This window comes from Drosophila sechellia, chromosome 2L (assembly GCF_004382195.2).
Source record: "Drosophila sechellia strain sech25 chromosome 2L, ASM438219v1, whole genome shotgun sequence".
NCBI lineage: Eukaryota > Metazoa > Arthropoda > Insecta > Diptera > Drosophilidae > Drosophila > Drosophila sechellia.
Window position 1 is genome coordinate 15865452 of NC_045949.1, and position 279812 is coordinate 16145263.

The 279812-nt window shown below is 40.3% G+C and overlaps 39 protein-coding genes and 2 long non-coding RNA genes across 54 annotated transcripts in view; 20 read left to right on the top strand and 21 right to left on the bottom strand.

The window, feature by feature from the left end:
* The first annotated feature begins 3596 nt into the window (after positions 1–3596).
* Positions 3597–13766, top strand: LOC6613670 (voltage-dependent calcium channel subunit alpha-2/delta-3). The gene is made up of 11 exons (XM_032722189.1): positions 3597–4353; positions 7995–9324; positions 9400–9576; positions 9633–9710; positions 9771–10147; positions 10211–10359; positions 10419–10924; positions 10995–11237; positions 11300–11393; positions 11469–11890; positions 12090–13766. The coding sequence occupies exons 1-11, from the start codon at positions 4190–4192 to the stop codon at positions 12198–12200; spliced, it is 3651 nt and encodes a 1216-aa protein (XP_032578080.1). The 5' UTR covers positions 3597–4189; the 3' UTR covers positions 12201–13766.
* Positions 13767–14141: 375 nt separating this feature from the next.
* LOC116800961 (mucin-5AC) lies at positions 14142–17695 on the top strand. The gene is made up of 4 exons (XM_032717907.1): positions 14142–16257; positions 16363–17197; positions 17254–17391; positions 17455–17695. Exons 1-4 carry the CDS (start codon positions 14280–14282, stop codon positions 17693–17695), a joined length of 3192 nt encoding a protein of 1063 aa, XP_032573798.1. The 5' UTR covers positions 14142–14279.
* Positions 17696–19252: 1557 nt separating this feature from the next.
* On the bottom strand, positions 19253–21881 carry LOC6613671 (protein tyrosine phosphatase type IVA 1). The gene is made up of 4 exons (XM_002038105.2): positions 21099–21881; positions 20870–21036; positions 19518–19649; positions 19253–19456 (listed from the first exon to the last, which is right to left on the bottom strand). Exons 1-4 carry the CDS (start codon positions 21216–21218, stop codon positions 19345–19347), a joined length of 531 nt encoding a protein of 176 aa, XP_002038141.2. The 5' UTR covers positions 21219–21881; the 3' UTR covers positions 19253–19344.
* A 451-nt stretch (positions 21882–22332) lies between these two features.
* On the bottom strand, positions 22333–24007 carry LOC116801013. Its single transcript, XM_032718177.1, has 2 exons — positions 23848–24007; positions 22333–22412 (listed from the first exon to the last, which is right to left on the bottom strand). Exon 1 carries the CDS (start codon positions 23980–23982, stop codon positions 23854–23856), a length of 129 nt encoding a protein of 42 aa, XP_032574068.1. The 5' UTR covers positions 23983–24007; the 3' UTR covers positions 22333–22412; positions 23848–23853.
* A 5661-nt stretch (positions 24008–29668) lies between these two features.
* On the top strand, positions 29669–31156 carry LOC6613672. Its single transcript, XM_032718061.1, has 2 exons — positions 29669–29879; positions 29949–31156. Exons 1-2 carry the CDS (start codon positions 29814–29816, stop codon positions 30960–30962), a joined length of 1080 nt encoding a protein of 359 aa, XP_032573952.1. The 5' UTR covers positions 29669–29813; the 3' UTR covers positions 30963–31156.
* Positions 31157–31455: 299 nt separating this feature from the next.
* LOC6613673 (cdc25-like protein phosphatase twine) lies at positions 31456–33579 on the bottom strand. The gene is made up of 2 exons (XM_002038107.2): positions 33293–33579; positions 31456–33214 (listed from the first exon to the last, which is right to left on the bottom strand). Exon 2 carries the CDS (start codon positions 33212–33214, stop codon positions 31934–31936), a length of 1281 nt encoding a protein of 426 aa, XP_002038143.1. The 5' UTR covers positions 33293–33579; the 3' UTR covers positions 31456–31933.
* A 265-nt stretch (positions 33580–33844) lies between these two features.
* On the top strand, positions 33845–35232 carry LOC6613674 (WD repeat domain-containing protein 83). Its single transcript, XM_002038108.2, has 5 exons — positions 33845–33991; positions 34045–34163; positions 34225–34297; positions 34357–34887; positions 34962–35232. The coding sequence occupies exons 1-5, from the start codon at positions 33913–33915 to the stop codon at positions 35084–35086; spliced, it is 927 nt and encodes a 308-aa protein (XP_002038144.1). The 5' UTR covers positions 33845–33912; the 3' UTR covers positions 35087–35232.
* Positions 35233–37074: 1842 nt separating this feature from the next.
* On the bottom strand, positions 37075–62119 carry LOC6613675. The gene is made up of 3 exons (XM_032721559.1): positions 61496–62119; positions 54602–54908; positions 37075–38669 (listed from the first exon to the last, which is right to left on the bottom strand). Exons 1-3 carry the CDS (start codon positions 61585–61587, stop codon positions 37176–37178), a joined length of 1893 nt encoding a protein of 630 aa, XP_032577450.1. The 5' UTR covers positions 61588–62119; the 3' UTR covers positions 37075–37175.
* A 625-nt stretch (positions 62120–62744) lies between these two features.
* Positions 62745–65634, top strand: LOC6613676 (A-kinase anchor protein 10, mitochondrial). The gene is made up of 4 exons (XM_002038110.2): positions 62745–62900; positions 63027–63284; positions 63560–64618; positions 64688–65634. The coding sequence occupies exons 1-4, from the start codon at positions 62873–62875 to the stop codon at positions 65197–65199; spliced, it is 1857 nt and encodes a 618-aa protein (XP_002038146.1). The 5' UTR covers positions 62745–62872; the 3' UTR covers positions 65200–65634.
* Positions 65635–65689: 55 nt separating this feature from the next.
* LOC6613677 (E3 ubiquitin-protein ligase RNF4) lies at positions 65690–66348 on the top strand. The gene has a single exon (XM_002038111.2). The coding sequence runs from the start codon at positions 65707–65709 to the stop codon at positions 66235–66237; it is 531 nt and encodes a 176-aa protein (XP_002038147.1). The 5' UTR covers positions 65690–65706; the 3' UTR covers positions 66238–66348.
* A 40-nt stretch (positions 66349–66388) lies between these two features.
* Positions 66389–67402, bottom strand: LOC6613678. Its single transcript, XM_002038112.2, has 2 exons — positions 67320–67402; positions 66389–67136 (listed from the first exon to the last, which is right to left on the bottom strand). The coding sequence occupies exons 1-2, from the start codon at positions 67328–67330 to the stop codon at positions 66524–66526; spliced, it is 624 nt and encodes a 207-aa protein (XP_002038148.1). The 5' UTR covers positions 67331–67402; the 3' UTR covers positions 66389–66523.
* Positions 67403–68649: 1247 nt separating this feature from the next.
* LOC6613679 (probable cytochrome P450 303a1) lies at positions 68650–70387 on the top strand. The gene has a single exon (XM_002038113.2). It carries the CDS (start codon positions 68667–68669, stop codon positions 70176–70178), a length of 1512 nt encoding a protein of 503 aa, XP_002038149.1. The 5' UTR covers positions 68650–68666; the 3' UTR covers positions 70179–70387.
* Positions 70359–74135, bottom strand: LOC6613680 (ubiA prenyltransferase domain-containing protein 1 homolog). The gene is made up of 2 exons (XM_002038114.2): positions 73165–74135; positions 70359–72434 (listed from the first exon to the last, which is right to left on the bottom strand). Exons 1-2 carry the CDS (start codon positions 73603–73605, stop codon positions 71796–71798), a joined length of 1080 nt encoding a protein of 359 aa, XP_002038150.1. The 5' UTR covers positions 73606–74135; the 3' UTR covers positions 70359–71795.
* A 430-nt stretch (positions 74136–74565) lies between these two features.
* On the top strand, positions 74566–76110 carry LOC6613681 (zinc finger protein OZF). Its single transcript, XM_002038115.2, has 2 exons — positions 74566–74780; positions 74837–76110. The coding sequence occupies exons 1-2, from the start codon at positions 74655–74657 to the stop codon at positions 75950–75952; spliced, it is 1242 nt and encodes a 413-aa protein (XP_002038151.1). The 5' UTR covers positions 74566–74654; the 3' UTR covers positions 75953–76110.
* Positions 75998–77286, bottom strand: LOC6613682 (glia maturation factor beta). Its single transcript, XM_002038116.2, has 4 exons — positions 77115–77286; positions 76868–76961; positions 76611–76801; positions 75998–76548 (listed from the first exon to the last, which is right to left on the bottom strand). The coding sequence occupies exons 1-4, from the start codon at positions 77115–77117 to the stop codon at positions 76420–76422; spliced, it is 417 nt and encodes a 138-aa protein (XP_002038152.1). The 5' UTR covers positions 77118–77286; the 3' UTR covers positions 75998–76419.
* A 114-nt stretch (positions 77287–77400) lies between these two features.
* On the top strand, positions 77401–79915 carry LOC6613683. Its single transcript, XM_002038117.2, has 8 exons — positions 77401–77845; positions 77907–78070; positions 78146–78426; positions 78486–78669; positions 78725–79109; positions 79162–79469; positions 79528–79662; positions 79721–79915. Exons 1-8 carry the CDS (start codon positions 77715–77717, stop codon positions 79843–79845), a joined length of 1713 nt encoding a protein of 570 aa, XP_002038153.1. The 5' UTR covers positions 77401–77714; the 3' UTR covers positions 79846–79915.
* Positions 79916–80176: 261 nt separating this feature from the next.
* Positions 80177–81484, bottom strand: LOC6613684 (transmembrane protein 147). Its single transcript, XM_002038118.2, has 4 exons — positions 81319–81484; positions 81072–81210; positions 80893–81001; positions 80177–80703 (listed from the first exon to the last, which is right to left on the bottom strand). Exons 1-4 carry the CDS (start codon positions 81390–81392, stop codon positions 80342–80344), a joined length of 684 nt encoding a protein of 227 aa, XP_002038154.1. The 5' UTR covers positions 81393–81484; the 3' UTR covers positions 80177–80341.
* Positions 81485–81719: 235 nt separating this feature from the next.
* On the top strand, positions 81720–83662 carry LOC6613685 (syntaxin-5). 2 transcript variants are annotated; one of them, XM_032727574.1, is made up of 3 exons: positions 81720–81772; positions 81866–82712; positions 82776–83509. In XM_032727574.1, exons 2-3 carry the CDS (start codon positions 82043–82045, stop codon positions 83507–83509), a joined length of 1404 nt encoding a protein of 467 aa, XP_032583465.1. In that variant the 5' UTR covers positions 81720–81772; positions 81866–82042. The 2 variants fall into 2 exon arrangements, with proteins under 2 accessions (XP_032583465.1, XP_002038155.2); XM_002038119.2 differs by lacking the exon at positions 81720–81772 and having other exon boundaries at positions 82043–82712; positions 82776–83662.
* A 321-nt stretch (positions 83663–83983) lies between these two features.
* Positions 83984–85169, bottom strand: LOC6613686 (protein cornichon). Its single transcript, XM_002038120.2, has 4 exons — positions 84828–85169; positions 84654–84766; positions 84393–84536; positions 83984–84323 (listed from the first exon to the last, which is right to left on the bottom strand). The coding sequence occupies exons 1-4, from the start codon at positions 84975–84977 to the stop codon at positions 84296–84298; spliced, it is 435 nt and encodes a 144-aa protein (XP_002038156.2). The 5' UTR covers positions 84978–85169; the 3' UTR covers positions 83984–84295.
* Positions 85170–85341: 172 nt separating this feature from the next.
* LOC6613687 (cell division cycle protein 20 homolog) lies at positions 85342–87529 on the top strand. The gene is made up of 3 exons (XM_002038121.2): positions 85342–85799; positions 85934–86255; positions 86309–87529. The coding sequence occupies exons 1-3, from the start codon at positions 85488–85490 to the stop codon at positions 87253–87255; spliced, it is 1581 nt and encodes a 526-aa protein (XP_002038157.1). The 5' UTR covers positions 85342–85487; the 3' UTR covers positions 87256–87529.
* LOC6613688 (NF-kappa-B inhibitor cactus) lies at positions 87449–99850 on the bottom strand. Of its 2 annotated transcripts, XM_032727572.1 has the most exons (7): positions 99724–99850; positions 98564–99285; positions 97605–97782; positions 97212–97422; positions 89140–89228; positions 88816–89073; positions 87449–87870 (listed from the first exon to the last, which is right to left on the bottom strand). In XM_032727572.1, exons 2-7 carry the CDS (start codon positions 99256–99258, stop codon positions 87799–87801), a joined length of 1503 nt encoding a protein of 500 aa, XP_032583463.1. In that variant the 5' UTR covers positions 99259–99285; positions 99724–99850; the 3' UTR covers positions 87449–87798. The 2 variants fall into 2 exon arrangements, with proteins under 2 accessions (XP_032583463.1, XP_032583464.1); XM_032727573.1 differs by lacking the exons at positions 98564–99285; positions 99724–99850 and adding an exon at positions 97877–97905.
* A 1493-nt stretch (positions 99851–101343) lies between these two features.
* LOC6613689 (NIF3-like protein 1) lies at positions 101344–102679 on the top strand. The gene is made up of 2 exons (XM_002038123.2): positions 101344–102304; positions 102422–102679. The coding sequence occupies exons 1-2, from the start codon at positions 101439–101441 to the stop codon at positions 102435–102437; spliced, it is 882 nt and encodes a 293-aa protein (XP_002038159.2). The 5' UTR covers positions 101344–101438; the 3' UTR covers positions 102438–102679.
* On the bottom strand, positions 102343–103417 carry LOC6613690 (39S ribosomal protein L4, mitochondrial). Its single transcript, XM_002038124.2, has 2 exons — positions 102700–103417; positions 102343–102637 (listed from the first exon to the last, which is right to left on the bottom strand). The coding sequence occupies exons 1-2, from the start codon at positions 103368–103370 to the stop codon at positions 102418–102420; spliced, it is 891 nt and encodes a 296-aa protein (XP_002038160.1). The 5' UTR covers positions 103371–103417; the 3' UTR covers positions 102343–102417.
* An 801-nt stretch (positions 103418–104218) lies between these two features.
* Positions 104219–104619, top strand: LOC6613691 (neuropeptide-like protein 31). The gene is made up of 2 exons (XM_002038125.2): positions 104219–104329; positions 104389–104619. The coding sequence occupies exons 1-2, from the start codon at positions 104318–104320 to the stop codon at positions 104617–104619; spliced, it is 243 nt and encodes an 80-aa protein (XP_002038161.1). The 5' UTR covers positions 104219–104317.
* Positions 104598–112108, bottom strand: LOC6613692. The gene is made up of 3 exons (XM_032727707.1): positions 111761–112108; positions 110546–111706; positions 104598–110485 (listed from the first exon to the last, which is right to left on the bottom strand). The coding sequence occupies exons 1-3, from the start codon at positions 112059–112061 to the stop codon at positions 104853–104855; spliced, it is 7095 nt and encodes a 2364-aa protein (XP_032583598.1). The 5' UTR covers positions 112062–112108; the 3' UTR covers positions 104598–104852.
* A 62-nt stretch (positions 112109–112170) lies between these two features.
* LOC6613694 (uncharacterized protein CG42266) lies at positions 112171–114646 on the bottom strand. The gene is made up of 7 exons (XM_002038128.2): positions 114093–114646; positions 113769–114038; positions 113577–113663; positions 113508–113525; positions 113392–113439; positions 112938–113337; positions 112171–112878 (listed from the first exon to the last, which is right to left on the bottom strand). The coding sequence occupies exons 1-7, from the start codon at positions 114530–114532 to the stop codon at positions 112417–112419; spliced, it is 1725 nt and encodes a 574-aa protein (XP_002038164.2). The 5' UTR covers positions 114533–114646; the 3' UTR covers positions 112171–112416.
* Positions 114647–114680: 34 nt separating this feature from the next.
* Positions 114681–116793, bottom strand: LOC6613695. The gene has a single exon (XM_002038129.2). It carries the CDS (start codon positions 116424–116426, stop codon positions 114702–114704), a length of 1725 nt encoding a protein of 574 aa, XP_002038165.1. The 5' UTR covers positions 116427–116793; the 3' UTR covers positions 114681–114701.
* LOC6613696 lies at positions 116790–117220 on the bottom strand. Its single transcript, XM_002038130.1, has 2 exons — positions 117004–117220; positions 116790–116935 (listed from the first exon to the last, which is right to left on the bottom strand). Exons 1-2 carry the CDS (start codon positions 117218–117220, stop codon positions 116790–116792), a joined length of 363 nt encoding a protein of 120 aa, XP_002038166.1.
* A 66-nt stretch (positions 117221–117286) lies between these two features.
* On the bottom strand, positions 117287–126165 carry LOC6613697 (protein chiffon). Of its 2 annotated transcripts, none has more exons than XM_002038131.2 (3): positions 126079–126165; positions 118608–123642; positions 117287–117486 (listed from the first exon to the last, which is right to left on the bottom strand). In XM_002038131.2, exons 2-3 carry the CDS (start codon positions 123621–123623, stop codon positions 117379–117381), a joined length of 5124 nt encoding a protein of 1707 aa, XP_002038167.1. In that variant the 5' UTR covers positions 123624–123642; positions 126079–126165; the 3' UTR covers positions 117287–117378. The 2 variants fall into 2 exon arrangements, with proteins under 2 accessions (XP_002038167.1, XP_032583599.1); XM_032727708.1 differs by lacking the exon at positions 126079–126165 and adding an exon at positions 124118–124397.
* Positions 124519–126081, top strand: LOC116803624. Of its 4 annotated transcripts, none has more exons than XR_004363696.1 (4): positions 124526–124634; positions 124974–125377; positions 125442–125635; positions 125694–125959. It is a non-coding gene; the product is annotated as an uncharacterized LOC116803624 (long non-coding RNA). The 4 variants fall into 4 exon arrangements; XR_004363694.1 differs by adding an exon at positions 125981–126081 and having other exon boundaries at positions 124531–124634; positions 125442–125805; XR_004363693.1 differs by having other exon boundaries at positions 124519–124634; positions 125442–125959.
* A 1057-nt stretch (positions 126166–127222) lies between the features above and the next one.
* LOC6613698 lies at positions 127223–128799 on the top strand. The gene is made up of 2 exons (XM_002038132.2): positions 127223–127430; positions 127508–128799. Exons 1-2 carry the CDS (start codon positions 127391–127393, stop codon positions 127846–127848), a joined length of 381 nt encoding a protein of 126 aa, XP_002038168.1. The 5' UTR covers positions 127223–127390; the 3' UTR covers positions 127849–128799.
* A 403-nt stretch (positions 128800–129202) lies between these two features.
* LOC6613699 (protein disulfide-isomerase A6 homolog) lies at positions 129203–130954 on the bottom strand. Its single transcript, XM_002038133.2, has 2 exons — positions 130801–130954; positions 129203–130731 (listed from the first exon to the last, which is right to left on the bottom strand). Exons 1-2 carry the CDS (start codon positions 130811–130813, stop codon positions 129443–129445), a joined length of 1302 nt encoding a protein of 433 aa, XP_002038169.1. The 5' UTR covers positions 130814–130954; the 3' UTR covers positions 129203–129442.
* A 10319-nt stretch (positions 130955–141273) lies between these two features.
* On the top strand, positions 141274–142358 carry LOC6613700 (juvenile hormone acid O-methyltransferase). Of its 2 annotated transcripts, none has more exons than XM_002038134.2 (2): positions 141274–141928; positions 141996–142358. In XM_002038134.2, exons 1-2 carry the CDS (start codon positions 141277–141279, stop codon positions 142235–142237), a joined length of 894 nt encoding a protein of 297 aa, XP_002038170.1. In that variant the 5' UTR covers positions 141274–141276; the 3' UTR covers positions 142238–142358. The 2 variants fall into 2 exon arrangements, with proteins under 2 accessions (XP_002038170.1, XP_032583367.1); XM_032727476.1 differs by lacking the exon at positions 141996–142358 and having other exon boundaries at positions 141274–141685; positions 141750–141925.
* A 9560-nt stretch (positions 142359–151918) lies between these two features.
* LOC116803489 lies at positions 151919–154664 on the bottom strand. The gene is made up of 2 exons (XM_032727186.1): positions 153085–154664; positions 151919–152234 (listed from the first exon to the last, which is right to left on the bottom strand). The coding sequence occupies exons 1-2, from the start codon at positions 154592–154594 to the stop codon at positions 151963–151965; spliced, it is 1782 nt and encodes a 593-aa protein (XP_032583077.1). The 5' UTR covers positions 154595–154664; the 3' UTR covers positions 151919–151962.
* Positions 154665–181683: 27019 nt separating this feature from the next.
* LOC6614781 lies at positions 181684–230138 on the bottom strand. Its single transcript, XM_002038779.2, has 4 exons — positions 229988–230138; positions 186463–187479; positions 186038–186396; positions 181684–182091 (listed from the first exon to the last, which is right to left on the bottom strand). The coding sequence occupies exons 2-4, from the start codon at positions 187446–187448 to the stop codon at positions 182066–182068; spliced, it is 1371 nt and encodes a 456-aa protein (XP_002038815.1). The 5' UTR covers positions 187449–187479; positions 229988–230138; the 3' UTR covers positions 181684–182065.
* Positions 226822–234833, top strand: LOC6614379. Its single transcript, XM_002038782.2, has 7 exons — positions 226822–227513; positions 227616–228272; positions 230910–231467; positions 231527–232145; positions 232967–233112; positions 233171–233722; positions 233980–234833. The coding sequence occupies exons 1-7, from the start codon at positions 226853–226855 to the stop codon at positions 234633–234635; spliced, it is 3849 nt and encodes a 1282-aa protein (XP_002038818.2). The 5' UTR covers positions 226822–226852; the 3' UTR covers positions 234636–234833.
* Positions 228974–232240, top strand: LOC6614378 (chitinase-like protein Idgf2). Its single transcript, XM_002038781.2, has 3 exons — positions 228974–229143; positions 230910–231467; positions 231527–232240. Exons 1-3 carry the CDS (start codon positions 229035–229037, stop codon positions 232180–232182), a joined length of 1323 nt encoding a protein of 440 aa, XP_002038817.1. The 5' UTR covers positions 228974–229034; the 3' UTR covers positions 232183–232240.
* Positions 234834–248226: 13393 nt separating the features above from the next.
* On the bottom strand, positions 248227–267778 carry LOC6614380. 6 transcript variants are annotated; one of them, XM_032722977.1, is made up of 12 exons: positions 267236–267778; positions 265587–266577; positions 263349–263375; positions 257068–257198; positions 255018–255413; positions 254585–254887; positions 253943–254458; positions 253675–253758; positions 250794–251054; positions 250169–250406; positions 249758–249951; positions 248227–249494 (listed from the first exon to the last, which is right to left on the bottom strand). In XM_032722977.1, exons 2-12 carry the CDS (start codon positions 266510–266512, stop codon positions 249361–249363), a joined length of 3210 nt encoding a protein of 1069 aa, XP_032578868.1. In that variant the 5' UTR covers positions 266513–266577; positions 267236–267778; the 3' UTR covers positions 248227–249360. The 6 variants fall into 6 exon arrangements, with proteins under 6 accessions (XP_032578868.1, XP_032578863.1, XP_032578854.1 ...); XM_032722972.1 differs by having other exon boundaries at positions 257068–257204; XM_032722963.1 differs by having other exon boundaries at positions 257068–257225.
* Positions 267779–270033: 2255 nt separating this feature from the next.
* On the top strand, positions 270034–271969 carry LOC6614381 (membrane metallo-endopeptidase-like 1). The gene is given in 3 exon segments (XM_002038784.2): positions 270034–271353; positions 271355–271427; positions 271481–271969. Coding segments are annotated over 3 exon segments (1863 nt in total). The 3' UTR covers positions 271951–271969.
* Positions 271970–272130: 161 nt separating this feature from the next.
* LOC116803562 lies at positions 272131–273617 on the bottom strand. The gene is made up of 3 exons (XR_004363655.1): positions 273355–273617; positions 273215–273296; positions 272131–273139 (listed from the first exon to the last, which is right to left on the bottom strand). It is a non-coding gene; the product is annotated as an uncharacterized LOC116803562 (long non-coding RNA).
* Positions 273618–273914: 297 nt separating this feature from the next.
* Positions 273915–279812, top strand: part of LOC6614384 (dnaJ homolog subfamily C member 7) — a 22670-nt gene continuing 16772 nt past the window's right edge. The window contains exon 1 of one of the 2 annotated variants that reach the window (XM_002038786.2): positions 273915–274415. In XM_002038786.2, coding sequence (XP_002038822.2) covers positions 274276–274415 — 140 coding nt within the window. In that variant the 5' untranslated portion in view covers positions 273915–274275. Of the gene's footprint in view, positions 274416–279108; positions 279479–279812 lie in introns of those variants that run through there. The other variant, XM_032713798.1, reaches the window with a different exon arrangement.

Sequence of the window (279812 nt, forward strand, 5' to 3'; positions counted from 1 at the left end):
ACATTTCCGCATTCGAAACATTATGGATGCTGGCATTAAATGGGACAAATGGGTGAGCAAAAAAACAACAAGCAAATGCGTCAGTGTCATTGTCAGATGGAGGCAAATTATACAAGGACACAAAAGGACACGTACGGGTGCCATAATTTACCGGGAAACAAAAGCCCATGAAATGGGCGCCAGTCCATAAATTATGCCACTTCCCCACTGCCGAAATGGCACTGACACTCGATTCTCAGTTAACTGCTGGCCTTTACACTTTAGCCAGATCTGACATAATTAATGGCCAGGCTTCATCGTATTGTTTTTCCCATTCGTGCTTTGTTTTCGCCATTTGACTAGGCTCTGTGAAATTGATATGCAATTAAAGCCGAGTGCAAAGCTCAAATTCTAACAGAAAGCAATTTAATTAAACAACATCCGAAAATCCAATAAGCCCTCCAGCCCTGGTAACGATTTGTCGGATGTGGGCGTTCTCGTAAACGAGAACGTGGTCGGAAGGACATTATAGAATATACGAAACATGTTAACTTGTTCAAAGTTTTTACACGCTTTGGGTTATTCACGTTATTCACGCTCACTGGGCAGCCATACATGAAAAATTCGGGTAAAGGACTTGTGGTCACAACGAAATGAAGCTGATTTTGCCAAGCGACCATAAAACGGAGCTAGCCAACTGTGAGAAAACAAGAAACCAATAACGGAAAGATGAACCCATCGCAAGAAAAACACTTTAATTCGGAAACAGAAAAACACAATGATTTTTTACAACATATAAGAGCTAAATTAATTTTTGGTAAATTTATTAATGTTTATTTATTTTTTCTAGCAGGTAATTTAGTTTGGTAATTTTGAAAAAAATAATGAAATGCTAAAGATTTACAGATGATCTAATTATTAAAAAGTTTACAAAAAAACTAATAGTAATGAAAATATTTACATTAATTAAATTAAATATAAGCAGTCAGAGTATAAAGTAATAGTTTTTGTTTAATTTAACAGTTTAAACACGTATCTATTTCGGAAAAAAAAAGATTCTCGAGGACATTGCCAAAAATGTTGTACCGGAAAATTGACACAAAGGATAAAAACTGGCAGCAATCCAAACAGTAAAATGGAAATGGCAAATGACACTCGATGTCAACCTACTTTTTTTGTACTTATTTTGGATTTTTTCTTATTGTCATTCTTCTATTTGGTGTTGCACTGGTGACCGTTATAAACAGCAGGTGGAGGTGAAAGGGCGAACTCAAATAGGTTTTTCTCTTAGGGAATTTATGGCCACAGGGTGCCGCCATCGGAAATATTTATTATTCATTAAAAAAAAAAGATTTTTAAGCAAGTAATGAATACGTTTTCAGATCCTTAGAATATCTTACATTTTACGCAGTAGAACTTAGAACCCATGTTGGATTTTAGCTTGGACATTATCTGAGCACCCTGTTGTAAACGGAAAAGGAAACGAATGTTGATGTTGCGAAATATTACCGATGGCATAGACCTCAGGGGTTTTTGGCTGACAAAAAAGTTTCGAACTGCCAAAAGTTGATTACGTGCTTCAAGGCGTTCGACTCGATTGGAAATTCTTTTCTGGTCTATCTGTCTCTAATTGAAGTGCGTTCGTATAAGTTCTCGAAAGTTTTTGGCAAACTCTTCTCTACCGGTCAACGGTGAAGAGTCAACAGCGGAAAATATGCCGCAATTTTGGTCCGCTCATAATTTCAAATGCAAATCAAATGCGCACAGCCAACATTTTGCGGTTTTCTCTGGGGCTCACTTTCTGCCCACTTGAGCCATCAGACGTGACGTTGTTAATACACTTGAGAATATTTAAATAAATATAATTATTCCCAAGCAAGTTAAGCATGCTGGTGTACTTAAAGTGAGCAAATTGTTTAGAACAATATATATTCGGATAAGCTAATGTCGCAACACTTTTTTCAGTGTTGAACAAACCGCACACAAGTTGCGCCAGCTTCTCATCCGGCAGATACGTGTTCCACAGCTGCCACAATTACGAGAGCATTAACATGAGGTTTTGGAGGATGGGTGCCCCCAAAAGCATGCCCGCAATTTAGCCAGGTTGCAGTGTGCAGTGGCTAGAGCCTGGGAAAAATACCTGAAATGCCACTACTGAAAGTTTTCCTCTTTTTGCATTCCACCTTTTGTCAGTACAAAACTGCAGGCAACTACACTCCAAAAGGGCCCTCCATCATACGCTTTCTAGTTGTTGGTTTTGCACCTCTTATTTTAATAATAAAAAAATGCGGGTATATTACATTCATGAATATGTAAATAGTGCATTTGCGCTTTAGCAGCATTTTTTACTTGCCGTTTAATTAATGCATTCTCAATACATTGAAAGAAAGTTTAATTAGCTACATGTCCAAAAATAAAATCTGAAAGAACATCTCTCACCTTTCCTATAAGAAAATAGTTTTCTAGCTTTATTAAGATATATGTATATATTTATTTTTTAGTATAACCAGGTATCATTTAGTTGAAAAACTCAAACTTTCCGATAGTGGTAGCGCTCCGTGTAAAAGTAAAACGCTGTTGAGTTCATTAAAAAATTTGACTAAGTGCGTTGTCATCGTCATCATGGAGACCTCTGACCCTGTCTCCTCATAAATGTGAACTGCTGCTTGGCATCCTGCACGTCCTTGCCAGAGGTTCTATGTGCATATGTGTGTGTGTGCTTATATAGATACATATACGGATGGTTTTTCGGTGAGGATATGCTACTGATGTGCGGTAGGCGCGCTTGAACTTTGCCGCTTCGCATGTGTGTCTCGGTTTTTTTTCTTTTTGGGTTTTTGCGCTAACCGAAATTGGATTTTGTTGCTAAACGCAGGCTGAATACTTCAAGCGGAATTATGGCAAGATGATGGGCCCCAAAAGTCTGTTTTTGAGGTTCATGAAATATGCAGGTGGCATACGATTGTGTCTTACGAATTAATTAATACTCGCAAGGAGATAGCGCTAAAAGAAAAATTTTAATAGATCTCAAAGTCATTTCCACTTTAAATAAATTTACAGATTAAATTACGGTAAGAATTACTTTTGTTAAGCTGGATCACAAGAATTTAAGACTTAATATCTCGTTTTCTTTTTAAAGCACTAGCGAAAAGGGTCACAAAAATTTATAAAAAAAATCAAAAATTAATTAATAATAATAATAATAAAATTAACCAACTATTAATAAATTAAATTAAACTACTTCGCCCAAATCACCAAATAAACCTCTTTTTAAAATTAGTTTACACAAAGCTACAAATAGCTTCCATAGGCATCGAAAATTATTTAAAAAACTCTTGAGGTGTGAGAATCTCGATAATTCTCTTCTCGAGAGCTCTTTGAAAAGTGTGGAAAACTCGCCTCTCTGTTGTGAATAAGCGGCACAAAGAAGATACGCGTTTCCCTTGTGACAAAATCAATAGATAAAGGAAAAACCACGAAAACAGCTGTTTTAGACATTCCAAATGTAAACAAGGAGAGGGACTAAAAATAGGACTCTCTCTTTAAAGAGCAAGGATTGTCCCAAAGAGAGGGGCTGGCATTTTACGTTTGCCAGAAATCCGAAATCAGTTGTTCGCAGCTCTTCGACATCGGCGGCTCGTGGCACGGAAAAACGCTAAGACCGCGCAAAATTTAACATCGCCCGTCCACACACACACACACACATACAGTCACAAGCGACAGTGTGTTCCATATGTGTAATCAAATCGTTCGGAGCCCCGCCGTTTATATATAGAAAATTTCAACGCACGCAGCTCTGAGGAAAACTAAAATACGAAAATAAATTACGAAAATCGTGGCCACTTTTCACAAGGCGCACCAAAAAAAATGAAATGAATAGTATCGCACTTTCCACGGGCTCGCGTTAATCGCAGTTATTATCGTTATTATTATTCGCATTACGCATACGCCCCGTGTCCCGCTCGGCGTGCTTGTGTGCCTGTGTGCGGTGGAGAGCGAAAAGAAAAGCTCTGCTTGCGTCGCCGTCGACGTTGCGACTCCACCCTAAATTGTATATCAATTTTGAAGTGGTATTTCGTGTTTCTCAAAGTGTACCGCCTGCCTGCTTGACCAGAAACGGGGCCAAATGCCACGATATAGTCCCTACGAACAATACCAGTGAGAATCGAATCGAATCGAAAACAAAAAACACAAGGAAAATGCGAGAAAAATGTTTGGTTTATGCGAAAAGTTGATGACACATTTCGCTGTCATTTTGACCGCATTTTCTCTCTCCCAGCCGCTGTTGTTGTTGCTGATTTGCGGGCCGCATGGCGGCACCTTCCCCACGCCCTTCACCACCCACTGGGCGGAGGCCTCGGCGGCGGATGAAGCGTAAGTCCCCCTCCCTTCTCTCAGGTGGAAATTGGTCAGCAGGATATTTACATTTAAGAGACACGCAAGGATTTTAATTTGTGGACAAAGGGAATGGGGTCTTTGAAACGCAGTCAATTAGGGGGCGTGCCCGCCGCCCTCATCTCGTTGTCACCGTCGCTCGTTAATTTTTTCGTACATTTTATGCTAATTTCGTTGCCTGTCGCGCGGCTTTTTATTCGTCTACACAATATTCCCTGTGGGCATAAAATGGGGCTTTTTTCGACTGCCAGCTATGAATAAGCTTATATTCACGCAACAGCGGGTGAATTCAAAGTGCTTATTTATTTCTAAAAACTTCAAAGTATTCATTTTGAATTTATTTTTTGCTGATTTTAATTTTCATTATTTAGTGGATTACTTACGTTGTAGTTTTTAACATAATTTCACCTCGAGTAAATAATAGTAATCAAACGAAAACTTAACTGAAAGGATAACTATATTTTACTCGGTCATTGATTTTTGAGTAGCCCAAAACTTGAGTTGTTTTAATTCCTGATTTTCATTCAACCAAATTACAAATTCCTGTGAATCAGCTTAAGTTGCTTTCAAGGCAGGAATATGCAAATTATTTGCTACATGTGAATATTGAGATGTGCTGATAAGCTATTAAAACAACCACTAACAATGATTCGTACTTAGTTTGGGTTTCACAAACACAATCACTTTGGCATTTGCATCTCTATAAATTTTAGCTTGTAAAATAAGCAGACTACATGATATTCCAAGCAAAGCTTTTGTGTTAAACTAATAATGCATTGCATGGAAATATGATTTTGCATTGACTAGGGACTTTGGTTAATTAAAACACATGTTCTTGAACACTTCCCACATCAATGGAACAAGAGACGTGGTTAGTTGGTAAAATGAATTTATATTCGTTTCCACACCAAGATATCATATTCCTAATAAGGTATTCCTATGGTCTAAATGGCAATATATTTCGTTGCGTGTTTAAGCGTCTTGTCTTTTGTTTCGAACAATTTCATTTCACTTTGTGCGTCAGCATTTTCACTCATTCTGGCTCTCTAGACTTTTCTCCCCCTGATATTATTTCCCTTGCTAGAGGGTCGCAATTTTTGTTGTGTGCCCCACGTTTTTATGAAGTCACATGAACATTATTTGTCTGACATGCTGACTTTTCGAATGACGCGAAAAGGTACAATCACTGATGCCTATTTACGCTAAATGAATATTTTATGGGGCATTTTGTTTGAGGCCACTAAACAAATGGCCAAAATACCTACAATTAATTAAAGTAAACGGGGACCTAGGGAAAGCAAAATCTGTTCTCTTTTGTTTGCGAACGAAAGCTTACGGCCCTCATGATTAATAAGTTTTAAATAAGCTAGCCAAATATATTTTCAGTGAAAAGTAATATATAACAGAATATACATTTTGAAAAACAGAAAAGATTATAGGTATAGTTATCATTGCGTAAATACGCTAGCAAGTCTAAATGACTAATAAAAAGTAATGCGGTGCACATAAATTATAATAAAGTAAATGTCCAATTAGCGAACTACATCATGGATAGATAAATAATCAAATATTAAAGACCAAAAACCCCATAATAAAATTTCCCCAACCAAATTAGCTCTACTAAATAGCCACAAAATTGCGGCATGAAAAAGAGCAGAGACCGAAAATCGTTTAATGTCCGTTCGCATTACAAAGAATATTTAATGGGGAATCGGGATTTTTGGCGCATTGCAGCCAGTCGAGCTTTAATAGAATATAGCAATTTATGCCCGAGGGAACCGTAATAAAAATTCAATCTTAAACAGAAATTATTGTTCAAATATGCGCGTATTAAATGATTCCAGGGAAAATTTAGTTTGTTGGGACGAGATTTCATTTTCGTTAGCGATCCCATGACCGCTCTGTAAGTGATACATTTTCGCCGAGTGCTTAGGGTTTTCCCATTTTCCGTGGCCGCAGCTAACAAGGGCCATCTAAAACAATGACAAACGAGATACGACATAGCAATATGGGCAAATTAATTGAACAACTCCAGAACGCAATAAAAGCCAGAGAGGAGGCATCGTTCATTTTCAACTACCAACCAGCGGCAAAAACAATTTCACCGAGCGCCGACCGGGCCAAAACACTTGAGAGCGTGCGGGGAATATATATATATATATTGGGGCAAATATCGGGGTGCTTCGGGGCTGGCGGAATAACTGTGTCAAAGGCAACGTCGGCGACAGAAGTGAAATGAAAATGGCCGAAACAGCGCCGCCGGCTGCGTCGGCGACATCAAAAGCCACGTCAAGAGATTTCCCGCACTGAAAAGAGAGATAAAGAGCGGGTAGAAAATAGTGCGGTCATGCGCAGGCAGCAGCACAGAATGCCTTTAAATGTTTATAGTTAATGCCAAACTCTCACGCGAACGGTTGTCAGGCAAATGCAGTTGGCTAAATGAATTATTTACACGTTTTCTAGTATACACTCACATAAAAACTATTAAAAAAAATCACATAAAAATGGGTAAAAATGCATGTATGTATGTGTTTGCTTTTTTTAACCGGGTTATCAAATGTCAAGTGGCCGTTATTAATGCATTTCAAGTCAATGCAATATGGCTTAAAGGGCTTTGACATTTTGCGGGCGAAATGTAAATATTAAGACTTTACAACACTACTGATTACCAAAAAGAAAATCAAATGAAAGTAATGATGATTACCCCTCCATATTACAATTAGTTGTTTCCAAGTCTTCTAACAAAACCTTGTAAATTTGATACAAATACGTTACTTAAATGTTCATATTTTCTAATTAGTGGTAGTTACATTTGTCTTGTGTATAATTCACCTTTCTAATAACTATAAAGTTATTTTAAACGCTTATCTAAACGTTAGCAACCTATATTTTAATTATTTTTTGCTATTCGAATGCATTAACTAATGAAATCGGCCCAAAATCATCCCACATTCTGAAGAGAAAGCCTTTCCTTTAAGAGTAAAAGAAAAGAGAGCGAGAAAAGAGCGAAGGTGCGCGCGCAGGCACTTGTTGATTTCTCAACTCGGAACAGCTGCTCGTGGTGGAACGCCGACTGCGCTGCCAGGAAGACGGCGTTGTCACCGCATTGTGGCCAGGTGCGAGGCGCAAGGAAGGTGCGAACACCACCCACAATCCACCCAACGCCCCTACACACCGCTGGCAAACATGTGCGCTAATTGAATTAGTGGAACTCGGACAGGTGGTTGACACCTCGCTGGCGCACTTTTGACATCGGGACAGTGTTGTTTACTGCTTTGCACTGCGTGGGGATATAACTCACAATAGATTTTAATGGGATTGCATGTTCAATGCCAGAAAGAAAAAACAAGTTGTGTGAAGGGATAACACAACCAATTAAGTACAAAAGTACAATTTCAATGGCTTATTCTTTATTTATGATTTTTATAAAGCCAAAAAGAAGTCCTGTGAAAGTATTGAATGCGACATCATAAAGATCACAGATTGAATTAAGCTAAAATAACTGAATTTATGATATGATAGTTTTTAAAGTTTTGGGTATAATTTTGTTTAAGATAATTTATAATAATATTAATATTTATTTATTACAATTCATTTACCAAATATTTTTCTTATTGCAGCGTCGGCAAGTGGGCAACCCAGTTTGGCGACGAGCTGTTCGCGCTGGCGCAGAAGATCACCAAGTCGCAGGAGATCAAGGAGAAGTACAAGGAGTACAATGCCCGCGTGGAGCTGAAGAACGGCACCGAACTGATTAAGTCGATAACGAAAAATGTGGGCAGAATGCTGGCGAGGAAGATGGACGCGGTGCGCTGCATCCAGGAGCGGGCGGAATACGTGAACGAGAACTTTGAGTTTAATCTCACCTATGCGCTGCAGAACTTCACCTACTTCTCTAGCAAGTATTCGACCTTCAATGGAAACAGTTCCGAGGAGCTGGAACCGAATGAGGCTGAGTTCGCCTGGATGTATCGGAATATGGAGCTGAATCCGGACACACACTTCTACAATACGCCAGTGGACACGGAACACAGTTCGGTGCACGTGCCATCGAATATATGGGATCGGTCGGAGCGCGTTCTGAAGACCATAATGTGGTCCGAGCATCTGGACGAGGTGTTCCGGCAGAATTACCAATCCGATCCGGCCTTGTCTTGGCAGTACTTTGGCTCCGATACGGGAATCCTTCGGCACTATCCGGCTGCCCAATGGACTGATACCAGACCAAATCGGGATGATGCCGACACCTATGATTGCCGCAAGAGGTCTTGGTACATTGAGACAGCCACGTGCTCAAAGGACATTGTCATCCTGCTGGATCATTCGGGTTCAATGACGGGTTTCCGGCATCACGTGGCAAAGTTCACCATTCGCAGCATCCTAGACACTTTCTCCAATAATGATTTCTTCACCATTCTGCGGTACTCGAGTGAGGTGAATGACATAATACCCTGCTTCAATGGAGCCCTCGTCCAGGCGACACCTGAAAACATAGAGGTCTTCAACCAGCAAATCGAACTGTTGGACGATCCCGAAGGATATGCTAATCTCACCTTGGCCTACGAGACGGCCTTCCAACTGCTGCGAAAATACTACGATAGTCGCCATTGTGTCACCAATTCAACGTGCAACCAGGCCATCATGCTGGTCACCGACGGAGTGGCTGGAAATACCACCGAAGTCTTTCAGAAGTACAACTGGGGCAATGGCGAAAATGGAACCTCGCAGATGGACACCCGTGTGTTCACCTATCTGCTGGGCAAGGAGGTCACCAAGGTGCGCGAAATCCAGTGGATGGCCTGCCTCAATCGGGGCTACTACTCGCATGTCCAAACTTTGGATGAGGTCCACGAGGAGGTGCTCAAGTACGTCGATGTCATTGCCACGCCCTTGGTGCTGCAGAACGAACAGCATCCGCCCACCTGGACGCACGCCTTCACCGATAAAACGGTTAGAGTCTGAATACTGGAAATATTTTAATAATATTATATATATAATATTATAATATTATATTTTTCCATACAGTACGATCCAAAAACTTCCAATGAGAAACGACCTCGCCTAATGATATCCGTGGGAGTGCCCGCCTTCGATCGCTTCTATCGCCACGTGAACAGCACCAATCCGAGGGCACGTTTGTTGGGAGTCGCTGGAACAGACGTGCCCGTGGAAGATATAGACAAGCTGACACTGCCCTACAAGGTGGGAATAAGGACTTTAATTAAAATGTTTGATACTAATTGGCAATTATTTTCCAGCTGGGTGTTAATGGCTACTCTTTTGTGGTGTCCAACAATGGATATGTTCTGCTGCATCCCGATCTGCGACCCATTGGGGTAAGTTGATTGGTGTCAAATGGTGTTGATATATATATATTGTTACATAACCCACACCAGACCAATGGAAAGATGAATCCCAACTACAACAGCATCGATTTCACCGAAGTGGAGCACCTGTTCGAGGACCAAAGTCCTCGGGAACCGGGCGAATCTATTCTACACATACGCAACGCCATGGTGCGCCACGAAGCCAATGAGTTCAAGAGCATATCGGTCAAGTTTCACTATGACAAGATGCGCCGTGTTTCCGAGGAGAAGCAGGACTACTTCTTTGCCCCGCTGCCCAACACACCATTCACCTTGGGCATCGTAATGCCCACCGAATATGGCAAAACTTGGATCAAAGTTGGCGAGGAGGTGGACAAGAACAAGCACATGAAGATAAATATATCGGACTTCTTCATCGGCGAAAACTGGAAAGTTCATCCGGATTGGTGGGTGTTAATCTAAATCCGCTTGAATTTATTAAAACATTAAATATTTGATTGATTGTACAGGGTTTATTGCAAATACCACTATCTGGAGGGTCATGAGTTTAAAACACCTGAGGCGGAGTTGCGCGAGTTTCTGGCCAAGATGCAAAACGATTGGAAGTGGTCAGAGCAGTATGCGGAGGATGAATCCGACTGGGACGACAAAGATGATCGTAAGTGTGCCAATTAATTTGGTGATTTAAAAAGGAACAATAATTATATCTGATTTCAGTGAACTGTGGTCGCAAAACGCTTGGTGATGATGCCTACTATTGCAACAAGGAGCTGGTGAACCTGCTCATCTTCGACGCCAAGGTAACGAATTCCAGCTACGGTGTTTGGCGCTTCGAGAGCGACGAGGAACGGCAGTTGATCGAGCGTTTCGGTGCTGATCTGCGATTTGTGGCCACCATGAGTGGCCTGACCCGCTGGCAGTTTATCTTCGGAGAGGTTGAGGTGGACACGGATCGGGAATTCGGGGATTACCACACCACGGCCATCGATGAGACCTGGTACAAGAGTGCCATTCTGCAGCATCACGAGGATCGAGCGGAGAGCTTCGTCTACTCGGTGAAGTACTACGATGATCCCATGGAGGACAGCGAGGTCAAGGTCACCGCCTCACATGCCATCTTTCCGAGGGACGGCGGCAAGGAGGCGCCCGCCTGCGTAGTGGGCTTCCAGTTTTCCCACGCCCGCATGTGGGAGCGCTTCTTCAGCATCACCGCAGTGGATCATGTTAGTCGATAAAAAAATTAAAACTTTATGTTTTGTAGATTACTTACATTTTTCCATCTGAATTTTTTAGTGCAACCACTGCTTACCCATCTGCACTGATGACGACGTGGATTGTGTGGTGATTGACAATAATGCGTACATCGTGATTGGACAGAATATCAACACCACTGGCAAGTTCTTTGGCGAGTTCCACGGCGATGTCATGACTGCGATGGTGGAACGGGGCATCTTCCTCAGCATAGAGGTATACGATTACCAGGAGCAATGCAAGGAGGAGCCAAAGGCGGGTAGCGATGGACACGGTCTGCTGCATGTAAGTCCTGCCAATTTGAGTTTAATCATATATTAAATATTTTATATATATTTCCGCTCCAGCCTCTTCGATTGTTAAGCCTCGGCTGGAAGTATTTAGTAGGCCGACTCTTCTTTGAATACCAGAGGATTCAATGGTGGGCTGATGGAGCGCCATGTAAGTGCTAGATTGTTTCAACAATATGTAGAGCAATATACTTATATCTTTAATCCCATTTGATCCTTCTTTCAGTTATGGAATACACAGATGAGATTGAAGACGAGTACGTGGCCGTGGGTGATGGAGGAAAGTCTTCAGCTTCGAAGCCAAAAGATGATAGCGACGACGAAAACGCCATGTTCGATGAACCCGAACCCGATCCCATCTATAAGGCGTGTGACAAGCGATCCACTCTTTATGCACTGCAGCCATCTGCCCTCGTGGGCATCAATGACTTTGTGGAGGCGCCTTCAACTCGACCCTTCTTGGTCAAGAAGATCCCGAACTCCAATCTGGTGCTGGTGGTGGTCAATGTCCTGATGCCGTCGCGTAGCGTTCGCCTGACCACCGAACCCCAGCGGATGGAATACGATAAGGAATTCCCCTGCTATAAGCTCAACATGAGCTTCTACGAACGGCGGCGCATCGAAGAGTGTTATACGGTACACGAAGATGTAAGTATTTTAATGTGACCATGTCCTTCCGTCCGTCCTTCTGTGCGTCCGTATAAAGGTTGAGCTTTCGGAAACTAAAGAGATACCGCAAGTCTCACTCACTCTAGCACCCAGAATCCGCTCTAATTTTGTCCTATGATTAAACTAACTCATGTGATTAAGATTTTAAATTAAATACTATTATTTCCTCTTTATTTAGGAGGAACTGTACACCTATTGCGGCAATGCCTCGCGGCTGGTTTTGACGCTTCAGCTAATGCCGCTGACCATAATTTTAGTGTTTTACCTGACGCACAGCTTTATGCGTTAGGTACAATGTACACAGAACTATACATTATACAACTATTATGTACTATACGCGACTACGATCGGTTTGTTGTTTATACATATACATATATATAAATATATTTTTGGTTTTCTATAGATCGTAAACTATGCCGTAGTCCAATACTTTGTCGAATGTTTAACAACAGCGCAAAAAAAACAAAAACTGGCACAATCTTCGGTACTAAAACCACTATAAGCAAGAACAATTTCAACTTTTAGACTTACAAACTGCGCCAAAAATTATGAAACTGGGTCTTACTTTATTTTAAAAATGTAGTGAACGATGGAGGCCGCTGTAAGCAGAGGAGACAACTTAAAGACCAACGATTTCACACGATGAGTTTCCTTGTTCCAAGCTGCTCCTTCAACAGTTTCTTAGAATCTTAATGAACGCAATGTTTTTTTATATATACAATACCTAACGCCTATAGAAAAAGAACCCACGTTTCAAGGACTATTTTGATAGATTAATATGGTGCAACCAATGCCAAATATTAAATGAATAAATTAGCAAAAAATTAGTAAATGCGAACAAAAATAATTCGAATGACAATTATTTTTGTAATTTTATAAAACTTAGTTGATTTTGTACAACAATAAAACGTATAAATATTATAAAACACGTAAAATGATGGAGAAGCAAAAAAATACACAAAACACCTACTTTTGTTAGGAATATTCGCGATTTCTCAAAGCCGAATAGAATGGTTTTCGTTTTTGAACGCAGCCTAAAACGGTTTACAACAGATAATATTTAATGTTAATGCGGCGAACATTTTTCATATGTTTTCCAACGGTTTTGTAAAGTGTACTTTATTGAATGTAATGTTTTTAAAACGGCAAGTTAACGCACAGATTTGTAAAACCAAGCATAGGACCACCTGTAAAGTATGCAATACTTATTTAATACTGAGTTCGAAAACCCCATCTATAATTTACAGCGCTCTTCAGGCCTTACACTAAGTCGAAAGTCTTTAGCAAGATTTACACGGAAGATGGAAGGGGAAACCAAACCTTAAATGAATACCAACCTAATTGCCTTTGTATCGTATTTCGAATGTGGAAACAATTTATGAACTTTATGAATTTATGCCTAGAAACCTAAAACAAAATATGTAAGATTATGATGAAGACAATTTAAATTAAGATTATTTTCAAGGAAATGAAATCAAAAGAAGACGGAGTTTTTAAAGGTGAGCTAAGATGCTGAGATGAATGGCAAAATGAAATGAAAACAGTTAACTATTAAATGTAATTTTTTAAACAAACTGAATTACTAATACAACCTTTATTTTTTGGAGTGTTTAAACGTTGTAAAATGTATAAAAAATATGACATAACAAAATCTAGTTATAATGGTATACGTGGATTTGCTGCAAGTTCATCATCAAGTTAATGTTCATCTCTATGAGTTATAGGCTCTTTTTAATCACATTTTATTAAATTTCGACACGTATACACAATGTATATGACATGTCCACTAATAATAAGAAATGATAAACATTTTAAATTTCCTTAGCAAAATAAATGAACTAATCGTCGACAAATATTTAACTGATTTTCATTTGTTATGGATTTTAAAAGGGTAAGTATAATTTAATATTTATACCTTAAGCAACCCTCTTAAATTCCTCACAACCCTTCTATCTTAAGCAATTGACTTTACAGTTATAAGTGAAAAAAGTTTTCGAGCAGAAAATCGGCGGAAAATTAACACAAATTTAATTATCAACGGTCGTTGTTTTGTTTTCTTTATATAGTACCTGAAATATTACGGTTTGTTTACTTAATGGTCAGAGAAATTTAAACAATGTACTCTTTTTCTTTAAAGACTTTATTGTTATGTGTGTTCTTAAAAATAATTAAAGCAAGCGTAAGGAAAAATTTTCAATTGTAAATTATTAATTAAAAAGTTCCTTTACAGTTAAGTGATATTAACACTGGAAATGTGCACAAGCAACACAACAAAGATTCATTTCCGAACCCATACTCTAATGGAAGAGATTTTATATCGAATCAAGAAAACAAAATCAATTATATTTCTCCAAATCAACATGGAAGAATGTTTATGCATCAAAGAGACAAGCTTCCATTTCAACATGATGAACATGATCGACAAGTTTTCAAGGATCAACACCGAAATTATTTAGCACCACGAAATCCACCGCAACTTAAAATTTTGCAGGAATTTCCTGTTTCATCATCAAACGGGACTCTTGACGATTTAAAATATTCATCACAGTTAGAAGGGAGCCACGATTCATCCAAATATAATAAAACCTTTCATACCGAAAGGTATGATTACAAACAGAATGGAGATTCACAAGAATTGGAAAATATCATTTCAGAAAAGAATTTGCAAGATTCTAAAGCAGAATCGCAACCAAAGAATATGCATTCGTTTCGAATTCCTGAAGCAACCGAATCTCATTATAATGACGAAGAATTACAGAATATGAAAGATTTACATAAAGAACTGCAGCGACAATATCGATCTGGATTTGTGCAGGATAAGCCAGGAGCAGAAAAGGTACGCGAAACTGCATCGCAACTGATCCTCCAGTGGGCGGAAAATCAGCGCAGTTTATTAGATTCCTTCGTGAAGGCGATCACCGATGTATTGAAAGGTCATGATCCTAATACCAATAGAAATATGACCCCTCGAGATATAATACTTTTAAAAGATATGCTTAATCAATTACTTGAATTAGTAATGCAATTGAGGGAAGATAGCTCCAGCATACGTACTAAGAGCGTATTAAACAAGTGGATAGAGACACAAAAATCACTAATTGATTCATTTTCGCAGGCTATTGAAAATACAAATCAAAATTTGGACAACATTGCCAATGTAAATGAGGTCATGGAGAATTTGAATAAAAACCTGAAGGAACTGGTGATTTTGTTAAGCGATAAGGAAAGTTTCACAGCAACAGAAAGTAGTAGTTCCCAACAAACAACTAGTTCTTATTCAGCCACTAATTTCTACCAAACATCCAGCACTTTTGGCTCAACTCATCTTATTGTAGGCGAAAATATCAATCGAATTAATATAATGGGAAATTTGATTAAGGGACTAAGAAACATTATTAATCAAATGAATGAAACAAATAAAACTTCAAGTTCTACTTCTTATACCAAAACGGAAAGCACCTTTACTCATCCGAGTACATCCACTTATGTGAACGCGGAGGTCACTACTTCCCATCCAACTACAAGCACCTATGAAGTTACAAATCTAATAACCGAGGAAAGTAAATTTAAGGACATGTTTAATTTGATTAAAGGTATAGAAGAGCTGATCAGTCAATATAACGGCAAACATAAATTTACAACGACGACCACTCATTCCTCAGATGGTGGTATTACCTCCCAATTCTTTACCACCACTACACCGAAAACAGTGACTACTAATTCCCAATCATCTACTTCTAGTCATTCAACAACAGAGAGTTCGCCTAGTAATCCAACAACAAACAACTATGAAGTCACTATTGTTGATCAGGATAACCATAAATTTAAGGTTATGGAAAATTTGATCAAAGATCTTAAAGGATTGATCAATCAATTCAGTGATAAAAAAAATATTACGAGTGCCACCCATTTAACAGGAGACAGCAAAAGTTTCCAGTCAACAGCTACGACTGCATCAACAGAAGGATCTTCTTCCCATCCAGTTTCATCCACCAAGGCGACAACATCGACGACGACCTTTCAATCAACTATTTCTAACCATTTGTCAACAGAGGGAACGAGTTCTCAGCTTAATACTAGTCTTTCAACAACAGGAACCACTCATTCCTTTCAAACTACAAACACGCATGATTTTAAAGACCAGATTAATGGCGATGATTCTAAAAGTCTGAAACATTTAATTAAGATACTTTCAGACCTGGTCTATTCATTAAATGATAAAAATAATATAAAAAGTACCAGCCATTTAACAACAGAGAGCACATTTAATAGTTCAATTAATACAACCAACTCAACTACTTATGCCTCAACAACTTTTTCAACAACAGAGAGTATGGCCATCCATTCAAATAATACACAGATATCAGACACCACACGGTCAACTGAAGAGAGCACATCTTCTCAATTCACCGCAACCAATACAAGAATATTGATCACTGATTCCCAATCTACTACTCCTTACCTTTCAACAACAGAAAGCTCGGTTTCCCAATTTACCAACGAGAAAAATATAAATAGTAGTTCACAAAGCACGGGAGAGAACACAAATCCAATTATATTCAACAATTCAACAACTATGAGCTCTAATATCCATTCTACTACATATAACAGGTCAATAACAGAAAACACAGCATCCCATCTCAACCTTTCAACAACAGAGGGTTCCCCAACCATATCTCACTCAATTACCCCTAGCCAAACAAGTTCGCTTAGTTCATATAAAGACAAAATCAAAAACATTGTTGAACTTTTAAGAAAATTACGTAAGATTCAGAAATCTTTAGCCGACAAGTCGAAGGGTCAACTTTCACCAACGCTCATATCGAGAGTAAAAGCCGTACTAAAGCAAATCGTCGCGGGCAATATTGATTCAGTAAACGGCGATTCAGCTGAGTTGGAAATTCTTCTTTCCACAACAGTCAATCCCAATGAAGATACTACCGACTTGACGATGGAAAAATTGTTAAAGCTACTTGATGATTTTGAAATGATGTATAACGTATTGTTGGATGGTAGTACTACGCAATCCACAACACAGAACAACACAATTTTTTCAACGACATACAGTACAATTTTTTCTACCACCCAAAGCATATCAACAACTTCACCAACACAGAATGCCTTAACAAGTTCCACACCAAATACTTCAACAACAGAATACTCTTCCACTAATAATCTAAGGAGTGATGTATCAAATAATCTCCAGCCAATTGTAGACGCAATTCAGCAATTGAAGATGGCATTATATCATGACTTCTATGCTTTTAAAAAATCTCAAGAGGAAAGGTATTTTTATATTGCACATATTTAAAAAAAAATATATATTATTCTTGTTTTTATAGAATGGAAAAAATTCTTCAACTGCTTAGTGGCAAACCAATAGATCGGCGGACAAAACCAATTGCTAAGCCGAGAACTTTACCAAAGGAAGGAAGCCGGGAAATACCAAAAAGAAACGGCTATATAAAAGAGGAGAAAATGTAAGCATTAATAAATGACGCATTCATAATGTAAGAATTATATAGAATTTCCGTATTCTATAGTAGACACCACAACGAAGACAAATTTATTAAAAACCGAAAAAATGTAAATCAATATAGTCACATCCCTAAATCGATTTTAAATTCTTCAAGATCAAAAATAAAAAAGTTCCCATTAAAACTATCTGCTATTAAAGTAAGTGGAGGACTAAAACAGTTGCCTTCCAAACGTAAAACTAATGAAGAAATTTCTGCAATGCATGAGAGTTTCCCGGAACCTTTACCAATACTGCCACATAAGTAAGGCTTTTATCAACACTTTTATGTTGAATAATGTATATACGCGATTTAATTTTACAGAGAGTCCTATGAATTACCAATTATCGGCTTCCTTCCGTTTGGTCAATAATTAAAATAAAATCTTTAAAAGAAAATAGAATAAAAATAAATATGTAAGTGCAGTTTTTTGATCTTAATCTAAATTTTTGTATCACCACCTGGTGGGACATCGAAAAAAATGTATTTGGTTGAAATATTTTTGGTGAACCTATCTCCAAAACCTGTTAGTTTTCAAGGATTCGTACTCCTTTCCAATTTCCAGCAGAAGATCATCAGTCCATCGAATAGAGGAACCTTCGAATTTAGCCAATTTAGATGATACCAAATAAATATCAAACCCATTCCATTCCAATTTTACAGGAATTAACAAAATTGATTGGTTAATTTTAATATAGATCATTTTTATTTTCTTGTAATGACTAACATTTTAAAAAATTACAATTCAATATTTTGGATAAATTATTTATAAGCATTAAATTTGTTTTTATTTTCGGCTTGTGTTTTTTCTTCGTGCTTTTCATCGTCTCCATTTCACACAATATAATTTGTTAATTTGTTGTTTACAATAAGGTTTAATTTTTTTTGCATGTTCATTTTCTCAATTTTTGTTTTATTTTTTCTTGCTGCTTGTTTGAAATAGTTCTTTAATCTGCTTGTTTACTGCTTGCAATTCTTGAGTTTGAATGTATGTAGTCATTAATGTAAAACTTTGTAGTTCTATAATACATATATATATTTAATTATATGTATAGTTATATATATCTGTGAATCACACATACACACATGGAACTCATGCATATATGTGAGAGGCTGATTGGTATTGTAGTGTCAAATAAGCAAGGTGTTTAGCATATAAAAAAGAAGGCTCTAATATAAATAAATGTATTTTTACTATTGAAAGTTAAAAATCAAATAAGTTTTCAGATATATGCCTTCACCCATCGATAGCTAAAAGTGGCCGCATTGAAAAGAAGATAAGCAACAAAATATAAATAATGCAGATTTTTGAGGGCTGAACTTCAAACTAATTTGCGATTAAGTACATTTTTCCGTTTTAGAATATAGATGTTAAGTTTTATCCTTTCCGTGCACCGTTCTTTTACTTAGATCCCGAAAACTTTGTTTATTTATGTGCTTTGCTTGCTGTTGTTAGATTTTATATTTAAACATGTTGTTTATTTTTCAACTACTTCGACAAGCCCTCTACAACCATTTAATGGGGTATTCGGGCCGTTCGTAATGAAATATATGCGTATAAGTCTGTTTATATATGCTGTAGGTACAAAATCAAATTTTTTTAGCTCGCTGTGGTGTGGCTGAATCCAATTGTAAAATAACAATAAATTACATTAATTAATACATACAAATTACACAACTGTTGCCAATACATTTCAATTTGAGATTTGAGGTTTAGTAATAACTGGGGCTGTAACTCAATTTCTCCGTCCATATTTTTGGGCTCTCTGTGGTACATGGTTAATTCAATTTTTCGGATTGCTGCCTATCAATTCATATTTGTGTACGCGCTTTTCTATCCGCTTGCATTTTTTTTTTTTGTTTTTGAAAAAATGAACACTTTTTGTCTGGTGGGAATATACATATGGTGTTGGAAATCTATTGCACAGAACATGAATTCTTATGACCATTTTTGTGCTTTAGTCTCGCCTTTGGCTTGTATTTTTCCAAAAAGGACAGCTGCTTGGCATTAATGGCTCCACGTCGTTTACTAAAACAAATTGCATGTTAATCTCATTTTTCTTCTTGTCGGCTGGTTATCAAACACTTACTCTCTAATCATTTCCACTGCTGCCTCATATTTTAAGCCCAATTCAATCAGTGCCAAGGCAACAAGGACAGGAGCTCGTCCCAGACCAGCCACACAATGAACGGCAACGCAAGCCTCCGGATTTTGTTGATATCTGTAAGGTACAATTATAAGTTATAGAGTTGATTGAAAAACAAATATAAAGGCTTACTTTAATTATTAAATTGCTTTGATTTTGGTCTAAGCCTATAACTCTAGGTCTACGCTTACCGACAAGTTTCATTATCAACAAATGCAGTATTATTATAAATTGCTGATGCTGCCTCGCCAGTATCATTGAGATTATCTGTGCCTGTTAGGGGAATTGTATCTGTGTCCCGACCTGTTGCTGCGGATAAACTGGCTCTGGTTGCTGAAGTTCTTATTGCAGTTGCAGTTGCTGTTGTTGGTGGAACTGTTTTTGGTATGTGTCTGAGCGAGAATCGCTTATGTTTGTAGTAGGATAGTGTGGCGCTTGTGGACTTTCTAAAACTAGGGCACAGCAGCAGCGGTATCATAAAATAGCACACGAAACGAATCATATAGGAAGGTAAGGTAAGTTCTCGTTGATCAAGTTTGGTAGCTTACAGGTAGTACAAGTTGTTGATGGAGTGTGGAATTCGAAATTTACAAAACGAAAACGTTGAGAGAAGTATGAAGGAAGGAATGTGCAGAAGATTTTAGTTAGCCAAATTCTATACAGCAACTTATAACTGATGAGCATTGGAAATCATACTAAGCTAGCAGCTAAGGCGATAGCGGGGACTACAAGCGGGGTTCTGTACAACTTCAAAATGTTCTTCTTTAATTTGTGTGGAATTTTTAAACAGCTCATTGGATATGTGGCTAGCGCAGCTTTTAGATATTTGTCTTTGGCTTTTTTATTCTTTGAATTTAGTAATATTTTATTGTCTTTAGATTGAGTGGCACAAAGCAACAAATAATACTGAATAAATTGATAAAAATCACTTGAGGTTTATTTTTTGTAGACGCGTTTAGTTCGATTGTGGTTTATGATAGCTCAGAAATTATGTTTAATAAAATAATTCAATATTGCAAATACATATGTCTTAAATAAGAACTATTTGAACTGGTGGTTTATCAATCTAATTCGCTTAAAAATAAATGAAAATATTTTTACAGTGTAGTTATAATAATGTTGTTACTATTTATATTCAATGTTAAAACTAACTAAAATCAAATAAATAATGACTAATTTTATTAGATCTCCAGTTTGAATGTGAAACCAAAAAAAAACGCTCAATGCCATAAATGACATAATTAATAAAATAACAATTATCTACGCGAATGCTAGAGCGCTATTATTGTACTCACTTATCCTTTAAGACCTCAAACCACTCGTCAACGACTTGCTGAGGCGGGAAGGTGCCGTCCTCAAAAGCCAGGTCCTTGACAGTAATGCCTTGTGTCTCGAGCTCGTCGGTATTATAGCTGGGTTCGCACACGCGCACCACAGTGTTGACATTGTTCTTCTTTAGCTCCTACAAGAACGATAGGGAAATTAATGGGTTGTGGCTAAGGCTGAGATGATTAAGGGACTTACCATAATGTAGTGATTAATGGTTATGTCTGATGGTCGATCGGTGATTAGGAACTTCATGCCCTTGTACTCAATTAGAGCGGGGGCTGGGCGCAGATCTTTTTGACGCATGGTGATGCTCATAAACAATTACAAAAGCTGTTCTGAAGGACTTAATCTGGCTCGTGTGCACTTAAGTATAGTCTGTTACTTGCTTACAATCTTGAGGTGTGGTTTTTGTTTCGTTTTCACAAAGATTTGATTGGTTTCTTTTAACGGAAGTAGTTTGATTTCTAGATTAAAAATTCAGCGTGTTAGAGGCTTACAATTGAATCTTGTTTAGGCTAGAGTTATGTATAAAAAATAAATATAAATATAATTAACTCTTTTCGTATCGTATCTTAAATGTTTTAAACCAAAACACAAACTTAGTTTAAGTATCGTTTAAGTAAAATTAGTTCTTTTTTTCAATTAAGTACAATTATGGATTTTTCTGCTATCACAAAGAAAATCAATCAATTTTCTTTGACTGAAAAAAGGGTTCCCTGTTAAGTGTCACACGTATTTTAAGCTAACAAAAATGATTTGGGCTCAGTTCCCGTTTTGTTTTCGAAAATATTACAACTTTTTCAAGGTTTCGTTGTTGAAAATTTAAATATTTCCTTGTTGTGATATGATCTGTGATCACCGCGATGCTTTGAATTTAGTATTCCTCTTTCTCTCCCATAGATCGACAGTCTTGGGCTAATTGATGCCGCTGCTGTCGCTACTTCAGCTGATCCGTTGACGGTATTATTCTGATGGTTTCCACACCACTTATCGATGTCGACTCCCGAAGAGGTGACTGTGTTTACTCAGGCTATCTCCGCCTTTTTGTAGGATTGCTTACCTGCAAAGAGTGAGACTAGAATGAGTACAATTCCAGACAAATCTGGTGCAAGTCGGTTTGAGCTTCTTTCTAGCGACTCCCATTGTTCATTTAATTGAGAACAATTCGTGGGAAACTAAAAAACAATTTAGCTCAATTACACGCAATGAAATAATTGAGACTTTCGCCATTTTGTCTCGCACGACACTCTTTTATCCGCGATGTTCTTCGGGGCGGGTCAAGCCGTCAATTGTCCAGAAAGGTCACAGTGCTTTGTTCATTGTAAGTCAAGTGACCTTTCCATCGCCACGCAGTGTACCACCGCCCGTGCCACTTGAGCTAATTAATTAAGCAAGAGGACCATATACCCTGCAAAAATAATCCATACTCACTTTTTATTTGTGCTGTGCCTGGCAGTATTCTGCACTGTCTAGATGAAACTCCATAGATGTGGGAACAGGTCTAACCAACTGCAAAAAGAAATAAAAAGTTGAGACAACATTCGGTAGCACATTTAAATTAAATGAAAATTGACAAAAAGCTGGAAAGTTATTTGTAGAAATTTATTTGACCACCATAAATGTTTGAAAACTAGCAACTAAAAGCTTTTAGGGGAAATACATTGTATACAAAAAAAATCGATTTGCAAAGTGACATATAAATTCTAATTCTAATAAATAAATAAAAATAAAACTGGTGTATTACAATCGAAATCATTCAAGGGTTAGGGCTCACGTTGTATGTTATATACAATTTTAAAACAGATGCCATAAACATACAAAAATTGCGAGTGGAATAAAAATAATTTCAACATTTTTAGGATTTACCAAGTTTTGCAATAATTAATTAGCAACCAAAATAGCCAATTTAAAAATAATAAAATAAAACCGCCTTTATCAACTGAAATTTATCTGCGAAAACAAGAGAACATACGCAAGAAAGATCTTTGAAGTGGATTTTAAATGTATTGGTCGCCTGCTGTCTGAAAAAATATTAAAAATATTCCCTAAAAGTGATCCAAGATAATGTCTCCTCATTTCCACGACCAGTTTACATTATTTATATGCCGTTGATGATCGTGAAAAGCATATGTATAAAATGAGTTCACAAATATAAAGACCGAAGCAGAACAATGATTGTATAATATGTATTTCGCATATATACGTGTATATACACACAAACGCGATAACTCTTTAAGCAAATATTCCATTTTCTATGGCCCCAGTGCGACCTGTGTTTATTTTTGCACTTTTGCCTAAAGTAGGCGAATATTTCTCTCGAAAATTGGCCAATTCCTTCTGGTAAAGGCATTTCGATTATGGTATGTATTTGGAGAATCCATTGTGGAATAGCGAGTGATATTGAAACGCGTGAAACTAATTAAGAAGCGGGTGCAAAAAAAAAAAAAAACAAAACATATAAAAGGAACACTTTGTTGATAGAACTGAAAACTTTCACTTCTTCTCGGAATGCACCTAGTATATACCAGTACATTCTAGATTTGTCAGTGTGTGTGTGTGTTTACCGCATGACACGTTAAGCAACAACACTTTTTGTTGATGCTATATTTCTCAGTCGGTTTTTACTTGTGACTTATGCAATGTATTTTTTGTTTTGCGTCTTGGCGAAATTGAAAAGTCACACAGGCAAATATATATGTAAATATCTATACGTACATAGGTATTTCCCTATGCATTTAAGCAAATACAGTGATTAGTTACTGATTACGACGGAGCTTGTAACGCGTTGATATGGACTCTCGATTAGATATCGACAGGTGTTTGCCGGAAGAAACTAATCGATTTTATCCGCGGATCGTAAAGCTTTCTCTCCTATCAGTTAATTGGAAACTACTGAGGATTGGTCCTCCACATCCAGATTTGCCAGCGGATAAATTGTATTTACCTATCGTTAATCGCCCGTTATGCGGCGTGATAGTATCTCGATTAAATATCGACAAGTGTCGATTCTGAGACGTTGATCGATTACGATTACCACACTAAGTAGACGCGTACTGCTGCGCGATGAGCACTCTCTCATGTTTTGCTATCGACTGGCGATTGTCAACTCTTCGCCACCCATTTTACGCCACGGAAACGGCCGCTCCGTCCGGCAGTAAGTCTCCATTGCCGGGCAGAGCGGAGAGCGGAGAGAGTCGTGACGCACATCTCTCCAATCGCTCACGCAGAGAGGTTTGCTTTCGGCCCCACCACCCCCCACTACTTCCACAAAAAATTATCTTACAGTCTGGTGCATATTTAAAGCACTTTAAAAGGTCTGTTGTGCAAAAACAATAGAGGCAGGAAAAATAGAAACAATTTGCTTGGTTAGTTTTAACTTTCTACTGTTAAATAAAAATAGCAGAGTTCAATGGACCGTGAAAACGCGATTTAATGCTTACTAAATACATGTTACATTTTAAAGTATTTTATTCGCTACATTGCTGATTTCGTTTTGGTATAAGTAGTTCTGATGAAAAAGCACGAGGGTATTAATTTTAAAATGTTAAGTGGTTTAATTTTAGAAACTAGACAAAAGAGATATTTTGTGTTCTGTCATTTTAAATATAGATCTTACAATTTTCTTTTTGACTTCATCTGTGAAATAAGTTTCAAAAATAAACTCAACTATAATTTTGAATATACCTGTATTTTCGAAGAAAATCAAATAATATTGACATTACCTAACAAACACTTATATTTATGACCAATACAAATTATTTTGCGTTAATGGCTTGGTATTTCAAACTGCTAGAATGCATATAGACATAAAATCCGTAGGATATTCAAATATCTATGTGGAAACGCTTGTTAATTCGGGGAATAAATAAATGATTGATAAGATCTTTAACATATAAAGGTTTTTTTTCCCGTCTAGCTACCTGACTTTGAAAGTACAAACACAGCTAAGGAAAGTTTCGCAGGCAGATTATAACTTTTACGGGATGCCAAGGTTAGTCGTTATTTAAGGGCAATAAACAAAGCTAAATGCGGTTTATAATATGCACAGTTAATGAAGGCTACGTCGCACACAAACGTGTAACTTAATATGAAATTAGTCTTACATTTAAACCAGTTGATTATAATCGAGATGTAGGCAAATGGCATGACGACACTAATACCAAATTGCGGCTTTATTGTTACTTGTTATGTACAAACATACATGGGTACATACAGTATATGTTCCACTTGAATGCTCCTCGCTACATACACAGATTTTCAAATGCATTTTCCAATCTGTTAATACATCTTAAGGTTTTTAAACGTGGGGTTTAATGCAATCAAACTTTTGCTTCAAATCAACATAAAGATATTCGTGCAATTAGGCAAAACTTCCTAACACACTATTGTATCTTTGCCAGAAGATTCTTTTTGTTCTCTTCTCCCCTCTGCGAGGTAGCAGATGGTGTCGTCTGAGCGGAAAGTTGATTGGACTTTCCCGAATCAGGAGCAGACGACTTAGACCGAGGGCCAGACAAGAGGAAACAAAGAACAAGGAACCGATGAAATCTGAAGGTAAGAAAGAAAACCCAACACCGTTGTGTCTGAGTTTGGATTCGGGGTTCAAAGTACTTCGATTCCAGTTCCCTGTTTTGATTGTCCCCATTCAGTTTTTGTTTAGACTTCGACTGCAATCCTGGCAAACAAGATCGGCCGAAAAATCACTGAGTTGCAAAAAAAAAACAGTAGTAAAAGGTTGTAAACAAATTGAAAAAGACTAACGGACGGGAAATGTGATGAGGGTAACTGCCACTCAAGCCTCAGCTTACTAAGCTCAAGTCTGTCCACGGGTGTCAATAAAATCGGAGACGTGCCGAAAAAAGCCAGACATAACGCAGACACTAAGAATACATTAAGTTGATTTGGTCATCTATTTTATACACTTATTATTACAAAAAGTAGCCACCACACGCGGTGGAAAACTAGTAGACTAAACATAAACAAAATAGTTCACCGAAACCAAATTGGATCTTAAATCAAGGGAATCTTAAATGCATATTAAGAACAATTATAAATGATTTAGGATCAATATATGAAATCTATCTTACAATAAATAGTCAAGAAAGATGTATATAGATAGATAGATATAAATATATAGCAAGAGCCACATGGCTTTGCTGCTCGAAATGAGACTGAGACCAAGCTCGAGTTATTGATTTTGCGCGACTGCCAAAGGAGGAAGGGCGATGTCCAAGCCCCAGTCCCAACACCATCTCCACCCATCCGCGCATTTCCGTATTTCGCCATAATGGAAATTTTAAGTTCACCCCGAGGCGTCTCGAGTGCTGCGACCAGGAGGAGATGAGCAGGAAATGGTGGCAACTAGGATCTCAGACCGCCTTTTCAGTTGCCAAGTGGTCGCGCAGTTTTTCGTGACGCACCAGGCGGCGGCTTCTCATGCGTCATCATCAACGACTTTTAAGAGGAAAACAGCTGTTGTTGTTTTGTTTTGATAAAATGCAACCAAAACAAAAAGAAATAAGCAATCTTGTCTTGTTATTGCAATTATCGAATGCATGTCTACTCCTGCCACAAATTGCAGGTCCTTCAAGGTTGATTTATAGACAAGGAGTACGTACATGCATGGCACATCAGCAAAATGCCATTTTCCTGGTTAGTTTTGGGTACTGTGTACCTTAACCAAGGGCAGGCCAAAACTATTGAGGACAAACAGCGCCGCATTTATCGCGCACTATATATAGAATCCGGGGGTGGTCGGTGACATTTTCCCCTCCCCATTTTCCACCAATCTACCACCCTTCACCGCCCACTGACGTTTGTAAATCGTATTGCATGCTTTGTTGTTTGCTTTTTGGTCTATTTTTGGATATGACATGTATTGGTGAAATTCTGCACACAAGCTGCCAAAACGTGACAGCAGTAAAAAAAAAAATACACCACAATGATATATAACCGCGAAAAGTAGTCTGAAAGTTCGCAACTCTCTTGCTACTTCGACATTTCTAATTAGCGAGTTCTTGAGTTGCTCCTAACTAATGTGCGAGTGTATTTAATTAGTTGGCTCTAGAATTCAAGCTGCGGTTCATTGAAGATGTTCCGAGGAACCAATAAATTGCACTAAATCAAAATGACCTCAAACAAATTGCTGGAAACACTTTAATGATCGAAAGTATTGCCACACATTACGAGGAATTCAATTGACGTGCGATTGTGTGCGTGGGAATATGGAATATTTGAGAACTGGCGGAAAGCAGATAAACCCAGACAACAAAATACAAACAGCTGGAATACAAAATAACCAAGAAGCGTATACGTAATCTCAATCCTCAGTTGAGATACATGTAGTACTCTTGATAAGAAAATGGAATTTAATGCAATCCTAGATAGGTATTCAATCTTGAAAAATATATTGTGTATGATTGACAGACTAAATTATTCGGGTTTGGCAATCGGTGCGTCCAAATGATGACGTCTTTTCCTCATACGATATATATACCGATATGATATATCGGTATATTTTTGATAAAGTCAAACCGGATTTTTAAATTGTTCCCTTGGCTGATAGGCTTATCTGGCTCGCTCTTTTTTATCACGGATAAATAAAAAGAGAGAACGAAACCGAATGAGATTCTTCTTTTTTTCCTCTTTCTTTTGTTTGTATTGCCGGGCCGGGGCAATATCATTGAACTTGTTCAAGGACAAGAGACCCCAAACGGAAATAAAACGGAGAGCACAAGAAATCTGACAAGAGAACTGGTTAAAAAACGAATATCGTTGGGATTTTCAACCACCGGTTGGAGTATAATTAATATTCCTGTGGTGCGTTTGGGACAGTTTCAGTTGCCAGGTTCCATTTCAATATACCGCTTTCAAAACCAATTGACGCAATTTGCTGATATCGATTAGCAAACAGTGCGATCAAGAAAAACACAGGTGGAAAAAATGCGAAAATTCGAGATAAGAGGAAATCACAGCCAAACCTTTTTGAGTAACAACTGATTGTAAAACTGAAAGCTATGAAGCAGGAGGGCAATCTTTTTGCACTACAACTTTGCTGCGTCCACATTTGCTCAGTATAAAATGCCAACTGATTTGGCTGTATTGTTCAGAAACCATTTCTCTCGGCCATGTCTTTTGTTTACTGTTTGCTCTCCCGCTTTGATATGATATAAATCTGCCCGAAATGTCTTCAACAGATTAGATATTAGATAAATCTACGTGTATGTACCCAGCAAATGACGTATGAAGATGATAAAAACTGCCAAAAAAGAGAAATAAACTCGAACTGGTGCAGTGCAAAATAGTTTTTGTCCCGTCCTAGTTCCGTTCGGATGGCAAAACTGGGTCAGCTGACATTTACTTTCAACTGGCGATGGCAGTTAACCAGGTAACTGGGTCGAATGAAAGTAAAATGCGTGAAGTTACCCATTTATTGAAGTGTATGATAACAAATAGGATATTACTTAACTTAACGTTTTATGCAAACACAGCAGAATTTGCAATTCGATTGAATTCATTCATTATTCATAGCAATTACACAGATTTGTTCATTTAAAAAGTACACATTTTCAGTTTCTTTGTATTATTTTACTAAAAAATGTAAGCACAAATAGTTTATAACATATTCTAGACTCACAAGATGACTATTTACTATTTTTTGAATAAAAAAATCAAAATCCAGTCTAAAATTGTTTAACCGAAAAAAATTGAATGTAAATGCCAATGCACGCACACAAGCACACATACTTTGGGGCTCAGTAGTTGTGCGAGTGTTCGTTGACGTTCGAAACAATTTATGCAACAAAAATGTATTATTTAAAAACTTGCGGCTTTAGCCGATCCCCTGCCGCACTTACCACAATTGCCATACACATTTGAGTATAACTTTTGAAGCTTTTTCGTTGCTTTTCGTGCACGAGAAAATTGAATTCACGTCCACACGCACACACAGACGCACCGCGAGACTCTCACCGACACGAATTCCACGAATGCAATTGGCTTGTGTGTGTTGCCTTTACGACACAACTATTGCTCTTATTGCAATTGTAAATTGACTGTATCTTTAGCTTAAGTGTTTTTCATTGAATAACAATACTGTTAAGCTTTGGTTTTTCAGCGACATTAACGCAAATTCGTCTGCAGCTTAACCTCAAATTTCTTTGTGTCTGTCACGCACACACACACACATACAGTCAGCACAGGGCGGAACCAATGGTATAAAATGAATCAATCAATTTGACATGAATCAATCGGGCGAAAATAATATCTGTAGTTTCCAGCACGGATTGCACAATTTTTTCTACCGATTTCCAAGAGCAAAGTACTTGTAATCGAAGTAGGCGTTGCGAACAATTCGCTCGTTTGTGTTGGTAGACACCGATAGTGATTATATTCGATTAGCTCGAACACTCGATAGGGCCGATAGTTTCAAATGCTATTTAGTGCTTAATCGATGTTTAGATTGTGCGCATAATCGATACTTTATATTCATATTTATATTATTTATTTTGCATTACTTTTCAAAAACACATTATGTGTTTTTTTCATAAAATATGAAAGAAGTGATTTTAAAAGATGTTGAATATATTAAAAGTATAAGCGGATATATTTTGCAATAAAATATCAACATAAAAATAATAATATTCTTAAAAAGTAACATATTTTATTTTCATCTTCCTCCAAAAGGTCGTCTTATTTTGATTCTAGTCCTGCCCCTTCGAGAACATCCCAATTGAAATGTTCTCTATAGAAAAGAACTACCCTACTATTTACATACGTAGTACCGCAACAGCAAGCGGCAACCTGAATTAGTCATCTTATCTCATTCCGCCAGAAGTGACGATCAACAGCCCAACGAATTTAAACATTTTACTGCGAAGAACCTTATATCGCCGATTTATCCAGAGGGGAATGTCCAAGCGAAAGGCCGAGGACGCACAATCCGACAAAATGGCAACGGCAGAGAAAGTAGCACAGGTAATAAACAACAGCCATAGAAAATAAACAAAAATAGTTTACAAACAATAACAACTATTGTCTCGACAGAACGATTATACCATTGGCCTGGTGGATCCCGTGAAGGATTACCAAAAGCTCATCGAAACACGCGTGCAGGTAGACGAAATCGTGGATGATGATGTCACCAAGGAGAATTTCGATCGAACGGCTGCAGCGGCGCGTGACGTCATCTGGCGGCTGTTATTCGACGAGGCCGGTACCTCGCAATCGAACACAGAGAAGGCCAGCCAATTGCTGGAGGAATACCGTGGTGACGCCTGCTTCTACGACCCGACGCCTTACAACGAATGGATTGTCAAGCTGAGGGATGAGGTTCTAAAGAAGGAGCTCCTCGACTTTTGGCGTGATGTGCTGGTGAAGAAGCAACTCGGTCCCTGTTGGTCACGCGACTGTGATCTCTTTGACAGCGACGACACCCCGCCATTGGAGTTCTACGCCCATGCCGGTTGTACCGCTCCATTTGCAGCCAGCTTAAAGGTGCGCGCAGCACTGGAGGAGCAGGCTTCGCTGGATCAGGATGGGCCAGCGACGCCTACCACTCCGGGTGAACTGAGTGCCGATGATGCCGCCGCTCTGTCCGGCGAATTTGAGGCCGCCCTGACCAAGGAAAATCCTCTCGAGGAATACCGAACGCTAATGAAGCGCTTTGTCCTGACCAAAATCATCGTTCCGGACAGCGTTCACCAGGCCAGCGTGAAGAAGATAGCGGCTGCCGCCAGGGAGATAATCTGGAAGCTGCTCTTCGATGGCACACCCTCGTCGGAGGATCAAAACAAGGCCGCCGAGCTGCTGCAGGAGTACAAGGGTGATGCTGGTTTCTATGGGCCCGACGACTACAACAGTTGGATTTACAAGCTCAGGGATGAGGTTCTCACCAAGGAGCTTCTCGACTTTTGGCGCGACAAGATGGTGAAAATGGAACTTGGTCCCAGTTGCGCCCGTGATTCCGACTATTACGACAACGAGGATCCGCTGCCATTCGAGTTTTACGATAAGGCCGGCTGCAAGGCTCCTTTTGAAGCACCTGAAAATGATGATTAGTAGGGCATCCTCATGACTGAAGATTTGTATACAGAACCCCTTTGGTGAAACCTTAATCCAGGAAAAAACCTATTCTGGTCGTAATCTCTAAAAACATAAACTGTAAAGCATTTCAATCTGAATTGTATTTCGAAATGTCAGAAATTGTTCAAAAATGAATAAAATGATAAGTATTTTATAACTGTTCTCAAAAATAGTGGTCCTTTTTATTATCGATCAGTAAGAAATTATTTGTTTTCTTCATATTTCATTATTAGTTTATAGCATTTAAAATTTTGTAATATATAAAATATAATAACATATAAATTAGGGAATATTTTTCATTTGAATTAAAATTTGTATCACGAATTTTCTTGAAATATTTTAAGAGTACTCCTATATCTCCTGTTTTACTTAAACGTTTTTCATCCTAAAACTTTTAAATTGTGTATTAAATGATTGTTTTTAGATACTTATAATAAAAGTTGACCGATGTAGGTGGAATCCACATAAATAGTTTCAGCATAGTTTGTATTTATACATAGACAATTTTCGTAATTTTCTTTGAAGTTCTTAAATCCAAGGGTTAGATTATTATGCTTAAGTACTAAAATAAAATATGAAATACTTTCTTAAGTTAACTTTTAAATTCCGAACACAAAAATGAACTTTAATTAATTTTGAAACTATTACATACACTGACTAGAGAACATTTATCCATTTTCTGTTCTTCTTCCAATCTTTGGTGGTTTTTTTTGGGTTCTCTGTGTTCACACAACGTGGAACATAATACAAAATCAGGAACTAAATAAATATAAAGTGCATTCACAACATTTGAACAACGCAACAAGAAATGAACCTTAAAATGTGCGTCCTTAAATATTACAAAATAATTCTGAGTAAAATTGGGCAGCCATCGTTTCTCATTGAGATCTCTGTGAGCTTATGGCAGGTGGGATCGGTTCAAGAATTGTATCTGCAGCCTGAAAACATTACTCGGCGTAGAGCAGTCGAGAACGTGATTTCCGGAGGCCACGAGAGCCTCCACCGCCGATTCCACTGTCTCCGCCCTCGCCACATTGCCAGGACTTGGTCTTGGCCCGAAAATGTCGGAACTCATCATTGTGCGCCGGTGCGAGCATTGGTACATATTGGCTGGGCTGGCACAGCTGCGAGTAGAGGCCGAAGAACTCCTTGTACCCATTGTGCAGGATATAAAGTTCCGGATAGTCTAGTGCCGGGTAGTTGTGGGCATGTTGACTTCTATCGTTGCTGCGCAGGAAGCGCAGTAGCTTGGGACCCCGTTCCGAGGAGAACTCACAGTGGAACACGTAGATGCGACGATCTTCCTGATTGGAGGTCAGCGCGGGAAACGCCTCCTGTATCTGGCCACGTGTGTACAAATTCTTGGCCCCCCGTATGTGTCCGCCAAGGAACTCGTATGGGTAGCGGCAGTCTATGATCTCGTAGCCGCCCTGGCTTCCCAATTGCTCATCAAACTCGCCCTGAATCAGTCTGGCCAATGTGTCACTGGAGATGGTCTTTAGATCACGATGCCTTATGCCTGTCGCCAAACAGGGCAGCGTACAAGGCTTGCTGAGATCTCCAATTAACTCTGGTTCATCGCCCAGTGCTCTCATGATCTCGGCGTCGTTCATTGATAGGGTTTTCCGTTGCATCTTCTTGATGGGCATGTTGGTCTCCTCGTCCAGTGCTTGAACCGCTTCCTCTGGCTGTTCACTGGGATACATGCTGAGGCAGCGACGCAAGGAGCCTTTTTTGTTGGGCATCTCCTCTAAATTGCTCTCCGACTTCAGTTGTCCGCTGAGGAGCACTTCCAAGTCGTCGGGCAACTCAATATGGTGATTCTCGGCTGATTCCATTTCGAACATGGCCATATACTCATCATCCAGCGAGTTGCCCGACTCGTAACTCGAGCAGGAGCTACTGAAACTGCCGAGGGTTCGCGAGGACAGGCTATTAAAGTTGTTCAGCGTCCTGGCGGCTGGCATTCTCTGGGTGGACTTGGGAGTGCCATCCAGGCGGGCTACCTGCATATTCTGCGACAATTCGGTGATGGGCGATAGAACGCTGGCGCTGGCGGGAACATGCCGCTTCAGCAGCCATTGCAGCGGAGTCTCCTGCGCGCCAGATTTGCGCCTCTTGGCCTGGTATTCCATATCGGCAGCATGGGGATCTAAATTCTCCTGACCACACGCTCCACTTTCATCATCTTCTTCCTCCACATCGAGCATCAGCCGCTTGCTCGCCATCTGCACGTTAAAAACACAAAGATTTTCCATCAGCTGTAAGCTGCCAAAATCAGCTGGATTTTCGCAATTGTTCCTTACCCTGATCTATTTGCGATAAACGTAACAATTGGGAAGTTTCGACTTTGGGTTCCAGCGTGCGTAGTGATTTCGATTGCCAAATCCTTGGCGATTTTCTTGTTCTGCCCACTTGTTTGTTTCGCTTTTGGCGGTCAACTTTATTGGCGCCTTCATCAATTCCCCATTCTACCGCTATAAGTTCACCACCTGCTAACTCACCACTGCGCCGAATTTAAATAGGACGCTCTAGTTTGGATTAAAATTGCTTGTATATTTTGTTGGTGTTATTTGCATGGCTGGTTCAACTTTATTTGTCAAAGAGCAATGAAATTTAATATTAAATGCGCAGCCATCTTAATGATTGCGTTTTGTACACGCTATAAAAATGAGATAAAATCAATAAATTTGTATCTAAAATAGTTAAAAGAAAAATATACATAGAATAATTAGTATGCTGGTGAGAATTAATTCGTTAATTAGCGTAATAAAATAAAAACATTTCACCATTATTATTGTGAAGCATGTCATTTTTTCCATTGGAAAATTTGATAAGAGCATATTACCATTTATTACATCTGGCCACACTGTCCGTTTGTTTATAAGTTCCTTGCTGCAGTTGTGTTATTGTTGTTAATGTAAATATGCCGGAATTTGAGAACTTTAACGTAAAAACCACAATTGACTGCAAGCAAGGTGCAGTGCGAGCTGTGCGCTATAATGGTAAGTGGATTTCTGTGCACTATTACTAAGCATTAACTCATATTAATCTTTAGTTGATGGCACTTATTGCTTGAGCTGTGGATCTGACAAGAAGATAAAGCTGTGGAATCCGGCATCGGGATTACTGCTTAAGACTTACGGTGGTCATGCGGATGAAGTCACCGATGCGGCGGTAAAGTTGTCTCACTTAGTATTATTCTTATTATTTGGCAATCCAATTCAACAACTTGCAGGGAAGCTGTGATAGTAGCTTTATAGTTTCCGCCAGCTTAGATAAAAGCATTATCTACTGGGACGTGTCCACGGGTGAGTTGTAATCATTTTCGCACTCACTTTCATAGCCCACCAATTATTGCTAATTTCAGGAGCTCCAGTACGGCGCCTGCGTAGCCATGCCGGAGGTGTTAGATGCGTCTGCTTCAACGAGGACTCCTCGATAGCCATTTCCGGGGGTCGGGATAATGCCGTAATGTGCTGGGACATTCGAACGCGTCGCCTCGATCCCGTGCAGGTGATGAAGGAGGCCCGGGACTGCATTACCACTGTGGCAACCAACGAGAATCGCATCTACGCCGCCTCCTTGGACGGATGTGTGAGGACCTACGATATACGGGTGGGCGAACTAACCTGCGACAAGGTTGGTGAACCCATCACTTATCTGGCGCAGACGCTCGACGAGCAATGTCTGGTGGCCGGCTGTCAGGATAGTGTGGTTCGACTGCTGGACTGTGAGACCGGGGGATTACTCTCCGAGTACCGAGGCCATCGCGGCGATGACTACCACATCGAGTGCGGAATACTGTCGAACGATGCCCACATAGTCACGGGCTCTAGTGATGGAGACGCCTTTGTTTACGACCTGCTCGAAGGGAAAGTACTGCAGCGCATTCGCATAAGTAAGGAAGTAAAGTTGAACTATATCATTAACTATATATTAACATATCGGTTTCCTTCGTCATATATCCGACAGGTGATAATGGCGGCGTCGTCCACTCCTTAGCCACTCATCCCAAGCGACAGGAAATGCTCTTTGCCAGACGTCGGGACATGTATGTCTTCTCGACAGATTTGCAAATCGAAGAGGAGCAATTATAGGTCTCATAATGCTGTATAGTTTTAAAAAAAGCTAGTGATATAAATAATATAGTTATTAAATATATAGACGCCTTCAGAAGCCCACCTTAAACTATCATAAAAATAGCCCGCCAAAATAAAAATGTATTGTTTTGTTGAGGGAAAAAGGAAAAACCATTTATTTGACATAATTTTTTGTTTTCATAGAGCATGAATGTATGTAGTAATATGTGTTTGTTTTCGTATGATCTGGCTTATATAATCTTCACGATTCTTTTCCTTTAACTATGAACGGCCTGCATAATGTTTCCTTAATCAAATATTTCGAATGCGGACGAGCGGGCGAGCAGGCGTGGTTGACGCAATGTAGCTGCCTACATGCATTGGCTGTATCTTTCATCATTCTCATAGTCTCTCTCCTTGTGGGAAAATGCGGGACGCCTAGCCGCGGTGCAGCGCTGCGCGAACAAGAGCTTCTTCAATTCGAATCGCGGGTCTCAACAGTGGCGCCCGAGCAGGGACACTTGGTGTCCTAGCTGGCAGCTATGAGACGTCTTGAACGAAACGTCAAGAAGAAACTGAAATTGCACGGCGCAGACGCAGCCTGGCGAAGGGAGACAGCTGCAGCATTGGCCTCTTGCTCACACGTGCGCATTCTTTTGTTGAAGGGCAAGGGCGGGGGTAGGGGGTATGGAGAGGGGTACTTGGGATCGAGGGACTCCTGGTTAAACTATCTGAACCTGTCGTACTTATGTTACTAAAGCATATTAAATATGTATGCAAAGTATTTGTTTATGGTAGTTTAGTAGTAATATTATGTAATGTTCCGTTACTTATGTTCGTATGTACGCTGCATGTATTATTTATATATGTTGTGGTAGGTATGCGTAATTTGTATATAATTTATATTAATATATATATATATATTTATATAATAGTTTATATAATAAACGATTTTCACTTGCTTTTTATTTTGTTTTCGTTTTGCATTTTTTATCTCTTCCTTTAGAATGTTTTAATGTTTTTGTTTTTATTTTCGTTTTTTTTGTTTTTTTGTTTTCTTGCTTTGTTTAATGTTTACCACCTACGCTCATCACTCGCTTACATAATTAGACTTAAAATTTTTTTTACACAAATATATCAACAAAAACTCAATAAGTTCCATTCAAAAGTATATAAACGTACGCCTATGAACGTTAAAATTAAAGATAAGAAAAAATAATTTAAAAAAAGGTAAAAATTAATGCGATGGTGTTTATAGAGTTCAAGGAATCATCAATTAAACATGCTTAAACAATTTCGGCATCTCTCAACGTTCAAATATTTTTTCGCGCTTTTCCAATGCATGCTATTCAAAAGAATTAACCAAACAAAATTCATAAATTGTATGTCTATTTGCGTTCTTTTTTTGTTTCTTTTGTACTCTGTTTTGTTTCGGTTTCGTTTTTTGTCGTTATGCTGTTGCCGCTGCTCTATTATGTTGTTCAAAATCAATTGCTCAGTTGTATTTCCTTAGTTAATTCTAGTTTCTTAACCAATAAATGAACAAATGGTATTTGTATTTTACTCTTTGCATTTAATTACAGTGGCTGTATGTATGTATGTATTGTGGTTTGTTGGCGATTGAAGCTTGGAAAAGGAGGTCTGGTTTAGTTCGAAATTAACTCATAATTATCCCAAAAATACAAAATTTGTTTAGGTCTGCTTGGTATATCATACTTTCTTTGTTGTTTGTTTCGTTCAACTCTTACTAATTTACATTCTTTTGCCTCTGCCTCTGTTTGGTAACAGTCTCTTTAACATTTCTGTGGCTGCTGCTGATGATGCTACTAGTTTTACTGCTTACAATAAGGTTACTATTCTTACTGTTACTGTTACTGTTACGTTGCCGGGGGGAGGCAGCAAAATGATTTTGCTTAGTAAATTGTTGTTGAGTGGTTGCGGTTGCGGTTGCTTTTGTCGGTGTGGATGTTGTGTCCTGGCGAGCGCCTTTAATACTAGCCCGTGCTCCAGTTACAGCTCCTGCCCCACGCTGGGCGCCACATCTTCCTCCTGCTTTTACTCCAGCTCCATTATTGCCCGATCCCGATCCCGATTTGGGGCCATTGAATCAGGACGACGGCAATTGCTTGGCCACTATCACGCCCGGTCGGCACTGCTTCAAGGATGTGGTGATGGTCAGCTGCTGGGCACCACCGCTGCCATTGCTTCCAGTGATTATGGTGCCCGTCGATGTGCCCGCTGGCAAATGACTGCCGCTTCCATGACCGCCCGTTGTTTGCACCTTGAAGATCGCCGTCGGCGTGACCGTGGTACTGCTGCTGCTCGTGGAGACCAAACCGCCGGCATCCTTGGCCGTCTTGGCTGTGATGATCACCTGCTTGTTGCCGCCGCTCTTGAGTTGAAGGAAGGGTCGCAGCTCCGCCAGCGCCGCATGCTGCTTGCCCGTGGTGGTGAGGGCCAGCGGGGCATCCTGCGCCAGACGATGGTGTTGCAGCTGCTGGTGGTGCACTCCAGAAATTTGGTGGTGATGCTGCTGGAGATTCTGCTGCTGGCCAAACTTTTCTTGGCCCCCACTGCCGTCCGCGAATAGGTGATCACCCTCCAGATGCCTGATGGCCTGGACAATGGTCTCCAGATTCTGGCGATGAGGATGCTGATAGTGGGTTGCGGTCTGCATCGACGGCAGATCGTGCTTCTCCGTCTTGACCTTGACAATCTTCTCGTGGATGCGTTCCACCTCCACCTTGGGCGTGGCCTTGATGGCCGCCTGCAGAATTGGCTGAAGCATCGCAGCACTCGACGTGCATCCTTCGGCATAGGCTTTGGCAATTGCGTTCACGTTCACCTCGTTCTCGGACTCTGTGGAGCTGTTCGACGACAGGATGACCTCCTCGTGCACCTGATCCTCGGTTATGATCTCGGCAGCGGCATCGGCCTCCAGTTCCTCAATGCTGGAGCATACGACCACCTGCTGCTGGCCAGTCATTTCATCGATTTCCACATATGAGACAGTGCCGCCAAGTTCCTCCAAATCCTCGCTGCGCACAAAGTTATCGGTGTGCTCGATGACCTCACGTGGAATGTAGGCGCCACTACTACCGCCGGATGCGGCGGCCACAGCAGTTCCGGGCGGTGCGGTTGCCACGCTGTACAGCTGCCGCTTGATCATCTGGAGCTCATCCTCGAGGAGTCGCCGCAGGCTGCGCTCCTTCTCCAACTGTTTCTTCGACTCATGCAGCTCCTTGGCCGCCAGAAGAGTAGCATTGCTCAGTTTGGTGGCCGCCGCTCCGCCGGCTGTCAGCAGAGTCATCGGCTCTGGAGACATCGATCCCAGACCTTCGTCGGAACTGTCGCTAATCGCCTGGATGTTGATCACGTTGTCAGTCAGCTTCCGCTTCTTGATGGCCACCGCCGTGGAATTGCCCCCGCTGGCATTGGAATCATTGTAGTTTCCGCCGGAGTTGGTACCACCACCATCGCCAGAACCTCCGGCCTCGTGCTCGCCCACCTGTCGCTTCAGTTCACTGTTCTGCGTCAGCAGCTGCGTCTTCTGATTCTCCAGCTCCACAATGTATTGGAAGGTCTGTTGCAGGATGGCCGCCTGGAAAGAATAAGGACGAAAGGATTAAATACCATGCTTAAGATGTGCAAGTTTTATGCAAGCAACTGGTTCCATTTTGGCTCAAATCTAAAAACTAACTTGCCTTTTTAATTTCATTTTCCGTTTTTTAATTAAATTAAAATATTTATTATTGTAGCTAAGTTCTTGTTTATGGGCATCACGCAAATATGGTCATTAAGTTGGGCAAGTTATTAACCCTTAAATCAACCCTTCCTTCTTTTCGCTCCACAATAAAAGTCATTCAGTCTTCGACTAGCTCTTGTCGAACGCGGTTGTAAAAATTGAACGCTGCGATCGTTATCTTCTGTTCTCTCTGAGAACATTTTGGTGTACATTAGATATTTTCTGTTTTCTTCTTTAATTGTGATATTCGCAAAGGACTACAATCAAACGTTCAAGTGATGCAATTGGTGATGCTGAAGCATCTGCCGTTGAAAAAATGCGTACTAAAAGGAATAAACCACTAGTGGAGCGCCAGAACGAACGGGGCTCCAAGCAATTTACAAATTATTTTCGTCCACTACAAACTTTAGACGATGATAATGATGATAAACCTATTGAAACGGACACACTTGATGAAATAATAATCAAACCACCTCCTATAACATTAATTAAACAAAATACAAAATTTGTACACGAGCTAATGGCTAAAATTAAAACTGATGATTACTTTATTAAAACCATCTCAATTGGAATTAAAATATTTTTACCAAATATGGACTGTTTCAATGCAGCTTGTAACCAACTCAAGGAACATAACTGTGAGTTCTACACGTACGATACTAGATCAAACAAGCCATACAAAGCCATTTTATCCGGGCTGGATAAACTACCAATTGAAACTGTCAAATCCATGCTACAAAACCTAGGATTACAATGCACCGAAGTCAAAATTGTGGAAAAGAAAACTAAGTCTGATCATGAATTATTACTGTACATTGTTTATTTCGTAAACAAAAGTATCACAGTAAAGGAACTGCGCAAAAACTTTATGTATGTCAACCACACTAAAGTACGCTGGGAGTATAAAGTGAAATTGCAGAATAAAATTACTCAATGCTACAATTGCCAACTATTTGGACATGGATCAAATAATTGTTCAGTTAAAACATCATGTGCCCATTGTGCTGGATCACACCAGACTGCCGTATGTATGGACGTAAATAACAAAAAATGCGCTAACTGTAAAGGCGACCATCCATCGACAGAACTGACATGCCCATGCCGAATTTCTTATCTCAATTTACTTTCCAAACGCTCATCACAACGCATTGGAAGAAATAACTTGGAAGCTCATGGAATGAGGAATTCTAAGCAACACATCGCTCCATCTGCTCTCTTTGGAAATCAACCCCAGATCTCATTGCCTACTCAAACTAAGAGAGTGCAACAACTCAACTTTGGTAGCTATAGTAATGCACTCACCAATATTCATACTTTGCCTAATCCCAAAGCAAATATCACAAATGAAACTAATCTCTTTTCATGTGAAGAGATAAATTCTCTTTTGTCTGAATTAATAACAAGACTTAATGAATGCTCCAATAAGGGAGAGCAATTTCAAGCAATTTCTCAGTTAGCGATTAAGTATGTTTACACAAACAAATAATTTTATTGATAATTTGAATATTATGGCATGGAATGCTCGTGCCGTTAGAAACAAACGTATAGAACTAATCAAGTTCTTAGAAAATAATCACATTCACATAGCACTTATAAATGAAACGTGGCTGACTCATAGTGACCGTTTTAATATACCCGAATACACTATATACAGAAATGACAGGAAGGAAAGTAGGGGAGGCGGCGTTGCCATTGCAGTTAGTAACACATTGATACATGAACAAATACCCTGCATTAAAAGTCATGTTATTGAAAATGTAGGTATACAAATCAACACTGACTCTAATTCCAGTCTAAAAATTTACTCTATTTACTTTGCTGGAAATACTTCAAAATGTATTCCTAGTTCATGTGATTTATCTTGGGACCATAATCATTTAAAAAGTTTGTATAGATCTGATCTCCTTAAGATCTCACAAATAAATGGAAATTTTCTAATTTGCGGGGACTTCAACTCGCGCCACAGAGCATGGAAGTGTACCCGAGCCAATGGTTGGGGCAAAATTCTCAATGAACTTTCAGATCTGGGAAAATTCAGTATTTTGTACCCTACGCAACCCACATATATTCCGCATAACCATAAAGCAAAAGCATCAACATTGGACCTATGCCTCACTAATATCCCTAACCAGCTGGCTAATCCAGCAGTAATGCAAGAGCTTTCCTCTGATCACCTACCAGTGGTTATTAAATACTCTACAAATTTTATGCGCAATGTAAAAACATATCCGATTTTGGGAAGGGCAAATTGGGCGCTTTTTAAGAGAATTATAAATGAAAGGCTGATGGTTGAAGAGGTGGTTGTCAACTGCTCACAGATATCGACTTTGGATATTGATAATTTAATCGGCTCTTTCACTAGAGTAATCAATTATGCCTTTCTTAAAGCAGTCCCTCATAAACCTATACATCACTCCAAGCTTACACTCCCTGTACATATAACTGAATTATTTAAAACAAGAAATATTATCCAAAGACAATGGTTTAGGTCACGTCATCCATTATTAAAATCAAGATGTGATCATTTAAATTACATCATACGAAAAGAGCTTTTCATTTATAATAATGCAAAATGGAACAATAAACTTCAAAAGCTGGATAAATGCAGCAAACCCTTTTGGAATATAACCAAAGCAATTAAAAAAAGAAAACAAATTGTTCCGTGTCTAAGTAAAGCTGATGAAATATACGCTTCTGGAAAAGAAAAAGCGAATATTCTTGCTGATGTCTTTCAACTGAAGCATAATCTGACACATTCATATTCAAACCAAAATACAATTGACCAAGTCAAAATATCTTTACAATCTATAGCTGAAACCCCAAACAACATCGCAGAAATTTGTAGAGTCACTTATCCAGAGGTTTTTTCAATTGTAAAAGCTCTCCATACTAGAAAATCTCCTGGAATTGATGGAATACCTAATATATCCTTGAAAAACCTTCCTACAAGCGCCATTAATCATATTGTTAACATTGCCAATCACTGTCTTCAGGCAGGCTATTTCCCACGGGATTGGAAGATAGCAAAAATAGTTCCAATTCTCAAACCAGGAAAACCTCCTGATAACCCTGAAAGCTACCGACCAATAAGCCTATTAAGCGGTTTGTCCAAGATTCTGGAAAAATTAATTAAATTGAGATTGGTGAAATTTTTGGACATACACAACACACTACCAACGGTACAGTATGGTTTTAGAAATGGTCTAAATACCATACTGCCGACCTTAAAACTAAGAAATTATATTAAAGAAAGTATCCAATCCAAACAATCTGTAGGGCTGGTTACACTTGATATTGAGGCTGCATTTGATACTGTATGGCATGACGGACTGTTGCACAAACTAAAGATGATTGGAACTCCCATATACCTCATTAAAATAGTTCAAAATTTTTTGACACATCGATACTTTAGCGTTAATTTGGACAGTAGTCAATCTGCTAGACGAATTTTAAATGCAGGTGTGCCACAGGGTTCTGTCTTAGGACCTACATTGTTCAATATTTTTACACACGATATTCCACAAGCTACAAACTGTGTACTTTCACTGTTTGCTGACGACGCCGCTGTCTACAGTGCTGGTTTCTCGTACAGCGAGATAAATCAATCCATGCAGAGTTACTTAAATGAATTAGACATATATTACAAAAAATGGAAAATTAAAATTAACCCTAATAAAACGAATGCTATATTTTTTACAAAAAGAAGGAAACCTCGTTATCTTCCTGATAGACAGTTGCGAATACTAGACTCTCCAATACAATGGGTTGACAACATTCGATATTTGGGTATAATTTTTGATAAAAAACTAACATTTAAATACCACATCAACAACACAATTATGAAAGTTAATAAAATTATTTGCACACTGTACCCTCTAATAAATCGTAAATCTAAATTATCAATATCCAATAAGATCATAATTTTTAAAACAATTTTTAATCCAATATTAATGTATGGGTCACCTGTTTGGGGTAGATGTGCTCAAACTCATATCAAAAAACTTCAAATATGCCAAAACAAGCTGTTAAAATTAATAATGAACTTACCTTATTACACAAACACTAAGTACCTACATATAAAAGTAGGTGTACAAAAAGTTCAACAAAAAATACAATATTAACAATCTTTTGTTTCAAGTCTTAGTTTTTTAAGTTAGTTGTAAGTCAATTAAGGTTTTTCTTCTCCCTTGTTTTCCTTAATAAATAATAAATATTGTTATACAAAAAACTAAAAACAGGTCAACTAGACATAATTAATAAATATTTCAGATGAAAGCCTTAGCTAAACACTGTAAATACCTAATTATACCATTAGCTTTAATGAAATGTACATATATATATAAGGGATAAAGCACAAATAAAATAAAAAAAAAAAATAAAAGTCATTGAGAAGAAGACAAATGCATAGAGAATCTGCAATTGCGTGTGGGGAAAGAGGAGAAAATGAAGGAACCACACGAGGGGAGGAGAACGAAGGCGCAGCATAATTGCCGAGAGCAGACTTAATTGCAAGCACACACACACATACATACATATGTACATAAATGGACTGCCTTTTTGCTTTTGCATTTTCCCTTGGCCCTTCGTGTTTGCCTCTTTGCAATGTTTATAGTAAACAGTGTAGTAAAGCTGGGAACAACAAGCCTGCCTTATGAAAAAGGGTTAAGGAACTGGTGTCCTTCAAAATGCGCGCGCTCTTCCAATCACGCTTTGTGCAACACTGGACAGCAAAAAAGCGTGGGAAGTAAAAGTAGTGAGGAAAAAGGAGGTGAAATGGGTATCGAAGATGCGAATCTGGCAAAGGCAGCAATGAAATATGTGTTAAGCCTAGCCGGTTGTCTAAAAGCACAAATGGCTCAAAATTAACTACAATTTGCTAAATATTGACTGTAGTTATTTAGGTAAAATGAATAAATAAAATACATTTTCTCAAAGAGCCATTTCCATTATAATAGCAAAAAATTAGTTTTACAACAAAAATAAAAAGCTTAAGTCCAGCGTTTTTTCATTTTACTTTTTTACAAATGCAATACTCATGGCAAAGGAATGCCTTTGCATTCTTCAGACTTTGATTAAAAAACCATAAATCTCTGCTTTAATGCAGTTCTTTTTTCTTGTTGTTGCTTAAAACTTGTTTCGATTTCGGTTTGTTGTCGGAGGTCACTACTAAAAAGCAATAATAACAACTAAAAGATGGCCAAGCCAAACAACAACAATAACAACAACATTGGTTTGCCGGCATCGCACAGCTGCTCTCGCTCTCTCTCCCTCTGTTGTCGTTCTCTCACCGTATCTGTATGGTGGAGGGGGGTGGGGGGTCTCCCCAGCAATTGCACACCATCTGTGCAGTTGGTGTTGTTGTTGTTACTCCGCTTCAGAGAGACGAGCGACGGAGAGAGCATGTTGTGTACAGTTTTCTCGGGTTTATTATTGTTGTTTCCAGCAGTAGTAGTACCCAAGCGATTTTCAATCTTACACTCCCCATCCCGCCATATCTTTCGATATCTATTTCTATCGCCAGACGGCGGCATTGCAATGTCGTGCGCATATCTTATAAGAAGAAATAAACAGCAGCCAGCGGCAAGAGCGAGAATAAATCACACAGCATATTTAAGTTTTCTAGCTGTGTTTTTTGTTATTGCACACAAAGGTCGTTCATTGACTTGTCTATTGGAAATCGTTGCAGGCATGGGAACTATTGGAAAGATAAGAAGCGGCAGTAGATGTTGACGTTTTGTCTGATAAGCCCTTTTCCTTTAAAATAAACACAAAGCGGTCGTATTGGTCGAGATATGAATGCATTGTATATAACAATTATTTGTTTATAACTACATTTTAGTTATGTCTGGCATTACGGCTTACGGCTTTACAACTACGGCAACTATCCAATAAGCAACTTATCCAAGGGACTCAAAATTAACCACTCCTTAATTTTGCCAACAAAAATTAAAACATGTTTCATTCTTATTTAAGTTTAAAAAATCTATAACTATAATTTAAGTATATTTTTCTTTTCATAAGTTACAAACAAAACACCATTTTATTCTTTGTTCGTTTCTTGATTTTCATCTATTTGCTGAGATGAATCTTGCAAATGCACTTGTTCTTTGATCCGATTGGAATAATCATATGCTCTATATGGTCGTTTTTCCCATTCCCGCGTCATATGGTTCTCTATACCCCTCCCACTCGCTCACAATCGCTTTTACTAGCCGGCAAGTTGAGGCCTTGGCTAATAAGAAAATGTCGTTGCCTTCTCAATTATAGTTGTTTTGCTGGGGAAAAAATAATGCCGGCATGGAAATCCACCACCGTTTATATCAGTGTGTGTAAACAAAAGGCAAAGTCAAAAGCAAAACCACATAAACAAAGCAAAGAAAACAGCGGACCGAAAAAAAGACGATCAAACTGGCGGGTCCAACAAGAATCCAATTCAGAGCGAACACAAGCCAACCAACAAAGCGACAATACACAACAGACGGCCGCTTTTGCGGTGACTGTACTTTTTTCCAACAAGAAGCCAGCAACAGTTCCAATACGAAAAGTTTTTCAATATTCGCCGGCGTCGTCGTCGTCGTCACAAATGTTGCTAGAGAGAGTCGCTCTCTTGCTCTGACTCTCCCACTCTCCTCTTCTTCGACAGTTAGGGGTAATTGTATAATGTTAGAGCAAGACGGCTATGGTCTTCGTTGGGTTTCTGTATTCGTTTCATTTTTGGTCGTTCCGTGAAACGGAAACCAGACGTAGCGAAAAACATGTGGGCCCAAGCTTTTGCATCAGCGGCCTCTCCCACGTGCTCTCTCAAGCTTTCCAGCTATTCCCGGTTGGAAGTTGCGCTCCCTCTCTTTTTTGACAGCTGACTTCTATAAATGGCGCGTCTGTTTCTGGCCCTCTTGTTGTTCTTGTTTTCGACGGCATGTTGTAGTTGTTGTTGTTGCCAGCACACCCTACAACTTGCACTACAATTTCGTTGATTGAATAAAAAGGAAATGCATAAAAATAGCAAATACGCCGCCGGCACGAGAGAGAATTCGTCATCAGCTGAGCTGGCACTCGAAAGCGGCCTACGCATTTGTATTGGTGCATATCTGTGTTTGGGGCGTAGCGGTAAATAAACTAAGAATGAATAAAAATGTATTTCACAATACAACTACTCATTTTAGAGTTTTTTTATTAAAAAAAATTTAAGTAATTAATATGAAAACATCTTTAAAAACCTTTTAAATGATTATATTGGACGAACAGCTATATAATATAAACGGTTTTAAGATTTCAAACCTTATACTTAATTTTGTTGATATACATATGAAAATGTTATGTGGGCGCGATTTCGAAAAAGGAAAGAACGGGGACCACCCAACGAAAACAGCCGGAAAACAACGCCTCTCTGTCCTATTCGGTTTGATTTTTGATGCGAGATTGTGGCACAACCACCAAAAATGCATCGCCGCACCCCCCTTTTCCAACCTCTCCCTCATTTTTGTTATATTTCTTTTTTTGGTGGACTACGTGCGTGCACGCATGTTTCCTAAGCGCGGTGCTTTTCTCTTGGTAAAATGCGGTTAAAACGAAAAACAACCAGGGAAAATCAATTTATTTTTACTACTTTGCTGTGTGGCCCAAATCAAAAACAAACAAAATGGCACAACCGAACGTTGGGATTCTATCTTTTTGAGTCTAAATATTTGTAAGCAATAAAACTAGATACTATTGATAACCGTTTATTTCTCGGAATCGGAAATTCCTACTTCTTCCACAAAACAAATGAAGTTTTATCTTCTGCAAACAGTAAACAAACCCAAAAAAACAAGAAATTGGTCTAGGTTATTTTTATGTGCCCACAGATGTTACATACATAAATATGCCAAAACTTTTAGACTGGTTCGAAACTGAGTTTTGTACCCTTTTCTTTTTAAAAAACGAACTCTTCCCCATTTGCTCCTGATATTATTGTTTATTCCCATTATCTGCCATCTGCCGGTTGATTTTTTGTTTGCTTTCTGTTCAACTGCGTCGCACGTCAGCGAAAAGAAACAATTAACGTAGCGTTCTCGCTTATCTTTCGACTCTTCACCTGCAGATGATGACAGGTGTGTGTGGAGCGCCACGAAATGAGAAGCGAAACAAAGCAAGTCAGCTGACATTAATTTTTGTGCAAATTTTTGGCTGAGCTCTATGGCCACGCCAAATGGAAGATAGCAGAAATCGTGTGTTCGAGTGCACCGAAAAAAAATTCAGTTCAAATATTTGACAAAAATGGAATTTGAAAAATTCAAAAGTAAGCGAAGCTATGAAATCAAGAACTATTCATGCATATAGACTGAATATATTGCTGAATATATTTTAGGGCTCGTTGTAATTTTATCCTATTATTTTTCCTTGATGAACTATTCAACACTATTTCGTATTTATTAGTAACGGCAGCATGCTAAAATTAGCATCCAAATATTTTTGATCATAACGGAACCTGAGACGAATTGCACGAGCCATAAAATCCCCGCTAGAGAATTTTTGTTTTCCTTTGTTGCAAAAAAAGTGTGAGCGTAAAAATAGGCAAAAACAGCTGCGACTTCTACCGGCTTTACTCGAAATTACACACACACACTGGCACTAGAGATACGGTTTATAGAATGAGAGCTATAGCTCACACGCTCACGCACACCCACAATCTCACCCACGGAGATTGGAGGCCTTTCTTCGGTTCGGTCGCACTCGCTCCTACGCCCACTCTCGCGCTCTCGTGCTCTCCCGCTCCCACTCACTCAGCTGCTTTTGCTGGGCGCCAAACATGTGTTCCCACATGTACACGCTACGTCAAAATACGCGTGTGTGTTGGTGTGTGTGGAGTCCCAGAAGAGAATTTTTGGGGTGACAACATCGCGTTTTTTTGCGGTCAAATCAAATGCAACAAAATCGAGGCTATTTTTAAACACCCACATGTATATTCCCCCCCTCATTCAACAAATTTTCAGTGAAAACTGGGGAAATCTGTAGCTGGGAGTATGGGAATAAAAGGAATGCCGTCATCGAAAATGGCAAAATTCGAAAAATAGGTTATACCGAAGAAAGAAGGATGCATGATTCATTTAGGAAAAATATTTATGGTAGATTATAATACCATTAATATTTAATAATGACGCACCACAAATATTAATATTTAAATACGCTTTTGCTAGCTGCCTAAAATAGTTCATACGATACCAACTGAATACAACATACCCTTTTACATATACACATGGATATATGCATATGTATGTATGAGGATCTGTGGGAAAATAAAAAGAAAGATTTCCGTAGAGACTGGGGCGAGGTCATTTGGGAACACTTTCACACACCCACAAGCTGAAAACAGCTGTGTACCAATTGATATGCACAGACACCGAAATCCGTATGGGTTTTAATGTTTGCTAATTTATTAAGCATTTTAAGCAAATTTTTAACGAGTTGCGAGCGGCTGCTCAATTTGCATATGTATGAACAGAAAATAAAAGCATTATTTCCTTTTCACGCTAACCCAATTAAATTCAAACACGTGCGTTGGATGAGCTCACACGGCTATGTGCTTTGTACCCAGTCATATGTATATCCATGTATTTATATGTGCCACAAGTTAATCCAAGGCAAAAGTCATAAAAAACGGCCATTAAAGAAAGCCAAAGTAGCGTGGCAATTGAAAAAGTAACGTCGGTAACGAGCCAAAGCATGCAGTAATAACAACTTTGCTAAAACTATCGGTTATAAAATGCGGAGATTGATGAGCATATTCTTCAGATATTAAGGTTTCTTTGCAGTTACTTTGTATTTAATCTATCAAATTCCAATCTAATAACCGTTGTGTTATTTTTAAAGAATAAGTTATAAGAATTATTGGATTTACATTACAAAATCAAAATTTGCAACACCAATCATCAAGTTTCCTTTCTCACATCAGTGTTATTCACAACACTGATCTCTTATCTGAGCTTTAATACCATACCGCACCCACTGAAACGATGGCTATGCAACTTTAGAGACTTCGTCATCATTCAGCAATGTAAATTTAATTATATATTTTCACTGGCAGCGCCAGCTTGCTGTTGTTGCTATTTGGGTTAATTAAAACAGCTGTCTTGGGTAAACAACACAGCACGAGCCCGTTGATAAAAATAAATACAATGCCGCAGGCGTCGTCGTTCGCTTGCCGCGTTTACTTTATTTTATAGACGTGAAATTCGATCAGCTGATTTGTGTGTGAGGGTCAGCTGCCTCTTGTTGTATTATTTACGTACATACACACATATATATCTTGAAATTTAACAACACTTTTCTCGCCCTTTCTCTTTCTCCGGCTAACTTAATTCAAAACTCTTTCAACACACTTTCAGTCATTTTCGCGTGCTTGTGTGTCTAGCCTTTTTTTATGTTAATTAAATGCTTTCATTGACCATGAGCTTTGTTTAGCCGGTAGCAACAAACAAAAAAGAAAAACTATGAACCTCGTGGCATGTCGTGGCTTTACCCCATTGGCATTCTTTGGGTTAAGCGTTTTATTGACCTTTGGTGGAATTCAAATTCGTCTCTTTGTTAATGGTGCGTGAGTTTTGCTTCGAGTGCAAGTGATAATAGTTCACATACAAAAAAAGTCGAATATTTCGTTTGAATGCGTCTATCGTTTAATCTTAAAAATCTATCGATCAATGTCTTCCCTTACTAGATTGTATTATCATGCACTCTGAACATACGAATAATAAATAATATCGATTTTTTTGCTAAGCTATATTTCTTTGTGACCAGAGCTTGCGACGCAATTGGGAAAGCTGAGCTCTTGGGAACCGAGCTTTTCTGCCGGTCAGCGCGGCTCTAACCTTGTTTTCTCGCTGTTTTTGTTGCTTTTGCTTGACCAGCTGAGTCGCGCTTACACGTGATTGCACTTGTGTGCGTGAAATTGCGCAGCAAAAATGCCGGTTGGCTTTTGTTTTTGTTTGGCTTTGTTGTTGTGTCTCGTACTCAGATTTTTGTAATATTTATTATTTTGCGATTTCTACAGATATTTATCGCGATTTCACAGCTGTTTGCTGACTCATTCGAGTATGGAAATTAAACATTTTATTTCAAAATAAATTAAGCTCTACAGTGAATGAATATGATCGTAAACCCAAAATATGAAAACTTTATACTTCGAAAATTTCTATGTACACGATCTTTTGCATTCGCATCGCGTAGATACAAACCTATTGTTAAATCGCTCTAAATGACGAGCAATAATTCAATACAAACGGAACTTACATAGACATACACTGACCGAAAAGCGGTCGACATTGTAATGACGACCGTCTGCGATCTTGGCTCGGTCATTGATGAAAAAACACCGTTACGATGCAACAAAGTCATTAAATCCGGCGAGACTACATTCCATATAATCAACAGAAAAAAAAATCGCCAGACGGAGTGGGAAAGAGCGAGATGGAGACAGACCAACGACCGACCGACATTTTTGCAACTCACACACACCATCTACTATCGCCTATCTCCATCTCGCTCTGTCTGCCCACAAAGTAATTGATCCATTGCACTTATGCTTTTTTGCTTAAGCTTTTGGCTAGGCTGTTGCTTTTGTCACTGCTTTCTCTTTGGCGATGCATTCTTCTGAGAAAGTCTCGAGTGCCGCTATCGATAACTTATCGTCCTGACTACCGATTAGATTAATCCTAATTTGTAATCGGTTCATCTTTATAGTGCATTTTTTTAATGCACATTAAATATTAACAAACGCTCCCAATGCGATAACTCTGTTTAGTTACATTCGTCACTAATCAGGATCTATTTTCCTTTCCATCGCCTAGGGTAATTTGGCAAAAGCGCGGTTTTTAATTAAATTTACCCACTGAAGCTTAAAAATAATTCGAATTACAAACAGCGTGGCTTCATTAATTGCATTTTGTGGCTGCTGCTACATGCGAGTACTTTACACCTGATTTTCCTTATGCATTTGTGCGTGGCGTAGTAGTGCAAGCATTTTTACTACGAAATGCAATTGAAAGTACAGGCTACACACAGTGCGCTATATAAATGGGGTTATATAACTCGTTATATAGCACATATGTGCTCCATCTACATATGTACTTGCTGTTCAGCAAACTGGGTGTTGGCGTGGCCCAGAAGTTGTCGTCGCATCAAAATCTCTAGCTGCAATCCCGCTTTTTGCCTCCATCTGCAAAAGGTTGCGAGATGCCAATGGCCTAGTGCACTGCAACAGCGCACCACCCGACGACCTCCACCCACCGCCCCCGGTGCCACGCCCCTGAGTCCAGAAAATACAAGGGCCATCAGGGCCCAGAAGAAAAACGGATTTTGCCGGGCCAACAGTGCCAGTGCGCAGCTGCCAAGTTGAAGTCCATTTTCATATGAAAGGGGGTTACTTTTGGGTGGTTCTACCACCCACCGTTCCATTCGGAGTCGTCATCGGCTGTGAAACAGCTGCCTACCAGGCGCCAGACAGACGCCAACAACTCTGGAAATGAAATGGCAATGAAACACTCTTGGGAATCATAAACCTCCCGGAAAAATGTACCCACCCCCACAATCCTCCAACACACACACACACATGCAAAACTTTCCACAGCTGAGCGAGTGGTGTGGGCTCCCATCAGCAGAAGGCGAACAAAATGTTGGCGCCATCGTCCTATCCCATCTTCCTATCCTTTATCCCCACCGTTCGTTCCCATACTATCATCGGCAACCTTAGAGTTCCCCAACTTTTTTCGGGGGTAACTTTTGCGTTTGGCGCGCGTTTTTCTTTTTTTCCACTGGAAAAGGAATCGATATTGTATTGTATATAGAAAATTTTACAGTTTTCTCTCTGCTCGCTGTCTGGGCAAGGTGTGTACTGTGTACAGTGAACACCCCCACCCACCGTAATGTAGGTTAGTTCAGCTGGGGCGCGCCTAAATCTTCACACGCCGCGAAATGTTGAAAGTGCTGTTCAAGTCAAATTTTAGAACGTTTTAAATTTGAGACGTGCAAGTTCCACAATACAGAAGCTTAATTCCACATTAATTTCACAAAAGGAAATCGAAACCAAGGACTCTATTTAAGTAAACATAGGACATCATACAATTATATTATTATTATTTTATTGTTCAACACCGGGCACAGTTGTATTAAATTTAGAGAAAATCTAATTTGGGTAAGTAAACTGTGCTTTTCTCTGTGTATTTCGAATAGTCACAAAAACAACAATGGGGGCAACTGTACGCAATTGCACATTTGCACTTCAGCGCCACCTAGCGAGCAAGTTCATTGACCTGCCAAATAGTGGGCGAGAAGAGTGCGAAGTGGCGAGTGCAAAAGAGAGGAGAGCGCGAGTAAATCACAGACTTGCACACACATTTCCATTCCTCAGCCTGCTTTATGCCACCCACCTTAGGGCGTGGCTGTATACATATATATATATATATATTTATATGTATGTGCATTGGTGTTTGTATATGTCTCTGACGTGCACCGTTATGTGCGTGTGCCTAACTGTGAATGGTTTCAGTCGTCGCAGCTTTCTGTCAGCCAACCTCGGCCTGCATTGCAATTTCATTTCGCACTTTTGTCAATCGCATATGCACCCTGCATGTGTGTTGAAGCAATGATGTACATAAGTATGTGGGCATGTTGTGTGCGTAAGGTCTGTTTTTATTATGTTTCAGGTGCCCTAGTCTTTCTTAGTAACTTATCTACTTTCTAAGTGTGTTCAATTTGTGCCATCTATTAAAAGCAAAACTATTACTAGCATACAAAATATTAGCAATAAAGAACAGATAATAAACTGTAATATTACCAATACAATAGACAACCGTCTTCTAACACCCTTTTGAATTCTTATATTTTTTAAATATTTTCTAAATTTTGATTTTAAGAAATGCAAGCATTTTAAGAACCAGCTTTGGTAGATTATATTTTTAATAGAATTGAACATGTTATATAGCCGGCACTTAGCCGACAATATAAGGGCTTAACCGTTTATAAAGCGGGTGTAAACTTGGTCAAGCTGTCGGAGGTTCCTCCTTCGTTACGTGCTCTCTCCCACTCTCTCTCTCGAAAGAGCTAGTCCTTAGCCCCATCTCTTTTACTGGGCATAGGCTCTTCTCTTTCACACGTATTTACTACAATGTTTACTATGTGTGACAGGCGTTGTGGTACCGTTTGTAATCGTCGACGTTGACGAAGTGCATAGAACAAAAATCCATAAACTACTTGCACTAGTCCTACCCCTTTCCCTACTTTCTCCTTGTCTCTTCCTTTCTCGCTGCTTCCCTGTCTACGCCCATTATGTCATTCATCAGGCTACGTCTCTTTTGTTGTTGTTTATGCCCTTTCGTTTTTTGCATGTGGTAGTATTTTTAATATTTACGCGCTTTTCATCCTGTTTGCATTTCTCTCTTTTTGCTGTCGTTTCGTTCCACGCTTGTTTATGCGGAGTCTTGTTGCATCGCCTTTCTTTTTTGGGCCAAATACTGATTTATGGGGCTTGGCAGTTTCAGTTGACACTTTTCAATTTGCAATAAATAAGCACGCTATAACGAAATCCTCAAAACACGGAAACTACTCAAACGGCACATAAAGTAGTGCTGGATAGTGGTCAAAAATAGCGGTGTTGTATAGGTGCTTTGACTGGTAATTTCGAATCAGAGTAGGAAAGAGAATAAAAATTTGAGCTGGAAGTCCTTGGAAAAAAAATCTGCAAGTACTTATAAAGTCTTCTACGCAAAATGCTCTTAGGATTGGCTAATATCATCCCTCGCTTACAAGGCCGTTCGTTCCACCGGCCTTTTACGAAACACGCGTCACAACAAATCGATGTCGTCTCAAGGTGAAAATCCCATAAATATGAGAACATGTGTATGCCAACATAAGAAAAAGAAAAGCTGAGCAAAATATATATGCGGCGGCGTAAAAAGAAAAAGCGAAACGCCTCCAACGACAAACAATCGAGACGACGACGCCAACACGGTTGCCCTGACGACTAAATGTCGAAAAGGGACCTTCAAAGCTTTAGTCCCCACTTTTAACGCCCCCTCCATAAACCCATTTCCATCTCCATTCACGTTTTATGCCATAGCTGGAAGCTTTCAGCAAGTGGCGTGTATGTTTGCTTTCCGTATGCGCCTTTTTTTCGCCAGGAGACGTCGGCAATTTGTCAACATGTGTTTGTGGACGGCCCTGTAATTGAGGTCCAGTCCAAAACGATTCGGGTTGGGGCTCTGGTTAAACGTAATTGGAGTTGCGTGCCACGGCTTAAGCGTAGAAACCAGAAAAAACTAGAAGGCACAGGACAGGTGGGTTGGAGGAAGGAGGCCGCTGCATCTCTGCCCAAAAATGGTGTTGATGTCGAGATGATGCTGATTGGCTTTTGCTTGCCGAGCAATCCAGAAAACACGTCAACCAATCGAGAACTGACCATGGGCAATAATTTTCACCATTTAACCCTGCGGACACTTGCAATGATATCATTTAAATGGAATGGGGCTAATCGTGACTAATAACCAATTCTATATAGTTTTAAAATGAGAAAAAATACCTACTTTGTTCAATTAAAATCATTAGTTATAGGGTTTAGTAAGAAAACATTGATAAACTCGCTACTTTGCCAGCTGAGTATACAATAAATTGTTTTAACATCCGGTTTACTATTTAAGGGAACTATCGTTGCTTCCAGACGACTCTCGAACTTCTATCTATGCGAATTTAGTCTTTAGAAAAAATGTATATTACGAAACCGGAGCCCAATGCTTGTCAAACTGGAATGGATAGTAACTTACCTTGCTCAACTTCTCGCCTTCGTGTCTCGGGAGCAGGGATCGCAGACTCTGGAATCCGGCATTGATGCTCTGCATGCGTCTGCGCTCGTTGCTGTTGGCGATTTCCCGGCGCATTCGCTTCTCGCTGTCCACAAGGGGCTTTCCCGAACCGTCTCCATCGCTCAAGGCCCCGCTGCCGCCTCCTCCTCCCCCCTTGGAGGTATTCGTACCGCTCATGCTCGACTGGCGGCGCTGAGAACCCTGATGAGCCGACTCGCTGGCGTACTCGATGTGATAGTTCTCACCCCCTGAATCCTCTAGTTGCAATCTGGAAAATGATAAAATGGGTTAACAGTGAGTCATCATGTGGTGGCTGGTTAACGAATAAAGAATGCTTAAATATTGATGGAGACTCATATCCTCCTCAGAGAAATGATAAATTCAAACATATTTATTTTCTGGAGTATTTGAAATTGCTGGATCTTATGGTTAACTAGCTGGGTAAATCAAAGAAATATCTAGTTTTGGTAGAATGCATTTATACCCTACTTGCTTCTAGAAGACAGTCAGGCGTAGGGACCATTTATAATACATTACATTTGTACTCCATTCTTTAAGGTATTATCTACGGTTATATTTATGGCTCAACATTAAAACTAGCCGTGCATAAAACCAATTAATTTTTACATTATACAATCCACACACAACACTCACGCAAAGTCACGTTGCCGCTCACCAAAGCGCTGAAAAATTCATTCATTCATAAATTTACAATTCCATTCAATTCAATTTTAGTTTTAACCGCCAACGCTGCACAACAATCACAGCTACAAAGAGCCCACAAATACACTCACACAGTCACTAGTCTGTTGTTGTCACGTTAGCATCATGGCGAGAGGAAAAAGTTGGAGTTACTATGCTTCATTAACACCCTAACTTCTTAAACAAAATGCATGTCTATGCTCAAACTGACGGACATTTTTCAGTTAGTACATGGTAACCTTAACTTCAACTTCAAGGAATATACTTTTAGATTCTTGTAAATTTTGTTGAAACGATGCACCACAAAGACTTTATTGTAGGGTATCGACTACTGCACCACCCATGTAACAGAGCGAGAGGGAGGCAGCTAGAGAAAGAGAGCGCTGGCACAGCTGTCAATAGTATGGGCATTCCACTTTTTGTTATTGTTGCCACCATCGCCGCCGCCGGTCGTCGTGATTGTTGTTTTCTGCTTTCTGTTTTGTCGGTTCGATTTGGTTCGCTTCGGTTTGCTTTGGACCTCCGTTTCGTGTTATTTCGCAGCTCTTCTTCTTGCTCTTTTCCTTAACGCTATGCTGCAGCATATAGCATAGTTATGGTCCCAAAGACGCGAGATCCCAAGAATGCCGAACCGGTTTTACCCTACGAAAAAGAGCAAACACGTTTTCCACAGGCCAACAGAGTTTGGCTGCTCGTGCTGCTGCAGGCTAATGAAAACAATTTTCACAATGGCATGCTCACCGAGAAAGAACAACAAAAACACAGGTACACGGAGCGGGGGCGCGGGGTGGTATGTAAAAGTTGCAACACCACATTCCACGGGGAAGCAACAGAACAACAACCAACGCTCATCCAAGACGATGCTAGAAAATACAGTCCCACCTCTCTAACTTGAACCTTTCCAGGGATTATTCTGAAAACCATAGAACCCTTTATATTTTTGGAAAACCGGGATTGAATGCCTATGGTTTATTATAAACCATGATTGATATAGAAAAACTCCATGACTATTATGAATATATTAGATCAAATAAAATCAATGGTATATCTATATGATCATGTTCAATCTATATGATATAAGATATATCCCTAGTTTTAAACTAAATCATATCCTACTGTTGTTTTAATGCTTTTGAAAACCGGATGGCAAGAAGCGTTAGTTATTGAAGCCTGACTGTATTAGAGACATGGTCTCGCTGGCTGGGTTTATTTTTAGCAACAGCATCTCCAAAGGTCGTTCTTCTATGGCAGCATTTCTGCGGCAAGTGCGCCAAAGAGACGGCTTGGGGGAAATCGAAGGAAGGGGGGCGGTGGATGCCTCCAAAGTTGGTCAACGGCAGCAGCAGCAGCAGGCGGATGTGGATATTGTGGCAGCTAGAAAAGCAGAGATGCAGAAAGGCTCCAAAGACTGCGATGCTGCCGCTGTTGCTGCTGCAAAAGGCCAAAGGAATGTGGTTCGGATCTCGGATCTGCGCACTTGGCTGCTGTTGGCCATCTCGTTTGTGTTTGTTTGCACAACAAAGGCCGAAAAACGCTGAATGAAAACCGCGCGGGGAATGTTGTTGCATGCTGCATGTGGTGGCAGGCACAACATCTGTTGTTGTTTTTGATGCTACATACATATTTTGGGCATTTTATGAGGGCGTTACTGATTATTGCAACAATGCACATAAACGGCGGAACAAATTCGATAAATAATGGAAAGTTCTAAGCTGTTTTTACAAAAACTTTCCTTTTCATGTGCAGTTTTGTCTTTAAAGAAGTTAATACATGGCTTAAATGATTAAACTAGTGGGAAATTTCAGTAATAAACTTGAATATTTATAATTCAGTGATTTCTTAGCAATACAATTCAGTAAGGAAATATTTACTAGATAAATCTAGAACCTGCGGTTTCCAATGTGCTCTTGAATCGAATCTTTCTTGCAACATGCCCCACTTGAGGCGTTGCAACAGCTGTTTGGATCCGAATGGCTGCTTTTATTAAAGATGCAATTGGGGATAATGTTGCCGTTTCAACTGCAATCACGCATTTTCGAGGTGCAAACAAATGGGTAAATATAAAAATAATAACAACATATGATAGTGGACAGCTGACGGCGCTGCAGCAGCGCTGCTTTTAGCCAGGGTTCAATGTAGTTCATTGGCCACTTTTCGCCAGCAAGTACATAGAGAGAAAAGCACAGAGATACGAACGATAAACAGACAGAGAGACAAAAGCCGAAGTCACGAGTGCTGGCTGCCACCTAGCCACTCACCACCACCCACTCCTGCCCCCTGCTAGCCCGACCCACCGCCTCTTCAGCTGCTGTTGTTGCACTTTGCACATAAATTGTACATACGTTTATTGGGTCACTGCTTACGTCATCATTTCACTGGAATTTCGTCGTATTGCTGCAGTTGCAGCAGGTGAAGATAACGGATGTAGGCAGGAAAATTGGGATGCAGAAGGAAAAGCATGGAGCCCGAGGAGCATTCGGAAAAAAGGGAAATCCCCTATTATTACCAGGGATATTTTATTTATAATGACATTTACACGATATCTTTAAGTCAAGGATACCTAAAGAAAGAGATACAGAAGTGCAAACAAAAATCGAGTAGATATAACGAGAAGGATCTGGACAAACAGCTAAAAACTTTGGATTGAAATTAAACGTTTTAGCGTTAACAAAAGAATGAAATTGTATCCTTTCTTATTACTCTTCAGATTGTATTGTATTTTAAGGCTGATGGATGATTTTTAAAGATAAAGATAATTCAAGTTTATAACTTTTACGAAAGCCTTGAATCCTTATGGTTACCGAGATAAAAAAAAACTAGTCACGTCCGTCGTATTTAAAAATAGCAAGGGGAAATCCCGCTTTCGACCTTATTGTTGGTGAAAATCGGGCCAGCCTTACGAAACTGACTGTGAATGCGAGGCAAAAATGAAATGCAACGCAATAAGGTTCGCGCCGCTTGCGTAATTTGTGCAACAATGTACAGGCGCATAAACTAATGAACAAATAGAATTCGCATTTCCCCATTTCCCCCCGCCAGCTACTCTTTTTCCACAGTTGCGTCTGCCAGTTGGCGCCGCATTTCCCATAAAAATATAAACAAATGAACGCAAAAAAACAAATATAAGTGTATATATAAAGTGGCCAAATACGGAAAATCACAAAGCTTAATGCCGAAAAGAAATTCTACACCAGCTGTTTGTTTTCTAATGAAATCTAGAGAAATGCTGATATTATAGCCAAGTGTATTTACACTTGGGCGGTAATTTAAGAGGTCTGAGAAAATTGATATAAATATGGTGAAGTGGAGATTTTTTAAAGCTTCTGTTATTTTAAGGTCTAGTATATATACGTTTTGTATATATGATCATCTTACTGCAACCATATATGATAACGGTTTTTCGTAAACTATGGTGTAATAGTAGTTTTTTCGCACTCCTTAGCCTTCCTCTCTTCGCCATGCCCCAAAAACTGTTGTACACAAAAATCATGTGTTTTTCATAAACAAGCCGTAGCGCTCTGTCTCCCTTGCACACACCCTAGTTCGCTCTCTCTTTTGCTCGCAGGTTGCCAATAAATGCCGCATGGGAAAAAGCAAAAAAAAAAAAATAGGCGCTGTGGAAACGAAACGAAAACAAGCGAAACGTTTTGGCATACGGAACGAAACACAGAGCCATCGCCCAAAAATTTGCGCAGCAGATTTAAAGCCATGTGTTGGTATTAGTTTTCATTTCATTTCGTTTTTTTCGCAAATTTGCAGTGGGTTTACGGCCTTAGCTTTTGTGTATATGTTTTTTCAATGAAACGTGTGTGGTAGTAAAAAATGTGTGTGTGGCGGCATCTGTACTTTTGCGCGCTCTTTCTCTCTCCCACTGTCGCGCTCAACAAGCTTTTGGCTTTGAGTGCAACTCAACTGGGGCTCTCTTTCTCTCCCGCTGCTTATGTACTTGGATCAACTGGGGAGCGGCTCTTATAAAACTGCAGTGAGAGCGAGACGGAAAAAGAAAGAGTTGAGGACGCTCCGTTTCACTCTCGCACTTTCTGCTCCTCTTTTCCAGTCGAGTGGGGTAAAAACGGAAATGACGCCACACAAACAGAACCGCGCCAACAACAATAGCAGCCACAACACATGCTTTCGTAGTATTCGCAAATGTGCAACGGATGGAATTGAGAGAGAGAGAGAAAGATAGAGGTGGAGACTTTTAGCCAAGGCACGCTCTTTTATTTTAGCACCAACAACAAACAGACAGCAGCTGCTAAAACGCAGTTGTTATACCGTCCACACTGGTGGCAAAAATAACCGTGCCACCTTCGAAGTTTTAACAGTTATCTATGGTTGCAATTGCTTGGTTTAAATAGATATGTAGCCTTGGTGTTTTATGAACAGCTTTTTAGTTTCTCATAATATATAATCGCATTTTAATTACTTCTACTGTTTTAACTTAATGTATGTATTTGAACATTTCCTATACATGCGTTTACGAAATGCTTGTATTTTTCTGCCAACTATTTAGCAATACTTAGTAAATCCATAAAACACAGACAGTAGCACGAGTTTTAATGCAGCAGCAAAAACATGTGGCATTTTGCCGAGTTTAATATATTTATTTACCCGGTATATACGCAAGCTGAAATAAAAGTCTTGAAAAGCCAGCTGAAACGGATTAGTATAAGTGTGCAATCACATACATATGTATGGTATATATTTCCGATTCTCTTCGGCGTTGTGCAAAAACATATGCTCGTGCGATAAGAAAAGGCGCCGCTTATGACGTGTGAAAAGCGAAAAGCGCTACCATATGATTCTGATAAGCCGGCAAAGGAAAAAAGAAACTTTCGCTGCGAAAACATGGGACATATTTTCGAAAGGAAAACGATCGAAAGAAAAGTAAGAGGGAAAATAAGAATTTAAAATTATACATTTCTGAGTCAACTAAGTCGGTACACTCATTTCTTTGGGCACACAGAAAGAAAAACAGGGCCATTCCTTTCAATTGAAAGGAATATTAGAGAAACGTATCTAAATACATTTTGAAAATGGTCAAAAAATAAACTCGTATTGTGTCATTTGTTTCAAATCGTTAGTTAAATTCAGCGAACGGATCTTTAAATTAGATCCATTTTGCTTGCGGTGTAAAGAGAGATAAGCAAAGAGAGCGAAGGGAAAAGGAGAAGCATGTAAATAAAGCCGAAGCAAAATCATCTGATGATACGAATTTACCGGTACAGCTGATTTCATTTCAACTATGAACGCGAAAGAAGAAATAGAAATGTTGATTAGGCAACGCACGATAAGCGAGGAGGCGAGAAAGAGAGAGGGAGTGCGGGTGCGCAGCTGTTTTCTACCTCCGTTAATTTGAACATATGAGCTAGAGCAAGAGCAGCAGAATAGGAAGAGAGGAGCGGAGAGCGAAACGCGATCGACAAACACAGAAAATAGAAAAAGCAGCTGTAACAAATTAGAGCAAATATTTTAGGAAAAATCAAATAGGTAAAAATAAAAACAAAATTATTTCAAGAGGATCGCTTAAAATCTTTTATAACAATTATGTATCATACATATGTATCAAAACACTTCTACAGTTAAAAGAAATGAAAACTCATCGTTTCTAACAGCTGTACCCTTGACTCATGTTTGTGCCATCACTGTTGCCCGTCTGCCGACACTGCTGACAAATTGACAAAACAGCCGTTTTACAATATGGACGACGAAAGGCAGAGCGTAAAAACAGCAACAACAACACAAGCGCGGGACGAGAGCGGCGGAAAAAAAGAGAGGATGTTGAGAAGGGGGCACAGAGAGACGAACGACGAGACAAAAAAGAAGCACATTTATTCCAGCAACAAGAAAACGGCATGGAAATGGAATGGAATGCGACACACGCTAGCTTGCGTGTGTGTGTGTGCGAGAGAAGTGCCTTAATGGTGGTGGTGTTTTTGTGCCGTATTTGTTTTGTCGGCAAAACGGCGGCAAAAAGCAAACGAGAGAATTAGACAGAGAGAGAGTGAGTGATACGGTGAGGGAGAAAAGGGAGCGCACTAGCAAAGTAGTAAAAATAATCAATAATTTGCGTGATAAAAATGCAAGCCAAGCTGTTGACTAGCGTTGTTTTTATTTGAAACAAACGAGATTTCGATTAAGACGCAAACTTACTGCAATTCCTCATCCAATTCCTCGGCGCTGTTGTATTCGGCGTGCTCTAGAATAACTTCCTCCGTTTTGATGGCAACCGGTACGGCGGACATGTTTAATCGTGTTTGTGTATTTGCTTACTATCGTGGCCAAAATGTCTGTGCCACGTGGTTTTTGTTGTTGCGCTGCTACTGCTGCTGCTTGACGGCTACATAAACATTTGCAATTTATTTATAGCCTTTTAACTTTATTGTATTTCGAACACACACATGTGTCAGCTGGTCTCAGCTGCTTTTTGTATTTAGCGGCAAATTGTTTGCCCGTCTCACTCACACTCGCACACACTAGCACTGCACACACACAAGAGAGAGAGAGAGATGGGGATGGAGAGCGACTCTTAGCGCGTCCAAAAGTTCTTCAATTCACTATTCTGCACTCTATGACTTTAGCGCTCTTAGTGAGCATGAGATTTGTGTATTCAAATTCGCAGCTGTTTTTTGTTTTAATTTGCCACCGCACTGGCACCAACACACGCGCGCTGATAGATTTCTGTAGACGGCGAATTGGCTGCACTGTACGATTTTTCCGATCGGAAGATGCTATATCCGTCCGGTCCGTTACGTGCGTTCAATTCGGCTATAAACTGCAGAGTGACCGTGGGCTTGCAAGGAAAAAACGCACATAGGGAAATCGTTGATAGCACTATCGATTGCATGGATGCCACTGCGATATTTCAGTTTTTCGAGCTTTACAGCACTGAATTTTAGATTGCTAAAGCGCCACCTATCTGTTTAGTGGTCACATCCACCAATGCGCCATCTTGTAAGGCAAATTTGCAATAATTAAAGAGCAAAATCAATGTCCTAAAAAATTTTATTTTTTAATAATAATAAAATTATGTATTTATTATTTTTTATTAAACTGAAACCAAACTCAAAATATTTAATTGTTGCAATATTAAAACATCCATATTAGCCCTGTACCTACATTTTCGCTGTGAATAAATGAATTCTGCTTACGCCGCTATTATTCCAACCTGTATTATGAATTTTCTTTCCGCAGCGAAAATTCGCCCAGTATTATGAATTCGCTTTTCGCCGTTAAAATTCGGTCAGGTTCTGTGAGTTCGTTTTTCGCCGTTTGAATTTGCCTTTCGTTAAAATTGGTTTCCAATCTTTTTAGCAAAGACTCAACCCAAAACAGTGCCAACAAAGTGACCAGCCAGCGAAAATACCCCAAAATGATTAGGTCGCAAAAAAAACACTATCGCCTGAAACCATTTTCATAATATTTACCGTCGCACTGCATTAAATTATTTTTAATCGAATCTCTAGTTAATCGGCATTTTGAAGCACAAGAAGCACTTCTCCAATCCATCGAAAGCCGGAGAATGTAAAGATGTTAAATTACATCAAGAGGCACGCCAGTGAGTTAAAGAAATTAAAGAAATTTCGCTGCTGTTTTCACCCAACTCCCCTTCCCCGCTTCTTCTTCATCCCCTCTTCCTCTTCTGTTGACACCAATTACATTTGTTTTTTGTTGATTTATTTAGGCCGACGTCGCAGCAGCCAAGATGCCACGGATGCCATTTGTGGCCAAATGCCAGCGTATGATGTGGACACCACCGACGCCGCTGGAGCTGGTGATGCAGCCATGGCTCACAAACGCCACTCGCTGCGCTCCACAACCAGTTTCTGCGACGAAGTGTTCCTAGAAGCGGAGGAGGAGGGCGGCGTGGGAACCACGGGAAGAGGAGGAGGAGGCGGTGGAGGAGCCCCCTCCGATGGCATCAGTCTCGCCAGCAACGATGGTAATTACCTCATTGCCCATTGTTCAATTGCTCATCACGTTGGCACCTTTGAATGTGAAATGATTGGCAAATCGCAGCTCCATTCTCGACTGCCCATGATAAAATGTAGATAACATTATTGCTAATAAGGAATACTTCCACATATGGACATGTGTGCCTACTTAATTTAAATCATGATATAAGAAACTGTCTTAATCATTGCCATTTATGCTTGGATACCCGCTTACCTATAACCAATCAACAGAAAAATCTCAAAACTTTTGCTTTCTTCCCAGACATTTTCACCTACAACTCACGCCTCTCCATGAATCTCGCTTCCATCGTCAACGATCCGAACTGCCTGAGCTTCTTTGTTCAGTATCTGGACACCCGACAGGCCCTGCCGCTGATCAAATTCTACTTGGACATTGAGAACTTTAAGCGGGCGGCGCTAACGCAAGAGAAGGAGGAACCGGAGGAGGCTCCTCGGATGGCGATGGAACAATCTTCTCCGCACAAAGATGACAAAGATGTACCTGAATTGAAGACGCTGTGCGATCTGTCAATGCGCAAACCCCTCACAGACGACGAGAAGAGCCGCATCTATGCGGAGACCAACAAGCAGCTGAATAGGCAAAAGTCTGGAACGGAAAGTGTGATGAACTACGAGCTGTCGCGGGCCAGCATCAGCGATGCCATTGCCATATACCAAAAGTATCTGATAGTGAACGCCAGCCTGCAAGTGGAGCTGCCCATCGTCATCCTCGCGCATATATCGCTGCTCCTTTGCGGAAGGGATAAGTCCGAGTGCAGCAAACCAATCCCGGCTAGCTGCTTTGACGAAGCAAGGGAGTTTGTGCTTGAGCAGCTGGAGCGCGATCATGTGCAGGGATTTCTACAGAGCGGCTACTACTCCACATACTGTCTGGAGTTGATCGAGGGCGGCTCTGTAAATATCTACGACGTCTTGAACAGCGAACTGGCTTTGTTCTACTTCACCGAGTACCTGGAGCAGCGACAAGAGCGGGAATGCCTGGAGTTCTGGATCACCGCCATTAACTTCCGCAAGAGCTTTGCTTTCGGCGAAGAGAACGAGGAGGATCGCAAGGCTGCACAAAGCGATGCCATGATCATATACGACAAATACTTCTCCCTCCAGTCCGAGTGCCGTCTGTGGATGTCCCAGAAGCTGCGCTTACGAGTGGAACAAGCGATCTGTGCTCCGAATGAGCAGTGGCAAGCCTTCGACTTGGCCCTCTTGGTGACGGCCAAGTATCTGGAGCAAAAGTATTTCGCTGACTTTCTAAAGTCGCACATCTTCGATAACTACGTGAACGAACTGAAGGTCAAGAGAGGTTTGTTTGGATATATCAACTTATGTGACACTGTGTGGCACTAACCTAAGCTTACTTTTCCTTATTCAGATAATTCCACCCCTCATCCGAATCTCCAGCACAAGCTGAGCTTGCGCAGAGCTGGCAAGTCCTCCAATGCCCAACAGCAGCGACATCGAAAAGCTCTATCCATGTCAGACTGCACGCACATTTCGCAGCACAACACACTGCTGGCTTCCATGGATCAAGCGCCGTCCAAAACAGCGCTAAATCATCAGTCGGGAAATCTCAACATCGATGCTAGGCAGCTGACGAATCCCCAACTTTTGTGGCAGCGTCCTGTGGGCGCACTGAAATTCGGTTTTGTTAACTCCTTGGGACGCTACGAGCGGGACTTTGAGGCCGTGGACGCAGTGGCTCTGAAATCGCAGCCGTGGTCACTGAGCGTCAGCGGAAGCAAGCTGAAAAATGCCATGCGGAAGCTGGTGAACCTGCCGGAGGACAATGTGCAAGAGGAGATAGCTTGGCAGGTGGCCGAGATGATTGTCCGGGATGTTACGAGTGTCACTCTCAGTGACAACAAGACTCCTCCGCTGGCCTGATGTGCTTTACCATTACGGAATTTATTTCATACTTATTCTCATTGTTTTACAAATTACTCTTTTTGCGCCGAAATCAAAGCGAGAATCAATCTCCCCGACATGTGCACAAATAAGAAGTCGCAACAGAAGCTCTCTATTAATCTCCCCTTATGTACAAATTGTGTTGAACAAATCAAATACTTTACTTTAACTTATTTTAATTATTGCTATGGGCTTTGAAAGCGCCTTATTAACGAAACTATCGCTCGCTCATTTGTTATTTACAGCAACAGAACGCAAAACTCAAATATGAAACAGAAGCTAAGTTACTTCATTCCGTTTTAATATGTTTAAACAATTGTATTGCATAATGTATATGAATATTTTTGCATACTGATGATACACACTACCAAGAAAGATTTATTGTTATGAATAAACTTTTTCAGTAACCACATAGCAATTACTTAATATTTTCATCGCAATCTACATAACAATCCGATTTGGATTTATCTGTCACTACAATACAAAATGTCGACGGAGACAGAGACGCAGGAAAACCAGATCAATCTATTGTTGGTGAAAATGGAGGCACTCGAGAAGGAACTTGAGCGCACGGAGCAGCAGCAGGAGCCGCCCAGTGGCAATCCGGAGGAGCAAGTCCGCAAGCTCAGGGCTCACAATTTGCGGGTCAAGTATCTGAATACTCAGCGTCGTCGCATCCTGCGCCAGTTGCAGGGCAAGATGCTGCAGTATGCGACCCTCGAGGAACGTTTGCACAGACTCGGCGAACTTGTGCTCATTGCAGAGCTCCATTCGGGTGTGAAGAAAATCAATCAGCGTCTGGACAAGATGGTGGAGGACTCGAAGTGCTCCATTTGCCTGTTTCCCTGGACGGAAAATGGAATACATCGCCTGGTCTCGCTCCGTTGTGGCCATTTGTTTGGCAGCAGCTGCATCCACATGGCCATACGGCGCAACCATCGCTGCCCCATCTGCCGGCGACGGGCTCGCCACTTCCACGTGCGCAGGATCTACAGTCCGAGCTTATTGTCTCATTAATTCGACCATCTCAATTTTTGCGTTCTCATTGAAGTTTTCATATGTATGTAAAAACGTTCTTTTATGGTTGATGTTTGTTCAAAATTCAAGTAAAAACATGAAACACCTTAACTATAAACTATTTTTCTTATAAAAAAATTTTAATATTATATTTATAATAAAAGATGATGCATCATATCCTATCCTTTATTATTGATATTCTATTAACATCATATAACATAGTTTCACATTTTCACTTTCTCTTTCAACTCTCTCTTGGGTAAACTGAAGCTAGACTGGATTTGAACTAGGCCACATTATCCACGGGCAGCGATTCACCCGATTCACTGAACCAACGCAGGATGCGCAACATCGTCTTGGCGGAGTAGAGGCAAAATGGATATTCGTTGTAGCACAGCTCCGTGCTGCCTCTCAAGGCCAATCCTCGACTGAAGGCGCGACCAATCTTGGCCGGAGCCAGCTCCAGCGATGACTCCAGATAATCCATGAGCAGCTCTGCCTCCGGAACTTTCGCTTCCGCTCCGGACATCAGTTGGCATATCAAGGATTGCAGGCACTCGAAGGGATCTCTCGACAGGATCCTCTTCCAATCGACGGCAGGTGGTGGCCTATGGTCCGCGCCTCCACCTCGGCCACCTCTGGCACCATTGCCTCCACCCGAATCTTGGGTCCTTCGCACCCAACCGAGTTCGTGATTCAGGCTGGCCTCTCTCCTGCTCCGGAATAAATTTAGCGCCCCGCTGGCCTGTTGGATGGGTGCAATAACCTGTTGGATCGGCTGAGCGGCCATTCCGGCTAGTTGGGTTATTCCGCGAATGGGTCGGATCTTCACCCAATCCTGGGCGAGCAGATGCATCATGTACATGGCTCCCAGACCGGTGGCAGCTAAGAGCACAATTCTACGGGTTGGTTTAAAGTAAGAACTGTATTTAAGTTTATTAAAATCATTTGGTTTTTAGAAACAATATACATTTCCTCACATTTCACCAAATTTTGAGACTACAATACTTTTCAATTATAACAAACTTAAATAGTTTGTATAGTGTGTAGATCCTTGTTTTCCACTTTGCCACTTCGCTCACCTGAAACCCATTCCTTAGACTTAATTGCAGTCCTGTCACGTCTTCGCAGCTCGGGCGCCAGTCTTCAAATGGGCGAGATCCGCGAGTGTGGCGCCGTGTTAAAGCCCCAATTGGATGCCAAAAATCGATGGCAGCTCCACTTTGATCGACTGAAACGGCAAGATCGCAAACCCGAAGCCCCGATCCCCGATCCCCAGAAACCGGAACCAGCGGACTTATCATCAAAACAAAGTCCATCCCGCAGCTTTCCGCAATGGCGATGGCGATGACATAATAGCCTCATCCAGTCGAGTTGTCCAGGCAGCTCCTCCTCCTCCGTCTCCTTGCTTTTCTCTTCGCCAACATCTCCATTTGTTTTCCCTTTCATTTGGAGCAAACGGGTTTTTGGTATTTGCGTTTTCGCGGTTTTCTTAACGCAACAAGTTTTCCTTGACTTTGGCGGCGTTGGTGATCCAGTGGTTTTGGTGGCGTTGTCCATGACCATTAAAGTCGGTGGTTAGCGGCAATTTGCCGCCGAGGAAAATGCAGTTGAACCATCCACAAGGCAGTGGGTCAGACGGGTGAAGATTTGGGTCTTTAAGGCTAAAGGGAAATGGATCGAGTTAAGGATCTTATGCAATAGTGACTCAGCGAAATTCAAAGTCGAAACAATGTATGTTAGATAAGTATTTTTAAAAAGAAATTTCGAAAACAATTATAGTTCTCATTAGATTAGATAATCCTAGTCCATCATGTGTTATATGAAAGTCTTTTCTACCATATAAAGTATATATATTCTTGGTTAAGTCTGTTGTCTGTTCGTTTGGGAATCTTCTATCTTTCGAACTATAGAGCCTATCGATATAGCCTAGAAATTTTAGGTTTTCTTGCAGCAGCTCACACTTGCTAAGTAATGGGTATCTGATAGTCGAGGCACTCGAAAGTTGCATTCGCGCTTGTTTTAATTTGGGGAATGTCAAATGAATAATGCTTAAAATCAACTAACTTTTATGAAGTTTTAGCTATTTTGTGCACATATTAAACATTTCAGTACGATTACTAATCAATAAGCACATATTCAAAATCAAGCCAAGAACAATTACCCATACTATTTTTTGCAACCCATTTTTCTCAACACGAGATAACTTTAAAACGACAAATCAAACATGAGGAAAAGCTTTTTCACAAGACCTCTATAAAAGCGACGCCCAACCAACCGAGCGGATTCAGTCGATTTGAGTGAACGTCAGGAGCGGGATCGAACTCTGGACGAAGTCACCAGGAAGCAGTGGATAGCTTACCAACCCGAAAGTCCAGCTCGCAACTCCAGCCAAGATTGCGTAACTGGTAGAAAGTGAAAGCGAAAACATGTTTTATGCGGTCATCTGGATTTTCTGTGCCACTCTGTTGGCCATCTTGTTCGGAGGAGTTCGGAAGCCCAAGCGGTTTCCGCCAGGACCTGTCTGGTATCCCATTGTGGGCAGCGCCCTGCAGGTCTCCCAACTTCGGTGTCGCCTTGGCATGTTTTGCAAGGTGATCGACGTGTTCGCCAGGCAGTATGTGAATCCCTATGGCTTCTTTGGCCTCAAGATTGGCAAGGATAAGGTGGTGATAGCCTATACGAACGATGCCATCAGTGAAATGATGACCAACGAAGATATTGACGGCCGTCCCGATGGCATATTCTATCGCCTGAGAACCTTCAATTCCCGATTGGGCGTGCTTCTAACGGACGGTGAGATGTGGGTGGAGCAGCGTAGATTCATTCTGAGGCATCTGAAGAACTTTGGCTTCGCTAGAAGTGGCATGATGGATATAGTGCACAATGAGGCCACGTGTTTGCTGCAGGACTTGAAGGACAAGGTGCTGAAGTCAGGAGGAAAGCAGACGAGGATTGAAATGCACGACCTAACGAGTGTTTATGTACTGAACACTCTCTGGTGCATGCTGAGCGGTAGAAGGTACGAGCCTGGTTCCCCGGAGATTACGGAGCTGCTGGAGACCTTCTTTGAGCTCTTCAAAAACATCGACATGGTGGGCGCTCTTTTCAGCCACTTTCCCCTGCTCCGATTCATAGCTCCCAACTTCTCCGGCTACAATGGTTTCGTGGAGAGTCACAGATCCTTGTATTCGTTTATGAGCAAGGAGATCGAGCTGCATCGCTTGACATATAAGAACTACGACGAACCGAGGGATCTGATGGATTCGTATCTCCGTGCCCAGGACGAGGGTAACGATGAGAAGGGCATGTTCAGCGATGAGAGTCTCTTGGCCATTTGCTTGGATATGTTCTTGGCTGGGTCCGAGACCACCAACAAGAGCCTGGGCTTCTGTTTCATGCACTTGGTGCTGCAGCCTGAAATCCAGGAGAGAGCCTTCCAGGAGATCAAGGAGGTAGTGGGTCTGGAGCGCATACCCGAGTGGTCCCGCGACCGCACCAAGTTGCCCTATTGCGAAGCTATCACCTTGGAGGCGGTCAGGATGTTTATGCTCCACACTTTCGGCATACCGCATCGAGCTGTCTGCGATACTCGATTGTCGGGATATGAAATTCCAAAGGACACCATGGTCATTGCCTGTTTCAGGGGAATGCTGATCAACCCAGTCGACTTTCCCGATCCAGAGTCATTCAATCCGGATAGATACCTCTTCGATGGCCATCTGAAACTGCCTGAGGCCTTCAATCCCTTTGGGTTCGGACGTCATCGCTGCATGGGTGACTTGTTGGGGCGACAGAATCTGTTTATGTTCACGACCACAGTGCTCCAAAACTTCAAGATGGTGGCCATTCCTGGCCAGGTGCCGGAGGAGGTACCGCTCGAGGGAGCCACCGCTGCTGTGAAGCCATATGACATCATGTTGGTGGCTAGAGAGCAGTAATAAGGATTAAGGCTTCTTTCACGTAATGCTTTCAAACTTACCTCGACACGGAATAGGGTTATCAATATTACTGAAACTTCCTGCATCTTCCGTTTAAATCGAAATGTTGCGTTTTTTTAAATAGTATTGGCTGAAATAAGAATTTTCAATTAAAGCCCCTGGCACTTTCTTCACGTTCAATAAAATATAAATCAGTATATATTACACAATTCTCGTTTACATTGTCTAATTAAACATTTAATTATCAATAGCATTATAATTATTATTGTTCATCTGGTTGTTGATTTGTAGTCTACGAAGTTTTCACTTAGTTCAATTCCACTCGGTTACTGAGCGATTCCAACAGAAGCATTTCATTATGCAGTATACACAAAAGAATGAATGAATATACAAAAATCTAGCGTACAAATAAATATTGCCACACAAATCATCAGTTACACAATGGATTATAATGTATAATGCGAATGGGATTTGGCTTTCTCCTCATTTGTTTGTTATTTAAAGCTATTTGTTAATATGCATACGCTATTGTTAATGGAAAACAATTGTTGCTCCTTCGCCTCGACATCTACATACGTATATAGTTATTTAAAAATTGTAATTTGTGATCTGTTTTCGTTTTGCTTAGTTTTTTTTTCACGATTTTTCCTTTATAATTCTCACTCTGATCCTGCCGCTAGACACTGGGCTTACATGATCTAGATTTGTGTATAAATATATATATATGCTCGTGTTCGTGTATATAATATTTGTAAAACTCACAAAGCAAGCCAGCCAATTGCCGAAAAACTTTCAACTTAGCTGCATTTCCAAGCACTTCTATTCGTAAAGTAAATCTGCATTTTGATTCGCGAAACTTAAGTATCTGCACCCGTGTGAATGTGGTGATATTTATATATATATTTTCGAATAATATAAAAGTGGGTTGAATTACAATTAATGGTTGGTTGCTGCTGCACAAAACTTTCTTGGTCCGTGATTCCCAAGGAGCGAGAGGAAGAGTATGATTATTAATAACATCGATTGGTTAGGACTTAAAATTGTGACGATATGAAATAAATAGAAACGAGTGGGATAGGTCAAGGTCGATGGTCGCCAAACCTTTGGGCAATTTAAGCAATTTTTGACATAGAAATTAATTGTCTAATATCATACTTTTGGTTTAGTTACCGCGAAAGCCAATCAAATGTTTTAGATCTCAACATTTGACTATCAAAATATTTGCAAAAGATGCTAGGATTTATTTTAAGTATGCATTTGGTTTAGAGACTTTTTAGCTTATTATATGTTTGCACAATGCTTGTGGATTATCGTTTGGAATCGAAATAGTAAACTGTTAAGCTGATACTAGGCCTGTAATCCGTATTTCAAAATGTCTTATATTAACCATAGGTTTTCTCTCAAGTTAATCGACCCATTAGGGCTAGGATATGTTCAGTTCAAAAGTTTAGAATCTAACGGGCGACTAGCAGCATTCGAAATTTGCGCAACGTCAAACTGTGGGAAGCTGACAAAGCTTCACTCTCCCTTCCTTCATGTTACTCACATTGACTAAAACCTAATGAAATTCCCTAAATCATTGCACCATCATTCTCTCTGATTCAGATTTCCCGCCTATCAATTTCTCCGCAATCCAAAGGTGGGCAACTGATGGGCACAGCAGCAGGCCACCACGTACAAGATGCCAAAAAAGAAGTTCAGCTTGGCTGTTTGCCGAGGCACCAGGTGCATCGTCTGTTCGTTGCGGAAACGCTTCTCAATCTGGAACGCTTGCGGCAGGGTCACCAGCGGCAGCAGGAACCACAGAGAGTACTTCAAGCCGAAGATGAAGAATAATGAGTAGGGTGCGAAGAGCAGCATGGCATACAGAACGTGCGATGCTGTGCGGCCTATCAAAATGGCGAGCGTTACGATTCCAGCCCGGCGATCGTTGTCCGCATCCCTTGTGTTGTTGCTGTGCAGGATGGCCTCCGTGTTGAGGGCCAAGGGAATCGCATAGCCCATTGTCGTCCAGTCCACATGACCCGTTTGCGACATGAAGGCGAATAGCACCGAGATGGGTCCAAAGAGTATCAGTATAACCAGATCTCCCAGGGCAATATACTTGAAACCAATGCCTCCAGTGTACAGGAAGCTCGAGGACAATCCCCCGAAGTAGATCAGCGCCAGGTGCTCCATTTTCGCCGGACTGAGCACAGCCAGCAACACAAAACCTCCACAGCCAGCCATGTACAGAATGGCGCCCAGCGATACCACCTGCAAATGAACAAATATTTATTATTTATAATTGTGGTGATGATTAAATATGTTGTCATTCAATTAATTTCTGCATATTCCTCTTAAATTTCATTATAAAATAAAAAAATAAAATCAACTGAGAGAATGGTCCTAAAAATTTAAAAGTATTATTGTTTGACTAGTCTCTAATATATTTGCCCTTGATTTAAATTAGTACCTTGCTAATTGCTAGCTATTATTGATATTGTTTTCTCTTCCAAAATGGTTTATGATTTCGGCACGTTTTTTTCTGAACGTATATAAAAATAATTTAATTTCTAAATGGTACACACATACATTGACTGCACTTTAAAACTTTTTAGGTGTTTTAAATTGTTTTTGGTAATTTAAAAAGACAATTTGGGAAATATTTGCTTTGCCACTGACAAAATTTGATTTTAAAAATCACGTTTTGACATTAAAGATTTAGAAGTGTTCGCGAGTTTCTTAGCATATAATGGGATTTTTCGGAATAATGTATTTGCAAATTAGGAATTTTGCTGTCACGTCAGAAAAATCGAAAAATGTTTTAAATAATTTAGTTTTGATTATTGTAAGGCGTATACCAATTTGTTGAAAATCATAAATTGAATTTGAACTTGTTTGAAGTTTTAATTTTCAAAGAGCAGGAGTAAGCTTTCCAGCTCTTAAATACGCATGTGCATCTGCGCTCTATTGGCTTAATTGATCCATCCGCTCGATTGCTCACCTCATCCTTGGTGAGTATGTGATCCACCAGCGTGCGGTCGTCGGCTTTCTGCTTGTCAATGCCCTTGATGAAGTCGAAGTAGGTGTTAACGACGTTGCCGGCGCAGTGGACGGTGACCACGGTGAAGGCGGTGAGAAAGAAGGTGGCCAGCGAAAACTCCTCCGCCCACTGGGAGCGGTAGGCCAGGGCTGAGCCGAGCAGCGTTGGAACCAGACTGGCGGACAGCGACCAGGGACGCAGAGCTAGGAGATAGGTTTTCAGTTTCATAAACGTTCCGGATGTGGATGGGTGTCCTGTTAGTCGTCCCCTTAGTGCTACTCCGGCACCTGCACCTGCTGCACGAGCTCCAGCGACGGCTTCCACCTCCTCACCGTCCTCTGTCTTGGTCTTGCCATTCCTGGACAAGTTGCCGTTGGGCAACAGCTGGCTGCTTGTGGCCATGGCAAGCGGCACGGGTTAACTGGCACTTTGCGGTGGAGCGAAACGAAACTAGCCGCCAGGTATTCGTATTCGTGGGATTGTTTGACCTTGGTCACCTCCTCTCCAGAATTTGTTTACAATAGCTTAAATATTCTATTGTGGCTTCTTGGATGCCGGCACATGCGCTGCCTGCTCTCGATAATCGCTAATATTGTATACACAGCATCTTGCCAGTGGGGAATATATGCGGATATGTATATTATCAGCGGGGGGTGGAGGGCTCAGGTGGTCGGGGTCCCGAAACCACGAAATTTCACCCGTGCAGCTCCCAGTTTCTCACGCTCTCTCTCTCGCTGCCTCTCTCTCTTTTTTCCTCGACCGGTGCGAGGATCGTTCTTCCCGTATGCCTCTCCTTTTCCGGCTGCGTCTTTGCTTTCGGCTACCGATTCCGGGCTGGTGGATTCGAGCGCGAATCGATTTGGCTGCGCTTTTACTCTTAGTTATTTTAATCAAACAAATCAACTGTCACGTCACGTCAGCGCAAAAACGAAAGAAGGTTACACTTTTTCGTTGAAGATGGCAACGCCGTGTTGCATATGCAGCCCTGCCTATTCCTACAGTTTTTACTTCAATTTCATAAATGAAACTGGTTGAGGTAATAAGTAATATATATTTACCGCCGCATTTAAGTTAATTTTTTGTATGTTTCGCAAAACAAAATGTGGGTTTTAAATATTAAGGTAATTATCGTTATCAACGCCTTTCAATGTTATTAGTATTAGTTTAAGTAGCTTACCAAAATACTACTACTTATGCAAAAGATTTGCAGAAATGAATAAAAAATAAAATTCACTTAAACCCGCTAAACAAATTGAATCATATTTGATAGTTTCCATTCACAAGCTAGAGTTACGACTGTACCGTTGCAGCACTGGTCCCAATCATAGTTTCGTTTCACAAGCTAGAGTTACGACTGTACCGTTGCAGCCCTGGTCCCAATCAGCTGATACGAATTTAAAGCAAAACTTTCGAGCAATTATTCGTTGATTTTTTTAAAGTCGAAATAAAACATGGACTATAATATCCACAAAATTTGCCGAGTTTGTCTGGAGGAACTACATCCTGTAACTTCGATATATAGCACGGATTTTGCTATGATGCCCTCCGTAATGTTAATGCAATGCGCTAAAATAAGAGTGGGTTCTAAAAACACAATATTTCAATGTTAATTGGCATTTGCAAATTGTTTTAGGTTTTCAAAACCGATGGCCTACCTTCGGTGATCTGCAACAACTGTATTTACCGGCTGGGAGTAGCCTTCCACTTCAAACAGGAATGTGAAAACAGTGATCTCCGGCTACGGCAATACCTGGGCATTCTGGAGTCCTGGCGCCAGGATGCCGCCACCAATACGGACTTTGTGGAGAAGCCGTTGGATCCGCAGCGCGACAGCGATGAGGAGGAACCCGTGGATGCCAAAGTAAGCAAGAGGCGGTCGCGCTATCAAAGGAAGCCGCCAGAAGAGCACAAAAAACGGGGGCCCAAACCTGTGCCAAAGATGCCTCACACCTGCTACGAGTGCCACAAAAGCTTCAAGTGCATTGCCCAATTAACACAGCATATAAGAACACATACGGGCGAGAAACCATACCAGTGCAGCTTTTGCATCCAGAGATTCGCCCAGAAGTACAATCTAAAGGTCCACGAAAGAACGCACACGGGCGACAAGCCTTTTCAGTGTGAGATCTGCTCCAAGCAGTTTTCCGCGTTGGGCAATTTCCAGGCGCACCAGAAGATTCACTTAGGAGTGCGTGATCAGGTGTGCTCGCTATGTCAGAAAGGTTTCTACACCGCCGGTGATCTCTCCAAGCACATGATAACCCATACGGGCATCAAAAACCATCACTGCGATGTCTGCGGCAAGGCTTTCAGCAGGCGAAGAGATATGCGAACGCATAAATTGAAGCTTCATCCTCTGGAGTCCAGTACAAACCATGATATAGTGGACGATGATGACGATGAGGCTATAGACACGGATCCCGTGGGTCTGGACACCCTCGATCACGCCCACTTCAAGTGCCCGGATTGCGACAAGGCATTTGATACGGCGGACAGCCTAAGTCTTCATTTCCGTACACATGCTGCGAATAATAATCTACTGAATTTGCCATTGCCTCCTGCACCGCCCATGTCGCATCACTACCATCACGATGCACTGCATCATCTTGGACCACCAAATCCCGCTACACAAATGGGAATGGCTGCAATGGCTCACATGCTGGCTCCGCCGCCGCCTCCACCGCCAACGCCAAGTGAAGGACGTTACACTATGCTACACCATACGGCAGCGCAAAGACTACATTACTAGAGTATTACTACGAAGATTTATCTTAATCATAATTATTGTTTTAGATTATGCTTTGATATTGAACACTTTTATTTAGTTTGTCTATATAAAATGGAATATTTTGTCATGTTTGCTTTTATATCTTTACAATAAATACATGTAGAAATTTGGCAAGCACAGCTTCTATAAAGATTATTACTTAAATGCAAGAACTAAAATCACTAAAAACTCCTCGCGCATACTTGTCGCATGCGATCGTCGATATAAAAATGTCATTGTTGTATAAACTAAGCTTGATTTGTGTTTTCTGTAGGTAAAAATTGTAGTATCTCAATATTGGTTTGTTTGGTATTGGTATGCATCGTTGGTATCGGCTTGATCCAGTTTGAATATGTATATAAAAAGCTCAAAAATCAATCAGAGAACTATCATAAAATATTGCTTTTGACAACGGCCCGGATTGATTGATCCCAGAGATCGAAACCTCTCTACTTGAGCTTGGCTTTCAGCCACTCCTCGGTGAGTTCGTCTAGTTCGCGTATCTCGTAGACGCGTGTGAGATCTACTTCGCGCTGAAGGGCGCTCTTCGTGCAGGCGTACATCATCTGCAATTCGATCTGAAATCGATAATAGACAGTTATAAATTATAGAATATATTTGAGTATTGCTAAACTCCCACCTGGCTATCCCTGGGTGTGTAGAATATGAAGCACATTGGGTACGAAATGCGCTGATCGTCATGCACCATCTTATACGTATAGATGACATATCGGGGCTGGTGTCCTGGCAATGTGTCCTGCAGCTCGTCCACCGAAATATCGTCGATGAACTCGTCCAGCACCACCGTTTGCTTCTCCCGGTCGACTTTCACTGCAAGGGACAATGGAGTGGTCATACAAACTACATACATATGTTACCATGACAATCAAGACTTACATATCAAAGCCGCATTATTTTTGCTCTTGCTGAATCGGAACTTCTTCAATTCCTCCAGAACTTCGTTGCTTATGTCGCATATCTGGTTATCACTCTGTATGAAATCGATATAATTGATTAATTAATTGGAATCCCCAAAGTTATCTGCAAACAACAATCGTCGATTGAAAAACAAAAACACGCCCACACTCTATTAGTCATGTTTTCATTTTGGTAATTGATTTTCGACCTTTTATGCACTTCTTACCATAACTTTAGCACTGAAGTTTTGGATGCGATCTGTAAAATGGTCTGCACTACAGAATTTTTGGCAGTTAATTGTGGGTGTGCAATATCACTTGTTCTTAAGGAATCGTTTAAATACTGTCGTTTATTCTGAGTTTTGTTTTGTTGTTCCTGCAGTGAGACCGTTCACTGAACGCCGAATAAAATTCTGTGCTGCATCAAAAATATCGTGAAGTGTTGTTAAACGACGTTTCTGATAAATTAAAAAATAATAACAATATTTGTTAAACGTTTTTTTTTTTCATTGGGGTTTTTTCTTAACGGTAACATTGGAATTATTTACGGACATTATTAAAAATAATGGAAATTCACTTTTTTTTAGTTTAATATCAGAAAGCTGTATGTTCTAAATGTATTTAAAAATTCAATTTTTTATAGTAATTAAAAATTGTTCGTATACGATATATGGATCATGTTTGTCCTCTCTAGTGGCTGATGGACTCTCAAAAAAGCACCGTTACTTTAGGGTTGTTACGGCACCGTGTTTTCAACTTAACGTTTAATTGCTAAGCACTTATAAATAGTTAATACTATTATTTATGTGCTTAATGTCGTAATTACGATGAGCTTGAATTTATATGAGGGCAACATCCTAAATTCCTGCTGGAAAGCAGGAGTCCGCAAGCCGCGGAAATCGGCGTTTGCGCCACTCGATCGAAATGAGATCGCAGATTTGGATGTAGTCGCCTGCTGGTAATTAAATATTAAATATAATGAATTGTTTCAATAAACAAGTAATTTATCTACATTTCAGCAAGCAAATCACCGAATTAATTGAGGAAAATGCATTAAGAAATCGCCAGGAGCGATCCAAAGTTTTGGACACAAGAAACAGGCAAAATGTTATTTTCAAGGACATTTCCCGTTTGGTTTTCGGAGTTACGGATATTTTTAGATGCCAAGTGGATCTACTTTTGGGTAAGTATTACTACGTAACATCACTACGTGTAATGTTACTACGTAACATTGTCATACAATCACGAATTCTTATAGGGGATACGAAGGTATTACTTGATCAATGTACACGTACCAACTTGGACTACGTTCTCACCACCACAAAATCCGTAATGGTCAACAAATCTGAGATTCGAATCCAACGCAAACGAAAGCGGGTGATCACCAAGAAATCTAAAGTAACAGTATCAAAACGTCCCAGACTGCAGGAATCGGAACTGTTGGATGAATTGTCACAGGAATACTACGAGCAGATGCTATCCGAATGCCAGATGTGGCAATCGGAGTGCACACAACAGGTGGTGGAGGACATGGACGAGGTTGGTCGCCAAGATACTGTTGGACTTCTTCCTTATATGATTTCATTTTTCGCCAACAGTCTATTGAACTACCTCGGAGTTGCACGCAGTCAAAATCGTATCATTCCATTACAATCACCGAAGAGATTGAACTTCCCGAAGATCATAGCTTAATTATGCCATCAAATGGTTTTGGCGAAGCCGAGGGTGCGGACTTAACCATTTTTCAAGAGCTTTACCCCAAAGACGGCACAAGGAACTCACGTAAGAAATTCTCGATTCAATTGAAAATGTAATAAACTATTATTTTGTATTATAGTAAAGCGACACTCAATAGCTCAGGATCCAACTGACATCTTACCGGATAAAATGCCTAGATTGGATGATTGGGATGTTTTCGAAGCTGACAATGCTATCATGACACAAATCTTTCCGCATAACATTGAACCAGCTGAAGTAACTCAAATAGTTTGTGAACCGTCGTTGCCCTCAGTTATAAATTCTTTTGAAGAAATAACATTTAGCAAGCCGAAGAATAAGAAAAGAAAGCTTATAGTAGACAAACGTATTGAATACACTCGAAAGCAGCTGGTGAAGCATAGACAGAAATATATGGAAGATTACATTTCAAGGGAAGTGATAGTGCCAAAACCATCGGATTTGCCGAAACCCCCCAAGGAACTTCTGTGTAAACTGCATAGCAAGTAGGACCTTTATTCATTTTGTTATTTAAAACTTTTTAATTTTTCGATGTAGTGTAAGTTTTACAGCTCTTCATAGCTCCGGCCCGAAGCTCAGTAATGAAGAAATGGAATTCGAGGCTGAAAACACACTGAGAACCATATTTGGCCGCGAGTTTACCGAGAATCTTTCGAAGGAGATATTTGTACGACCATCTCAGGCTACAAAATGTGGAAATAAAGAGGCACATATCTATCAGCCCGAACCACTTGAAGTGGAAGACTGTGTGCAACCTCAACTGCAGCCGCCTGATCATGTAAATCAAAATTATAATAATAACGAAATAAATGAGCACGGCATATACTGTGAGGATAATCATGCATGTGAGTTCAGCCAATGTTTAGAAGATGCTATTGCAAATAAAATATAATCTCATTGCAGATACCTACAGCGTAATGATGAGTCTCTTAAGCATTTGGCGTAATAATCCCAAAATCACGGGAATCGATGCCATTGATTTTATGAAAACGTTTGATGGTCGCATCAAGGTTTCGTTAGCCTTTCTCCATTTGTTGTGTGAGTTCGAAAAGGAACAAAATGTGTGTTGGAAATAACGTATAACTTGAACTTTCAGATCTTGTTCGAGACCGTTTTATAGAGATATCAAAGCGAGCTAATTCGCTGGAAATGCACCAGATTACTCTTGGCAAAGAGTCCACTAAGCTAATAGACAATCTTATGCTGAGTGAGACTCTGTGAATATTTTTAGATACTTGTTTTCAAGATTATCAAACTCATTTTGTAGTTGATATGTTGTCGACGATCTTCTAGATTTTTGTTATTGTTTTGTTTTCTGTTGTTACTATTGTGTTATCGTAGCTATAAGTTGAGCCAATCTCTAAACTAGGTGGCTTTAATCTACTCTTTCTCCATACGAACGTATGGTATAATTGAGCAACGATGTCCTGGATAAATCGTTTCATTTCAAGAATATAAGAATTCTATAGATGTAACTTTTTGCTGTCTATAGAAAATGTTCTTTTTCATGTTAACTTTCAAAGTTTCGTTGTACCCATTAAAAGTCGTTAGCTATCTTTGTTACTATTACGTTATCGTAGCTATAATTCATTAACATTTGGAGTAATTCTCTAAACCGTAATTGTTGTCTTTCTTACAAAATCTCAATTTCTCTGACAACACAAAAAAATAAACAAGTTACAAAAACAAAGGAATACAGAGTGTTTGGCACAATTGCTTAAATTCCGATCTGTTGGGCCAGACCCGAATAGATGTGCAGCGTGCAGAATCCAATGACGGCAGCCACCAGCGCTTTAACAGCCACCGTCAGCCAAGGTCCAATGGTCAGAATGTGGAGCATGCCCTCCAGCCAGACGCCTTTGAAGACAGTCACCGCCAGAAGCAGACTAACCAGCGGCTTTAATGCCTTGTTCAAATCGTGACGGGTGAACAGCCAGATCAGGGTGGCCGTGGTGATGTGCTGCACCAGAAGCACGTTCGACTCCAGACACTTGAGTATGTAGATCCAGCTGAACTCGGTGCCTCGGGCACCAACCCAGAGCATGATACCTCGGGAAAGAATCACTTCGGCGGTGGCCCCTGCGGAAGTATACGAAAATATTTAGTTTTTACTGAATGTTTGGGAGTGGTCATACATATATGGGTTGGGGTATTAAAGGTTGACCAGGCATTGGCTCTTGTAACATTAATATATCTAAGCAGAGCACTTTTCAATCTTTAAAAACCACCCTCATCATGAGTTTAATTAAGTTGGTTCGTTCAACCTACATCCAAGTCCAGCCGTAATGAGCTTTGAGTGGCCCTTGCCGGGTATGCGACTCAAGATTAGGGCGAATCCAAGCAGATCGGCGATGTCCATGCTGCAGCGTAGGATCTCCTGCAAACCAGAGAAAACACAACATGACCTCAATAATTGGGTTAAGGTAAACACAGATAAGCACACGCACCGCAAAGAAGTTGAACTCGCCGCTGGAGGATGGAGCGTCCGAGTAGAAGAATGTGGCCAGCACCAGCATCTTGACGAGCTGTGTGAATATATAAATGCCTCCCGCCTGCACGCACTTCCAGAAGGCTCCATATTCTGATCTGTGAATAAAAAATAAGCCGGAAAAGTTCACAAATAGTTTTTTATTGACCTGGTAGAGCTGCGGACTTGGCAGTCGGCAAATCACCAGAAATCAGGAGGAAACTCACAGGCCGGAGTATTTGTAGGTGAAATAGTACGGCGTCAGCAGGGCCACGCAATTTCCAAAGTGATACAGTGTCATTTTCTTTGATAAACTATGGCTATTTTATTTTGGCTTAATTAAGAGAAGAATTAAAAGTTGAAAAGAAAAAAACTAGCGTTGCTCGCCGTGGGTTATCGATATGTGCTTAACAGGGCTGGCAGCATGGCATGCAGACTATAAAAAACAAGCTAGTTTTTAAAGCAATATTTTAAAAAGCAATAAATATTTTAAAAATTCTGCATTTAAAAACTTATAATTAAAATATTGGAAAACTTGTGTCTTTCCGAACGAAAAGAAGTAGCAACTTCTTTAATCTTTTTCGTGCCTATCGATAGTTTCTAAATATCAACACGTCATCGTAATCTATCATCTGGAGGTGTGTTCGTGTGTGTGAGAAGTGTGTGTGTGTGTGCGTTCGAGTGAGTTTTCTGCAACCTTTAGCAATTATTATAAATTTTTTGACAAAACCAATTGGAAATACTTGAACGGTGACCAAATTTTACCTTGTTTAGGACACACAAACCCGCTAGCTAAGTGACGACCCAAACAACGAACGGTAAACCAGTGCATCAAAGAAGAAAAACAAAGGGGAAATTTTCGCAAAGAAAAGTCCAACAGATCATTTCGTTCGTGTGCATATGAAAAACAGCAACGTCAACTCCCTGGTACAAGCTGCAATCTGAAATGAGATGCAAACCCGAAGACGCGTTCATCAAACGGACCAGCAGGATTACAGCAGCAGCAGTACCTATACCATTCAAGAGGATCAACAGGGAGGAGCAGGCGCAGGATCTGTGGGCACGGGAACAGCTGGCGGATCGGTAGGACTATTAGCACAGTCCCTGGTTCCACCACCAACTGGTCACGAGGCGACCATCCACATTGGAGACAACCACCAGTCGGGCGATTCCATTTCCACTCCCGATTACTCCGACGACAAGTACGGCAAGGCGGCTCGCCAGTGGAACCTACGCGCCTTCTCGGGCCACGCACTGCGCACTTTAAGTGCCGCCGCCGCCGTGGTCACCGGCAATCAACCGGGCAACAATAACGATAGCCAAAGCAACTATAGCTACTCCGCTTCCATTCCGACTAGTTCACAGTTTTACCAATCGAAGGAGGATCCGCAGGAGCCGGAACCCGAACCAGAAATATTCGTCATGGCCGCACGCGATCGAACGGGTGAGTTCGCCAATGCGATTCGTTCTCTGCAGGCTCGAAACATCACCCGGGCAGTCAATATACGCGATCCCCGCAAAGCCAAGCAGGTTCAGAGCTACTCGGAGTTCATGATGGTCGCCAGGTTTATCGGCAAGAACATAGCCAGCACCTACGCCAAACTGGAGAAGCTCACAATGTGTAAGTACATGGTTTGTTAAATTCGTATTATTCAAAACTTTAAAATTTCCATCTTCGTTTTAGTGGCCAAAAAGAAGAGCTTATTTGATGACAGACCGCAGGAGATTCAGGAGCTGACCTATATCATCAAAGGCGACCTAAATGCCTTAAACCAACAAATTGCCCGACTGCAGGACATCTCCAAGGATCAGCGGCGTCACACAAACGGCAAGCATTTGGTGTCACATTCCTCTAACATGGTACTAGCCCTGCAATCGAAGCTGGCCAGCATGAGCACGGACTTCAAGCAAATCCTGGAGGTGCGCACGGAGAACCTCAAGCAGCAGAAGACGCGACGGGATCAGTTTAGCCAGGGACCAGGTCCGTTGGCCGCACACACCGTCTCCCCCTCGACAGCCAAGCAGGGATCCTTGCTTCTCAGCGAGGAAAACCAAGCGGTCAGCATAGATATGGGGAGCAGCGATACCACACCACTCCTATCAACCCAGACACAGATGGCCATCTACGATGATTCCGATAATTACGTCCAGCAGCGGGCGGAAACCATGCAAAATATAGAATCTACCATCGTTGAGCTTGGCGGAATATTCCAGCAGCTGGCGCATATGGTTAAGGAGCAGGAAGAGATCGTGGAGCGTATTGACACGAATGTGGCGGATGCGGAGCTGAATATTGAGGCTGCCCATGGGGAGATCCTGAAATACTTTCAGTCCGTCTCCAAAAACCGCTGGCTGATGATCAAAATCTTCGGCGTTCTCATATTCTTTTTCTTGTTCTTCGTTGTTTTTATGTCGTAATCAAACGCCAGTTGCCCATTAAAAGCCCCATGTACCTATCCATGTAAACAGCATTTTAATTTAATCAAGATTCAATCACAATATTGTTTATTCCAAGCTGTGGCCTCCCGAAACGATTGTAAAATAAAGTTATAAATACGTTCTAAAGCAAAATACATTTATTTTAGCATGTGGTTCTTTGGTGAATGTTTCGTATAAAAAATGATTCCATTCTAATGGAAGCTCTAAAATTAAAGATAATTTCCAAAACTTAAAGCGGATTGATAAATATGTTTGCTGATGCAAGAAACTTGTATATTACCTTAGAAAAAGTGTAATGCATGTATCAAATTGGTGACTATATCTATGTTTGCCCTGCTGATAAGGTTTAAGTACCCTTTCATAATCTTTATTATCTTAAGTGCTCGTTGCTCCATGTTCGTCGCGTTCAGCCAAAGATTCCGCTGTCCCTCATGCTAAACAGAAAAATGAAAATTGGTTACATTGATTCGACTTTTATTTAATGCTTAAAATCCAACTACACCAAAGATGCCAAATGCAAAAAATAATCAAAATAAAAACACGTTACAATCTCGTACTGCAGAAAAGTATTACAAATTGTATAAAAAAAACAAAGCTACAAGATGTCTTTATGGATTTACACTAGAATTTACAAGTGAAGTATTGTTCGCGGTTGATGATGGGGACTCTTCCCCAAAAAAGGAAGTCTTCTACCCAAGTATAGACAACTAATACACGACGCGGATGCGTTGGCGCCAACACTGAGATCCCCAGGCAAGAGCTTGCCTATGTCGAGATGAGCGAATAAACCATGCTAAAATTAGCAATTAGAAACGTTAGACAAATGAGGACCCTGGCCACAATGAATCTCAATTAGACTTACCCGTATATGTAGTAGAAGAAGCTGATCAGATAGACGGCCAGTTTGATCCAACCCTCACGCATGTTCCGGGATAGAGTGTCGGTTTTCAGGACCGTGGTGGGATCATAAAGTCCGGGTCCCGACATCACAGGGCGGTTTTTGTAACTGAAAGCGGTAGGGGTATACAAAGCGTGAGCATAGTGCTTATGTTGGGCTTGGGTGAATCTTGATCATTTCGAATCTCAAATCACATTATATCACACGGTCAAATGAGTCACTTACCGCCAAATATGATAGGCTATGAGGGGTATGTTGATGCATAGCGAAAACCATTCGCCGCAGAACAAGAAGAGCAAGTTCAGGAAGATGTGCAGAAGGTACTCGGGCAACACCAGCTGAAATACAAACACATTAATTACAGGGCGCACTGTGGGTGTAAGCAGCAAGTTTACTGACCGGATTGAGGCTATTGCACTGATCAATTGGATTCTTATAATCCGTTTTCAGTTCGTCGAATGCAATGACATGAAATATGGCGAAAAATATCAAGAATGCATCCCCGATCAGGGCCACTATGTACGTGAAGGCGGTGAAGTTGAAGGCCATCTTCTAAAGTCGCTCGAGCACGTCTTGCAGGTGCTAATCACAGTGACTTGCTAATTATTCTCGTAAAATTCGGCTTTGCAATTGTAGCGCTGGGACTCACTTGTTTTTTTTACAAGGGCGGCGATGATGACAGCTGTGCGCCAGGGATGCACTAATCCAAACGATCAGGCAGCACAGATGTACGGTCACATTGCAAATTAGGCTAATATATAATCAGCTATCAGTTATAAATCAAAAATAATTTATTTTGAAGAAGCAATTTTAATTTGTAACGATTTCTAATTTTTTGTATTCATTTTATTTTTCTGGTATTTTGCTTTACGCACAAAAAATATCACTAACAGTTAGCCGCTGCGGTCACATTGCATTTCCAAATCGAACCGCCATTTGTGTTGCATCCCGCAAATCTGGAAAAAAATTCGATCAGTGTTCTATGAGCTTCTCTATTTTAATAATAAAATAAATTGATAAATTCGATAATCAATTGACACCAGAAAAGACCGGAACACAATGTCGCAGTTCAATTTTGTGAGCGATTTGCAGAATGCTCTCATCATGGACGGCGAAACGCGCGGACCTGCGCCCAGGTGGAAGAAGAAGCTGGAGGCGTCTCTAAATGGAAGTGTGAACACCACTCGGTCGGTGCTATCCGTCTCGTACAACACCAGTTTCTCGGGCGTCCAGGCGCCCACGAAAACCCCGGGCAAGAGCAGCGAGGGCAAGACCAAGAAGTCCAACACCACGCCCTCTAAGACGCCAGGAGGCGGGGATCGCTTCATTCCGAATCGGGCGGCTACCAACTTTGAGTTAGCACACTTTCTGGTAAGGATTCCACTGACATCACGCCCTGTAAGGGCATCCTTAAGCCAGACCCTTTAAGAAATACAAACCATTGAATTTTTAAACGATTTTATTGACCACCTGATTTCATGTGCAATTTTTCGTACCTCTATTAGGTGAACAAAGACTCCGGCGATAAGTCCGATGAGGAGAACGACAAGGCCACCTCGAGCAACAGCAACGAGAGCAATGTCCAGGCTTCGGCACACAAGGGCGACCGGCAGAAACTCATCTCTGAAGTGGCCCAGGTCGGTGACTCCAAGGGCGGGCGCATTTTGTGCTACCAAAACAAGGCTCCCGCTGCTCCGGAAACACACAACAATCCCCTGAAGGTGGTGTACTCCATTAAGACACCCATATCCACAAAGAGTGGCTCACGCTATATACCCACCACATCCGAGAGGATTCTGGATGCACCTGATTTTATTAACGATTACTGTAGGTCGAAGAAAACTTTTCTTTTCTTTTTTTTTACTATTGATCTCTTCCAGATTTAAATCTTATGGATTGGAGTGCCGACAATATAGTGGCTGTTGCCTTGGGCAGTTGCGTCTATTTGTGGAACGCGCAAACTGGAAATATCGAGCAGCTTACGGAGTTTGAGGAGGGCGACTACGCAGGCTCGCTATCGTGGATCCAGGAGGGTCAGATACTTGCCATCGGGAACAGCACCGGTGCCGTGGAGCTGTGGGACTGCTCCAAAGTGAAGCGTCTGCGAGTGATGGATGGACACAGTGCCCGAGTGGGATCCTTGGCCTGGAACTCGTTCCTCGTTTCCTCTGGCAGCCGCGATGGCACCATTGTCCACCACGATGTGCGTGCACGTGAGCACAAGCTTTCCACGTTGTCCGGACACACGCAGGAGGTGTGCGGCCTGAAGTGGTCCACGGATTTCAAGTACTTGGCTAGCGGAGGCAACGACAATCTGGTGAATGTTTGGTCGGCTGTCAGCGGTGGCGTGGGAACTGCTACCGATCCCTTGCACAAATTCAACGACCATCAAGCTGCAGTGCGTGCCTTGGCCTGGTGTCCCTGGCAGCCAAGTACTCTAGCCTCTGGAGGCGGCACCGCCGATCGCTGCATCAAGTTCTGGAATGTGAACAATGGCACTTTGATGAAATCCGTGGACTCCAAGTCGCAGGTCTGTGCCCTGCTCTTTTCTCGCCACTACAAGGAGCTGATCTCTGCGCATGGTTTTGCGAACAACCAACTGACCATTTGGAAATACCCAACAATGGTGAAGCAAGCCGACTTGACTGGACACACGTCACGAGTTCTGCAGATGGCCATGTCTCCGGACGGCAGCACGGTGATCAGCGCCGGAGCTGATGAAACCCTGCGTCTTTGGAACTGCTTCGCTCCCGATCCGTTGGCGTCCAAGAAGGCAGTTTCGACCAGCAAGGGCAAACAGAGCGTGTTCCGACAGAGCATCCGTTGATATGCTCAGGCCTTTAGAACTGTTTTACCCCCTTGATTGCTAAGTTTAAGCTTCAATACTACTGGTATGTTTCCAGACTAGACAATTATTTCTTGAATGCATATCCCATTTATATGTTCTCGTTTAATGGTTCGTACTTTGTAATTACGGATAAATTTTTGATTATGTGCCCCCGCCGACGATATATGAATAATTAAATTTTGTCAGTTACTTTTATTGCTTAGAGTTAAGTTTGTGTGCGTATAAATAAAATGCTTGACATTCTGCATCCTTGTATGCTTTATTTCGCTCTAAACATTTTGCGTTAACACAAGGAATTCAATTCGTTTCGGATTCCCACGTGCCGGGACAAGTACATAAGGTTCCATTTTCTGGATGCATTTTGAGAACGTGTGTGTCTAGGAATAATATTGCATACAATTCTGGGCAGAAAAGGCGTGCGCTTCGGGGAACATCGATATAACCACATCGGGAATTCAAGTTGTGTTAATCATAGGTATGTGTATGTTTAGTCTAAGTCGTATGTACAGATTGGATGGGCATTCAGGCAACTGTCATGGGATTGCCACCGTTGTAGCTGACAAAATAGCGCGGATCACCAAAGCGATCGTACATCTGCAAGAACAAGAGTTTCGCAAGAAAGCAGCTGGTTAAAATTAAAATATAACAAAAGTGTTAGGTACAAGAACGAACAAAAGCCTCATAAAGCGACAAAATAAGCAAACAACATAGCAAGAACAAGTAAACAATAAGGGGCATATACTTTCAAGTCCAAATAGAATTACAAACCTTATTTTCAATCCATTACAACATTGAATTCAACATTTAATTTTTGTTTGCTAATTTTTTTTTGTAGAATAAAATATTTATTTTGCAACATTATTTCATTCAGTCAGAACATGAAAACATCAATTAGATTTAGCTAGCTTAGTACTACGGTTTATGATTCAATTTTGTATAATAGATTAGTTGGTCGATTCACGCACACGCGCACGCACATACAAAAATTACAAACATACAGAAACAGACACACACAAATACATATACTCGTACGTAGGTAGAGAGAATTAGCAACAAACATCGAGTTTTACATTGGACACCTTAATATATTTTTAAATTGGTACAGTGCACGAAAGTACTCCGGATAATATTGTATCTTTCTACGCTTTGCAAAACTGCTTGTAAACGATGCATAAACTATGTTGGTTCAATTTGTTTTTGAGCGGGCTCTACTAAAACATAGATACCCTAGATTATGGGTGGATAATTTCTTTACTTGCTGCTACCCTGCTGTTTGCTTTTTTCTTTTTCTTTTGTTTTTGATTCATAGTTATCTTCGTTTTTTTTTTGGTTAACAATACATTGTGTTACAATAGTTAGAGTTTCTCAAGTGTAACAATATTTTCTCGCTGAATACCAGTTCAGCTGGGGACTTCCCCTCTCTTACTTAGTTTTTGAACATTTTGGAAGCTGGTGGTGGCCCATTTCAAATTGTGTCTTACGCTCTACGCGATCGCAGTGATCTTTTCTTGGTACATGTTCTTAAGCACTGACGCTCACCTTCGTATCGTCTAGATCTTCGATATCGCTACTGTCGTAATCACTGTCCGGAGGCGTTACGGTCTCCGCTCCGCGCTTCTCCAGGATGTTCTGCATGCGCGACTTGTTCATGATGCACGCAAACTGGTAGGCCGTCAAGCCGGCGTAGGTGGCCGTTTCCAGGTTCAGCTTCTCGCACTCATCGAGCAGGAAGTTGGCCAGATCCTCGTTGCAGCCCTCGATCGCAATGTGCAGCGGTGTGCGGCCCGATTTGCCCTCCTAGCAATAAAAAATTGGCATCATTAGTACGAAAACTCGACAATTTTATGCATTTTTGAGACTTACCCTGGCGTTAATGTCGGCTCCATGGGATACCAAAATGCGTAAGATGTCAATGTGACCCGCCTCGGCAGCCAAATGCACACAGCGTTCTCCTGTAATAAAAGAATATAAAAGCTATTGGTTAGAAAGAGCATAGAGGGAGGATTATTTCAGTGTTTAATAACTATTATAAAAAATCATAAAATCATATATTAAACTTTGTAATACTATTCCAACATTGGAGATCGAAAAAGCTTGATTTATGAATGAAACCCCAAAGCTTTTCAGCAGTGAAAAAAAAAGCTGCATTCCGTTGTAAAACAAGTAGTGTTTTATAATGCGAACCCAAAAAGCTCTGATTACGACTATGACCAGTTGGATGGCCAAGGAGAGGGGCTCGGAGCGGAGGAAACTGGGTGCCAAGTGGAGGCTTTTGCCTTATAAGACAATATGACAACCCGTTGACTTCGCAGGCGCGTATCTGTGTGCGCGATCGCAAGGCATTGGTGTGCGTTGAAAAACCCAAGAAATTCCCACAATAAACCAGCAGCAATAACACAACAGCCAGCGACAACAACAAAGACGAGTGACGAGGTACGGCAGGAAAAAAAAAATACAATGAAATACAATAAAATAAAAATCAAACAGTTGGCGTTAAGTTAACAAACCAAATAAAAAGTTGGCTTTTTGGTTTCTGCTTCGGCAACAAGTTTGCCCAAGTTCAAATTGGTTTATGCATATAGAAATCTGATATATGGACACACAAACACAAGTGTCTGAAATAATAATAAAAAAATGTGCAATAATTTAACTGACATTTGAGCAAAAAAATTTATAGATAGAATTCTGATCATGTTTCTAATAGAATTTAAAAAGATATTCGTAGTTGAAAATACACACCCCTTTGTTATAAATAAATTAATTAAAACAACATAATGTAAGAAAATAAACGAACATTTAAAAGCCAGTTTTAGTTTTGCCTTTCTCGCATCTTGATTCTTCTTTGCCTTCCAAACGATTCTTCATCGATTCATTCTCGTATTTTCAGATCGATTCAAAGTTCGCACACATATAAAATATTAAAAACTACTTCTAAAAAAGACTGAAAACAAAGGTGAATTGTTTAGTCTCTGTTTGTTTTTGTATTCCATGCCTTCGCTTTTATGGCTTTATGATTAGTTGACGTAGTAGTAGTTGTTGTTACTACTCTTGCCATATTTTCTACCCGGTTATTCAAAGTTTTTTTTTTTATATTTTTTTTTTTCTGCTGGGCTACACGTGCTGTTGATTGACTTTCACACACAAACAGCAAACAGTTGGCACATTTGCATAAACCGCACACAGATTTACAGGCCCAGACGGAGATTTCCGCTAGGAAACTGTTGTTGTCTTTAATCCGAGAATTAACTGTGGTAATATACTAAAAATTCCACCCATGAGTCACACGAAAAAAAAACGAGCAGATAACCCCAGAAGAGCTCAGGAAAAAAGAAAAAATAATCGACTGAGGTTATCGATGAATAAAAACCCAATTACGCACGGGAATTTAAAACCAAAATCAGTGTTATTGCAAAAGAAAGCGGACCAAGAAAGTCAGCAGCTCTGCGCAGTCCAGTTTTTTTTGTATGTGTATATTTCTTTTTTTTTTTTTGAATCTCGGCTTGACAGCTTACAAAAGCAACAATTGTGTCACAAGATAAAAATAACGATGACCACACGGAGATTTTTAAGCTCGACTAACTAAAAGAGAAGCCGATGAGCTAGTAAAAGACAATCCTCATTGTTGTTGCCCCTTCAGCACAGCAACGTGCCAATCGTTAGCATACGATTAAATGGCCGTGTATATAAAACGATATTGGGTATATTAATAGACAAACGGGCGGGCAGCCAGTATAAAACATGAAATATGAAACACAAAAGTTTGTTTCAAACTTTGCTTTGCTCTGGGAATTCCCCCCATCGATGGCCAAAAAGGCTGCGTCACAAGATCACACGGCTAATAATACCTAGTCTTAGCCGGAAAGTCTGACACGTCTGCAGAAAGCGGCTAGAATATGGCCATAAATGCGCTGCTGATTGGCCAATAATTAGAAACATCTGAGATCGAAATCGTTTTATGCGGTATAATAAAGGTATAAAATTTGAACGTGGTCGTTTTGGTGTACCAGCGTTTGAAGTTTAAGTGTCACAATTATTTTTAGCAATTTCAAAACACTACAGGCAAGTGAAACTCAAAATTCAAAACAATGTTATCGGCATAGGAATATATTTTAAACTTGCTGGTGTCACGGCCAAAAGAGGCAATCTCAAACATAATAGAGATAATAGAAGGCAGAACTCAAATACTATTGATAGAGAAGAATATCCTTATATAGGCTATATCTGAGTTACAACCCCATTGCAAATTAATTACTGCAATGCCATTTGAGACGCAGCAATTAATGAGCGTTATGAAATCGCCTAGAACTGCGCAAAATGGGAAATTCTATTTGTGCGGCACTTGAAAACCCAAACAGTTTCACAAATGGCACCACCGCCCACTTGATCCGATCGCACCTCCAATCACCCACCACGCCCCTTTCCTTTCACCCATTAAAACAACTCACACCCATTAGCCTGTACGATACGATGTCGTTACTATTTACACAGGCGGCTGAAATTTAAAATATAAAAAAGAAAAAATAAGAAAAGGCTAACGATATCGACAACGACCTTATGTGAAAAACCCAACGGCGCAGTTAAGAGTACTCCACACAAGTCACCCGAAGTCGCAAAGTTCATAAATTTATTGACAGCGCAAATATTAAACGCAACGCTGTCTTCTCTTAATTTTAATTAATTGTGCTTATTGTTGGGGCAGAGTTTTGGAATTTCTACAACGGGTTTTTCGCTCATAACGTGCGGTGTGTTGTGGCTTTTTGTTTCAAATATTTATCTCTTGTATTCCCCGGTTTGCCAGCTTATTTGTCCTTCACTTTGGGTCATTGTTTCATAATTATGGATAACCACACACATGCATACTTATATGCACAAGTACGTTAATAATATTTGTAATATTTATGGGAGTGGGGAAATATCGAAAAGCTGTTTCGAGTTTTCCTAGCCAGCGCGTGCCAAAAGAAGTTACCAGGCCATCGGGGGAATTACCTGGCCCAAAACCCACAAGACATGGCCGATGAAATTAAAGCCAACTGTTCAAATACAACGGGCTATGCAAATACCCCAAAAAAGATAAATATAAAATACAACAGCCAAAAGAGAAGAGAGAAAAGACAATATCAAATTAAATGTTGTTTACCCCAAAAACTTCTGGGCGCCGTTGGGCAATTGTGTCGCTGTGTTCGAACTTTCCCAGTGTGGAAATTAGCTTTAGTTAAGTGAAAAACCCAGGTAGCGCTCTCCAGCCGGCCGCCAAATGAAGCGAAAACAAACAGCACAATTTAGCACAATTAAAGCCGTGGATTTTCCATGCCATGACGACGACAACGACGACGACTGACTTGGCAATGAAAGTGTTTTGAAAGCAACTCGAGCCCAGCTCGAGCTCAACTCGGCTGGTTCCACCGCCCTCCACCCGATCTACTGCTATATATCGCTCGATCGTTATGTCAGCCGACTCGCCTTGTTGACTTTCTTTCGAGCCATGAATGCGAAATGCAAATAGCAGCCAGCCAAAATCGGCTGGGGATCGTCGGCCACGTGTGGGTTTACACTAAAAATGTAATAAGAGAAATAAGTGAAAAAGAAAACCCAGCCGGTCGCGAAATTTGGGGAAAAGCCCCAAGGCGCAAAGAGGTCAACCATTGTTGGAAGAAGATCAGCGTTTGTTTTTTTTTCGTTTGTCAACTCAATTGCACTTAGGATTTTCCGCAAGTTTGAGTTATTATTCATTGCGTTGCTTTAACTTCCGTCACTTGTTTTCAATTTTTTTTTTTGCAATTAGCATGAGCTCATTGAAAGTATCTGGTATTGTTCTTTCAGCGCTACTCACTGCTATTTGTTTACCTTGCGCAAAGTAGTAGGAATCATGTTTAATGAGTTAAGATCCATTAGATGGCTCATGTATCTATCACCATTGATTTCCAGTACTTCCATGTCAATAAACTCGGATGTCTTAATATGGATAAATCTACTTCTGAGATCACTTTGTTTAAATCTGACACTCGATGATCAATGAAATGATCTAAACCCCAAATGGGAAGTACACATTTCCGTTTTCAAAACGAATCTAACCTTGTCCGCTGTACTTTAATGTGAATAAACTCCGAAGTATATGAGCATTTGAACTCTGCCAAATTAGATTTCTTTAAGTTATCAGTTGGCAATCCATAAAAACCAAAAACACATAAGTAAATGTCCCAGCCTTGTCGTCATCTCTCGGTGTGAATAAACTCTTAGATCTTGAAATTTTGCTACGTAGCCACATTCGTGCCAAACCCAAGCGGATTAAGTTAATTTCAGATTTTTAATAAGGAAATGATGCAGCGATTTGAGAGGGAAGTGGGATATCATAGTGTTACGAGTATCTACATTTAACCTTGTGCATATGACTAACTTGTTGTTGTTTATGGGTGCAACAGACAAGCCTCGATGTAAAACTCATTGATTGCCGTCGTCGGATTCCAGAATGTCGTAGATCTCGATTAAATTAATGGCCGAAACGGGTTTGCGATGCTGTAAGACTGATTAAACTTGATCAATTTGATTGGTCTTTCTACTACAACTACTACTACTACCACTTCCAGCTGCAGTCGAAAGTTCAAGATATTTGCTTATGAAAATCCCAGTGACGACGAACGTATGTATTTCTTGCCTTTTTTTTTTAATGCGGTCATTTAAAAGGTTTTTCAGAATTTGCGTCAACTCACGATTTAACAGCGGGTTTCTACGGCTCTCAGCTGAAGTTTTTCAAACACGAGACCTTTGCGGCACATATGGCAGCGAGATCCCCAGTAAATAGAGTAACATTCGAGTGGTAAAACCTGCGCACTGATAATACCCAGTTATCTACGCGAATGCGAAAGGGGGCGAGGACGTTTAGGAGCGCAATTCGGTGAACGTAGCGAGTGTCGTATAATCGCACAGTAAACGACCACCTATGGGGTTTTCCTCGCCAGCTGATAACGCACGATTTCCAGTTACCAATGTCTGCTGACGATCGAACACCGATGGACATATCTCGTTTACCTTTTTTTTTTTATATATATAGTGTGCCGGCTTATCAGGCGGGGAAGTACGGGAATGACTGCTCCTAATTGTGATTTCAGTTGCCAGGCCACAGATTTCATGGGGTTCTTCTTCGCTTAAGCAAAGATATCTATATCTATTCGCAACAAAACAAATGGCATACACATGCAGGGCAAATGTGCTGTTCTGAAATTCCCTCGCTTGGTTAACCCAACATTTGTTTATTGCTCATCTAAAAGACCGATAAGAGCAGAAACTCAGCTGTCTTCGGCTTTCCCTTGGGGAATTTCAACATTATTTATTGGAATCATTGCTAAATCAGCAGTAGGATTTTCTGGAAATCTATAAAAACCCAGCTTGATACGGCTCCAAAACGTCACTGCTCTCCTTAATACGACAGTAGTTCATTTTTACAGATAACTTAATCACAATCCAGCCATTTGCACTGTTGATTATCAACAGTGGGAATTTCTGGCACTCCTGGTTAACCAAAGGCCAAAGCCCACGAAGTTGTCAAGCGATCCGAACTGGCAAAAGACGTCCTTATACTATTTATAGAGCCTGTCCACGTCCTCGTCCTCGGGAGCCTTGCGTGCGTTTATTTATATAATGGCAGTCCATTTCCCGAGTTGCGTGTCGGGCGCGTTAATGATGCCCAAAAATGGATTATGGCCAAGTAACGGGCGCTTGGTTGGTCGACCTCTAAACATTTGGCCATAATTACTATTGTGGGGATTTCCCAAAGAGTACATAAGTATTTGTTTCTGCGGGTGGAGAAGGGGCCTTCGATAACGAACCTTTCCCAATTTCCGTTATGGCCTGCGCCTTTAATCGGTCTAATGCGCTATCATTATTCTATTGATATTATTTGTTTTGTATTTTCAGCATTCTTTTAAAGTCTGCTCTTGCTTGGCTCTTGGCCAAATGCTAAAAACGTGTCCTATTTTCATCACTAGTGCCTAAATACATTTTCAGTAGCATTTAATTTAGAAGGGAATGTCTTAAAGTTTTAAATAGAGTTGGAATGTCTTTCGAAATGTTGATAAAAAAAAACCTATAAAATTCGCTATTTCTTAGCAAGAAACAATTTGTCAAATAGGCAACTTATTAGTGTACTATTAAATCTAAAAATATGTTTTTCATCCCGATTGCTGACGTCAATTGCTGGATTGAATTGCATTTGGACCACATATTCTAAGGGACTTGTGTTTACTTAGCTATCGTCATCAATATTGATCTACACACAGAACTCGCCTCGAATATTTAAAATTGCTTTCGAATTTATAGCTGTGGCAGTGGGAAAACCCAGAGGTTTCGAATAGGCGAAATGCTCAAAAGCGTCTGACCGTCTCGTTTCTTGTTGCTTTGTTGCTTGTTTTTAATAGTTTTTGTCGGAAATGTCTGCGCTGTTGCTTTTGGCTAGCCGAAGAAATACATTATGTGTCTTGTGTATGAGCGGGTTATATATAGCATATGTACACACATATATCCACGATATGGGGAGCAGCTGTTTTGTGGAGCTTCAAACCGGTTGGCGCTGCTTAAAGCTGGCAAACGGGTGGAAAAAAATGTTTGTTCACCAAATGTTTGCCACTCACGAATTCGGATTTTATTTTTGGCAAGGTTATACATAGGAAAAAACTCAGCGGCAGAGAGGCCAATAGAAATCGATTAAACAAACGAAAGGTCAAAAGTAAATAACTTTGATTTTGCAACACTTTCCGACAAGTTTATTAACCTTTTTGGAGGAGTCCAAACGTTCATTACAACACTTTTACTTTCCATTCAATGAAAAAACAATAATAGCGATTGATTTTACTGAAAAATATTCAATCGCTTCCGTTTTATTAATGGTAGCCATTGAAAGTTCGGTAAACATTTCATTTAATCGAAATAAACTACCAAATAAATGGATTGTGCTACCAAAATCTTGGCGAGCAGATACAGTGTGCCACAAATTATGGATTATAAATAAACGTTCCGATTTAGAACCCTTCCTGTGCTTCTCCACACATGTTATGCAATGCGTGTGGGTGGCACCCCCACATCCCAGAGGCATTGGAATCGATAATTCGATTTCTGCTCCGCGAATACAGAGCAAAAAAATCAAATAAGGAAACAAATGTTAATTATGAGACACGCCTGTCCTTACGTGTGGAAAATAAATTTCATTTCAATTATTTCCTCGATGCATTCGAAATTAAGACGCCGGGGTAAAACAGAGCAAATACATGAATTTCCATTTCGAAATGAGCTTATGTAAATGTGTACTTCAGATTCCACATCCAGCAAACAAATAAATATTTACCTATCCTTGTGTAAAATTGTTTTTATTATACTTTGCTGACGTCTGAAACTTTGCGAATGTTCTGCTTCTGTGTGTTCTATGCGTTTCGTTTATTTTGGTTAATCAATAACGCAAATGAACAAGGAACAGGGAGGGGGCTTGCTTTTTTTTAAAGCGATTTGACGAGCGAAAATTTCAAGCGAAATGTGTCGGGGAGGCCAATGTATTTTTGGCATCTGCTCAAAGGCGTCTATATAGCCCATAACCATATGTACGTCTATAACGTATATACAATATATACTATATGGCAGACGACAATGTCTCGCAGTTTGGCTAGCCGTTGGCGGGACACCATTATATATATATGTGCATATATAGAGCTATATATAATGGGTACATTTTTGGCACAGATTCATATTCTTAATGATAAATGCCCGAAAATGAAAATGCTGGGCCAAAAATATTCATTTTACTAGAACGAAAAAATTCCTACAAGTTTGCGAGACAAATAACTCGTGATTTCCATTCCCAAGCAATAATATATTGCTATCTATACAAACTTGTGGAATCAGTAATATTAACTAATTATTATAAATGTACATGTAACTAGCACTTTACTTACCATCGTAGTTGCGAATCTCCAGATCGGCGGGCAGACGGGCGTAGCTCAGGGAACTGACCGCCTTGTCGTTGGACCGGTGTCCATATTGTCGGTGTGCCTCATGGATTTCCGTGGCGCCGAACTTCTCTGTCAAGGCACGGACGCACTGTTTCTCTCCGGCGATGCAGGAAAGATGCAGGGCGGTGTTTCCATGACGATCGCGCACCGTGGGCTATTCAAATGAGTAATGGGAATTATTTGTTAAAAAGATAAATGCATGAACTAGCTTGTTTTTAGCTCAGAGTTTAGAAAACAAAGATGATATGACACTATATTCGTCAATAGGGGATTATGCTATATTTTACAAATCTGCAAATGTCTAAAGCTTTTTATTTGATCTTTGTTAAATATTACCTCTGCTCCGGCGAGTAAAAGTATCCTCATGATGTTCGGCTGGGCAGTAAGAGCGGCCAGATGAAGGGGAGTCTGGGCCACATCGTTCTGGATGTTGAGCAGGCACGGATGAGGAGCCATGCGAATCAGAGCGGCCACCACGTCCACTGATCCCGAAATACAGGCCAGGTGCAAAGGTCTGAAACGAGAGACAGAGCAAAAGACACAACATGAATTTGTGGGTTTCTTTACCTGCCGATCGAACACCCGCACTTTCTTTCCTTCCTGTACACTTGTCGCCGTTCATGTGGCGGCGTAAAAACCCAAGTAAGTTAAGTTGAGGTAAAGTAATGTGAAGAAAGAAGAGGTGCCCCGAAAAACCTGTTCCCGTACCTGCCCACATACCAGGAAAACCCCAAAGCCTGACTAAAACACATGTGTCAGTCGCGTTTCTCGCCTCAGACAATGGTCTTTGAGTGATTCACGAAACTCTCCCCTTAGCTCGCTTGGTGGTCATCAGTGCAACGCCGCGTTGTCTTTGTTATTTTGGGAAATTTTAGGATTCTCATCGGAAATACGGCGCGTATCAGTTCATAGAAATTCGGAAATGATTCAAAGACTGTGCATATAAATCTTTAATCGTGAATTGTCAATGAGTATGTTAGATTGATTTTTAAGAACATGAAGACCCAAAATATTAATAAAGGTTTTTTTGGCGATTGTGACTGTCAAAATATAATCAATTTAAAAAATATTTAAATTATGAAATTGTTATGATTGCTAGTCTAAGAATAAGCATGGGAAAGTTTTTTAAGTGACCTAGAGATAAGCCGCCAAAATGTTTAAATCATACTTGGGAAGTTCCCCACATTAAAAATAAATAAATAAATGTGTTTGCACATATATAAATAATTTGAAAGTCTAGAAAGGAACCTTCCGAATAAAGTGACATTTGTCGAAATCCTATAATGTTTACTTACGTGTCGCCGTCGTCGTTTTGTTGATAGAACTGCTCCCAGGCGTTCATGATGTTGATGCTGCTGGGCGGAGCGGATGATGTTGCTCCCGATCCCGAAGGATTCGCGTTCGCCGTGCTGGCTGTGGAGGATTGAACCTTGCTGCGACCGGTGATTTGGGTGCTGCTGCTCTGGCCAAGATTGTTGAGCTGTTCGCCGCGACTGACCAAATGGCTTTCGACGGTCCATTGTGGGATGCCTGTGTCCGCGCTGTGTTTGAGTCGCATTGAATCGGCGGTGGCAGTGGTGGTGTCCTGGTGCTCCTCCTCTTTCTCCTGCTCCTCCTGATCCTCTTCTTCGTCGATAATACCGGAATCGAGGACAACGGGCTGTTCCTTTTGGGGTGCCGACTCCTGCTGATCCTTATCCTGCTCCTCGCTATCGGGGACTATCTCCTCGCTGAAGATCTGCGAGGATTGCGGGCCGGAGATGAAGCCCGAATCACTGGTTTCGTTTGGCACGGCAAATTCCTTTTGCTTGTTAATGGCGGCCGTTTGATCTTGTGTTTTGCCGCCAATTTTACCGCTAGTGGCTAGTGAGGACGAGGGGTTAGCCGCGTTTGAGGGGGCGCGCTGCTCAACACTGGCAGCGCTGCAGCTGCAGTCACTTGTTGCTGTTGCCTTTGTTGCTGCCTCCGCTGCTTTTGTTGGGCTCGGCATTTTCGTGCTTTTCCTCTCTCAGTTGGGCTAAAATATATGTATATATGTTATATATATACTCCTGTCGTTTTGAACTTTGCTTTTGAGCTCAGTCTCTCAAACACACACACATACACACGCACAGTAAGCGCTCACCTCGCGGGTGCGAGTGAAACAAACATATAGGCTCCAGCGAACAAGTGAAAACGCAATAATTTTTGTAGATTAAAGGCAATTTATGGACTTATGTACAAGTGTAGCCACAGAAACATAAAAATTACGGTTTCACACTGGTTGAAAATTTTCGATTTTTCCATATGCCAATGTCTTATTTGCCTTTTCACGGTTGTTTCACCCGCACACACCCACAATCACACTTAGGTAGATTTTTTATCTCCCTTTTCACACAGCTTCCTTCTTGCTATTTATTTTCTGCACATGTTCTGGGTTTAAGCCCCAGCACTATTTTCTATGATTTCTCACTACCTTGCTGGTTAATTGTCTTGCGAAGCTGGCTTTAAAACGCGTATTTATGGTTTATATATTTGTAATCTGCAATTCGCATAGTACCCGGACGCACGTCTGCTTTCTTTCACGTTTCGATAGCGAATGAAATCGAGGGAGCGCGCTGATGTGTATATATTTATATGGCAGTCTATACTATAAAGCCCCGTTTGCACTATGAGTTATCACGAAATGAAGAGTCTCGATTTTTAATTTTCCTTACATAGGAATCTATTAATTGAAAAAATGTATTTTTTTTAATATTTTTCTTAATAAAAGAAAATACCCAAGTGAAAACGTTGGCCTTAATATATCTACGCTGGTTTGTGTAATCGGGGCTTAAATCAGTTTTATATATGTGCGAGACGACCATAGAGTTGCCAGATCGTAGGGAGAGCGCCAAGTTAAAATCTCCCAACAACAAAAAGAGCAGTTAAATCGTCAGCTACAACAAAAGCAACCACAACAGCGATGTGTTTATTTATAATTCTTACTCTCTGATTGTGTGATTGTTAAGTTCCTCGAGCGATGCGATGTGATGTTGACGCTCGGCGCACTACAGTTGAAATGCGTATGACGGCGAGGCGGACAAACATCGGCGAAATCACCCGCTGACCGAACGGAAATCAGATGCAGGATTCTTCCCTCAGTTTTTCCCAGGTCAGCTGAGAAGATCGAAACCTCGACCGATTCTGAATTTCAGGGAGTATTCTGAGCGATCGATTTGTCATACGTTCTCCTTCTGGGATTTTTTAACATTCAATCACAGTTTATCGCCAATTTGTGAATTTGTATATTGACAATTTTTTTTTGGGTTTTTACAAAGTTGTATTGATTAAATAATTATCTGAATCCAAGAATTTTAGAGGGGCTTTACAAGCTCATCAGAAACTTACCATAAAATATAATGTGTTTAAGGTCAAGTGTAGTTTCGAAGGTTTCTGTTGGCTTTTAAGGGGCTTTTGTTACTTTAAATTAAAATTTAAAATTCCCCTTCTGGTATTTGTTAAATTATTTAATATAACAAAATGATTATCAAATTTTAAAAATTCCAATTAAATTGCAAAAATTGCAATTCAATTGCTGGGAATTTTCAAGTTACTCTTCAGTTTTAGGGGTTCCCTGCATCTGTCATTTCCTTGTGGGTTTTTACTACTTTTTTTATTTCTTAACTAAATGATTATTTAAAATTTAAATTCTTCGGCTTCCGCTTGAATTTGTTGAATTGTTATTTATCGGGCTTTCGTCTAGAGTTTTTCCTATTAAAAGCAAGAGTTTGGTGCCAATTTGATGACATTGTTGAGGTATAAAAACTTTTTTAATGTTTTGTTAAATTATTTGTAGGCTATAAAATTAATTTTCATAGTTCTATTAAAATTGTTTTCGTGTTTTCGTTATTATTAAATCCAAATATTTATTAAATGTTTTTGTGACAAAATTACGCAACAAAAATGTGACCTGGTTATATAGTATATATACAATAATTGTACGCATTGGAACCCCATTTTTTAGTGTTTATTAATATTAACCATTAATTTTATCGCTCATTTTAAAAATTGCGGGTGATAACAGATGTTTTTAAGAGCTAGCAGCGGAAAAACAACAAAAATTAAGTTGGCAGCACTTACCGGCCTATAAGTCAATTGCACCAAATCTTAAACGCAGGACAAGAAATATTTTGCACAGGACATCAAGGAATGCTGAGAAGGATGAACACTTTTAGTGGTCAAAAGCTGGCGGCTGTGGTCAAGGAGCTGGAGAACTTTGCTCCGACTTCTTGGGCAGAGAAGTGGGACAACGTGGGACTCCTGATCGAGCCGCACCGCGAAAAACAAATCAAGAAAATACTATTAACAAACGATTTAACGGAGCCCGTAGTGAAAGAAGCGCTAGAGAAGGAGGTGGAGCTCATAATCAGCTATCATCCGCCAATTTTCAAGCCCCTGACCAGGATTACGCAGTCACATTGGAAGGAGCGCGTGGTGGCTGCATGCTTGGCCAACGATATAGCCTTGTACTCGCCCCACACGGCGTGGGATAAGAAGAGTGGTGGCGTCAACGACTGGCTATCTAAGGCAGTGAATATCCTCAGCATCCGCCCCTTGGAACCGGAGTTGGGTGCTCCTCCGGGCACCGGATCCGGTAGATATATAGAAACCAAAATGGAGCTTTCCCAGGTGGTGGAGTCTCTGCAAAAGCGCATTAAAAACAGCGTGCACGTTGCTCTAGCTGTGGGCCACACACCCAAGACACTCATCCAATCCGTCGGCATTTGTGCCGGCTCTGGAGCATCTCTGCTGAAGGGTATCCAAGCGGATCTTATCATTACCGGGGAAATGTCCCACCACGAAGTTCTGGAGTTCACTCACAACAATACCACCGTTCTCCTCTGCAATCATAGTAATTCGGAAAGGGGTTTTCTCCATGAGTTTTGTCCTATATTGGCCAAATCTCTAAATGAAGAATGCCTGGTATTTGTATCTGAAGAGGATGAGGATCCTCTCGTCACCGTGGCTAGCGATATAAACAAAGAACTAAGCGCTTTTGTTGACGTCTACAAACAGTAAGGAGAGAACATAAATAAAACTAATCTTAAAAGCATTCTTTGTTTAACAATGCATTTTCTGGCATCCATAAAGGTTACAAATAAACTAACGGATTTAACTTTCTTAACTTCTAGACTTGATCCAGCTTAAACTTGCCGCCCTTGCTGGCGGCGTCGTTTCGATTAAGTTGGAAGAGCAGACGCTGCTCAAGATGCTTCACTGCAGCCACTGTCAGCACCAAAGTGTCGTGCTTCAGCATAGAATACACGTTCAAGCCAAAGGTTGGCATCAGGTTGACATAGCCCAGATCATCGCTAGCCTGGCAAATATTCGCGGGGAACATATGGTCTCTGGAAAAAATAGAATCAGTATCAATATAAGTTTTATATGTTCACCTTCAAGCAGTACTCACTCGTCTACAATCAAAACAGAAGGTCCCCAATTCCGTTCAGCGATTAAGTCCTTAAGGAACTCTGCATCACCGGTGGGTATGTCCACATTCTCGATGATGTGCAGATCATCCTGGGCCAGCTTAACACTCAGCGTCGAGGTCAATCCCAAAACCCTCTTATAGAAGGGCAGCATGTAGAAATGGGTCGTGGGCGACCTGGGTCCGTGCACCACGCCGCCGCCCTTCAGCATGGGCGATCGGAGGGAGCCGTGGCGGGCACGACCACCTCCCTTTTGAGGCCACGGCTTCCGACCACCACCGCGCACCTCCGCTCGAGTTTTGGTGTGCGCCATGCTTACATAACGATACTTGCGCTGCCACTCCACATTCTCCTGTATGATGTCCACGCGCGGCTGGGCGGCAAAAACATCTGGATGCAGTTCAATCAGGCCAACCTTTCGCTCCGCCACTGCATCCGTATTCTCAATCCATGCCTGGCGCGCCGTGCTCCTGCTCACTGGCAAGCAATCTGTGTAATCTTGCGGCAGAATGAGGGGTGATCTCGTCGCCGGAGGTGCGGCCACTTCCGCAGCGGTTTCGGTCACCACATTGGCTTGGTTGCTGCTGCGGCTGAAAGTCCTTGCCACGGGATAAAGCACCTGCCTGGTTGTTTTTAAAATATTGTTCAACATTTTACTTTGCAGGGCGTAAAGTCTATCGATAGGTTCGATTAGGCATTGACACCTCAACGCCGCATATCGATTACTTGGTAAATACTGATATCGATGCCGAGGCAGCATCGTGACACGAAAAATGTACTTGCACCCATTTATCACTGTGTGTGGCAGTTCACGTAGTAACGAAACGCACCAATAATGTGTACGGTTGCGACTACTTTATGTATCACCTTTTGGGGCCTTGAGGGATATTTTAAAATATATATAAATATTGCAAAGGCAATTGTGAAGTTTAGCTAAAAAAGGGAATAAACACTTACAGAATATATTCGAAAAATAAAAAGGTAGAAGGGAGAGTTTTTGACGCTGTAAATAATGTATATAAATATACAAGCTTAAAGAAGCAGGATTAGGAATGACTTCTTGGCATTGTTTTGATTTAAGTAATTTTAGTTTAGTTAAGCTAAGATAACTAAAATACTGAAATAAATAAATCAAAACAATTTATTTCGGCCATATCAGCAAAGCATATGGAGTGAAAATGTTTGAAATATTAATTATTTCTGAGAAATTAATATACTTTAGTAATACTACAGATTCAGCAATAATTTGGAGATTATAAACAATATATCCTTTTCAATAGTATTACTATTTATTTATTTGGTGGTAACCAAAAATACTCAAGGACAGTTTTCTGCTTATCCTTTTAAGGAGGCTTGACAGATTAGCTGCAGTACCTGTGTTTCTGAGGTACGAGAACCGTGTAAATCCTATTTAATGAGTATCCCAGCTTCTTGGAAAAGGTATACTCAGGTAATGCGCTTCTAAAATTCCTAGGTAGCCGAACCTGTTCTATAAATACCTAGACTGGCTAGATATGAGTTCAGTTGCAGTTTTATCCTCAAAGACGATTCATATAGTCTTACTCCAGTCTCGCCGAGGAAGCTAAAAGTGTTTTCAAAATGAAATTCTTGGTGAGTGTTTTTATAGTTGATGCTAGGGAACAGATTCTTTAATATTTTTGGTTCTCTAGATTTTCTGTCTGGTTGCTCTGTTTGCCATAGCCTCGGCGCGTCCCCAGTTCGGATTCGGTGGATATGGAGGCGGTATTGAGCAGCAACAACAGCAGGCCGGTTTTGGACAAGGATTCGGTGGTTTCGGTTCCTTTGGACAGCAGCAGCAGCAGGAAAGTTTTGGCGGAAATGGAAACTTTGGTGGTCAGCAACAACAAGAATTTGGTGGTTTCGGCGGTTTTTACGGTTAAAAACTAATGAACTGATAATTTGTCTTATATGTAAATTTATTAAAAAACTAAATGGAAAACTAACTAACGTGTTTTTTGAAATTCTGTGTAGTTCTTATTATTTTCATTCAACTTTTTATTTAAATATTATTATAAATTTTGTTCTGGTCTCCAGTAGCCCACTTTAAGTACTTATGATTGGGAATTTCTTCGAAAAAATATATACATATATTCGATGAAACTCTCAATCATAACTACCGCACAATTTTATAGAACCCATTAGCACTGCTACATGGACAGTAACTGACCTCCTGCTCCTGGATCTCCGTCATGTCCTGTCCTGAATTTTGAGAATCGTTATGGTAATATGTATTTTTCGGGACATCTGCCAAGCTGCAACTTTCTTTCTGGAACCGGAAACTGGAGTCATATAGAACTCTAACCTCGCCATCGTTGATTTCTTTGGGGGCACGTAGACAGCGGATAGGATCTTCAGATTTCAGAATGGGAACGTCTTTATCATGGTAAGGATGGGTACTACAAGTACAGTCTGCATCCGCGGTTTCTTTTGCCTTTGGTTTTTGGGATTTTCTATTCAAATTGAAAAATCCGCTACGCTTCGAGGGTTTTTTACTGCTATCTTCTTTAACACTTTTTTCAATTCTAGCATTGGCTGGATCTTTATCAATATCCCTTTGCGATTCTTCTTTTAAGTTTTCATTTTGCGGCCGTTTGTTCTTTGTTTTGAAACAGAGGAACCCTCCAGATTTTGTTGATCGAGGGGATTTTCTTTCCCTTTCTTTGGAATTTTCCTGGGAATTTTCCGTTCGTTGAATATATGCGAGTCCTCTTGATTTTGAAGCGCTTACCTCTTTCTTTTTTTCTGGGGGACAACTAGGTTTTGAAGGAGTATTTTCTTTAGGTTCGCGAGAAATCTTATTCTTTTTTCTAAAACAGGTAAATCCACTTGATTTCGAATGAGTTTTTTCGTTTATTTTCATTTTTGTTTCCTGATTAGACCTTGATTCATTATCATTTTTCGGAGGCCTTAAACAACAACTAAATATTGAAGATTTAGATTTCTTTCTTTCCGTATCTCTTTCTTCTATCAATTCTTCACTTTTGCAATCGCATGGAGGATCATGATTTTGGGATTCTATTTCTGATGTACAAGCAGAGGAATATTTCAATAAAAGGGGTTTGTCTTCAGTTTGAGCAACGAATGGGCACTCTTGAGCACATTTCTGAGATTTGTTTTTGTCTTCTTCCTTGAATTTTTCGAAATTTTTCAAAATATGCTTATCGTAGCTGGTTAAAATGGGATCTGTTACTAAAGGGTTATCTCTGTGTTTGGCATAAACTGGTGCTGGTATATTAGGGGGCATGCAGATGGTTCTTAGTATTAAGTTTTCCTTGGATTCGTGCATATCACTTGCTTCCACATTACGTAAATTACAGTGCCTATGAATGGCCTGAGGATCCCTTTTAAGAGGGACATAATTCTCGCATGAAGTGCAGATTCTAGTTTCAATTTGATCAATATAGTAATTATCTGATTTTCCACTTCTTTGGCGACTTCTATTTTTGGGAATTTTCTCGCATTTACGAAGATCGGTGAAGAGAACTCGATGGCGGTAAGGACAATCTTCAAAACAAGAATCTGAATCGTAACTTATATCGCACTGATCCTTTTCAGGAGCCATTGCCATCCTTTCATTTGTCCTATAGACAACCTGTTGTTTGGGACAATGGTACTTACTGTCCGGTTCTTTTAGTCTATCTGGGCACTTTGGATTATTACAGATATCAATATCATTTGTTTTTAGTCGCTGATTACAGCTTTTGGTGTTTAAATCTGTATCTTTTTTGCTCTGTAACTTACTATTTCTTTGTTCCCATTGAAAATTTCCTTGACCTGTTGCTTTTTGTTCGCTATATACTGTTTGCCTTTCAGAAGTACTTTTATATTCATTTGGAACCCTATAAGTACCACCTTTATCAGAACATTGTGCGTTACAGGACAAATCTTTCGTATATTTCTTCTCCTCATTTTTGAGAACAGGTTCTCGAAATCTATCGGGACATTTTGGGTTCTCACAGACTTGATAAGTTTGATTTTGGGGAATATTTTGGTATCGCTGCCGATTATAACCATTCTCTTCGAATTCATATTCTGGAACTGGATTTTTTCCATAGACTTTTGGGTTTTTTTCGTTTTGCGATGATTGTCTTGCAGAACCGATTTTACCCGACTTACCATCCCCATATCCATATTCATTCCCTGCCCTATTCATTGGTTTTGTACTTTTACAAAATTCATTTCCACACTTCTTTTCCGAAGAGCATTTTTTATCGTTTTTTGGATATTTATTTCGATCCTTATTTATACCTGCTTTAGCGGTACATTCTGAATTCCTACAAATATGCCCTTTTGTGCTTTTTTCAACATTGTCCGTCCAGTACATAGTTCTATTTTGTAGAGAATGCTTATCTTTTTGCGAAGTTACTTTAGATTTTAAATTATCTGGGCAGTTTGGATTGGCGCAGGTTGTAGTCCCAGCCCCAGTGTTCCTTCGATTTTTTTGATTGGAAGAATATTTTTGATAAGGACAATCTTCAAGGCAGGACTTTTTCTCGACTTCGTTTTGTGGGCAGTTTTGTAGTTGTGCTCTTCTAGGCGAAGAAATCTTTGAAGATTTTTCATAATTTTTCGGTTCTCTATATGTTTGATGTATTACGTCGTCGTTTCTGCTTCCATGTCTTCGCACCATTTTATTTGGGCATTGTGAATTGCTGCAAATATCCTCTTTGATGTCCATCTTCTTGGAATATCTATCTGATCTATCCAAACCCTTTGAATTCGAGTAAAATTCTGAATCATTTGTAGCTTGAAATGGTTCACGATTATTTATAGATTTAACTACTTGTTCCTCCCTTTTGTGTCTATTCAAAACTGTCACTCGTGGACCTCCTTGTTTACTTTCACCTTGATTGGAAAAGTTTGGCCTTGTAGGGCAATTCGGTGAGCACTGTGCAGTTTGGAAATAATTTTTAGTCATTTGACTCCTAGGAAGATTTGAGCAAACTCTATTTCCAGAGTGATCTACAGACACGCCTACGTGTGGGTTTTTCGAAAGTATTTTTCTGTCGGGCCATTCGCATAGTTCTTGTTGATATAATGCTTCATCGGTCTGATGGTTATGAGAATTTCTGTAAAAATTCATTTCAGGATTGTTTGCGTAGTCCAACGAAGGATCTAAAAAATTCTGACAGCCCTTTCCTTGTTTAGATCTAGCTGTATCGTTTATAATTGTGTTCTTTTCGGGACAATATGGATTTCCACAAAACTCTTCGTAATTATAAGCGTTGCCACTCATTTGAAAAGTTTCATTTAAAACACAATCCGGGTCGCACTCTGTTTGGTAATTTTCTTTTGAGTTATGTTGAGCACTATGTGCTTTGGAATAATTTTGATTTTCCCACGACCTGGAGAATTGGCCGGCTGATTCACAAAAGGGATTATCGCATGCTTGTGCAGGATCTTCATAGTTTCTGACTCTATTGGCTGTTGTTTCACCTGTACAGTATTGATCGCTGACTTGGAAGGTTACTATTCCTTGATTGTTTTCAACTGGTGGATGCTCAGGTCGCTTGCTAATTTCTGACTTAAGTGCAGTGCCATTTTCACTTCCCTTTTGCGTATCAGGACATGCGTAATTATAAGCGTTGCCACTCATTTGAAAAGTTTCATTTAAAACACAATCCGGGTCGCACTTTGTTTGGTAATTTTCTTTTGAGTTATGTATAGTACTATGTGCTTTGGGGTAATTTGGATTTTCCCGTGACCTGGAGAATTGGCCGGCTGATTCACAAAAAGGATTATTGCATGCTTGTGTAGGATCTTCATAGTTTCTGACTCTATTTGGTGTTGTTTCACCTGTACAGTATTGATCGCTGACTTGGAAGGTTACTATTCCTTGATTATTTTCAACTGGTGGATGCTCGGGTCGTTTGCTCTGAATCTGAATTTCTGAATTAAGTGCATTCCCAAGACATTCAGGATTGCACCTCGACAGGATTTCCGTTTGACCAGCTCTATTGGAATTGGGGTCATTTTGACTGTTCCATGATTTGAAGTAATCTAAGGCATATGGACACGTTGCATTGTTACATATTTGTAAAGGCTCTTGGACACCACTTCCTTCATTAGGAGTATAAGTTTGTGGACGTATATCTGGGCGGTCCTGTAAGGACATTCCTCCATTTCTTTGTTCTTGGTCTGGATCATTTATAATTTGACAAGGACAACATGGACTTTTGCTTGTTACATTAGGAGCTTGTCTTTCTGAATTTGAGGTAGTTTTGGAAACCGGGCTATATGGTGATTCCATTTTTGGTTGGCCTGTCGAAACATTCTGTAGATGGTCCTGCATCTGGGGATTATTTCTACTGCACTGGGAATTTAAGCAGAATCTATTAAAACTCTGGTTTTTATAGTCCGTCGTTGGGTAATGGTTTTGTCCTTGGCTACCAGTTACAAATTTGGTGGGTTCGTTGAAGGGTTTTTGGGTTCGATATGGTTGACTTTTTCGTTCGCATATTTCCTCTGGGTAATCATATTCTGTTTGTCTAGATGTTCTTATATTCGTATATGGTTCATTTCCTAAGGAACCATTATTAAAGGAGTCCTGAAGTGTCCTTCCATTAATTGTGTTGCCTTGATAAGTTGCATTATTTTTGAAACGCTCTTGGCCTTTGAAATATGTATACGAATTAGATGGACACATGCACGATGGGTTTCCGTTTGAAGCACCTCTTTCATTGTAAGCAAACTTATGACCTAAATTCGTTGGCCTTTTATGATAGTGAATTTGTTGAGAGGTATCCTCGTTGAAGGAGTATTGATTTTGAAAAGGACCAACAGGCTGACCATATGCTTCTCTTTCCATACGGAATGGTTTTCGCTGGCGAGAATAAGGTTTTGCCCCATCTTCATTTGCTGTCTTTGAATTTTCATACTTTCCGAATCCTTTTCTTGAATTTATTTGCTTTTGCAGACCGGCCACAGTTTTTTGAAGAATATTTAAAATTTCCCTCACGTCACAATTGTCAGTTTGGGACGAGTCTCGTTTTAGGATTTTGTCTTTACTCACTGACTTGCTTATTCCATCTTGATTCTTTGCATCAGATCTTTTGCATTGGCAATTTTCACACACTTGGCTTTTTGTTGTAGGTTTCTTCACAGATCTTTTTCTAGAACTACTTCTACTGCAGCAACTGCAACCTCTACTCCCTTTTCGTTTTTTCGTACTTATTGGTTTCTTATTCTTGGGAGCAGTCACTTTGGGCAATACAGTTTCTGAGCTAGATTCTACTAGATGTTCTTGGTCTTCATGGGATTCAATTACAAGGGAATTGGATTGCACAGCTCTTAAGCCCTTAGCTTTTGCTGTTTGTGCCTTAATTTCATCTTGATTTATGGGTTGGGACTGAAAATCAGTTTTATCCGAATTTCTGTGTTCAAAACTTTCCTGATTACGTTGCCTTTCTTGATTTTTAGGTTCTGCTGATTTTGATTGTGCTACCTGGCTTTGACCTTCGTGTGATTCAATCAAACGGGAATTGGATGTTGCTGTTCCTGTCTTGGATCTTTGTGATCTTGGTTGCTCTGGATTAAATTCTTGAACTTGTTGCCTGGGCTGTGCAGCATTATGTGACATTTTCTGATAGTTGGCATCATTTCCGTGAGGTCCTTCCAGAAACACAGTAGATGTCTGAGTTACTGCCACAATGCATTTGGGCGTGGTAGGATACCTATATCCATTTCCCATTTCAAAGGAACCACCAAATGAATCTTCATTACCATCAGATCGTCTTGGGGCTTTAGCTAAAATAAACAATTAACTAATTAGGCAGACTGTTTTAATCACTTAAATGCAAAAGGTACCTTGTCTACGGGATCTCCTATGCATCTGATTGTAATTGGATTGTGTATCGTGCCTTTTTCTTGGAGTATCTGAGTCATCCTGATCACAGTACGGATATTCATTAGTGGTAGCTTGATAGAAATTTGAAGAATTTCGTCCGTCGTCTTGATATATATTTTGTTTTCCACATTTACCATGGCACATCCTTTCTTCGCATCCCCCCTTATTATTGCGATTAACAAAGTTTTCTAAAGAAACTTGGCTTGGGTTTGTAGTTAATTTATTTCTTCCATAAAATTCTCTTGGGGTCTCAATTAAAGAATCGTACGGAACTTCTAAGTACTTACGGCCCTGGCACTTCAATGGCCTTTCTTTAATTTTTTTCCTTTCATATGGAGAATTGAATATCTTTCTTTGAATTTCCCGGTCTTGATCCATATTTTTGTTTTGACGCACTGGTAGGTTTTCATAAGTTCTACTGGCCATGTATTCTTGGACTTCCGAATTGCTGGGCATTTTGAATCTCCACTTGGTATCTGCATTTGTGGGTGGCTTGCTTACCTTCTCTATTTTGTTTAGATGATCATACCGACTTGGTATCTTTACCTCGTACTCAGACCCCATTTCAATTTCCGTGTCCGAGGGACTATAACCGCCATAGTTACTGTAAGTTGGTCCTGAAATGTGTTCCTTACACCTACAAAAATCCATAGAGTTTTCGCTACTTCTTGATGGAGTTTTGGAAACCCTTCGCTGTGGCTTATATTCCTCCCCGCTGTTGACCCTCTTCTTCAATTTCTGAAATCCCTCTGGAGCTGGAGGTTTCTTTTCTTCGGAGTTAATCCTTGTCTCATCTTCGCTGATTGTCTGGGTTTCGGCCACCGAAACCGCTTTGTTTTTCTTGAACCGCTTCCTAGCCTTCTTTTCGATAGTGCACTGACAGGAATTATCCGACTTCAGTGGCGTACTAAGTTGATGATCATAGGGGGTGCGATTGAGAATCGAACAGTTGATAATCTCGTCCAGCGATCCTGTAGAAAGCTTTTTCAGTTCCTCTTTAGCTCTACTGATATTAAGTTGCCAGGTGGATGGGTAATTGCTGGTACTATACCGCGACCGAGAGCTGCCCCTGGAATGGTCTTTGGTTTTCAAACTGTGACCACTTAATGCCCGGTTGTCCTCTGAAAAGAAAAAAGTAGGTCAGCCCTTAACTGTGATATACTCAGCAACTATACCACTTGGCTTCAGTTTCCCCCACGAAAGTGAGTCCCTCGATTGAAGCTCACATCCTGGCAGATTTCCTGCCGTCTTTCTCTCCCGCAAAACTTTAAGTGTATTGGATGCCAAAATCCTGTGCAGTTTCATTGCTGCTCTCGACGAGGATCTCTCCTGAATTCCATTGACCCGTGTGGAATCCTTGCTCAATGGGGGAGATACCACGGCACCATGATCCAGGCCTCCACTAACGCTTTTGCCTAAGGCTCGTCGCAGGAGGATTTGCTGAGCAGTGCGACGTCTTTTGGCTTGGCCAGTCATTTCTAAAGAGCGAAGTTCAAGAACGGGAGCTCAGAGGTTCAGTTACATTGCTGGATTTATCTGACAGATAGAAAAAAGCAACCGCATTGGAAAAAATAAACGAAGGAGGTATGTAAGATGATCCTTTTGCTTTTACTTCGGGTCAAAAGGGGCACACAGAAATACAAATTTCATTGATAAAGGGCTCTATTAATTACAATTCCGAATTATTTATATTTTGTTAGCTTCCTCTGAGATCCCCAACAAGTATCAGATGGCCTCAAAAAAACAAGCTTAGGCTTTTTGGCACCAGCTAAGTAAATGTTGAGGATCTGTACAGGTTATGGCTTTCATTTAACTACATCGGGGGAGAATTTCAAAAGCGATAACATCCTTCACAGTTGTAGTCGCAGGTGTAGCAGCTCTTTGGGACAGGTGCGCAGCTGCAGGGTTTGAAGCACGGGTTGCAGAATGGACTGCGTCCGTAGTCGAGACATCTCGGCTTAGGATTAAGCACAAACGGAGGATTGGCGAACCGGTCGTAGTAGACTTTGGGTGCCCACTTCTTTCGCTTCCTGCGACGCTTCTTCTTCAAGTAGCATATGCACTCGGCGTTGGGTATAAGCTTACGAATAGTTTGCTCCAAGTTGGTGAGATCGCACTCGCAGCCAAACTCTTTGGGGAACTCATTCCCGGCCACACAGGTGCATTTGCCCTCTTGATTGCACGTGCACTCCGCGTCCTCGTCGAAGGATTCATCGTTTTCCGCATCGGGAGATGGAGCACATTTGCAACAGCGACAGGTATTCGCCTTCCCACTTGAGATACAAATTGGCACCTGTTACGGATATATGGATGTTTATATTGCCATTCTACCGCGAATGCTGCATATCATACCTGTATGCACCTGTACGTCTTGTTTTTGGCATCGGTCACAGTCACTTCCCGGATATCCGGCGGGCTTCCTCTTTCCGATAAATATTCCATTGTGTTGGGTGGTGTTCCCATATTTCCACTTTTTCCCAGTCCTTGATTGTCTATTTCGTTTCCGCGAGGTCTCAGATTACTACCTATCATGCTTGGACCTTGACAACTACAAGAATTTCCGACTCCCCTGCCTACCAGGCGCTTAAAACTCTTTCTTTTGGTGGTTTGCTGGTCATAATTTTCGTGGGGACTTTGTGTTTCCTCCGGAGGAGGAGACTGTTGTTTTTCAGGATCTGGACACTGGCAATTTCGTCGGGTTTCAGGTTGGCGATTTAAATTTTGTTCCTCGACATAGGCACCATCGTAGTATCTAAAATATGAATGAATGGAGACCAAAGATCAAATTGAAATAGTAACATTTTACCCTCTTGGCTGCCCATTCCAGTCATTTCGATTGCTTTGATACGCTTCGCTGTAAATAACAAAAAATAACTTAAATAAAATATACAACCTAAGCAGAAATTTAATGTTTATAAATACCTATATCGGCGCCTGTCACTGTGGGAAAAGAAAAGTTAGGCGTTACTTTTACTTTATAAAATGACTTACTAGTAAGCATATTCATTATCATTTTGGGGTCTTGGTCTTCCTCTGGGTCCTGTTCCATTTCCAGGTCCAGACGGTGGGAAATAATAGCTGAATAAACAACAAATAATAATTAATATTTAACATAATTTTGTGAAAATGTAGCTTATATATAAATTCTTTAGTTCTGTATGCCCAAATGGTTTCGAAACTTACCCTTGTCCCGGTCCGGGATAACCTCTGGGTCCCCGACCAGGATATCCTCTGGGTCCCGGACCAGGACATCCTCTCGGTCCCGGACCAGGATATCCTCTCGGTCCCGGACCAGGATATCCTCTGGGTCCCTGACCTGGATATCCTCTGGGTCCGGGACCTGGATATCCTCTGGGTCCGGGAGCTGGATATCCCCTGGGTCCCGGAACTGAGTATTCTTGGCCTGGATACTCCAAACTTTGTCCTTGGCCATACGGTGGTGGATCGTTCTTGCTAAAAAAAATATATTTACCTAAGGCTTTCAAAGTGCTAGCTTCTATGACTCACTTGACTACGATCAGCAGGATGGTGGGTTGAGCTGGAGGCTGTGCTGTATCCCGCGGTGGTAAATTCTCTTCCTTACGTGGCGAAATACTGCCCCCCCTATTGGGAGCTGGAGTAGTGCCACCGCGCTGAGTGGGAGAAGAAGCCCCATCGTAAACTGGACTGCTGACCCCACTTCGGTTTGGGGTATAAGCCACTTCATCTGGATTACTTTGGTGATTTTTGTAATGATTGGTCTGCTTTTCATTGGATTCGGCAATGGTAATCACACTCTCGGCTGATTGAAATGTGGAAATGTGATGGGTGTTTTCCCTATCAGTCTTGCGATCAGCCGTGAATCCAACGGGCTCCGGCCAGGGAAGGAAATCGGAGTGCCTCAGTACACAGTTCTTGCAGCGACAGGCGCTCTTCTCCGGCTTCTCAATCGGGTGTTCACAGAACATAATGGCATCTGGTTGGCATCACTACCAACTTCCTAACCCAAGCCCCTTCAAAGATCTGTTTGTAAGAGAGTCGAAAGTATACAAAATTTCGAATCTATTAAATTTGATGGGACTGTAAAAGATTGCTTTAAGGTCATTTTGCTCCAATATTATTGACTCCTTTTAAAGTTTATATATTGGAGCGTTTCTGATTGATCCTGTCTTTGGGCCTTATTAAATGCTTTGAATTCCTCTTGACCTTAGATATTGTCGAGGTAAATACTTTCCTTATTGGATCCGTTCCCGCCGATGTTATGTTTGGTTGCACCTGCACTCCCTTGTTGCATTGGACATTTTCAAACATAACTTTATGGATTCCTGGCGAATTTACCCTTTGATTTTCACCTTTCGCATTATTTCGCTGTTTTAAGGAGGACGTTTTGCAGATCCTTACAATATTTGTTGGATTCCGGTGTGTTTCGGCATTAAGCTCTGTAGTGCTGACCGCCATATTGCTGGTGGCTATGATATTTACAAAACTATTTTCACTGTTTGGTTCAGGGTCAGTTCGATGGGCTTGATCCTCCGAAGTCGTTAGCATTTTCTGCTCCAATTCCTTAAAGTAGTCCTGCTCCACTTCCAGCTCAGCTAGCTTATTGCTAGCACTTCGATACCAGTCATCATCGTCCACCTGCTCCTCTTCCTCCATGTAGGAATATGTGAGGTTTCCCCCTCCTTGACGATAATCGCAGCTAGATCTATAACTGGATGTTCGAGGGGAATCTAGCAAGTACATGGATTCCCCAGTAGGACGGTAATACTCCCCGTGATCGTCCCCTTCTTCGTCTGATTTAATACTCGGTGGTGGGGCCTTGAGACATGGAGGAGGATATCCAGTTGATGTCAGGGAGTTTGCAGTTTCTTCGTTTTCCTGCCCCAATGAATAGACATCCTGGCTTTTAAGTGCGCCGCAATGATCTCTACAGCATTCTCTTGGACACCACATGGTTGTGCCAGCATCCTTTTTGGATGTTTGTTGGATTTCTGTGAGGTTATTCCTACTTGACAGATCCTCGGTACTACTTCCTTGATTCTGCATATGTACGTAGGTAGTGGACTTTGACAGACGTTTCCGTTTTCGCTCCTTTAACCAAGGCAAACGTTCGAGATGGGATTTCTTTTGAATATAATTTTCTGGAAAGGGATAGTTATCAAAAGATGGACACGGTGGAACCGATTGAACGATTAGCGGTTGCACGGGCAGCTGCAACACCTGGATCGCTGGTAGTTTGCCCCGCAACTGGTTTATTTGATTAAGGCTAGCCTGCATTTCCTGTTGCTTGAAATAATTGCCTATATAGTTGTTTATCCGGTCAATTGCTTCACACATAACATCGGTTAGAACTGAATGATGGTTTGCTTGAGAGCTAGAGGATTGATCTTCATTATTCTCGCTGGTATTAGACTTATCATGATGTTCTTCTAGTATTTCGACCTTTTTGTCTTGCAATAAGCTATCTAATCCCAGTAAAATATCCCCGATCTCATGAGCAACATGCGGTTTGGTTGTATCGCACGTTTCTTCCGGTGGAAGTGAGTTTACAGTATCATATTCATACCTTTCCCCCGCATCTAAACGGTTAAAGGGCGGAAATATATTTTCATAAACATTGGGCATTGCGTTGGTGCTAAAATCGAATCCCCATTGGTGTCCCATCTGCATGGGGTCATACATCGGAGGATAAGTTATAAAGTAGGGATCCCTTCTTCGTCTTCTTCGAGTCCTTGGCGCCACAAAGCCATTTGCTTCGATATTAAAGCTCAATCGACGGGTTCTTCGCATCGTGGTGGTTCGGTTTACAATGGGTGCAGCGGTATCCAGTCTCATCTGGGATCTTCGTTGCCTCTCCAACATTTCTAAAAACCCTCTTATCAACAATAGAGTGCTCACTTGCAACTAGCAGGTGAAAAACTAATATTTTAAATGAAAATTTTGACAGCTTGTCTAAAAAAGTGAATACACTTCACGTAGAGCTAAAAATATATGATTACAAAGGAAGGTTCACTAATTACAGCAGCAACTTAGAATTTAAATCTTTAGTTAAGCACAAAGAATTTCTTTATTTGTCTTCTAAAGTTTGTTGTTTGTTTAAGAAGTGCTTATATAATGAGTTAAGAATGAATGCAAGTATAAATAAGTGTGAGTAATCACTGCAGTTCAGCGGAATAGAATGAAGTATGGAATTTTAAAAATAATGTTTGAATCGGAAATCGATCTTCACTTCTTCAGGCCCATTGGCTTGTTGCGCACTCCGATGCGGGTATTCTCGCCGGGGATCTGGCTGCGAAAATGAGCCCACTCCTTCTGGTAGTACTGAAATAATGCCACCGGATCGCAGTGCATGGATTTGCGACGTTGGCGAACTAAACGGGTAAAGAGGAGAATGACTATTAAGTTATTTAAAAACAACAATTTGATAAAGATTACTTACCCGAAGCAGATCTCCGATTGGAGGCGCTACGCGGATGCGACTTGCTCCGGCGGCGGCGTTGCATCCTGAGACGGTCTTCATTAGCCTCTGACTCGCTGCTAGAAATAGATGGTTCCTTTTCCCGGCGGGTCTTGCTGCGGCTGCGACGCCTTCCGTTCACCTGAGATTTTTCGGGAACTAAATTCTTAGCCGACATTGGAGGCACGGAAGCATCCATCAGGAGTTTTTCCTTAAAAAGGCGAGCTAAGTCCGCAAAGCTGGCCCCACCAACGGAGCGCTCCCTTAGATCGTCATCCTTGTCAGTCTTGCACTCCTTCTCCTTGGCAGATGGACACGGACATGATGGAGCCGCATTCTCCTTATCCTTCTCCGAACTTAGTTTGGCACGCGAGCTGACGGTGCCGCGCTTATGCAGGCCGCTGAAATCGCTCTCCTTTGCGTTCTCCGCCAGGCGTTCCTCATGCTTGATGAGCTTGCGCAAGTCTATATTGGGATGGGATCGGATTAAAGAAGTGGCCATTAGCAGGGAAATGAGGATAGCGGGTATGAGATAGGTGCGGTGAATCAGGATGGCAAGATGTAACTAGAAAATGACGTGCAGTTAAAAGTTCGACTAACCGAATCTGAAAGTTTATAAAAACTGGACACCCACTATGCATCCTAAGAATATGAAACTTTGACCCAGATCAGAAGAGAGAATTACCGAACGTATTTTATGATTGACGTTACTTTCAGCCCATGCGATGTGCATTCAATAAATTAAAACTTTCCTTTGTATGTTTAATTGAATATTTAATTTAATTTACTCTTTGTTTTAATATTTTTACAATTGCTTTTGGTTTTTTGTTTAAAGTTAATTTTCTTCTGTTACATAGTTTACGTTTTTCTCCTTTTTTATTTTGCTTGAGCGTTGACTTTGATAATAGTACATAGCTAAGAAAATGATTTCCACAGTTAAAAACAAAAACGATAAATGGAATCTTTACTACTTAAAAACTAGGTTGAAAATGAGAGGTTCTGGAATAGTCCGAATTGGTTGATGAGAATTATTTGTGGGGGGCAGGGAATTTGAGCTAAACTAAGATTAAACTAAGGCTTATGTACGTATTTCCGTGTGTGATTTTGTGTGGGTTTTTATTATGCTACACTTAGCTGATAAATGGGATGAACTCTTCTCACGATCTAACTCGATTACATTTGACGGACTTGATTTGACATTTAGAGTTTTCAGAAAACATTATTTGCTATTCGCTTTTACACAATTTTGGCAGTGGTGCTTTGTCTCAAACGAGTATATTAAATGGGTACATTAGACCGTTTATCATTTAACTTCCACTTTGCCAAATGTAATCAGAAATTAAAACTGGAAAAATTACTGAATCGAAATCGCTGTGTTTTTGTGGTTTTGGAGGGATTTGTGGCCTAAAAATACCTAAAAACTGAAACTTATTACTCATCGTGGCTGTACACACTAAAAGCTATACGTGATTGGTGCTGAATGATGCGTTTCTTGATCTGGATGATGATTAGATGACACAGGGTGCTCAGCGACGGTATCGAAAGCGTCGGAATGGCGCCCTCAGTCGCCTGCAGGTGACACGCACCTCCTTCTTCAGGAACTGCGAGATGGCCAATGACTTCACGGCGGCCGTCGCCGCTTCGGCGGCACAGCTGCTCGCCGCCTTTCCACTATTTGGTGGCGCATACTTGGAGATGTCAAACTTCCGCTTCGGCGTCGTCTGGTGTGGGCAATGCTCATGCGAATCGCCTGCCTGGGTGTTGCTTAAATCCAAATCGGTATCCAAACCGTCAGAGGATACCGTGAATATGTCGGAATTGTCACCCAACTTCTCACTTGGCGAAATACAGCTGCCTAGACTTCCGTTCAGCTGGGGAGTTCTTCTCTGATGCTGCTGAACTGGCCCGGTACTTGGTGTGGAGGTGGCCTGAAGTCGCTGACCATTATGCAGGGTGAGCAAGAGTTTTTTGCCCTGTGAAGAGTCTTCAGGCGGCGTGGTTACCGATATCGAAGGTATTCGAGCTCTTTTTTCAGGAGGCTCAGTTTTCTGCATGCCCATGTCCTGCTCTTCGTAGGCATCTTCGAAAACATCTTCGTCGTCCTCCTCCTCCTCCTCTTCTTCTTCCTCGACATCCGCATCAGTTGCTTCGATTTCCGCCTCAACATCCTGCTGCTGATCCACAGAATCCGCCATGGTTTCATCTTCGTCGGGCAGACTTTCCATTTCATCCGCCTGCGGTTCAGCCTGCTCATCAACATCGGTCGCTGGCGGAGTCATCACGGCATCTTCCCGGGAATTCTGTTTATCATCAGCAGGTGATCCACCAGAGGGCGAGTTTCCGCCTCCTTCATCATCTTCATCGTCTTTGCTTAGCAGATTTTCTCTCGTCGCAGAAGTCGTTGTAGTTGTGGTAGTGGTTGTGGTCTGTTCCTCTTCCGTTTCCATTGGCTCCTGCTTTATAGGGTGTAGCTCAGCAAGACCCATTTTCTGGAAATTAATTCGCTCATCTGGCAAATTTCGACTGCCACCTAAACCACCTGCGTTCCGTCTTCTCTGAGCTTTAGGCCAGCCCGTGCGATTGGACTTCAGACTCTTCCTTTTCCTATAATAGCTGGCATATAGATTGAGATTACTTATTCGTCGACCGGGTGGGTTTCCTCTGGATACATCTTCATCATCATCTCCACTCCCTCCACTTCCCATTATTAAGTCGCACAAGTCAAACTCGCTTGTAAAGCAATCAGTAGGTGGTGGAGTTTGTGGTGTGTTAACAAGTCTTTCTTCTCGTCCTTCAGACTCCGCCTCCGGTGATATCTGATCATCATCTATATCGTACTCTTTGCCAGCTAGCTCCAGGTATTTGTCTAACTGCCAGGCAACGAAACCAGGATTGCAATACTGACGGGGTTGATCCAAAGCTTTAAGGGCACACGGTTCCATTTCGTATTCGAGCAATCCCTTCTTGCTGGGCAGTTTGCGGACTCCACGAAACGCACCCGTTCCGGCAAGATGTTGGGTAGTCGGTCGCACTGTGCCTGCAACCGAAGGATTAACTCTTTTTTTCCGCTTACCCAGAAGCGCACTTGCTGAGGATTCCCTTTGACTGGTTGCGAATTCCAATCGGCGCGAGTAAATCTGACTCTGATTACGAGCCGCAGGTGTCAGGCGGCGACTTCTGATGGGTGAAGAAGTTGCGGGCGTAGGAACTGGCGCTGGCGGGGAATGATCATATTTGTTTTGCCCCCGCCTCATTCTCTTTACTGTCTCGCTAATTTCGGTGGCAAATCGAAGTTCCTCAACAGGAGTGGCAGCTTGAGAACGAGTAGTTCGGGGAGATGAAGGTGCTACTGGTTCCTGTTTTATAGGAGTTTTGAGCTTTGGTGCAGGTACAGGAGGAGGTGGCTCTTCTGCTTCTGAGTTCGTTTTACTTTGTGAGTCCTGACGCTGCCGTATAATGCAACTGACCAAAGCCAGAGTAGAAGCATGTTCTCTAGGGGATTTTCTTGGTGGTAATTCGGCAATCCGGGCCAGCTGCTTATTCCTGCAGGTTATGCCGCTCCGTTGACTGTTGCTGCAGCTTGAACTGGACGTGCTCCTCACTCTCTCTATCAGCTGCACTCTATCCCCCATAGAACCCGAGGCAAACTCCCTTTCCAGTAATTCTGGAGTGCTCGCCTTGCTATCACATTTGGCTGTGGCAGTGGCCGAGGAATTTCCCTCCAACTGCTGCAGTTGCTCCTGTTCCTGCTGATAACGTTGGAGAAGGTGAAGCTTTTTGTTCTTGTAGGTCGCGGAGGAGGAAGAGGACTGGACTTCCTCCTCCTTCTTAACTTCCTTTTTGGGCGCGGGCTTCTGATCTTCCAGCTTGATCTGCTCTCCCTTATCCTGCTTTACTTCGCTTGCCTCGCGGCATAAAGCACAACTGTGTGCTGGCAATGTTTTGGCCATGGGTATGGGACCCATTTCATAGGGCAGTTTCCTATAGTTAGTGCTACCATAATACGTGTAATAGTTCTCTTCACCCGCATCCTGTCGCAGAAAAACTCTATTCCAAAGCTCTCCACTTGGCAACGATTCGAAGGTATACTGCATTCCCTGAAGTCTTTCGCTTTTACTGCAATCAAAGAATAAATCTATCGCTGGTGGCACTGCCTTCGTTTGTTTAACTTTACTTTTCGTGGGACTTGACGGTTTCTGGCTCTTAGCGCGGCTTCTCGAAGGAGATTTTTTGACCTCCGTTAACTCAAGCTCTCCGGCACTACGATTAATGGTTAATCTGGAAAGCCGCCTAGCTGCTCTTTGTTCACGAGTATCCGCTGATTTACGAGGAGCTGCCGTAGTTCTTCGTTGACTACCAGCAATGTAGTCTTCATCGCTACCACTACTGCAACTACTGTCCACCTCCTCATCTAATTCTTTATCTAATATGTCTTCCAGATCTTCCAACTCCTTCACTTTCTGCTCTTCGATAACTTCCTTCTTTATTTTTATTTTGGGCTTTACTAATTCCCCCATCCTATCCTCCAGTTTATTGGCCATTTTTCGGCAAGTTGTCTGCCTTAACTGCTGCTGCTGATGACTGCTGGCGGTGGCTGCTGTCACAATAGCCGTAGCTGTGCGACTGCTCTTCCTGGTGGCCACCAATTGCTCCTGCTTTATCTTGATCTTTAGCTGCGGTTGAGGCCCTTCTTCTGGCTGGATGGGGGCGCTTGGAAAGCGCTGCTGGTTACTATTGCTACTACTACTCCCTGTTGATAATTGGCGTTGGAAAACCTCCTGCGGCGCTGCTCCTCCTACTTTTCTCCGCCTTCCCACTGCTTGAGCTCGCTTGCGTATGCTAGAAGTAGGTAATCCTGAAGATTCCTTAGTTTCAGCTTCGCTGGTGCTAGTGTCTAGGCTGGCAGAGGAGATACTGTATCTGCCTCTTACATCCGAGGTGGTTTGTCGATCGACATCCGTGGGCAACTCACTGCTGCTCCTTGTGGTTGGTACCGCTGTCCTGGGAAACATAAAGTTCTCTGCCTCTCCATTCAGTCGTTGTAACTCTGTTTGTCGGATTTTTTGGAACTTTACAATCAGAGAGGGCGAATCCACTTGGTTGGGAGGCCTTCCTCGCCCTCTGGGAGGCGTAGCACATTCCTCCCTAGTTTCTACTACTTTATAAATAGAAGAAGGCGGCAACATGGCTCTCTTTATGGGTGACAGACCGGAGTTCTGTGTTTTCCTTCGTCCTGAATTCGTTGTTGGCGTTGCTGCGGCTGTTGTTGGATGTTCCTGACGCTGAAGCTCAGAAAGACTACCAGGTGAATTTCCCTGAACCTTCTTGCCACCAGGGGAAGGCGTTTGAGGTGATGCCACTGCAACTCCTTGAAACTTTTCTGACGAATGCTTTCCCTTGGTTATCCTTTTCGACTTCTCCCGCAACGCTGGCGATGGCCTCTGACGGGGACTCTGCAACTCCTCATTACTCAACGATTCATCGACATCCATGTCAAGTTCACTCTCTACGGGCTCCTCCTCCAGGAACCTATTCACATCCGCCGAACTTTGAATTAGAGTGTCTAGAGCCAGAAAATTATCCGAATTCTTGGCAAAGAGCTCGTGATCTTTGCTCTGCAAATGGATATTCAGGATATCGTACTCCAATTTACAGATCTCACACACTCCACCTTGTTTTTCGCTCGAATCTATTGGTTCGCGACAATTGGAACGCGGACTATTCGGTATCGCAGACTGTTTTTTAACTTCCTGCAGAGAAGGATGCTGGAGTGGCTTTGCTTCCCCAGCAGCTTGTTTGTCTTTCTGTGATGTGCGTGAACGCAAAGGCTTGCGGGTCATGCTATGCTCCTTATCCTTGGTCTTCGCCTTTGTTAGTAGTCGAAAGGCGCCGTCTTCGCTGCTTAAATCTATCTTTGGCCAGTCGTCTGGCTGCTTGATAAGATGGTAGTAAGGTCTATAATTACGCTTGACGGATTCAATCTTCACATACTGCTTTTTTAGCTGTATATGATGGGGGCTAGCTGATGCTGATCCTCCTCCACCTTCCTTCTTACCCTCAAGGTATTGCTTAAGCTCGGTCTGAATGCGCTTTATAAAGCGTTGGGCATAATCCGTCTGCCAGATGGTATAGCTTCGTTTTAGGGATGTCGTGGGTGTGCTATTGCCACTGTTTACCACTCCAACCGTGCTCCTCCGCACGCGACTCAGTATTGCATCCGCTCTTGATTGCCTCTGATTCGGTTTTCTTGCCGAACCATCATTTTGCTGGTAGTGATTCGTAGGGGTGCTTGGTGTGTTAGGTGTACCTGGTGTTCCGGGGGTTCCGCCTATGACCTCTGGCTTATCAGTGACAAAATGTGTTATATCGTCACTGAGAAAGAACTCGAGATGTCCACCCAAAGCTTTGATGTCGGACTCAATGCGCTTTGCTAACTGATGATCGCAAATGTCCAGGTAGAACTTAAAGTGGCACAGGGGGCGTTTGCTCTTTATGACCTTTACTTTAGGAGGAGTTGCTGCTGTTGCGGAAGCTGCTGCTGTTGAGTGGCTAGTTGTTGTTGCAAGTCTGCTGGCGCTTTGTTTGTCCGACTGCGGTTGCATACCTTCTGGCGCAAATTAGCTGCAGCCAACGGACCCAGAATTAAAGAGAAAAGAAATTGCAGAAACGCCATTAATTAAAATTTATTTTGAAGGGCTGAGCTACAGTCGAATTTCAACAAATTAAAGCTTTACGAATTTTCTACCAAATTCACAAAGTAAAAAATAAGTGTATGCTTTATGTAGAGTTTAATTTAACGAAACTTAAGATTTTACAATTGCACTCAAAAAAAAAAGATTATTTACAAAAAAAAATTGAGCGACACTAATATTAAGATCAAGTTATTACATCCAAACACGATGTAAATGTTCTTATAAAATACAAATATTTAAAAACATTTTAATAAAAACAGGAACCGCTCTTATTAATTTTCCCTCCAATTTTAGTTGGAATGAAGTTGTACCAGTCTAAAGCTGTAGTTATAACCATAGATTTAATTGGTTTGCTTTTTAATTTTTATTCAAAATTCGACCGTAGCTGGAAATCCAACACCAACCGCGTTTTAAACTTGATTGCCACGAAAAATGATATAAAACAAATAAATCACTGTGGGAGAAATCCTACTCCCGGTGGTTCTTCTTCTTCTTGTTCCTCGTACGTTTCCCGATGTGTGTTATGCAATTTTGCATTCGGATACACACAAATCAAATCAATAACTGCACTTGGATGCATTTCGGTATGTATTGCCTAAAAGGCCATCGAGTGTTAAGTGTGAGTTAATTTATTTTAATTCCAAACTAAATGGGAACACAGAAACACAACCCAAGCGGGTGGAAGAAGAAGAAGCAGCAGCTGTGCTGCAGCATAGAGCTGCCAGGTCGGGGGGGCTACGCTTAGCGAGGCGTTGCCAGCACGCGGAAAAATTAGGGGTGACACAGCTGCAATATAATTGTACTGTATTGCTGCGTTTGATTAAAAACCAGTTATATTTATAATCTTCCTTAAGTGAAAACACAAAACAGGCACGAAAACACATGTGGAAGAATAGTGATTCAAGAAAGAACTAACAGTTGGTGCTGACACTTATTCTTCACTTCATTTTAACATCGGCTTGTATATAAGCTCTTTTAATAAATTATACTTTCTATATTGAAAAAATTATTATTTCATTTTATAAAATCACCCTAACAAATATATGTATGCATCTTATCGTTGTGTTTCTTGCTAATTTGCGCAATATGGCTTATCACATTCCATTCATATATGTTGTTTTGGTTTTTTACGTCTCCCAAAAAACAATGCGAATGAGCTGACAAAGGCATAATGGCCGATGACCGATATTAAACTCATAATGACAATTAGTCCGGCAACCCTGCCGTGCTCAGTACTAACCCATTCGTAAATACTTGCAGATAAATTGTATGCCTAGCCAATATGCACTGACGCGCGTCAATATATATATAACCTGAAAAACGAGCACATCAGCACGCTGCGCTGGCACTTTTTCTGCCCTCGCTTTATATTTGCCATTACAAAACGAAACGTTGGCGCAAAGAGAAACGAAAGAAACCCTAGTGGCAACCCTCAAGCGGTAGCAGTAGCAACAACAACAAAGGAAAAATAAGAAAAAGAGTAGGAGCGCACAAGGAGTAAAGCGAAAAATAACACGAAAAACGCACAAAACACAAAAAGAGAGTGGAGGGAAAAAACAACACACACACACACTTCATGTATACAGTTGCGTTGGAACTAATAGCACTTTCAATTTAAAATAACCGAAATAGACATTTTAATGAGTCACACTTTTGTGCATAAGGTAAATAAAATATATTCTGTAAGACAATTTTCTTATTAATATTGCAAATTCAAATTGCACATAGACATTTCCCTAACGCTTTACCCGCTGCTGTACGAGTACATATATATGTTTGTGGATGAAATTCATGTGAAGTTGCGGATGAAGCTTACAATGTGGTGGAGGCCGAAACACACGAGCAAACGCAGAAAAGCAGGCCCAGGGCAGCAGCAACAACAACTATGACTAGCAGGCCAAACACAAAAAACACACAGAACAGTGGGGTCACAAGAGCCATGTGTTTAGGATTTCAACTGAAAATGTATTTATGCCACAGTACGTGAACCTTGCCAAAGCAGTTTTCCTTCGATGTCGGGCCGGCCTTTATTCGATTATTCCTAAATTTGTGGTCCGTATGAATTTTGTTGCTGCAAACCACTGTGCCATGGGTATGTATAGTGTGTTATTCACAATTTCCAAGTAATACTCGTTTTTATATTTTCTTTTTCCATTGCTCCGTATTTCTGCCTGTGCCGCTGCTCTTTTTCTTGCCTGTGCTTTGTACGCACGTTCGTTGGGGGAATAAAAACAAATTGAAATGGTGACGAATCGTTTGAAATTTAGCCGAAAAGCCGCAACCAAAAAACATTGTGCATAAAAAATAACAAACCAAAAACAATCACACACACACGCACGCACACACACTTGTACGGATTGCTTACCTTTTAGAAATTCACGGAGTTGCTCGGCTGATATGTTCCTATAGCCCAAATCATTTAGATACTGGAGAATGGCCCGTGCATCCAATGGCAAATGTGACATTTTACTTTTCGCCAAGTAGAGCAATCGTTCTTGATATTCGTATTGTTAATTATTTTTTGTTTATATTCCACCCTCACACATACACACGCGCGCGCACTCGAGCACACACAACACACGCACACGAATGCAAAATCGCCGTTCGTTTGGTTTCTCTTTCTCGTTTGTTTCGTTCGCTTCTTCTTCCTTTTGTTCGTATTCGTCTTCGTGCGCCGACAATCGACCAATTTTCACTGTACTTTTGCTCTGCGTTGGCCGTTTTCGAGTTTATACTTGCATTTACTTGCGTCAAGTTAATCAGTTGCAATGACTAAATATACACAACTGTAAGGGAACGATCGGTTTAAGCGTCTATATGCCTTCGTTCGCCCGTCGTTCGTTTGCTAACGCCTTTGTTATTTTTATGCTTTTTATCAGGTTTCCGCGGTCGGGTGGTCGCCAATTCGATTGTGCACGCACAGTTCGAGTGTCGAAATTGGGCCTTTTCTTATTTTCACATATTTCCTCGCTAGTTTTATAACAATTTTCACCAATTGAAAATAAAGTGTACACGGACAGGGCAGCGCACACACGCTCGGCAACCAAATTTTCGTCGTGTTATCGATAACTACGCTGGCTGGCGATGGTCGATGGTTGCTAAGCGGCGTGACTGAGTCGCGGTCACATATCGTTCTAAGAGAAAAAGTCACGGATTAATGGTTTAGTTCAGGTCTAGTACAAATTTTATTCGTTTTTCGTGAAGAGAGACATAAATTATTCATATAGATTTATATATTTATTCAAATATATACACCAATGTACTTTCACTTTTGTTAACATGCATCTATGAAAGATATCATAAATATAAAATTTCGAATTGGTCCTTGGGTTTTTTAAATATGAATCCAAGACCCACAAGGAAAGCTATCATTATTATTTTAATTTCATTATTTAAATGATTTTATATAATATTAGTTGATATATTTCAGATAAAACAATCCAAAAAACCATTCTTCGAATGTTGCGATTTGAAACATCGTCAACGAAGGCTATCGCCATGTATCGATGAGCAACGACAGTCCGTCCCTAACAGCAACGCGAAAGGTTTTTGTCTTGCTTTCTTGTTGCTTTGTGTGATTCTCGAGTCTCTGTTCTGCGTCTGCGTCCCGTTCTCGTGGCAACGAACTGATTTCGCCCCGCGTTCGTGCTCAATCGTAAATTCGAAATAAATTAAAAATGTCTCGCAGTTCGTACCTGTTGTGTGTGCTGTTTTTAGGTGAGCGAAAGAGAGGGAGAAAAATGAAGAAATCGCCTCGCGATCAGATTTTACGGATACGTATCTCGTTATTGCAGGCGCCAGCTGCTTGGTTTTTAGTGCGGGTGCAGCGCGGAACAATCGAAGGGGTTACAAGGCCACGGAGCCGCCCACCACCACCCAGCCCCCGCCGACGGCCAAGGAGTATCTGGACAGTCAACCCGGAATCTCCACATTCGGCATCATCGCCATCATCTTCACCGTTATCGTTCTCTGCCTCGTCTTCTACTACGGCATCATTTGCTACCCCTTACTCTGTCGCGATGAGAAGAAATATCGGTTTATGGACGTATCCTCGACCATTACCGCCGCCACATCGCGATCCATTCAGTCCATAGAGAACTATCCCGACCAGAAGCACCACCATACGTTGGCCTGATTCGAGGTGTGGACACCCGGAGAATAGTGGTTTAGTAGTACTTCTATTTAGTAACGCGAAAAAGACTTAAATGCCAGCCAGAAACGAAAATCCATTAGTATGACTACAGATTTAGGTCCTAAGTCTTAACAAGAAATATCTCGAATTTTATCTATATATACCCCTTTTAAATTTCCTATATTTTTGATCGAATTTCGTAACAAAACAGTACTGCATATAGCAATAACCAGTTGAGGAGTTCGCTGGAAAGGGAATTAATCATTCATAATTGTAAATTGGGTTTCCTACGCATCCCCGAATGTTTCTTTATCTGTTGCTTCTCTTAATCCCGGGTTCAACAAGTTTGGCCTGTCCTCTGGCCCTTTTTCCTTGTCCCTCCTGCATCTTTGGCCTTTTTTATTTCTTTTAATGCAGGTAGTTTTAGCCGTTTACTCACCGCTGTGTTCTCTGTTCTTTTTTGTTTGTGGGACAGAGCCAAATTGTGGCAATTGAGTCACGTTGCCTGGTTGTTTCTTTCAAAATCCAAGGGAATTTAGCGATCTTCTTTGTACCGTCTTCACGCAACCCAATTTGCATTAAGAATCCGAATCGTACTAACAGACGAACTCTTTGTGATGCCTCGAATTTTCCAATACATTTTTAAACGCCGATTCGCGTCCCTTTATACACAGGTTGTACTTAAATCGAAACCAAGTACTTAATTAATATACCATGCCAATCATAGTTTAAGCGCCAATTTGCCACCACGAATACATTTAAGAAATCTTCAGTTTGTGCATTTAGACCAGCTTGAGTATCCTTCTATATATTGTGTCAAAAAACGTTTTTAGACGTTATCTAGCATTAAGTCTATCAAATTTTATATACAAATCTTTTTGGACCTTTTTATGTGAGTTTTACATAAAATAAATGGTTTTACCGCAGCAAACGGTAAAATTCTCACACATTTTATTGGAATTTGGGGTGTTAATGAACTAATTCTTCTGTATTCTATATTAAGTTCATTGATTTATAAAAACTTTATATTTATACATCGCTACGTTGGAATACATTTTTAAAAAACAAATGTGTATATCACTTGTTGATTCTTGGATGTGATGGTGCTATAGTTTTTGAAGAAATCAAACATATTTGATGATTCATTTAAAAAAATAACTGAAGAATGAACTATACTCAACCCAAATACATTTTGATGAGGAAGAAAATTTGAACTGAAGTTTACAGATATTAATAATTATTTTCTTTGTATAAAGTTTAACTTATGCATTTTATTAAACTCGCTAAGCACGAAACATTGTGTAATTCATTACCAACTCCCCGCGTTTTCCCAAATCCGATGAACACTTGCCCAGAATTTACACGATTTGTTGCACAGTTTATTCATTTTGTGGTACATAGTTTATATGATCGTTGGTTTGGATTCGTTTAGATCTATGTGAGGATGGTAGAAAACGCTAATAGATAATTAAGAGTTATTTATATTTAGATACGCTGGCTGACTAATGAATATCATTCAGAATGCAAGTGTTTGTTAGTTTAATAAGTGGAAATTTGAGCTTGGGCCGCACAGTCTTGATCTCCGATCCTCACAGCCTTACAGCTCGTCCTTATCCAGATCGATGTCGCTCAGATCGATGTCCTCCTCGGTGGGCAGTTGGCCATCTTTGCCGTCCCAAGGATCCACGGACACAATCGCAGGTTTCTTGGCTCCGCGAACAGGCGCCGTGTGGCCACGTCCGTAGGAGATGTCGCGCAGGAACTCGTTGATGCCGTCCTTGGAGAAGGAGCCCTTGAGCACGGAGAATTTCATCTTCTTGAAGTTGACCACAGCCATGGCCGGATAGCCGAATCCTCCCACTTCGAGCGACTCTTCCAGGGCCAACTGCTGGCCACCTTCTGCCCAGGCCCAGCCCCATTGCTTCTGCTTGAACTTCTCGCCCAGGGTGCGCAATGTGTCGAGGAATTTGTTGCGGCACTTGGCATCGCAGTCGAGAATGTGTGGCAGAACGGACACGACGCACAATGGCTTTCCTTCGCAGGCAGTTTCAAAAGTGGATTCATTGGTAATCTCGATGAGTTCGGGTGCTGGCACATTGGCCACATGCTTGTCACTGGCCCACGACACAATATCGGAGGCAGTGCGTCCGCCATCATACTCCTGGGCATCACTGGCTCGCTTGGAACCCGCAGGGAAGAACTTAATGGTAGGGTACCCACGCACATTGTATTCGGCGGCCTTGCTCTGATGCGCGGTGGCATCCAGGGCGCCCAACTTGACCTTGCCCTTCAACTCCTTGGCGGCCTTGGCCCATTCGGGTGCCAGGTTCTTGCAGTGACCACACCAGGGGGCGAAGAATTCCACCAGCCATATGTCGTCGGAGTTCAGGACCAGTTTGTCGAAGTTGTCCTCGGTGAGTTCGATGACATCATCGCCGGACGAGCTGCCCGAACCGCCGGAAGACGATCCACCGCCGCCGCCCAGGACACCCTGCACCTTCTTCTTGACCTCCGCCAGAGCGGCTTCAGCGATGGCCTTAGCCGTTCGCTGACCATTGTAGTCCGTGGGCGACTTCTTGTTGGCGCCAAAGATCTTGATGGTGGGAAAGCCACGTACACCGAACTGGCCACTCAGCGTGCTGTCCGCATCGGCATTCACGGAGCCCACTTTCACGACTCCCTTCAATGCCTTGGCCAGCTTCTTGTACTCGGGCACCAGGCTCTGGCAATGGCCGCACCATGGAGCATAGAACTCCACGACCCAGATGGCGTCGTCTTTAACCACCTCCCGGTCGAAATTCGAGGGCGTCAACTCCACGACGCCATCGCTGGGCGAATAGAAGGCACTAACGCTGCCCACGACAAATGCCAGCAACAAAATGCTCCCTGCGGGGGCGTATCGAAAATGTATTATTAACATAATTTGTCTATTTCTTGCATGGGCCGGAAACTTACCCAGTTGCCTCATCTTTGTTGAGTTTGCGAAAGCGCTTACGTGTCTATCTCTACCGAGTTTATCTTAACCAATTCTTAATCAACGCGTCTTGTCGATAGGCTCTTTTAAACTAAACTATGTGTAGAGATGCGGCTTATATTTTGCTAAAAAAAAGAGTACACGTCACTGCGAGTGCGGCGTACTCGCGATAGTTCAATACTATCGATGTGACTATCGATGTAGAAGCCGGCAAATACGAATACTGCTGATAATGCGAAATAAGTCAAATCTTATATATTTTTACAGATAAAATGGCATGATTCTTTATATTTATAATTCTAATTATATGTAAATACAAATAACGAAAGTAAAATGGTCCGAGAATTTTATTGCCACTATCGATATATTTCGGTATTTTAGACTGGTTCTAAAAATCCTTCAGAGCTGCCAGATAAGCTAAATAATTAGTTTATTGACAACACTGTTTGATTTGGCGGCTATTTCAAAGTTGGTTTCTTAACACCTTAATAAAAACCAATGCCAAAACCTTAAATGTTTCAAATTTCAGTGATGATACTTTTGACATGACCAAGTAGAACACCAATGTACTATTATTTTTGTCTTTAAAGTAGATAAAGTTATCTTTTTGTTTCCTATACTATAAAAGTTTACTATATCATTTTTAGAAAGCAGCGTTATTAAAAATACTGAAAAATAAAAATTATATTAAACAATTTATTGGTGAAAAGATTTAAATAAGATATACAATGTTCTCATGCGCTTCCCTTTCATGTTACCTTCTTTAATTGAATTTACCTTGTTAATTCCCCATTTTAATTGTTTTCTTTCCGAAAGTTATATAATTTGTGTCTGGAAGCTTTGGCTTAATTTACTCGCACATTGTTCTGGCTCTCCAGCTTCTTCGCCCACTGCCCACCACCCACCATTCGAATGACCCCTGACCCTCGCCATTTTCGTCTACGTTCGTTGCGTGCGCATATGAGATAAAATATGTGGTCAATTTTACTTAATATCGACTTAGTAGTAGTGTTGCCAAGATTTATGTGACGTTCATATTGGCACAGAAAGACACAGAGTCAGACAATTTCCTTTTCTGCCATTCAAGGGTTAATTGGGGGGAGCTGTTCAGTCGGGGGGACTGGATTTTCCCTTTATTTTGCGTGTTATTTTTATGATAATTGAATTTTAATGCATATCGAATGCACACATAAAGATTCAATGACACAAAGTCATAACTTCTCGGGCGGCAGCTACAAAAGCGGTGGGTGTGGCCAACCCTTTTTCCAAAAGTAATGTTTATGCCACATTTGGCCTGCACTTTTTGCTTTCAGCATAAAAAGGCGTAATATTTGTATTAACTTCGGTAAAAAAAGAGTCTCTGGCCCCAGATAAACTTACAGCACTGAAAAAAATAATATCCAATAACACAAGAATATTAGACACATAAAAAAAACCAGCACATTACTCTATTATCTATGCAATAAGTTTAATATTATATTTGAAAATGAATCCAGCTTAATTTTAATATTTCTACGTGTATGAGTAAGTTAAAATTAGTTTCAGTGCACGTACTTCTCCACACTGGCTTATCAAACAAACAATTTGAATGCCCAGCTGAGCGATCTTTTTATTGATACGCTACGGTGAGGGTGCGGCACAAATATTAACCCCTTGTTGCCATTGCTCCTGTTTGGTTATTTTTTGTCCACGTTGTTGTGTCTGCACTTCTGACTTGCCTGACGCCCTGTCAAAACACCTTTCCCGAAGGATGTGCGTCTGTCAGTGACTTCAATCTTGCAGATGTGGGGCGTTTATGAGTATGCTCACTTGCAAAAAAAGTTTCTTTTTGCTACTTTTAGAAAAAGTAATATAAATTAATTAAATAATAAATATTTAAAAAATATATAAAAATAAGAAATGAGTGTATAAAGCAAAAATATATATATATTTATATAGTATAAGTATATTATAAAAATGTGTATATAACATTAATAGCAATGAAATATAAATAATAGTGAGCTAGTTCTTTTTTCTCTTAATGGTGTTGATATAGCTTGATTTTTGAGCCGCATTTTAAATTAAGGAAAATATTTTATTTAAACTTTATTCGTTATATGTAAGTATATACAATTTGCCGTCCTTTTTTCGAGTGTGTTCTGAACCCTGAGATTCCTTTTTATTTTATCATCGAATGCCATTTTGCAACGTGTCATATTTACACTGCGGATTTGTCCCATTATTCACTTGACAACACCACGAGGATCCCAGTGCCGTTCGACTTCCTTTTTTTTTTTTGGATTCTCAAGTGCCTTGTGCGGATTATTTTAAAGTTGATTCGCTGCCACGCGTTTTCCATTTGCCATTTCCCCAGTCGCTCTCCTCTCCGAGTGCCTTTGTTGTTATTTTTGCAAATTTAGCTTTATCTATTTTTCTATATCATTGAACTGTTTTTTATGGGATTTTCTTCTTCATTCGGCTTTTGGTTTCGGTTTCGGAAGGGTAGCCTTCGATTTCTGGTTGATTTCCAGGCCTTACTGACTTCTTATCGAGTGGAACGTACATACGTCTGTGCATATGTGTGGAGAGTGAAATGATGATATGTGGCTTATTATTGTCAATTTTTATGGGATTTTCATGTGTGAATGCATTCGGGGTGCTGCTGGAAAATGCCCATGTGAATATGTTAGATAAGAAATGCGTGAAATCCTGATGCGGGGGGTGGCAAAAATGGATTATGAGATGAACAGGGGTCGTGGAATTAGAAGTAAATATATTAGGGTAAATTTGGTTAAAAAAAGGGCAATTTGGAATATTGCATAAATTTTTTTAAAACAGGAAAGTGACTTTTGTTTGTTTCTACCAAAATTTTATATTTAAATAGTTATAACTTGTAATTAATTACAAAGGTCAAAATGCTGGCATGGTATGGTATGATGGCCGAATAGGTATACTCTTTCATATAGCATGCATAGCAATAATCGGAAAAAAGGCTTTGTTGTTTGATCATATAGTGTTCTTATTCGGTATACACCAGTTTCATGATAATATATAATTTCGGCCTTAGTTTGATATTTTTTGGAAAATATTTAAAATAAAGAAAGCATAGTCTTGTTTTTTATCATAAATTGTTCTTATTTAGCTAGCTTCCTTTCTAGTTTTTAGTTGGCACTGATCGTTGTTTTCTTAATCACCCCTACGCATTTCCAGAATCCTTAAAACTCATCCCCGTATCTCATTTGGTCTCAGCAATGCATCTTCAACAACTAAAATCCCAGGCAAACAAAGCACTCTCAGCAGCAAATAACTTTCTGCAGAACGTGATCCAACATAATCAAAGAATACGGAACACTATCCTTCCTCCAAAACGCAATTCCTCCCAGGGGGAAAAACTATCAAGCGTGTCTCATGGAAAAAGGGGGAAACCTTATAATTTTCTTACGAAATAAACTGCAAATAAAGTGAATTTTATGCAAAATATGTTTAATAAACAAAATCAATTTGGGCCGAGGGGATAACAAAACAGACAAAACGCGAGGGGAAAGCAGGAAAAGGAGCAAAAGGACATCGACGACAGTGTGAAGATTTTTAATTGCCTTAGGAAAGTGTGTGTGTATGTGAGAGATGCCAGGCCAAGATAATAAGATTGTAAACTATGAAACGATGGGTGAAGGGTTGAGGAGAAGCATTATCCCCAGCTCGGGCCAAGTCCCACATATGTGTGTGTGTGTAGGCCTTTCTTTTGCTTTCCTTCCAACTGGTTAGTGTCCATAAGGATGCGGATGTCCTTTCTGCTTGGTTTTGCCCTTTTAATGTCATTTCAGCTACTTTACAACGAGATATTTCAGTGGGGGAATCTCACAAAATGCCAACTCATTACAATTTGGCCCGACTCTTGGCTATGCGGCAACTTTCTTTTGCCCCCACTGCCGCTCACTACAATCTGGCCAAAAGTAATTAATGGTTTATATGCACACAAGTGTCTCTTCGGCTATATCGCAGGACTTCCTTGAAACCTCATCGAACTCAAGATGAGGCGTTTTGACTTTTTTTATGCTGACGCTAACTCGAAAATAATTTGATATTTTCAATTAAAGTTTTCAATGGCTTTTGAAAATGTTTTCTGGTTTTCCACTGGCACGGGCCGCACAATAATTGCATTGTAATTGACTTTTGATAGTGCTCGCCCTTCTTGTCCTTGTCTTAATATTTCTTGAAGGGTTGGGAGAGAATTTGGTTAGGGGTTTGTAGCTGGAATGTTTTGCGGTTTAGGGGTGCAATGACTTTGACTTTCAGTCTCTGTGGGATAAGGTCATAGCCTAAGACGAAGCTCATTCAAAACTTATGCTGTGTAAAAACTTATATAAATTAAAATAAAAAATTATATACCCTGGGGTTAAAATAATAAAGGTTTCTCGCCATTTCCTCTATGGGATGGCACAGTTCTTCTCATAAAAGTATCAATTACCGAATTCCTTTTAAATTCCCCCCTGCCCTATCATATTTTTCCTTTAATCATCGTTCCTTGCTCGCTTTTTGTGTGTTCGCCATTGAAATATTTCGCCATTATTAATTAATTTTATTTCTGTCTTTCAGTATTGAGTTTGCCCCACCCCCAATTTGCTCATTATAAAAAAGCGCAATGCTGGCGATTTTAATTTACACCCGAAACAAGACAAAAAAAAAAGCCCCACGGTTTTCACGTTCTCGCTCGTCCACAAAGCTAAAAATAATTTGCTGCAAACAAAACAGCCCAAAAGGAAGACTTGATTATTTTATAAAAATATTTTGTTACGTTAAAGAAAATTTCACAATATTTCACTGTTCATTTTTTGCTGCTGCGCCACGTCCCTCTGATTTCTTTTGCGCTGGCTCTTTGTCGATATTAAACGAAAATAAAATACAAACAACAGCAAAAAAATGCGACAAAAATTGCAAGTTTTTCCTTCCTTTTGTTGTTGTTTTGGTGGGTTGGGTGGGTGGGTTGGCGAAATACCTGTACCGCCCAGGTGGGCGTGGCAGTGGGGTGGAAATTGTTATTGAATGCCATGCTCGGGCAGCTCGACATTTTTTTCCCATTGCATACTTTTAAGCGCAAAATCAGCTTAGGGGCTCATTATCCCAGCGTTCGTTCATTCATTTAATTTTTAATTAATTTTCCCAACGCCCACAAAAAATCGAAAAAGAAAAACAAATTAATATAAGAAGCAATATGCATATATATATACATACATATATAAAATGTAAAAGGATTTCGTTGGCTGCGGCTGCCATCAACACTCGCTAGCTTTTGGCTATTTGTGGGCTTCTTTGGGCACCGAGAATCGGAGAAAGGATAAAAAAAAATGTATGTGAGGGGAGAAAGTGGCACAAAGGGTTGAGTGGGCTGGATTTTCGGCGGGGAGGGTGGGGACTTTCTTTCGGCGCACTGCCTTCTTTACTATTTAATTATTTTCGCTGCTCTTTTGAGCCTGGCCTTTTGCTTACAACTTGTAAAATACTGATATAATAAAAATTATATAAACACTCGAAGGACATCAAGCTGCTGAATTCTGGGTACTCTCACCATTAATAAAAAACATTATTAAATTGTATTTGCTTATATTTTTCTAACTATTTATATAGATTTAACTTATTCACTGTGTTTTGTCCTCTTATCGTACAATTCCTTTACCACACTTGTTAGAAAAACATATTTTGGATCATAAAATATTTAAAAACAATAAATAATTACTTAGGAATTATATAAATTGCAAACACTAAGGTTTTTACTCAGATTAATTTCCCAATGAAATTTCCCAATATCTGTAGAATTCTGATTGAGAAAGGGTATTGATAGATAATAATAATATAAGAGCAAAAACGGAACTGGTAAGCGTTAATTGATTTTATTTTATTCTTTTGCACTCTCTAAGCTCGCCACACAAAATGCTGTGGAAAATGGGAAAGCAGGTTTTTTGGCCGAAAAGGAAATGAAAAAACAAAAGAAAAACACAGTGAAACAGTAGCAACCCTTTGCCGAAGTTTTTGCCCTTCTTGCTCCGCTCCTTTTATGCTTAATTAAATATTCATCAAACACACAATGGAAAACTTTTAAATACTCATCAAGTTTGCGGGCATCGTCGTCTTGGGAGACAGGAAAATCGCCCCTTGAATTTTCGTGGGGAAATTGAGAAGACGGAGCGAAGCCAAGGATAAGCTCATATGTTTGTCTGGCTCTGTCCGCTCTAATCAATAACAACAAATCGCCGTTTACTTTGTATTTTAAATCCGCATTGCCCAATCTTCTAGCCTGGCTTTTACACTACAACAATTAGTGTACATTTTAAAGTTATTAAAAATATCTAAATTTAAGCAGATTAAATATCACTATTTTTATGTGATATTATGTTATATACATACATTTAACTGGATGGTATAAAATTTTATATATTTGGTTATCTTGCGTTTTTGGATATATTTTTAATAAATTTAAATTAAAACTTATCATTCACTTCGAAATATGTTATGCATGTAAGTTTAAGTTTAAAAAGTTAGAAAAGAACGTTTTTGTAAAAGAGTTTTACATTTTTTGATCTTCGATTGTCTGCACAAAATATATGTGGATAAAGTCATCTTGCCAAAAGAAGTCGCATTACACCTGATGGATTTCTGAGCAGCGATCTTACCTAATGGCAAATCTGACAAAGGTTCTTCAATGGAATAGAATAATTAAGCAAAAATTCGATTTAATTGATATTTAGTATATGCAGATATTTTCTCTGTGTATATGTGGTTGTCTCGAGCTCAAGAAGAATTCCCCTTTGGGACATTAAAAACTCATTTCACCCTCAACCCTTTGCTCTCAACATTTACGATTTTCTTGCTTTGTTTGCTATTTTGATATTTTAACATATGCAAGAGTTTTTGTTGTTTCTACTGCCAACCCCCATACCACATGCACAAATAACCAGAACGGTCTGCTATATAGTCTTCTGTTCAGTTAGATAACATTTAAATAGTTTTCAAGTGCGAATAATTTCCAGGGAAGAAGTGGGCAGATATTTGGAGTCGGGGTCAAGGGCTGTATGTGCATTATGTACATTGGGTTATGGTTGAGCTTATAATCTTCGTAAATTAATAAAAATCACATACAACTATGAGATTTTTGATTTCTTTTTTGAATTTTTTGAAGGAATGGTTTGGTTAAGTGACGAGGTATGTGGTGACTGAATTAATGTAATTGTGCAGTAAATAAAATAGCTCCAAATTTTTGAGTCGAGTGGTAAAAAATGCCACCCTTGCGGTTCTCTGATGAGAAACATTACCCATTATCCTTTTACTGATGAAGTCAATGCTGATAACAGAAATATATGTAAGAAAATGAAGCCTCATTTTCCATTGAAAAATGTAAAGTCATCGCATGGGTATAAATTAAAAATGATAAAGTTACTTGTAAATCTGTCCAGTAACTTGAGCTAAGCTAGATTTACACACACTATATAAAGTATACTATATGCACGTATCTATATATATGTTTAGGAGAAATTACAAGTGGAATAATTCTTTTTTAAATGCTACGATTTATCAAATCCATATAGAAATCTGTATTTGCCAGCTTATGCCCAAAGACCACACTTATCTAAATTTCTCTGCGCTGGCTCATCTTGCAGAATAATTCATTTATGTGCTATAACTTCATTAAAATACTCAAAGCCAAGAAACGCAAAACACTCAAACTCCCAAATGAATCGAAATGCTGAGGCCCTCTGTGTTTGGTTCGTCCGATTTAATTGATTTCCGTGGCTCTGTGACAGCTCGAGCCAATCGACAGCTCTCGGTAATTTCGAGCCGAATAACCCTTTTGCTGCCTTTTGGCTGTTTTACCAAAAAGAGTCTGCGACAAATGCAATTAACCAGCCGTAACGCCCACACACATTAAGCCAGAAACAGAATCCGAGCGGGGGCTTTTGATGTCACTTTGGCAAATGAATTTATATGGATGTGATGTGCCTAGTGTTGGAGAATGCAGGATGCGAACGTGAGTGGTTCATATCAGAGAACTGCAGCCCGCCACTGGCACTCTACGTCCACCCGATAAACACTCGGTCTCTAGGCACCCCGTCTTTTTTGACACCCTACTTGCGGCAACAGAAAATATTCGGGTGTTTTACCAACGTTGTGTTTTTGTTACGAGTAAAAAAACCACCCGAGGCCTGCTGCGCAAGAGCCGTATGGGTGAGTGGACGCACAGTCAACGATCGGCCGCAGGTCATTTTTTGTACGCCTAAAATTTGTATGGGTGGAAGCGCGACGGGTATAAGAAATGAAGGGTAAAAGGGAATACCCAAGAAAAATTTCGTGCTCATGTCGGGTGCCACCCGTTTCGAATCATTGCCTTACTAATTTTTCACAAGTCGCTAGCTGAATACTCTAATGACAAATATTCTTGCATAAATTCATTTTTGAAATGAATTTTGTGAAATTCGGCTATTAGCATTATTACTATTACTATTATTTTTACTATAATTTACATTTAAATAATAAAAACGTTAATAATATATATAATATATAATAATATATAATATAATATATATATATATATATATATATATATATAATAATTAAATTACATATATATATATATTTATAATATATAATATAATAAAATATAATATAATATATATAATTATAATAAAATATAATAATAAGATGAAGGACATATTTTACAAAGTATTCGACAAAGTCTAGAGCCACGCCGAAAGAATAGTGTATAAACGTATGGAGTGTAAAACGTATGGAGTTACGCATCTTGTCTGTGACTCGACTATCTACAAGAGTAGATAGACTGATAGAGACTATTACCCGAGTATTTTTAGAAACACCCGAGTATTTTTGGAAACACCCATGTGTTTAACGGTAAACCCACAAGTGTTTTTGTTACTCATCCCTTTTTAGGCATTTGTCTTTTTCTGACTGTTTGTCTTCTCTACCCTCCGTTATGGGTGCCGAGTATGATCGGCACCCGCGACGCAGGTCACCGTATTGATTCGGGTGCGGGCACAACGGGGTGTCTTGTCTACATGTGCAGATGTATACTGTGTGTTTGTAAGTACCCGCGATGTGCGTGGCGGGTAGCACCCGCACACAAAATTGTTGGGTGTGAGTCGAGTGGCTAAAAATGCCACCCTTGCAGTTCTCTGGTGCAGATGTATACTGTGTGTTTGTAAGTACCCGCGATGTGCGTGGCGGGTAGCACCCGCACACAAAATTGTTGGGTGTGAGTCGAGTGGCTAAAAATGCCACCCTTGCAGTTCTCTGGTTCATATCTCCCAGGGACATCAAACGGTCCTTCTGCTCATATGTGAAATATTTGAAATAACATGAGCTTCGCTTTCTGGCAGCAATTTCTGCCAGCAATTACACAAATGTAATTTGCAGCTAAATGGAATGTTTTTAATGAATTTATATTTCCCGCAGCATCGAAGAGTGGGTCCAAAATAATATTCCCTTTCTATTTGTAGTTCGAACATAAAATTATTGGTATATATTTATCCAAAAATAGATTAGATGGTCTTGCACCGTTTTCGAACCAATCTTAGGGTAGGTCATCGAACTGACTTCACTCGTTTTAATACTTTCTCGAGTTGAATGCACCTCCAACACTTTTTTTCACTTCTGCACATTCGGGTTCATCGAAAATTAGGATCGTTTTTCGGGCATTCTCATTCATTTGCTTTGGCCTATCTCCATTGTCCAATTGGAGGCTGGTACACTGCTCATGAAAATTATGTTAATTTCGTGTGGAATTTACTTCCAGGGGTTTTGCTCAAGTTCGTTAGTGATTTGCATTTCAATGCCTGGTTACGTACTTCAAAAGTCATAATAATTCTATGAAGGAAGCATTAGCAAAGCTCTATTGACCTAGAACTTGAGCTTTCCATGCCCGATTTCTGAAGATAAAAATGAGCACGAGGTTTGTTATGAACGAAATTATTCGATTTTCAAGTTGTTATATTTCAATAAATTATTAAAATATGTAAAACTACCTTTTTTTAATAGCAGATACATTGGAAATATTTCTTTTTATAAGGAATATTTATGATATGTCTACTTTTTAGTTTTACCTATTTATTTTTGTAAATTTATTGACAAGAAATAATAAATTAGGAAACCCGCTTTTAGTGTAAAAACTATCAATATTCGATTTAAATGATTTGTACGCTATGAGTGTAGCTAGTGTAGTCGAATTTTGTTGGCTAGTGTATTTTCTAGCTGTCATAGGTGCGCTCTCTTTTTGTCGGTTTTCCCCTAAATGGAACCAATAAAATTACAGAGCTTTAAAAATAAATAATACTCGTACGTAATTAGCTCGACGTCATAAGCTGGAGAGTGGGACTTCTGGCGAGAGCAAAAAATTAGAATCTGTGAACTGATGACATCACGAGCGATGAGTATATAAAGCTGAGATCGGCCCCAATCGTCGATCAGTTGTTGAGATGAATCAGGCCTCTCTATATCAGCACGCCAACCAGGTGCAAAGGCACGATGCCAAGTTGATTCTGGACGAGTTTGCCTCGACCATGCAGTGGCGATCCGATGGAGAGGATGCCCTCTTGGATGTGGGTTCAGGATCCGGCAACGTGCTCATGGACTTCGTAAAGCCACTGCTGCCGATTCGTGGACAACTGGTGGGCACAGACATCTCCAGCCAGATGGTGCACTATGCCAGTAAGCATTACCAGCGGGAGGAGCGTACCAGATTCCAGGTTCTGGACATAGGATGCGATCGGCTGCCCGAGGAGCTGAGCGGCCGATTTGACCATGTCACCTCGTTCTACTGCCTTCATTGGGTGCAAAATCTGAAAGGAGCCCTCGGAAACATATACAATCTTCTGAAGCCCGAAGGTGGTGACTGTCTTCTGGCATTTTTGGCATCCAATCCGGTTTACGAAGTTTATAAGATTCTTAGGGCAAACGAAAAGTGGTCGACTTATATGCAGGATGTGGAGAGGTTCATATCCCCATTGCACTACAGTTCAAATCCTGGCGAGGAATTCAGTCAGTTGTTGAACGATGTGGGTTTCGTGCAACACAATGTGGAAATACGAAACGAAGTGTTTGTTTATGAAGGTGTCAGGACTTTGAAAGGTAAATTAAAGCACATTTCACATTAAAGGTAACTAATATTAACTAATGCTACGTTTTTACCTTTCAGATAATGTAAAGGCCATTTGTCCCTTTCTTGAGCGAATGCCTGCAGATTTGCATGAACAGTTCCTGGATGACTTTATAGACATTGTTATATCCATGAATTTGCAGCAAGGCGAAAACAATGAGGATCAGAAGTTCCTATCTCCCTATAAACTGGTGGTGGCCTATGCTCGCAAGACCCCTGACTTTGTGAATAATGTTTTCCTGGAGCCTCCACATCAAAACTTAGTTAAGGGATTAAATTAACTTTATTATACGCAATTACACTAGTTACATTTGTTAACAGAGTCTATTAATGCCAAATAATGTACTTAATTTAAATACTTTAAATATACAAAATTCCTAGAATTGGTCTAACAATATAAAAGTGGTCTTTAAGGATACATCTGATTGAATTAGTTGAATTAGAGATAATATACAAATTTAGTTTAACTTAACTTTACATAAAAATAATAGAATTGTTATTTGTAAAATATCGTTGCAATTCAATTTGTTTTATCTAACCCAGTTAGTTATACAAGATTATTATTGACGACAGCAAATGAAGTGTGCAATCAAACATTCTATTTGATATATCATTTATAGAGAGGCTTGGGCATTATAATTGCTGCTTTTGACAGAACCAATTATTCCAGCAGCAAGTATAAGTCTCTATCACTCTCCCTCTCATTTTAGTTCCATTTATATGTATATATATGTATATAGTTGTTTGGGGTTAACTCTCACTCTCCATGGAACTTTTCATCTTTCCCAAAGCTTAACGTCAAAAACCGCGCGTTTCCCTCGCGATTTTGATGTATCAAAACTTTTCCTCAGACGAAAAACCGCCCGTTGCGTTTTAAATACGGTGGTAAACTGAGTTGGGGATTTGTTGAAAGGGTTGAAAATGTTGCCATTCGAGTCTAAGAACAATTTTAATTGTTATTCCGGCTTTTTTTGTCAGTTGTGGGCTACGTATGTTGGAGTTTGTTGAGGAATTTCCAAATGAGTTATTAACGCGCGATGTCGACAGAAATGCGCATTCATGTCGTTTACGTTTTTTAGGCGTGAGTTTGTCTAGCTTCCGGGCAATTGTCAGTTCATTCGCAGGATCCCTCCCAGAACGGGCAAATAGTAAATGTTTGTCTTAATCTTTGATTTTCGCTTTCTTTAGCATTTAAAAGCGACTTACCCCCAAGAAAATCCCAGCTCATCCCGAAAACAACCCACTCCGCATTTTGTTTCTGGCAAATGTAAACGACAGGAATTAATTTAGATAAATGATTTCTCAAGTGCGCCGGCCGAGCTTCAGACGATTTGCCGCCTGTCAGTCAAACGGATTCTACATTTCCCCCCTGCCCGCCCCCTTGCCGGGTTTCCGCGTTGGGGCGTGGCATGCGATTTGTATGTGTAGCTACTAGCTATGACCCCGGCCCAGACTCTTAGCCCCAGAACTTACCAACCCGTCTCAAAATTGTTTTCGCAAACAAATTTTCGTATTGAAATTTGATTTATTTGTTAATTTGTTTGTAATGAATTTTCCGTTTGCTTGGCTGCCTGCCCCGAAGGTCGGGGGATTTGAGGATTTTGGATTGGGGCATTGGTTGCTCTTTAATTGCCTGTTCCTGGCATTTTGGTTTTTCTTCTCTGCATCATTTGTTTGGCTAATTTTCTTCGAACTTAAAAGATTCCGGAGGGGGGAAATTGTTGTGCTCCGGCTTGGAGGGAACAATTGGAAAAATTCCTTATTCCAAATTAGTTTCGAAGGGTGGAAGGAATTTTGAATCGAATTATTTTATGTTTAATCAATATATTTGTATTTACATTATATTTAAAATTTATGCTGTCATATTTAAATACATTTATTAACTTTTACAAACACTGTTTATGTACCAGATTCTTTTCGGCTTCTTTGTGTTTTGAACAATTTTCGATTTGTCCATTCAGCGGCTATTTGTTTTTCACTTGGCACTTAGTTGTTAAAAAAAGGGAGTTTGCTGTTGCAAATAACTTCGTTTTTTTATTTACCTTGACATTTTATGGGTCAATTCACTTGTATGCATCTGGACTTGTTTAGACTTTCGTTTTGGCACATATTTAATTTCTTTTGGCACATTGTAAATTATTCACAAAATTACCGGTAAATAGATATTTTCTTTGAGAAGTTTTCAAAGCTACAAATAACTATGCTCAATCAATAATGATTTTTCTGACTTTCAAGGTCTTGAAAAATAGTTATAATAATAGTTAAATAGTAATAGATATAAATATATAGATTACTTTAGTTATTTAACCAAAGAGTTTCTTTTGTTAGTGTCTCTTACAACATATCAATAAAGGAAATATTAACAAATCAGTAGTATTTTTTGCTAGCTTGAATATTTATTTTTGTAACTCTTCTGAATAACTCATGAATTTTCACATCTTACCAGGAGTTCCTAACCCAGCGTTCATAGTCGCTGACCCACCCGATTTCGCGGGTCGATTCCGGGGGCGTAACCGCAAAAACAAACATCGAATACCGGAACTGAATGTCGGCGGAAGTCGTGTACATACGAGTACATACATATATATGCATACATATGTATATATGTACATATATATGTATGTTTCTATGGGGGCGTGTGCATTTGACTGTAGCTCACTGAAATGCGTAGCCATCGAATAATATGTTCGGATTTTCAGGTGGGTTTGCGTCCCACTTTACCACTGACCATTCTGTTTGAGTTTACTTAGCGGTTTTGTTGACTCTCGGGCGTTTTGATTGCGTTTTCCATATGCAAATGTGAAAAGGACAGCTAAAAAAAGCGAGGTTGGTCGGGATTTATCTATTTAATGGCCACCAAAAGGCAATTACACACACATAAAACAACAAGAGTACTGAAGGATGAGTCTCATTATAGCAAATTATAAGAGGAATATGGTAATTTACATTCGGTATCATGTGCGGCTTTTTATTAAAAATTCAGCACTAACGAGTCTCTTTTGTTTTTATAACAGAGTTCTCTTCGGCTATCTCTTTCTAGCCGTCTCCTTCTCTCATCCTGCGGAGGTCCTTTGCGTTGCAAATAAGAATTTTAATAAATTATATTGTAATATGACAAAAACGTTTGCGCAGGCCAAGGACAGAGCCGTATGCCTTGCAAAGGGTTAAGTTCATAAAAACTTTGTTGATTCTGACTAAAATATCAGATAAGTTAGATACGGTATGCCTTTTTAAAATATAACAACTTTAAGTGCAATGATAATTTTTGAAAAATATTTAAAAAAATATGCCAGTATATATAAATCAATCATATTTTTCTTTGCATTGTAGAAATTCTTAAACTTTTTCATTGAAAAAGGGGTAAGATTTCATGTGCCACCGCCACTGAGTCCTTGCGTCAATTTGCTGCAAAGGCAAAGGCTCATGAATTTTTCAATAACAAAATGTTGCGTTCCGTAAAAAAATGTACGTACGCAAATTGTGGAAAAATTTCTCAAAAAATTTTGTTAGCTAATTATGGGCACTAGGGGAGCCAACTGGAAACCCTTTGGGATGTCGAGTTAGCCCATGCTTAATCCTTTTCTTTCCTTTTTGTGGAGTGTTTCCGTACTTCATTACGTTTGGCTTCAGCTTCGGCTTTGGTTTATTTTAATTTCATTTTATGATTTAACTTTACACCTGCTTGAAAAACGACACACACACACAAGGACTCTGGACTGCACTTCAATTAAAACCCGAGTCCTGGCCAAGGCACTTAAGTGCTTTTTACTCTGCGAAAGGTGTGAGAATATTTCTTTTGCCCAAATTATTTCAACATTTTCCGCTCCGCAGGAAAGGGGTTGGGCCATGTCCCAAAAAAGGGACAACAGTAATATGAAGATTTCTCCCGAAGAGTTCCTGGCATGCCGGGTCAAGGGCTTCCAAAAGGCAATGCTTTTCGTCCTGGGTTTTGGGATCGGGTTTCTGGGGAGTTCTAGTTGTCCACGTCCAACACTTCGTGGGGCAAATCTTCGTGTAATCGGATAAGGTAATTGGGAAGCTTTGTCTAGACATTAAGCGTACATAGTAAATTTGGTTTTCCCCAGTTTTGACCGAAATATGACTGCCAATGCGGATGTTTCGGAAAAGGAACTCCGCACAGTGGGTTTTTAATTATTTGCAATGAACTTAGAATTTGTGCTAAGAAATAATTTTACCTCAACTAGACTGTAGTACCATAAAATATATAATTCTACCTTAATTCAAAGTGTTAAATTTCATTATTAATAAATTTCAAATTATTGTTTTTGAACAGCTCTCTATCCCACTGTTCAGACTGCACTGAACTCCCATCAATCAAAAATCGTCTCACATTGGAAACCTTTTCGGTGTTCGGCCGCAAAACTTTTGTTAGGCAACACATGTTCCATTTCGCAATTGAAGGTCCTGCTTTCGTTTTGGCCAAGTTACTTACCAACTCCAATCACTTGAACGAACAACTGCGACGGCTTTTAATAAATCGATTTAAATTTCTGATCATATTTTCATCTCTAGAGAAATTTAATAGTTTTTCGCAATAACATTTTATGTGCGGACGCATACCCATGACGCAGGATCCCAACATCATCCACTCTCCATAGCAGTTAAAAAAAACACTACACAGAAAATTCTTTCGATTTCTTCTTTGTTGGTTAAAGATTAAGGATATAAAAAACTAACTATGTGATATAATGATGCATTTTAAGGTCGTGCCTTTAATACTTATAATTTTTAAGTAATAAAAGTATTATGTACATGATCAAGTGTTTGTAGGAATTATGAGGAATTATCTTCATTGTAATTAGCAATTCTGGTATTTTAGTCTTAGGTTTTAAATTTTCAAAATCTAGGATAAATGCAATTTTTGTCTGTGCTGTGGCAAACAGGAGAAACTAGCGAGAACTACCCAACTAAAATAATAAGAGCGGCAACAAACTTGAGGACCGGCACGTTGGGCCAAGTCCAAACAAAGAAACTGCAAAGTTTACGGGTCACACGATGTGCCAGGAGCTCTACGGGGATCCGTACAGTCTCTCACTCGCTCTCTCTCTCTCCTTTCGCAGGACCTCTTACAGGAATCCTTGTCGTCGTCGTCGTCTATGCAGCTTCCTGTGCATGGCAATAAAATTACTTTAGCCCATAAGTATGCTACAATTTTACGTACGAGCTACCAGCTTTTGGTCGCAAGTGCGGCAAATAGTTTCACCGCCACGCCCCCTGGACACTAGCCGCCCCCCATTTGCCACGCCTTTTTCCCGAGACACACGTCATAATTAATGCAAAGCTGGCAAATGTATGCAACACCTGCGGTTTGTTTAAAACGACCGCAAGCAGCACTTCTCTTGGAAAATCCCTACACCCACAGACGGTATTGCAGCCAATTTTGGTTATTAAAATTATTTGGCCAGTCGCTGACATTTTATGTTTATTTAATTGGAGCCCAAAGCCATTGATATTCCGGGAAGGCATATTTTATACGCTTCGGCAACTGAATTTGCTGTACTCAAAATATTGCTTAAATGGAAAATGTTTCTATTGGGAATTTCTATGAAATTTCTATAAATTTCTATGTTTAAGCCACTTTGAACAATTTTGTAAGCCACTATAATGCTTGAAATATTTTCAAATAAATAGTAAAGTAACTCCCTTGGTTTGATTATTTAATTTAAGTCGCAGACCTTTTTCAATTCCGTTCCAATAAAATTCCAATTTCATTTCAATCATTTCCAATGCTCTCCAGCATTCATTTTCGATGCCCGGGGTTCAATAAAATTGGTTTTTCAATTTTCAGTGGCATATTTCAATTGTTGCGGTCAAGTGAACAGGACCAGAAACCAAAAACCCTCTTATTTGGTGGAACTCCGACCCTCGGATAACAGCCGTTGACACAATGACGACATAAGTTATTTGCGGTTAGCATTTTTTGTTGCTGCATCATTTTGCTTGGGGGTTAAACTATAATTAACCAGTTTAGCTGACATCCCTGCCAGCACTTTCATTTGCCAATTGCCATTTGTGTTTTTTTATTTATTCAAAAACCCGACTCTTTTCTGCCATTATCCAATTACTGGGGCCTTTTCAACTTTGTCTTTAGTTGACACGCAAATGAGTTGCTTGTTTTAAGGCATTGAGTTGTTGACCGCCACTTGTCAATTAAGTTGGCATTGATGTCACAGAAGAATAAGGACTCTGATGAAGGACTCTGATGAGTCTATGTAATTGAAGGTTTTCAACCTATTTCGCGATGACATCATTTGCGTTCTTTGAGTTTTGTGGTTAGCTTGTTAGATAGCTAACGATGTTGAGTTACGCTAATTTTGTATTTATTAAAACAAACTATACATTTTTATTAACATATTAGTTATTTTCTATTTTCTTACTGTAAAAGTCCTATTATTTATGTTAATTAACTTTATTATATAAATTATATTTCAAGTTTTCTTTGCTGTATTTCATCGATTATATGAGTGTAAGGACACAATGTACTTTTCAGCTCTTGTGATCTGTAATTCAAAATATACTTTTGGTTATAAAAAGTAACACGTTCACTGCGAAACCTTTTGGAAAACCACCCGCACCACCCACTTCCTTCAGCAGTGGGGCAACAAATGAAACCCGACATCGATTTTGTTCTCAAGTTACACTCGCTTTTGTTTACACAAAAATTATGTTTAATGAGCAGCAACCCCGAAATTCACGATCCCAGCATCTTCTGGGGTTGGCACAACTGACAATTATAATTACTAGGTCTTAAGTTTTTCGTGAAAATTATTATTTTAATTATGGACCGCCGGCAATGGGAGGGTGGAAATTCAGGAAAAAGGAAACACACACCCAGCGAAATAAGCGACAAGAATTCGATACATTTATGACACAGCGCGACAGATCATAAATTCAGCGATTTGAGTGATGTGTTTGTGCAACAATAAACTAAACGAAATACTTCGCTTTATGCGATTACCAGTCGCCATTCCAAAGGAAATGGATGCGAAAAAGAAACATCTAATCAAGTGTCATAATCAGTTTTTATGGGCAAGCCAGGGCAATCATAACTTTGGCATATACACACATGTACCCCGTATATCGGCTTGAGTTTTATTTCGCACGTTGATAATTTTTATTTCCCACTGCTCCGCCAGATAACTTCCATGCGTATGTCCTGTGCAAATAAAATACATTTTTGCAGCGCTTTTATTTCCCATCAATTTCAGTGCCAAGAAGTCGAACCATACCATTCCAATCCTGTCCAGTCCACTCGCCCCCTTTGTAATAATCATTTATTTAATGTGCCCAAGCATTTATTATTTCCGCTGACCTATCCCTGCACCCTCGTCCTGGGCGACAAGTCCTTCGAATGGTCAAAGTTAGATTGGACACTTGCGCCATTTTGGCCTAATGAATCTAATTGAGTCAAACAAGTGGCCAGCAACATTATGGTAATGCTAATGTTGTCGCCCCATAGCTGTGACTGTGACCTTCATGCTGGCTGGTTCTTTAAGATGGGGCTAATTTTGTTAGAAAAGGAGAAAGGTTTGGTTGCGTTTTAATAACTGACAAAAGTATGTAGAAAATATTTCATGACTCGCTTTAAGCACGCCAAGTTTGAATTCTCCAGAGTCAAGAATAGCAAATTTAAAGATTCATTTCAATTGAATTATAAAATATTATATAAAATTAGCCAACCTTAAACCATCATATCCTCAGCATATCAGCTAAAAAATATGTGGTTAAGCTAAAAAATAACTATTAATCGCATTATTTAAATTATCAAGACGAAGAGTGAAGTATGTTTAAACTAAAAAATACCTTAAAATGAATTTAATTTGTAAGTCCTTATAATATTATGGCGAACAAAACGGTGACCTAAAAAATTACAATACAAAGAAACAAATGGCTGACAAAAAGTGGCCTTATTCATATCTAAGATATAAAGCCAGAGGCGAAATATTAAACGAAAATATTTCCAATTCATTGATTGCCATACTTCACGGCATGAAAATCTTCTGTTTGCATATTTGTGTTGAAAAAATGGAATATACACTGTACAGTATGCCCTCGGAGCTCAGTCTATGAAATAATGAACGCATGAATGATTGCATACTTTTCGGCTGCTTGCCATTTAACATTTTCATTGCCATTGCTTTTTTCCTCCTTTTTTTTTTTGGTTCGTATATGAAAAAATACCAAAATCGGTTAATGTTTATTGAAAAAGCATAAAATTCGTTCTACCAGAATGGAAAATATGCTTTTGATACAATTATTGTGCCTATCTGCAGGCGCCGGCCCTGAAAACGCACCCCAATCCTAGAAACTGAATCCTCCCCCACTACGAATTCATTCGAACTTTTGGGTATACCCTAACAAAGGGTATATACCATTTATATTTAGGCTTTGCTACATACAAAAAATTAATATAGAATTCCTTGTTTTCTAAAAGTAATATAGCTTTTAGTATGGCATAGTTTAATTAAACAGTTTATAGTTTATATTTTAATTAAACATGAGTAAGGCTTAATATTCAATCCTTTGTGATTAAAATTAATTATTAAAAATAAGTTAATAAATAAAGCCTCTAGTATGGCAGTTTTTTTTTTGGTTAACCAATAAATGATTACATTTTAACATTACTCAATTTATATTGATAATATATATTATATTATATTTTATATTGTTTGGTTTTCGGACTTACATACATAATTAAATATTTATTTTTAGGGTATATACACTTCGATTTACTTAATATTCGTTTGCTTTTTGGTTTTTAAATTTGTTTTTCTCGTTGGGCTCTTTTTTTCGTTTGAGTTCATTTTGCCCCTGGCTAGCTGTTCTTTTTTGGCTAAGACCCCGAGGGCCTGCAGTTATATGGGTCGCTTGCCGTTGATAACAATCCAGGATAATATGCGGCAGCCAGATGAATTCTGATGTGGCTCGTCTCGGATCCGGAAAGTGTGGGTTGCAGAGAGCGGAAAGCAATTTCATGGCCACGAGGTGGAACAATATCGAAGTGGGAGGGGTTTCCATTCATGGTCGATGGTTGAGGAAAACTCACTGCATGTTTTAGTTGGGTTATTAGCATCCGTCGTGTTGCAAAGAATGGGAATGGGAATGCGTCTTGAACTCTTTATTCGTTTCTGTTTCTATATATTTTCTAAATTTTTTGTTAGCTTAAAACTATACTTTTAACTGACCACAATGGAAGCCAGTAATTTTAATTTATTCTTAATTTTTTTAGATAGCAAAATAATGTCAATGTAAAATCCCAAATAAGAAGACTTTACTCGTTGAGTTTTTGTAAGAAACTGCTTTTATTTGGAAATATCTTCGGTTTAAATAGGTGACATGAGAATCGCATCTTAAAGTAAATGGCCTACGCAGAGGCCTAAGTAAATAGTCCCTGCCTTATCGAGGTCCCACGCTCGGGCACATCTGCCTATCTTGAGCGGCGAGGACCTTATCTGTGGTCTCCCACTAAGGGACTATTTTAGGAGGCGGGGAACGATCTCAAGTGACTGACTCATGTGGTGTGCACATGTTTTTGAGCAATGCACCCATGTCGCCTTAGATAACAAAATCCTAAATATAATTTATCGCTCTCGATTCATTTACATAAGATATGAACGGAGCCCAAAATTGTAAGTCTTTAAATATATTCGTGTTCATGTGTGAACATTCTGCCAAAGGGCCAGCAAAGCTGAGATGTACATTAGTATATTAGTTGCATTTATAACAGTAGTGGACTGTATTTATTTGATATATGTTCATTTATTTTGCAACTAAGATTTCAATGGGCCTAGTTTTTCTGGCTTTTAATTTTATTGGATTACAATTATGGTTTATATTATTTTTAATTCAACAATTTGTACTCAATTAACTTATTTTAAACATTTTGCTTTTTCTATGTAGAAGTACATTTTCTATTAAATAACGATATAGTGGACTGTATATTTTTATTTGTTATATTATTTTATTGTTTATTTACTATTGATATTTATAGTACTGGCAACGGACCTGCAAGGGTTATTGCTTGCATTCTTTGTTGCACAGCACATTTCCGTATGAAATATATTATTAATACTATCATTAGTATTAAAGCAATAATTAAACCAGCATGTCCGGAAATATGATGGAAATGTAAATCTTTCAATTTTTGATGGTTCTCTTTCATAAATTTAATTTCATTATTCAATCGTTCAAATTCCTCAGTATGATTTAATATTGATAGTTTCAGCGGATCCCAAATAATCTTCGGCACTTCACTAACTTCTCCTATATAAGGTGTTGATAATAATTCTTCACTTTCGGACTGAATGTTATGGTGGGCAACTAGAATTTTATCGTCGGTTCTTGCCGTACAATATGGCGCAATGCTTAAAACTCCTTGCTGAGGCAAATCAAACAATTCAATTTGAGAGCCAGTACATTGCAGACGGACTTTTGAATTCGCAGGAACCTTAAACAACCAACTACTTTTCTTTTCTAACTCTACCCAGTAACTTTTAGAGTCGACTACTGTTTTATAGATGCAGTTCGCCGCTTTATCTGGCTTTAGAGGCTGAATCTCACATGCATTATCATTCGCTGAATTCCAGGGCCAACTTCCTTTGCATATTCTCTTATTTAATTGCCATAATGATTCCGATCTTGGACATTCCCGATGTCGCTCTAGTTCGTCTTTTTGGCTCTTGGTCAGCCTCATTTTTGTCAACAGACTTTATTCCTTCCAAGGGACAAATTTTAGTAATGGGTCTAGTGATATATCCTTCCTGCATCTTTACTTTAGCCACTCGGACCTTATCATCATTCCCCTTATGCACCTTTTCCACCTTTCCTAAAGGCCATCTTGCAGGATGACAATTCTCATCCTTCAATAAAACTATTTGCCCTTCTTCTATATTAGGAATTTCCTTTTTCCATTTATTCCTTTGCTGGAGCGTATGCAAATATTCACTTTTCCACTTAACCCAGAAATCTTTCTTCATTTTTTGGATAAGTCTCCACCTATCCAAATTTCCGATTTTTTCATCTTCCATTGGTTCGACTATTTCTAAAGGTGGTCTTCCAATTAAAAAATGACCTGGTGTTAAAACTTCTTGTTGGTCCTTCTCACTAACTATAGTGTATAATGGCCTTGAATTTAAGCATGCTTCTATTTGACATAAAAGAGTTGACATTTCTTCGTAAGTCAAAATAGTGTCGCCGATTATACGCTTTAAATGGTATTTCATTGACTTAACTCCAGCTTCCCAAATACCTCCGAAGTGAGGTCCTGCCGGGGGAATAAAATGCCAATCAATCCTGTCCTTTTCAAGCTGCGCTGCAATCGTTATATTTTCTTGTATTGCATTAATATTCTTGTTATTATTAATCATTTTCTTTACAGGTTTTACTTCCTGTGAGAATGATGATATAGAATTGAGCCTTTGCTCTAAAAAGTCCATGACATCAGAAAGTGCCTGTATTTCTTTTGTCTTTTTAACATGGCTTTCATATAAATTGAGTGATTCTTTATTGAATTTCCGAAGAATTATGTGAGCGAAAATTGCATCCACATCTTCTGGTAATTGTGCCTTTAATTTTATAATATAAATTGACTCGTTAATCGTGTCAATAAATGTCTTTATTTGCTTATTGGATTCTAAATTTAAATTTGGCATATCCATAAGCCTATTCATATGATCTGAGAATATGTTTCTTTTATTCTCATATCGCTTGGTCAAAAACTCCCAAGTGGCTTCATAATTTTCTCCAGAGCCGAGCAGTAAATGAGTAACCACATTTCTGGCTTCTCCTTTTAATGCTGACTTTAGATAATTAAATTTGAGAGAAGGACTGAGATCCTCTCTCACATGTATGAGCTCTGTAAAGAGTTCATTAAAAAGATCCCATTCTTTGGAATCACCAAAGAAAGTGGGAATCTGTATTTTAGGCAGGGTTGGTAACTCCTCCGCCTTAACAACCGTCGACATTTCAGCTTTATTTATTGTGCCACTGAGTCGACTATTAATGGCTGTAAGAATATTTTGTTTGTCAAATTCAAGTTCGCTAATTTCTTCTTCGAATAGCGAGCTCTCAAAATGACTATTCACCTGTTCAATCAGGTTATCTATTTTATGCCATAAAAATTCAATTTTATTTTTCCTTATTTTAAGGAAATCTGGACTACTGTCTATTAGTTTAGACGTATCTTCTAGATATACTCGAAATTGGCCAACATTATTTCGAAATGCCTGCTCTACTTTTAAAGCGTTGTTTTGTGCTATACCCTCTTTTTCAGGGTGACCACACATTTCAAGGTTTAATGTAGGGGGAGGGTTTGATTTAGGGACAGTGTTTGATTTAGGGAAAGTGTTTTCTACCGACTCGCCCTTAATTTTTTCATTTTTATTTTTAATTTTTTCTAACACCATCATTATTAAATCATACTGCTTCGCGTTAAAATATTCATGATCGACAACGCCGATCTTTAACAAATTGCTATGATTAGCAATGAAACATTTTTGAAGCTCATTTAATTTTAGAATTTCTACATCTGCTAATGTTGGTTTTACTTCCAACTTTCTAATTTCCAAAATAATTTCGGACTGCTTCTTAAGGAATTGAATAGTCTTTTCTGACATCATTTTGAAAATTTTTTGTAATTTCTTAATATATATAGTACGTGTATATGTATTTTATATGTATTTATATATATATGTGTGTTTGGATAAACAGAAAATTCTTGTTTTGACTTAGCTGATGTCGTTGTTGTTGCTGCTGCTGTTGCTGCTGTTGTTGCTGCTGTTGCTACTGCTGTTGCTGCTTCTGCTGCTGCTGTTGTTGCTGCTTCTGCTGCTGGTAGAGGCTCCTTTGAATTTGACTTCCTTCTCTTCTTTAAGGCTCCGTCGATGTTTAAAGATGATTTTTTTTTTTTATTTGGCACGTTTTATTATTTTTGTAGTCCAGTCAGATTTTTTGTTTTTTAGCCATTTATTTCGGCATTTATGCTCTTTTGGCATATACACTGCACTCTATTTATGAGCTGATTTAATGCTATTAGAGCATTTATAAGGCACTGTTTTCAGGCACTTTTTATTTAATTTATGCTCTTATGGCATATACACTGCACTCTATTTATGAGCTGATTTAATGCTATTAGAGCATTTATAAGGCACTTTTGTTATGCACTTTTTAATTTCACAATTGCTGATGTATGGCCTCAAGCACGCCTTACCACAATTTATAATGGTACACAAAGCAACCTTTAGCTATAGACTATAAGGTGCTTGTTTTAAAACATAAAAGATTCTTTTGTATCTTTTTGCTTTTTATATTTATACTCTGTTCCTTACCTTTGGTAGGGGGAAACAAGAGTCACTTATTTTTGCTACCTTTAGCTGTAAGATGCTTAAAGGAGCTGGCCTTTCTCTGAGTTCCTTACCTTTGGTAGGGGGAAACTGCAGAGTCGATTAAAGGCTCGAAGGACCAAATGTAAAATCCCAAATAAGAAGACTTTACTCGTTGAGTTTTTGTAAGAAACTGCTTTTATTTGGAAATATCTTCGGTTTAAATAGGTGACATGAGAATCGCATCTTAAAGTAAATGGCCTACGCAGAGGCCTAAGTAAATAGTCCCTGCCTTATCGAGGTCCCACGCTCGGGCACATCTGCCTATCTTGAGCGGCGAGGACCTTATCTGTGGTCTCCCACTAAGGGACTATTTTAGGAGGCGGGGAACGATCTCAAGTGACTGACTCATGTGGTGTGCACATGTTTTTGAGCAATGCACCCATGTCGCCTTAGATAACAAAATCCTAAATATAATTTATCGCTCTCGATTCATTTACATAAGATATGAACGGAGCCCAAAATTGTAAGTCTTTAAATATATTCGTGTTCATGTGTGAACAGTCAAAATGAGTTCCTTGTTTCTGATTCAATTGCACGAAATATGCATACCAAAATAATATTCCTGTTACCCCCAGCAATTCAAACCTTTTTAATTTGGCCTCTTATCAGATTTATCACCCAATATTGCAACATTTTCGATTATAATTTAAATGAATTTTTGAGCGTGTCATAAAAGTTATGTAGAAAGGCGGCATAGCCGAAAAAAGACTGTAAAATTACAACGCTTTGATATTCAAATGCTGTCTTGTAAAGTTTGAACTCATTTTCACAAATTCAGATTTTATGCATTATTCAAGAGTGCGGCCCAATTTGTTGTCCTTGGTCAGCAAAGGGTTAAGCAGATGGGGCTCTATGAAACATATTTGATATTTCATGCCCAAATAAATGCAATGAAAACTCATCAATTGACTCGACTCGCCGTCAACGCCTCAGTTGGCATCGACACTCTGTGGCCCGATTTGCATATAAATTGCTTTCGACATCGTTTGTTTGCCGATCTTCCCTTCACAGCTATAATTCCCAAATTTTTTCCACCATCAAACGGCCATGTCAAGTGCTTATCAGCCTGTTGGCATCTGTCCGGAAAAGCAATTGCAGAGCTCTCAGCCTCGCTTTTTTAATTGCCACAATTTGCGCTTAAACGTTTTGGCATTTCAACTCGTCGCCTGCAGCTGGCCAAAAAAAAAAGAACGAAAAATTTGTAAAACGAAATAACCGACACCCATGGTGACAATTATATAGAGCAGTTCAGTTCCATTTCAGGTTTGGGGATTCCCAGAGTATTGGGGCGGTGTTTTCGCGGGAAGTACTGCCCTCGGGGCAGCAGTGGAGGCTTACAAGTTGGCCCATTAGAGCCACGCGCCTTGTAGAGTCGCTCTTTTGTGGATTTTGGGAGGGGCCAAGGGCGCATCGGTGGGCGGGAATGTCAACTTAAATGCCAACAACAATGCAGGGGGCGGAGCTACAATGGAGCCATCATCATGTCGAAGAATGAGTGCTCTGTGAAGAGTGGGAAATAATTTAATTATTTGTGCCAAAAGTATATAAGTATAGGTACATATACGGAAAGTTTCATGATACGCAGGAAATATAAAATATATAAATTATATAAAATATATATGATTTAGACACATTTCCAAGCCTATTTACATGCTTAGCATTTTTTAAGGAGTTCAATTGCTTTTAAATTTACTTTTAAAATATTTTAAAAACTAAATATCAAAGCTGTAAAATTTTTCATAATTTTTCCCAACAAACTAAATGACAAACAGGACAATCCCCAGGATCCAGTCGCTTTATCACCCAGGGGGCGACATGCCGCGTTGACACAAAAATTCGTTAGAAAAACCCCAAGAACAAGACGTTGGAAAAACTGGAGAAAAGAACTCGCGACGATGGCGACTCAGGGTGACATTATTTTTCATGTCAATGCCTAAAAAAGGACCAACAAGAATAATAATAAGACGAAAAGCTGGAAAAGCGGGACAGAAAGCGGCGACAGGCTTTTGGCGGTTTATTTTTGTTGTATTATATTTGCCTGGCTGATTCTTTTGCATTTTTTATAAGCCCAGCCACGCCCACTCAGCCGCCCAGCCAACACGCCCCCCGAGGGCAGGTGTTGCGCGCTTTGTTTCTATTGTCATCAAGTGGAATTGGCTTTTAATGTTGCCGCTGAGATATCTTAAGAATAATTGTTTTGCGTGTTTTTCTTGATTTCCCGGGCTTTTAGATTTTCGTATAGGCCCCGCAGGTGCGTTTTATTCGCAGCGGTTGTGATTCCGTGCCCCGAGTTTTTAATGTTTACTTAGGGCCATGTTTTCGAGGGTCGCAATGGGTTGAGTTGGGTCCGTTGGCAATGGTCTTGGGAGTTATTAATTGCTGGAAAGAAAGTTTTGAGCAAAAATGGAAATTCACCTTAAGAGATTCTGGAAAAAAACTAATTTGAACGGTGGCTGGGAAATAATTAAATAAAATTTTAATGTGGAAGCCAAGGGAGCACGGGAAAATATACTAGAAAGTTCTGAAAATCTTCATAATTTTTAGTTCTAATATTCTTAAATATTTTTTCTTCTAATAGCTATATAAATTAACTTTATTTTTACTAGTTTTTACTACACTATCTATATTTTATCCTCCAGCTAATTTTAGCTTTCCAAATGGTTTGTCTGTAGCATTTTCCAAACCTGTTCGAGGAAATTATTCCCTCAAATATGCAAATCCGACTCTCGTGTGTGTGCACGCATCATTTTCGATTTAAATATAAATTAATATCTTAACACGCTTCAGCTCGGTTGTTGTGTGTGTGTTTTTTTTTGTTGTTTTGAAACTTAATGAAGTCGACGAGGAGCCAGTCTGGCTCTGAATTCGAAGCCTGAGCATCCTGCGCTGTTCATTTAAATTTAAATCCATGTGTGTGAGCTCCTTTGCTCATTTAATCTTAATTAAAAACCGGTTATTCGGGTTGCTGCTGCCGCTGTTGGTAACAATTTTCCTCATTTCTGAGCCCAAAAAAGTATGCTACCAGGGCCAAGAACTGTTTTGTGTTTTATTGTCGGTGATGCGGTTCAAGGATATGTAAAGCCCAGCCTGGCACATTTATTTAGTATTCATCATATTTCTGATTTATTCAGTGGCAAATGGGCACGCGTATTTATGCCTATAATTACAGCCAGAATGTAACCCCAAAATTAAGGAAAGGGGTGGTTCGCCCCGTGTGTGTGAGGCTGTTTATTCAAATGAAAACTGTTGTTTTTGGGCTCGCTTATAGTTTTCGCATTTCACGGTTGAATTTACACCTCTGGGATTAGATTAGAGCGGAAGAGAGTTCCTAAGTGTGAGGGGTTTGCAAATGGCTTGTTGGTTTGGGAAAACCATAAGATAAACAACTGGTTTTAGTTATCTACATGTATGGAGGTCGAAATTAAAATATGATTATGGTTATCTTACTTAGGAAAAGGTAAATGAAATAAAAAGTAGCAAAATTTGCTTAAAAGAGTTTGATTGCAATTCATTCTCATTTGATATTCCACTTATTTATGTCTTGAAACTGATTTAAAGTAACATTTTCCGCTGAAATAATAATATATTATATTTTCCTATATTTTTGCCATTTCACCTCCATGCATTAACACATTATAAACATCCAGTTTGCGCGTTTTCAGTGCGTATGATATTTTATAACCCAAAGATAAACATCAAAAGTGACTTTTCGACTGTACCATAAAAATTGATAGAAACACACACAGCACATGCAAACTCCATATGCTCGCTGGCAGATTATTTTTTTTGCGCTAAAAATTTTCAATAATTCTGCAAATTCAAGGGGGGAGGCGGTTCGGTTACGGAGGGGTATGTTAAGCGCTACCTTTTGACGCACTTAATCTGCCAATAAAAGTAAATCAAAAGGCAGCGAAAAGCCGGAACAACCCCGAAACCAACGGCAGTTCAAGAGGCATTTCCTGTTTTAAATTGAGGTATGCCATGGGATATTGCCGATATGGATATGGGATATGGCAAAAAATTCTTTGCCTATTTTTTTGTTGCCGTTCATCTCTTCAATAAATTGCCCCTGTTCGGCTGGCGGGGGAAATGCGAAGTATCTGTGTTGAAAAGTGTAATTTTAAAAAGTCATAATCGCAGATAAGTGCGGTCTCAAATTGCCGGAGCTGCAGAACCGGAGTAAAAATTCCCGACAGAAGGCTATTCATTACAACGACCAACGACTACTCATCATCGGGGTTGGGGATAAAGGAATGGCCATATATATTTCACATACTCATATGAGTGTGATGGTCTATCTGTGAACCACCCGACCGGCCCACCTCGTCTGAGTTTTACACAACTTTTGCCTATAATCCAACTGCGCCCACAACAACAAAGGCCAACGTTTTACCAATTTTCATTTCAAGTCCATTGTTGCCGGCCCGTCCCATGATATATGTTGGCATTAAAAGTTATTGAAAAAATTGCTGACAAAAGAAGTATAAATATTTACGCAAAATACTATTTGAAAGTCAAGAGCAGGATCGAAAATCGTGTGAGGGGGAGGCAGATTTGAAGCATTGTGAAGAGTTGTCGACTGGCAAATGCAAATGATTGGCCCCTTTGATGTTGTCCGCAACGAATTTTGTCTTAAGGATTTTAAGGTTTGGATTTCAGATTTGTTTGGCTTTAGGAGATTGGGCGGCAGTCCGATCTGGCACGTTTTTAATTGCAATCAATGGGTGAGGAGCTTTGTCTTATGGAAAATACAGAGGAATGCAGGATTAGGTGCAAAATGCAAAGCTGTTTTTTGTTTAGAAATAAATATATATATATCCCCCCTTTGGTTTTTCTCTTTTTGCCTAAAAATATTTTCTTTATTCCTAAGCTTTTTCTGAAAATTGGTTGTACACAACGCACACACACTGAAATCCGAAATTAATTAAAAACTCCCAGGCAATTCAAATCCAAGAAAAGTTGAGCTGGCAAAACAAAAGTTCTCCCTTGAGTTTCCAGGCGAAAAAGACAATAGATATAAATAAAAACCGAAAATGCAATAAATTTTATGTGAAATATAATTGCTTAATGGCACTGCCTGGCATAATATCCGAGTTTCGCACCTTGGGATGCCTGGGATCTTATAAATAAAAATTAATTTTAAGCGGCCCGAGCAACAATAACAAGACAATTACACACCACACACGAAATGAGGCAGCACCACCCCACAGCCAACCTTCATCAAAGACTAACAAGGACACCGCGCCGACAAATTGTTGGCCGCCGTTTGTCGAGTAGAAAATTGAAATTAAAAAGAAAATGTATAAAGGAAAAAAAAAAATGTCTAAAATGTTAACAACTTTCCTGGTTCTGCCGGTCTTGGTGGTGGCGATGGTGATTGTGGTGGTGCTATGTCATCCCGGTGGAAACTGTGGGAAATTGTCGCGTCTTGGGCAATAAATCAGGCAGGTGTCGTCGGCGGTTGGGTGTTAAGCATCTTGGCAGGCACTCCCGTTTCTTTCTTTCACATTTCCCCGTGAGCTGTGTGGTTGCATTAAAAATGCAGCAAAGTTGCCGAAACAAGCTACATAAACCACCCGCACCCACTTGATTTCACCCCAACCCCTCGACGTTTCATGCAAAAAGGGCGGCGGCAGTAATTAAATTCAAGGAAAACTAACAGCGAAGACCGCACTGTAAAAATGCCATAATTATACGCGACTGCATGTCGTGTGGGCTTAGTGTACCGCTGCCACCCCCCACCCCCCATGTTACCACCCACCCTTGCCCTCGCCTTTTTCTTAACCCCCAAACGCCGGAAAAACCTGCGGGGCGCACATACGCCGAGCGTCATAACCTTTTACTGCCAACGTCTTGGCCTTCGCCGACATCTTCATCTTCGTCTTGGTTTTCGGGCGAGCCTTTGACCTCGACTCTTTCTTGATACCCTAACTTTCTTAATCAAAAATGTTACATTTTTCTATTTGTAAAATTTTAAAATAACCAAGCATTTATAGTCTTTTACTTTTTATAGAGTTACCAAAGCGTTCGCGATTTTTATAAAAAGGCAGTATTACTCAAAAATAAGCACGCAGTAAAAATATGAATTTTAATTGCATTTATTATAATATTTATTTGAATATAGAGTATCTAGGAATGCTTCTTACAAGCTTTTTCATTTCTGCTTGTAAAGCAACCACATTTTTGCAACGCTTTTCATGTCTGTCTGGCCCCTTTTTTGGCTTGGGGGGTTGGTTGGTGATGCGGCTGCTTTCGCGTCTTAATCCTTTTTCCATTATTATTTTCATAATTCTTATTTACATGACGCCAAACGTCTTCGTCTCTGCCTGTGCTTTTCCATAGTCCTTTGCTCAGATTTTCTGTCTGTTATTTTCAGTGGGCGGGGCGTTTTCCCCTAATTTTCCATGCTGAAAACATAGCTTGTCTCTTTTGCATGGCGCTTTTTTAATGTTTGGCGAAAAATTATTTTCTTATAACTGAATTATTCACTGATTACATGCCGTTGCCTTTCGCGCTGTCTCTGTCTTACGCCCCCTTAACCCTTTTACACCCCACTCGCTTTGGCTGTCGCTTTCGCTTTGCCAACCCCATTTGGTGCTTTACAAATTTATTACTCATACGCCCCGCCCAACGAGCTAACAGCTCTTCGGTTTTCCACTTTTCCGGACAGACCCAGTTCGGAATGATTCGCCCGTTTGGAGAACTGGGGGTGGGAATGGGTTAAAAACGGTGGGCGGGGGTGCGCATGTGAGAACTGCATAATTATGAGCGCAAAACGGATTTAATTTTTAATTAAAGCGCATTTGAGTGTCTCCTGCCCAAGGACTTTGTTGCCCGGAATCGTTTTTCATTTTTTGTGTTTATTTTTTGCCTTTGCGATGTCTGTGATTTTTTCGACGGCTCACTTGTTAATTGCTTTATTATTGGCCAATGCGAATTTTGTAAACATTTTTTTTAATTATCCGAAAAATAAGATCATTCAGTATAAGACACTGAAATGCTAGTAAATTTAAATGACAATCGATCTGATTTTTGTGCGCCTTTAATTTAGCTTCTTGTACTATGGGTCTCCAATAGGTTTCACTGGCGATGGCCACTTGTTAGTGGCGTTTCTCCCAGTTGGCCACCCAATGCCTCATGCGCTCAATATTATGCTTTCATTTCTGTTTGCCAAGTGTTTGCATAAAGCGCGTGTTGACTGACCACGCACTGCTTCCATCCTCACTACCCACGTAAGTACCTTCCCTACTGAAATTGCTCCCTCCATCCAACAGTCCGAGGAGTGGGAATCGATAATGTGTCCCATGTTTAACAGAAGGTTGGTCCTGCCGATTCCCAACTGCTTCTGCACAGGAAGAAATGCGGTCTATATGGGATTGATATTTTACAAATTTCTGAAATATGTAGCATATGTATCTAGAACTAGGGTTGATTTTAAAGTTCCTCATGAGGATGATCCATGAATCGGAACTACTGATCACTCATTTATGAGATAATTTATCATTTCTGTGAGTTTATGATAATATACATTTTCTTTGAGTGTACCGATGCTCCTGTTCCTGGGCCCGTTCCACTTTCTGCCGCCTCGTCGACGATGATGATGACACTCATAACAATTGCGCGACGGCATTTTACCTGAACAAACTTTGATACATGCATCGCTCGGTGGATGGGTTGACGAGTGGGTGGCGCCGGGACCACGTGGGCTGGGACTTGCAGCTGAAGGCAATGGCCAAAACCAAACCAAACGTAAACGCAAATGAAAGCAAAATGCAGCCATGTCAGCGGCAGCAACAACAACGGGGACGATGATAGCGGTGCAGTTGGCTGCTAACAAAACAAGAGGGGCGCCCACGTGGCCAGAAGGGGGGTGGTGGGCGAAAGGTGGCTGTAAGGTGGACGAAAGGTGGGCGGATGGTGGGTGCGGGTGGTGCCTTGGCCATTTGGCAGTTGGCACTCGAATGCAATTTCAGTAATTAAAATAAACAACACACGATGACGACGTGCAGTTTGACTGCACCGATGGGCTTTTGACCAGATCGACGACAACATCGTCATCAACATATCATTATCAGACAATCCTGGCATCCATTTGGGCCAATTGCTTTGTCAAAATAAACAGAGTGTGTTTTAAAAAACGATGCATGCATGGCGACTTTTGAATACTCTAACGAGACCTATTACATATTATCAATTGTTTAATTTATTTTTAGCATATTCAAAATAAAAAGTAGTCTAAATAATTTGAATGGTTACAAAGTAATAAGATAATTTTAATAAATGATAAAATATATATCATCTTATATCCAAATAGTAGTTAATGATAAGCTCGAAAGTAAGATGCGGCTTTCGTGGCCAAAGGCGACCACGGGAACTGACTTAATTAAATGCAATTTTCAATGCGTTTTTGGTCATTTGAGTGCGCAATTTACTGTTCACCCCATGCTGCGCAGAATATATGTATGTGTGTGCGTGTGTGGGCTGGGAGAAGGGGGCGTGGCATTGTCACTTGGTAGGTTTTTATGTTTGTTTAATTGTCGGAGATGCGTTACGCTTTATGCTTATTTATGATTTAATTAAATGCAATGCAGACCGCAAAATGAGCCACGCTCGTGGGATTGGGGCTTTTCGAGGTTTGAGGATGGCTATTTAGGGGTGGCATCCATCGATGGAGTGTTTGTTTTCGTTTCGAGACGTTCTTTGTGGGTAGAAAGTGACCAGGGAAGCTCATTTAATTAAGTCGCCCGTCCATAATGAGGGATTTCATTGCCTTTGACCAGAGAAACTCACGCATTTACATTATATGATATATACCAATTTTTTTAAACAAATTTATCATAGACCGAAAAAAAGTAGAAAAAAAGTGCAAAGCCATTCAACCATCAATCAAATTATTAAGGTTAATATTTTTTCTGCCCTTGTTTTTTGTTCACCCAGTAACAGTTGGACATCCAAGGGAATTATTGATTAAAGAACGTAAAAAAATTTCCAACACATGCCCTCCTTTTGACCACATCCTTTGGACCTAATCCTAAACTCCACATTAAACCCACTTTCACGTTGTTTTCGGCTTTTGAATAATTGAATTCTTCTGCTTGGCGAAACACAAAACTCGAATGCACAACCGATTGAGTTGATCAATCAATTTGAGGGTTTTGATGGAAAGCTCGACCGGATATGAGAAATGGTGAGATATGCCAGGAGAAACGAGTGAGAATTTAATTAACTGCGCCATATCTTTAAATTAGCATATTGGTTTACAATCCAACAATGAAAACTCTTAAAAAAAGGAAATAGATAACAACACATTGCTTAATTCATTTTTACATATTTTATATTACAAATATTTATATTACAAATAAATACAAAAAGCTAGATTAACTCAAATATATTTAACACTGAATTTAGCATTCGAAAATCCTAATAAGAAAAGAAAACTCCGGCTTAAGAAAACTCTGAACTTTCCAGCCCGGATTGGTTAAATAAGAAGGTATACTGTTACACCTTGTGTCACGCCATGGCATCATAATTTTTCGTGAGTTTTCCCGTCTCAGTTGTGCTTTTGGCACTTCATTCATTTGTGAATGTGACAAGTGTCGACGGGGAATGAGAATTGTTGCTGACGACGCTCAACTTTATGTTGATTACCTTTTCTGATTATGTCTGAGTGTGTGCGCGAGTCCTTGGCACACGGCGGAAAGCCAGGATAAAACAATAAACATAAACCAAGTGGGCCGGCAGGGCGGGCATGAAATATGATTGAAGTCGAAATGAAAGATCCGGAGCGAACCACTTGAGAGGTGGCTCATGTGTAGAACGGCAATCCGGAGACACTCTGGGGACAGGAGTTGAAATGTGCAGCTGGCAAAGAGGAACATAATCACTTTTGCCGGCAACAGTTAAATTAAATCCTGTGAATATGCACAAGCACAAACACAAAGTAGCAGCAAGGACCCAAGACCCAGGACCAAAGAGCCGCGGCGTCAACTTACAATCCCCAAAACATTCTAATTGCAATAAAAAGCGGCATTAACTGGCGCCCAACGTGGGGGGTGGCACACAAAAACTGTCTCCTTCTTCGTAATAATCATCGAATAAATTATGCAAAAATCATTTCCATTGTTGTAAGTGCCTTTTCCCCGTGCGTTGTCAACGTTCACATCTGTTTTTGTGGAGTGGGTTGAGTATCTAGTATCGCATTTCTGCTGCCTGCCTTTTGGACTGGCGTCTAAAATTGGCAATACTTGAATTTTTAATAAGCAGCTACGCCAAGTTGCGTTCTACATTTTCAACGTCTCATTTCGGGGCTTTTAATGTTTGGTTAGGTTAACAATAATTGAAGTTTGGAGGGGGAAATGTAAAGGGAAGACATCTTGCGCCACAAAATAGCTGAGGGAACGAGACTTTCGTTTTTATTGAACACCAAAATTTGCTGATTATTCATACTAAATTTTATATAGAAAAAAAAAAAATAGAAATATATATACACATTTTTATAGTGCGCTGTAAAACACTAATTCTAACCTCTCTAACTATATAAAGTGAGTCAAACGATTTTACCCAGTTTATTTGCCTAAATCTTTAAACGTACTATCTACAAAATGTGCAGTCAGTGTCGAGGTTTATCTACTAAAGTGACCTAATAAATTCAATTACAGATTGGCCGGTGTAAAAATTGTCTCGTTACGTGGAAAAGGCGGAAACCCACCGACAACCTTTTGTGCGCATTTTATTTTCCACTTTGCTTGTATTTATTTAAATTTGAGCCCGGCTATGTGGGCAGTGGGCTATATAGCCAGACGACAGGCATGGACCTTGGGCTTATCGCTCGCTCAGCTTATTTGCACAGGCGATTGCCGAAAACCAATCGGCGTAAAATTGAAACCAGCACCTTATTCTGCTTATTTTTTTTGTTTTACATTTTCGTGGGGTGTGCCGGGGCATAAAAATGAAAAGCAAATAAAATGGCAACAGCACAGCGGAGGGGATGGGAAATTTTCCAAAAATTAAACATGCCTGATGCGCATCGATTGATTGACGCGCGATTTGACACGTGGAAAATGCATAAAATATGAAAATACGGAAAGCCACTCGAATCGAAAGGCCAAATGGCATCTGTAATTGTTGCAACCACCCTCGACTCGACAGGTCCTTCTGACTTCTCCGATTTCGTATGCAAATCGTGGAAGGGACGGAAACCGCGTTGTTAGGCGTGAAATTTGTTTTTCCTTTTTTTTCAGCTTTTAATTTTTTTTTTTTTTTTTTGGGCGGAGCTCGGCGGTTGACAGACACTCAAATCGAATTTTTGTCGCGCTCTGGCAAGTCATAAGAAAATATTTGAATAAAAGAAAGCTACCCTCATACCATATTTTGCAGGGGTGCGATCTCCTTACTTGACGCTTGTTTTTCGGCACATTATGCAAAATAAACATGCAAATAAGATTTGCAGTTAATAAAATTGGTGTACAATCTTATATTCGCGTTGCGTTTTTTTTTCATTTGACTCTCTGTTCGTATAATTCCCGAAGACAACCCTCGAGGAAATCGACTTGTCCATATGCCACTTTGGGGAACAATTATGCGAGATTTTAACTTTATTGCTAAACGATTTTGTGTCAGAATAAATTTACAAGAAATTTTAACGCTTGAAACACAAGTCTTTTTTGAGGTTCAAGTTATATGAATTCTTTATAGGCTGTTTTTTTCAAGTTTAAAGCTTCTTTAAGATATTTTAAATGTTGTTACAAAAAATTAAATTTAAATTTAACTATTTTTTTGTAATCTTTATTAAATTTCTTATTTATTTATCTATTTCATATAATTAGTTGTAGTTTCTTATTTCTTGAGAAACAAGTCTGAAAATGGTATGAAATTCATACGCCAAACATAAGTAGCGTTACATTGTGAGATTGTATTACATTTCCCCCAATAAAAGTCTGGATTAAGATATCCTTTGCATTTTTTTTTTTTTTGAAGATGCCAAAACAGCAGGGAATAAAATTGACGTCAACGAATGAAAGTTCTAGCTGGTTTGGGGAAATGTTTTCGATTTCAGAAGGGGATAGATTAAAGTCAACGAATTAACAGAGAAGTGTAAAAATGTTTTTATTTCAATAAAAGTAAAAGAATTGTTTTATATAGACTAGGAAGCAATCAAAAAAACAAGAAGTATTTGGAAAATAAAATTATTTGCTTTGATATAAAAATGAAAACATTTTTATCTAATTAACTGACCAGTTTCTGTATTTGTCAAATTTATTGATAGGCTCATGCATCAAATATCATATCTAAGGGATGAATTCCCTGGCCAAAAGTCAAGATTCATTTCACGGGCGGAATGTTGAAAACTTTGATTGATGCATCGTCGATAGCAGCGAAATGGATATTAATCAAAAATGCAAACCGTCTTGCGACGGCCACATGCCGCACAACTTGTTCGCCTTTATCTTGTCTCCCCTGCCTGCTAATAAATTTTTATTTAAAGTTCATAAAACAAACCGTGCAGGATAATAAATTATGAGCAACAAAAACGGGGCCCCCCGTAACAGCTGCTCCCATGAAATCAACATAAAAAGTCATTTGTATATAATATTTTTCGTCTTTTGTGATTTGTTATTTTTTTCCGCGCTTTTCGAACAATTTTTTTTTCAAACAAATTTTACACAGTTGCTGCGGCTTCACGCTTGTTTCCGAATGTTTCCCAGAAAAGTATGCAAAGTAGCAAAGTGTGGCACTGGAAGAGGAGTTTTTTCTCGGAAAATGCTGCCCTTCCACATTTTCCCCGCTCGTAATTCGCATTCATTTATCTAAGCAGCCGTGTCTTCTTTCAGGGCTTTTTTTTTGTTGTTCCACTCACTTTTGCTTACATTTTTACGTGACTTGCTGTAGCTGGAAGAAAAAAGATATACGGGTAAAAAATGCGGGGAGTATTGCAGCAGTTCCATAAAGTATTGTTGTGCTTATTAAAAACGTAATTTAGGCATTTTCTTTGTCATTTATTATGATTACTTGCGGCAGTGGAAATGCCTATATACAGACAATAATTTTTGAGGGTTTAATTCTCCTTTGATTTCTAACGAAATTAATAGTTCTTAAATAAAGTTGCAAGCAAAATATAACAATTTTATTTTAGTTTATGTGTTTACCTGACTTGGGAAAGTGGCGCAGCTTCTACCTACATACATACATACCTAATGACACTCTCCCTAAAACATCCAATGAAAACAATTTAAATCCCTCGTGAGCTGCGACTAAAAAACGAACCCAAACTGAAGTCACACGATGGGGGGGATTAACTTCGTCGGCCGCCTCCAATCAGCAACCCTAGACCTGGGGATATCCTGTCAGCCAGCCAGCCGGGACAACCCTTTCGCATCCGGGGCCGCGACATGATAAATGACCGGTGTTATTCAAATTAATTGATCAAATCCGAATGTCAGACTGTGGAAATCTGCGAGAAATTGCCAAATTACGGCATAAAATGAATTAAGTGGCGACTAGCACTCGCATGACACATTGCTGGTAGAAGCGGATGAGGATGAGGATGCGGATGCGGATGTGGATGTGGCTGTTCTGGGGGATGCGAGTGGAAAATTTGCATGTGTCATGCGAGTGTCCGAGTGTGACACCCAGCGGGTTCCAGCGCCACCAGCAAATTCCGGATTGGGGGACTCTACGGGTATATGTGTGTCAAACGGTATAGCTTCCGGTTGAATGATTGGACAAATGAATGGCTTACAAACGGACGCATGTCCGGCGGACTGGACGCAGGATGACCACATCCATAGCCACATTGAAGGGGAGGTCCTGCCAGTGAAACTGGAACAGGAGCAGGCGCCGCAGCCCCCGAGGGCTCCTGGTCAAATGTTTGCGGTTACTACGGGCGCATCACTCTCTCAGGGATCTAGAAGTGATGAGGCACTGAAAGAAATATTTTGTATCTTTACTGGTATGCAATTGAAAAATAGTAAAATGATTGCACAATTTCATAGTGCTTTATGGGTTTACTTGAAATTGAAATATCCAATTTTGATGCTTCCGTAAGAGACAACTTTTAAATAAACTTATACATTTGGAAACTGACTTCTTTCTCCAAGTGTACAACAGGCATTGCAGAGCAATTGCCCGTTGGCCATATTTTTCAGAGCCAAAAATTGTGCTCAAATTGAAATCGGAATTGCAAATTAACAGCCGTAGCAGCAGGCAACGATTTATTGCCTTGGCAAATCTCCATCTCCTCGATTCGGCTGCAAAACGATAGAATCAGTCAGTCATTTGAGTTGGATTAATTGCTCTGACTTTCTGGGAGGATGGGGCGAAACAAACTGATTAATTTTGTGAGATTTTACATTTGGGAGGCTTGCGAAAGTGTTTTTCGAATGATTGCAGAAAGCAATTAAATGCTTAAATTGAGTGCAAGGCAACGTGATTGGGCTTTTCCAGTTCTCCGTAAGTGTGTTTTCCTCCCAAATCGCAGAGTGGATGAAACTAGAGGAATACTCGGATTTTCTCACCCCTCGGGAAAAGTGACAAAGCCACTTAACACCTACTCATGTCACCCACACAATCCGCTTAGTTTAAATACCCAAAAGGCTAAACAAAAAACCCGGTAGCGAAAACCACACGCACCCACACAAAAGGAAAGCGGATCCGGCGGGTGTGGGTGGTGATTTTTTGGTGACTTTCTGCAAAATTTAACAAAAACAACAAGGGCTCTCTCCTCAACTCGCCCAGCTTCTTTTTACACACTAAACGCCCCTTTTTATCCGACGATTTTCCTCAGCTTTTTTGCTGTGGTTCAGCCAAAAAGGGTCTTTTGTGGCAGCAACCACCAAGAAACTACAAACGAAAAGGGGGACCGGGCTTACACTTTTCTGCCAAAATAAACCCTTGTCCCATCGAGCAACAAGTGCACACTCGGAAATGAAAATACCATTTCAATTGCTCTCCGGCAGCAGAAATAAATGGGAAAATTGCCAAAAGGAGTGAAATGCTGGTTAGAAGAACCAGATCTCCTTGTGGTAGTAAAACATGTGGAGGGGGTGGGAAATTGTGCAAAAAGCTAAAAGGATCTCTGGGAAAATCGGAACTAGCATGTTCTCTATTAAGTATATTGACTTGGTTTAAACGGGCTATTAATTTTATAATTATTTTAAAAAAAATTACCTAATAATTTTATTACAAACGAAAATTCCGATGAACAAACCACTGAAAGCAGCGAACTTGGTTCCATAAATTGTAAGGTAATCATGTGCGAACAGAAAAAAAAGCTCAAGCATAAAAGGAAATCCAACAAGCGGATAATAGAAAATCCACAAAACGTCCCAGTGAGCCGGAAGTGTTTTGTGAAGTGGCTTTGACTTATGGCCAAGACATTTCCTCGAGGGTTTGCCCCACGCTCACGTTCTCCAGTGGCTAACCGAAGTTGTCAACGCAGTGGGCTAGGATAAGCTCTTTGGCAGCTCATCCGGATGGGGTCAGAAGCTGTGGGGGAAGGGGCTTGGAACCACGCTGACCTTTTGGCCAGTTGTCTGGCTTCCACTGAAACTGTTTACCTTGGCATCAATTTCAATTTGCATGCGCCCCCGTACGAAATGCATATAAAAAATAAGGGAAAAGAATGAAATTCAAATTTAAAAGTGTTTATGGCAGCGAAATGTAAATTTGTATTTACTTAAGCGCGCGCCGAGTGTGCGAAAACCAAAAAACCTTTTTTGAAAGCCGAGCCACCCCCGAGAATAATACGTATGTATGGACATATATCCCCGCCCGATTTTGGCATGTGTGTAGCGTCCACTTGAGTGTCAAGTGCATATCGCTTGCTCGCCAGCCTCCTTGAATTTCCCAACCCATTTTCCACTGCCACCCACTACGAATGCTACAATATGCAAATAAATTTGGCATTAAATAACACAACTGTTATGGCCTGCACTTGTTTTTTTGGAGCAGGAGGCAACAGCACATTCAGAACATATATTTTCAAACAATGGACCACATTTTGCCATTTGCCCATTTTCATTTGGCAATTTTCTTTAAATGCCGGAAGTATGGGTGGGCTCCATTTCAATAAAAACAATTTGTGACTGCAACATTTGCATTGAGTGCTAACGGCCCTTTGATTGTTGTTGCAACTGCTGTTGCAGTTCATAAAATCATACTCCCTTGAGTGTGTTCCAGAACCAGAATTCTCTATTATCAGATGGCATTTAGTTAATAATATATTTAATTTCAAGTTTTTTAAGTTGCTTGATGACAAGACATGTTTACAGCATATTTTCACATTTTTAGACCGCCTTAAAATATATATTTTTTGAACACGAAGTCCGGAACATCCCGAATCCATTCCATATGCCCGAATATCCCCATCCATCGACTTGGAGTCACGTTTTTGTGGTATTTTAATATTGCGCTGCATACTTGCAGGCGCAGTGCAACAAGCCAAAAGGCCATCGTCGTCGTCGTTCGCAGCTGTCGTTTGGCATTGCCGCTGACAAAACATTTTGCCCGCATTTAATTAATTGTTCAATAAAATTAATAAACATTTGTGGGGCCTCGGTGGGCGAAAGTCAACCGTTTGCCGGTCCACGGCCTCCTGCGCCTCTTTTCCGAATGAAATTCATGACATTTTTTGCCCGACTGCAATGCCAATGCAGCAGGGTCCGAAGGGTCCATGAGTCCAGGACGAAAATCAGGACCTGGCCACGACTGCAATCTGTGTGCATTGTTTGTGCAAGCCTCCGACTCCCGGACTTCCAGCTCAGGCGATTGCAAAAGTCGTTTGGCGTAAAAACATTTTGTAAATTGCTTCATAAATATCAATTTGTAAAATAATAATTGTCGGTCTGGCCTGAAGCGTTTCGGAAGGCAGTTGGGATTGTGTCTGGTCCTATTTTTGGATTTTCGGTTCGATTTTGGGTGCCGAGCCATCTTTTGTGGGCACTAAGCACAAAGCAGAGAACTGCAGCCCGCCACTCGCACTCTACGTCCACCCGATAAACACTCGGTACTCTAGGCACCCCGTTTTTTTTGACACCCTACTTGCGGCAACACAAAATACTCGAGTGTTTTACCGACGTTGTGTTTTTGTTACGAGTAAAAAAACCACCCGAGGCCTGCTGCGCAAGAGCCGTTTGGGTGAGTGGACGCACAGTCAACGATCGGCCGCACGTCATTTTTTGTATGCGGGCTGCAGTTCTCTGGTCATTTTTTGTACGCCTAAAATTTGTATGGGAGGAAGCGTGACGGGTATAAGAAATGAAGGGTAAAAGGGAATACCCAAGAAAAATTTCGTGCTCACGTCTTTGATGGACTCAAAGGGTGCCACCCGTTTCGAATCATTCCGTTATTTATTTTTCACACGTCGCTACCTGAATACTCTAATGACAAATATTCTTATATAAAGTAATTTTTGAAATGAATTTTGTGACATTATGTACTATTATTTTTACTATAATCTATATTTAAATAATAATAACGTTATTAATATATATAATATATAATAATATATAATATAATATATATATATATATATTATATTAATAATATATAATATAATAAAATATTATATAATATATATAATTAATAATAATAATAATAATAATATATAATAATAAGATGAAGGGCATTTTACAAAGTATTCGACAAAGTCTAGAGCCACGCCGAAAGAATAGTGTGTAAACGTATGGAGTGTAAAACGCATGGAGTTACGCATCTTGTCTGTGACTCGATTACCTACGAGACCACTCGAGTATTTTTGGAAACACCCGAGTATTTTTGGAAACACCCATGTGTTTAACGGTATACCCACAAGTGTTTTTCTCACTCATCCCTTTTTAGGCAGTGTGTGATCGGCACCCGCGACGCGGAGCACCGTATTGATTCGGGTGCGCGCACAACGGGGTGTCTTGTCTACATGTTCAGATTTATACTGTGTGTTTGTAAGTACCCGCGATGTGCGTGGCGGGTAGCACCCGCACACAAAATTGTAGGGTGTGAGTCGAGTGGTAAAAAAGTGCCACCCTTGCAGTTCTCTGCCACAAAGGATAGCAACGCAGTCTCGTCTGCAATGGGTGCATTTGATGGCTTTTCACTATACAATGGAAAGCAATCGATTAATTGCAGGACATTTTAAGTATGTAAATATATTTTTTAAATTATATTAAGGGTTTGTTTAGAAAGTAAATGTAATAAATTGCTTATAAAGGAAATACTTGTTGCGTCTTAAGTTAAATCCTTTTTCAGTCTAAAACTTATAGCAGCTTATCTTATCGAAATTTTAATTTCGATCTATAGAAACATAAGTAATTATGTTAAAAGACTACATTCAAATAAGTTTCAATGCAGAAGTGTAGCCCTTATTTGGATTGCCTCACAAATCCAACTTGACGGCGAACATACTTTTTATGTTTGGTCAACAATGTGGAACGGCCAGGACCTCATCTGTGCGGATGTACCTGGATGGCCTAGTCGAGCCAAAGGACTCGTCAACTGGGCAAGTGCCTCGTAAAAGTTTCGCTGGTTATGAATGCGCCTGGAGTTGGATGTGGGGCTGTCTGATTAAAGTTGTAACTGTCATAACTAGTGAGTGTCGGTGCGGGAAAGTCGGGCTTGGTGGCGGTGGGTGGAAAACGGAGAAAATTACCCTCGCCGGGCGTCAAATGTCACACCCAGCTACAAAAACGCTGCCCGCGGCAACGAAAGGCAACAAAACAGGACGCACGTCTGAAGTTTGCCGTATTTCAATTTCAATTTAAATTTACGAGTATGTTTCATTTCATTTGGCCAACTGTCTGAGCTTCTGTCTGCCCTTTTAACGCTGAAAGTGTTGCTCAAAAGTGCATGAACAATTTGGTTTGTAAAATTTCATTTAGCTTTCACTTTTCCATTTTTTTTGTGTTGTTCAGCTTCTGGATCAAGTTCAGGTTCAACTCATAATTTTCATTACATTTTACGCATTCGAAATGTGCTCTGGCTGTTGTTATCCTCCCTCTGCTCTTCTTAAATTGAAAAGTTCAAATTGAATTTGAATTCAATTTGGCTGCCAGCATTGCAAACGGACAGAAAAGAGAGGAATTGAGTTAACTGCGTATGTAATGGGTAGTTCACAGGATGCAGGCCATCAGGATGTATGGAAAGTGGTCTTTTCTGAGGGGTATCTTGTTGTTTGGAATGCTTAAATGAATGCGCATTTCTCCAGGGACGCCACTTGATTAGCCCGAAAAATGTGCAAGTTTTCTTTACTGCTTTATTATTTTTGCAAACCATTTACTCATTTTTCTTTTTTTAACATTTTCAAAACGGGCTATGGATTTTCGTATGAAATGGGAAGGATGAAATCCATCCTATAGAACCAATCTAAAGCCTACCTAGCTAATATTGAATTTTCTTAACCTCATCGCAGCTTTCCCTTTCTATTTTACTAACTAATGCAAGGCTACATAAATTTCATTAAAAATGCATTTGGTACTTCAGGGGTATCTCCATTTAGAAACCCCCGACTCAAACAAGAGCCAACCCTCCTTCAACTACCTGGTCGAAGGTGAGGCCTAAACCCCAAAAACAGAAACCAAACCGAAAACCGCAACCTCACCGAAACATCTGTGGCTCCATCAATTGCGAGTTCAGCTTGCAGCTTTTGGCTCTTATTGTGGCTTAATATTCATGGTAATTGTGGACGAGGACCTCAGATGTTTAGAGCAAAGTATCTTTAGTGTATCTACATCCCTCAGAAACAAAGCCACCTTTTTGGGCCTACATTTGCGTACCATTTCGGTTGCATTGCCCAAAAGTGACTGTAAATTCTGGCTAATGAACTGTTGGGGTGAGAAAAACCCCCTAACAGAAGCAAAAATACAAAAAAGAAAAACAGAAACAAAGGCAAAAAAAGTGAAACGAATGGCAATATGAGCCCACGAAAAACCTGAACTGGACAGAAATTAGTCTCGGCAAATGTCTTGAGTTACATTTTGATGACTTCTTCACTTTCTTTTTTTTTTTTTTGTTTCCAGGGGCTTAGGGTTTTCCCTCTGATCCCATTATGTTTATGAGAACAGCTTTTAAATGTTACGATTTCTCCATTTTTATGACAGTCACAAGGCGCGAGGTCCAGCTCAGCGGTTTTTGTTTCTAGTAATTCGAAAATATTTTGCATAAAAATGACATAACAATTTCAAACAGATTTTCTACGCATTTTCGGTATGAAATGTTTCGTGTCGCATTGGGGGTGTGTTTCAGCATGTATTTTAGGAAATATTTCGGCAATACTTTGATATTAAAAACCGCTTAAAAGCAAATTACTCAAACTATAGAGCCACAGTCCGGAAAAACTAAAACCAACAATGTTTCGGATTACATGCGAGAATGGGGTTTGTGAATTCTGCAAGGGACAGGGTTGCCAGCTATGGGACAGGTGCTCATCGCCTCCATCTTCCACATTTGCGGACCTCTGCGGAGCAACTATTAGAAAGCAAACAAAAAGCAAACTATAAAGCAGATATGGTCCTTGCCGTATCCCCAGCTTAAAAGGACATTTTTCGGTTAGCAATTTGGACATTTTTCATACCAAAATATTTTGTGGCCGGCTTGCGCGTGTGTGTGTGTATGTGGCCAGTAGTTTTTGTGAACTAAGAAATTTGATCGAAAAATGCAGTCAAGAGTTGGGCCAAGGGGAGCGGTACCCAGCTTTGTAATTATTTTTGAGCCAGTGCAGACGGCAGGTTGATAAAAAGTAAATAGCATAAATCAAAAGAGTCCCAACAAGTTGACAAAATGTTTGAGCCACTGCAAGACATGAAAATAATTGGGAGTAGCAAGGCAGAAACTTCACACAAACTAAAGGTGATTGGGAAACCCTTTTTGGGCAAAACCTTTTAAAGGTTGCTCTGCTCACAGAAACTGGCAATTAACTTTTCTCCGCTTCCCCTTCTCTGTAACCAAAAAAATAAAATAAAAAGCCCAGAATACTCTGCTGCCGGCGATGCTGGAAAATTTCATTAGACTATAATTTTTAATTGAAAACTGTATATCATTGCCGAAGCTGGCGCAGTCTGGTGTTCCTCCTCGCTTAACCCCTTGCAGACCCACCATTTAACCCCCTTCGCTGTGGGTGGCTTGGAGAAAAATGCACGAAAATATTTTGTAAGCAGATTTATAGTTTCGAAAAATAATAATTATTTGCCCAGGCGGCGAACCCAGCAAGGACACCCGTTCGGCTATATGTACATACATATATATTCCATGCCATTTTTCCGCCCAATTTTGGCCCCACTTCTTCCCCAAAAAACACAGACTCTATATCTCTCTAACTCTATCAGTTGCTGGCCTCTCGTTTCCTCCTCTTTGGCGCCTGATTATTAAAGGCTTGGGTGTAGATTAGTTTATCATTTAATTATTTTTTCCACCTCCTGTGGGCGTGGTCGTTGCCTATATACGTGTGTATATATGTGTGTGAAGAGGTCTCTAGCCGAACACGTTTAATTCGTTTAGTTTCGTTTGCCGAAAAAGAATTCAATTTACTTGGGCGTCGGCGGAATTTCTGTCGACTGGGATTTTCAGAAGACGTAATCCCTGGAGAAATGCCTAAATTTGGTTATTGTCTGATGTGTGTTAAAATACATTAAGTGTGTGTAGTAAGTGTTGATTAACAAATAATTAGCTTAGACTAGAGGAGTAAACGAAATGTCAAAGGGTTGCTCTTATAAAAATAAGTTTTACAGAGTAGTCCATTGTTATATGAGTGTAAGCCATTTTATTGGCTAAACTTTGACCTCAGTTTCTTGACCAAATCACCTGTCAAACTTACATATATCCCAAATTATGTCAGTCTGAAGGTTATCGATATGCGCTACTCCAGAGTTTCTCAAATTTCAAGTTCACTGAGCTCCCGTTGAAATCCTTCATTAGCAAGTGACCAGGAATTTTTGATTATTGTGAACTCGGGGCGTTTCTGCTGTCCGGCAAAGGTTATTGGGGTCCGAGTGACCCCGACCACAGCGACCTCTGCAATTGTCCAGCTTTGTGACCTTTTATTAGGGCCTTTTTCACACCCGTTCGGATGAAAGGTGTCAAAAGCATTTGCCGCTGGACTAAGTTGACCGCCCAGACACGTGCGTCTGCTTTGATGACGATGATGAGCGTCGAACTCGATGGCGGAGTCACTCTGCCCGTGACCACATGTGACTCTCTGGCCTTTGTCAACAGTTGCCTTTTAATTTCACTTCATTTATATTAAAATAAAAAACGCGCTGGTCTAATTGCTGCCGGAAAATTTGTTTGCCAAGTGTCGGGGACACACCCACAAAGTCACCCCATGAACTGTCAAAATAACCCAGCGATTGTTGACATTTGTCTCATTTCCATTTCCTTTCCCATATCCTGCAGCACCATAACTTCCTTTTTTTGTAATGCGTAAGAAATGTGGCGTAAAATTAAAGCTCAATATGAATTTTCTCTACAAATTCTGCATAGTGCATCTGAACGAACTTATTTAACTTATTTTAACTATTCTTAATTCTTAAATCTTAATTTTCTTTAAGCTACTTATGTTGTTATAAAGCATCTTATTGATTTTATTCCCGTTGGGAACCTTTTTCCCTTTAAAATTTATTATGCTTACTTTTTGTCCTTGCCCATAACTCGACTTAAATGTGGCATAAAATGACAGCATAAATACAAATTATCCATCCCAAAAAAACGGAATAAAAATAAAACACTTGCAATGCCTAATGGCATTTATTAATCCAATTGCATTTGGCCAGTAACCTTGGGGTCCCGAGACCAACAACATAATAACATTAACGACCACCATCGACAGCGGAGAAAGGCCAAACACTTTGCAAATCTAATGAGCCTCGACGGCATAAAAAAGACTCGCTCAGACGAAATTAAAAATAAAACGACAACGGACGAGGGGCGTAGAGCCCAGAAATTGACAGTCCTCGTGGGTCATGAGCCACGACCGAATTCTCGGACTCCTTGGACCCAAAAAATGTATATATATATATTTATACCCACGACGAGGGTGTAAAATCAAGAATTAAACCGTCTTAATGGTCTGCGTCTTTATGAACTCCGCACTGTCCTCGAAGCCAGCGAAGGGATGGCTCCTGCTCCCTGGGTTCCTGACCCATTATTTTCGACTCTAGTTTGGCATGTTCCTTGGGCATTCCGACTGCTCCGAGATTTCGCCTTCTCACCCAGTGTCTGGTTTAGTTAATTTTCATGTAAATTAAGCAATCAAATGTTGGCCCTAATGTTGTTCAATTAACGCTTTCCAGTGTCTTTAAATTAATTTCAATTTGCTGCCATTTTTGAAATTCCTTGGGCGACCTTTGGAATCCGGAAACATCAGCTAAAAAAACAAATAAATAGGACACTATTTGCAGTACAAGTTTTTGAAAAAATACCATGCAAATCCAAAATCTCAATAGTAACTTTACTTATCCATTTAATGCCTTCATTTGTATGGTAATTTGCGCGTTAATGAAGCAATTAACGCTTTTGAGACGTTTATTTCAATTGCTATTTGAACTCTGAAACTACTAAGAAAGCCCCCAACCGCCCCAACCGTTTGGGGCTTCTGTTTGGCGCTGCTGCAATTAACATATTTGCGCTTGGGACTGAACCAATACGGGTATTGTGATGCCGAACCAGAGGCATAGTCAAGTCGTGGGCCCACTTATCTGAACAATCAGTTTGCCAGTTGCTGTGTGTGTGAGCCCCAAAAAGAACCTCGGGCCAAGTAAAAATAAAAAACAAAAAAAAAATAAGAAAATGAAAAAGGCTGGGCGTGGCCGGGCTACACAGGCGCACAGTGAGCTGGAGTAAGAAATTTGCAACTGCAGAAGCCAAGTGCAGTGGCTGCCACCGGGATCCCAGCTGCTCCACCCACTTTTGTGCCTAGCACTATGCGCCCAGCCGTTGAAGGAGGCTAACTAAAAAATTTTCGGGTATCTAGTCGAGGGATCTGAGAAGTGGGCAGAGGCATACTGCCTGTTTTCCCCCCTTCCATCCATCCAGACTTTTTTCCACTCCAGCTGGGCCAAGTTTGCATGCCAAAAAAAGCGAAAATAAAAAAGAGGCAAATAAGTTGGCTCAATGGCTCGGGCCCACTTGATTTACAACAGTCGCCACTTGGCCAAAGTGCTGAGTTATGGGCCCGATTTTTCGTGTGTGTGGGCGTCAATTACCAGCTCATAAATTGGCATCGATTTGGTAACTATTTCCCCTGCGCCGCCGTCTAATTGTTTATTAATCAACTCATTAATTAGTTGCTTCGGCTCGGCCATTTGTTATTTCACTGTGTTTTTATTTTGTGTATGTTGATTTGTCCGTTCGCCTCGATAATTTTAATTAATTTGCGCAGAATGTATTTTCCCATTGCATTTTCGATTAGTTTTTCTGATTTGACCATACATATTTGCACAAACAATCAACAAAATAATTAAATGCATTCAAGCATTTTTAATTGTTATTTGCGCTAATTTCGGTGCTTAGGCGTTCGTCGATTGGCGGCTAGTGGGCGTGGTCGCCAGTAAATAGCCTGCATTATTCATGTGTTTTTGTCGTCGTTCTACGCCTGGCCCATTTGTCCTTTGGGCTATTTGTTAAAGCCGGCTAAGTGACTCGGCGGTTTGGGTTTGCGGGGAAGTCAATATTAGACGATCGAGGTAATGCGGAAATATTTGACTTGGGGGAGTTATTACCCAAAATTGGTGTGAAGGTAAGGGGTTGTGAAAGGAGTTTCTCATAGCAAGATACTAACTGGCAACTTTAAAATTAGTAACTAGTTTAAGCTAGAATAAAGCTTTAAAAATTAAACATTCTTGGTCTTAAAAATTAAGCCTTTTTCTCAAAGCTAAACAAATAATTAATTTTCTGTCTAAACAACAATTTTCCTGGCCAAACATAGCCATTGGATTCCAGAGCACTTGTAGTTTTTTCCAGCGGGGCGACAACACGTGGTGACAACCCAATCTCGGCAGAAATATGTCTGTTTGGATACCCCACCCACCCACATTTGCCGGCCACTCTAGATCGGCAACTGCATATTTTGTTAGACATCATTGTTGCACATGCCACGTGCTGCAGTTGCACCTGCGCCTGCAACATTCGCAACATTGCGGAAAAACGCCCCAAAAAGGCGGCAACATGCAACAGTGGGGAATCGCAAAAAATGCAGCCAGCTGCATGTGCGTGCATAAATTTACAGCTGCCGTTGTTTCTGTTTGGTTGTTTCGTTGTTTGCCGTTGCTGTTTGCATCCAGCAATGAAGACATGACACCGACAAAGAACGAGGACACCTCCTGCAATTGCAATATTCCACTGGCCTACAGCTGCACTCAGAATTCAGAGAATAAAAATTACCTAAAAAATTTAATTTCAATTGCGGAAATGAGAAGGAACCTCGTTTGTATGAGGAAATGTGTACCATACTTAATGATGCTAAGTTCAAAAAATATGAATTTTGTTTTATATAATGTTTTATTAAAATTTTTATTACAAGTTGTAAATACTGTTTTAATATTTTATTAATAATATATTTTAATAGTCAATCTAAACATTAAAGATAATTTATATTAAGTTGATGTTCTGCGTGTTTGTGTTTTTTACTATCCCCATAATTAACTGCAGTGTTTTGGCAACTTGGTTGTATTTCCAAATAAATAACTCACGACAAATGTTGCTATTGTTGCCCGTGTCGCTCGGTGTTTTCCCATTGTTTGATGGACAAAGCAGCGGCAACAATTATGCGGGGCATTTGGGCAAACCGAAAAGCTGAAAAGACCAACTAATGCAAACAATAGTTGAATGTTTGCCAGCCATTTCATAGTTCGCATATATGACAGACAGCCCGAAAGGAGCAAACACTGAGGGAAATAGAATCCGGAGGACTTGGGGGGTGGTAAACATCCTGGGCGGCGGCAAAAAGGATATCGCGTGCCAACAAAAAATCACCATGTAAACACACATCGCACACAAAAGGCGCGATACTGGAGAAAGCTTTCAGGACTCTCGACTAACCATTTCCCACCCGCCCGCTCGTTTACATCCAACCATTGGCCAGGGGAAAGCTACATGTGTACAATAGTCGCCTTCGGGTTGCAGGATCCTGTTGTTCCTACACTGTTTTGTTTTATTGTGATTTTTATGCCAGTCGTTTTGTTTTGGCATTTTTGGCAAATATTAGTTCCATACTCCTGTCATCGTCCGATGGCAAATGGAATGCTATTGTGTGTCGCTCGCTTTTCTCCGGGGCTAATAGCCATAATTTCGGAGAGACATACCCAGATGTTGGGGGGTTATAGTTACACTGAAATACTCATAAATAAGTTCGTATTCTTCAAAATTTTTATTTCATAGGTTTATTGATACAGTAATAGTTCCAGCGTTTCGATTTTAACATCTTACAATCAGCTAACATAAAATTATAGTCTTTAAAGATAGCATTCGTTTTTCAGTGTTGGGTAAGCTTTTAAAAAACATTTAAGCTATAAAACTTTTAAGAATCGTATTATATTTCAAAAGATACTTAGCTGATTTACATATATGGTTGTATTAATTTTAAGTTATTCGAGAAACAACAACGTCATTTCCGCTTCCCTTATCTTCAGCCTATTTTAATCTCATTATAGTTTCAGAAATAAGCTATTCAGAAATCCATATACTAGTTAGTACTGATGCGTAAAATCCCAACGAAGCGTTTGGAGCTTAGGGCTGCTCTTCCTCCTCGGGATCTGCAAGTGCAAGATTATTAATTTAGATACGTTTTTGGTAAGCTTGTTGAGTCAATTATAAGCCAAAGTCGCTGCAGTTCATGCAACGCAGACACAATAATAGCCAGACATTTATATTAAGTTTAATTGCATACGTGCGGCAAGTATGGGCTGCCATACAATATGTATGGAATATGTAAAGCGTTTTATGATTTATGCAACCCCACGAGCTCCTCAAACCCAGAAACAAAATCAACAAATCATTTTTCTGGCCAACGCTGACAGCTGCAATTTTTCACTGCTACCAACTGCGGGCCTCTGGAAGTCATGCAACATTTACAACATTTAGCCGGCCAAAGTGGAGTCCAACTTTAAAATGCATTCCCCACTCCGCCACAATAATTCCCGATTGAAAGCCACCCCAAATGTGAGCGGGTGCACACAGACTCCCCCAAAAGTCCTAAACCGAATCAATTAAATTCAATTAGGCTCGGTAAAACCACAAGCCAAGTGCATAACCTTATCGGTCAGTGCAAGTGCAAGTGCAAGTGCAGGATACAAGGATACCCCAATCGCCAGTTTGGATCCCAGTTTCACTCCCCGGGCTTAGCTGTCAATCTTATTCTAATTGAAACGCATGCAGAGGGATCCCAGAAACACAATTGCCTACGACTCGAATTTCGCATCACAAATTGACTTTTACGCATAAACAATTGAAATTCTGACCAGATTTCCGGTTGAGACTTAACCTTTCCTCTACGAAATTTACCCCCTTTTTATGGCAAAATCAACAAGTTAACTGCACTGCCGCCTGTCATTCAAATGGAGATTGCGAATTTACCCCCTTGGGGGCTATATGGCATTCTGTGTTTGGTTTCTCACTGTCTAATTGACTTGTGAGTGGAGTTTGGAATTTGAAATGCCCCTAGGTTGGGGGCCCTTTAAAATGAAAAACGAAAATTCAACTCATTTTTGAATGCTGGGACAAGAAAGGGATTTTTTCCAAAGCCAATTTTGGTTTTGGTAAATATTTAAGGACTTTTAAGACTCTTCTCCTTACCATATCGATATTCTGATATTTAATTGTTGGTACATATTAAAAAGTGATGTTTTTAAGCAAGACTTAAAAATGAGTAAAAACTTGTTTAACATCGCTCGTTGCCTGCAAAACATTTTTAACCCTACTGTCGTGTTAACCTTTTTCAAACCAGAAATTTTTCGCATTCTCTTGGCTCACAATTTTTGCATAATATTTTCTTTGCACCCCCGGCGCTTTCGTTATCATTCCCTTAATTAATTAAAAAGTTGTTGCACCTTTTTTCGGGTTCTCTTATTTTTTTTTGGCGCAAAAAATGTGCACAATTTTTATTTCGCACATGCGAAATTAGCGCTGCTGGGGCGCACATGCCTTGTTAAAATATTTGCAAATATTTAAATTGACATTTTTCCGTCACGTTATGACTATGAACAATGTCAATTTAGCTGGATGCCTTGAAGGCCCAAAGGTTTTTATCCTGCTCCCTTTCCTCTTGAGATGCCCTTGTCCGGTGAGTTTAAAACTCCAGCGGCGAACACTTTAAGCTGCATTTGCAAAATGCCCGCACACACATCGAGCAACTAATCAAAACAAATTCAATTAAACGACACACGACAAGCCACGACGACTGGGCATCGGAGATGGTCCCAGAGTTGGGGTCTCTCACTCTGTGTATTTATATGTGGAGTATTCCCCGCTCGCCGCTTGCGAGGCACTGCTCCTCCTTTTGGCTTATCTGGCAGCACAATCCATTAAAATTGCACATCGTTTACACCAAAAATCAATTCGCCAAAGCATTTAGGCATTACAAATGCCAACCCAGCCACTGGAGCTAGTCGCCTGCACGGCATTGGAGTCCGGAGTTCGCAGTCCAGGTTTTTCGGGATCCCGCTTCAAACTGAACGTTGATGCCCATAAATTTCGCATGGGGCCCTCACTCTTTTTTCCCTGTTTGTTTTCTGGCCGCTTGGTCTCTTAGAGTCTGAGTCTCGGCTTTTGCCGGGCTACCAGGCGATAAACGCAGTCCAGTTGGCATTGCTTTGAAATGTATCCGCCAGATACGAGTAGTACAAAAGCTGCATTTGTGGAGAGCCAGTCGCAATCTGGGGCCAAGTGGATGGCCAGTTGTTGTCGCTGGTCAGTTGTGGACAGAGGTGTGGGTTTTGGTTAAGTCTAGGGGTTTGGAATACTAAAAACAGGGGCTACCCAACCACATTTCTATACCTTTTCATATATTCTATGGTAATAATAGCCCAAAAGTACCCCTTTCGTGGCGCCACTGCTTGTGAGCTATGTTTTCTTGTCGTGTGTCTTCTCTAGAGCGGAGTACTCTAAAGATTGGAGTATTACGATTGCGTTGTGGATTTTCAAACCTTTTTGGGGGAACTACTACACAATCTCGGGTTAATGTGCATTTTGTAAGTAAAAAAATTTGAAATCTAAATAATTGATTTTTATAATAATAATTAATCTACAAATCTGTATAATGCAAATAAAGTTAGCCGTTTTTAATTTTATGTTCTCTGTTCACAAAAATGCCATCTCTAAAAACGTCAATCGTCCTCTATTTCGGACTCTTTGTATGTCAGTGTCACCTCATGCCCGACAAATTATGTCTATCGGAAACACAGAAAGCCTGCAAGGGGACAACCATAAGCAGACCCAAATCCAATCCGTGTATCGACGGCAGCACAAATGCATGTGGATCGGCGATGTTGACGGTGGTGTTCGTTCGGTGGCGTCCAAAGTGGTCAGTGGTTCGATTCCAGTGGTGTCAGTTCGTCGTGCGTTTTATTAGTGGCAACTCAAACAGCAAATTGAGATTAGAAGCCAGTCGACGACTGAGTGAGTAAGTGAGGCCATGAGTTATGGGCTGCATTAAAGCGCATCGGAAAAATAAGAAAAAACAAACGTAGTAGGAGAAGCGGATTCTAAAATGCCACCCATTAGGTTTTTAAACTGGGTGACAACTGATAAAGGGTTGTGCATAGTACTTAAACGACAAACTAAAACATTTACTAAAAAAAAATGAATACATGATCCTTACAGAATGGTACATTATTATATCGTACAACATTTATCTAATCTGCATGTACTTAAGTGCTTTCTTGTACATGGAAGGGCGCACTTAGAATTGAATTATTTTAAGCACCCATTTAGAACGCTTAGAGGTCTTTACGCCACCCCAAGAACTCCTTTCTCCACTTACAGAAATTTACATTTGATTGCTGTTCAATCAACTCTCATCGCTGGCGACCCACAGAGTTCAACATGTGATATCCTTGACATTTATGAGCTGTTGGCTCTGTGGGACCCCCGCTCCCCTATACAAAGTAACATGTTAGATCAACAACGAGAAATGACAGATATTATTTGCATAACACTGGAACATTCCTCGTGAGTTTCTTATATCCCTGTTGCTTCTGTCAGTTACTGGATTTTTTTTTTTAACATAAATGATAGCAATCTGAAATGTTTTTCGCTTTCCCCTCGCAACCCGCATAATTCACTTGATATTCCTCATCTGACTTTCACTTACAATCCATTCCAGCCCTCGAAAAGCAAAGGGAAGACAACATTAGGCCTTATTACATTTGACATGTTGCGCCCTGGAAAAGTTTTCTTTCATTTTCGTAGCAACCCACCCCTTGGCTACAAATCAAAAGATAAATTGTTTTTCTTCATGATTTATATATAAAAACGTTCTGTCGACTTCGCACCAACCTTCAACTTTCATTCCTTATCATTGGCGGCGTTGAAAGCGGGCTACAAATATTAATATTGTTTGTATTTCATGCGCTATCTGCTTTTTATTTCGTTTTCAATTTGGCCATGTCTGACTCGGAAGGGAAGTCGCATGTCAAATTTAATATAAATTATTGGCGAAAAATCATTGGACTGGGATGAAAGTTGTATCTACGCTTTACTCACATTCCTTGGCCTTTTTCCAGGAGTGCGTTGGCATCGCCTTCAACTGATTCTCGTAGGCCTTCTTGGCCAGCACATCCTTGGCCTTCGGATTCGGCTTGTTGCAGTTCTCCGAGTCGGCAAAGTGGTCCAGATACTCATCTCGTTTGCAGTAGATGCACACCCCGTAGATATACTCCTCCTCGCAGATTGTTGCATTTGTGGATCGAGCCCAGTCGGCATTATTTTTCGCCGCCTTGAAGAGTTTGCCCACGTAGATATGGGCAGTTGGTATGGGAGTAAAGGCATTCAGGGCAATGGTGGTTATCGGATTGTGCTCCAGGTTCAGCACCTGTAGGTTCTTTAACTTGTCAAAAAGGCCGCTGCAAAAAAGGGTTCATATATATATATACATATGTTTGATGTCTGTTTTGGAAATAAAAACTCACCTCTGAATGCGATCCAAATTATTAAACGCCAAGTGAATCTCTAAAATCAAGGGAGTGTTCCTGAAAAGCTGATCGGGCAGCCTGGCAATATTGTTCCTTTCCAATCTTAAGGTGAGCAGTTTCTTTTGCACCTTGAGGAAGTCCTTGCTCAAATAGCTGATGTTGCTCCTTATTCCAATGTATGCCAATTGCTCCGACATCCAGAACAACTCGGTTGGCACATTATCACCGCAATTGAAGAGCTCGATCGACTGAAGCTCGGTCATGTGCCAGAGTTCCTGGGGTCCAAAAGCGGACATTTCGACACTACTGTTCTTGGCATCGCAGTCGATCATCAGATGCTTTAGCTTCGATTGCTTTGCAAATATTGCACCCGACACTTTGCCCAAATTCTTGACCACAATTTCCAAATGGGTTAGATTTTTCAAAGGATGCAATATGTTACCGGGCAAATCACTGCTTCCCTTTAAGGAGAGTTGTTGTAGTGCCGGCAGGTTTTCCAAAAAATTTTCAGGCAGTGTTGACTTGAATCCAATGATGGAGACTTTCTTCAGACTCTCGTGATCCGTGTAGTGTTGCTGCAGGACCTCTCCTCGATCGGTTTTCTTGGGATCGAAATAGTTAAAGATCTCCAGTTCGGTGTAGTTGCTAACACCCAGCTTACTGAGCAAGTACTTAATGCTTTCTGCATTTGGTATGGCACAGTTTTGGACGATCAGTGAACCGATATTGCCCACCTTAAGAGGTGGTATATAGCCGAATCCCCTGGCATCGAATATGCTACAGCTTATGCCGTATAACTGCAGATTGTCACTGTGCAATTGAAGGTTCTCGCACTTGATCTCCTGCTCCTGGCACTCGCAGAGATTTGGTTCCTTGACCAAGGCCTCACAACCCGCTTTGGTCACATAACTTGGATTGATCACTGTGGCATTCTCCTGCCACGACGGCGCAATTAGGGACAGCGAAAGAAGTAGCCACCACATCCTGAGGCTGGGACTCCGAGCAGACTGATCGCTGTAAGGCAGGAGCAGAGGATTTTAAAATTAGTTTTTACGATCCAACAGCTGCACCCGAGGCAGCATCTATAGATGCTTTACTACTATGTGCATCTTTCTCTTTGCGTCTGGATTTCCTGCAGGTAGCACGCATTTCCCTGGAAGTGCTGATGCCGCTGCTGCGTTTTTCCTTCTAGCCGAAGACGCCGCCCCCCATTTTACACCCAAAGGCCGGCTGCCATTTTACACAAATTTGATTACCCGGGGCCGGTCAGGTAAACCCCCTGCCGTATCTCTGCCGCTCTACCTGTTCGCTTAATGGCCCATAATTTACTACGCAACTCGCCCGATTTGTGCATAATATTAAACCATTTTGAATTCGCCTTGCAACAAAAATCAAAAAAATCGAACGCAAAAAACGGCAAACAAAATGACTTAAATTGCCATTTGCGTTGCCTTCGGTGGAGTTATTTTTTTGAAGTTGGCGAGGACTACGGGGGTTTTTGGGGAGTGCGAGATGATCTGTACGTAAAGGCAGCGGCGTGAATCCAAAAGAGTGGGTCTGATAACAGTTGAATATGCGCGATTTTACATACGAATTGCAGGCCACAGATCAAGAAGCGAATGGAAGCGATCTGAGAAACGTTTAATACTGCACAGTGGGCTTGGAATAGTAGAAAACTGAAAACGTTTTTAAATCATTTATCGTGGAATTTACGACTAGTAATAAAATTCTAATAAATCAATATTATAATTTGCATAAAAGACTGGTATAAATTCAAAGAGTATGTTGCAAATCTATGTTACTTATTGTTGGTAAGTTTGCGTTGTGGAATAGCCAACCCACTGTACCTCCCATGCCAGATTATTCATATCGAGCTCTTCCCACCTCATCGCCATCCTCATCCTCAGCCACAATCTTATCCCAAACCACTTTGAACATCCTGCAGTGCAATTTCAGTGCGGATCCGCTGTTGATCTTATTTCTTGTGCGCGAAACTGGGACTTGGACTGGCTGCTTCTGCTCGATTTCGAACAAATTACGATTCATTCTGGTTTTCAGTTTCATTACAAATGCAAAAATGCAAAATGGCAAGCCGGCCATTATCTCTCGAGACCCTGGACGGCATGGTATGGTATGAGTTGAAACGGGATGGTATGGGATGTCTGTCTTTCTGTTGATCGATGATCGCTGTGGCCGCCGATGATCAAGTTTTGTGTATCGTTTGAGGCGTACATGCGTAAGTGCCTTTGATCCCCGCACCTGATCCCTCCCTGAGTTCGGCCCTCCTCCTGCAGCAGTTGCATTCACAGATCGGGGCCAATGCATTTGAATTTGTCTGGCCGGCAGCCAAATCGATCGACAACCAATCAGCCCCAGTCCAGTTCGGTCAGCCATCATGCCAGTTTGCGCAGTCTGCCCATGTGCACCCAGAAAAATTACGCGCTCATGAATCATTTACATTAACATAATAACAAAATAATACAAAAATATAAATAATTTAATAAGAAATAGGAACGGTTCTAACTAAATTTATAACTCTATATTATCCAAAATATTTTTTTCTATTTAACATTATAGTCATTGAAGAAACGAATATGTATCTTTTAAATCGCTTTAAAAGTATTTGTATTTAATATCCACCAATACAGAGTTGCATTTTATATAATATTTATGCTCAGAATTTAATATCAGTGTTATTTTGAAGCTGCTGCTTCTGCTGCTGGCAGTGGCAAACATTTCATTTTTCACGATCCACGAACAGTCTCTCGTATTCCCAAGAGCTAAATCAATAAATTACGTGACAGGCATGCAGAAAACCTGATGCCTCCAACTTTGCGTTGGCTTTTAGCTCAAGACCACTTCTTGATCGCAGTTTGCGTTTTGCTTCGTTTTGATTGAATCAATCAAAAACTTGTGCATTTATATGAAAAGTATTAAGCAGTAAGGACGGCCAGCAAAATGAAGAATGAATACCCTGAAGTGTATGAATAAATTAAAATGATATGTAAGCAAAGGCAGGATATGTAGTGAAATGAAAAAAAGCAAGGTTATTAACCCCTAACTTGGATGTAAGATATATATGAAATGATGTTTGCAACTAAAAGAAAATAAGTCCGGTATAATTTAAAGAATTTAAAAGTTTATAGCTGGATAATCTATATAGTTTCCCAGTAATATTTTATGTAATAACAATATATGTATTATTTTATTTCTATTTTTTTAAATACCTATGATCCCTACCTTAAATAGAGTATTGAATGAATGTCGGTGAGCATGGATCATACACATATCGTTTGCAGATCTTCTGGCGCTGCCATAACATAAGTTATTATTATGTCTTGCCCAATGGCCGGACCAGATATATTTTCTGTTCTCCATTTACCGCACTTTGCCATCTTGGTAAGTTCGCATTAAATTTGATTGGTTTTCATTTGTTGCGAGCAGGAAATGCTCAATAAAGTTCTTAACTCGGTTTAATTAACTCTGACAAATTGAACTCGGTGCAAAATGTTTTCCGAAAAGTAATCGAATTAAAATCGAAGGAAAAGTCATTCTTTGACTTGCGAGTGCTGCTCCTTCAATTAGTAATAAATAATTTGGCTTGGTTGAAAAGTTTTACGCCAGCTAAGCGATGCATAATCCATGAAAGGGCACGGCACCAGCAGAGTTCAGGAAGCCAAGGACTCGGGGCCCACAAAAGTCTCAGAAAGTGGAAACCAAACGGGTGCAGGACACTCTTTTCGGTAATACCGCTCCATTGTGCGGCGAAATCTTCATTGATTTTGATTTCTTGTACCGAGGAAAATCGCCTTAGGCCAAAACTTTCGACCCACCACAAGAGTATTTACCATTTTGCAGGACGGACAGGCAAATAAATGGTCATAATCCTGGCCAGACAAAGGCTACTGTTCCTGCTCCAGCTACTCCACCTTAACCCACAGCTCATAACTCATGTCTGTGCTATTTTTGGGGGTGTTCCTGACTCCTTTATGCGTTTTACATTTGATTTATTCCACATGCAAATTGCGGTATACAAAAATTAAGTTGTTGGAAATGTTTTATTCCGAGAAACGTTTTGCGTCTCGCCGCGACTAAATAATAATTCGCCTCAAATTCAAATGCGCACGTTTCACAAAGAATACAGAGCAGAAAAAAGCCATAACATAGCTCAAGGCGCCCCCATATCGTGAGTTCTTATATAAATGGGGGGTAGAACTCGCCCCTTCCCGAAACTCTTTTTGTCCCGGGGCACAACCCGCTCTTCCAAGTAAATGCATGAAATTGAATACTCGTACCGGGCCCACAAGAATATTTTTGACAGAGTAACCGAGAACCATCATCTCTATTTGGCATTGTAGTTATCCTATGGCTCAATGTTCTGTTTATTTATGCGTTTGCGCCTATTTATTTATTTTAATTAAAAGGGGCACGTGTTGCTGTTTTCTTGTTTTCTTTTTGCCACGGCAACATAACGCCCGGAGAAATTGACGATGGAAAATCGGAAGGCATGGGGCTGTAAGGTGTGGTCCCTTTTTTTTGGGAGTGGGTGGGAACGGGTTGTGGCAAGTGCAACGCTGTATCAATGACAACCCTGAAGTTTCGTCAAAATTTAATATTGTTTACCGAGGTAAATGAAAAATTAATTTACTTGTGCTATTTGTCGAATCTTTCAATAGAATTATATAATAAGCTTATTCTACCGCTGTATTTGCAATTCGAAATTGAAAGCATAAGAAATAAGCGGTTTTGAATGCTTGAAAGCGCCTCTATTTTGATGGACTTACTTTAAGGCTATCACGTGATATCACCCTTGAAAATAAAAACTATTAAAAGTGACAGCAATGACGACATTGTTTTCCATTTCACAGCTTTCCGAAAGGTCAGTGCTTTCCACCCCGTAATTTTGATTGTCCATTCAATCGAATAGACAACTGCCAACTGTCATTAAACTGCAGCAAATGAACATCAAACGAGTGTCAAAACAAACAGAGATCCTTGGGCGTGGATAATTGAACTGACTAAGCCGAGAAGAAATGGCCAGCAAATAGTAATAAACAGGGGAAACAGCGACAGGACGACGGAGCAGCAACAATCAGAACAACTAATTAAATGCCACAACCCCCACGGAAAAACAACCAGACAAAGTCAAAGTTTCTCGACTCGTTTTCATTACGAGTTAATTTGAATGTAAATGAACAGAGGAGTGGAGCCGCTTTTTGGGGAGTGGGAGTAGCTAAAATGTTTGGCTAATGTTTCAATTAAGAAGACAGTGAAAAATTTAATTTTCTTTCATTTGGCTCGGCCTGTGTCTAAATGGAAATTGCCACCCAAGTTAGTGCCAGAAGTTTTCCGTTTGAAGGCGGACAGTGAATTTCATCTGGATTGTTGTTGTCCCGGGTGATGTTCACAAGGAATTTCAATGTTCCACTCATAATTTCATATAATTTCCATTAATTGTATGAAATTAATGCCGCTGGCTTTGAGGCCGAGTCTTCTGCACAGAGAAAAATGTAGGTTTCAACTAAATTGACACCACATAAATGTATGCTGAGACACGTGGAATTAAAGTGATTAATATTATTATTAACTTAACTTTGTATGATGACACAGTCTATTTACTGCGTATTTATTAATTATTTTAAATTTAATTGTAAGGATGGCATAATTAAGTTAACTATCAATGGTTTAGAAAATAAATTATTAGCTTATTGAATATATAATCAACATTTTGTTGCTTTAAATGAAGTCGATAATTTTTCCTGTGTGAATATCCAGCTGCATCGTGGTTTTGGCTCTCGCTTGTTGGCCACTCCAGTAGCCATTTTTATGATTTTCTACGCACTTTGGCCATGGCTGGCTTGGAAACTGTCTATGCTAATTTCCCAGTTTTGATGACTAGTCGGCTACCAGCGAGCTACTGGCAACGGCTACCTTTCATTTGGCTGTAACCAACTGCATAACCACGATCACCATCAATCCACCGATCTTGGGTCCTGAGCACCGCCTTTTGCTTTGCATAGATCACTCAAGGGCATCGCTATATGGCTTTTGTTCTGCTCGTGTTCGGGCTGAGTATCAAGGAGTATCGAGTATCCATCATCGTCATCATCATTTTCATCGGCAACGTCCCCGTCTGGGCCATGGCCAATTCCCAGTTGAAGCTGCGGTACAACATGGCTAGTTACGCCCCATTTTGACTGGGCAATTGTCATGGACACGGCGTGGAAATCAGACTGATGTGAACATATTTTTTTTTTGAGTGGGTAGTTGGGGAATATTTCTTCGGGCTACTAAATGGGTTAGCAGAAATCTAGTGAAAGAGACAGTAAAAAATTGGAAAAAGTGCATTCATTTTGGCTGCAGCGATTTCAGGAAGATTAAACCCACTATTTGATAACGCTCACATGTTCCCTTTCAAATGTTATTATTTATTGTTTTCCATTAAAATAAAGTATCTGTATTGGTTCTATTCCTTTTCATCTAATCCGCCTGCTATTGCCCTTTAGCAGGCCGAAAGTGCAGAAGCTCAACCTCCTTTGCAGTCATTTCCTTTTTGCACACTCAGCACAAATTGCAATCAAAGACCCCCCCGTCCAGTCAACCCTTTGCTCCTCTTCAGCCACCGACTTTTTAGCACTTCAAATTGGCAAACAAACAAACTCACGTTCAAATGAAATGTGAGCATAAACAGAAAATTTTTCACACAGCGCTGGCATCGCTTTCCCCTCGTCCTTTTTTTTTACTTTTTGAACCCAACTCGTGTGCAATGGTAAACAAACTTGAAAAGCAAACCGAAAAGCAGAAGCGGAAATATTGCGCATACGTCGTGTTGCACGTGCAAAATGACGAAGAGGAAGCAGCAGAAGCCGCTGAATAAGAGCAATGAGCAGAGAAATGCGAATCGCACAGGACGAAGGAAGAGGAATTGGAAGGAAAGGACGTGGCATCACTTGACACGCAAATATGCATAAACAAGGCATGAATATTCATACTCACAGCAGACACTTCGCCCCGTCTCGCTTGCTCCGCCCTAGCATCTTGAAAAGGACTCGCGTCCTCGTCCTCGTGCCCATATCTCGTTTAGAGATGAAATGCAATGCGCATTGAAAAATTTGCCCGCAAAAAGTGTTTGCACAAGCCGAGGTGAGTGAACCAAAAAGCAGAGCAGACTGCAAGCACAGTGGTAATGCAAATCACTTTTTATGTTAAGATAACCGCGGCATAAACTAAATTTTTAGCATTCATTTGTAAATAATTTTCATTGAAATGCTCATATTTTCACTACATGATCACACAATTATACGTTTGGTCTCACTTTTAATCATTTATCTAGACACTGGTAACACTAATACCGTTTACAGTTTCAATAATTTTTTGATGAAATAATGAATTTATTTGGTTTTATAGAAGTCTAAATATCAGATATTGAGTGTCTACTGTTTGCCCACATAATATGCAATTTTCACAGCATTTGAATGAATGAGCGAATGTTTGCTTGTGTTTGCTTAGCCATTCACAAGTAGACAGAAAATGCAAACGGGTCATTCACTTGGTTCTGCTACTCCACCACCCTTTTTCTCTGAAGAATTCCTGCGTGTAGGACTTTACAGAAATTTCAACTGCTTAGGCAACAATCATAAATCCCTGTCAATCACACTCGGCTGTCATCATCATCAAAACAGTCATCAGCGCTCTAGATAGGCCGTGTAGTTGCGACTTATCCAGCGAGTTTTGTGACTTGTGACTTGGCTAAGCGGAACTGATTACATAGCCTTCTGTTGCGACGTCATCGATTTGGCTGCGTGACAAAAATGCCTCTTTATTTTTTGTTTTCGACTGTTTCGATGTCATTTATATGATGCTCCGAATTTGACAGCTGCGTGGTGGATCGATTCGGGGGTGGGAGAGTTATGCAACACTCGAACAGTTAATTTCTTTGGAAGCTTCCTATTGACAACAATCAATCATTTTCTCGTGTATAAACTGGGGGAAAGTTCGCAAGACCTTTCTACAGAATTGTAAAGCGTCAAGCTAAGGTGAATAAAAGTTAGGCAAATACCATAGAAGTAGAATACTGGTAAAATTTTGGTAAAAACGGAAACTTTTATAGTATCGAGTAATTATAAAATTACTTTACTAAAATTAAATAAAAATACGAAGCAATTTAATCTTAAAGCTACTAAACGTAGTTATGTGTATCTCCATTATTGTTTTTAGTTTATTTTAATAAGCAAAAAATGAAAAAATTCGCCATCGCCTACAAAAACATTTATTGCCAGACAAATCCAAATGCAATCGTCTGGGCAAACACATAATTAAATGTGTTTTCGTTTAGAGTAGAACAGAAAGACTCACAAAAATTTGCATACCTAATAAAATCAGAACCGTCGAAAAAATATCAGTGAAGAACGGCAAAAACTCGGCCAAATCACCGGCTAAAACTAATCCCCCAAATCTGCGACGATTGCCAAGGCAAATCAGAGTTCTGAAACCATAAAAAGCGAAGAGCCAAAGAGCCTGGGGCAACAATTTAAGATTTACGCCACTTAGAAGACATTTAAGCGTGCAACAAATGCAGCAACAACAACAATAACAACCGAACCGGGTCCACATGCAAAAGGCCAAAGTCAAAAGCCGCCAAGAAGAAGTCGTTGTTGTTGTTGTCGCTTATGTTGTTTTTGCTTTTGTTGTTCCCGTGCGTGCTGAGCTTCCTTCTGCTGAAGCTTCTTTCCCAGCGATTCTTCTACGGTCTGTGGACCCTGCCAAAAATCAAAAAGGGTTTCTGCCTCAGCGGCCGACAGTTTACAAGTCTTTCTCGTGTTTCGACAACATTAATTTGTTGTCTCTTCCATGTTGGGAACTTGCAGAGGCAAGGCCTAGCCGCAAATGTTGCCAGCAACAAGTTGCCGGCCTCAGGGAACCGCAAAAAGAGAGAGAACAGTAGCTCTATGGCAAACAATAAGAAAAATTATTTAATTTGAGTACTTTTCGGGGCCGGTTTATTTTATTTTTCAACAGCAAAGTGTTGGCCATGGATGTGCTGAACAAAAACCGAAAAAACCGCAGAATCTTACGAGCTCCTCGTCGCCCTTAACAATGTCTCATTGTCAGGTCTAAATCATTTTTAACGATCAATAAATGAACTCGGTAGAAAGAAAATATCGTGAAGGTGGCACCGTGAGTCGATGACAGTAAATGCGATTAATTTAAGAATGTTTTGCATATTGTGAATATTTTAAATATAAGCTAATAAATTACATATAATCTACACTCTTCATAAAGATAAATTGTTAGAAATCGGTATTTGCTAACAATCTGATATTCATTTGTTTTTTCTAACTGTTTCAAACAAATTTTATTCAATATATTTTGGTTATTAAGTAATATCTTTTGAAGTTAATATCACCTAATGGTTAGCAATGGAAGTGTAGTGTTTAAGGTGAAGTCACCTGTCACGATCGAAATATGTGTCTCAAGTTCTCATCCCTGGCGATTATCTCGTATTTCTGTTTATGTGGAACTCATCCTTCAAGTGACTTTGTGTGCGGTCTCTTCGCGACTTAACTTGGAAGTCGGGAAAGGTGTAAAGCTAATTGAAAGTCCCGCCCAGAGCGGCAAACTTCAAAGGTCCACCGACGACTTTGTTGCGGAAGCAAAGTCACTGCAGCCAGAGAACTATTGGATACCAATACCCAGGAGATTTCTCGCCCAGACGCAGACATACATATATCGCACTATTTTATTGCCGACTGTTGGTGGGAATGTGGGTGGAAATGTGGGTGGCAGATAGGGGAGCCACGTGATAAGCTGTGGATTGCACACATGTTTCGATATTTAGCCAAAGGCAAACAAAACGACGAGTTGACAAATCTAGCTACATCACTGCAAACATTACGTTATCAGTCTATAACTTTTGTCTGTATTTACCAAACGCTTCAAATAGACAGCTGTACGCTGGCTCTCTACTGAAAATCGAAAATTCCTGCGATTAAATTGCAATTTCCACAACAGATGTTCAGGCTTTAGCGCATTTCCTTTTTTCTAATTGTAAGCGGATATTTATTCTCCATCATTTCCGCTCATTTGAATTTTTTCGCCCCACTTGGGCGGAAAAGGAAACTTATTTGCTAATAAAAATTCAAAAGATAAACACACAAATCAAAGTCATAAGCCCAAAATGAAACTGAAACTCTGCAGGACAAGAAAAAACCGAATCAAATGGGAGTAAAAATGCGGAAAAATATGCGTAGAAAATACTCGAGATTTTTGGGGTAATTTGCCTCGGTGGTTGATGTCGGATTATTAAAGCAACACGTGCGGGGAAATACCGCGAAATCTTGTTAAACAAAATTAAACGACTTAGTTGACTTTGAGCTCTGGGAAAAAAACATGCACACAAAAAAATAAAAACCCAATGGGAGATTTGCATTCGTACAACTGATTGCACTTACAAATCGTAAAAAACGAGCATCGAGCAGCGACAGCAAACATCCATTAGGCCCACTGTGCACAGTGGGTAGCAGACGGCGACGGTTGGGGTTGGCAGCCTAATGCTCAAAAGGAAATTATAATAAGCGCAGCTTTTCCCCGTACGGAAAAGCGGACAAGAAAATACATAAATAAAAGACGCCGCCAAGTAGGCAATGCAAATGTTGTTTGCAGCTTGTGCAATTTCCCTGGTTCGTTTTCCCAGAATTTCTTACATATTTCACCGGCCTTTATCGCACTAATAAAAAGGATTTTCCTCGAACGCCGGGAAATTGTACTGAAAAGTCGTCGTCTCGCATTTCTTTGTATCATTTTACTGCAGGCAACGGGGGGCTCGATCAAGCGGTTGGGGTTCTTACTTCTGGGGGCCGTCCGCCTTATTTATTTACTAGTCCTGTCATATTGCAACAACTGACTTTTTTACTTTGGCTGTTGTCTGGCTTATTTTGTTTGTTTTTCCGTTTTTCCTTCGCTTTTCCTCACCGTTTTTCCTGGGTCGCTGTGCATTGTGCTACCTTATAAATGGAATATGGCAATTAGATGGTATTCGAGGGTTGTGGGTTGGGACATTGGGTTGCTCGAAATATGCAATCCATGTTCTTCGGCGGGACAAGAAATCCATTAGAGTGGCTTAGGACTCGATTTGCTTAAAGATGAAATAATGATATGTGGCAATGGCTATGGAAAAGTATATAAGATGGAGTAGTGAATGGGATTGCCAAACGAAAAGGGGTAAGTAATGCTTCCATAGAGAAAATATTATTTAAAAATGTGTATAAAAAGTTTAACTAAATATAAGAAACTGTACTACCTACCAACAACCCAATGTTTTTTTTCGATCACTCAAATACATTACAATTCCCTTACAAGTTCTGAAACTTTTTTCTTGCCAGTCATGCACCACCAGCCGAATGAAAAACCAATTAAATGCGAAACAATCATCATTAGGCAGTGCCACAAAATGATAATTCAAATGTTTTCAGTTGAGTGGCCAAAGCGAATCGAAACGAGAGAACATAACAACTATAACTAAGTATGTACACCGTGAAATTGAACAAATAATATGCCAAGAAAGTAGGCGCCGAATAAAAAAACCGAAGAGGAGATTGGAAAAAGTTCGAAGCCAACTATTATTAATGATCTGATATATCAATCGGCTGGCAGATCAAAGAGGTTGAGGCATGGTATGCCAGTTGTAAAATGTACAGATTAAAATTTGAACAGGGAAAATACTTCGGATTCGAACCGTTGAAATTCCTTGGAGCGCACAAAATGCCAAACCCAAAACTAAAATTGGTAACCAAGTTGTGGGTGGTGGATGTTCGAGAGCCAGCCATCAAAGACATTTAAGCATTTTGCGGTTTTTTGTGTGCCCGGGATGCCTTTTGTCCTGTCGCAGGACATGTGCAGCAAAGTGTCGCATATGTGGCTCGACTTTTTTACATCATATCCTCCTAGCTGGGATTCATCCTGCCGCTTTGGGTCGCTTATTGCCAGGCATTTATGAAATTTTGTGCGGAATTTCGGGGCGGGCGACTTGAAAAGCCTGAGAAGCCCAGACAACTATTACCAAAAGCACAAGAACGAGACGAGCTGAGGTTAACAAACTGCCAGCTAAAGACCGACCTCCATGTGATGTGTGTGAGTACTGCTCTTACTTTTTCTAGTTTTAATTTATATGTAAATTAGCCAACTCTGTGGAGATGGTGAAAAAAGCATCTGCCAAATGAAGGCAACTATTAGCACAAAGCTGTAAGTAATGACAAGCTGAGTGCAATTTGATGACAGTTGCCAGTCAGATTGAGTAGCTCATCCTTAAGCCACTCGAATCCGAATCGATCCCAAATTGATGGTGGAAAATAAATCAGACCCATTTAGACCAAAACAAATCCCACTCGGCCATGACAAATCAGGCATAAAATTGTACAATTTACGAACAAGTTCATCTCTGGTCAGACATCATAAATTAAACAAACTTTAATCAAACAGAAGTGGCACAACCACTCCGCAGATCATCCGATGTTTTCCAATTTTCTCACAGCTCACTTTTATGATCCACAAATCACTCGGGGCGAAATGCGAAGAAGCCAGCTCTTGGGTTTTATTTAAACATTAATTAAATGCCCGAACATGGGAGTGAAGTAGCACAAATATCAGGCGTGAAAGTCGACATATACCAAAATTTATGAAAGCGGCCACAACATTTTAACGCCAGTTGGTAATCGACAAGCTCAACGTAATCGCAAACGCAATTGCAATCATCCACTGACATTCGTCATAATTTATGGGTCCTTCTGGTCTGGCTTTGGTCTGCTCAAATAGCCCAATAACATATCAACTAAATTGATAAAAACCACAAAAAAGCGACAGACGACAATCAACTGAACAGAACGGGAGCAGATTGTTAAGCTTTTTGGTAAGGGTCGACTTATATGTGTCTCTGCAAATTAAGTAATTATCTATACAAAGATATATAGTATATATTTAGTCACTAAATGCTTTTGAATTTCGAAATTATTTTAAAAACAATGAGAAAGTAAAATAACGATTCTAGGTAAGATTATATTATTTAATTTTATTTTATATTATTTTGACAGCAATGAGAAAGTATAAAGATGATTCTTGGAAAGATTATTTTGGAAGTTTTCACATATTTCCCTCTTGAGTGTTTTCTACAGAGTATCTTTCTTATAAGCCACTGAGAGCCTGATATCCCCTCAGCTACTGGGTACTTACGATACCAATTGAAATGAAGCCGGTGGCAATTGGGCGACAGGGGAACTGAAAGGCCAACCTGGGAGCTGCTGACTGACAGCAATCGAAAGCTATGCAATAATAATAACAGCACAAAGTCAGGAGGTGAGCCAACAGAAAACAGCTGCCAACATTCACACGTCATTTAATTTCGATTAGTCGCCCGAAAGGCAGACAAATAAAGCGACAAATGCAGTGTCGAATGCGAATGGAAAGCCAAATGTTCTGTGGTCACTACATTGTCTTTGGTAATTGTCGCCTTCGACCACGAAGAATGTACAAAATGCCTAATTGGCACTTGGATGGGCCAGAGAATTGCGAACACATCGCCCTAATTTTTCAATTCTCCCCTGAAAATATCGATCTTCGATCATTTCTTCGGTTTTTTGTCTTTGCCAACTTGCAGCTGAAGATCTTGATCATTATTCGTGCTCGAATAGCAATCACACTTTTGGATTCCTATATTTGATTGATGACTGTATTTTGTTCGCTGGGAGTTCGAAAGTTGAGAGAAGTCTGTTAATGAACCTTGAATTGCATCCGCTTCTGGTTAATTTTTTTGGGAACAAACTGATTGACCCATGAGAAATGGCCCGGGGATGGTCTATTAGTGATAAGCTTTTAATTTGATTTCGATTTGAATGATTATGAGAATGGGATTTATTTAAGTTAGTTTAGAAGCAAGCGTGAATTTGTATAGCCATATACAAATTGTTTATTATAGCAATACAAATATTTGAAATTAATTATATATTCCCAGACTTTGTTAATACATTTACAGAACTCGAATTCCCATTAAAACTTGCTTAATCCACCCATTCCCAAAACATTCATCAAAGTGTCCAAATTAGACTGGATCCAAAAATCCATTCCGGAAAACTCTACGCAATAGGTCCCATGCACACAGCAACGAAAGGCTAAAAAAGGAAAATGTTTTCCCCAAGCGCTTAACACCAGTCCGCCCATCCGAACTCCCCTTACCGCCCCTAGCCCCACACAAAGTGTGAATGAAATAAGTTAGGCCAACTCGGCAGCAACAATTTTTCGCTTTGAAAATGATTATTAGGTCAGTTGCTGCTGACAGGCCAAGGAGAAGTGGGAGTGGCAAGTGGGCAGCAGCTGGACGAACGCAGCCCAAGGCAGTGAGCAGGACAAAGACCTCGGAAACGGGGGCAGCAAGGGGTTAAGCTGGGCAGCAGGCACCTCGTACGAAAATAGCAGAGATTCCTTTTGAAGTTTACGCACAAGTATGCCTTCGAAATAGCCCCATGGAACTCCTGAAAACCAGGATGCAGGATAATAATTAACGCAATAATCATCGATGAATGGGTGGCATGAGGAACGGGGAAAGCCCAGGGAAAATTATTAAGAGAGGGGAGAATAAACGGGGAGTGTTACCCATCTGGCTCTTTTCTAGCTATAAAGGTTGGTCCTGTAAACATACTTCTACATAAGATTACTTTATTACAATATTACTACATAAGGTTGCTTTCTGATTTTGATTTCTCGTACTTGTTGTCTTTAGAATACAAAGCATTTGCCTGTCAACATTTTAATCGACAGTGCTTTAATGAGTATTTTAAATAAATATTTTAAATACATTTCAAAAAACAATTTTGTGTTATGCGTTTTAGTCTCGATTTGGCTACTTTTTGCAACCAACTGTTGACAACACTGAAAGGATGCTGAAAGGCCGGTCAATGCTTAAAATGATTAACGCGCTTAACCCATTGGTGCTCAGGCATGCGCTCGGCACCTTTAACCCCCCTTGGCCGGCTTGTGAGCCCCCTGTCGCCCCTCTTTGTCCGACGCTGCGTGTGTTCATTTTGTAATTTGCGTAGGTGATGCCATGGAATTTGATTTTCACACGTGTTGCTTGCTACTGCCACACACCTGCCTCCCACTTTTCCCCGCCCATCAATCCTTGTTGCTCATGTTAATGTTAATAATAATGGAAATGCTGTGTGTGTGCAATTATCTTCCATTTCATTGATTCCACACACGCGCCATATAAAAATAGAAAGCCCCGCGGGTGAGAAACAGAACCAGAGGCCTATCCGAGGCCCTTAACCCATTAGGAAAACGACTGCAGATGGATATGAAAATTGGCAGGTGAGTGTACTTGAAAGTTATCGAACAGATCCAGAAGTTTCCTATCGATTCGATAGGGCATTACAAAGTTAAAACATTTTAAAGACAAATGTTGAAGGGGCAAAACGAATCTTAAATTACCGCTTGACCAGCAGCTTACCTGCAGCGGCTAACCTCAACCTCGAATTCAATAATTTCTTATGAATTGAAGTTGCGCTGGCAAGTTCAAAGCTCACGAAACAGGCAATGGAGTAGAAGGATGAAATGGTAATAACAATAATCATAAATACAGCGAGACGATGACAACCCTAAAACATCCCAGCGACTAGCTCTTGACAGGAAAAACTGCCCAGACTAAAGATGGAATCACATGGAATCACAGATAAATTGTGCAAGTCTCGCAACCAAAGAGGTAAAAGCTTGCAACGAGAAAAGATGGAAACAGAAAAAAAACTTGGGGAACGTGAGTAGGAGGTTGAAAAGTTGCGCGTGCGCAGAAATTGAAATGAAAATTGCTGTGGCAGCGGCGGAGTCATGAGAAGAACCTTTTTCCGGATAAGTCATGGGAAGATCTTGGCGTAGATCCCCCATTTAATTGCTCAATTGTGTTGACAACTGCAGCCACACAAAATGTAAATATTTATATAGATTACATGAAAAACGAAAGATCATCAGGAGAGCATTACAAAGTGCACTGGGGAATTTCAGCGAAATGCGAAAATCGCATTAAATGGCACGCAATTGTTTTCTTTTTTTGTTTGTACAAAGTCTTGGCCTTGTTTTAATGGCCAGATAAGCATCAACTACCATATATATCGAGTCGACAGCTCTCTCGGCCATTTTGTCCAAACGAAATGTTTGCGTGTGCCGGGCAATTTATCAAAACATTTGATTTAGTTGTAAGAAAGCATTTTCAACTCAATTTCGGTTGGGTCTTACGTAATGGGAAAAATGGCAGCTAGCATGGTCGCTCCTGGAATTGGAAATTCGACCTGCCTAAAGGTCCTTACGCCGCCGGCAATCCAAAGGAGTCCTGGGCTTCTTGCCAGGCAAGGTGAGCTGACTAACGTAATTGCCACTAAAATTTATGTAGCTGGTGCGGTTTTTATGAAAACACGTTTTAACAGCAAAAGAACGAATAAAAATATGTTCAGCTGTTAAGAACTCCATAAAATGGGTAGTGAAATAAATATTATAAAAACCTGTTATAGGTGCAAAAATAAAATGAATATAACATATTCCCTGTAATTTTACATATTTAATATATTTATTTTTTAAGTTTTTAAATTTTCTTACAAAATGTTTACTGTAATAAAAAATGGAAACTATTAAGGAAATGTTGCATATATGTATGTAGTATTTTAAATTTACGTTTGATATGTGCCTTCTGCCTAATTTGTATAATTAAAACACCTATAGCTCCCTAGCCAGCAAACTTCAGAATCTCCTAAGGAAATTATGATTGGAGTTCATCAATTAGTTCTCACATTTCCCATAATTCCACCGGTAATCAAAGGCAATTAAACAACTCGACTGAAACATCGAAACGAAGCTGTTGTAGCATTTTGTAATTAAAACGTCTGATACAAAACCAGATGCAAATTTACCAACAAAAACTTGTAGCATTTTGCTATAATTTCTGCGGCTGATAATTTTATGCAAGAACCAAACGGCGAGTATGACGAGGGGTTAACCTCGGAGTCGGCCGAAAGGGGGCAGCAGTGGGTTAATTGCCCCGACACCAACAATAGCGACTAAGAAAACAATGTAAGCAACACCAACTTATGGATTTCCGCCATTTTTGACTGTTGATCTAGTATATACATATGTTTTAAATAACCCCAGCACAAATCTAAGAAATGGCAACCTGATATTATTTTTTTATAACTCAGTTTTTGTACCAAAAGTTTCAAACTCTTATTTAAAGTATAAATATAAGTAAGATTATTGCTGATATTGAAGCATATACGAATGTTTATTAAGGAAGCTAGTTTAAGTATTGTATATTACTTAAGGAAATCATTATGAAAAATCAATTATTAAATGTATGTAGATACAATTAATATTCCTCCTTAACTTTATCATATAGCAAGGCATTGGCTTAAAAGCGGAACTTAATCCAAATAAAGTATTAGCTCACATGCATTTTAGACGCTCCTTTCAGAAGGTTTCTGATCAAATTGTAAGAAAATTCAAAAATTTGGAAATTGTCTCCTCTGGTTTTTCTACTTCTTGCTCCTTCTCTTTTTGCTTGATTATAATTTGTTTTATTTGTTTTGAACACGTTTTGGGGATTGCTTCTGCTCCCAACAAACAAAAAAAAAAAAAAACAAACAAATGGGAAGAAAAGAGCGAGGAAGCGAGGAGCATGGTGGAGAAAGAGGCGCGAAAAGGGGAGCAAATGGAAGCAGCGACGTCGACGTCAGCAGCGCAGCAATAACTGTGCATTTGTATTTGTTTGTCATTTCGCTCTCTCATTGCGAGAATGTGAGTGTGTGTGCGTTTCCCTCTCTCTTTCTCACTCTCTCTCTCGCTCCCTCGCTAGCTGACTCGCTCTTTTCCATTTCAATTCCCATTTCAATTCAGATTGCGATTTCATTTCCATCGTTGAGACTCCGCCCCCAAGAGCGTGTTCCACTTACCGAACGTTCCGCTATGTACTGGCTTCCTTTCTTTGCGTTTGTGTTTGCACTTGTGTTTTTGCTTTTCTCGTTGCCTTTGCTATGCTTTTTCCTTTGGTTTTTTTGCTTCATTATTTACTCAACGACTGTCTTGTGTGTTTGGTTGAGTTTGCGTTTGTGCATTTGTTTATGCGTCTCGTTTTACAATTTAAAGGCATTTCCTTTGTGCAAATTTCAGCACTGCGCACTCTCGCTCTCCCTCTCTCTCCCTAGCACCCTCTGGCTCGCTTTCTCTTTCGCTCCCTCGGTATCCTATCCCTGTCCTAGTCCCTCTTCCATCCCTCAATCAGAAAATATTGTTATATTGAATAAATATTTTACTTACAAGGTAAAAACAATATTTTGGCTTTAGTCCCTGCTTAATTTTCGGGCCTTGTGGGGCCAAGGGTTCGCTGGGTCCTTTGACTAATTTTAAATTTATGTTTTTCAAATTTCGTTGGGCAATTTCAGTTTGTCGGTTGTAGTTTTACAACCATGATGATGAACGTGCAGTGAGGTGGGGCTTTCGGGGGTTAAGCTGGTCCCGTCTCGAGTTATTTATAGAAAAGTCCTGTGTAACTTCTGCGGGATGTAAATTTCTTTATAAACAATTCATTTCAAAGAGGCTCCGAGAATTCAGGAAAAGACAATTATTTTTCCACTTTCAGTATGACCATATGAATTTTAGTTTTTCTTATTTTTTAAATAAATTATATAGACAAGAGTGGCGCTATACAACGCTGCGTATACAACTCCAGAATTTCAATAAAATTTCAACTAAATATCGAAATTTCCCTTGATATATAAGTCTAAAAAATACTTAATGTGTAAATATAGAACCATATTTCATAAAATGAAATAAAACTATTTTTTCCTTTGTAATAAATTGTTAAATTAAATAGAATAATTATTCATTTGATTTTATTTCGCTAATCACTTTTTGATCCCTTACCTGGCCTTCAATTAATTTTCCCACTAATAACCAAATATATCAAACTCTTTCCACTTTTCGCAGACAAGTAATTTTCCCCAATTATCTTTTGGTGTTTAAAATTGAAAGATTAATTGCTAGTGAAATGCAAAAATAATATCGTATCTCCTGGAACCGCTTTCATTGTATACTTTCTTCCTTTATATCTCTTTATTGAGGGGAGTTTATGTACAGTCCGTGTACATGGCAAAATCTGCTCCTGGCCTTCGCTTTTCTTTATATCCGCCATTTTATTGCTTTTTCTCCGCCCCCTTTTCCCTTGAACGCCCCTCGAACCCCCGGGAAAAGCTCACAAAACTCTCGACATTTCATTTGCAATTTTCTTTTCTTGCTTGCATTTTATGACTTTTTCTTTAGCACTTCGTGGGCGGGACAAAAGGGAAGAATTTTCACTGGATTTTCCCCACGCCCTTAGTCTTAACTTTCCCCCTACCCACTGCAAAATTGGCAACATCTGCGTAATGCAATTTTCCCTTTTGGCTGGCAAGTGAAAATTTCTGCCTTCTTCGTTTCTTTTGTAGTTGCTGGCTTTTCCTCTATCATTCCCATTTTTCTCCACCTTTATATTCTCTTTTTTCCATCTTTTTAATTCCTCTTGCCGTGGCATTGCATTTTCCTGTGCCAAGACGTCCTGCAGGATTTATGTTGCGGCCAGGATCTTTGCGGCGGCCACACCCCTAATTCTTGGAGCTTGCGAGTCCTCCGAGAAATGGAAGGATATTTACCCCTTAGTCTTTGTTTGATTTTCTTCGCTTTTCCCCAAAGTATGCTACGAAAATTGTACAAAGTTTCAACATTTAATGCTGGCGTTTTCCATGCAGGATATGTCTGCGGATGAGCGTAATTTAGATATGGAGCCAAAAGAGCCGAAATCTCCAACATATTTTCCTATTTTTTATTACCCACTTCGATAATACTTTGTCGTGGGTAGGGCGTCTACGTATGAGAGGGTTCTCGGCTAAAGTTGCCCCAGCCTATGCTTTATGGACTTCCTGCCCATCCCCGCCAAGGACCTCACAGCTCCTGATGCTGCCACATCATTGTTGCCCGTGACAATAATTCAGGCAGGCCAGGACAAAAGCCAGGAGCACCTGGAAATTTATGGCCGACTCGTCCCCCTTAACCCATTCCCATCCCAGTGGTACTACTTGACCCTTAACTACTGGAGCACTTTGAGAAATTATTTGGATTTCTTTTCATAGGAGTGTGGTTTATATTCAAGCTTTTTATTTAAAGCGACTTGTAACACTTTTGCATATTTTTATTTCCAATGATTCCACATGTATCACTAAGAAAAGAAAACAAGCATTTTGTGAAAATGCTCAGATGGTTTTTCCCAGTGCACAACTAGGCTAACTTACAGGTTTTTGAAATCTACTTTATATTTTTTGGGTGGGACATTTTATCGCATTTGGTTAGGTCGTAAATACCTGAGTGGATGTGAAATCCTTGGTCGAAAAACTTATGCAAAGTTCACAACTTTCTTTTCTCTATCAGCGTCTTCTGCTTTTTTATAGTTTCCTGCATTTCCCAATGTCCTGGCCACTCCCCTTTCGCCCACCACACCAACTTTATTATCATATTTGTTTAATATATTAGAAATTTTTTCCACTTATTTTTTTTTTTTTGCGGTTCAGTTTGCAACCCCTGATTTGGCTTCTTTCGTTATTTTTTTTGTGCTTCGACTTGTAGCAACTTTGCTCAGCAGTTTTTGACATTTTCCATGATGGATTGCATTTTATGCTAATTGAGTTTAAACACAGTTACACTTTCCCTCACACACTGGCGTAAAATATTTTTTCTTGGCATTATTTTTTCCACTTTTGTCTTATTTGCCCTCTGCGATGGGGAAGAGTTTTTTCAACTATATCTATATATATGCAGATATGATGCTGCGATTGACAGACAGCTAGTGGTAGTGGGTTAGCATAGGATTGGTGGGTTGGGACTTAAGTTTGAGTGATTAGCTGATGAAAGCTGCTTAGTCGGAACTTAAATTGATTTTGAGCTAATTTGATAAATGAAAAAGCAAATATAAGTACAACATGAATGTTAATCAATCCTGGCATCACTGTATCTTAATTAAAATAAATTTAAAATAATAATCATTTTGTTTAAGAAATCTTCCCATTTCAATACCCAAAGGTATTATCTAACTGCGTACCAGAAATAATTCAACGTATGCCACTTTAAATGGCCAAATATTATATCAGCTACCCAGCTGTATCAATAAATAAATAACAACCCCTTCTACTATTTTCCAACCCCACAATCACTCATCACGTGCCAACCGCGTCCAATGCGAATCTCCATATGCATTCATTAAACAAATTAGCCAAACAGGACACAAGAGGCAGTCAAGCGCCGTGCCCAGAAATATACAATCGCAATCGGAGAAACCTCAACAAAAATTTAGAGAAACATATAGCAATACCCCCTACATTGGCCAATGATGATGATGTATGATGATGGATTGTCAACATAATTACAACGGCAAACAATGGCGAGTTGCATAAAGTACATTTGCCATTGTCCGAATGGAGTATGCAAAAAGGACTCGCACAAAAAAGGACTCTCAACGTGCGACACATGGTCATGGAAATGGATGGAAAACGGGAGGCGTGTGCTAAGGGCTGAGCTGGCTAATCTTCGGCTGCAATTGTTCGCCTGGATCTGGACAGGGTGGAATACCGAACCCAAAACCGCATCATAATTACACTATCACATTCCAAACACACAAACTGAGTCAGGGGGAACAACTTCACGGCTAAACCAGCTCACATATCCTGCATCCTTTTTCGCGCAGCTCTGTAAATTAGAATGTTTTTGCTTTTTCGCACAATTAAAGTCAACACAGGATGGGCAAGGACGTGTGTGCGGATGGGGTACAATTAAAATTCTCACTTACACAGCTAAAAAGTTTCGAGATTCTGCCATCCTGCGAATAGAGCTGTAAGTTCCATTAATTAATGTCGACAAGGATAAAGACTGCAGGGGATTATTTACTATCTCTGACTTTCATGAGCCACTTCACAAAAATTCGCTAAATCATTCCACTAATTGAAGAAGATTCAGTTAGCGAGTATAATCATCCTTATGTCATTTTCAGTTGGAACAAAATATAAATGTGTTTTAAAAATATAGTCTCCTATCTAATGTTATGCCTGTTAAAGAAAATAATAATTTAAATAAGATAGATTATTATTAATAATAATAAACATTTAAATTTATTTTTCCAAATACCTTTATTGCCCACCATATTTTTATTCCTCTCGTTCAACTTGTATTATTTCTTCGCTTCTTGAGACCCAAACCTTTTAATGGCATCAATTAAAATTTTGTGTACGTGACAGGAATTTTCAGTCGGGCTAAGCAAAAATACGAGGAGCAGGGAAAAGAATATGCTGGAAAATAAAACTTTACTTTTGATGTTTGAGGCTAAAGACGAGAGGCCCCCAAGAACCGAATGAGAGAGATAAAATAATGAAGAAAGAGGGGCAGTCTAGCACAAAGTGTGGAAATTATAAAATTTCGAAGCGTAAAATTAAAAACCCAAAAAGGCAAACGCAACGAAAAAGAAATCCTAAGCGAAGATATTGAAACACAAGTGTGGAGGAAGTGGGAACAAATGACCCCGAGACCCTCGAAGGCGACTTCTTTCTGCCTTTTTGGGGGCGTGGCCCAGAAGTTGCACCGACGAAAGGGTTAAAGGGTCTCTCCGAACCCGCAAAAATGTGATGGAGATGATCTTTGCCCGTCAAAGTTGTTACAGACCAAGTTCTCCAATCGATTGCCAGTTTGACTTTATTCGAGTGTTTGCTAATTGAAGATGTGATGGATAAATTAATTGATATATAGTATACGTAAGGTAAATCGATTAATTGTAAACTTTTCTGGGAGATGAGTAAAAGTATTGAAAAAGTTAGGCTGAACAAACTTAATTGGGCATATCAAATTGCCAAACCTATATTCCATTTATAAAATTTTATTTATAGATGCTATGCTGAATCTGTAGTACAGCGCTTTTTTTGGGTTTCATGAACTATATATTTTATAGATTTTTTTTACAAAGTACCCTTAGGGACTCTCCAAAGTTTCAGCACTTCAGTACATTACCCCAAACGATTCCAGATATAAATATATATTCTTCACCCCCTCCAATCGAATCGGCAAGCCGCAACGCATTTATTTGTGCAATGGTGCGTGAAATAAATGTCAACCGCAACTTAAACCGCATATGCTGATAGCGCCTAGCACACGCCCCCTGCCCCTTAACGCCCCCGCCCCATTTCACCAATATCAGCCATATCACCACCTCCCGAGGGGAACGAACCACCCGAGACCAAGACACATGGCTATAACCTCCCTTCCCAGACGATTCGCTTGCCTGGCTTTATCTTTTTATTGGCTGCCATTGCCGAAAATAAAAAAAATTGCACGGAATCAATGTCGCCTTATGATTCTTTTTTGCCATTTTTTATGCTTAGCTCGAAAGGTAAATTTTCGACTGACAGTTATAATGTGAGAAATATGCTGGGGATGTACTCGTATGTACATATATGCACGTGCTCGATAAAGATTTCTGTCGTTGTGTTCTGGTACAGAAAAAATTCTTTATTGTTTTTATATTATTATATTATATTGCATATATTATATTATTATATATTATATTATATTAAAGGTATTGCATTTATATATAAGCAAACTTCAGAGAAACTTCAGCCTTTTTCTAAGGTCACATAACAACAATTCAATGCAATGATCAATTTAGCAAGAAGTAAAAGGTAATCAGTATTTAAATTCTAATAAAAGTGTGAATTTAAACTGTGGAATAGTTTTTCTTTCTTTAAAAATAAATCTTATCTTTATTAAACACCACCGAAATGTACATTTTTTACAGTACAGACCCTTTTTTACGTGTATGTGGAATAGAACTGGCTAATAAATTTCAAATGCAACAAAGTGTCGAATCGATAGACAGACATGGACAGGGCGAGCCAAACGGGAGGGGGATACCCAACAGAAGTGCAACGAAGATTGATCTAGCGGAATGAATGGGGCGACCAAGTGGGGCGGGAAAATGGGGGGATGACAGTGGGTGGTCGGCAAGTGGAAACAAGCGATTGCGCCTGGCTGACTGCGGACATTATTCATTGTTCTCCCTCGGCACAAAACTCCCCTCATTCGGTCAAAAACAAAAACTTGACCAGACGACCACGAAGCGCAAATAAATTTACTCCCCGCCGAAAAAAAGTGCGGGAGGGGGCGGGAAAATTGAGGGGAGCAGACACTCGGTTAAACGTTTGTACAAGCCCATGAAATGTCCTTGCCCGAAAAATCCGAAAAAGGGGGAGAACTCGGGCAGCTGAAAAAAGAATCTCTGGACTTTACTTCGTCAGTGACGGAGGGGGGAATTCACTTCATGGATTTCCGGGGGCGGGGGGCTTTGCGCATTTAGTCAGTCAATAAAACTTGTTAACGCCGTAATTGCCGGCAATTTATTTATGTGGGCTTTGTGTGGTTTGCCACTCGGAAAAGAAGAATCGAACTGAAGGTCCTCCAACTGAATTATGAATGACTTTGGTAAAGTATGAATTAGAGCTGAAAAGTTATAGAAATTTATTTTGAAATAGCTAATTCCTAAAATTCCCCTTATATATATTTTATTTTTATATTTTATATGTTAATATAATATATATGCTTAAATGTTGATGAGTTTTCCAAACCATTTGTGCTATTTTCCCACCGTAAGCATTAAACTGCTGCCAGAACTTTCAATTGCGATTGTCTTCTGATCGAATCTTTTCTGTTTCCTCGGAAAACAATTAAAAGTTCATTAGGAACGCACATGAAAATTAGTCGGGAGCACGCAACAGCTGAGGTTATCGGGAGTTCGTGAGGAGCGCTCGAGTGGGTGGTGGAATCGCAGGGCCTTGAATGGGTGTTGTTCGGCCCACCAAGTTGATTAATTTAAATTGGGTCTCTCGGTGGAAGCGGTGAAGAGACTTCATTGCAGAATGCTCGCATGATTACGGCGAATTAAGTTGTCGCAAGTGTTAAAGTCAGAGTTGTAGGTTGAAAGACGCTTATTTATCGCCCGGTGCCGCCTTTCACAAGTCGGAAACGCGTTCCACTTGTAACCACAATTTTTCAAAGAGCTAATGAGAGGAGAATCTACGAAGAAACGATTTTCCTAGCTGGACGTTGGATGGAAATGAAAATTCTAATTGCAGGAAGAAACAAGACACTTACAACAGGTGGAAAACAAAAACAGCTTGTTAAGTTTTAGTGGTACGCTTTATATTTTTAAGAAATCATTATACTAAAATAGATTGCGGAATTTTTCTTGATAGAATCTAAAAAGTAACATCGCATTAGATTAATTGGCTCAAGTACTCATAATGCATGTGCTAAAAATGCATGTATATTAATTTTTGTACTATTTCTTATCTTTTTTCGAGCGTTTTATATTAATTTGAAATTCCATTTGCTCCTCCCAAAAAAATCCCTTTCAACTCTTTGTTGCCCGAAAGTTCAAATGGCTACACAATGTTTTCACAGTCAAACGGCTGACAATTTGCATAAACGTCGCGCACCCAGATTTTCACCCTTTTCCCAAAAGGAAACCCCCCCATTGGGGAGGGGAAAAATCTGAAAAGCTTTTCGAACGTATGTTACCCTTGCTGTTGTTGCTGTTTTCACACCCAGCTACATGTGACAGGAACAAACTTCCCCTTCCATTTTAAAAAAATTATTTTTGAGGACCGTGGGTGGGAATATTTCAACGCATTTTGTTTCATGTGTCAAATTTAGAATGACAGCAAATTTAATCGATTTATGCCTTTGTTTTCCTTCAGTCGCAGATTTCCGTTGAAGCATTTGGTTATTTTAGGGACGTACAAGTTTAAAAGCATTTTTGGTTAATTAATTTATGCAGCTTTTGAAAAGTGGAAAAATGGTTGGGAATACGAAAAAGTTGTTGCCGCAAAAGTTTTTCGATAAAAGGCGAAAGAATTTAATTGAATTGAAATGTCTGCTTGACATGATATTGTATGCACTCGAAAACAATTACTAGCCCCTTTTGACTGAAACTTTTTTAAATATTCTGCATTTCGCAATTAAAAATTATGGACGAAAAGGTGCACACGAAAAAACTATTTTCCTCTGTATGTATGTAAAACGGTAGCCACTTTTGAGTTATCCAAACGAAATACAATTTATATGTATATCTGTTTAACAATCAACGTAACGTGTTGAATTTTCCTTTGCAGCGATTAAAAAATTAAAACTAAATTGCCAATTTGCATGTTGGCGCGTTGTTAGTGAATCGCCTGCCTTGCCATAACACTATAGCACAAAAGTATATATATTATACATATATTTTATATCAAATTAGGCGCAACTATGTCCGAGAAGAAAAGAAGGCAACCCGGCGAGGGAAGTTCTCGTACATTTTAATAAACATTCAAATAAGCTGCGTAGTTTCTGCCGCTGGATGGCTGAGAAATTAATTAAGGCCAGTTGGGAATATAAGGCGGCTCTCACACTTTTCAGCTGGTTCCGTTCGACCGAGGTGTTGAGAGTCTTCAATTAGTCTTCGGAAACCAGGCAGAATGAAGAGTGAGCACCTCCGCGGGCCATGTTGTTCTACAAAATTGCAGCCGATAATAAAGATAAACTACGGAAAAAGATATAGAGACGTTACCTTAAGGGGAAAGCCTAAATAAGTCCGGGAATACTGTAACATCTATATGAGAAATTAGACATAACCCTTTGTTTATACAGTTTACTATATTTTATATTTTGATTGAGAAATGCTTTAGTAATAAAACTCTTTCCCAGGGAAAAAACTTTTTAAGTCTCGACCCCGTAAATTGCCTTTTCCCCAAGTGTTTCACCCAATCGAAAGCCAAGCCTTGAGATCTTATCCGAAACCCTGAACGAAAATATCAAATCCAATCACATTGTCTTTTCCAAACCAATTCCAGTTGATTTATAAGCCATCGACTTGGACCTCCATGCAAATCCCCATCGTCGCCCCCCCCACAAATTTTCCCATCCCGAAGCATTGCAAATGAAGTTGCAAATCAAGTTGCAAGTCAAATCGTTTTTGGGCAAATGTGTGTGTTTTTTCGGTAGAGAGCCAGGCATGCAACCAATTTCTGCCTATGACAGCCGCACAAAAGTTCAACTGATGATACATTGTGCCGGCAACTGCAGTCTGCCCACAGAATGGATTGCAGTTGCAGCAACGAGTCTTCATTGTTTCAGTTTTGAGTTCGTTTTGCGGTCGAAAAGTGTTGCAAACTGTGACTGGACGAGGGGGCAGCTGGTTTATGAAATGAAAGCAAAGATAAGACCGAAATGGGGGAAAAGGTGGGTGGAAAAACCTTTCGGGTGGCGGCAAATTGCATTTTGCAATGGGAAACACCAGCCACGGATGTCGCAGGTACACAGCGAGCAAAACAAGAGCTTTATACAATATTTTTTTAAAAAAAGATAACGTTTCTGGAATTCAATTAGTTAAATTAAACTTTATTTAAGATTTAATCTTAACTACACTCCTGTAAATATTACTAACAATTAAAGTCAAACATCATTAAGAGGTAGTTCCTTTTATATGTATATACCCGTGAAATTCGTTACACCACGATACTGATGGTTTGGTACGGTAAGCATTGTGTGATTTTTTACGGTGTATGCACACCCTAAAGATATTGGGAAGGGTGGCCGAGGTGCCCGGGGCCTGGGGGAGTGGCAAGTTGACAATGTGCGAACAAATAATTCCATCAGCAGGAACAAAAGCGTCGAGTGTTTGTTTGGGTGGCGACGATGGCATCGGCTTCGCAATCGAGCGACGTTGTCCTGGGCGAAAAGGACCAATGCACACATGGGCATGGGAGTGTGCATGTGCAATATGTTACACTTGCCGACTGGATGCTGCCACATCCCCATTCTTTGCCGATTCCCCTGCTGTAATCTCGCCCAAGTGCAGTCAGCAATCTTGCAACGCCCTCTTCAAACTCAGTTGCTCGATTATCATTGTTGAAATTTATGAATTGCATTGCTGTAGGAGCATGGGCGTAGTACGAGGGGGGTAGACAAAAGCTGGGTGGGGTTCTGTTTGTCCATTGCACACAGACAACTCAATTTGGGCTCTGTAGATTACGCAGCTAACCCCATTTTTGGGGTAAGTAAAGCAAGGAATGTGTATTCAAAGTAGATGATGTTCAACGCCTGTTAGCACAATGTGTTCTTATAAAACAGAATGCTTCCAATTACTTGAAATTAAATTAAAATTTTTCTAAAAATACTTTGCTAACATTAATAGTCTCATTGTTTAGTGGAAATTTATTATATTGTTATGCATTTAATACTTCACATTGTACAATAAATCCGAACTTACTATTTTTATACACAAATATATTATGCAAAATATATTTATTTTAAGCAGGTTATGATATAATAGAGTATCACCTAGTTCTTTTGTCCCAGGACATTTAGTTTCCTTTGAGTTCCCCTTGTCTACTTCATATCGCATCTCCTTGTACGCTTCCTGGCGCATAATTAGTCGTATGTATTATCGGAACTTAATTATAAACGTATCCATTCATACGAATGCTCATTCAGACGATTCTCCCAAAAATAAATCACACTCCCTAAGCACGCAATGTCGACGCCCACGCGGCGTATGTGTAATGCTGTGGGTCGCTATGAGTCTGGATAATTTTCAGATGGTTAGAGGCTACTTTCAGCACGTCTGAACCCCATTTAATTGTCCGCTGTAATTTATACACGCATTAATTGCACATTTTATAACCGCCATAAATCTGCAGCTCAGTTGAAACATTTTTCTTTTTATTAATTTGCCAAAGGGGGTTGGGCCGTCGACAAAAGGTTAAAGTAAATGTGTGGGAAGTTTTCTTTTACCTGCTCTAATCAGCAGAGAATTCTATTAGGAATTCTTGGAAAATACGATAGAATATTCATAGTGCACGGGGTTGAAAAACATACTGAATAAGTGAAAACTGTTAGAGGCTTGTCAAATGTTTATTAAATTGATTTCATTGTTTTGGAAATTATTTAATGTGTACATGATCGCTTTACTTTCTTTGCCCATTTATTCATTTTTATTTTGGGAAATTCCAATTTCTGATAACTCATCAATCAATAAATAATAACTTATAATTCGGCGGGTTAGCCCCTTAAATTACTAAAAAAAAAAAAAGCACATATCCCGGTCGAATTCCAATCCAATTTTGCGGTTGTGCCCATTTGAGTTCATGATGATGATGGTGATGCCGCCCATTGGTCAGCTCGTTGCAATTTCGCCGACCAATTCCGTGGCCCCGGGATCGTCCCCTTTCTTCCTGGCAGCCACACCGAAAACTGGCAGAAAACCCCCACTATATCATCGCCCCAATCCCATTCCCGTTCCCAACTCTCCGGCCATTTGTCGAAAGCAATATTTTCTGCATGCAAACCAAAAAATTTGCATATAAATGCGAAAACGCATTCAAACTAACAACGACCGAAAGGAGGAGCGAAATGCAGGACGCGGATATTGCTGTGGACTGAGAACTGGGACTGCAAATGGAGCTGTAGCTTCAGTTTCAGTTTCGTGGGGTACTCAGGGGCTTTTGTGGGGCGGCTTGGGGAGGCATCCTGGCCATGCGGAGGCTTCATTTGCAGTGAAATAAATAAAGATGGAAAAAAGGAAGTTTCCAGTGCGAAACGCGCCATCGAAAATGTACGAAAAAGTAATTAACTTGTGGGCCTGGGCCGGCTCAAATGGCTTTTGGGTGGTGCGGGGATACCGACAAATGCAAATTTGGCCAAATGCACATTGCACTTTCAGTTGATGGCGGCCATTGTCGACGTCATCATGGCTGGCCAATAGAAAACAGTGGAAAAAACGTGTATAATATAAATAGCAGAGTAACATTGTACTTTAAATTAAAGTTATACCACTTTCTTGACTATAATTCAAGAGCTAGCTGATAGTAAAGATGTCGAGTACAAGTATTTTTTGTATAATTCTATCTATTTTTATATAATCTATTGTATTATTTCGATTTCCTTTAAAAATATAAAATAGTTCCGTATATGATGTAATTTTCTAAAAATACTATTAAAAATTCCAGTAGTGTTAATTAATCTGCCTTAATTTAAAACCACTGTTTCGCGACGGCCATTGCCAACACAGACACACTTATGCTCGGCACACTCGCACACCCAGCTCAATTGCATGCAGAACCAGCCACGCCTCCCTCTCTGCCCACTCGGACGGCCTTCCCTCCCCCTTTCCACGGGAAACTATCCACCCAGCCCGACCAGCCCGTACCTTCCCAAACACCCTACCCTGCACCACAGACACCGCATGGCCGACAAAATAATATCATTTGACGATCAAAGTAATTATTTTGCTTTGGTCTACAGCATAATTGCGGGTTCTACTCCGACTGCGGGGTTGGCCAAGGGTTATGGCTGGAGGGGGGCGAGGAGGTGGAGGAGGAGGCACTGGGAGGCGGAAGAGGAGGAGCGGTCTTGGTGGCTTGGGCATTGGACATCGCATGGCCGTCGCTTTGGTTGGCTGATTGCCCGCCCAAATGTACAGTGGTGCCCTCGATGGTGATCATTCTAATTCATTTCTTCATTAGGGGTAGAAAAATAAATAAATATCATGACTTATTTCAATGTTAAAATAATTAGTAAAGTTATCATTTCATTATAATATGTAACTAAATTATTTTACGTGGGAAAACAAATGTGTACTTCTTAAGTGGAGCAGACAAATATTTTTGTTCTGTTAAAACATTGGTTATATCTTATGTTTGGTTAAAGAAGTACGAGTAGGTGCAGGATTTATTTTTTGCTAAATCCAAAATATTATTTATTCAATATTATTAGTTTATATTTGTTATTCCCTACCACTGTGCCCCGGGAAATAGTCGTACTTCAACCGGTTGGTACTTGCTACTGGCGGCCCCTCGACCACTGATGTTTGCCTTTTTGCACATGGTTGACATTTTCCCCAACGCCATTTTGGCCATGTTGCCACAGCGCTGGCGATGTTTTATGGCCGAGAAAAAGGGAAAATTTTTGGAAAGAAGGAGGGAGCAAAGTGGGCCTGCACTTTTCCAAATAAAATGTCGCGCACTCGCTCTTTTGCGGGCCAAGCCGATGCAGAAAATATGCAAATGCATGCAACAATTTCCCCTGCCAGACGCCATTTTGTGGCATCAACTTTTGTGCGCCGACCGAACACGAGAAACCCAAATAAATTTATGTCATTGCTCGAAACAGAAAAGGAGGAAAACAGCAACAAACCAGAAGCGAAATTGCTAAAATTTTGAAATTGCATGCCAAGCGGAACTCACGAAAATTGAGCTGAATTTTTCCTTATTATTTTTGCTTTATATATACACCATTTTGAATGTGCGCAGGCATATATATTAGCAAGTGCTGCACATAGCAAAATTTTAAAATAACAAACATTTCAATTCAATAAAATTCAAGAAACGTAAAGCACATGAAACAACATTTATAGTAGATATTTGTGATATCTTAAAATAATTTACAATGAGAAGTACATATAATGTTAAGGTTTTTCTCAATGTGGTAACCTCGCCTGTTTCCTAATTACAGTTAAAAGCTCTCCCTCCACGTGGCCATTAAAAAGTTAGTCGAAAAGTTTTCCTTTTTGGCCAATTGTTGGCAAAGTGCTGAATTTTCGGTTCTTTTCAAAGCGCAGGAAAAATGCCGAACTATAGAAATATATGTAGTAGATATCTGCGCATCTCTTTCTATAAGCCACAAAAACTAAATCGAAACTTCCAACTGTCGGCTGAGCAACTGAAAAAAGTAATCAAAATGCAAAATGCGGAGTGGCGGATGCAGGAGCAGGAAATATGGCCCCGGGCCATACCGCCAAACTGCATTCCAAATCAACAACAGAAGCTAACACAACATGCATCAAGCCCATCAACATCCCCATCAGCAAAGGCAACAACAACCGACTCCGACTTCAACTCCGGACCAGGCCAACAGCCAAACGGCCAACAAAGTAGCAGCCGAAAATGGACGAAGGTGGCAGCGAACTAACCTGATCTATGCCCAACTCTTGGCCAACTATTCTGCACGGATAAAAAAGCACAACCAAATAGGAGCATGTTTGGATTTTCGTTTTACCATAAAGCAATCTTAAGCATTAACTCATATATTTTCAAAATTCTATTAAAATTAACGCATTTCTATACTTATGACTGGTTTAAAATATTTATGTTTAAAATATAAGATATAAATATATCTTTTTAATACTCAAATATTCGTTTCAACAATATTAAAGCTTTCAAATTCAATAAAAGGACTAATAATCTTCAAAATTAAAAAAAAAAAAGGTCAAATTCCTAACCAAATAAAGGTCTAGTAGTAACAATATTTAATATAAGCTTTATCTCTTTTTATAGTCAAGAGTAAATTGTTTGGCATATGGCGAAATCAAATACATTTTCCTATTCTTCTGGCCAAAAACTGAGCTACTTATTCAAGTAGAATGATATTATTTTTTCTGTGTATTTCAAACAGATAGGCAGGCAAACTATTATAGAGAGAAGAGCCGACACTTATTACTCACCCAACCACTCTGGCAGTTCGTAATGAACTTGGGGCATTTGATTGACTCGAAGACTCAAAGACTTCCAGACTCGCCGCAGAAAGCCGCACAGGCAACTCCGCGATTCGCGACTTCGCCATATTTGCTATGAAAAATCGCAGTCTGACGTTGGAGTGGAGGCAATGAATGAATGATGAATGCCAGTTATAGACGGGACCCAGCCTTCATATCGGATCGGGGGAAACTTGGAAACATGGCAGCATGGAAGCCGGCAGTCGCAGTTGCAGGCCGCAGAGCAACATCTAAATGTGAATTTTATGCATTTTATACAAGACGAAAATGGAGACGAGACACAGTGGGACAAAATCAATTCGAAAAGAATTCAGACTCAATAAAAGTTGTGCATAATAGACATTTAAAAAGAAATGCGATAGATAATACAAAAATACGAATCTTTTACAAAGTGCCTCTTAGTGTACAATCTGGATAGTATTTATATGTGAAACAAGTCTTATTGTCAGATTTAATTCAAATTTCAATGCACTGTTAAAAGTAACTCAATCAAATCATTAGCATATTTAAATTATTGTAGTGTCAAATATTTTTCTAAATTATTTCTGAGCATCTCAGTCTATTGCTTCTACTTAAATTGATCCATTTTGGTATCGAATTTTTCCCACTGTGCCAAAATTGAGGTGAGGATGTGGCCCGGCTTGCGCAACATGTAATCCTTGATGCGGCATGGCGGCATATATACCCAATATATATATATGGCACATCAATAGCTATATATAAATGTGAATATATATAATATAAAAAGTGCTTTAGGCGCGGCACAGCTTTTTCAGCAGCAGAAGCAGCGGCAGATGGCAGCTGAAAGATGCAAAGATACAAAGATACATGAGGGCATCGGAGGATGATGACGCAGTCCTCGAGCAGGGGCGTTGTGGGAAAAGGGGGTTTGAGGGAAGCGGGGCAGACAAACCGAGGTGCAGACATTGCGCATAATTTCGCGTACGTTTTGTGAATTTGTAATTTTGAAATTATTATTGCCAAGGCGGCGGAAGCGGAGGACGAGGTGAGACAAGGAGCTCCGTGTGAGCCATGTTCTCGTCTTCGTGGCCTTCTCCTCATCTCATTGCGGTTCTGGTCGGAACAAATTGTGTCTGATTGGAAGTCTCTGCCAAGTTTTGCCATGGCTTTCAGCTCTTTTCGATTTGATTCGCTGCAGAAAAAAGACATTACCAGCAAGGGAAAACAGGAATCTCGAAGGCGTTTCCCGCTTTTATGGAATTGGAAATATCAGCGCATGTATACATTTTCTAAGAGGTGAGAGCTCCGCCAGCCACACTCACACCTTTTTTGGGGGGCCCTTTCACCGCATTTTCCTCGGGTAAACTCATTTCCCGCAAAAAAGTAAGCGATCCATTAGGCGAGCTTTTGACCAATTTTTAAGCGACGCGCTTGCGGTTATTTACTCATGAGTCCACTTAAAAAAATATTACAAATTTAAAGTTTATTCTAGGAAAATGATGAATATAAACTTTTTAAAAAAACTAAAGCCAAAACTCAACACTTTACAGTTTTCTGATGTTAAATTTTGGTTTATTTATGTAAAAAATAATATAGATTAGTTCGTAAGAAATATTTTACACTGCACATATCTGCGGACACCATAAATATATGAAAAAATTACCTCCGCAACTCATCACCAGCGCAAGTGAACTGAACTGAACTCTCAACTGTTTACTCATGTAAATAATTAAGCAAAATAATGGCGCAACAACAGCAACAACGAGGAAGGACCTTCGTCACTGCGGCAGTGATTTTTCACACACATATACACACGGGTGTCCAGCTGCGTGCGAGTGTGTGTGTGTGTGTGTGCCAACAAAAAGACAAAGTGACGCTCAGGTTCATTGTTGTGGGTCCTTTTTTGGTCCTTAGCACGCGTTGCCCTCAACTCTTTGGCCCGCACACATATAAATATGTATATATGTATATACGATTATATATACATATATCCCCCGATTCATCCTTGCGTGTCTGGCGTGTGAAAAAATGGTCAGCTTTATTTTTCATATTGTTAAGCAGACACTCACACACAAAAGGGACCTCACGCAGCCTCATACATTTTTTAACAAATTTATTGGGCGTAAAAAATGGTATTTAATTGTGTGTTTGGAATTGTTTTCCGCGCTAGAGGAGATTAAGGGAAACTGCGGAAAAGAATACATTGATAGGGCTTTCAACAAACTTAGGTGGAAAACGTATTAACAACAAATTAATGTCAGGCAATGCTACAAGTTGTAACAATGTAAGACAATTAAATATTTTCAAATAGTCAGAACGCAGAGGCGTCTAATTGATGCTGAAAGCTGGACTGGAAAATACGTCTTAAGTCCTTAGGCCCAAAGCTGTTCTCTCAGTCGAGGAATTTTCCTTAGCGTTTTCCCGCACAACTTAAGTGTGAAATCCTCCACCGAAAGCCACCCAAAAACCGAATGCAAACCACTTTTGCCTTCCTCTCCCATCGGCGACCGCAGAAAAGTGCGGCCAAGTCGTCCTGACTCCTATTTACCTTGGCGCAAATACCATTTGCCAGGCTAAGAAGTAAAATTGTAAATGAATTATTGGATCCATTAGCAAAATCCATTTACACAAATTTAATGCCAAAGCAGCTAGCTACCCCATTCCTCCGCTGTGAGAAGAAAACTTTACACACTTCGTTGAACTTTTTGGCAGACGAGAAAGGCTAAAGTAGAAAGGCCGAAAAAGGGCTGAGTTGAGCTGAGGTGGAAATACGAACTTAGCAATTAAAAAATAAGCAAAGCAAAAGAAAACATTTTTAGAATTACGCATAATGCGCAAAGGGGTTGTGATTGCAACAGAGGTTTTTCCTCAGACTCGCCCAAAACTTCCATTTCCACAGTGAAATCGAACGATTTGCATAGGAAAATAGACAAATGTGGATGGTCTACGAATTTGGCCTCCAGCTAAAAGCTAGAAGAACCCCAGACTTGTTCGAGGGATGGGTCTTGTCACAATATTATTTTAACTTTGGCCTTAAGTAAAAGTTGTTGGTATTATTCGAGTTTCTCGAAAAGGATTCTAAAAGTCGACTCAACTGTACAGAACTGTACAGACGATGTTTGATATGATTAGTTATTGGTTTATATTATTAATGTATTGTTTGTGATCAACAGGCAACAAAAAATTGGCAGGCGCAGTTTATGTAACAATAACATGGCCGCAAATTTATTTACTTTTTTTACGCACTCGCTATTCAATTTATTTACAAACCACTTAATTTGTTTTTATTTAATCAGATTCTGTTTTAATTACATTCTATATGCCGCGTTAAGTCCGAAATTAAAAATGCATACGCTTCGATTCCGGATTTTCATTTTTTTTTCCCCCAATTCCCCATCAATATTTATTGGAGTGTCCACGTGGCTCAGTGTTTTTTAATGCAATTACGGGCAATGCAAACAATTGGTTTTTATGGACTTATAAACCATTTTTATGACCAACTTGTCTGTCTCTGCTTTCACCCTCTCCGCCGAGATTTATGTTCTGCTTTATATTTTTATATGTATTAATATTTTTTCGCAGCTCTGTTTGAATATTGTTGGTAGTGTGCATTAAGTGGCATTAATTATTATTTATGACATTGTTTTTGTCATTTGATTTTGATGATATTTTTCAATGAATTATTGCCGCGGCGACTTTCTTTTGTTCCGTTCCGTATAAAAATTAATTAGACTGTGCCCAGCTTGTTAAAAATATGGAGATACGTATTTAATCTGTCCTTACACTTATGTACCTCAAGGTATCGTTAGTACTTCCCATCATGTGCTACCATTTCCCCGAACGGTACCCTCTGCAACAGTGCAAAAAAAAACGCATTTTGATTGACCACAAAGCGAGATATTGATTTACGGCAACAGTTATCAGAAAGTGTAGGACAGAATTGGCCAGAAATGAGGCTTAATGCTGAGCCAGGGCCAACAGTCGCCAGTCGCCGCCACTGGCACCGCCACTAAGGTTTCCCATCAGCTTCTGCTGACACTTGAGTAGCAGAGGGCCCGGTAAATCACATGAGCCGGGCCAAGTGGCCAAGTGGCCAACCGAAAGCCAGGCCAATAAGCAAGTCAGTTAGCTGCAACTGGTAACTCGAGCCCACAAAAAGGGAAACGTCAGGGAAGGGAAGGGGGAAGAAGTTGGCCAAATCGACGCCAGAACCAATTGAGCAGAAAACCAGAAGGCGCCATCGAGGAGAGGAAATCGGGGAACCGACGTGCGATGGTAACAATCCTTTTGGGCCCATGGTATTTTGACACTTGCCACTCAACGACAACAGTTATTTGGGCTTATAATGAATATGAGCAACACACCGAAGGTCATGCTACTCAAAACGAAGTCCTTCAAGGTCCTGTTGGTCTTTTTTTTGGTATTTGGCATTCTGTATTCTGTATTGGTGACATGTGGCGCCATGTAGTCATCCGCAAAAACCAAAGCAATATCCGGACCCAGCAACAAGCAGGAAACTCTAGCTGACAGATAGATGGATACATTCCCAAGCTTACTTTGAGATCCGAAGTCTCTAATGAAGACAGCAACAAAATGTCCTTACCTAATGAATGGCAGTGAGGGGCATTTCTGGACAGACTGACTCCTTGGAATGAACCTCCTACCCCGCCATGGACATAGATAGCCCAAAGAAGTGCTCTTTGACTCATTAAAAATTAAAAATTCTAGGCGTGCTGTATCTTTTTTGTATGAAATATTTTACAATAGGTCACTTTGCCTGCTATAAGTAAATTGATTACATTTAAAAACTAATTTTTTATCTGTGAGAAATTTATCAGAAAATATTTGTTGAAAAATGCTCAAAATACGTTGGAATTGCATTAACTTTACTATTATATTTTGCAAATCATTCAGCAGAGTATGCCACAGTCGCTGTTATCATTAACTTTATTCCTCTGCTGTTTATTTCGCTTTATCCATTTCTTTTGCGCTAGAATCAACAACAATTTTTAATTTCATTTTTCAAACGCCGCTTTGATACCTGCACGCCGCATTAACACCACCAGATCCCCCTCCAAAAACAAGAATTTGAAATCCAAGGCTCGACCCAGAATTTCCTACTGATGGACTGACTGAACGAATGACTGAGTGACTGACTGAATGACTGACTACTGCCCAGCCCACGACTGATAATTTGATATGCCCCGGTCTGCTAATGCGGTGGGTTCATAAGGGCAAAAATGGCGTGGGGGCGCTTTAATTTTATTTGCACAAAAATGCGCGTCAATATTACCGAAAAAATACATTTAGACAAGGCGACGTTGCCTCGTGTTGTTTTCATTTCGGTTTTTTTTTTTTCTTTTCGCTCTGCGGCCAAAGCAAATAAAATTCATTATGAATTTCTAATTATATTGCAAAGGCAACCCTCAAAAAAAAGCCAAAAGTTGCCTCAAAAAAGTTTACATTTTTTCCGAGTCCCCCCTTCTTTTTGGAAAATGTCAAGCCGCACATTTGACAATGATGAATTTCCTGTTGGCCAGCAACCCCCAGAAGGGCGGCCAAAAAAATGCTTTAGATAAACTGATTAGGCACATCAATTGGGCAGAGCACTCGTCTCTTTTGGCGGCAAAGGAAAACCGTCGCCTAATGGCAATTGTTTTGTGAAAATTGAATTTTCCTCTGTTCTTGCGGGCATTGCATTGTCTGCCCGGTTACGAAAACTTCGGAAAAGCGTCGGCTGTCTAATTAGAAATATGAAATAAGGCAAATGCTTTGCGGTGTTCTGCACCTGCTGCCACAGATAATGAAGCTGAAGGTGAGCCTGGGGTTGGCAAAGGTATTTGTTTAAATTATTATTGGACTTAATTATTGCCAAGCAGGGAACCCAAGAATGCGCAATAATGGAAACCAATTTCAAGTTTTCGCAGCAAGGAGGTAAATAAAAATGTGAGAAAGGCTTAAGGGACTTGGAAAAGTTTCAATTATTGTGTGTACTATACAAATGGTTTTGATCATTTACAAGGGACTTTAAATGACCTAAATGGTATTGTATTGTAATTTATATTAGTGTTTTGTAAGAAGTTTACTCTTGAATAGCAACAGAGAAAATTATTAAATAAGACCTGCCATTTATGATGAATGTAGAACTCTTGAGCATAAGAAAGATACTGTTTTAAAACAGTTTTATTTTCCGATCCAAGTGTTCTGGATTATTTCCTTATTTAGTCCGAAAGCTATTAAAGTTTTATTAAACACTAAAGTTTATGTCAACAGCAAAGCCCATAAGTGTAATAAAATCTGACTATATAGCACATTAATTCACACATTAAGCTATTTGGCATTGATTTCTATTTGCACAGCAATGGTTGACTGATTGATGATATCGAAACTAGCCGCAGTAAACACCCAAAACGACCCAAAAAGACCAAAGCAAATAGTTGGTAGATGGAAATGGGGATTTGTGGCTAATAGACAGTGGACATGGGCTAAGGTCAGAAATGCTTGGGCTTGTTATATCTGGGCCACAATGATATGGGATAGATATGTGTACATACATATATGTGCGGATGGATGGGGTGTGAGGCAAACAATGAGATGATGATGAGCCAGGCCTCCGATATAAATCAAACAACAATGAGAGACACAGATACAGATATGGCTGCGGATAAAACGAACACACAATCGAGGACATTCGAGGATAATGCCGCCTCTCATCACGAACACGCCTCTCGGACCTCTCGCCCCCCGATTTTTCCGGCTTTTCATTGTCAGCGCTAAGCAGCGTGTGAGGATTATTTCGCATTCTTCGGCAAGGACCCGCCATGTCCTTTGTCTAATTGGTTGTGTCACATACGAGAGTAGATCCCTGAGTACATCGGATCAGAGATCCAACCCCACATCGCATTGTTGTGACTGTCGTCATTAGCTGTCCCATTTCGACTTTTGCCCAAGGACCATCTTTCGCTGCTTTGTTTGGGGTATTTAATGCTTCAATTGATTCCTGATTTAAGTGCCTCCCCGTGGGCCCAAAACAGCTGCCGAAGATTCGGCTGCCCAGCAGGTTGTCCTCCACTCGAGAGTCGGCTCTTTTGGAGCGGTTCGGGTTTAGCTAATTGAAAGTCTTTCACCTTCATCAGGAGCCAAATGACGACAGCGATGACGATGCGTAAATGAGGTAGATCATGAAAAATGTTATGGCAATGTATGGAAGATTTAAAGTTGGTTTTTACGTTTCATTTATAGATCGAAGACACTAAAACTGCGTTTTAAAAATAATAAAATATAAATCTCTGAATAAATACTCTGTTAGTTCATTAGTACATTTTTATATGAGTATTGTAAAATGAAATTGTAAAATTGTAAAACTTTCATTATTAATATCTGTACAATAAATATTATTAATTATATATAACTCTTGTTTTTCAATCTTCCCTTTGCAATAAATTTAATTTTGCAAGTAAAACAAAAGTCCAAAACACTCACTAAAAACGTGAAATACTTTGCCATAAAAAAGACCCCTAAAAGTTGAGTCACGGCAATTCGTGAAACTGTATTAGCTGACAGGGCATCGCAAACAAACGCAATAAAGTCGGAAAACATTGACAGGAACTACGTAATGCCTGAAAACCAGATAATGGCATCATCGACAGAACAGTGAGATAAGCAAAAATACAGCAGCTGAGCTATAAAGCTTTTGAACGAGATTTCAGTTGCTAATTATCAGCCATAAAGTCAGGACGTGGTCTCTACCAGAAGATGAGATTCCAGTTGTTTTATTTACTGGGCTTGCTCAGTGTGACAAGCCTGACCCATGCTGCCAACAATCTGGTTTGTTATTATGACTCCACCTCGTATTTGCGCCAAGGACTGGCCAAAATGCATACCAACGAACTGGATTTGGCCCTGCAGTTCTGCACCCATTTGGTTTACGGATATGCGGGCCTGAAGTCCGGTACGCTCGAGCTATTCAGTCTGAATGTGGACCTGGACATGTTCTACTACAAGGACATCACCGCCCTGCGACAGAAGTTTCCTCAACTGAAGATTCTCCTCAGCGTGGGTGGAGATCGCGATGTGGATGAGGCTCACCCCAATAAATATGTGGAGCTTCTGGAGGCGAATCGCACTGCTCAGCAGAATTTTATAGACAGCAGCATGATTTTGCTGAAGCGAAATGGATTCGATGGCCTCGATCTCGCGTTCCAGTTGCCCCGCAATAAGCCCAGAAAAGTCCATGGATCCCTTGGAACGTACTGGAAGTCGTTTAAGAAGCTTTTCACTGGTGACTTTGTTGTGGATCCCCTGGCGGAGCAGCACAAGTCACAATTCACCGATCTCGTGGGAAATATAAAGAATGCCTTCCGATCTGCCAATCTGATGCTGTCTCTGACAGTTCTGCCCAATGTGAACTCCACATGTAAGTTTAATCCAGTAAAAATTAAACTTGTTGAATATATATTATTTTTGCATATAGTAGGAACTATTTTATTAACCACTTCCTTATCATTCTTTTCGTTAGGGTACTTTGATGTCCCCAAACTGCATCCCCAGTTCGACTATATAAACCTAGCGGCCTTCGACTTTCTCACTCCACTACGAAATCCCGAGGAGGCGGACTACACAGCTCCGATTTTCTTCCAGGACGAACAGAATCGCTTGCCCCATTTGAACGTGGAGTTCCAGGTTAACTACTGGCTGCAGAATCATTGTCCCGGCCAAAAGTTGAACCTGGGAATAGCCAGTTATGGCAGGGCTTGGAAGTTATCGAAGGAATCTGGACTCAGTGGAGCTCCCATTGTTCATGAGACATGTGGAGCTGCACCCGGCGGAATACAAATCCAGAGTGCTGAGGGCTTACTCAGTTGGCCAGAGATTTGCTCAAAGTTGTCGCAGAACGCATCCGCTCAATATAGAGGAGAATTGGCGCCGCTCCGCAAGGTCACGGATCTCACCCAGAAATACGGAAATTACGCCCTCCGGCCGGCGGATGAGAATGGAGATTTTGGCGTATGGCTGAGCTTCGATGATCCGGATTTTGCTGGAATAAAGGCGGTCTATGCCAAGAGTAAAGGACTCGGTGGAATTGCGCTTTTTGATTTAAGTTACGATGACTTCCGTGGACTTTGCACTGGCCAAAAGTACCCCATTGTGCGGTCAATTAAGTACTTTATGGGATAAATGATTTGCTTGTTATTGCTAATAGCCTAATATTTTAAGTTTTTTAATAAATATTTCATTTGAATTACAAATATTGAAACCTATTTATGTTATAACATATTTTTGCAGTTGAAAACAATATTTAAGAATTGGGAAAACCCAGAAAACTGAAACAAAAATATTATGATTTACTGTGCAATGAATTCCAAATACAAATCATTGAGGAAATGGTTTGTAATTTCCTAAAAACCCACAATAATATGTTCTAAGCAGATCTGAAAATTCAATAAATCCCAGTCATTCGGTGATTTGCTAAACAAAAACTGAATTCTATAGTGCGTGTGATAAACTAAATCAAGTGGTATAGACGGGTATTTCCACCGCTTTTAGCTCTATATGTACACTTGCGAAACAAATCAGAAACACTGTTTTCGAATTCTAATCAGCAAGCGCGTTTCAATGTTTTAAGATTATTTGCTTGTTTTTTTTTTTCATTTTAGAGGTCTCCTCGTTATGACCCTGCGTCTGCCTCGTCGCAATCGTCGTCATTAACTTCTGTGTACACAATTAAGTCATTGCGAGAATAAGTAAGACATAAATGAAATGAGCTCGTTTTGAGATCGGCTTTCGGACCCCTCTTAAAGCTCCGCTCAAGCTTTTTGTCGTCGGCTTGGGGCTGGGGTTTTGGTTTCGGTTTCGTTTTCCATTTCGATTCCAGTCTCAGTTCGATTTCATTTGATCTGCTCTGCGGTCGTGCCTATAGAGATATATCCCTGGCACCATGAAGGCGTGGATCTGGTTTACGTTTGTCGCGTGCCTCTTTGCGGCAAGTACAGAAGCTGCCTCCAACTTAGTCTGCTACTATGACTCTTCGAGTTACACCAGGGAAGGTGAGTGGGGGGGTCGAAATACTCCAGAAAGTGAATATGACAAACAAATAATATAGATCAGAAAACTAAGATCACAGATCAATGAGGTTTCGATTGTTCAACTTGTTGTAAAATGTTCTATATAGCAATCACACACAGAAAATGTTACAACGTAAAAACAACTTGGTTGTTCAAACTGGTTCCATTTAGCACTAGAGCATTATAAGTATTACAAACTAAAATGTTGTTTACCTGTTTTAAATTTTTGTAATGAATGAAAACTGACCGGCTTAGGTTTTTTGAATATACATATACACTTGATTATCATTTTAAATGCCTTTTGAAAAGCTTTGAAGAACAGTAATTCTGGTAAAACCTTATTTACCAACTAAGTCACGTTTATACTGAACGACACATTTGAAAAATAGAAAAAATAAGAGGAATTAAGAAAAATGGAAAATATTAATAATTTATTCAAAGCTGACCTATAAAAACGTGGAAATTTAAAAATTAAATATCCAAAAAGCCTACCAAAATACCGCCTATCTTTTGAGTAGCGTGTGCCAAATTTACAGACGAATGAAAACAAAAGCATGCTAATCGAGTTACATAACCATTTCTGATTCAAAACAAAACTCGGATTTAATTCAATTCAACTTGCAGTGCTTATCGCTTGGCGAGCGAAATAGAGAGATAAAGAGAGCCAAAGCTAGTTTTATAGAGGTCAGTGGCTTATCCGGCCAGTTTATTTCTTTTTCAAAATAAAACACAGAGACTGGCTCTCCCGCAGAGTTTGGCTCGCAAAGCGATAAAAAGCAGCAGTTTTGATCGGATTAACAAGCTAATTTGGGCGGGTGTAACTTACCAAACAAAAGTAATGGAATGAATTCTCAAAATATGGCAATTAGTTGATTATTTTGGTATTGGGCGAGTGAAGTCTATATTATTGAGCCGATCCCACGCATTCGAAATGAAAACCAGAGCGTTCAACACACAGCGAGTCCAGCACGACAACTGCCCCGCCAGCGGACGCTGACTTGGCACCAGCGATCCGAGCAAGTGGCAAGCAGAGCACCAAGTGACTCAGCAGCGCTGCACAGTGTCCTCAGGATAGGGGAAATGTGAGCTAAGAATTAAATCGTACAATTAATGCATTCGATAAGTACATAAATACTTAAGTCTCAAATTTAAATTTGTAAAAATATTTAAAAAAGGAAGAAGTTAAGAAGACTGCAGTTTATTTGTCAACAGCTCAAATATATGTCCAGAAAATACTATTTTCTAATTTAATTAAAAATGTGTTGTTAAAAAATACCAAGAACTACGTTCTAAAGGCTTTTTGAGTATACATTAGAAAAAGGTTTTTTCCAAACCCAAAAGTTTATTTATAAATTCTCTTTTCAAATAACGTATTATTTAATATTTTTATATATATGCAAATGACTATACTCGACCCACTGTGGTCACTCCGCACCCGAGTCGAACAATAATAAACCGCTCGCTGGGCTCACACTGTTGGCGTTCAATTAAGCCACTGAAGTCGACGAGACAATGGATCAGCATCCGAGAGGGGGGTGCTGGTCAGGGGGAGATCCTCCGATCTCCGCTCTCCGGTAGTTTCCAACGAGAGCGAGAGTGTTGGGTGTCAGATCAGTGTGCGCAGATAGTGTCCCACAGCAATGACCACTTCGAGTCTCTGGGATTATTTGTTATTCGAGTGCAGCTCGTTGTACTTTTCGTGCATACTAAATATGCCATCTTTTGAATTTAAACTGTGTTTTTTAAAGGTCTGGGCAAGCTGCTCAATCCCGATCTGGAGATCGCCTTGCAATTCTGCAGCCACTTGGTCTACGGCTATGCTGGACTACGAGGTGAAAACCTACAGGCGTACAGTATGAACGAGAACCTGGACATATACAAGCATCAGTTCTCCGAGGTGACCTCCCTCAAGAGGAAGTATCCCCACCTGAAGGTTTTGTTGAGTGTGGGCGGCGATCATGACATCGACCCTGATCATCCCAACAAGTATATCGATCTGCTGGAGGGCGAGAAGGTTCGTCAAATTGGATTCATCCGATCGGCCTATGACTTGGTAAAGACCTACGGCTTTGATGGCTTGGATCTGGCCTATCAGTTCCCCAAGAATAAGCCCAGGAAGGTTCACGGTGATCTGGGACTGGCATGGAAGAGCATTAAGAAGCTGTTCACCGGCGATTTCATAGTGGATCCACACGCAGCCCTTCATAAGGAGCAGTTTACCGCCTTGGTAAGGGATGTAAAGGACTCCCTAAGAGCTGATGGATTCCTGCTCAGTCTGACTGTGCTGCCCAATGTAAACTCAACTTGTACGTATTTCAAAATAATAATAATATGTAATTATACTTTAGTTTAATTATGACTTTAGGGTACTTTGATATTCCCGCTCTGAATGGCCTGGTGGACTTTGTGAACCTGGCTACCTTCGATTTCCTGACGCCAGCTCGTAATCCCGAGGAGGCGGACTACAGCGCTCCCATCTACCATCCCGATGGATCAAAGGATCGCTTGGCTCACCTTAACGCTGATTTCCAGGTGGAGTACTGGCTATCTCAGGGATTCCCATCTAATAAGATCAATTTGGGAGTTGCCACTTATGGTAATGCTTGGAAACTTACCAAGGACTCGGGTCTCGAAGGCGTTCCTGTGGTGCCGGAGACAAGTGGACCAGCTCCCGAGGGCTTCCAGTCCCAGAAGCCCGGATTACTCAGCTATGCTGAAATCTGCGGAAAGTTGTCCAATCCCCAAAATCAATTCCTCAAGGGCAACGATTCGCCACTGCGAAGAGTTTCTGATCCCACCAAGAGATTCGGGGGCATAGCTTATCGCCCAGTGGATGGTCAGATAACCGAGGGCATTTGGGTGAGCTACGATGATCCCGACTCCGCCTCCAATAAGGCAGCCTACGCCCGTGTCAAGAACCTAGGGGGCGTGGCGCTGTTCGATCTGAGCTACGATGATTTCCGTGGACAGTGCTCAGGCGATAAGTATCCTATTCTGCGAGCCATCAAATATCGTCTATAAAACGAAATACGACATTTAATACTTTAAATAAACAACTATTCATTATATATAAAACCTATGACATTTGTTATGCGTAATACCAAGGGCTGTTATCTCTATAAAAGTTTAAGCTCTGCTTAAACTTTATTATTCATATTCAAAACAAATTTTTAGGAGCTTGTATGTATATTTTATTTATCTGGCACTTATACGCTATGTACCCCTTTTCATTGGTAACCTTGAAAACATATAATTATAAATCTGCTTAAGTGCATAGTAAGCTCCTCCGCAATCCCTTAAGCATTTAAAAGCTAAATATTTACACATTTTTGGGCATGAGTAACGAACAGTAGCGACCTTGCTAATTCGTCAACACCCTATAAAGTGCAGACTTATCACTGCCCGTGGAATTAGCCTATTTAAACTATGAGTCGGTGGACATAATCTCGAGAAAGACGTACATATAATCTGTCCTTTTTTTTGTGTAAATTACCGAGCTGGGAGAGGTGATCTCATTGAACCCGATGTCAGCTGGCACTTGAGACAAACAATTTCGTTGAATTTCGTTGATAATGATACCCACGAACTGCGTTTGCTATTGTTCGTCTGGGGTTTTCGATTCACTACGGGGAAACGCGCGGAGGTGATTCCACTGAAAAGCTCCACGGTGCCCATATTTATTCCAATTCCCGTGCTAAGTGACATTTCGAATTCAGTTTGGTTTCGCATCTCGCCGGCGACGGACCGCATTGCGAAGTAGTGCCTCCCCCCCAAAGTATATAGTATTTGTTTTGACTTCGTAGAGCTCTCTGGGTTCACATATCTCTGCAAAGATGACTGGCTCTCTTTGGCTCAGTTTGGCACTGAGTCTGGCGATTTTGGCTCAATTTAAAGTGAGCGCCGCTCCTAATCTGGTTTGTTTCTATGACTCGCAGGGCTCTCAGCGTCAGGGTAAGTATTCCCAATTGGGGAACATATTATATATTTACATTTGTAAACCCCATTGTAGGCCTGGCTCAGTTTTCGATTACCGACATCGAGCTAGCCCTGCAATTTTGCACCCATTTGGTCTACGGCTATGCGGGTGTTAATGCCGATAACTTTGAAATGCAGAGCATTAACAAGCGTTTGGACCTTGAGCAGCGTCATCTGGCCCAGGTCACCAGTATGAAGGAACGCTATCCCCACATCAAGTTCCTCTTGAGCGTTGGTGGCGATGCCGATACCAATGAGGGTAACCAGTATATAAAGCTCCTGGAATCGGGACAACAGGGCCACAGGCGCTTCATCGAATCCGCTCGAGATTTGGTGAGACGTTATAATTTCGATGGTCTGGACCTGGCTCTCCAGCTACCCAGAAATAAGCCACGCAAAGTCCATGGGGATGTTGGCTCTGCCTGGAAGAGTTTCAAGAAGTTCTTCACCGGCGACTATATTGTGGACACTGAATCGGAAACGCACAAAGGACAGGTTACTGCCCTGATCAAGGATTTGAGTGCCGCTCTGAAACAAAATGATCTGCTGCTCAGTCTCACCGTTTTGCCAAATGTTAACTCCAGCTGTAAGTATACAAACAACAAGCAATTACTTTGTTTATTCCGACGATCTGGTGTAATTTGATGAGTCAGAACAGTTTTTTATTTGCGTTGGGTATCGATGAAAGCCACTGATATAACCAACTTTGTTTAATTTGTTTAATTGTTTTAGAAGCAGCTGTTGAAACAGATTGACTTAGAAAGTAGCAGGGAATGAGTTATTATATAATGAGTATTAATGTATTTCGGAACTAATGATGCAATGCACCTCTTCATTTTCTAGGGTACTACGATGCTCCTTCGATTGCCCCAAGCCTGGACTTCATCAACCTGGGAACTTTTGACTTCCTGACCCCACAGCGCAATCCCGAGGAGGCGGACTTCTCGGCGCCAACATATGAGGCAGTTGGACAAAATCGTTTGGGCCACTACAATCTGAACTTCCAAATGGAACACTGGCTGCTTCAAAGAGTGCCGGCTAATAAGATAAACATTGGCATTGCCACCTATGGCAGGACGTGGAAGATGAGCAAGGATTCGGGAGACTCTGGTATGCCAGTGGTCTCCTCCACCCAGGGACCTGCTCCAGCTGGACCTCAGAGCAAGCAGGAGGGTCTGCTCAACTGGGCTGAGATCTGCTCGCTGATGCCAAACCCCAGTAACTCCAATGCCCGAGGTCCTAATGCTCCGGTGAAAAGGGTTGTGGATCCCACCAAACGTTATGGCAGCTACGCCTTCCGTGCCGCCGATGAAAATGGAGACCATGGACTGTGGATCAGCTACGATGATCCGGACTCGGGCTCCAGCAAGGCTATGTACGCCCGGGCAAGGAATCTCGGTGGAGTGGCTCTGTTTGATCTGACCCAAGACGATTTCCGTGGTCAGTGCACAGGCGATCGCTTCCCCATGCTGCGCGCCATCAAGTATCGTCTTCTCTAAGCCGACTTCTCTAAGCCAACGTCTCCGGACCAGACCATAAAGACATCTCCAGCACGCAAATGTCACAAGAAAAGTTGGGGAAGCGGAGCTGGGAGGGAACAAATGTCACCCTTTCGGTGGCTAAAAGGCCTCCTTCTGTGTCTGTCCCTTTTTGCAAATTAATTACAAAGTTGTAAACTAAAATGCACCGCAAATTAATTCGATGGGCTTGGTCCTCAAATGGGAAGGGAGATGAAGGAAACTGATATGTACTGAGAGAAAAGAGGTAGTGCCAAATGGAATGTAACTCCATTCCATATATTATTCTATATATAAGAATAATGTTGTTATTAATATTTTTTGTTATGTTTGCCCTTTTCACTCATATACAGCCAACGAAAAAGTGTTTAAAATGGCTTAATATATTTAATATTTTCTGATTGATGCCTTTGAACAATCACCTTTCGAAGTTCCTTAGTGATGCAAATAATAGCAGCTTTTAATTTATTATTTTTTTCAAACACTGCCCGGGTTCCCATATTTTTTTTATATGCATCGTTACCCTGCTCTCCCGTTTAATTGCCCCTTTTGCATTGAATTGTTTGGCGCCCACGTCTGGGCGAATCGGTCGCTTTATCATCTCGGACCCATCTTGGTCAAATGGCATTTTGCGGTGGTTTTTTCTTTGCCGATTTTCCTCGCTTTTTGTGCCCCAGCGAAGATTTACAGATTTCGCCACTGAGTTCGAACTGCTTAACTTGGCTTTGTGTAATTGGCGCTACAAACGCGACTCCGAAAAACTCGATCCGCGATCCATATGCGTACTCCACCATGGCTGGACCTGCCCCCTTTGGGCCGTGTGTCCCCTGTTTACAGAATTGCTGACATACCACCATGCAAAGGCTGCCACTACAGTGAACTGTGGCCACAAGGACCTGGATCGGGGGTGTCTGGGCCGACTGCCTCGACTGGCGACGACAGCAACACGATGTAAGACAACTAAATTAAGTTATTGTTTCTTGGCCAAAATCGACGAGCCTAATAACTTGGGTATACCCTTCTATTGGGTGTGGTAAGTAAAGATAAAATATTTAAAATTTATCAATACCAAGGTTATGAAAATATGAATACGACAATGAAAACAAGGAATTCGCTATATAAAGATATAATGGATGCAACTTTTATCGAAAAGTATTTAATATAACGTTATTGATTTCTATGTGCTTAGTCTGAATTAAATCTCGCAAACAAAAGCTAAAAATTATATATTTCATTTAACACATTTTTTTGAGATATTTTTGAGATATTAAATCAACAAGCCCCGAACTTAAGTATCTCAAAATGCCCCTTCTATTTATCTAATAATCTGTGGCCACCTGGAGAATTTCAAACTTATGAATACGCCGTGTGACTGGGTCTCCCACACTTACTCCAGCCGCTGTTAACCAAATTCAAACCCTTGGAGCCAGCTGGAAGTCCTAGTTGCTATCTAGGCGGCTTATCTGGGAATCGTGATCTTATTAAGCTGACTATACACTCGGAAATTATTTGCAATTGGCGCAATGCCTTATTGGAATGCAAAATATGCCATTAGTGGCAGAAGTCGAGACTTGGCCAGCCTGAGGCAGCTTCCCAGACTGCGAGTTAAGGGCCCAAAGGGCATGGATTTTGGTTAACTATATGGGATCGATGGTGACAGGGAAGGGAGTGGGCCAGAGCATGCCACTTGCATAGCTTACAAGTTGTAAACACGGCATTGTTTTGGCCACCGTTCCATAATATATCCCAAAACAGAACTAAAGTCGCAATGCACTTGGGAGGAAATTTTAATAAAATAATTACAACAAACATAAGTATTGTAAGTTATTTAATTCATAAGAAGTTCTAGAATCTTATGCATTTAATAAAATGCAATATACATAAATAATTAAACTATTTTTCCAATTATCTGGGCTAAAATCTGGTTTATTGCTGTATAATGCATTTTTTAAAACTCACCGCTTTCGAAATATAGAAATAATCTTATCTGTTTTCGAACAAAGTGCTTAATATTATTTAAAATATGTTTGATTGTTACTATTTATATTTTTGAGTGTAAACTACTTGCATATATCGTTGATCGTGTTCCTAGGCTGCGGACGAGGACGAGGACAAAGCTGCGGACCAGCTACCGGATTTCTTTGGGCTTGTCGCCCCATCTAATTAAGGAGCATTTGGTCCATGGCGGCGTCTACAAGATCTGTTCATGATTATTGCCCCGGTCCATATCGCCGCCTGGAGCTCCCTGCGAATGACAAATATGCTGCCTTGCACCCGGGACTCCAACTGGGAGTCAGTAGCGACTTCTGTTGTCTTCCAAGGAAGCCAGTCTCTCGCTGGTCTTTAAATAAAGATATTTTCGCCCTCATTACGCGCTGTGTCCTTTTGTTTATTTGCTGTGGTTTCGATATACCCACTGCGCCTTTTGCAGTTTGCTTTTTTTTTTTTTTTTGGTAGCCGATGAAGTGTCGCTGATTGCGCGTTGCATTGTTTTGGCCGGGTCGAAAAGGCGATGACGGCGATAAGGAATTGCATGTGGACTGGTCAGGGATTTGGGTTTGTTAGCCAGCGATATGATAAGCTGACCGTACCGATAAAGATTTCCTTGGAAAAGTTGCTTTAGTTTTTGCATTCCGCTACATTTGGTATTAGAATGACTAAGTATCTCAGACTGTGCCCTCTCAATTTGGCTTATACCCACAATGAACTTGTTTTACTGCAGGCCATTTCCAGGTCTCATTCTCCTGTTTCTCCCACATTGTTATCGCCCTCTGCTTGCCTTGAGTTTGCATTTTTATTGCTTTGTTAATTTTAAATAAGCCACGCGACTTTATGTTCGTATATCTGAGTACGTACAAGGCAGTCGTCGTCGTTAAGGGACTTCGTTGGAGAATCTGAGAACTGAGAACTTGAGAACTTCAGCCACCAGGCCATTCCGATTGAGCTGTCTTCTCCTGCTGTAGCTCCTCCCGGAGATCGTTCTCCATCAATTGTCAGCGGGTTGTCACACAAAATGATTTACAGATGACGATCACTGACTTCGACCATGGCCAAGTGGCGCCACAACATCGAGTCCAACTTGTGGGAGAAGTTGGTAACATAATACCACTTAAAACTAAAGCACTTCGAATGCTCTGCCCTTGATCATAAACAAATTCGAACCAGATTCATAATAAACAGCACATAACCACGTTTTAGAAGTAATCAGAACTACAGACATAAAGCTAACCAATAGATACTATCACACATTGTTAGGTATTTACTTTAAGTTAATATCCTCTTAATTATCCTGTTGACTTTGTAGATATACCTTGCAATTCCTTATAGGGCATTCAGTCAGCATCGTGCAGAGCGGAGATACGTTTATAGATTTTTAACGCCCAGATCGTGAATTCGTCTGACCACAATTATTTTGAATGCCAAAATAAAAGGCTCCGGCTTTGGCTCCATTCTGCGCTCCTTACTGTTTTGCCTTTGTTTTTATTCATAAACAAGCGACAATAAAAATGTGCCATAACAAGTTAAGGTTATTCTTGTTTAACGAAATAAACAACTCATAAAATTATGCTACACAAAAAACAACGACAACAACTAAAACATGAAAGTTTTGTTTATATTTTGTGTAATTTTCTGTTCGCACCAATTAAATTCAATTAGCTGTCAGCAGCAGAGGCGACTCTCTATATAGACCGATGTGATAACCCGACGCCCCGACATATATGCATATATGTATATAGACATCGTTGTGTGTGTCTGCGGCTAGATGTAGCGCCACTGCCTCATAAAAGGTTAGTTTAAACAAATAAACACGTGGAATTTAATGAAGAAACGTGTGTGGCTCCATGAATTATATGGCTTTCGATGGGATGTGAAAAAATGCTGGAGAGCGATCGAAACTAAGTTAATAAGTTAATACTATAAGTGGGCACATTTGAATCTGTAACAAATTTAACTATTTAAGAAACAAAGATACATTTATATGCGAATATTTCGCAATATTCAATATAGATAGAGCTATAGAAAAACATTTCTACATATTAAAATACTCAAGGCTTATCTAAATTGTGCTCAACTTCTTTTAAATACTAAGACTTTCTAAGGTATATCGAAATCGCACCGTATTACAACCTAAACAAAACAACAGCAGCAACAGAAATAACAAATAAATTGCCAAAGACTTGTGGTCACCGAAGAATGTGCATAAACATTTGCAAAACTTTTGATTGAGGCACTAAAATGCCAAAATGCCCTGCCAGCCGCCGACTGAAGAAACGTGTGAAATTGCATTTGAATCGCGACTAAAAATGGAAAACTGGAATATGGGGACTACGAATCGAAAGGAATTAAGAGGGCGAGGGGGATGACGACGCGCCTAAAGCAAACAAATAAAACGCTGCAACTAAATGGCCAACTAACAGCATCAACAGCAACATCAACATCGCATCGACTGGCGGCACGCTTTAGAAATTTAATTAAATCGTCGGAGAAACAATAAAAACTTCAGTACGGCACACACACATCGAGAGTCCACGGGCCGAGGATTTTTATTACGCACTGTGCGCAATAACTCAAAAAATACTTGCCCCGTGTATCATTAAAATCAAAAATCACCCACGCTGGGTGGTATTTCGATTTGGACTTTCTAGGGGCCAACTGGCACTGTTCTCGGCTGGATCGTGCGATTTGCCATTAAAAATGTTTAGATGCACAAATAAACACTAAGCGGGCAATCGTTAAATATCGCCCCGTTCCGCCCCCTCCTAAAAAGGCAATTCCTCATTTAGCCTGTAAACAAATTCGAAATGGAAGGGAATTCGCTTTGGGGAGAATTGGTTTATTTGATCTACAAATGGCCTAAGCTCGAAAGAGAGCTCTTTACTTAATTTTGATTATCAAATGCGTTAAAGAGCTCTATAAATTAGGTCTTAAGTAACTGCTAAGCGAATTACTGCAAAATCCCAAAAACATTTAATTATTGGTTTGAAAAAATTACATTCTTTTGAACATCACAAATTTACTCCAAATTGTAGAGCTTCCGATACATAATAAAATCATTTCCCATCAACTTCATAACTCAATCAGTGCGAACGCATTCTTATCTCTCCCCTCGCAAGGCGGCAAAAAGAAAATGGACCAGTCCATACCCCTATTTTCCATTCCGAAAATTAGTATGCAACCCTTTTTGTTGGCTGATAGCAAAAAACGTTAATGTCAAACGTGGTCTAGCGATACGTCATCGTGATTTGGCAAATTTGACAGGCGAAAACGTCGAAAGAATGGTAAATCGTATGGGAAATGGGAAAAAGGGGAAATGCTGTTTGCATAAATTGCTTAACAATTGGGCAATGTATGTATGTTTAGCCTTGATTCATTCAATCGGTTTTCCAACTGACAGCAGCTGAAAGATTACGCCAATGATTTGCCAAAAAATCAAAATCAACAGCAACTGCAACACTTTGACATCATCAGTTTCAGTTGCAGGGGCAGGGGGCTTATTCCCCACATTTATTCTCGGCTTGCGTGTCCAGAAGAGATTCCTCATTTAGTCGCAAATCGAACTGCCAACTTGCCAAATTGAAGAGCGTGTGCGTTGTTGCTTTGTGGGCCAAAACAGTTGGACAAATTGAATCTACAGATTCTCAGGTATTCCCCCCTCACCGACAGCAACGCAAAAAAAAATTGAATTATCATTTGCCGGTGCATCACATTTAATTCGTTTTGGCGCTGTACGCGTGCGCACGCAAATCCCCAGTTCCCCAACTGGATACCCCTCTTTATACTCCACAATGGATAAGAGGTGACCGCCTGCTGGGTAACAAACACAAGCGACTGACATAATCGTGATATATTGACACGCAGCCCAGTTGCAAGTTCGTCTTGTCTCAGCCAAACGAAATCGAAATCGATGGATTGTAAGCTTCGGAGCTTCGAGGCAGAGCTTCCTTTAAAAACAAGACAGACTTTATATTTTATCCTTTATTAAAAACCAAATGATCTAGGGCATAAAAAACACACAGGAATATATGATATACACAAGAAAACAGTTTGAATCCTGCACGGATCAACAGCAGTGGGTATCTGATAGTCGTGGTACTCGTCTTTAACTTTATCCTTTTAAACTATAGTTTTTGATTAGGTGATGTAATCAATTTTGCATTTATAAGCTGAATAAATTAAGTCAAATAAACTCATTGATTTCTTTTAAGCCCGACATTTTGACATATTTTTTTATTGGCCATCACTAAGCCGTAGCACTTTCAATTTAAATTTAATTCTGGCTCAAAGTCCCTGCATCCCCCGCCCCCTCGAAAGCCATCCATCACGCACACACTCTCACGCGCATATGGCAAATAAAAACGTCATCGATCAGAAGCTGGCAGGACGCCCAATACTATGCAATATCCGTGTTTTGGTTGATGAAAATAAAATTGAAAAGAAAATCGCTGACAAATTAAAATGCAGAGCCAAGTGTGGAACTGGCGCAATGGATTTTCAAAAAATAAAAATAAAATAAGGAGAAGGAGAAAAACCGATGACGAATGCCGAAAGAATTAAGATGGATCACATGAATGGATGACGGCTAGAAAAAGTAAAAGGACAACTGCTGGAGGAAAAGGAAAAGAATCGAAGAGTTGAACGCGCGCACAATGGATAAAAAAGAGAAAAACCAGAAAACCGAAAACAGAAAAACATCTTCCAGATATTCACAATAATGCCATTTGGCAGTCCGTCGAATCGGTGATTCAGCAGTTTAGCTACCTACTACTATATCGTCATGGTCATGTCACTCACTCAGTTTATAAATCCCAAGTCGGGAACATCAACGGCAGAAGCAGCGGCAGCCGCCAAAAAGAGTTTGAATTTCAAATTGAATTGAAACGAAGTAAATGACGTTGAAAACTTAAAAGCGGGAGGAGCAACGGCGTCTGGATTTAAAATGCCTTAATGGTTAATATAGCAATGAGTCTCGGGATCTTGTAAAGTCATGGCGCCACAAGAAAACAGTGCCCTTCGCGTCGCTTCCCATCCCTTCTATGCAGCAACGAACTAAAACAGGATATGAGCGTGGCAATGAGTAGCATGCGGCAAATCATTTATAATGTTGAAATTTTTAATAAATATTCTCGCATGGGAAGATGTTCTAGCGCGCCCAATCAAAACCCTTTGTTGGGTGCTTCTTTAATCAGCACAGGAATCTGATACTTGTACAAAAGGATTTTCTTTGTAAACACACTTCCTGAACTTTACCCAGCAACCAACCAAGGGGCCTTACCCCCCCTGGTATTGTATGGATTGTGCGCATATTTACACATATGAAAAACATGTTAACCAGAAAATTAATTATAAAATTTTCAGAAACCTTAACAATGTCTACAATATGGCGTTGATTTTACTCAAACAAAAACTAACTAACTGCTGCTCGACAATGGGTGTGCAAGAGCATAAGATGTTTGAACGTGTATGAAGTTACAGGATCCCAAAAGGATATCTTGAAAATTTGTAAACATTTTATTGATACCTTAAACACTATTTTTGATTTTAAAGAGATGTAAAAGGGAGAGTATATATAGCTTAGAAATATGTTAACTATTAACTTATAATTTACTTTAAAGTGAATTAGACAGACTTTTAATAGACAGGTTCACTTAAAACAGGTTAAAAAACTTCAAAAAACAATGGCACGTATTTGGAAAAGTCCCTTGACCAATACTAATACTAAATATAGATCTTAAGCTCTATCGAATTTTTTTGAGGAGATTGAATGCGCCTGTCACCCTGTATTCCCGGCAAACAAGGACTTTATTCCCACCTATAAGAGTTCAGCAAGTGAAAGCCATATACAATACACACTCTCACACTTGCCACATATCTAGTTATAGACATTGCTTGATATGGCAGAATACAAGAACGGCAAGGAGCTGTGGGGGAAGGACCTTCTCCAACAAAAGGCAGAAAAAGTGCCCGTAATTCATACTTCCTTTACGAAAATTTACAATTTCTTTTCTCGGGCAAGAAATCCTCGGGGCCCGCCACCATACACCAGCTCCCATATTCCGCCCACAAGCCAGCGGCTAAGCAGGAAGGATATGGATATTGTGCTCCTGCGAAATTAAACAAGGAACAATCGGTGGCAGGGAGTGCAGAGTGGAAGGAGGAGTAAGAATGCCAGGGAAACGTGCACAAGTTGCGGTTCGTTTTCTTGAGCCGGAAGAGGCTGGGAATGAATCGAAAGTCTGAGTTTATCGGATGCAAATCTTGGAGTTTTCCAACATGCGGGCAGATAGAGGTGGGTAGTCTTAAAAATAGCTTATAAAGTGGTACAATAATAAATGATCTAAAAAATAAATAAAAATCGGTATCAAAACTGATTGTTAAGATCCTTTAATAAACGTGTCTTCCCGATTACAAACTTAAATTTAATCGGCCAACCAACTGTGGCCCACTGACAGCTGTTGTCACCTGTCTGCGACCCCAGAAACTGTAAATCACAAAAATAAAAGGCAATGAAAAATAAAGATGATAAAAAAAGACGATGCCAGGCAGTGCAGTGAAATTATGATTAACATAATGTGTGGTCTGCGCCCACATAACGGTTTATATTCGGTACAGGGAACGGCAGACCCGCAGACCATACTATATTGTGTGGCACATAAATAACGGATCAGATTGCATTCACATAAAATGTATATTATATTTTTTTTCGCCAGCAAAATTATCATAATAAGAAAAATTATGAAAAATTATGCAAAGGAACGATGGAGGGAGGGTAGGTACCCGTTTGCTCGAAATAAAAGTATCGAATTAGCGAAATAATATCGGATAACCGCTCGCCAACTACTATACAACTACCACTGCGACAAAAAAAGGAAGAAATCTGAAAAGAAATATAAAAATAAAAAAAAATTCCACTTGAATTGTCAGCCGGCATGCTGGCGCTCCTTCAGCCGAAAACGAATCTTAGAGCGGTTGTTGTAATCATTCCGTGGATAGTTGCCAAAGTATCTATATCTGTGTCAGCTGCCAGCGAGAAAAAAATCAAACCGCATCCACACGTATGTATGTTATGTAAGCCTTTCGCTAATCTTTTTTCCTTCGAAAGATAGTTGCATGTTGTTGCCACATTTATAAGTAGTTATCCCTTCAATAATACACAAAGGCAGTGGCAAGAACTCCCCTCGTTTCTTGCCTGAGTGCATTAGAATCGACGGAGAGCCACTCAGGGATTTATGAAATAATTTTTTCCATGTTGCCCCTGCTGCCCATTCTTTTCCGCTCTTAAGTAACAAAGAACCATCTTTTTTGTTTGTACCCAGCGGATTTTGGTTGCGGCTTCTGCGGGTTTCCTCTGTTCTCGTTTTTTTCTGTTAAAATTGCATTCGAATTGACAAAGAATTCGCAAGACGCTTGTATGAAGGTAGATTAAATGGCCACAGGAGCACCTGTCGATATCGTGCTGTTTTGGGGGGCATACCTATAAAGAGGGGATTACATGGATGGATGTCGTTGAGAAAATCCCAGAACTATTGTAAATCCCTACTGGAATACAATGATAATTTCGGACTACTTGATTTTTGATATTTAGGGATATAATTTCAAATATTGTTCCCAATTTAACCAACTGCTTATCTCACAAAGAATCTGACGCATCTTTAAGCATTGCCGTTGGCCATTCCTGCTGACCCATAACCCAAGAAATCCACCTGCTCACCAGAAAGCCCCATCCCAATTCATTGGAGTCCATCCTCCGCCGCCCTCATCACACCCACCTGAGAAAAGGAAACAGAATTAAAGGCACAAAAAATGATAAGCCATAAATTGCCCGCCCAAAAGTCTTAAAACAAATACGAGCTCTCCTCCGCAGCGAAGCAATTAAAGAAGCGATGAGGAGCTGGTTGCCTGGGAGAACAGTCTACTGCAGCCTATGTATGGACCATAGAATCGATTGGAATGGGCCAGGTTTGGGGGCTGAAGATACAATTAAAAGTACAATTTTTCATATGCATTGGCAATCGGTGTGATTGCAGCTGCGTATCTGTTGGGTTAATTCGTATCTTGGCAATCGATCGAACTATTTGCGGCTCCTCGATTGCAAAAAAAAAAAGTTTCAATTAGAAAAAGTCTAGTTGTAACTATTAGAGGAGGGAATCGAGCTTAACGGGGAAAAGGGAAGTTGGTTTTGGTTTTGGGGGTGTAACCCGTAATCTTTGTTATGAAATTAATTTTAAATACCCTACTGCCAGAAAGCCTTGTGAAATTTTTACTAAGTAGAGAGAAATAATTAGACTTGTGTTGGATTTTTTAGATAGTTCAAATTAGTATCTCTGAATCTAACATTTTACATTTAATTATCTAAATCCTATTTTGTATTGAACTCCATATACATATCCTTTTATCAGTCTGAAATACTTTTTAAAATTTATCTTTTTCAAGAATAGAGTAAAAGAGTACTAGCAGTTCTGGCTAAACCCTCAAATATTTACTCTGAATCAAATGCCAAAGTTCTATTTGGCTAGTTCCGCTCGCGTGTTGCCAGCCTCGAGCGTTGGCAACTAATTCGATTTGTTTGGCCGGCCATTAAATGCATAAAGGATCATCTCGCTGCAGATCTCGCTTTGCGGTTTCTGCGGCCCGCTAACATATGTTGCATTAATTGTTCATGTTGCCTCGAAAGCAACTCGTGTTCAATGGGTTTTATTGCTGCTCGACACACACAAACAGCGAAACAAAACATTATATTTTTTTTCCAGCTTCTTTTCGCAAGCTGGAGAGGCACGATACAAATGAAAAGAAAAATTGCGCACAAAACATTTTTCATTACGTGATTTTCGAGCATGATGCTGGCGGGGCAAAAAGGGCAGGGGTTCTGAACAGCCAAACAACCAAACAGCCGAACAACCAAACAACCGAAGTGGCGACAGCCGGCAAAGTGCCATGTATACAACATGCAACAACAACAACAGCAACAACAACAACCAAGGGGTTAACTTAGCAGCAGCAGCCTGCTTTATAAGGATCGCCTCGAATGGGATCGTATGGGCCGCTTTTGTAGCCCGAGATTCGCCTTTGCATTCCCACACGCGATCGCAATCGCAGCCAAAAGCTAAAGATACAAGCCACAGCGAACTAAGCACCTAAGCAGCAGATACAAATGTATCTATGAGCTGCAGACGCGACTCGCGACTCAATTACAATTTATTAAAAGCCGCGCAAACTGATTTATAACCAGCGACTCATCGGAGGAAGATGCAACCAAGGGAAGCCTAGTTTTATATTCAGCCCAGCACAGTGGGCTTAACCACTAATTATTGGTAAAATAGTGTGGGATTTACCAAATGTGCCGTTTTCTATTTAAAATAACACATTTTCCTAGTACATACGTTTTTATGTAATCCACTAACTAGCCTGCAAAGAAATTCCAATAAAAATAAACATTTTCGAAATTCGTTTTTCAAATATAAAAATACTTAAAATAGTTATGATCATTTTAAGATTAGATATATGTTTAACATATACCTTAACGCAGTTTAAAGCAACTATAAAAAACACTTTTACAGTGCACAAATAATAATAAAATGCAGAAAATATACAACTTTGTAATATATCGAAAAAAATGTTTTTTTTCTGCAGTTTTGAGGTAGTTTTCCACAGTGGCCGTGCTCACGTGTCTGTGGAGTTGACGTAGTGTCTGGCGGGTTTCGCTTGCCTTGTTTCGGCCGTCTGGTCTAGGGACTAACTGCCCTAAAGAGGGGGCCAAATTGGCGGCTTATTTGTGTGTGGAAATTGGCTGCCAGGCAGTTGGGGGCCGCTGTTTTGTGCCCAGGGTAAAAGGATGGATTCGAAGTTGCGGGATGCAGGCGGCGGTAAAGGTGGAAGTCGAAGTGGAGCTCCAACAATATGGCGCCTGGGCCGCTGGTGGTGACAGTTGCTTGTCAACAGCATACACGATCCACGATCCTCTACGGGAGGAGAATCATGATCTATGAGGCCTGACAACAGCTACAATGAAAGAGCTGTTAGATGTTGCAAAGATGATCTATGACCGAGCGGTCATGTGTAAGGTTCTTACGAAAGGGATTAGTAAATTAGATTCTGATAGAGGCAATCTTGGGCCTAAAAAAATTATAAGTAATTAAATTAAATTATATACATTGCTTAAGATATTGATAATGCTTTTCTACCTTCGCCTTATTAGAAGTGGCCTTATGTGCGATTTCCCCCAGCGTTCCCATGATTAACCCAGTTAAAACTGGTCGAAAAGACGCCCAGCCAATAAATCTGATTTATTGTCAACCAGTTCCAGCAAACTGCCGAAATAACAGTTATGTATGGGGCGAGGACCCTTCAATAAAACATAAAATGAATGCATTTAACGCAAAATATGATTGCCACAATTTAGTGGCCAACTGAGAAGGGGCAAAGGAGCAGCGATCCGAATGGGAAACCCGCAATCAGCTAAACGCTGCACGTTGCCAGTGAGAAATTAACGAGAATTAAGCGACCTGCCCACCTAATGCTCCAGATCCAGCGACACATATATATAGGTATATATATCTCCCATACGCGATGTGTTGCCTTTTTGCGGATCGGGACGAGCATAGCAATCAACAGCATTCCTTTTAATTTCAACTTTTTGCTGAGATGCGCCCCGAAAATCAAAAAGTCCAAATCAAAACCAATAATAAAGTTAAATCGATAATTGAGGTCATGTTGGTGGAGAAGGTATTTTTGGAGTGTGTTTCGATCGGGCGATTTGGCGATCCGGCGAAAAGATTTTCGGGGCCTTTGGCGTACATACGTGATCGTTTAACTGTAAATTAAATATAATTTACCAATAATCATAATCACAATATGCAGTTTCTGTATCTGAATCCGATTCCGCGTGGTTTCTTCTCGCCACCAAGAGATTGAGAGCTGATCCAAAGTGATTTGATCCCCTTGAGCCAGACGCATAAATCATCATCTGGCGTATAAATTTTGTGGATTCTGGATCGATAACTGTCCAAACGCGCGCCTCGCAGCTGATGGTCAGATAATAAACATAAAAAAATAAAAAAAAAAAACACAAAAAGAATTTGCCGGGTTCGCTGATCGATTGGTTCTCGTATCTCTATTTTTTGCGGCTATCTCACGCTCCTCCGATGAGCGCGTCTGCCTGGTGCTATAATTAAATGCTAAAATCGCATAGACTGGCATATGTTAGACCAAATTGAGGCCCCGCACACAACAAATTAATCTGCGAAGCATAAAGCCATTTCTATAGACAGCAATTAAACAAAGATACATCCTCAGCCAATGATTTCGGATCATTAATTCAAGAAATCAGCACTATAAGCGCTTCCTGTTATGGGAAATTACACCGCCCGTTTTATATTTACAATCATTTCGTTTCCTTTATTATTATGAGCAAATTACATAAAGGGAAATTTAGCTTACCTTACCTGTGCTATTCATTTTTTGGTTCCTTTTAAATATTTTCAAGTTTAAAAGGCTGCCAAAAATAGCCAACAATTTAAGCCACATTAGTTGCGGTCCACATTTTGTTGCACCCACCCAGACACCTCCAAAAAATAAATAAAAACAACGTTTGTCGCTTTATTATTTTTGCAATAATAATTTATTATTATATATTATTTTTAAACTTTTTCGCTTGGTTGCTGGTGTTGGTTTTGTCTGTCGGTTGTCGGCTGCTGTATTATTTTAATCGTATTTATTATAATAATTTCTGTGTTTTCACTGCGAGCGGCGAAAAGTTGCACAATATTTGAACCGTTATTGTTGTTTGCTGATTCGCGGAATTATTTGTTCTTTGACTATTGTTATGACTAAAGTTAATCTGTGTATATATATAGGGTGTATATATAATAGCATATGAAGCGTTTAAATAGTTTTTTAATGTCAATTTTTGATCATTTTTCCTTCATTACGTTTTTTGTTTTGCTTTTGCAACGGGCATACAAGTTTGTTTTGTTTAGCATTTATTATTAATATTCTTTATTTGATATATATATAATATGAATTATTGTTTATCGCCTAGGCAAGTGAAATACTTGAAGTTAATTATTTTTATATGCTAATTTTTAGTATTACGGACTTACTGCACTCCTGCTAGGCTAGTGAATAAATTAAAACCTTAGCATTAGAAAAACTACATCGTAAAATAAATCAAAGTTTTATCCATCATCTTTAAAACACTAAAAAGCGGCTCGTAAGATTTATTTTCTGTACTCCCTAAATAACTACGTATTACTTTATATATTTTATATTTCTGTTACATTAATATACTCGAATTGAAGCTAAATCGTAAGGTTTATAAGCAATGCTAAAAATGGTTTCTTTTCGGGGAAGTTAAATGCTAGGTATGCCAACTCTGCCTACACGGGTATTCAGCTTATCGTTTTTCAATTCATTAAAAAGTCTTTCGTATCGGCTGCTATATACAACGTCACTATAAGCTTACAACTGCTCGCTATCGCATCTAAGCACTCAATAAGGGATATCGGAAGTTCTGCATCTTTTCACTACGTCCTTTCTCTATGTACAAAATGGCCGCTCCAACGTTTGCAACGTTCTCAAAACTCCAACTTTTTTCATCTTAGGTATGTACACACTTCTATCCATCCACTTCATCACCCACTCAAGAGCCGCCGCCGGTTGGGATTGCACTCTGAGATCAAATAAATCCTCGCCACCTCACCTGACCAGGTGTTTAGTTGGCGCTGCCGAAGAGCACGGAGTTCTTGTAGTAAGCCGTCGGCCGCTCCGACAGCGGACTCTTCACATCCCGCTCGGCATTGGCGGCACGGCTCTTGCGCTCCATTTCAAGCTCCTGAGCCAGGGATTCTGCAAGGAGATCAGTGTGGAAATGGGGAACCTTTATTTAGAGGCAATAATAATCAATAATCATTCCATTGAAATACTTTTAGGTTGAATGTGACAAAGTGTTTTTAATGGCATGTTACTTAAATTAGTTATGGAAGTACTGCTTTTCAGGACTATGATATGCTTTATAATTCAGGAATTAGCTTTTGCTATTACTCAACTTATTAACTGACACTTATCCCACAATCTTAAACAAGATAATATGTTTCCAGCTCTCAACTCACCGGAATAGTTTTGCCAGAAGGCGCCGGTGGCCATCAGATCGATGCCCGGATAGCTCCACGGACCCTTTCCATTGCTGGCTGCTGCTGCGGCTGCTGCTGCGGCGGCCGCTGCTGCAGCAGCCAAGCTGCCCTCTGCTGCCACAGAGGCTGCTGATCCGCTGGGCGGTCGCTCGTCCCGATCGCGACTGCCGCATCTGGATGGAAACAAAGAAATGGAAAATGTTTATAAATAATTAATTAATAAATTAATAAATAATACCACATTCTTCAGAATCTTTTCCAAAATGGAAAACACAAACAGTAACAATTCATTTCCCCATTTAAAACCTAAAGTGGCAATAACCATTTAAGGACTCCCCATTGATACACTATGATCTTTATGAGCATATTGCTAATGGATATTCCACATACCTTTTTGTGTTATCCTCGTCGTGGGCGGCCAGTGAGGCAGCTGAGGATCGTGGTTGGCGCTCCACGGAGCCCTCGTGATCGGAGTGCGGCTCCCGTTTGAAGTGGGTGGGGGAATCCGGGCAGTTGAGGCCGGCGGAGATGGAACCGGAAACGGAACCAGCCGAATGTCCGGCGGTCACATCACAGGAGGAATTGGAGGCCAGGGACTTGTCCGATTTTTCACTGCCAGCATCGTTTTCTACGGAAGATGGTCAATAGAAGAAGAGGGCGCTGTGTTGGTTAAAAAGCGTAGGGTGGCAATTTGGGCGTGGGCCAGGTGGTTTTTAATCAATTTTTTGTTTAATCAATTTTCCAAAATGTAAGCTACATTTGTGTTCAGCTATTTAAAAAACCTTTTTTCTTACTTTATTACTAGGCATTTATACTTTTTGATGTATTTTTTTGAAGAAACGAAACTTTTAAGGAATCTAGTTGATTTTTGCTATTATTCTATAAATGATTTAGTTACATTTCGTAATCAATATCTAATTGGAACAGGTGTTTTAGAATGGATAAAAGGTGGTGGGGATTTTATGGGGGATCTGTTAGCCATGCGTGATGCGTGTCCTTGACCCTCGGAACTCACCTTTCATTGTCTCCACGTCGCCGCCATGGCTGCTGCTGTTGCTATTGTTATTGTTGTTATTATTGTTGTTGTTATTGTTGCACTTGGCATCACCGCCACCGCCGCCACACGCCTCCGACTCACTGCAAGCCGATCCAGATCCACCGCCTCCGCTCCCGTTGGCATTCGGACTGCCCTTCACCGCACCGCTGCCGCCACCAAGCTGCTGCTGATAGCGGATGCGGATCTTCCGCTCGCGTCGGAAGCGCTTCTGGTAGAGCACTAAAATTGAAAAAAAAAAAGAGAAAAATACTTATTAAACATGATTTTAAGCGCAAGTTTAAACAACGATAGCTACTACTATTTCTGTGTGCCATAGAAAAAATTACTTCAAAACTGCACGCACAAGTATCGAATGGATTGCACTTCGCAGAACTGTATTTGCAAACTGATAGATTGCTATCACTGACCCACTGATCCCTGCGAAAGCACCACCATTCTGCACAAATCATGATGCGAACATTAACACAAAATTCCTTCCACGGAAATGTCAGGAGATAGGAAAAGAAAACAGAGCTCCGAGTCCCGGGAACAACAGAACAACAGCAAATACTGAGCCCCAATGAGCGATAGATAGATAGATCGTGCGGCGATCTCGTACTGGTAACTGGTAATTTGATCGATTCAAACGATTCTGGGTCTGCCCGGCTTTCTGGTTCTGGTTTTCGATCGGGTTTTGGGCTTTGGTTGTGGCCTCCAGTTCTCTGGCTCGTTGCCTGTGCCAATTCAAGTGCGCATCCGGCCGTGTGTGTGGGCGCAATTATGTTTATTGATCCTGACTTGCAATCATTCCAGATCGCGAGCCATAGAAAAGGTGCACAGAAAAAAATGAAGGAGGCGGCAAATATAGGGAAAAAACTGCTTTGTAGATTTCTTGGGGCTTTGAAATAATTTTAAAAATATTTTTAAAAAATTTATATAAATCGATCTTAAGTCTGTTATTTAAAAAAAAAAAACCTCAAGCTTCTGAAAGAGCAAAAATGTCAGAAAACTTCTTTTTAAAGATTGTCCATATAGTTTAATAACTTATTTAATTTTGATAGAAATTTCTCGTTGGCACAGAAAATTTCTGCCAGTGCACCTGATCGACTGCGCCGATGAGGATGGATGCGATGAAGCGTGGTGACAGCCGTTTTGAGGGTGGAGCCACAAAATCAACCTCAAATCAAATCCAAAATCTGTTGCAGGCATATTGAATTTCAGCGAGGATCGGCTGATGGCATTGCCCTCCATCCGCAGCTCCATTCCATTCCATATTCCATGCGATGCGATTCGATTCGATTTTGCGCCATTCCAAAACGCCAAAACGCCAGCACCCACGCTCACCCACAGCAAATGGCCAATTGTTGCCATGTTCTGAACTCGAAAAGTGGAAACTCAAGCCCGTACATGGCTGCGATTTTTATCGCCGGCGTTATTATTAGTTGCAATTAGATGTCTATGTATGCCTGTGTGGCATTTTGCATAGTTGCATGCAATTTTTTTTCGGTATTCGTTTGCTGATTTATGTGCGGCATTTCCCTCCATAATTTTCCCACAAAGTAAGGGGAAAGGCGGAGATTAAGTTATGGCCGGGTCGGTCAGTCGGTGGGCAATTATAGTCTGCCCTGGTTCCCTTTGTTTTCGCATTGTAATTCCGCTGTTTTCGTTTCTTTCTTGGTTTTTTCTCTATTTTTCTTTTTTTTTTTTTGTTTTTTTTGGGTGGAGCTCCGGTTTTTTGGGTGGCTCAATGGCGGCTTCTAAATTTGAGGGTTGCAAACTTTAGTAGTTGTAAGCCTAATGAATTGCGATTATTGATTACAAAGTGGCCGCCGATATATGAATCAATTTTTGAAATATGCAATTGAAAAATTACGGAGAAAAATAGTTTTTGATTGGGACATTACTTCAAATTACTTCATACTAGTTCATTTTCTAATTTGCAAATCGAACATTTTCCTTAAAGCCATAGTTATTATTTTTGAGCAGAAAAACACATTATCAAATACCCTTTTCAAGTCATATAAAGCTTCTTTTGGTCTTATGTTTGGTTAATTGGTTGAGTGGATTCTGTTTTCAGAACTTTTCTCTCAATTAGGCTTAGTTCTTCACGAGAGGTAATCAACCCTTAACCCCTGACAACCCTTTTAAGGTCTTTTCACGAAGTCATCACAAGGAAACGCCAGAACAACAACCAATTAAAGGATTTCTGTATGTGCAACTCGGATTCCACTTCCCAATCCCCATTCTCAACTCCAACTCGCTCCACATTTTTGTTTGGCTACTTTTTGCCAATCATTCGAGTGTAACTAAATAATGAAATGATATTAAATTCATTTGAATTGTGATTTCTGTTGAAAAAGGCCAGGAGACAGAACGGCAGCCTGAGCCTTAAAACCCTTTATATTTTTTTCTTTTTAGCCCGCAACCTGGCGACGACCACCAGAGTGGAGGGGTTAAGGGGGCCAAAAGGGGTTGAGAGGGGAGCATTCGCAGACAGTCGGCATATCAGGTGTCATTGTCATTTGAGTCAGATTGCATTAAGTGCGCCCGATTGGAGTCGGAATCGGCATAGGACGACCGAAGGAGCTGGACGGGATGTGAGTATGAATCTGAATCTGGAGCTAAATGTGGACATGGATGCGAATGTGGCGCACTGTCAGGACTGATTTGCTACACCAACTGTGGATGGATCGCCACTCACAGTGAACTGACGCTAATGTGAACCGGTTTGCGGTTCAAGAAGATTTGAAGACGCAAATAGAAGATATCTATCCGAAATGGCATTCATATTCTAAAACTTAGAGGGCTAAATTTTCTTGAGTCTTATTTAATCATTAATTATATCAATTTGTTTACTCACCTCTCAGTTTACGTTCATCAACCAGCTGGCGTTCCAACGAATCTTTCACTTCGCGTTCTCTTAAAACATCCATTTTGAGCTCAGCTAAAAGTATATTTGAACCAAGATTTTGAAAATTAGTAATGCTGGAAATTATATCATTACTTTAAAAAACGAACTGCAATTTAAAATAGCTAAATTGTTAATAATCTAAATTTTCATGCAGTTATTTTTTTTTTTTAAAGGAACTACTACTAATATATTTCTAGATTTAAAATCTGAGACTCACCCTTTTCGTAGCTGATTTGCCGCTCCTGCTGCCTGGCATTATCGGCGGCCACCTTGAGCAGGCTCTGGATGTTCCTGAGCAGCGTTTCCGTGGAGCTGGCTGGCACGGCGGCATGAGCATCGATGCCCAAGGGGCCCAGGGCCAGACCTCCGGCCAGGGCGGCCGCATCGTTGGCGGCCAGGAGCGCCTCGTTGGGGGTGAGGGCACCACCGCCGCCGGTGGGCCCATTGGCCACCGCACCACCGCCCACTGCCGCCCCGTTTGCCACAGCTGCAGCTGCGGCCAATTGGGAGTAGTTCAAGGCTCTTTGGTGCTGAAGCGCGGCTGCCGCTGCCTCCGCCGATGAGGGGGATCCCCGCTGGTGTGGAGGCACCACACCCAGGTGGGACAGACCCACCGTCTGGTGGTGGTGCGAGGCGGCATGCTGGTGGAGCTGGTGTGCGGCCGCTGCCGCTGCAGCCGCTGCAGCGGCCGCTGAGCCCGTGGACAGATTATCACGTTCCGTGTCACTCAAATCTGTCAGAAAAGACACGAATTCCGAACGGAGTCAGTCAGAAAATGTCACATTTATCGTTTATCGCGCACATTGTGCACTGCTGCTTATCGCACAAGTGGGATCGGATCAATGTAAAGTCCACTCACCTTCGTCATCTTTGGCCAGGCAGCGTTCATCGACTTCGGATTGGTTCTCGTCGCTCAGGTTCTCCTCTTCCTCCTCGTCGTCCTCGACGCCGATTATGCCGCCGCCCACATGGGAGGCAACGCCACCTCCGACGCCACTGCGACTGCCCTCGTCCAGGCTGCGGGAGCCCCCTCTTCCCGGGGATCCTGCCACCGAGTGGCAATCGCTGCGCTCACTGCCCGCGTCACAGTTGCTTCCGCCGTGGTCTGTGTTTCCGCCGGACTTGCTAAGATTCAGCACCGGACTCTGACGCGTGGGAGAGCCTATAAAAGGAAATTAAAAAACATAAAACTTTTTTTTAAACTCGTGTATGGAAATAAGTCTGGTGGATTATTTATAGTTTTCTAGTATGTTAATTTACATTATTTTGCACATTACAATGCTTCTACTTACAATTCCTGGAGCTGAGATCCCTGGGCTTGTGCTCGGCCACCATCACATTTCCCACCCGATCGACGACCGCACCACCCACTCCCATCGCCTGCTGGCGCTCATCCGTTCGCTCCTCCCGCAATCGCTCCAAATGCTTGACGATGTCCTCGTAGGCCGCACGGCAATTCTCCCAGATTCCCGATCTGGCCAAGGCGTCCATATTGGCCGCCGACATTCCGGCGTTCTGGGCAGCGGCCTTGAGCATCTGGCTTTCGGGACGGGCGTGCAATCCGTGGGGCGGCATTCCCGGCGACATGAGAGCCGCCGCTCCCGGATGGTGGGCGTTCATCTGCATGAAGGCCATGTGATTGATGGGCGGCGGATTGTAGCCATTGGCCAAAAGTGGCGATTTCATATCTGGTAAAAAAGGAAAAAAATAAGTTATGCTTAACCGTTCTAAACTTTGCTAAACTATTATATTTTTCTAATTTTAAATTTAAATTTAAATTTTAAACCATTTTACTCTAATTTGTATTAGTCACATTTACTTGGCAGTTTAACGTTAATCAATACTTCATGCCTCTGTCCTGAGCTCTGCTAAATATTTTAATTTCGAAATACATATTCACTCGTCCATTGGCCCATCCTCGCCAATATTTGCCTTTCATTTTGATGGCTCGCCCAACTGACACCTGTTCTTGTCTGTGTCTGCCACATATAAATTTTATACTGTATATATATATATATATACCTATACATGGCCTGTCTATTGTCTGAGCGGCCAGACTAAACACAACAACTAAATGCACCCACACACACGGCAAATATACAGATGCTTTTCTATCTGGCGTGTGTATCTACGGCTGTCATTTGTTTGCACTATGTACATACACATGCACATGTATGTATGTATATATGCTGTCATGTGTACATGGCTATGTGCATTTAGACAATTTAGTGGGCCATTAAATGCTTTAAAATTCACTAAAGTGCTAACATTGTAAGTTGGCGAAAATTCGTTGGCTTCGGAATGCAATTAAACGATGGTCGTTCGTATGTGAAAATGCAGTTAAAAATTTATAGAAATGCCTTGTGCACTTTTTATTAATAATGCAATATCACTCAAGTATCAACGCCCCATAATTCACTTCAGGCAACCTTTTCTTTATGGCCATAAATGACGGGGCGAAAAAGAGCAAACAGTTTTTCAGACCCATCTTCGTTTCAGAAGGCGCCGGCGGCGCATGGTTCTAAAGAAAAAGATTTTGAGATTTCATTCGATTGGGCTTTTGTGGCTGTTCGGGTATCTTTCAATATTGTGCGTTTCGGACACATTAATAGAAAGGGGCGTGGACGAAGTTGTCAGCTCGGCACTCTCTCTCCTTCTAGGGATCATAGAGAAATATGTAAAAATCAATTAAATATAAGTCCGCTTGTACTTATCATAATTACAGACACAGATACAATTCGAAAATTCAGTTGAATGCGATTTCCTGTGCCAGTACAAATCACAGTGCGGAATTCGACTTGATTGTGGCTTTGGCTGCCATTTATCTGTGGTGTGGTGGTGGCTCTGGCTTTAGCTTTGGCTGGGAACGTAGCCAAAGTATCTGTATCTGTAGCTGTGTATCCGTTTCGTTTTTGTTCGTTTGGCTGTGCTGTGTAAGCTGTAATCAGCCAACAAGCAGCGACCACAAATCACAAATGGCGGCAGCGACGATCATCGATCGACTGGCTGGGGAAGCACAGAAATACAGAAACTCAACAGCCGCCGATCCCCGAAAGCGAGTTATGTGGCCAATCTGGGAATGATTTCATTACAATTCGAATCCGAATTCGTGGCCCCTGCGGCCATGCCACTCAATTGTGTGAGAATTGCAATTGGCAGCGGCAAGTGGGAACTTGAAGTGCACGGTAAAAATAGTGGTAGCTGTCCACTTGAATTTAAAGTTAAAGTTATGTATGACAAAACAAAAATCTTCAAAAATACACCTGTTTTTCTACATGAAGGTCACACTGGGTAGTTCGTAATGTTAGGTCACACCAATATAGATTGTATTCAATTACTTACCACTTATGTGCCCGTTTTCATAGGCATAGTCGCCGTTGTCCAGGCGATGCTTCTTCAACTGCGGATGCTGCGATAGATGAGTGGGCGGCAGGGAAAGCCCAACGGGTCCCCTTTTGGGCGGTCTACCCGGTCTGGAACTGCGGAATTGCAGAGAGTTACTGTTGGGTTGAGAGCAATGGACAATATCCGTGGTATCAGTACAAAAAAATGCCAAATGCCTCAGCTCAGTGATCGCAATTCAGCAAATTTATGGGTGGGATTAGTAATGGAGAACAAATGCTTATTTTGGCATTGTGCTGCTGCATTTTCACGCTTATTATTAGATATATTTGGTAGAACGCAACTTGAGAGCCTAAAGTGGAAAATATTTAACAAAACTTGAAATTAAATGAAAATTTATTGCTTAGGCAAAGAAAAATGGCTTCCAGTACATAGAGCTCATCTTAAAATTGGTAACTCTTTCACACAAAACCGTGGTAGGCATTCAAAGGTAATTTATGGCCCTCGTCATGATTTATATGTGCCAGACCGTGCTGAATATTTAAAAATAATATTGTTGTAAATTCTTTTGTTTTATTTGCTTCTGTAAAAGCCGAGCAGTTCCTTCGCCAAAAAGTGTCTATAATTTTTTGATAGCCTGTCTCGCCGTAAACGCATCCATCACGGCTTAACTTTTCCGCGGAATCTTGCTGTTTAATAATTTTCCCCTCCGAAAAATGCCATTTTTAGCCACATTCCCCACCCCTCGCCCGCAAGTTGCATTGCCTAATTAAGCTTCAACCAACTTTAGTGAGCACCCCGTTGACTTGAGACAAATAAAAAGCCAAAAACGAGTAGAACGAAAACGTGCTACCATTTTAATTATGTGCCATAAAAAAATGTACAACCCGAAACAGCAACAACAATAAAGCGAGCCAACAAACGGAGCTGAAGAAAAACGTATGGAAAAAGAAAGAGTTCAACTATTTTTTCAAGTAATTTATGCCTGCAATTGCTGCTATTTGTATAAAAAATATTTAAACAAGTCTTGGGCAAATACTTGACGCAGGTTAAGCTAAATAGTTAACCGAAGAGGCATAAACAACTTGGCGCAGCGGGTGGAAGTTATGACAAACAAGAGATAAAACCCCACAAGCAGCGCGGGGGTCGGATCCAAAAAACCCAAAAAGTAAAGCCAAAAAAATAATAATAAGTATACGAAGCAAAAACTGACTAAGTGCAGCAAATACTACGAAGGGGAGCCGGGTCTTGATCAAATAGAGCGACCCCTTCCATCCAGATGGTTCCTCTTCCTAGCAATTAAGTTATGGAATCTTCATTCCATGTTTGCCGCTGGTACACAGGTGTCCCCTTAGAAGCCAAAAGACAGCGGCGATGGGCAAATAAACACAGGTAGCAATGATCGTGTGCACGATATAAATTATGCCATGCATACTCCATACACATATGTATGTAGTCTCCACATATATGTATCTACATATATGATGGCGAAACTCTTGAACAATTTGTAATTGTGCGTTCTTCGGATAACGATTCTTCCAAATATTTACAGTTACATATTGCCACAGCCAATATTTGCGGCTGGATTTTAATTGTGCTCCATTAAACGTTCAACCACAAACAAGTCGGATTGTTGTCTTGGCCCCTTTGGGTCAAATAAAGAGACTCCTTAGCCATGAATCATTCCGAGAACGAAAGAATACCAGCGAAAGTGTTTCTGGGTTCTAATCGGAATCGGAAGGCCGTTGTTCCCCCGCATGTGACGTGCAAAAAAGACCGAGACCCGTGCGCCTGTCAGTCAGTCAAGTTGTATGAATTTATGCGAAGTGAGTTGGAGGTTGTGCGGGCAACACTTTCATTGGAAAGTTTTCGGTTCTGTCAGGCTGACATGTTTGTCTGGTTCAGAAAATTTCGCTTCGCAAGAATATGTCTTTTGCATAAGTTTCGGGAAAGATTGGATAATTGGGTCGAGGCATGTACGTAATGGTCACATGGTGATGCAATATCTAAGATCTGCAAAATGTGCTTTGATGGAGAACTGGGCTGATCTGGTTGGGAACATGCTAGTGTATATAGACTTATAGAAAACCCTCTTTAAAAGTTTGTGCTGTAGGGTAACTATGTAACTTCCAAATGCCAAATAACTAATTTAACTGGCTCAGTAAGTTAATTTTTCAAAACCGGATAAGCTGAAAAATAATTTTCTGTTAATTTGCATTCCGAAATGTTCAGTGGTTAAGACCAAATTGCAATCTGTCGACCAGAGACCAACTGCCATTTTTGCTAATTTATGCACCGTTGTCACTCGCCGTGAATGTCATTTTGCATTTTTTTTTCGCACAGCGGACAAACGTTTAGTCAGGAATAAACAACAATTTGTCAAAATAGTCGCTGTGTCCAATGCCTGTGGCCCGAAACAAGTAAAACAATATAATAGCAGCCCGCGGAGGAGGAGGAGAAGGAGTGAGGAGGAACCGGTTACCAACACTGGCCACACAATTCTCGAACCAGTTTGCAGCTGTCTCCTTGCGTCTCCCCGACGATCGTACATACACACATGTACATACGAGTATATTTCAATAATCAAGGGATAGCTGAGTTGTTAATTAATGACTTGCGACCGGGACGCTTGAAAAACAGCCGCCAAAATATGCGCCAAAGTGCGCTAAATATGCCACTGCCACTTCACTTGCAGTTGCAGTTGCATAAATCGAATCGAATTGGATCGATCCGCATCGAATCGCATCGAGTCTTGCCAAATCGAATAGTTAACATCGGGCTAGGAAGGCGTTCCCGGCATTTGTCAGCGAATCCACACTCCCTGGGCTTAACCCACTGCCCCCGGCGATTCGGCGATCTGGCGTCCAGAAACTGGGGCTAAGCTGCAAATTGGCAAATCAATTATATTTATGGCCAAGTTGCCACCTTGCGACCGCGTTGCAGAGCGTGCTTGCCGGCAACTAAATCAATGCAATCCCAGTAACCGACAATTAAATGTGTGCCTGCAACACAATTTCCATATTTGCAATTACCAATGCCGAGTGCTCACAGAGCAGGATGTTAATTGAATCCATAGCCTCAAATTGAATCTCGCCCCTCGCGAACCGTTGCCATTTGTCTGAAAGCCGTAAACCCGACAATATGCATTGGAAATTCCCAGAAAGAAGCCGAGAAAGAATACCGCTTGTGTGTTGGCGCTTGAAGTTGGCTCGAATTTCTTTCGTTGTTAACAATAAATGTTATTGGAATTTGCATTGAGCTCAACGAGACAAAGACAGCGCTGACTTCAGTCGACTTTCGTATTCATTGTTAAATGACATGCAAATGTACGAATGACATGGCATTCGCCAAAGGGTTTTGAAAGCGGGGCCCCAGATCCACAGGGCAGGTCTCAGGGAAATATTTCCAGGCTAATTGTGGGTTTTACGCCCTGTACTTCTCCAAATGATCAAGTACATCATTTAATGGAAGCCACTGACAATTGGAATCGTAAATTATACAGCACAAACTAGATTTGTTTGAGTACTCTCAATGGAGGCTAATATTAGATTTCTGCGCTGAATTAAAATGATTGTATAACTTGTTAAAAAACTACGTATTAAAATTTATTTGTACCCAGACTTGAAAGACTTAAGCAGTTCTCTAACATAATTGGCATCATTGGCAAAGATAAATAATATTATATTGGCAGCATTGCCGGAAAAAACGTTTTTTCTGCTAAATTTGGAAGTATTTTAGGTTATTGAAGTTGAGAATCTTGTAAAATAGTGTTAGTATTGTAACACACGACACTTTTCGAATATTTAAATGAAAATCACATGGTTATTAGCAATTTTGGGTGGCCTTCTTTCCTCCCCAAGCCAAAGCCATATAATTTCAGCCAGCTACTTGCGATTTCCCCCCGACCAACAACAACAGCCCCATATGTGCAGTGCATTAATGCAGATTTCTTGGCAATTGTTTTTGCATACTTTGTTTTTTCCTCACTCACTTCAATTTCAATTGGCGTGCTAATAACTCATTTAGTTCGCAACAAAAAACAAAAACCGAACAGCGGGCCACAAAAAATGTAGCTACAAACATGGCACACCAACAATGGATTGGATGGCTAACCAAGATCGCCCCCACTTCCCTTTCCTTTAATTGCGACTATATCGCATCTCATGATGCTGAGAGAATACTCGTACTCGACTATGCCGACTTTATATGAACACTGTGTGCAGTTTTGTTTTAGGCTCTGTAATTATTATAAAAATAAATTGAACTATTGTTGCCTCATTTAGATTGAACAGAGAGGCAGCCACAATGTTGCTTTTGTTATTCGGTTACACTCAATTAAGCTGAATTTGCAAAATGCAAATGGCCCGAATGAAACTCACACCTCGAAAATCATAGACTCGAATTATTTTAGAAATTTAATATAATTATATTTTGTTTTCTTCTTTTTTGTTGTTTTGGCTTTTTTTTTTTTTTTTGTTTCCTTGCAACACTTTTCCGCCTCTCATTTTGACAGCCCGAGGAGTTCGGTTGGTTCAGTTGATCTCTTGATTGTCAGTCAGTCATTTGTGATTAGACATTCGACAGTCGCCGCTATTGTTGGATGGCATAAATTATAGTCTGTCTCTACAACAAAGCGCTGCATATGAAATCCACATAATAAATCAATGTGCTGTCGTAATTTGTGTTAAGTTATTTGTAATCAATTTGAATTCTCGCCGTACCTCCCCCCTCGGCTGGTGAGATTTATGGGAATATTTTATTCAGTTTGCTATTTTGGTTGAATGGCTTTTTGGGGTTTTCCCGAATATAAGTTTAAAATTAACGCGGCAACAGGCTGAAGATCGTGTAATATGATATATTGCCCGTTAACATATGCTTTCTATTTTAATTATTATGACTGTTTTGAAATGTTTTTTTTTTTAAATTCCACGACTGCTCTAAACTTTAATCTTTAAACCTTTTTATACCTTTTGAACCACTAACCACTAAGGATATCCCTTCTATTATTCCCAACAACTCTTCCACTTATCGAACTCGCTTCCTTTCCCCGCCATCTTCAATCGAACATATTTAACAACAAATTAAACTCAAATGCAGTCAAATCAATCGCTGGCTTTTCAATTCGTTTTTCCATCTTTTTGGTCGAACATTTTTCATTTGGCCCAAACGTTTTGCATAGTTGTGGCCTGCAAGTCCATGGCTTCGATTGGATCGGCTCGGATCGGTTGGTAAGTCTTCGGCGGAGTATGGCTTTAGTCCAATTTAGTGGAAAGGTGTGCCCACCAGCGCGGTCACAACACGTTGCTGTGGCTCATTGGAGTTTCGCCTTTTGCCTCGCTGGCTTTTGAGCCGTTTGGTCGGTGCCGCTTAAACGCCGTTTTAGCCAAGTTAGGTGAAAAATGCCAAGGGAGTGAGGAGTGGAGACCGAACTGTCAACTGTGATCAAAATCAATTGTTTGCCATTTGCCAAACCAAATTGACTGAGCCAAGTCAGTGCGAGTCACACAAAAATGCTGACAAAATTATACGAACCCATGAAATGTCAGTGTCAATAATTTTTGTAATTATGAGAGCATTGAGCTTGAGTACATAAAAAAAAGTTGTATATCTTAAAAAAATCATTATTTTGGTTGGCTGCCATTGGAGAAGCCCCCAACAAAGGCAAACAAATATAATAAAAAATTATTGCAACGTAAGTTTTGATTTGAACAAAAGGCGTATACAATTGGATGAGCTCAAGAGTGTTTTAGAGTGAAAATGTGAGGATCATTGTTCGCAACCAACTAACAGAGGTTCGTCACTAATATTTTTCAAAAAACTTAATAATTTGCAATTTTTAATTCAGTTTATTTGTACTTGGGAAGCCTATTTTCTAACCATTTAATCTGCATGTTAAGAGTATTATTTCCTTTCATATCGTATTTACAAAAATCAATCCACACACCTGTTTCATCTACCGTTAACACCGTTAAGCCCCGCCCCATTTTCTTATCGAAATAAAACCCTTTTTCACGCTCTATTTATAGCATTCACATTCTTTTTTTTTTGCACTTTTTAGCTGGCCATATCCTTTCGACTTCCGCCATTCGAGGCTCGCCCAATTTCCGTTTCGAGTTTAATTAATTTAATAAACAAATTCTTTTCGCTCTAAAAACTCTCAAGTGTATCGATACGATGCGTTTCTTTTTTTTCCTTCGTTAAATAAAATAATAACAAAAAAACCAAAAAGTAGGAGGAGAAAAGTTATTGCCATAGTTTTTTTATTATACTTGTGTGTTTACCTTTCTGGTGGCTTGATCGATAGGCATCTGCAATTAAAAAGAGAAGAAGAAGAGACAAGTGAGGCAAAATTGTTAAACGTTTTGTGTAAGCTTTAATACGAAAAACAAGTACTGCAACATAACGGAAGGAAACAAGGCTTAAATTCGGGGCACAAATGCTGAAAGGGAAGTTTTTCATTGACGGGTTCGTTCTGACGGACTTGCATTTTGGCGGGCAAGCGGGTGTGAAAATGCACACGCCCCGAGAACCCCCCGTCCCCTTTCAACCCCCCTTGACCCCTTTATCCAGCCCACTGGCCAAAAACAATTTGTAATTATCCACAGAGAGCGCTGCCTTCAGCGGTTTCGCATTTCCCCTTTCGCTCGCTCTGCCAACTTGTTTCAATTTAGCGCAAAACTTTTTCAACCTAATAATAGGTTTAACCGCATTTTTAACCGTTCCTCATGTTCGGTCCGGTTCGGTTTTCAAAACCGGGAATCGTACTTAGACTGGGTCTCCTTATTTCTGTTCTGGCTCTCTGTACAACTTTTCATTGAGAAAAATATAACTAGTATATCATATCAACGGACTACATTATAATCCAATGAAATATCATTTATATTTTTGTTCATTTCGATTTGACCTATTTGGCTAGATTTACTTTTCAAAATATATGTTTTCAATAAGACAAAAACCTTACTTTTCTAGCTATTAACATAAGTATAAAAAACTAATAAAAATTACGGCAATCCAAATTTTTAAGCCCGATATCCAAGAAGTTCTCAATTTTTGCCTGTGTACTCAGTTCTCTGAACAAAGCGCATGTGCACTTTGGAGCACACTCCATACATGTGGCTCAGCCCTTTTTCATAATTAACTAGATGGTTTTCCATCGACTTCATTGTGGTCAGCGGCCAGTTCAACCCGTTTTTCACTGCAACTGAGAACTGTAAACACAAATACCCCAGGACTCTACATTGGCTTACAAAAAAAAGGACAGAACAGAACCAAAACCAAAAACGAAGGGATATTGAAATACAAGGTTGTAATCGTTTCGACTGTTGATGTCTCAATGCATGGGCAGTTCAGTTAGTAAATGTTTTTCAAAACCTTTCAGGCGTGGAATGTTTAAATATCCATGAATATTTGGATCTCCTGGGGATCAATCGGAATATTAGCCCTTAATTGTATTGATCTTTCAAGCCTTTTTTATCTTTGGGACCTGAATATACACCATTCGATCTATTTCTGCATATTTCTGTATAAGTCTGCAGCATTTGAAGTAAATTTTTAAATCTTTTGGTTTAAGTTGCAGCTATAAGGAAGTATTTATTTTAGAGACACAAAAATGTCAGTCGCCTTGATAAAATAATAATAAATTGGCTAGCTCGCAAAACTTTCTGTAACCAAGGACAATAGTTTTATTTTAAACCATTAAAAACTTTAGACTTTAGACCGACTAGCTCCTAGATCCCCCTCCAAAGATTACACAAAAAAGAACAACACCCATTTCTACTGAACTCCGTTTTTGCTTGTCGTTTTTTCCACTCGAACGGAAATGAGCTGACAGCGCACCGCACACGTCGATTGCAGAAAAACATCGGATGAAACAGGAGGAAAAGTTGTGCAAGGTGGAAAACTGTTTTACCAACTATTGTTAGAGGCGTTCAAAAGAATTACGCAGCTTTCGGTTAGTTAGCAAGGGGTCACCGGGGAGCGTTACGTTTGCATTGCGTATTTCCGCTAAATGTCATCGGAAAAGGCAAACGGCGAAATGCGAAACGAAAGTTTTTTGATTGCCCGTGTTAATCGATATCGATGCACAAACTATTTGCATTGCAACCGTTGCAAGAATATGCAAGAAGTTGGGGGCAGCGGCGGCAGGGGGTGGAAGTTGAGTGCGTAAGTTGGCTAAAGCGGAAACAGGAAATGAGAAAATTTTGCAGAGCAAACCCCGAACTGGAAATGCAACTAACTGGGCGCATGCACTTTGCGAAATCAGTGGATAGCGGTTAGAAATTTATTTTAAAATCGTAACTAATCGTATTTAAAAACACTTAAATCCCAATCCAATTCTTATATGAAAAAAATCACTACAAGATTTTTCATTTTAATGTAAATCTAAGCAAAAACTCCCTTTGCAAAATATTCGCCTGCACAGCACAGATCAGTGAAACAATCAAATGAAGTCTTGAAATAACGAAAACCCCCCAATTGCGTGTGGAACTGCCCCCAATGCATTTGCTTCGGTTTCGTACCTGGCCGTGGTGCAGTCCCTGTAGAGGATGTCGAAGTCCTTGCAGCAGAGCAACTTGCAGCGATTGACGCCCGGCTGGATGGCGCCCAAGCCGCGCAATATGCGCACCTGTTCCACATTGCAGACGAGCGGTACGATGTCCAGGCGCTTTAGTTTGGTATAGACCGTATGCAGGCCGCCGACCAAGTGCTTCAGGAAGAGCTCGAAGGCCTGCGGCAGGCAGAGCATGGTTTCGTTGCTAATTATGAATGCGGCGACCTTCTGACCCCGGTACTCCACCAGCTTGCACTCATTGGCACTGGGATCCGAGGTGGAGATCGGCGGCGGTGAGTTGTACGACCTTGGCGGCACATGGTGATGGGCGGCGGCCATCAGTTCCAAGGGCGAGGCATGGTGCATCATCTGCAGGGAGTTGAGGAGCCCCAGCGAATGGGGCGGCAGTCCATGGGGCATTCTGGGCGGCAGGCCCGTCGGCAGTCCGTTGCCCGATGGCATTCCATGTGGCGGGGGGCTGAGCTGATGGTGTTGCTGCTGCTGCTGTTGCTGCTGCTGTTGTTGCTGCTGCTGCTGCATCTGCTGCATCATGGAGTGGTTGAGGGAGCTCACCGGACTGACGGCACTGGGATGGCGACTTGGTGAACTGGCCGGTGAGCAACTGGATCCTCGTCCTGTGTGCGAGCTCCGTCCATTTGGACGATCCTCGTTGGCTCCACGCGAACTGTTGCTACCGTCGCGTCCATTGTGCTGCTGCTGGGCTGCTGCGGCTGCTGCTGCTGCGGCTGCCTGCTGCTGCTGCTGGTGATGCATCAACATGGCGGTGGTGTTCATATTGCCCGCGGCTCTTTCAATACCACTATTAATATTGTTATTTATTGCGCCCGCTTTATTGTTGTTATTTTCACTCTGTTCACTTGTCACAGAATCCATACTTCATCATGGCCGACACTTTTGTTTGTTTACTTTTTAATCGATTCGTTAATTTGGCGTTTTTTCTATCGTGACAAAAAATTGACACAAAGTAAGGGAGAAATAGAAAATAGATGGTGAGAGGAAGATAAATAATTAATGAACTTTTAATTCATATTTAATTATTTATTAGGCTTCTGTATGCAAATTCTAAGTGAGCGTGCCTCGTATATTCACATCCGCTTATTATAGGCTTTCAATTTTTAATATTTCTGTAAGTTTTATAATATCAAATTTAAATGGAGACCTGCAAACAATTTCCAAACAATTTAGGATTTGTATTTGGCTCAGCTTTGCTTCTAATTATTAAATGGTGCTTCTATTTTTGAGCCAGTTTAGTTAGTTTTACGGTAGCTACAAGTTTATATTGCTAAATATGTTTTGTAAATTAATATGCTAACAAACATTTTACTTAGAAAGAAATATAGAAAACTAACAGAAAATAGAAAAGTTTAATATTGTCCTTTCAGACATTTTAAGTTACGCATTTAAAGTCTGATTATTTTCTAATTCCCCAAAAAAAAATATCCTCTATTAACAGAACTATTGCTTTGTAAACTTTGCTTTAATTAAGTTTTGTTAAAAACAAGGCAATGAAGCTAATTTGGATCCTTACTGCCCATTTGCAAAAATATACCTATTGTCAGCCCTATTTGAATGATTCGATATAGAACATAGATTTACCTTTAAGGAGGTCTAAAAGTAATTTAAAAACTCAACAGCACTGACACAAGACACTCGCGCACTTTGCTTTTTGAATATATTTGAAATATATACTCTGAATATTTCAAGTTATTTATTCCGATTGCCCGCGTGTGGTAATCGAGTTCGAATAACCGTTTTCGTACTGGAATTTTGGAAACCGGAGCTGTGTCCGTTTTCGAGTACCGTACCGACGGATTGTCACTCAGAGATTGAGAGATGGCAGCTACTCCGCTGCGACGGCGACGGTGGCGTCGCTGCCTCTGCTTCTTCGCCTTCGACTGGTTCCTCTTCCCCCTCTCGTTCGCGAATCGGAGAAATCAACGAAACGAATTGCATTCGAATGGGAATCGACTGAGAGCGAGACGGCGCGAGGCGACGACTGCGAGTGAGCGAGCGAGCGGGCGCTAACGAGTGCTATTTTTTTAGCCCACCCACACACACACGTACGTACGTACACACGAAGCGCTACCGTTATGTACTGAGAGAAATGCGCGCGCAAAAGTTTTATTGCATTACCTTCTCTTGCGAATGACAAATTCGTAATGAAAGGCGAGTTTCAATTCGATTCCTTTCGGATTTTCGTGGCAGCGACGCCGGCAGCGCGGTCGGCCGAGACGAGTGAGCCTGTATGTGTGTGTCTGTGCCTGTGAGAGCGAGCTGGTGTATCTGTATCTGCGATTGTGCAAAACCAGAATACGAATACGAGTACGAATACGAATGTCTGTTGCCCGTCCACGTCTCGCATTACACCAATACCAGGCCAAAAAGGGGAGTGGTATGTGCGATTGATCGGTGTATTTGTATCTGTGTATATTTCTGTGTGCAACCCCGAAAATACAATGACAAACGTAATCGCTCTCTCTCTCTTGCATTCGTTTTATTTATTTTTTCAATTCGTTTGTGCGTGTTGTGTTCTTCAAATCCTCCCGCTCTCTCTCTTTCCCTTTGGAAAAAAAAACCGTTTTTCATTTCAATTTCATTTCGTTTCAGCCTGAGCCCTCTCTCTCACACCATCTCGCCATCTCTGTCGCACGCTCAGGTGGGCTGCAACCAATAAACACGAGCGAGCGAGAAAGCAGCATATTTGCATAGCCAGTCGTACATGTTTGCGCTCTCGCTCGCCCCCATGGGCGACGCCTTATATAAACAAATGACAATTGTTTTGGCATTTTGTGTTGCAAAGTAAATTATAATAAATGCATTGCCAGAGAAGAAAAGTAAAAAAAATGGCTTTACTTCGAGTTTGCGCAGCTGTCTTTGACAAAAAGCATTTTAATTTCAATTAAAAGTAAATGACAAACTTTCAACGAATTATACTTTTCGGGGCAGTGTTGCTATCTCTTTCCGTCCCAAGCTTTGATTTTTTTTTGTCAACCGTTTTCCGTTTCCCATTCGTTTCCATTCGAGTCCCGTTTATTTGTATTTCTTTTTGTGTTGCTGATTCGGAGGAGAGCAGCACTATGACAGGGCATCTTTCTTGCACTTACACATATTGCGATAATGGGGTTTTTTTCGCCTGAGGGGCGTTCGTTTTTCGGGTTCTTATAAATAGCATTGCTTATAAATTCTGGCATCGCACCTTTGCCACCTCTATATGTTTATGTACAATGTATCTGAGAGCTCGGTCATTTTTCTATTATTTGTCTTCGTTTCGCCTTCTGCGATTCTTCTCCATAACGATTGCCATTCCGTCGCCGAACCAATCGCATTCCGTTCTCTCCATTTGAGAGTTCCATGTACATATTTCTTTCTATATGGGAATGGAATACGTCTTTATGTATTGTGTTTGCACATGACGTATGAATTTTTCTTGTTCGTTTCGTTTGGGGCTTTTCTTTTGTGGATTTCCTCACCCACTGTCTTTTAGGTGACAGCAACCATTTAATATTAAATTGATTGCAAATGTGGATTTCCAACAGCTTTTAGAAAATATTTTCTGCCTTTAAAGAGTTTAAAACACAATAATTTTTGTATATAAATATTTTATTTTTACATCGGTTTGTTTCCTAAGCTGTCATTAAAAAATAGTACTAAAAATATGTTAGATACGAAAATTAATATGTACAGCTACTTTTTTTCTAAATTGTGACTTTTTAGGCTATTTTTTTCTTTTACCATTTCCTCATGTCATGTGAATTTAATTTCTTTATGACATGTACTTCAATCTCTAGCTTTAAATTCGAATAAATACACTAAATGTAACAAAAAAGACAGGCAGAATTAAAAAGTACTCCATTCAAACAAATTTGTTTTCCCCCCCATAAATTGACAACAAAAAGGTACCGCCTTTATCATCCAAGTGTCAGAATATGTCATAGCAACCAACTATCGTCAGTAAGAAATGAGTTCTACAACATGCAACTTTTTCAAGGTGTTAGCTACTGTGGGCAGGAAGTTTGATTTTTCGTAAAAAACAGCGCGCTTTGAACTCTGGTTTTTCTCTTCAATAAATGCAACTGATCTAACTATTAAGTAAAATTTGTTTTTTTACAAGCAAGCGCAAAAATGTGCTTATATTTTAAAAAAAGTATGGTGATAAATTTCTATTAACCATTTGTATTTCTAACAAGTTTGGACTAGGAGTCAATTTGATCCAGTTCCTCGGGCTCGAAAGTGTTTATATCAATAATATTTCTGGACTTTGAAGCGACGGTTACTGTTCCATAACTTCGGATTATCAGCTTTGACTTCACGTATATAGCATTCTCTGGATGTGTCGAGATTTGTATTATTAACCGACGACTGGATGGCAAAAGTTCAGTGCGCTCGCAGCTATTATGTGGATTATCTGCCTCTTGCTGTTGCCCCTTGTGGCGGCCAGTTCCAATACAAGACTTCTAAATGGCATCCTTAATCATGTGGACAAGGAGGCCAATCCCTGTGAGAACTTCTACAACCACGCCTGCGGCCAGTACAACATGCGTCACATGGACGACACCTTTTTCGACATTATACAAATGCTGGATCACCAGGTTAACCAGAATTTGGTGAAACTAATGGACGAGCTGGAACTGAGTTCTCAATCGCCGGACTTTAATGTATCTAGTGTAGATGGCAAGGTCCTTCGTTACTACCTCAGTTGTCGTGGATCGCCGCGGAATATGGATAGTTTAAGCGAGTATCTGAAAGTGATTTCCCCCGGCGAAGGACTCACATGGCCTCAGTTCATTCCGGACGGTAGTTCTTGGCCCCAGGAAAAATTCAAATGGCTCGAGACACTGGCTCATCTGCATCGCTACGGTCTAACTAACGTGTTTTTCAACCTTGAAGTCGTGTCGAACCCACGAAATGCCACCGAGTACATGGTAGAATTAAATACACCCACTTTCGGAGAAGAATCTCAACTGCCGAACAGTTTTATTGAAATTCTATCCGTTCTGTATGTCATGAAGGTTCCTTCCGGTGAAATCATTACTCTGGCTCGAAAAATACGCACGCTTGAATTGTCGCTTGAATTGATGATCAATCCGATCGACAGACCGAATAATAGATACATTAGTATCCGCGATTTTGAGATGGAAACCGGTCACAACTGGCAGCGTTTCTTTGAGATTTTAATAGGCTCCAGCGCAGCCCCAGAACTCCAAGTGTTGGTGCGCAATTTTAGGTACTTTACCAGCCTTAAGGAACTAATGGACAAACAGGATGCCCGGCTGGTGGCCAGCTACATAATGACCCGACTTGCAATATTTCTATTTGATGAAACCACGGGTGGCAGCGAATCCACGGAGTGTGTGTCACAGGTCCGCCGCAACATGAATTTGGCTGCAAGCATGCTCTATAAGGAACGATTTTTCGAACACTCCGCTTTCAGTGTCCATGTCCTGGAAATTAAGGACATTTTCGAGAAACTACGCCATCAGTTTCTGCAGCAAGTCGATCAAAATCATCTGGAGTTGACTGCTTTGCAGAAGAAATTCGTCGTTGGAAAGGCAGAGGCAATTGAGATCAACGTTGGGAATCTTCCAAGAACCGATAATCTTCGCCAGTTCGTCGGCCAGTACTACCAAGACCTGCAGTTTCCCACTGGCGATCTGGATTACCATCAGCTGCACCTCAATGTGCTGCAGTTTCGCACCCAAAAGATGTTGGCCCAAATCCAGCAAAGCGCACTCAGAGGAGCAGAATATTTTGACTTACAGGAGCCAAGCAGCGCCATTGCCTCCACCTCGTACTATGTGATGCGGCCCAATGTGATTATTGTCCCACTTGGGCTACTGCAGGAGCCATTCTTTCAGCTGGACAGCGAAGATGTCTTCAAATACAGCCTGATGGGATATATTTTGGCACATCACTTGATAAGCGCCTTTGCCACCGAGGGCATTACTATTGGCAGCGATGGAAACGATCAACCATTCAGATCGCATCGTTTCGAAGAAGCAGTCAGTTGCTTGTCACGCAGTTCAGAGAACATCGATGAAACCATGGGCGATATTGCCGGTCTAGAACTGGCCTATTCCACTTATGCCAAGATGGCCAAGAATCGAAACCGTTTGGAGTTCACCCATTTGCCGCCGGAGCAGATATTCTTCCTAAATGCCGGCCAGTTCTTCTGCGGCAATAGCGATATGTTGGCTCAGTACAAGGAAGATCAAGTGCTTTTACAGAGAGCTATCGATGGGTTTGAGCCATTTGACAGGGCTTTTGGGTGCAACCGCAATAAGCCTCAGCACGAGAAGTGTCGTTTATGGTGAATACCCTGTACATATGCTTGGAAATACATATTTTTGGATAACAATAATACAAGACAATCGTGTTAAATTAAAAAAGTTGTATATGCTTATACAATCACATCCATTCTGTATTACAAAATAACATTAGTCCAGCTGGTTTTGTATGTCTATTCACACACAGAGTTAATAAAACCAGCACGCAATCTTTTCAGCCCTGTTATTTTAGTAACGTCAACGGTTTCCATTAGGTTAAGTTGCTTGAGCCATCTCATAGGGCCATGGAATGTACTTCTTCTCATCGTAGAAAATACTGTCGGGTTGTCTCGCACTGAGTGAGTAGAATTTAAAACAATAAGTTTTTCAACACTTGAGTTTGCTAGCTGCGCAAAATATTTAAAATTATAGTGTATATATAGTGTATTTCCAAGTTCTCTAGTTTGTTTAGATCTGAACTGAGTGGTAGGTATATACCGAATATATACAATTCTTCGATCATACTTATTTGGCTGCAAAAGCATCTAAGAGTGTATTAGGATAATTCAAGGGTGTTTCACAATTGAACAGATGAATCTCTAGACGTTTTTCATTCTTCCATAGGATAATTGACAAAGCATCGCTTAATATTGTTGCCTTCATCTGGCATATGCTTAGCAAATTTCAATAACATTTGAGTTTATAGGATCAATGTTTCCGAGGAAATGGATTTGCATGTACTGCAAGTTATTCATTTGACTAAAGTTGATATCAGGCACTTAGATTAAGCGGCATCTAGCAATTGAAGTGAATTTATTTTCATAAGTTCATCATCAACTTATGTAGTAGTGAATTGAAAGTGGCAAACGTTATAGGTCGATCAATGTCAGTTAATCTTTGATTCATTGTTCTAACGGTTGAAGACTCTTAAGTTGCTGAAAAACTTCCATTCCGCACCGCTTTCATGTAAACCAGTAATTAAAATGGTTTTCAAATTGAGCAAGTTCACTAGTGGCGCATATTGGGCAGCATCGTATCCTTCATTCAACTTGATTCTCAGTTCTTGAAGATTTCTGCACTGGGGTATGATATCGGAAAATCTTCCATGCACCTCTGTGCTTTCAAAGCTCAATATGGTTAGATTTCGGTTGCAGCGTAATATGTCGGCCAATGTGTCCTGTACTGAGCTTAAATTCAACTTTTAACGCCTCTTGGTTCGTGCGGCCCGATGAAATATCTTAAAATACAATTTAAATACAATAAAATATATATACGTATGAGCCTTGAAAAGACAGTAGAAGATCGAACGGACTTTTTTTACCAACAGATTCCAGAAAGGATCTCCAACTTTCGTTTTTCACTCGATGATCTATTTCCAGCACTATGAATGAATCCTAGAATTTGAGAAACTAATTATGTATCTTTATAAATACTTGTTGAACTTTTCCTTACTTGTACTATTCGAACTAATTTTTGACAGATTATGAATCCGGAATGATTAGAATCTTATTTGGATGAGTTGATAGAGCTTAGGAATAATGTTATTAATTTTGAATTAAAGAGTTGCGCTTAAGAAAACAAACACATTTGGTGTTACACAGTCACGTTTTAACACAATCTTTATAACAATTAACACAGATATTATCTAGTTTTTGAAGAACATAGGGAAGTTTAAACAATGTTCACTTCGTACGCGCAATCTCAAAACAAAAAGAAGTTTTTATCAACACACTGAATTTCCGCTTGGGAATCAGCTGATAAGAGTGCTCGCGATAGCCGAGTTCACATCCAACAGATGTTTCCCTTAGCAGTGTTTCAGACCCAAATGATGATATATCTTATTTTGATTTAGCTCCAATACGCAATGCTGTGCATAATTCAGGTATTATTAGGCTGCTTAATATACAATCCACTTATATTGGTGATGATGAATGAGAAACATCGACACGTGAGGATAAAAATATTTATTTATCGATATATTTTTACTCTTGTGCCTTTTGCACACCCCTAGTTGTGTTCCACCACTACTTCGCATGGCACGCTTTTTCCGTGTGCTCCGTTCGTTCGGCCATACAAAACACAAAATTCAAGTTTAAGAACTAAATAGGCAACAGCCTGCAACTAAAAGGGAAGCCGCAGCGAACAAAGTGATTTGCTAAAAGAGACGTAAGACAGTTATCGCATCGAAGGCACCAGGAATCGGGGATTTCTAACACGGCGCGCGTGCGACACACATACATACGCAGGAGCACACACCCACACACGCACAATTACTTGCCATTGACGCAAAAGCGAAAAAGCAGTGGAAAAAAGGGGAATTGACAAATAACAACGTTTGGCAAGCACTGGACTCTGGTCGCTGGATTGCCACGCATGGAAGACGAAGTCATTGAAATTAGCGACAGCGAACGGGAAGAAACCTCATCGAACTCCGAGATGGATGTGGAAATAACGACAGAACAGCCGGCCATCGATGTCAAAGCAGAGCAAATTGTGCCCAAGGACGCGGCAACGTAAGTAAAAATAAAAACGACAAAAATCTCCACAGTCGCTTTAAAACCAGATATAACAGCCTGTCTGTGAATGTGATTCCAAGTTACTTAAAACTGTAGCTATGTTTATGCACAGTATTGTGTACATAAATAAAAGGCGGAAAAATCTAGCATAACTACTTATGTTGCTAAATAGTAATCAATTTATTTAAATTTAATGATAGTTAAAAGTGCTAAAACTGCAAAAGAAATTGAAATTTAAGTACATTTTGCAACAATAAGAACGGCTAGTTGCAAACATATAAACTGCAGTCAATGCCAAACTGTGTGATAACAGCTATGTACATACATAGGTGTTAAAGTTTTTGTTTGCATTTCGGTTTTATGTAATCTATTGCCCGGGGTCTCTACATCTCACTCCCTCCCCCTGTAGCATTGCCCCCGTCTTGTCGCACCCATTTGGCATGGTCATGGGCAGCAGCCAAACGTAGCAAATAAATATAGATAAAAAAAGCAAAAACAAGATATAAAACGTCAGCGACGCCAACGCACACGCCCTGCAGTTTACAGTGGGCATTCCGTAGAAAAGGTCTGTTTAAATTATATACGTTATACGATTCCCTGTAAAGCATTGTATTATACAATTACATTTTCATACAAACATGCTTGAGTGCGAAGTGCAGTTTTCATTGTCAAAGCTTTCGCCGTTAAAACCATTTAGAAACGAGATATTAAACATGTTTGAGCTAGGAAGGTTCTACTGTAATGCCTTTGTTGTTGCTAGGTGCGCTTTGTTTAGTTCTTGTTTGAAACTGGTTTTACTTTCCGTTTGCCCACCAATGTTTCTCAATGTCTCCCTGTGTGTGTGGGCACGTTACATTTTGAAATTCGAGCCTCTGTGGTCTCACAAGCTGGCATTAAAGTCACAGTTTTAGAGTGACTGGAGCTTGAAGTCAAGGACACCGTATTTGCCCATGATAACGAAATTTAAATCCAGTTTAATTTTTTAATTTCATTTATGTATGTAAAACCGTTTACCGCTTAAATGGAGCACATTTTTGCAAATGTGCCAACATAAACAGTTATAAATTTGTCTTTGCCACGCTTCATTTGCGTTTATTTTTGTTTCCCGTATTTCCACACAAAAGCATCGAGGAAAAACAATAGGAAAATAAAATTAAACAGCTATTTGCATTTGAACGGACGCGATTTTATTTATTTCCGTGTTTACGAGTAATTGAAGCTGACACTTGATTGGAAAATGGGAATTTATTTAATTTTTGGAAATTCGAGTTCAGTTTTGTTGTTTTGGCATTGATATACTTTTTGCCATTGTTCTGGCGCTTATTACGTTCTTTACGCTAAAATTTGCCTCACCTGTTGTGAGTAATCGCATGCAATACAGAAAGAAATCTAATGAATAGATAAGATTTATATGGAAAATCATCAGGTGATGGCTTAAATGTGGGATACAATCTATTGACCACCAATTTTGTTTGTAAACCTAAATGCGATCAACTGGTGGAGTTTCAAAGTCAAGTACAGTCATCGCCAAAAAACCGAAACACAAGACAATGCCAAAAGTTCGGGGCAACCTACACACAAAGCTACCGCAAAAGTTGGCCAAAATAAAACTTAATGTGAATGAACCCAAGCGCAAAATCATACGCTCATGTATCTTAGGCCTTCATCGTTTTTCTAATTTCCATTAGTAATATTATTTCGCCTCTTTGGAGTTCAAGGACTGACTGGGCACAAGAAGTACAAAAAAAAGGCGGAACACTTTCTCTGACTCATAGCCATGGAGAAAAGATGTTTATTGTTTTTTGTTGTTTGCACTTACTTGGGAACTCGATAATGACGATGGGGAAGAGAGCAGATGATGAGGGAACCCGTTTGCACATCTACATATATGAGTCAACCTGTTGATAAATTAGAAATTCCGAAAGGTTGCAGCATCCGCCTATTGATTTTATTCGCCTTGGTAAAAGGAAAAGAACTGCTTTCGCTTATTTATAGATACTGATGTGACGTTTTGGCCTTTTTAAGTTCAAGGTCAAAGGCCAAAGCATCGTTCCTGCTCACTCGCTTATTGTATGCAAATATTGAAGCTAATATTTTCTAGTTACAGTTTAAAAATCACTGAGCATTTCATTATCTTAGGTAATAACAGTTTGAGCTTAAGTTTTGTGATAAGATTAAAGCCTTATCACATCTGTTAGGCATTACAGCACTTTTGTTTTAGTTTTGCTTGGAATAGGCGATAAGAAAATAATGAACATAGCTCGTTATTGTGATTTGCTGAGTTTACTTGAGGTCACTTTCAGAAATTCCAATGTTTTAGTTTGTTAAAAAACATACATTTGTGTATAGTAGACATATATTTCCTTTGCCATGTAGAAAACTGTTGCTCGTTATCTGAAACTACATTTTGGATAGCACTTTGTTCTATTTATTGGCCAACAACAAAGTTGCTAACGCTTTCGGTGCAGATGTATTTCAACGTAGCTTCGACCCAAATTCGCTTTGGTACAACTTTTCTCTATTTCGTCTAAACTTTTGGCCAACTATGTATATAACTTCGGGCAATTAGCTTCAAACTATGTAGCCCTCGAAAAGTTATTGCTCGACTCCAGTCAAAGTGGGTCAATTAAATTATTGATTCGCCACGAGGCTAGAAACAGAACACAATTGGCAAACAAAAAAAAAAGAAACCGAGAAGTAACTATTGGATGGTTTCCAATATTAAATATCTTGATTGTTTCGAGAAGCTCTGAGCGGATGTAGTGGGCTTTTGCAAAGTGGCTGTCATTTAAAGATAATAGTAGGTGAATAGCTTGAAATTACGTAATTCCCATCTTGTGGGAAGATTTTTTGTCCAGAGACGTTTGAATGATGCGCCAAGGTCAGCTGAAAAAAAAATTATACCGAATTGGAAACGATTCAATTTAGCGCAAAATGGAATATATCAATTTATAGTTATAGTTAGCCAATCCAATCGTATCATATCGCTTGCAATTACATGGTTAAATAGAAAACCAGATCCTTCGTTGCTCATGTCAAAAAGCTTAAACAGCTGTCATCTGCTACCCATTAATCGCCGGTCTGGTCTTCCCTTATCTGTCTGGATCGAAACTGGTAGCCAGTTTAGCCAGTCTGCCGCCTATGATGACTGTAGCTGGTTTTAGAAGACAGGTACACGGTAACAAACGTTAAAATATATAATACTTTATAAAATTCGAATATAAAATATTGCGAGTATACAACATTAATAGTGTATTTATGTACAATTATTGATACTCATTGACTTTAGACAATTTAACACAAATTATTCTTGCAGTGTAGACACAAAGAGAGTAAGAGAGAGTGCATGATGTTGAGTGGGGAAAAGGCATTTCCATTTTCAGTTGGAAATTGTAGGTGTTGGCAGCTTGTAAATTAGCACTTAACTTCATGGCGCCATTACAGTTTGAAACTAGTTTCGCGTCTTAAAGTCACTTCTTACGGTTTTATGAGAACTGGGTAGACATATTTTATTATATTTATTTGTTATCTTTTGCACTTGTTATCTTAGTTAGGGAATTTCTGGCAATTTCTCTGGAAATTATCAGGCTTTTTTTCTGTTTTTTTGCTGAATTATTTTCCTTTGTTTTGCTTTTGTATTCACGGCAGTGGTTGGTGGTTTTAATTGCTTGGGGTCTGCACTTTCACTTGGTTTCGGTTGCCGAGTTTGTAATGCAATTCCACTTGTTGCTGCGGAATGTAACCCAAATTGCTTTTGGAATTGCCCCAATTTGACTGTGAACTGGATCTAGTTGTAGTTGGGCATGACTTTGTGGTTTCTTCTCATATTCAGCGAATCATTATCAGAAGGGGTTCTTACACAAAACCGCAACTTTCTTCCTGTTCCCCTGTGAATGTCCAGTTTTGTTTTCTTGCCATTTTTGGTTGCATTAAAAAACATTAATTACAATCAGACAGCCAGCAGACGATATCTCTTGTACATGTCTCGGTTGAGATACACGACACGCCTTCACTTCACGGGCTATATGGTAGATATATATGGTCTGTATAGATCTGTATATCTACAAAAGTGTGCTTTCTTAAACAACGGGAAGTAAAAATGTTTAACAGAAACAAAGCGAATGAAATTGAGGAAACCAAGAGGAGAGAGTGCAACAACTTTTCAACGATTTTGAGGAAGAGTTTGAGCATGCTCGAAAAAAATGGCATTTTAAAAGCCATATATGTACTACTAAACAGAAATCGAATGCATTTTCCTCACTTTGAATTATGTTTAGTATTTATTGGATTTATTTTTACTGCTACAAAAATATTTTACTAAAATTAGACATTTTTTTATATTCAAAAAGGGATATGATAAATTTTGCTTCATAAATTTCTTATGACTATGTTCTTTATTTTGATTTTCCATTTCAAAAATGTCTAATTAAAAGTGTTAGATTCACGCAAGCACAATTTCCCTTTTATTATCAGTCTGCTGCGATCTCTTTGATCTGACGCTCATTTTCGCCAACTGCAACTGACGCTCTCCTGCTCTTCGCTCTTCTTGCGGCGCTTGCTCTCTCGTTTCTCTCCACGTCAGCTGCTTTGCTGCGCTGCAGTCGCCAGCGGCAGAGGGCGGCATCGAAGGGGATCGTCACGCTGTCCACTCACTCAGTCGCGAGTTGCAGCAGTGCGTCGATCGACGTCGTTTTCCGCGCTAGTCGCGAAAATTGTGAAAAGTCTGTCGCGGAAAGGGAAAATTACTGAATAAATAGGAAAACAAAGGCTCCAAGAATTTTCGCTTTGAGTTGTTTGTCTCCTTTGCTGTGTCAAATAATGAAAATTTTACGTTTCCCATAATACGATTATATTGTGATGATCAAAACGTGCCTTAAATCGAAATCAAATAATTATTCCAAAATAAGTTGAAGAACCTGTGAACGTAGACTATACATACTTCAAGCGATCCAGTCCGTTTCTATGTGCTCGCAAATAGCCCACTTTGACCAGACGGAATAGCCAACTAAATCTCTGTAAATCCACAACGAGCCAACAATCGAGCTGAATAAAATGTTGTAGTAAGTATTTTAGGGATGTCTGCCTTCTTGCGTTAATCACCTAAACTAATGCTAACTAATTCGCAACCGAAAGTACATAAAAACCAAAAATAAACCGACGTTGACCCATCCAAAAACACAGCTAGCCTCAAAAAAAAAGTGAATGTTGTCTGAAAACCACAGCATATATATTTAAGTTCTTATTAAAAGCAACAAATGAAAGGGTTACTATTCACTTCAATACGCCTGCTTTCTAAGAAGTACAAAATCCAATTAATTTAGTTGCGTGTGAGTATTATAATTTTGCCAAGACATGTATGCACATTTTGCATTTAAATCGGCGGCGTGTATATAT

Coding starts and splice junctions, on each gene's coding strand:
- LOC6613670 (XM_032722189.1), top strand. CDS start 4,190: ATGTTTGGTTTATGCGAAAAGTTGATGACACATTTCGCTGTCATTTTG. Junction 9,325..9,399: donor ACGCCTTCACCGATAAAACG/GTTAGAGTCTGA, acceptor TTTTCCATACAG/TACGATCCAAAAACTTCCAA. Junction 10,148..10,210: donor TGGAAAGTTCATCCGGATTG/GTGGGTGTTAAT, acceptor TTGATTGTACAG/GGTTTATTGCAAATACCACT.
- LOC116800961 (XM_032717907.1), top strand. CDS start 14,280: ATGTTTATGCATCAAAGAGACAAGCTTCCATTTCAACATGATGAACAT. Junction 16,258..16,362: donor AGAGAGTATGGCCATCCATT/CAAATAATACAC, acceptor ATTCCCAATCTA/CTACTCCTTACCTTTCAACA. Junction 17,392..17,454: donor TATATAAAAGAGGAGAAAAT/GTAAGCATTAAT, acceptor CGTATTCTATAG/TAGACACCACAACGAAGACA.
- LOC6613671 (XM_002038105.2), bottom strand. CDS start 21,218: ATGAGCATCACCATGCGTCAAAAAGATCTGCGCCCAGCCCCCGCTCTA. Junction 21,037..21,098: donor CCATTAATCACTACATTATG/GTAAGTCCCTTA, acceptor TCGTTCTTGTAG/GAGCTAAAGAAGAACAATGT. Junction 19,650..20,869: donor TTTGAGGTCTTAAAGGATAA/GTGAGTACAATA, acceptor TGTACCTTACAG/ATATCAACAAAATCCGGAGG.
- LOC116801013 (XM_032718177.1), bottom strand. CDS start 23,982: ATGAGAGAGTGCTCATCGCGCAGCAGTACGCGTCTACTTAGTGTGGTA.
- LOC6613672 (XM_032718061.1), top strand. CDS start 29,814: ATGTCCAAGCGAAAGGCCGAGGACGCACAATCCGACAAAATGGCAACG. Junction 29,880..29,948: donor CGGCAGAGAAAGTAGCACAG/GTAATAAACAAC, acceptor TTGTCTCGACAG/AACGATTATACCATTGGCCT.
- LOC6613673 (XM_002038107.2), bottom strand. CDS start 33,214: ATGGCGAGCAAGCGGCTGATGCTCGATGTGGAGGAAGAAGATGATGAA.
- LOC6613674 (XM_002038108.2), top strand. CDS start 33,913: ATGCCGGAATTTGAGAACTTTAACGTAAAAACCACAATTGACTGCAAG. Junction 34,164..34,224: donor ATGAAGTCACCGATGCGGCG/GTAAAGTTGTCT, acceptor AACAACTTGCAG/GGAAGCTGTGATAGTAGCTT. Junction 34,888..34,961: donor ACTGCAGCGCATTCGCATAA/GTAAGGAAGTAA, acceptor TATATCCGACAG/GTGATAATGGCGGCGTCGTC.
- LOC6613675 (XM_032721559.1), bottom strand. CDS start 61,587: ATGTCCGCCGTACCGGTTGCCATCAAAACGGAGGAAGTTATTCTAGAG. Junction 54,909..61,495: donor GAATTGGATGAGGAATTGCA/GTAAGTTTGCGT, acceptor ATCATTTTCCAG/ATTGCAACTAGAGGATTCAG. Junction 38,670..54,601: donor AAGGCGAGAAGTTGAGCAAG/GTAAGTTACTAT, acceptor TATTCTTTCCAG/GCGGCCATCCTGCAACAGAC.
- LOC6613676 (XM_002038110.2), top strand. CDS start 62,873: ATGTTAAATTACATCAAGAGGCACGCCA. Junction 63,285..63,559: donor CAGTCTCGCCAGCAACGATG/GTAATTACCTCA, acceptor CTTTCTTCCCAG/ACATTTTCACCTACAACTCA. Junction 64,619..64,687: donor CGAACTGAAGGTCAAGAGAG/GTTTGTTTGGAT, acceptor TTCCTTATTCAG/ATAATTCCACCCCTCATCCG.
- LOC6613677 (XM_002038111.2), top strand. CDS start 65,707: ATGTCGACGGAGACAGAGACGCAGGAAAACCAGATCAATCTATTGTTG.
- LOC6613679 (XM_002038113.2), top strand. CDS start 68,667: ATGTTTTATGCGGTCATCTGGATTTTCTGTGCCACTCTGTTGGCCATC.
- LOC6613680 (XM_002038114.2), bottom strand. CDS start 73,605: ATGGCCACAAGCAGCCAGCTGTTGCCCAACGGCAACTTGTCCAGGAAT. Junction 72,435..73,164: donor ACATACTCACCAAGGATGAG/GTGAGCAATCGA, acceptor GTTCATTTGCAG/GTGGTATCGCTGGGCGCCAT.
- LOC6613681 (XM_002038115.2), top strand. CDS start 74,655: ATGGACTATAATATCCACAAAATTTGCCGAGTTTGTCTGGAGGAACTA. Junction 74,781..74,836: donor TGCAATGCGCTAAAATAAGA/GTGGGTTCTAAA, acceptor AAATTGTTTTAG/GTTTTCAAAACCGATGGCCT.
- LOC6613682 (XM_002038116.2), bottom strand. Junction 76,802..76,867: donor AAATAATGCGGCTTTGATAT/GTAAGTCTTGAT, acceptor TGTCCCTTGCAG/TGAAAGTCGACCGGGAGAAG. Junction 76,549..76,610: donor ACACACCCAGGGATAGCCAG/GTGGGAGTTTAG, acceptor TATCGATTTCAG/ATCGAATTGCAGATGATGTA.
- LOC6613683 (XM_002038117.2), top strand. CDS start 77,715: ATGAGCTTGAATTTATATGAGGGCAACATCCTAAATTCCTGCTGGAAA. Junction 78,670..78,724: donor AGACGGCACAAGGAACTCAC/GTAAGAAATTCT, acceptor TTTGTATTATAG/TAAAGCGACACTCAATAGCT. Junction 79,110..79,161: donor CTGTGTAAACTGCATAGCAA/GTAGGACCTTTA, acceptor TTTTCGATGTAG/TGTAAGTTTTACAGCTCTTC.
- LOC6613684 (XM_002038118.2), bottom strand. CDS start 81,392: ATGACACTGTATCACTTTGGAAATTGCGTGGCCCTGCTGACGCCGTAC. Junction 81,211..81,318: donor ACCTACAAATACTCCGGCCT/GTGAGTTTCCTC, acceptor TTTTATTCACAG/ATCAGAATATGGAGCCTTCT. Junction 80,704..80,892: donor CATTACGGCTGGACTTGGAT/GTAGGTTGAACG, acceptor ATACTTCCGCAG/GGGCCACCGCCGAAGTGATT.
- LOC6613685 (XM_032727574.1), top strand. CDS start 82,043: ATGCAAACCCGAAGACGCGTTCATCAAACGGACCAGCAGGATTACAGC. Junction 82,713..82,775: donor ACTGGAGAAGCTCACAATGT/GTAAGTACATGG, acceptor TCTTCGTTTTAG/TGGCCAAAAAGAAGAGCTTA.
- LOC6613686 (XM_002038120.2), bottom strand. CDS start 84,977: ATGGCCTTCAACTTCACCGCCTTCACGTACATAGTGGCCCTGATCGGG. Junction 84,767..84,827: donor AGTGCAATAGCCTCAATCCG/GTCAGTAAACTT, acceptor TTTGTATTTCAG/CTGGTGTTGCCCGAGTACCT. Junction 84,537..84,653: donor ATAGCCTATCATATTTGGCG/GTAAGTGACTCA, acceptor TACCGCTTTCAG/TTACAAAAACCGCCCTGTGA.
- LOC6613687 (XM_002038121.2), top strand. CDS start 85,488: ATGTCGCAGTTCAATTTTGTGAGCGATTTGCAGAATGCTCTCATCATG. Junction 85,800..85,933: donor TTGAGTTAGCACACTTTCTG/GTAAGGATTCCA, acceptor TACCTCTATTAG/GTGAACAAAGACTCCGGCGA. Junction 86,256..86,308: donor TGATTTTATTAACGATTACT/GTAGGTCGAAGA, acceptor GATCTCTTCCAG/ATTTAAATCTTATGGATTGG.
- LOC6613688 (XM_032727572.1), bottom strand. CDS start 99,258: ATGCCGAGCCCAACAAAAGCAGCGGAGGCAGCAACAAAGGCAACAGCA. Junction 97,423..97,604: donor TTTTACTCGCCGGAGCAGAG/GTAATATTTAAC, acceptor TCATTTGAATAG/CCCACGGTGCGCGATCGTCA. Junction 89,074..89,139: donor GAGCCGACATTAACGCCAGG/GTAAGTCTCAAA, acceptor TTTTATTGCTAG/GAGGGCAAATCGGGCCGCAC.
- LOC6613689 (XM_002038123.2), top strand. CDS start 101,439: ATGCTGAGAAGGATGAACACTTTTAGTGGTCAAAAGCTGGCGGCTGTG.
- LOC6613690 (XM_002038124.2), bottom strand. CDS start 103,370: ATGTTGAACAATATTTTAAAAACAACCAGGCAGGTGCTTTATCCCGTG. Junction 102,638..102,699: donor TCTGTTTTGATTGTAGACGA/GTGAGTACTGCT, acceptor TATTTTTTCCAG/AGACCATATGTTCCCCGCGA.
- LOC6613692 (XM_032727707.1), bottom strand. CDS start 112,061: ATGACTGGCCAAGCCAAAAGACGTCGCACTGCTCAGCAAATCCTCCTG. Junction 111,707..111,760: donor GGGGAAACTGAAGCCAAGTG/GTATAGTTGCTG, acceptor TTTTCTTTTCAG/AGGACAACCGGGCATTAAGT. Junction 110,486..110,545: donor TAGGAGATCCCGTAGACAAG/GTACCTTTTGCA, acceptor TGTTTATTTTAG/CTAAAGCCCCAAGACGATCT.
- LOC6613694 (XM_002038128.2), bottom strand. CDS start 114,532: ATGTTCTGTGAACACCCGATTGAGAAGCCGGAGAAGAGCGCCTGTCGC. Junction 113,664..113,768: donor TATCCCGGACCGGGACAAGG/GTAAGTTTCGAA, acceptor TTGTTTATTCAG/CTATTATTTCCCACCGTCTG. Junction 112,879..112,937: donor AGACGTACAGGTGCATACAG/GTATGATATGCA, acceptor TATCCGTAACAG/GTGCCAATTTGTATCTCAAG.
- LOC6613695 (XM_002038129.2), bottom strand. CDS start 116,426: ATGTTGGAGAGGCAACGAAGATCCCAGATGAGACTGGATACCGCTGCA.
- LOC6613696 (XM_002038130.1), bottom strand. CDS start 117,220: ATGGATGCTTCCGTGCCTCCAATGTCGGCTAAGAATTTAGTTCCCGAA. Junction 116,936..117,003: donor CAATCGGAGATCTGCTTCGG/GTAAGTAATCTT, acceptor TTACCCGTTTAG/TTCGCCAACGTCGCAAATCC.
- LOC6613697 (XM_002038131.2), bottom strand. CDS start 123,623: ATGCAACCGCAGTCGGACAAACAAAGCGCCAGCAGACTTGCAACAACA. Junction 117,487..118,607: donor CGCAGTTCCTGAAGAAGGAG/GTGCGTGTCACC, acceptor ATCCCAATATAG/ACTTGCGCAAGCTCATCAAG.
- LOC6613698 (XM_002038132.2), top strand. CDS start 127,391: ATGTCTCGCAGTTCGTACCTGTTGTGTGTGCTGTTTTTAG. Junction 127,431..127,507: donor GTTGTGTGTGCTGTTTTTAG/GTGAGCGAAAGA, acceptor TCGTTATTGCAG/GCGCCAGCTGCTTGGTTTTT.
- LOC6613700 (XM_002038134.2), top strand. CDS start 141,277: ATGAATCAGGCCTCTCTATATCAGCACGCCAACCAGGTGCAAAGGCAC. Junction 141,929..141,995: donor AGGTGTCAGGACTTTGAAAG/GTAAATTAAAGC, acceptor TTTACCTTTCAG/ATAATGTAAAGGCCATTTGT.
- LOC116803489 (XM_032727186.1), bottom strand. CDS start 154,594: ATGATGTCAGAAAAGACTATTCAATTCCTTAAGAAGCAGTCCGAAATT. Junction 152,235..153,084: donor AAGGCCATTATACACTATAG/TTAGTGAGAAGG, acceptor ATATAGGAGAAG/TTAGTGAAGTGCCGAAGATT.
- LOC6614781 (XM_002038779.2), bottom strand. CDS start 187,448: ATGTGGTGGCTACTTCTTTCGCTGTCCCTAATTGCGCCGTCGTGGCAG. Junction 186,397..186,462: donor AATTTGGATCGCATTCAGAG/GTGAGTTTTTAT, acceptor CCTTTTTTGCAG/CGGCCTTTTTGACAAGTTAA. Junction 182,092..186,037: donor CTGGAAAAAGGCCAAGGAAT/GTGAGTAAAGCG, acceptor TTGCACTTGCAG/ATCCCGAGGAGGAAGAGCAG.
- LOC6614379 (XM_002038782.2), top strand. CDS start 226,853: ATGAGATTCCAGTTGTTTTATTTACTGGGCTTGCTCAGTGTGACAAGC. Junction 231,468..231,526: donor GCCCAATGTAAACTCAACTT/GTACGTATTTCA, acceptor TTATGACTTTAG/GGTACTTTGATATTCCCGCT. Junction 233,723..233,979: donor GCCAAATGTTAACTCCAGCT/GTAAGTATACAA, acceptor TTCATTTTCTAG/GGTACTACGATGCTCCTTCG.
- LOC6614378 (XM_002038781.2), top strand. CDS start 229,035: ATGAAGGCGTGGATCTGGTTTACGTTTGTCGCGTGCCTCTTTGCGGCA. Junction 229,144..230,909: donor TTCGAGTTACACCAGGGAAG/GTGAGTGGGGGG, acceptor TGTTTTTTAAAG/GTCTGGGCAAGCTGCTCAAT. Junction 231,468..231,526: donor GCCCAATGTAAACTCAACTT/GTACGTATTTCA, acceptor TTATGACTTTAG/GGTACTTTGATATTCCCGCT.
- LOC6614380 (XM_032722963.1), bottom strand. CDS start 266,512: ATGGATTCTGTGACAAGTGAACAGAGTGAAAATAACAACAATAAAGCG. Junction 263,376..265,586: donor AGGGACTGCACCACGGCCAG/GTACGAAACCGA, acceptor TTTTAATTGCAG/ATGCCTATCGATCAAGCCAC. Junction 250,407..250,793: donor CGACGTGGAGACAATGAAAG/GTGAGTTCCGAG, acceptor CATCTTCCGTAG/AAAACGATGCTGGCAGTGAA.